At 39.4% G+C, this 283,413-nt stretch overlaps 1 protein-coding gene, 1 long non-coding RNA gene and 157 other non-coding genes across 159 annotated transcripts in view; all 159 read right to left on the reverse strand.

The window, feature by feature from the left end:
- Positions 1-23,090: 23,090 nt before the first annotated feature.
- TRNAV-AAC (transfer RNA valine (anticodon AAC)) lies at positions 23,091-23,163 on the reverse strand. Its single transcript has one exon. It is a non-coding gene; the product is annotated as a tRNA-Val (tRNA).
- Positions 23,164-23,365: 202 nt separating this feature from the next.
- On the reverse strand, positions 23,366-23,438 carry TRNAV-UAC (transfer RNA valine (anticodon UAC)). Its single transcript has one exon. It is a non-coding gene; the product is annotated as a tRNA-Val (tRNA).
- Positions 23,439-23,503: 65 nt separating this feature from the next.
- TRNAI-AAU (transfer RNA isoleucine (anticodon AAU)) lies at positions 23,504-23,576 on the reverse strand. Its single transcript has one exon. It is a non-coding gene; the product is annotated as a tRNA-Ile (tRNA).
- A 617-nt stretch (positions 23,577-24,193) lies between these two features.
- TRNAV-UAC (transfer RNA valine (anticodon UAC)) lies at positions 24,194-24,266 on the reverse strand. Its single transcript has one exon. It is a non-coding gene; the product is annotated as a tRNA-Val (tRNA).
- A 479-nt stretch (positions 24,267-24,745) lies between these two features.
- Positions 24,746-24,818, reverse strand: TRNAV-UAC (transfer RNA valine (anticodon UAC)). Its single transcript has one exon. It is a non-coding gene; the product is annotated as a tRNA-Val (tRNA).
- A 341-nt stretch (positions 24,819-25,159) lies between these two features.
- Positions 25,160-25,232, reverse strand: TRNAV-AAC (transfer RNA valine (anticodon AAC)). The gene has a single exon. It is a non-coding gene; the product is annotated as a tRNA-Val (tRNA).
- A 202-nt stretch (positions 25,233-25,434) lies between these two features.
- On the reverse strand, positions 25,435-25,507 carry TRNAV-UAC (transfer RNA valine (anticodon UAC)). The gene has a single exon. It is a non-coding gene; the product is annotated as a tRNA-Val (tRNA).
- Positions 25,508-26,400: 893 nt separating this feature from the next.
- TRNAV-UAC (transfer RNA valine (anticodon UAC)) lies at positions 26,401-26,473 on the reverse strand. Its single transcript has one exon. It is a non-coding gene; the product is annotated as a tRNA-Val (tRNA).
- Positions 26,474-26,676: 203 nt separating this feature from the next.
- TRNAV-AAC (transfer RNA valine (anticodon AAC)) lies at positions 26,677-26,749 on the reverse strand. The gene has a single exon. It is a non-coding gene; the product is annotated as a tRNA-Val (tRNA).
- Positions 26,750-27,090: 341 nt separating this feature from the next.
- TRNAV-AAC (transfer RNA valine (anticodon AAC)) lies at positions 27,091-27,163 on the reverse strand. Its single transcript has one exon. It is a non-coding gene; the product is annotated as a tRNA-Val (tRNA).
- A 201-nt stretch (positions 27,164-27,364) lies between these two features.
- TRNAV-UAC (transfer RNA valine (anticodon UAC)) lies at positions 27,365-27,437 on the reverse strand. The gene has a single exon. It is a non-coding gene; the product is annotated as a tRNA-Val (tRNA).
- Positions 27,438-28,054: 617 nt separating this feature from the next.
- TRNAV-UAC (transfer RNA valine (anticodon UAC)) lies at positions 28,055-28,127 on the reverse strand. Its single transcript has one exon. It is a non-coding gene; the product is annotated as a tRNA-Val (tRNA).
- A 341-nt stretch (positions 28,128-28,468) lies between these two features.
- On the reverse strand, positions 28,469-28,541 carry TRNAV-UAC (transfer RNA valine (anticodon UAC)). Its single transcript has one exon. It is a non-coding gene; the product is annotated as a tRNA-Val (tRNA).
- A 203-nt stretch (positions 28,542-28,744) lies between these two features.
- On the reverse strand, positions 28,745-28,817 carry TRNAV-AAC (transfer RNA valine (anticodon AAC)). The gene has a single exon. It is a non-coding gene; the product is annotated as a tRNA-Val (tRNA).
- Positions 28,818-29,837: 1,020 nt separating this feature from the next.
- Positions 29,838-29,910, reverse strand: TRNAA-UGC (transfer RNA alanine (anticodon UGC)). Its single transcript has one exon. It is a non-coding gene; the product is annotated as a tRNA-Ala (tRNA).
- A 203-nt stretch (positions 29,911-30,113) lies between these two features.
- Positions 30,114-30,186, reverse strand: TRNAV-UAC (transfer RNA valine (anticodon UAC)). The gene has a single exon. It is a non-coding gene; the product is annotated as a tRNA-Val (tRNA).
- An 893-nt stretch (positions 30,187-31,079) lies between these two features.
- On the reverse strand, positions 31,080-31,152 carry TRNAV-AAC (transfer RNA valine (anticodon AAC)). The gene has a single exon. It is a non-coding gene; the product is annotated as a tRNA-Val (tRNA).
- Positions 31,153-31,354: 202 nt separating this feature from the next.
- Positions 31,355-31,427, reverse strand: TRNAV-UAC (transfer RNA valine (anticodon UAC)). The gene has a single exon. It is a non-coding gene; the product is annotated as a tRNA-Val (tRNA).
- A 65-nt stretch (positions 31,428-31,492) lies between these two features.
- On the reverse strand, positions 31,493-31,565 carry TRNAI-AAU (transfer RNA isoleucine (anticodon AAU)). The gene has a single exon. It is a non-coding gene; the product is annotated as a tRNA-Ile (tRNA).
- A 201-nt stretch (positions 31,566-31,766) lies between these two features.
- Positions 31,767-31,839, reverse strand: TRNAV-AAC (transfer RNA valine (anticodon AAC)). The gene has a single exon. It is a non-coding gene; the product is annotated as a tRNA-Val (tRNA).
- A 617-nt stretch (positions 31,840-32,456) lies between these two features.
- Positions 32,457-32,529, reverse strand: TRNAV-UAC (transfer RNA valine (anticodon UAC)). The gene has a single exon. It is a non-coding gene; the product is annotated as a tRNA-Val (tRNA).
- A 479-nt stretch (positions 32,530-33,008) lies between these two features.
- On the reverse strand, positions 33,009-33,081 carry TRNAV-UAC (transfer RNA valine (anticodon UAC)). Its single transcript has one exon. It is a non-coding gene; the product is annotated as a tRNA-Val (tRNA).
- A 203-nt stretch (positions 33,082-33,284) lies between these two features.
- TRNAV-AAC (transfer RNA valine (anticodon AAC)) lies at positions 33,285-33,357 on the reverse strand. Its single transcript has one exon. It is a non-coding gene; the product is annotated as a tRNA-Val (tRNA).
- A 341-nt stretch (positions 33,358-33,698) lies between these two features.
- TRNAV-AAC (transfer RNA valine (anticodon AAC)) lies at positions 33,699-33,771 on the reverse strand. Its single transcript has one exon. It is a non-coding gene; the product is annotated as a tRNA-Val (tRNA).
- A 202-nt stretch (positions 33,772-33,973) lies between these two features.
- TRNAV-UAC (transfer RNA valine (anticodon UAC)) lies at positions 33,974-34,046 on the reverse strand. Its single transcript has one exon. It is a non-coding gene; the product is annotated as a tRNA-Val (tRNA).
- A 1,031-nt stretch (positions 34,047-35,077) lies between these two features.
- On the reverse strand, positions 35,078-35,150 carry TRNAA-UGC (transfer RNA alanine (anticodon UGC)). Its single transcript has one exon. It is a non-coding gene; the product is annotated as a tRNA-Ala (tRNA).
- Positions 35,151-35,353: 203 nt separating this feature from the next.
- Positions 35,354-35,426, reverse strand: TRNAV-UAC (transfer RNA valine (anticodon UAC)). Its single transcript has one exon. It is a non-coding gene; the product is annotated as a tRNA-Val (tRNA).
- Positions 35,427-36,319: 893 nt separating this feature from the next.
- On the reverse strand, positions 36,320-36,392 carry TRNAV-AAC (transfer RNA valine (anticodon AAC)). The gene has a single exon. It is a non-coding gene; the product is annotated as a tRNA-Val (tRNA).
- A 202-nt stretch (positions 36,393-36,594) lies between these two features.
- Positions 36,595-36,667, reverse strand: TRNAV-UAC (transfer RNA valine (anticodon UAC)). Its single transcript has one exon. It is a non-coding gene; the product is annotated as a tRNA-Val (tRNA).
- Positions 36,668-36,732: 65 nt separating this feature from the next.
- Positions 36,733-36,805, reverse strand: TRNAI-AAU (transfer RNA isoleucine (anticodon AAU)). Its single transcript has one exon. It is a non-coding gene; the product is annotated as a tRNA-Ile (tRNA).
- Positions 36,806-37,008: 203 nt separating this feature from the next.
- Positions 37,009-37,081, reverse strand: TRNAV-AAC (transfer RNA valine (anticodon AAC)). Its single transcript has one exon. It is a non-coding gene; the product is annotated as a tRNA-Val (tRNA).
- A 617-nt stretch (positions 37,082-37,698) lies between these two features.
- TRNAV-UAC (transfer RNA valine (anticodon UAC)) lies at positions 37,699-37,771 on the reverse strand. Its single transcript has one exon. It is a non-coding gene; the product is annotated as a tRNA-Val (tRNA).
- Positions 37,772-38,250: 479 nt separating this feature from the next.
- Positions 38,251-38,323, reverse strand: TRNAV-UAC (transfer RNA valine (anticodon UAC)). Its single transcript has one exon. It is a non-coding gene; the product is annotated as a tRNA-Val (tRNA).
- A 203-nt stretch (positions 38,324-38,526) lies between these two features.
- TRNAV-AAC (transfer RNA valine (anticodon AAC)) lies at positions 38,527-38,599 on the reverse strand. Its single transcript has one exon. It is a non-coding gene; the product is annotated as a tRNA-Val (tRNA).
- Positions 38,600-38,940: 341 nt separating this feature from the next.
- On the reverse strand, positions 38,941-39,013 carry TRNAV-AAC (transfer RNA valine (anticodon AAC)). Its single transcript has one exon. It is a non-coding gene; the product is annotated as a tRNA-Val (tRNA).
- Positions 39,014-39,215: 202 nt separating this feature from the next.
- Positions 39,216-39,288, reverse strand: TRNAV-UAC (transfer RNA valine (anticodon UAC)). The gene has a single exon. It is a non-coding gene; the product is annotated as a tRNA-Val (tRNA).
- A 341-nt stretch (positions 39,289-39,629) lies between these two features.
- On the reverse strand, positions 39,630-39,702 carry TRNAV-AAC (transfer RNA valine (anticodon AAC)). The gene has a single exon. It is a non-coding gene; the product is annotated as a tRNA-Val (tRNA).
- A 479-nt stretch (positions 39,703-40,181) lies between these two features.
- Positions 40,182-40,254, reverse strand: TRNAV-AAC (transfer RNA valine (anticodon AAC)). Its single transcript has one exon. It is a non-coding gene; the product is annotated as a tRNA-Val (tRNA).
- A 202-nt stretch (positions 40,255-40,456) lies between these two features.
- Positions 40,457-40,529, reverse strand: TRNAV-UAC (transfer RNA valine (anticodon UAC)). The gene has a single exon. It is a non-coding gene; the product is annotated as a tRNA-Val (tRNA).
- A 341-nt stretch (positions 40,530-40,870) lies between these two features.
- Positions 40,871-40,943, reverse strand: TRNAV-AAC (transfer RNA valine (anticodon AAC)). Its single transcript has one exon. It is a non-coding gene; the product is annotated as a tRNA-Val (tRNA).
- Positions 40,944-41,698: 755 nt separating this feature from the next.
- On the reverse strand, positions 41,699-41,771 carry TRNAV-UAC (transfer RNA valine (anticodon UAC)). The gene has a single exon. It is a non-coding gene; the product is annotated as a tRNA-Val (tRNA).
- Positions 41,772-41,974: 203 nt separating this feature from the next.
- On the reverse strand, positions 41,975-42,047 carry TRNAV-AAC (transfer RNA valine (anticodon AAC)). The gene has a single exon. It is a non-coding gene; the product is annotated as a tRNA-Val (tRNA).
- Positions 42,048-42,388: 341 nt separating this feature from the next.
- On the reverse strand, positions 42,389-42,461 carry TRNAV-AAC (transfer RNA valine (anticodon AAC)). Its single transcript has one exon. It is a non-coding gene; the product is annotated as a tRNA-Val (tRNA).
- Positions 42,462-42,662: 201 nt separating this feature from the next.
- Positions 42,663-42,735, reverse strand: TRNAV-UAC (transfer RNA valine (anticodon UAC)). The gene has a single exon. It is a non-coding gene; the product is annotated as a tRNA-Val (tRNA).
- A 617-nt stretch (positions 42,736-43,352) lies between these two features.
- TRNAV-UAC (transfer RNA valine (anticodon UAC)) lies at positions 43,353-43,425 on the reverse strand. The gene has a single exon. It is a non-coding gene; the product is annotated as a tRNA-Val (tRNA).
- Positions 43,426-43,766: 341 nt separating this feature from the next.
- On the reverse strand, positions 43,767-43,839 carry TRNAV-UAC (transfer RNA valine (anticodon UAC)). The gene has a single exon. It is a non-coding gene; the product is annotated as a tRNA-Val (tRNA).
- A 203-nt stretch (positions 43,840-44,042) lies between these two features.
- On the reverse strand, positions 44,043-44,115 carry TRNAV-AAC (transfer RNA valine (anticodon AAC)). The gene has a single exon. It is a non-coding gene; the product is annotated as a tRNA-Val (tRNA).
- Positions 44,116-45,135: 1,020 nt separating this feature from the next.
- On the reverse strand, positions 45,136-45,208 carry TRNAA-UGC (transfer RNA alanine (anticodon UGC)). Its single transcript has one exon. It is a non-coding gene; the product is annotated as a tRNA-Ala (tRNA).
- Positions 45,209-45,411: 203 nt separating this feature from the next.
- On the reverse strand, positions 45,412-45,484 carry TRNAV-UAC (transfer RNA valine (anticodon UAC)). Its single transcript has one exon. It is a non-coding gene; the product is annotated as a tRNA-Val (tRNA).
- A 341-nt stretch (positions 45,485-45,825) lies between these two features.
- Positions 45,826-45,898, reverse strand: TRNAV-AAC (transfer RNA valine (anticodon AAC)). Its single transcript has one exon. It is a non-coding gene; the product is annotated as a tRNA-Val (tRNA).
- Positions 45,899-47,059: 1,161 nt separating this feature from the next.
- Positions 47,060-47,132, reverse strand: TRNAL-UAG (transfer RNA leucine (anticodon UAG)). Its single transcript has one exon. It is a non-coding gene; the product is annotated as a tRNA-Leu (tRNA).
- Positions 47,133-47,473: 341 nt separating this feature from the next.
- On the reverse strand, positions 47,474-47,546 carry TRNAG-UCC (transfer RNA glycine (anticodon UCC)). Its single transcript has one exon. It is a non-coding gene; the product is annotated as a tRNA-Gly (tRNA).
- A 341-nt stretch (positions 47,547-47,887) lies between these two features.
- Positions 47,888-47,960, reverse strand: TRNAV-AAC (transfer RNA valine (anticodon AAC)). The gene has a single exon. It is a non-coding gene; the product is annotated as a tRNA-Val (tRNA).
- Positions 47,961-48,163: 203 nt separating this feature from the next.
- TRNAV-AAC (transfer RNA valine (anticodon AAC)) lies at positions 48,164-48,236 on the reverse strand. Its single transcript has one exon. It is a non-coding gene; the product is annotated as a tRNA-Val (tRNA).
- Positions 48,237-49,267: 1,031 nt separating this feature from the next.
- Positions 49,268-49,340, reverse strand: TRNAG-UCC (transfer RNA glycine (anticodon UCC)). The gene has a single exon. It is a non-coding gene; the product is annotated as a tRNA-Gly (tRNA).
- A 617-nt stretch (positions 49,341-49,957) lies between these two features.
- Positions 49,958-50,030, reverse strand: TRNAV-UAC (transfer RNA valine (anticodon UAC)). The gene has a single exon. It is a non-coding gene; the product is annotated as a tRNA-Val (tRNA).
- Positions 50,031-50,509: 479 nt separating this feature from the next.
- TRNAV-UAC (transfer RNA valine (anticodon UAC)) lies at positions 50,510-50,582 on the reverse strand. The gene has a single exon. It is a non-coding gene; the product is annotated as a tRNA-Val (tRNA).
- Positions 50,583-51,061: 479 nt separating this feature from the next.
- Positions 51,062-51,134, reverse strand: TRNAV-UAC (transfer RNA valine (anticodon UAC)). The gene has a single exon. It is a non-coding gene; the product is annotated as a tRNA-Val (tRNA).
- A 203-nt stretch (positions 51,135-51,337) lies between these two features.
- On the reverse strand, positions 51,338-51,410 carry TRNAG-UCC (transfer RNA glycine (anticodon UCC)). The gene has a single exon. It is a non-coding gene; the product is annotated as a tRNA-Gly (tRNA).
- Positions 51,411-51,751: 341 nt separating this feature from the next.
- Positions 51,752-51,824, reverse strand: TRNAV-AAC (transfer RNA valine (anticodon AAC)). Its single transcript has one exon. It is a non-coding gene; the product is annotated as a tRNA-Val (tRNA).
- Positions 51,825-52,579: 755 nt separating this feature from the next.
- On the reverse strand, positions 52,580-52,652 carry TRNAV-AAC (transfer RNA valine (anticodon AAC)). Its single transcript has one exon. It is a non-coding gene; the product is annotated as a tRNA-Val (tRNA).
- A 1,307-nt stretch (positions 52,653-53,959) lies between these two features.
- TRNAA-AGC (transfer RNA alanine (anticodon AGC)) lies at positions 53,960-54,032 on the reverse strand. The gene has a single exon. It is a non-coding gene; the product is annotated as a tRNA-Ala (tRNA).
- Positions 54,033-54,924: 892 nt separating this feature from the next.
- Positions 54,925-54,997, reverse strand: TRNAG-UCC (transfer RNA glycine (anticodon UCC)). Its single transcript has one exon. It is a non-coding gene; the product is annotated as a tRNA-Gly (tRNA).
- Positions 54,998-55,614: 617 nt separating this feature from the next.
- Positions 55,615-55,687, reverse strand: TRNAG-UCC (transfer RNA glycine (anticodon UCC)). Its single transcript has one exon. It is a non-coding gene; the product is annotated as a tRNA-Gly (tRNA).
- Positions 55,688-55,752: 65 nt separating this feature from the next.
- On the reverse strand, positions 55,753-55,825 carry TRNAI-AAU (transfer RNA isoleucine (anticodon AAU)). The gene has a single exon. It is a non-coding gene; the product is annotated as a tRNA-Ile (tRNA).
- A 6,756-nt stretch (positions 55,826-62,581) lies between these two features.
- TRNAG-UCC (transfer RNA glycine (anticodon UCC)) lies at positions 62,582-62,654 on the reverse strand. The gene has a single exon. It is a non-coding gene; the product is annotated as a tRNA-Gly (tRNA).
- Positions 62,655-64,361: 1,707 nt separating this feature from the next.
- Positions 64,362-64,434, reverse strand: TRNAV-UAC (transfer RNA valine (anticodon UAC)). The gene has a single exon. It is a non-coding gene; the product is annotated as a tRNA-Val (tRNA).
- Positions 64,435-64,635: 201 nt separating this feature from the next.
- On the reverse strand, positions 64,636-64,708 carry TRNAV-UAC (transfer RNA valine (anticodon UAC)). The gene has a single exon. It is a non-coding gene; the product is annotated as a tRNA-Val (tRNA).
- Positions 64,709-64,773: 65 nt separating this feature from the next.
- On the reverse strand, positions 64,774-64,846 carry TRNAV-AAC (transfer RNA valine (anticodon AAC)). The gene has a single exon. It is a non-coding gene; the product is annotated as a tRNA-Val (tRNA).
- Positions 64,847-65,601: 755 nt separating this feature from the next.
- Positions 65,602-65,674, reverse strand: TRNAA-UGC (transfer RNA alanine (anticodon UGC)). The gene has a single exon. It is a non-coding gene; the product is annotated as a tRNA-Ala (tRNA).
- A 617-nt stretch (positions 65,675-66,291) lies between these two features.
- TRNAV-UAC (transfer RNA valine (anticodon UAC)) lies at positions 66,292-66,364 on the reverse strand. Its single transcript has one exon. It is a non-coding gene; the product is annotated as a tRNA-Val (tRNA).
- Positions 66,365-66,429: 65 nt separating this feature from the next.
- TRNAV-AAC (transfer RNA valine (anticodon AAC)) lies at positions 66,430-66,502 on the reverse strand. The gene has a single exon. It is a non-coding gene; the product is annotated as a tRNA-Val (tRNA).
- A 478-nt stretch (positions 66,503-66,980) lies between these two features.
- TRNAG-UCC (transfer RNA glycine (anticodon UCC)) lies at positions 66,981-67,053 on the reverse strand. The gene has a single exon. It is a non-coding gene; the product is annotated as a tRNA-Gly (tRNA).
- A 1,988-nt stretch (positions 67,054-69,041) lies between these two features.
- TRNAV-UAC (transfer RNA valine (anticodon UAC)) lies at positions 69,042-69,114 on the reverse strand. Its single transcript has one exon. It is a non-coding gene; the product is annotated as a tRNA-Val (tRNA).
- Positions 69,115-69,455: 341 nt separating this feature from the next.
- On the reverse strand, positions 69,456-69,528 carry TRNAV-AAC (transfer RNA valine (anticodon AAC)). Its single transcript has one exon. It is a non-coding gene; the product is annotated as a tRNA-Val (tRNA).
- Positions 69,529-70,283: 755 nt separating this feature from the next.
- Positions 70,284-70,356, reverse strand: TRNAA-UGC (transfer RNA alanine (anticodon UGC)). Its single transcript has one exon. It is a non-coding gene; the product is annotated as a tRNA-Ala (tRNA).
- Positions 70,357-70,973: 617 nt separating this feature from the next.
- On the reverse strand, positions 70,974-71,046 carry TRNAV-UAC (transfer RNA valine (anticodon UAC)). The gene has a single exon. It is a non-coding gene; the product is annotated as a tRNA-Val (tRNA).
- Positions 71,047-71,111: 65 nt separating this feature from the next.
- TRNAV-AAC (transfer RNA valine (anticodon AAC)) lies at positions 71,112-71,184 on the reverse strand. Its single transcript has one exon. It is a non-coding gene; the product is annotated as a tRNA-Val (tRNA).
- Positions 71,185-71,662: 478 nt separating this feature from the next.
- On the reverse strand, positions 71,663-71,735 carry TRNAG-UCC (transfer RNA glycine (anticodon UCC)). Its single transcript has one exon. It is a non-coding gene; the product is annotated as a tRNA-Gly (tRNA).
- A 203-nt stretch (positions 71,736-71,938) lies between these two features.
- TRNAV-UAC (transfer RNA valine (anticodon UAC)) lies at positions 71,939-72,011 on the reverse strand. The gene has a single exon. It is a non-coding gene; the product is annotated as a tRNA-Val (tRNA).
- A 1,169-nt stretch (positions 72,012-73,180) lies between these two features.
- TRNAA-UGC (transfer RNA alanine (anticodon UGC)) lies at positions 73,181-73,253 on the reverse strand. Its single transcript has one exon. It is a non-coding gene; the product is annotated as a tRNA-Ala (tRNA).
- A 617-nt stretch (positions 73,254-73,870) lies between these two features.
- TRNAV-UAC (transfer RNA valine (anticodon UAC)) lies at positions 73,871-73,943 on the reverse strand. The gene has a single exon. It is a non-coding gene; the product is annotated as a tRNA-Val (tRNA).
- Positions 73,944-74,008: 65 nt separating this feature from the next.
- Positions 74,009-74,081, reverse strand: TRNAV-AAC (transfer RNA valine (anticodon AAC)). Its single transcript has one exon. It is a non-coding gene; the product is annotated as a tRNA-Val (tRNA).
- A 617-nt stretch (positions 74,082-74,698) lies between these two features.
- TRNAV-UAC (transfer RNA valine (anticodon UAC)) lies at positions 74,699-74,771 on the reverse strand. Its single transcript has one exon. It is a non-coding gene; the product is annotated as a tRNA-Val (tRNA).
- Positions 74,772-74,974: 203 nt separating this feature from the next.
- TRNAV-AAC (transfer RNA valine (anticodon AAC)) lies at positions 74,975-75,047 on the reverse strand. Its single transcript has one exon. It is a non-coding gene; the product is annotated as a tRNA-Val (tRNA).
- Positions 75,048-75,250: 203 nt separating this feature from the next.
- Positions 75,251-75,323, reverse strand: TRNAF-AAA (transfer RNA phenylalanine (anticodon AAA)). Its single transcript has one exon. It is a non-coding gene; the product is annotated as a tRNA-Phe (tRNA).
- A 203-nt stretch (positions 75,324-75,526) lies between these two features.
- Positions 75,527-75,599, reverse strand: TRNAG-UCC (transfer RNA glycine (anticodon UCC)). Its single transcript has one exon. It is a non-coding gene; the product is annotated as a tRNA-Gly (tRNA).
- Positions 75,600-75,940: 341 nt separating this feature from the next.
- On the reverse strand, positions 75,941-76,013 carry TRNAV-AAC (transfer RNA valine (anticodon AAC)). The gene has a single exon. It is a non-coding gene; the product is annotated as a tRNA-Val (tRNA).
- Positions 76,014-76,630: 617 nt separating this feature from the next.
- TRNAV-UAC (transfer RNA valine (anticodon UAC)) lies at positions 76,631-76,703 on the reverse strand. The gene has a single exon. It is a non-coding gene; the product is annotated as a tRNA-Val (tRNA).
- A 203-nt stretch (positions 76,704-76,906) lies between these two features.
- On the reverse strand, positions 76,907-76,979 carry TRNAV-AAC (transfer RNA valine (anticodon AAC)). The gene has a single exon. It is a non-coding gene; the product is annotated as a tRNA-Val (tRNA).
- Positions 76,980-77,182: 203 nt separating this feature from the next.
- On the reverse strand, positions 77,183-77,255 carry TRNAF-AAA (transfer RNA phenylalanine (anticodon AAA)). The gene has a single exon. It is a non-coding gene; the product is annotated as a tRNA-Phe (tRNA).
- Positions 77,256-77,458: 203 nt separating this feature from the next.
- Positions 77,459-77,531, reverse strand: TRNAG-UCC (transfer RNA glycine (anticodon UCC)). The gene has a single exon. It is a non-coding gene; the product is annotated as a tRNA-Gly (tRNA).
- A 479-nt stretch (positions 77,532-78,010) lies between these two features.
- Positions 78,011-78,083, reverse strand: TRNAG-UCC (transfer RNA glycine (anticodon UCC)). Its single transcript has one exon. It is a non-coding gene; the product is annotated as a tRNA-Gly (tRNA).
- Positions 78,084-78,562: 479 nt separating this feature from the next.
- TRNAV-UAC (transfer RNA valine (anticodon UAC)) lies at positions 78,563-78,635 on the reverse strand. The gene has a single exon. It is a non-coding gene; the product is annotated as a tRNA-Val (tRNA).
- Positions 78,636-78,838: 203 nt separating this feature from the next.
- On the reverse strand, positions 78,839-78,911 carry TRNAV-AAC (transfer RNA valine (anticodon AAC)). Its single transcript has one exon. It is a non-coding gene; the product is annotated as a tRNA-Val (tRNA).
- Positions 78,912-79,114: 203 nt separating this feature from the next.
- TRNAF-AAA (transfer RNA phenylalanine (anticodon AAA)) lies at positions 79,115-79,187 on the reverse strand. The gene has a single exon. It is a non-coding gene; the product is annotated as a tRNA-Phe (tRNA).
- A 203-nt stretch (positions 79,188-79,390) lies between these two features.
- On the reverse strand, positions 79,391-79,463 carry TRNAG-UCC (transfer RNA glycine (anticodon UCC)). The gene has a single exon. It is a non-coding gene; the product is annotated as a tRNA-Gly (tRNA).
- A 479-nt stretch (positions 79,464-79,942) lies between these two features.
- TRNAG-UCC (transfer RNA glycine (anticodon UCC)) lies at positions 79,943-80,015 on the reverse strand. Its single transcript has one exon. It is a non-coding gene; the product is annotated as a tRNA-Gly (tRNA).
- A 203-nt stretch (positions 80,016-80,218) lies between these two features.
- Positions 80,219-80,291, reverse strand: TRNAV-UAC (transfer RNA valine (anticodon UAC)). The gene has a single exon. It is a non-coding gene; the product is annotated as a tRNA-Val (tRNA).
- A 1,031-nt stretch (positions 80,292-81,322) lies between these two features.
- Positions 81,323-81,395, reverse strand: TRNAA-UGC (transfer RNA alanine (anticodon UGC)). Its single transcript has one exon. It is a non-coding gene; the product is annotated as a tRNA-Ala (tRNA).
- A 1,583-nt stretch (positions 81,396-82,978) lies between these two features.
- On the reverse strand, positions 82,979-83,051 carry TRNAV-UAC (transfer RNA valine (anticodon UAC)). The gene has a single exon. It is a non-coding gene; the product is annotated as a tRNA-Val (tRNA).
- Positions 83,052-83,530: 479 nt separating this feature from the next.
- On the reverse strand, positions 83,531-83,603 carry TRNAV-UAC (transfer RNA valine (anticodon UAC)). Its single transcript has one exon. It is a non-coding gene; the product is annotated as a tRNA-Val (tRNA).
- Positions 83,604-84,496: 893 nt separating this feature from the next.
- Positions 84,497-84,569, reverse strand: TRNAV-UAC (transfer RNA valine (anticodon UAC)). Its single transcript has one exon. It is a non-coding gene; the product is annotated as a tRNA-Val (tRNA).
- A 617-nt stretch (positions 84,570-85,186) lies between these two features.
- TRNAV-AAC (transfer RNA valine (anticodon AAC)) lies at positions 85,187-85,259 on the reverse strand. The gene has a single exon. It is a non-coding gene; the product is annotated as a tRNA-Val (tRNA).
- A 2,135-nt stretch (positions 85,260-87,394) lies between these two features.
- On the reverse strand, positions 87,395-87,467 carry TRNAV-AAC (transfer RNA valine (anticodon AAC)). The gene has a single exon. It is a non-coding gene; the product is annotated as a tRNA-Val (tRNA).
- Positions 87,468-88,498: 1,031 nt separating this feature from the next.
- TRNAV-AAC (transfer RNA valine (anticodon AAC)) lies at positions 88,499-88,571 on the reverse strand. The gene has a single exon. It is a non-coding gene; the product is annotated as a tRNA-Val (tRNA).
- Positions 88,572-89,740: 1,169 nt separating this feature from the next.
- TRNAV-AAC (transfer RNA valine (anticodon AAC)) lies at positions 89,741-89,813 on the reverse strand. The gene has a single exon. It is a non-coding gene; the product is annotated as a tRNA-Val (tRNA).
- A 203-nt stretch (positions 89,814-90,016) lies between these two features.
- Positions 90,017-90,089, reverse strand: TRNAV-AAC (transfer RNA valine (anticodon AAC)). The gene has a single exon. It is a non-coding gene; the product is annotated as a tRNA-Val (tRNA).
- Positions 90,090-90,430: 341 nt separating this feature from the next.
- Positions 90,431-90,503, reverse strand: TRNAV-AAC (transfer RNA valine (anticodon AAC)). Its single transcript has one exon. It is a non-coding gene; the product is annotated as a tRNA-Val (tRNA).
- Positions 90,504-90,844: 341 nt separating this feature from the next.
- Positions 90,845-90,917, reverse strand: TRNAV-AAC (transfer RNA valine (anticodon AAC)). Its single transcript has one exon. It is a non-coding gene; the product is annotated as a tRNA-Val (tRNA).
- Positions 90,918-99,227: 8,310 nt separating this feature from the next.
- Positions 99,228-99,300, reverse strand: TRNAV-AAC (transfer RNA valine (anticodon AAC)). The gene has a single exon. It is a non-coding gene; the product is annotated as a tRNA-Val (tRNA).
- A 203-nt stretch (positions 99,301-99,503) lies between these two features.
- Positions 99,504-99,576, reverse strand: TRNAV-UAC (transfer RNA valine (anticodon UAC)). Its single transcript has one exon. It is a non-coding gene; the product is annotated as a tRNA-Val (tRNA).
- A 1,031-nt stretch (positions 99,577-100,607) lies between these two features.
- Positions 100,608-100,680, reverse strand: TRNAV-UAC (transfer RNA valine (anticodon UAC)). Its single transcript has one exon. It is a non-coding gene; the product is annotated as a tRNA-Val (tRNA).
- Positions 100,681-102,125: 1,445 nt separating this feature from the next.
- Positions 102,126-102,198, reverse strand: TRNAV-UAC (transfer RNA valine (anticodon UAC)). Its single transcript has one exon. It is a non-coding gene; the product is annotated as a tRNA-Val (tRNA).
- Positions 102,199-102,815: 617 nt separating this feature from the next.
- On the reverse strand, positions 102,816-102,888 carry TRNAV-AAC (transfer RNA valine (anticodon AAC)). Its single transcript has one exon. It is a non-coding gene; the product is annotated as a tRNA-Val (tRNA).
- A 1,922-nt stretch (positions 102,889-104,810) lies between these two features.
- TRNAV-UAC (transfer RNA valine (anticodon UAC)) lies at positions 104,811-104,883 on the reverse strand. Its single transcript has one exon. It is a non-coding gene; the product is annotated as a tRNA-Val (tRNA).
- Positions 104,884-105,500: 617 nt separating this feature from the next.
- Positions 105,501-105,573, reverse strand: TRNAV-UAC (transfer RNA valine (anticodon UAC)). Its single transcript has one exon. It is a non-coding gene; the product is annotated as a tRNA-Val (tRNA).
- A 3,491-nt stretch (positions 105,574-109,064) lies between these two features.
- Positions 109,065-109,137, reverse strand: TRNAV-UAC (transfer RNA valine (anticodon UAC)). The gene has a single exon. It is a non-coding gene; the product is annotated as a tRNA-Val (tRNA).
- A 1,721-nt stretch (positions 109,138-110,858) lies between these two features.
- Positions 110,859-110,931, reverse strand: TRNAV-UAC (transfer RNA valine (anticodon UAC)). The gene has a single exon. It is a non-coding gene; the product is annotated as a tRNA-Val (tRNA).
- A 6,472-nt stretch (positions 110,932-117,403) lies between these two features.
- On the reverse strand, positions 117,404-117,476 carry TRNAV-AAC (transfer RNA valine (anticodon AAC)). Its single transcript has one exon. It is a non-coding gene; the product is annotated as a tRNA-Val (tRNA).
- A 479-nt stretch (positions 117,477-117,955) lies between these two features.
- On the reverse strand, positions 117,956-118,028 carry TRNAV-UAC (transfer RNA valine (anticodon UAC)). Its single transcript has one exon. It is a non-coding gene; the product is annotated as a tRNA-Val (tRNA).
- A 203-nt stretch (positions 118,029-118,231) lies between these two features.
- TRNAV-AAC (transfer RNA valine (anticodon AAC)) lies at positions 118,232-118,304 on the reverse strand. The gene has a single exon. It is a non-coding gene; the product is annotated as a tRNA-Val (tRNA).
- Positions 118,305-118,645: 341 nt separating this feature from the next.
- Positions 118,646-118,718, reverse strand: TRNAV-UAC (transfer RNA valine (anticodon UAC)). Its single transcript has one exon. It is a non-coding gene; the product is annotated as a tRNA-Val (tRNA).
- Positions 118,719-120,439: 1,721 nt separating this feature from the next.
- TRNAV-UAC (transfer RNA valine (anticodon UAC)) lies at positions 120,440-120,512 on the reverse strand. Its single transcript has one exon. It is a non-coding gene; the product is annotated as a tRNA-Val (tRNA).
- Positions 120,513-121,543: 1,031 nt separating this feature from the next.
- On the reverse strand, positions 121,544-121,616 carry TRNAV-UAC (transfer RNA valine (anticodon UAC)). The gene has a single exon. It is a non-coding gene; the product is annotated as a tRNA-Val (tRNA).
- A 2,687-nt stretch (positions 121,617-124,303) lies between these two features.
- TRNAV-UAC (transfer RNA valine (anticodon UAC)) lies at positions 124,304-124,376 on the reverse strand. The gene has a single exon. It is a non-coding gene; the product is annotated as a tRNA-Val (tRNA).
- A 1,031-nt stretch (positions 124,377-125,407) lies between these two features.
- Positions 125,408-125,480, reverse strand: TRNAV-UAC (transfer RNA valine (anticodon UAC)). Its single transcript has one exon. It is a non-coding gene; the product is annotated as a tRNA-Val (tRNA).
- Positions 125,481-126,373: 893 nt separating this feature from the next.
- On the reverse strand, positions 126,374-126,446 carry TRNAV-UAC (transfer RNA valine (anticodon UAC)). Its single transcript has one exon. It is a non-coding gene; the product is annotated as a tRNA-Val (tRNA).
- Positions 126,447-127,615: 1,169 nt separating this feature from the next.
- Positions 127,616-127,688, reverse strand: TRNAV-AAC (transfer RNA valine (anticodon AAC)). The gene has a single exon. It is a non-coding gene; the product is annotated as a tRNA-Val (tRNA).
- A 479-nt stretch (positions 127,689-128,167) lies between these two features.
- TRNAV-UAC (transfer RNA valine (anticodon UAC)) lies at positions 128,168-128,240 on the reverse strand. Its single transcript has one exon. It is a non-coding gene; the product is annotated as a tRNA-Val (tRNA).
- Positions 128,241-128,443: 203 nt separating this feature from the next.
- Positions 128,444-128,516, reverse strand: TRNAV-AAC (transfer RNA valine (anticodon AAC)). The gene has a single exon. It is a non-coding gene; the product is annotated as a tRNA-Val (tRNA).
- A 479-nt stretch (positions 128,517-128,995) lies between these two features.
- Positions 128,996-129,068, reverse strand: TRNAV-UAC (transfer RNA valine (anticodon UAC)). Its single transcript has one exon. It is a non-coding gene; the product is annotated as a tRNA-Val (tRNA).
- A 2,273-nt stretch (positions 129,069-131,341) lies between these two features.
- On the reverse strand, positions 131,342-131,414 carry TRNAV-UAC (transfer RNA valine (anticodon UAC)). Its single transcript has one exon. It is a non-coding gene; the product is annotated as a tRNA-Val (tRNA).
- Positions 131,415-132,445: 1,031 nt separating this feature from the next.
- Positions 132,446-132,518, reverse strand: TRNAV-UAC (transfer RNA valine (anticodon UAC)). The gene has a single exon. It is a non-coding gene; the product is annotated as a tRNA-Val (tRNA).
- A 1,859-nt stretch (positions 132,519-134,377) lies between these two features.
- TRNAV-UAC (transfer RNA valine (anticodon UAC)) lies at positions 134,378-134,450 on the reverse strand. Its single transcript has one exon. It is a non-coding gene; the product is annotated as a tRNA-Val (tRNA).
- Positions 134,451-135,481: 1,031 nt separating this feature from the next.
- Positions 135,482-135,554, reverse strand: TRNAV-UAC (transfer RNA valine (anticodon UAC)). The gene has a single exon. It is a non-coding gene; the product is annotated as a tRNA-Val (tRNA).
- A 2,687-nt stretch (positions 135,555-138,241) lies between these two features.
- TRNAV-UAC (transfer RNA valine (anticodon UAC)) lies at positions 138,242-138,314 on the reverse strand. The gene has a single exon. It is a non-coding gene; the product is annotated as a tRNA-Val (tRNA).
- A 755-nt stretch (positions 138,315-139,069) lies between these two features.
- TRNAV-UAC (transfer RNA valine (anticodon UAC)) lies at positions 139,070-139,142 on the reverse strand. The gene has a single exon. It is a non-coding gene; the product is annotated as a tRNA-Val (tRNA).
- A 1,031-nt stretch (positions 139,143-140,173) lies between these two features.
- Positions 140,174-140,246, reverse strand: TRNAV-UAC (transfer RNA valine (anticodon UAC)). The gene has a single exon. It is a non-coding gene; the product is annotated as a tRNA-Val (tRNA).
- Positions 140,247-141,001: 755 nt separating this feature from the next.
- Positions 141,002-141,074, reverse strand: TRNAV-UAC (transfer RNA valine (anticodon UAC)). The gene has a single exon. It is a non-coding gene; the product is annotated as a tRNA-Val (tRNA).
- A 479-nt stretch (positions 141,075-141,553) lies between these two features.
- TRNAV-UAC (transfer RNA valine (anticodon UAC)) lies at positions 141,554-141,626 on the reverse strand. Its single transcript has one exon. It is a non-coding gene; the product is annotated as a tRNA-Val (tRNA).
- A 1,583-nt stretch (positions 141,627-143,209) lies between these two features.
- TRNAV-UAC (transfer RNA valine (anticodon UAC)) lies at positions 143,210-143,282 on the reverse strand. The gene has a single exon. It is a non-coding gene; the product is annotated as a tRNA-Val (tRNA).
- A 341-nt stretch (positions 143,283-143,623) lies between these two features.
- TRNAV-UAC (transfer RNA valine (anticodon UAC)) lies at positions 143,624-143,696 on the reverse strand. Its single transcript has one exon. It is a non-coding gene; the product is annotated as a tRNA-Val (tRNA).
- Positions 143,697-143,902: 206 nt separating this feature from the next.
- On the reverse strand, positions 143,903-146,120 carry LOC149696345 (uncharacterized). The gene is made up of 3 exons (XR_016382405.1): positions 146,072-146,120; positions 144,334-144,416; positions 143,903-143,920 (listed from the first exon to the last, which is right to left on the reverse strand). It is a non-coding gene; the product is annotated as an uncharacterized LOC149696345 (long non-coding RNA).
- TRNAV-AAC (transfer RNA valine (anticodon AAC)) lies at positions 144,451-144,523 on the reverse strand. The gene has a single exon. It is a non-coding gene; the product is annotated as a tRNA-Val (tRNA).
- TRNAV-UAC (transfer RNA valine (anticodon UAC)) lies at positions 145,140-145,212 on the reverse strand. Its single transcript has one exon. It is a non-coding gene; the product is annotated as a tRNA-Val (tRNA).
- On the reverse strand, positions 145,830-145,902 carry TRNAV-UAC (transfer RNA valine (anticodon UAC)). The gene has a single exon. It is a non-coding gene; the product is annotated as a tRNA-Val (tRNA).
- A 3,633-nt stretch (positions 146,121-149,753) lies between the features above and the next one.
- On the reverse strand, positions 149,754-149,826 carry TRNAV-UAC (transfer RNA valine (anticodon UAC)). Its single transcript has one exon. It is a non-coding gene; the product is annotated as a tRNA-Val (tRNA).
- Positions 149,827-150,580: 754 nt separating this feature from the next.
- TRNAV-AAC (transfer RNA valine (anticodon AAC)) lies at positions 150,581-150,653 on the reverse strand. Its single transcript has one exon. It is a non-coding gene; the product is annotated as a tRNA-Val (tRNA).
- Positions 150,654-153,263: 2,610 nt separating this feature from the next.
- On the reverse strand, positions 153,264-153,336 carry TRNAV-AAC (transfer RNA valine (anticodon AAC)). The gene has a single exon. It is a non-coding gene; the product is annotated as a tRNA-Val (tRNA).
- Positions 153,337-153,815: 479 nt separating this feature from the next.
- Positions 153,816-153,888, reverse strand: TRNAV-UAC (transfer RNA valine (anticodon UAC)). The gene has a single exon. It is a non-coding gene; the product is annotated as a tRNA-Val (tRNA).
- A 65-nt stretch (positions 153,889-153,953) lies between these two features.
- Positions 153,954-154,026, reverse strand: TRNAV-AAC (transfer RNA valine (anticodon AAC)). Its single transcript has one exon. It is a non-coding gene; the product is annotated as a tRNA-Val (tRNA).
- A 2,410-nt stretch (positions 154,027-156,436) lies between these two features.
- On the reverse strand, positions 156,437-156,509 carry TRNAV-AAC (transfer RNA valine (anticodon AAC)). Its single transcript has one exon. It is a non-coding gene; the product is annotated as a tRNA-Val (tRNA).
- Positions 156,510-157,125: 616 nt separating this feature from the next.
- TRNAV-UAC (transfer RNA valine (anticodon UAC)) lies at positions 157,126-157,198 on the reverse strand. Its single transcript has one exon. It is a non-coding gene; the product is annotated as a tRNA-Val (tRNA).
- Positions 157,199-157,263: 65 nt separating this feature from the next.
- Positions 157,264-157,336, reverse strand: TRNAV-AAC (transfer RNA valine (anticodon AAC)). Its single transcript has one exon. It is a non-coding gene; the product is annotated as a tRNA-Val (tRNA).
- A 65-nt stretch (positions 157,337-157,401) lies between these two features.
- On the reverse strand, positions 157,402-157,474 carry TRNAI-UAU (transfer RNA isoleucine (anticodon UAU)). Its single transcript has one exon. It is a non-coding gene; the product is annotated as a tRNA-Ile (tRNA).
- Positions 157,475-157,953: 479 nt separating this feature from the next.
- Positions 157,954-158,026, reverse strand: TRNAV-UAC (transfer RNA valine (anticodon UAC)). Its single transcript has one exon. It is a non-coding gene; the product is annotated as a tRNA-Val (tRNA).
- Positions 158,027-160,022: 1,996 nt separating this feature from the next.
- Positions 160,023-160,095, reverse strand: TRNAV-AAC (transfer RNA valine (anticodon AAC)). Its single transcript has one exon. It is a non-coding gene; the product is annotated as a tRNA-Val (tRNA).
- Positions 160,096-283,278: 123,183 nt separating this feature from the next.
- The window catches only part of LOC149696360 (uncharacterized), a 4,529-nt gene continuing 4,394 nt past the window's right edge, over positions 283,279-283,413 (reverse strand). Inside the window, exon 2 of the mRNA XM_089867328.1 lies at positions 283,279-283,413. This exon is cut by the window's right edge and continues 3,772 nt beyond it. Within this exon, the coding sequence (XP_089723454.1) occupies positions 283,279-283,413 (135 nt within the window).

Raw genomic sequence — 283,413 nt, forward strand, 5'->3', positions numbered from 1 at the left:
CTAAATGTACATAAATGTACCTAAATGTACATAAACGTACCTAAATGTACCTAAATGAGCATAAATGTACCTAAATGTACATAAATGTACCTAAATGTACCTAAATGAACAAAAATGAACATAAATGTACATAAATGTACCTAAATGTGCATACATGTACATAAATGTACCTAAATGTGCATACATGCACATAAATGTACCTAAATCTACACAGTGGTACCTAAATGTGCATAAATGTACCTAAATGTACCTAAATGTACATAAATGTACCTAAATGTGCATAAATGTACATAAATGTACCTAAATGTGCATAAATGTACCTAAGTGTACATAAATGTACCTAAATGTACATAAATGTGCCTAATTGTACCTAAATGTGCATAAATGCACCTAAATGTGCCTAAATGTACATGAATGTACCTAAATGTACCTAAATTTGCATCAATGTACCTAAATGTACATAAACGTACCTAAATGAGCATAAATGTACATGAATGTACCTAAATGTACCTAAATTTGCATCAATGTACCTAAATGTACATAAACGTACCTAAATGAGCATAAATGTACCTAAATGTACATAAATGTACCTAAATGTTTCTAAATGAACATAAATGAACTCAAATGTACATAAATGTACCTAAATGTGCATACATGTACATAAATGTACCTAAATGTACATAAATGTACCTAAATGTGCATAAATGTACATAAATGTACATAAATGTACATAAATATACATAAACGTACCTAAATGTACATAAATGTACATAAATGTACATAAATGTACATAAATATACATAAATGTACATAAATATACATAAACGTACCTAAATGTACATAAACGTACCTAAATGTGCATAAATGTACCTAAGTGTGCATAAATGTACCTAAATGTACATAAATGTACATAAATGTACCTAAATGTACATAAATGTACCTAAATGTAAATAAGTGTACCTAAATGTACATAAAGGTACCTAAACGTACATAAACGTACCTAAATGTACATAAACGTACCTAAATGTACCTAAACGTACATAAATGTACCTAAATGTACATAAACGTACCTAAATGTACATAAACGTACCTAAATGTACATAAACGTACCTAAATGTACCTAAATGTACATAAACGTACCTAAATGTACCTAAATGTACATAAATGTACCTAAATGTACATAAATGTACCTAAATGTACATAAACGTACCTAAATGTACCTAAATGAGCATAAATGTACCTAAATGTACATAAATGTACATAAATGTACCTAAATGTACCTAAATGAACAAAAATGAACATAAATGTACATAAATGTACCTAAATGTGCATACATGTACATAAATGTACCTAAATGTGCATACATGCACATAAATGTACCTAAATGTGCATACATGTACATAAATGTACCTAAATGTGCATACATGCACATAAATGTACCTAAATCTACACAGTGGTACCTAAATGTGCATAAATGTACCTAAATGTACCTAAATGTACATAAATGTACATAAATGTACCTAAATGTGCATAAATGTACATAAATGTACCTAAATGTGCATAAATGTACCTAAGTGTACATAAATGTACCTAAATGTACATAAATGTGCCTAATTGTACCTAAATGTGCATAAATGCACCTAAATGTGCCTAAATGTACATGAATGTACCTAAATGTACCTAAATTTGCATCAATGTACCTAAATGTACATAAACGTACCTAAATGAGCATAAATGTACATGAATGTACCTAAATGTACCTAAATTTGCATCAATGTACCTAAATGTACATAAACGTACCTAAATGAGCATAAATGTACATAAACGTACCTAAATGAGCATAAATGTACCTAAATGTACATAAATGTACCTAAATGTTTCTAAATGAACATAAATGAACTCAAATGTACATAAATGTACCTAAATGTGCATAAATGTACCTAAATGTACCTAACGGTACATAAATGTACCTAAATGTGCATAAATATACATAAATGTGCCTAAATGTGCATAAATGTACCTAAAGGTACATAAATGTACCTAAATGTACATAAATGTGCCTAATTGTACCTAAATGTACCTAAATGTGCATGCATGTACATAAATGTACATAAACGTACATTAATGTACCTAAATGTACATAAACGTACCTAAATGTACATAAACGTACCTAAATGTACCTAAATGTACATAAATGTACCTAAATGTACATAAATGTACCTAATTGTACATAAATGTACCTAAATGTAAATAAGTGTACCTAAATGTACATAAAGGTACCTAAAACGTACATAAACGTACCTAAATGTACATAAACGTACCTAAATGTACCTAAATGTACATAAATGTACATAAATGTACATAAATGTACCTAAATGTACATAAACGTACCGAAACGTACATAAACGTACCTAAATGTACATAAACGTACCTAAATGTACATAAACGTACCTAAATGTACCTAAATGTACATAAATGTACCTAAATGTACATAAACGTACCTAAATGTACCTAAATGAGCATAAATGTACCTAAATGTACTTAAATGTACCTAAATGAACCAAAATGAACATAAATGTACATAAATGTACCTAAATGTGCATACATGTACATAAATGTACCTAAATGTGCATACATGCACATAAATGTACCTAAATGTACATAGTGGTACCTAAATGTGCATAAATGTACCTAAATGTGCATACATGTACATAAATGTACCTAAATGTGCATACATGCACATAAATGTACCTAAATGTACATAGTGGTACCTAAATGTGCATAAATGTACCTAAATGTACCTAAATGTACCTAAATGTACATAAATGTACCTAAATGTGCATAAATGTACATAAATGTACCTAAATGTGCATAAATGTACCTAAGTGTACATAAATGTACCTAAATGTTTCTAAATGAACATAAATGTACCTAAATGTTTCTAAATGAACATAAATGAACTCAAATGTACATAAATGTACCTAAATGTGCATACATGTACATAAATGTACCTAAATGTACATAAATGTACCTAAATGTGCATAAATGTACCTAAATGTACCTAAATGTACTTAAATGTACCTAAATGTGCATAAATGTACATAAATGTACATAAATGTACATAAATGTACATAAATGTACATAAATGTACATAGTGGTACCTAAATGTGCATAAATGTACCTAAATGTACATAAATGTACCTAAATGTGCATAAATGTACATAAATGTACCTAAATGTGCATAAATGTACATAAATGTACCTAAATGTACATAAATGTGCATAAATGTACCTAAGTGTACATAAATGTACCTAAATGTACATAAATGTGCCTAATTGTACCTAAATGTGCATAAATGCACCTAAATGTGCCTAAATGTACATGAATGTACCTAAATGTACCTAAATTTGCATCAATGTACCTAAATGTACATAAACGTACCTAAATGAGCATAAATGTACCTAAATGTACATAAATGTACCTAAATGTTTCTAAATGAACATAAATGAACTCAAATGTACATAAATGTACCTAAATGTGCATACATGTACATAAATGTACCTAAATGTACATAAATGTACCTAAATGTGCATAAATGTACATAAATGTACATAAATGTACATTTATGTACCTAAATGTACATAAACGTACATTAATGTACCTAAATGTACATAAACGTACCTAAATGTACCTAAATGTACATAAACGTACCTAAATGTACCTAAATGTACATAAATGTACCTAAATGTACATAAATGTACCTAAATGTACATAAATGTACATAAATGTACCTAAATGTACATAAACGAACCTAAACGTACATAAACGTACCTAAATGTACATAAACGTACCTAAATGTACATAAACGTACATAAACGTACCTAAACGTACATAAACGTACCTAAATGTACATAAACGTACCTAAATGTACATAAACGTACCTAAATGTACCTAAATGTACATAAATGTACCTAAATGTGCATAAATGTACATAAATGTACCTAAATGTACATAAATGTGCATAAATGTACCTAAGTGTACATAAATGTACCTAAATGTACATAAATGTGCCTATATGTACCTAAATGTGCATAAATGCACCTAAATGCGCCTAAATGTACATGAATGTACCTAAATGTACATAAATGTACCTAAATGTTTCTAAATGAACATAAATGAACTCAAATGTACATAAATGTACCTAAATGTGCATACATGTACATAAATGTACCTAAATGTACATAAATGTACCTAAATGTGCATAAATGTACATAAATGTACATAAATGTACATAAATATACATAAACGTACCTAAATGTACATAAATGTACATAAATGTACATAAATGTACATAAATGTACATAAATATACATAAACGTACCTAAATGTACATAAACGTACCAAAATGTACATAACTGTAAATGTACCTAAGTGTGCATAAATGTACCTAAGTGTGCATAAATGTACCTAAATGTACATAAATGTACATAAATGTACCTAAATGTACATAAATGTACCTAAATGTGCATAAATGTACATAAATGTACATAAATGTACATAAATGTACATAAATGTACATAAATGTGCATACATGTACATAAATGTACCTAAATGTGCATACATGCACATAAATGTACCTAAATGTACATAGTGGTACCTAAATGTGCATAAATGTACCTAAATGTACCTAAATGTACCTAAATGTACATAAATGTACCTAAATGTGCATAAATGTACATAAATGTACCTAAATGTGCATAAATGTACCTAAGTGTACATAAATGTACCTAAATGTTTCTAAATGAACATAAATGAACTCAAATGTACATAAATGTACCTAAATGTGCATACATGTACATAAATGTACCTAAATGTACATAAATGTACCTAAATGTGCATAAATGTACCTAAATGTACCTAAATGTACTTAAATGTACCTAAATGTGCATAAATGTACATAAATGTACATAAATGTACATAAATGTACATAAATGTACATAAATGTACATAAATGTACATAAATGTACATAGTGGTACCTAAATGTGCATAAATGTACCTAAATGTACATAAATGTACCTAAATGTGCATAAATGTACATAAATGTACCTAAATGTGCATAAATGTACATAAATGTACCTAAATGTACATAAATGTGCATAAATGTACCTAAGTGTACATAAATGTACCTAAATGAGCATAAATGTACCTAAATGTACATAAATGTACCTAAATGTTTCTAAATGAACATAAATGAACTCAAATGTACATAAATGTACCTAAATGTGCATACATGTACATAAATGTACCTAAATGTACATAAATGTACCTAAATGTGCATAAATGTACATAAATGTACATAAATGTACATTTATGTACCTAAATGTACATAAACGTACATTAATGTACCTAAATGTACATAAACGTACCTAAATGTACCTAAATGTACATAAACGTACCTAAATGTACCTAAATGTACATAAATGTACCTAAATGTACATAAATGTACCTAAATGTACATAAATGTACCTAAATGTACATAAACGAACCTAAACGTACATAAACGTACCTAAATGTACATAAACGTACCTAAATGTACATAAACGTACATAAACGTACCTAAACGTACATAAACGTACCTAAATGTACATAAACGTACCTAAATGTACATAAACGTACCTAAATGTACCTAAATGTACATAAATGTACCTAAATGTGCATAAATGTACATAAATGTACCTAAATGTACATAAATGTGCATAAATGTACCTAAGTGTACATAAATGTACCTAAATGTACATGAATGTACCTAAATGTACATAAATGTACCTAAATGTTTCTAAATGAACATAAATGAACTCAAATGTACATAAATGTACCTAAATGTGCATACATGTACATAAATGTACCTAAATGTACATAAATGTACCTAAATGTGCATAAATGTACATAAATGTACATAAATGTACATAAATATACATAAACGTACCTAAATGTACATAAACGTACCAAAATGTACATAACTGTAAATGTACCTAAGTGTGCATAAATGTACCTAAGTGTGCATAAATGTACCTAAATGTACATAAATGTACATAAATGTACCTAAATGTACATAAATGTACCTAAATGTGCATAAATGTACATAAATGTACATAAATGTACATAAATGTACATAAATGTACATAAATGTACATAAATGTACATAAATATACATAAACGTACCTAAATGTACATAAATGTACATAAATGTACATAAATGTACATAAATATACATAAACGTACCTAAATGTACATAAACGTACCTAAATGTACATAACTGTAAATGTACCTAAGTGTGCATAAATGTACCTAAGTGTGCATAAATGTACCTAAATGTACATAAATGTACATAAATGTACCTAAATGTACATAAATGTACCTAAATGTAAATAAGTGTACCTAAATGTACATAAAGGTACATAAACGTACATAAACGTACCTAAATGTACATAAACGTACCTAAATGTACCTAAATGTACATAAATGTACCTAAATGTACATAAACGTACCTAAATGTACATAAACGTACCTTAATGTACATAAACGTACCTAAATGTACCTAAATGTACCTAAATGTACCTAAATGTACATTTATGTACCTAAATGTACATAAACGTACATTAATGTACCTAAATGTACATAAACGTACCTAAATGTACCTAAATGTACATAAACGTACCTAAATGTACCTAAATGTACATAAATGTACCTAAATGTACATAAATGTACCTAAATGTACATAAATGTACCTAAATGTACATAAACGAACCTAAACGTACATAAACTTACCTAAATGTACATAAACGTACCTAAATGTACATAAACGTACATAAACGTACCTAAACGTACATAAACGTACCTAAATGTACATAAACGTACCTAAATGTACATAAACGTACCTAAATGTACCTAAATGTACATAAACGTACCTAAATGTACATAAACGTACCTAAATGTACCTAAATGTGTACATAAATGTACCTAAATGTACATAAACGTACCTAAATGTACCTAAATGAGCATAAATGTACCTAAATGTACATAAATGTACCTAAATGTACCTAAATGAACAAAAATGAACATAAATGTACATAAATGTACCTAAATGTGCATACATGTACATAAATGTACCTAAATGTACATAAATGTACCTAAATGTACATAAATGTGCCTAATTGTACCTAAATGTGCATAAATGCACCTAAATGTGCCTAAATGTACATGAATGTACCTAAATGTACCTAAATTTGCATCAATGTACCTAAATGTACATAAACGTACCTAAATGAGCATAAATGTACCTAAATGTACATAAATGTACCTAAATGTTTCTAAATGAACATAAATGAACTCAGATGTACATAAATGTACCTAAATGTGCATAAATGTACCTAACTGTACCTAAATGTACATAAATGTACCTAAATGTGCATAAATATACATAAATGTGCCTAAATGTGCATAAATGTACCTAAGTGTACATAAATGTACATAAATGTGCCTAATTGTACCTAAATGTACCTAAATGTGCATGCATGTACATAAATGTACATAAACGTACATTAATGTACCTAAATGTACATAACGTACCTAAATGTACCTAAATGTACATAAACGTACCTAAACGTACATAAACGTACCTAAATGTACATAAACGTACCTAAATGTACATAAACGTACCTAAATGTACCTAAATGTACATAAATGTACCTAAATGTACATAAATGTACCTAAATGTACATAAACGTACCTAAACGTACATAAACGTACCTAAATGTACATAAACGTACCTAAATGTACATAAACGTACCTAAATGTACCTAAATGTACATAAATGTACCTAAATGTACATAAACGTACCTAAATGTACCTAAATGAGCATAAATGTACCTAAATGTACATAAATGTACCTAAATGTACCTAAATGAACAAAAATGAACATAAATGTACATAAATGTACCTAAATGTGCATACATGTACATAAATGTACCTAAATTTACATAGTGGTACCTAAATGTGCATAAATGTACCTAAATGTACCTAAATGTACATAAATGTACATAAATGTACATAATGTACATAAATGTACATAAATGTACATAAATATACATAAACGTACCTAATTGTACATAAATGTACATAAATGTACTTAAATATACATAAACGTACCTAAATGTACATAAATGTACTTAAATGTACATAAATGTACATAAATATACATAAACGTACCTAAATGTACATAAACGTACCTAAATGTACATAACTGTAAATGTACCTAAGTGTGCATAAATGTACCTAAGTGTGCATAAATGTACCTAAATGTACATAAATGTACATAAATGTACCTTAATGTACATAAATGTACCTAAATGTAAATAAGTGTACCTAAATGTACATAAAGGTACCTAAACGTACATAAACGTACCTAAATGTACTTAAACGTACCTAAATGTACCTAAATGTACCTAAATGTACATAAATGTACCTAAATGTACATAAATGTACCTAAATGTACATAAATGTACCTAAATGTACATAAACGTACCTAAACGTACATAAACGTACCTAAATGTACATAAACGTACCTAAATGTACATAAACGTACCTAAATGTACCTAAATGTACATAAATGTACCTAAATGTACATAAACGTACCTAAATGTACCTAAATGAGCATAAATGTACCTAAATGTACATAAATGTACCTAAATGTACCTAAATGAACAAAAATGAACATAAATGTACATAAATGTACCTAAATGTGCATACATGTACATAAATGTACCTAAATGTACATAAATGTACCTAAATGTACATAAATGTGCCAAATTGTACCTAAATGTGCATAAATGCACCTAAATGTGCCTAAATGTACATGAATGTACCTAAATGTACCTAAATTTGCATCAATGTACCTAAATGTACATAAACGTACCTAAATGAGCATAAATGTACCTAAATGTACATAAATGTACCTAAATGTTTCTAAATGAACATAAATGAACTCAGATGTACATAAATGTACCTAAATGTGCATAAATGTACCTAACTGTACCTAAATGTACATAAATGTACCTAAATGTGCATAAATATACATAAATGTGCCTAAATGTGCATAAATGTACCTAAGTGTACATAAATGTACATAAATGTGCCTAATTGTACCTAAATGTACCTAAATGTGCATGCATGTACATAAATGTACATAAACGTACATTAATGTACCTAAATGTACATAAACGTACCTAAATGTACCTAAATGTACATTAACGTACCTAAACGTACATAAACGTACCTAAATGTACATAAACGTACCTAAATGTACATAAACGTACCTAAATGTACCTAAATGTACATAAATGTACCTAAATGTACATAAATGTACCTAAATGTACATAAACGTACCTAAAAGTACATAAACGTACCTAAATGTACATAAACGTACCTAAATGTACATAAACGTACCTAAATGTACCTAAATGTACATAAATGTACCTAAATGTACATAAACGTACCTAAATGTACCTAAATGAGCATAAATCTACCTAAATGTACATAAATGTACCTAAATGTACCTAAATGAACAAAAATGAACATAAATGTACATAAATGTACCTAAATGTGCATACATGTACATAAATGTACCTAAATTTACATAGTGGTACCTAAATGTGCATAAATGTACCTAAATGTACATAAATGTACATAAATGTACATAAATATACATAAACGTACCTAAATGTACAAATGTACATAAATGTACATAAATGTACTTAAATATACATTAACGTACCTAAATGTACATAAATGTACATAAATGTACATAAATGTACATAAATGTACATAAATGTACATAAATATACATAAACGTACCTAAATGTACATAAACGTACCTAAATGTACATAAACGTACCTAAATGTACATAACTGTAAATGTACCTAAGTGTGCATAAATGTACCTAAGTGTGCATAAATGTACCTAAATGTACATAAACGTACATAAACGTACATAAATGTACCTTAATGTACATAAATGTACCTAAATGTAAATAAGTGTACCTAAATGTACATAAAGGTACCTAAACGTACATAAACGTACCTAAACGTACATAAACGTACCTAAATGTACATAAACGTACCTAAATGTACCTAAATGTACCTAAATGTACATAAATGTACCTAAATGTACATAAATGTACCTAAATGTACATAAATGTACCTAAATGTACATAAATGTACCTAAATGTACATAAACGTACCTAAACGTACATAAACGTACATAAATGTACATAAACGTACCTAAATGTACATAAACGTACCTAAATGTACCTAAATGTACCTAAATGTACATAAATGTACCTAAATGAGCATAAATGTACCTAAATGTACATAAATGTACCTAAATGTACCTAAATGAACAAAAATGAACATAAATGTACATAAATGTACCTAAATGTGCATACATGTACATAAATGTACCTAAATGTACATAAATGTACCTAAATGTACCTAAATGTACATAAATGTGCCTAATTGTACCTAAATGTGCATAAATGCACCTAAATGTGCCTAAATGTACATGAATGTACCTAAATGTACCTAAATTTGCATCAATGTACCTAAATGTACACAAACGTACCTAAATGAGCATAAATGTACCTAAATGTACATAAATGTACCTAAATTTTTCTAAATGAACATAAATGAACTCAGATGTACATAAATGTACCTAAATGTGCATACATGTACATAAATGTACCTAAATGTACATAAGTGTACCTAAATGTGCATAAATGTACCAAAATATACCTAAATGTACATAAATGTACCTAAATGTGCATAAATGTACATAAATGTACATAAATGTACATAAATGTACATAAATGTACATAAATGTACATAAATATACATAAACGTACCTAAATGTACATAAATGTACATAAATGTACTTAAATATACATAAACGTACCTAAATGTACATAAATGTACATAAATGTACATAAATATACATAAACGTACCTAAATGTACATAAACGTACCTAAATGTACATAACTGTAAATGTACCTAAGTGTGCATAAATGTACCTAAGTGTGCATAAATGTACCTAAATGTACATAAATGTACATAAATGTACCTTAATGTACATAAATGTACCTAAATGTAAATAAGTGTACCTAAATGTACATAAAGGTACCTAAACGTACATAAACGTACCTAAATGTACATAAACGTACCTAAATGTACCTAAATGTACCTAAATGTACATAAATGTACCTAAATGTACATAAATGTACCTAAATGTACATAAATGTACCTAAATGTACATAAATGTACCTAAATGTACATAAACGTACCTAAACGTACATAAACGTACCTAAATGTACATAAACGTACCTAAATGTACATAAACGTACCTAAATGTACCTAAATGTACATAAATGTACCTAAATGAGCATAAATGTACCTAAATGTACATAAATGTACCTAAATGTACCTAAATGAACAAAAATGAACATAAATGTACATAAATGTACCTAAATGTGCATACATGTACATAAATGTACCTAAATGTACATAAATGTACCTAAATGTACATAAATGTGCCTAATTGTACCTAAATGTGCATAAATGCACCTAAATGTGCCTAAATGTACATGAATGTACCTAAATGTACCTAAATTTGCATCAATGTGCCTAAATGTACATAAAAGTACCTAAATGAGCATAAATGTACCTAAATGTACATAAATGTACCTAAATGTTTCTAAATGAACATAAATGAACTCAGATGTACATAAATGTACCTAAATGTGCATAAATGTACCTAAATGTACATAAATGTACCTAAATGTGCATAAATATGCATAAATGTGCCTAAATGTGCATAAATGTACCTAAGTGTACATAAATGTACATAAATGTGCCTAATTGTACCTAAATGTACCTAAATGTGCATGCATGTACATAAACGTACCTAAATGTACCTAAATGTGCATGCATGTACATAAACGTACCTAAATGTACCTAAATGTACATAAATGTACCTAAATGTACATAAATGTACCTAAATGTACATAAACGTACCTAAATGTACCTAAATGTACATAAATGTACCTAAATGTACATAAATGTACCTAAATGTACATAAACGTACCTAAACGTACATAAACGTACCTAAATGTATATAAACGTACCTAAATGTACATAAACGTACCTAAATGTACCTAAATGTACATAAATGTACCTAAATGTACATAAACGTACCTAAATGTACCTAAATGAGCATAAATGTACCTAAATGAACAAAAATGAACATAAATGTACATAAATGTACCTGAATGTGCATACATGTACATAAATGTACCTAAATGTACCTAAATGTACATAAATGTACATAAATATACATAAACGTACCTAAATGTACATAAATGTACATAAATGTACATAAATGTACATAAATACACATAAGCGTACCTAAATGTACATAAACGTACCTAAATGTACATAACTGTAAATGTACCTAAGTGTGCATAAATGTACCTAAGTGTGCATAAATGTACCTAAATGTACATAAATGTACATAAATGTACCTAAATGTACATAAATGTACCTAAATGTAAATAAGTGTACCTAAATGTACATAAAGGTACCTAAACGTACATAAACGTACCTAAATGTACATAAATGTACATAAATGTACATAAATATACATAAACGTACCTAAATGTACATAAATGTACATAAATATACATAAACGTACCTAAATGTACATAAATGTACATAAATGTACATAAATGTACATAAATATACATAAACGTACCTAAATGTACATAAACGTACCTAAATGTACATAACTGTAAATGTACCTAAGTGTGCATAAATGTACCTAAGTGTGCATAAATGTACCTAAATGTACATAAATGTACATAAATGTACCTAAATGTACATGAATGTACCTAAATGTAAATAAGTGTACCTAAATGTACATAAAGGTACCTAAACGTACATAAACGTACCTAAATGTACATAAACGTACCTAAATGTACCTAAATGTACCTAAATGTACATAAATGTACCTAAATGTACATAAATGTACCTAAATGTACATAAATGTACCAAAATGTACATAAACGTACCTAAACGTACATAAACGTACCTAAATGTACATAAACGTACCTAAATGTACATAAACGTACCTAAATGTACCTAAATGAGCATAAATGTACCTAAATGTACATAAATGTACCTAAATGTACCTAAATGAACAAAAATGTACATAAATGTGCCTAATTGTACCTAAATGTGCATAAATGCACCTAAATGTGCCTAAATGTACATGAATGTACCTAAATGTACCTAAATTTGCATCAATGTACCTAAATGTACATAAACGTACCTAAATGAGCATAAATGTACCTAAATGTACATAAATGTACCTAAATGTTTCTAAATGAACATAAATGAACTCAGATGTACATAAATGTACCTAAATGTGCATACATGTACATAAATGTACCTAAATGTACATAAGTGTACCTAAATGTGCATAAATGTACCAAAATATACCTAAATGTACATAAATGTACCTAAATGTGCATAAATGTACATAAATGTACATAAATGTACATAAATGTACATAAATATACATAAACGTACCTAAATGTACATAAATGTACATAAATGTACTTAAATATACATAAACGTACCTAAATGTACATAAATGTACATAAATATACATAAACGTACCTAAATGTACATAAACGTACCTAAATGTACATAACTGTAAATGTACCTAAGTGTGCATAAATGTACCTAAGTGTGCATAAATGTACCTAAATGTACATAAATGTACCTAAATGAGCATAAATGTACCTAAATGTACATAAATGTACCTAAATGTAAATAAGTGTACCTAAATGTACATAAACGTACCTAAATGTACCTAAATGTACCTAAATGTACCTAAATGTACATAAATGTACCTAAATGTACATAAATGTACCTAAATGTACATAAATGTACCTAAATGTACATAAACGTACCTAAACGTACATAAACGTACCTAAATGTACATAAACGTACCTAAATGTACCTAAATGAGCATAAATGTACCTAAATGAACAAAAATGAACATAAATGTACATAAATGTACCTGAATGTGCATACATGTACATAAATGTACCTAAATGTACCTAAATGTACATAAATGTACATAAATATACATAAACGTACCTAAATGTACATAAATGTACATAAATGTACATAAATGTACATAAATACACATAAGCGTACCTAAATGTACATAAACGTACCTAAATGTACATAACTGTAAATGTACCTAAGTGTGCATAAATGTACCTAAGTGTGCATAAATGTACCTAAATGTACATAAATGTACATAAATGTACCTAAATGTACATAAATGTACCTAAATGTAAATAAGTGTACCTAAATGTACATAAAGGTACCTAAACGTACATAAACGTACCTAAATGTACATAAATGTACATAAATGTACATAAATATACATAAACGTACCTAAATGTACATAAATGTACATAAATATACATAAACGTACCTAAATGTACATAAATGTACATAAATGTACATAAATGTACATAAATATACATAAACGTACCTAAATGTACATAAACGTACCTAAATGTACATAACTGTAAATGTACCTAAGTGTGCATAAATGTACCTAAGTGTGCATAAATGTACCTAAATGTACATAAATGTACATAAATGTACCTAAATGTACATGAATGTACCTAAATGTAAATAAGTGTACCTAAATGTACATAAAGGTACCTAAACGTACATAAACGTACCTAAATGTACATAAACGTACCTAAATGTACCTAAATGTACCTAAATGTACATAAATGTACCTAAATGTACATAAATGTACCTAAATGTACATAAATGTACCAAAATGTACATAAACGTACCTAAACGTACATAAACGTACCTAAATGTACATAAACGTACCTAAATGTACATAAACGTACCTAAATGTACCTAAATGAGCATAAATGTACCTAAATGTACATAAATGTACCTAAATGTACCTAAATGAACAAAAATGTACATAAATGTGCCTAATTGTACCTAAATGTGCATAAATGCACCTAAATGTGCCTAAATGTACATGAATGTACCTAAATGTACCTAAATTTGCATCAATGTACCTAAATGTACATAAACGTACCTAAATGAGCATAAATGTACCTAAATGTACATAAATGTACCTAAATGTTTCTAAATGAACATAAATGAACTCAGATGTACATAAATGTACCTAAATGTGCATACATGTACATAAATGTACCTAAATGTACATAAGTGTACCTAAATGTGCATAAATGTACCAAAATATACCTAAATGTACATAAATGTACCTAAATGTGCATAAATGTACATAAATGTACATAAATGTACATAAATGTACATAAATATACATAAACGTACCTAAATGTACATAAATGTACATAAATGTACTTAAATATACATAAACGTACCTAAATGTACATAAATGTACATAAATATACATAAACGTACCTAAATGTACATAAACGTACCTAAATGTACATAACTGTAAATGTACCTAAGTGTGCATAAATGTACCTAAGTGTGCATAAATGTACCTAAATGTACATAAATGTACCTAAATGAGCATAAATGTACCTAAATGTACATAAATGTACCTAAATGTAAATAAGTGTACCTAAATGTACATAAACGTACCTAAATGTACCTAAATGTACCTAAATGTACCTAAATGTACATAAATGTACCTAAATGTACATAAATGTACCTAAATGTACATAAATGTACCTAAATGTACATAAACGTACCTAAACGTACATAAACGTACCTAAATGTACATAAACGTACCTAAATGTACATAAACGTACCTAAATGTACCTAAATGTACATAAATGTACCTAAATGTACATAAACGTACCTAAATGTACCTAAATGAGCATAAATGTACCTAAATGTACATAAATGTACCTAAATGTACCTAAATGAACAAAAATGAACATAAATGTACATAAATGTACCTAAATGTGCATACATGTACATAAATGTACCTAAATGTACATAAATGTACCTAAATGTACATAAATGTGCCTAATTGTACCTAAATGTGCATAAATGCACCTAAATGTGCCTAAATGTACATGAATGTACCTAAATGTACATAAATGTACCTAAATGTTTCTAAATGAACATAAATGAACTCAGATGTACATAAATGTACCTAAATGTGCATAAATGTACCTAAATGTACCTAAATGTACATGAATGTACCTAAATGAACAAAAATGAACATAAATGTACATAAATGTACCTAAATGTGCATACATGTACATAAATGTGCCTAATTGTACCTAAATGTGCATAAATGCACCTAAATGTGCCTAAATGTACATGAATGTACCTAAATGTACCTAAATTTGCATCAATGTGCCTAAATGTACATAAAAGTACCTAAATGAGCATAAATGTACCTAAATGTACATAAATGTACCTAAATGTTTCTAAATGAACATAAATGAACTCAGATGTACATAAATGTACCTAAATGTGCATAAATGTACCTAAATGTACCTAAATGTACATGAATGTACCTAAATGTGCATAAATATGCATAAATGTGCCTAAATGTGCATAAATGTACCTAAGTGTACATAAATGTGCCTAATTGTACCTAAATGTACCTAAATGTGCATGCATGTACATAAACGTACCTAAATGTACCTAAATGTACATAAATGTACCTAAATGTACATAAATGTACCTAAATGTACATAAACGTACCTAAATGTACCTAAATGTACATAAATGTACCTAAATGTACATAAATGTACCTAAATGTACATAAACGTACCTAAACGTACATAAACGTACCTAAATGTACATAAACGTACCTAAATGTACATAAACGTACCTAAATGTACCTAAATGTACATAAATGTACCTAAATGTACATAAACGTACCTAAATGTACCTAAATGAGCATAAATGTACCTAAATGTACATAAATGTACCTAAATGTACCTAAATGAACAAAAATGAACATAAATGTACATAAATGTACCTAAATGTGCATACATGTACATAAATGTACCTAAATGTACCTAAATGTACATAAATGTACATAAATATACATAAACGTACCTAAATGTACATAAATGTACATAAATGTACATAAATATACATAAACGTACCTAAATGTACATAAACGTACCTAAATGTACATAACTGTAAATGTACCTAAGTGTGCATAAATGTACCTAAGTGTGCATAAATGTACCTAAATGTACATAAATGTACCTAAATGTTTCTAAATGAACATAAATAAATGTACATAAATGTACCTAAATGTGCATAAATGTACATAAATGTACATAAATGTACATTAATGTACATAAATGTACATAAATATACATAAACGTACCTAAATGTACATAAATGTACATAAATGTACATAAATGTACTTATATATACATAAACGTACCTAAATGTACATTAATGTACCTAAATGTACATAAACGTACATTAATGTACCTAAATGTACATAAACGTACCTAAATGTACCTAAATGTACATAAACGTACCTAAATGTACCTAAATGTACATAAATGTACCTAAATGTACATAAATGTACCTAAATGTACATAAACGTACCTAAACGTACATAAACGTACCTAAATGTACATAAACGTACCTAAATGTACATAAACGTACCTAAATGTACATAAATGTACCTAAATGTACATAAACGTACCTAAATGTACCTAAATGAGCATAAATGTACCTAAATGTACATAAATGTACCTAAATGTACATAAATGTACCTAAATGAACAAAAATGAACATAAATGTACATAAATGTACCTAACTGTACATAGTGGTACCTAAATGTGCATAAATGTACCTAAATGTACATAAATGTACCTAAATGTGCATAAATGTACATAAATGTACCTAAATGTGCATAAATGTACCTAAGTGTACATAAAGGTACCTAAATGTACATAAATGTGCCTAATTGTACCTAAATGTACCTAAATGTGCATGCATGTACATAAATGTACCTAAATGTACATAAATGTACCTAAATGTAAATAAGTGTACCTAAATGTACATAAAGGTATCTAAACGTACATAAACGTACCTAAATGTACATAAACGTACCTAAATGTACCTAAATGTACATAAATGTACCTAAATGTACATAAACGTACCTTAATGTACATAAACGTACCTAAATGTACCTAAATGTACCTAAATGTACATAAATGTACCTAAATGTACATAAATGTACCTAAATGTACATAAACGTACCTAAACGTACATAAACGTACCTAAATGTACATAAACGTACCTAAATGTACATAAACGTACCTAAATGTACCTAAATGTACATAAATGTACCTAAATGTACATAAACGTACCTAAATGTACCTAAATGAGCATAAATGTACCTAAATGTACATAAATGTACCTAAATGTAGCTAAATGAACAAAAATGAACATAAATGTACATAAATGTACCTAAATGTACCTAAATGTGCATACATGCACATAAATGTTACTAACTGTACATAGTGGTACCTAAATGTGCATAAATGTACCTAAATGTACATAAATGTACCTAAATGTGCATAAATGTACCTAAATGTGCATAAATGTACCTAAGTGTACATAAAGGTACCTAAATGTACCTAAATGTGCATAAATGTACCTAAGTGTACATAAAGGTACCTAAATGTACATAAATATGCCTAATTGTACCTAAATGTACCTAAATGTGCATGCATGTACATAAATGTACCTAAATGTACATAAATGTACCTAAATGTAAATAAGTGTACCTAAATGTACATAAAGGTATCTAAACGTACATAAACGTACCTAAATTTACATAAACGTACCTAAATGTACCTAAATGTACATAAATGTACCTAAATGTACATAAACGTACCTAAATGTACATAAACGTACCTTAATGTACATAAACGTACCTAAATGTACCTAAATGTACCTAAATGTACCTAAATGTACATTAATGTACCTAAATGTACATAAACGTACATTAATGTACCTAAATGTACGTAAACGTACCTAAATGTACCTAAATGTACATAAATGTACCTAAATGTACATAAATGTACCTAAATGTACATAAACGTACCTAAACGTACATAAACGTACCTAAATGTACATAAACGTACCTAAATGTACATAAACATACCTAAATGTACATAAATGTACCTAAATGTACATAAACGTACCTAAATGTACCTAAATGAGCATAAATGTACCTAAATGTACATAAATGTACCTAAATGTACATAAATGTACCTAAATGAACAAAAATGAACATAAATGTACATAAATGTACCTAACTGTACATAGTGGTACCTAAATTTGCATAAATGTACCTAAATGTACATAAATGTACCTAAATGTGCATAAATGTACATAAATGTACCTAAATGTGCATAAATGTACCAAAGTGTACATAAAGGTACCTAAATGTACATAAATGTGCCTAATTGTACCTAAATGTACCTAAATGTGCATGCATGCACATAAATGTACCTAAATGTACATAAATGTACCTAAATGTAAATAAGTGTACCTAAATGTACATAAAGGTATCTAAACGTACATAAACGTACCTAAATGTACATAAACGTACCTAAATGTACCTTAATGTACATAAATGTACCTAAATGTACATAAACGTACCTAAATGTACATAAACGTACCTTAATGTACATAAACGTACCTAAATGTACCTAAATGTACATTAATGTACCTAAATGTACATAAACGTACATTAATGTACCTAAATGTACATAAACGTACCTAAATGTACCTAAATGTACATAAACGTACCTAAATGTACCTAAATGTACATAAATGTACCTAAATGTACATAAATGTACCTAAATGTACATAAACGTACCTAAACGTACATAAACGTACCTAAATGTACATAAACGTACCTAAATGTACATAAACGTACCTAAATGTACATAAATGTACCTAAATGTACATAAACGTACCTAAATGTACCTAAATGAGCATAAATGTACCTAAATGTACATAAATGTACCTAAATGTACATAAATGTACCTAAATGAACAAAAATGAACATAAATGTACATAAATGTACCTAAATGTGCATACATGTACATAAATGTACCTAAATGTACATAAATGTACCTAAATGTGCATAAATGTACATAAATGTACCTAAATGTGCATAAATGTACCTAAGTGTACATAAATGTACCTAAATGTACATAAATGTGCCTAATTGTACCTAAATGTGCATAAATGCACCTAAATGTGAATAAATGTACATGAATGTACCTAAATGTACCTAAATTTGCATCAATGTACCTAAATGTACATAAACGTACCTAAATGAGCATAAATGTACCTAAATGTACCTAAATGTTTCTAAATGAACATAAATGAACTCAGATGTACATAAATGTACCTAAATGTGCATAAATGTACCTAAATGTACCTAAATGTACATAAATGTACCTAAATGTGCATAAGTATACATAAATGTGCCTATATGTGCATAAATGTACCTAAGTGTACATAAATGTACATAAATGTGCCTAATTGTACCTAAATGTACCTAAATGTGCATGCATGTACATAAATGTACATAAACGTACATTAATGTACCTAAATGTACATAAACGTACATTAATGTACCTAAATGTACATAAACGTACCTAGATGTACCTAAATTTACCTAAATGTACATAAACGTACCTAAACGTACATAAACGTACCTAAATGTACATAAACGTACCTAAATGTACATAAACGTACCTAAATGTACCTAAATGTACATAAATGTACATAAATGTACCTAAATGTACATAAATGTACCTAAATGTACATAAACGTACCTAAACGTACATAAACGTACCTAAATGTACATAAACGTACCTAAATGTACATAAACGTACCTAAATGTACCTAAATGAGCATAAATGTACACAAATGTACATAAATGTACCTAAATGTACCTAAATGAACAAAAATGAACATAAATGTACATAAATGTACCTAAATGTGCATACATGTACATAAATGTACCTAAATGTACATAGTGGTACCTAAATGTGCATAAATGTACCCAAATGTACCTAAATGTACATAAATGTACCTAAATGTGCATAAATGTACATAAATGTACCTAAATGTGCATAAATGTACATAAATGTACCTAAATGTACATAAATGTGCATAAATGTACCTAAGTGTACATAAATGTACCTAAATGTACATAAATGTGCCTAATTGTACCTAAATGTGCATAAATGCACCTAAATGTACCTAAATGTACATGAATGTACCTAAATGTACCTAAATTTGCATCAATGTACCTAAATGTACATAAACGTACCTAAATGAGCATAAATGTACCTAAATGTACATAAATGTACCTAAATGTTTCTAAATGAACATAAATGAACTCAAATGTACATAAATGTACCTAAATGTGCATACATGTACATAAATGTACCTAAATGTACATAAATGTACCTAAATGTGCATAAATGTACCTAAATGTACCTAAATGTACATAAATGTACCTAAATGTGCATAAATGTACATAAATGTACATAAATGTACATAAATATACATAAACGTACCTAAATGTACATAAATGTACATAAAGGTACATAAATGTACATAAATGTACATAAATATACATAAACGTACCTAAATGTACATAAACGTACCTAAATGTACATAACTGTAAATGTACCTAAGTGTGCATAAATGTACCTAAGTGTGCATAAATGTACCTAAGTGTGCATAAATGTACCTTAATGTATACAAATGTACATAAATGTACCTAAATGTACATAAATGTACCTAAATGTAAATAAGTGTACCTAAATGTACATAAAGGTACCTAAACGTACATAAACGTACCTAAATGTACATAAACGTACCTAAATGTACCTAAATGTAAATAAATGTACCTAAATGTACCTAAATGTACATAAATGTACCTAAATGTACATAAACGTACCTAAATGTACATAAACGTACCTTAATGTACATAAACGTACCAAAATGTACCTAAATGTACCTAAATGTACATTAATGTACCTAAATGTACATAAACGTACATTAATGTACCTAAATGTACATAAACGTACCTATCAGGGCTCGAAGCTGGGACCTTCCGCGTGTTAGGCGGACGTGATCACCACTACACTATAGATACATGGCTATTGTGAGTTTTCAAAGAGATCTACCTTATTATTATGTCTAATCACGATGGTCAAATCATATCCCTACCAGTGCTCGAACCTGGGATCTTAAGGGTGTTAGGCGGATGTGATAACCACTACACCATAGACACGTGTTAATAAAAACTTTTCGAAGAGATCTAGCTTATTACTATGTCTTATCACGATGGTCAAAACATGTATCTACCAGGGCTCGAACTTTGGACCTTCCGCGTGTTAGGCGGACGTGATAACCACTACACCATAGATACTTTGTTATTCTGAGTTTTCGAAGAGATCTACCTTATTATTATGTCTAATCACGATGGTCAAAACAGGTCCCTACCAAGGCTCGAACCTGGGACGTTCCGCGTGTTAGGCGGACGTGGTAGCCACTACACCATAGATACGTGTTAATATAAAGTTTTCGAAGAGATCTAGCTTATTACTATGTCTAATCACGATGGTCATAACAAGTATCTATCAGGGCTCGAACCTGACACCTTCCGCGTGTTAGGCGGACGTGATAACCACTACACCATAGATACTTTGTTATTCTGAGTTTTCGAAGAAATCTACCTTATTATTATGTCTAATCACGATGGTCAAAACATGTCCCTACCAGGGCTCGAACCTGGGATCTTCCGGGTGTTAGGCGGATGTGATAACCACTACAACATAGACACGTGTTAATAAAAACTTTTCGAAGAGATCTAGCTTATTACTATGTCTTATCACGATGGTCAAAACATGTATCTACCAGGGCTCGAACCTTGGACCTTCCGCGTGTTAGGCGGACGTGATAACCACTACACCATAGATACTTTGTTATTCTGAGTTTTCGAAGAGATCGACCTTATTATTATGTCTAATCACGATGGTCAAACATGTCCCTACCAGGGCTCGAACCTGGGACCCTCCGCGTGTTAGGCGGACGTGGTAACCACTACACCATAGATACGTGTTAATATAATGTTTTCGAAGAGATCTAGCTTATTACTATGTCTTATCACGATGGTCAAAACATGTATCCATCAGGGCTCGAACCTGAGACCTTCCGCGTGTAAAGCGGACGCGATAACCACTACACCATAGATACTTGGTAATTCTGACTTTTCAAAGAGATCTACCTTATTATTATGTCTAATCACGATGGTCAAAACATGTATCTACCAGGGCTCGAACATGGGACCTTCCGCGTATTAGGCGGACGTGATCACCACTACACCATAGATACTTTGTTATTCTGAGTTTTCGAAGAGATCTACCTTATTATTATGTCTAATCACGATGGTCAAAACATGTCCCTACCAAGGCTCGAACCTGGGACCTTCCGCGTGTTAGGCGGACGTGGTAGCCACTACACCATAGATACGTGTTAATATAAAGTTTTCGAAGAGATCTAGCTTATTACTATGTCTAATCACGATGGTCATAACAAGTATCTATCAGGGCTCGAACCTGACACCTTCCGCGTGTTAGGCGGACGTGATAACCACTACACCATAGATACTTTGTTATTCTGAGTTTTCGAAGAAATCTACCTTATTATTATGTCTAATCACGATGGTCAAAACATGTCCCTACCAGGGCTCGAACCTGGGATCTTCCGGGTGTTAGGCGGATGTGATAACCACTACACCATAGACAAGTGTTAATATAAAATTTTCGAAGAGATCTAGCTTATTACTATGTCTTATCACGATGGTCAAAACATGTATCTACCAGGGCTGGAACCTTGGACCTTCCGCGAGTTAGGCGGACGTTGTAACCACTACACCATAGATACGTGTTAATATAAAGTTTTCGAAGAGATCTAGCTTATTACTATGCCTTATCACGATGGTCAAAACATGTATCCATCAGGGCTCGAACCTGAGACCTTCCGCGTGTAAAGCGGACGTGATAACCACTACACCATAGATACTTTATTATACTGAGTTTTCGAAGAGATCTACCTTATTATTATGTCTAATCACGATGGTCAAAACATGTCCCTACCAAGGCTCGAACCTGGGACCTTTCGCGTGTTAGGCGGACGTGGTAGCCACTACACAATAGATACGTGTTAATTTCAAGTTTTCGAAGAGATCTAGGTTATAACTATGTCTAATCATGATGGTCAAAACATGTCCCTACCAGGGCTCGAACCTGGGATCTTCCGGGTGTTAGGCGGATTTGATAACCACTACACCATAGACACGTGTTAATACAAACTTTTCGAAGAAATCTAGCTTATAACTATGTCTTATCACGATGGTCAAAACATGTATCTACCAGGGCTGGAACCTTGGACCTTCCGCGAGTTAGGCGGACGTTGTAACCACTACACCATAGATACGTGTTAATATAAAGTTTTCGAAGAGATCTAGCTTATTACTATGCCTTATCACGATGGTCAAAACATGTATCCATCAGGGCTCGAACCTGAGACCTTCCGCGTGTAAAGCGGACGTGATAACCACTACACCATAGATACTTTGTTATTCTGAGTTTTCGAAGAGATCTAGCTTATTACTATGTCTAATCACGATGGTCATAACAAGTATCTATCAGGGCTCGAACCTGACACCTTCCGCGTGTTAGGCGGACGTCATAACCACTACACCATAGATAATTTGTTATTCTGAGTTTTCGAAGAAATCTACCTTATTATTATGTCTAATCACGATGGTCAAAACATGTCCCTACCAGGGCTCGAACCTGGGATCTTCCGGGTGTTAGGCGGATGTGATAACCACTACAACATAGACACGTGTTAATAAAAACTTTTCGAAGAGATCTAGCTTATTACTATGTCTTATCACGATGGTCAAAACATGTATCTACCAGGGCTCGAACCTTGGACCTTCCGCGTGTTAGGCGGACGTGATAACCACTACACCATAGATACTTTGTTATTCTGAGTTTTCGAAGAGATCGACCTTATTATTATGTCTAATCACGATGGTCAAACATGTCCCTACCAGGGCTCGAACCTGGGACCCTCCGCGTGTTAGGCGGACGTGGTAACCACTACACCATAGATACGTGTTAATATAATGTTTTCGAAGAGATCTAGCTTATTACTATGTCTTATCACGATGGTCAAAACATGTATCCATCAGGGCTCGAACCTGAGACCTTCCGCGTGTAAAGCGGACGCGATAACCACTACACCATAGATACTTGGTAATTCTGACTTTTCAAAGAGATCTACCTTATTATTATGTCTAATCACGATGGTCAAAACATGTATCTATCAGGGCTCGAAGCTGGGACCTTCCGCGTGTTAGGCGGACGTGATCACCACTACACCATAGATACATGGCTATTGTGAGTTTTCAAAGAGATCTACCTTATTATTATGTCTAATCACGATGGTCAAATCATATCCCTACCAGTGCTCGAACCTGGGATCTTAAGGGTGTTAGGCGGATGTGATAACCACTACACCATAGACACGTGTTAATAAAAACTTTTCGAAGAGATCTAGCTTATTACTATGTCTAATCACGATGGTCATAACAAGTATCTATCAGGGCTCGAACCTGACACCTTCCGCGTGTTAGGCGGACGTGATAACCACTACACCATAGATACTTTGTTATTCTGAGTTTTCGAAGAAATCTACCTTATTATTATGTCTAATCACGATGGTCAAAACATGTCCCTACCAGGGCTCGAACCTGGGATCTTCCGGGTGTTAGGCGGATGTGATAACCACTACACCATAGACACGTGTTAATATAAACTTTTCGAAGAGATCTAGCTTATTACTATGTCTTATCACGATGGTCAAAACATGTCCCTACCAGGGCTCGAACCTGGGATCTTCCGGGTGTTAGGCGGATTTGATAACCACTACACCATAGACACGTGTTTATACAAACTTTTCGAAGAAATCTAGCTTATAACTATGTCTTATCACGATGGTCAAAACATGTATCTACCAGGGCTGGAACCTTGGACCTTCCGCGAGTTAGGCGGACGTTGTAACCACTACACCATAGATACGTGTTAATATAAAGTTTTCGAAGAGATCTAGCTTATTACTATGCCTTATCACGATGGTCAAAACATGTATCCATCAGGGCTCGAACCTGAGACCTTCCGCGTGTAAAGCGGACGTGATAACCACTACACCATAGATACTTGGTTATTGTGAGTTTTCGAAGAGATCTACCTTATTATTATGTCTAATCACGATGGTCAAAACATGTCCCTACCAGGGCTCGAACCTGGGACCTTGCGGGTGTTAGGCGGATGTGATAACCACTACACCATGGACACGTGTTAATATAAACTTTTCGAAGACATCTAGCTTATTACTATGTCTTATCACGATGGTCAAAACATGTATCTACCAGGACTCGAACCTGGGACCTTCCGCGTGTTAGGCGGACGTGATAACCACTACACCATAGATACTTTGTTATTCTGAGTTTTCGAAGAGATCTAGCTTATTACTATGTCTAATCACGATGGTCATAACAAGTATCTATCAGGGCTCGAACCTGACACCTTCCGCGTGTTAGGCGGACGTGATAACCACTACACCATAGATACTTTGTTATTCTGAGTTTTCGAAGAAATTTACCTTATTATTATGTCTAATCACGATGGTCAAAACATGTCCCTACCAGGGCTCGAACCTGGGATCTTCCGGGTGATAGGCGGATGTGATAACCACTACAACATAGACACGTGTTAATAAAAACTTTTCGAAGAGATCTAGCTTATTACTATGTCTTATCACGATGGTCAAAACATGTATCTACCAGGGCTCGAACCTTGGACCTTCCGCGTGTTAGGCGGACGTGATAACCACTACACCATAGATACTTTGTTATTTTGAGTTTTCGAAGAGATCGACCTTATTATTATGTCTAATCACGATGGTCAAACATGTCCCTACCAGGGCTCGAACCTGGGACCCTCCGCGTGTTAGCGGACGTGGTAACCACTACACCATAGATACGTGTTAATATAATGTTTTCGAAGAGATCTAGCTTATTACTATGTCTTATCACGATGGTCAAAACATGTATCCATCAGGGCTCGAACCTGAGACCTTCCGCGTGTAAAGCGGACGCGATAACCACTACACCATAGATACTTGGTAATTCCGACTTTTCAAAGAGATCTACCTTATTATTATGTCTAATCACGATGGTCAAAACATGTATCTATCAGGGCTCGAACATGGGACCTTCCGAGTGTAAAGCGGACGCGATAACCACTACACCATAGATACTTGGTAATTCTGACTTTTCAAAGAGATCTACTTTATTATTATGTCTAATCACGATGGTCAAAACATGTATCTACCATTGCTCGAACCTTGGACCTTCCGCGTGTTAGGCGGACGTGATAACCACTACACCATAGATACTTTGTTATTCTGAGTTTTCGAAGAGATCTACCTTATTATTATGTCTAATCACGATGGTCAAAACATGTCCCTACCAAGACTCGAACCTGAGACCTTCCGCGTGTAAAGCGGACGTGATAACCACTACACCATAGATACTTGGTTATTGTAAGTTTTCGAAGAGATCTACCTTATTATTATGTCTAATCACGATGGTCAAAACATGTCCCTACCAGGGCTGGAACCTTGGACCTTCCGCGAGTTAGGCGGACGTTGTAACCACTACACCATAGATACGTGTTAATATAAAGTTTTCGAAGAGATCTAGCTTATTACTATGCCTTATCACGATGGTCAAAACATGTATCCATCAGGGCTCGAACCTGAGACCTTCCGCGTGTAAAGCGGACGTGATAACCACTACACCATAGATACTTGGTTATTGTGAGTTTTCGAAGAGATCTACCTTATTATTATGTCTAATCACGATGGTCAAAACATGTCCCTACCAGGGCTCGAACCTGGGACCTTGCGGGTGTTAGGCGGATGTGATAACCACTACACCATAGATACTTGGTTATTGTAAGTTTTCGAAGAGATCTACCTTATTATTATGTCTAATCACGATGGTCAAAACATGTCCCTACCAGGGCTGGAACCTTGGACCTTCCGCGTGTTAGGCGGACGTGATAACCACTACACCATAGATACTTTGTTATTCTGAGTTTTCGAAGAGATCTAGCTTATTACTATGTCTAATCACGATGGTCATAACATGTATCCATCAGGGCTCGAACCTGAGACCTTCCGCGTGTAAAGCGGACGTGATAACCACTACACCATAGATACTTGGTTATTGTGAGTTTTCGAAGAGATCTACCTTATTATTATGTCTAATCACGATGGTCAAAACATCTCCCTACCAGGGCTCGAACCTGGGACCTTGCGGGTGTTAGGCGGATGTGATAACCACTACACCATAGACACGTGTTAATATAAACTTTTCGAAGAGATCTAGCTTATTACTATGTCTTATCACGATGGTCAAAACATGTATCTACCAGGGCTCGAACCTGGGACCTTCCGCGTGTTAGGCGGACGTGATAACCACTACACCATAGATACTTTGTTATTCTGAGTTTTCGAAGAGTTCTAGCTTATTACTATGTCTAATCACGATGGTCATAACATGTATCTACCAGGGCTCGAACCTGAGACCTTCCGCGTGTAAAACGTACTACACCATGGATACGTGTTAATATAAAGTTTTCGAAGAGATCTACCTTATTATTATGTCTAATCACGATGGTCAAAACTTGTATCTACCAGGGCTCGAACCTGAGACCTTCCGCGTGTAAAGCGTACGTGATAACCACTACACCATGGATACGTGTTAATATAAAGTTTTCGAAGAGATCTAGCTTATTACTATGTCTAATCACGATGGCCAAACCATGTATCTATCAGGCCTCGAACCTGAGACCTTCCGCGTGTTAGGCGGACGTGATAAACACTACACCTTAGATACGTGTTAATATAAAGTTTTCGAAGAGATCTAGCTTATAATTATGACTAATCACGATGGTCAAAACATGTATCTATCAGGGCTCGATCCTGAGACCTTCCTTGTGGAAAGCGGACGTGATAACCACTACACCACAGATACTTGGTTAATCTGAGTTTTCGAAGAGATATACCTTATTATTATGTCTAATCACGATGGTCAAAACATGTCCCTACCAGGGCTCGAACCTGGGACCCTCCGCGTGTTAGGCGAACGTGATCAAAACTACACCATAGATACTTGGCTATTGTGAGTTTTCGAAGAGATCTACCTTATTATTATGTCTAATCACGATGGTCAAAACATGTATCCATCAGGGCTCGAACCTGGGACCTTCCGGGTGTTAGGCGGATGTGATAACCACTACACCATAGACACGTGTTAATAAAAACTTTTAGAAGAGATCTAGCTTATTACTTTGTCTTATCACGATGGTCAAAACATGCATCTACCAGGGCTCGAACCTTGGACCTTCCGCGTGTTAGGCGGACGTGATAACCACTACAACAGAGATACTATGTTATTCTGAGTTTTCGAAGAGATCTACCTTATTATTATGTCTAATCACGATGGTCAAAACATGTATCTATCAAGGCTCGAACCTGACACCTTCCGCGTGCAAAGCGGACGTGATAACCACTACACCATAGATACTTTGTTATTCTGAGTTTTCGAAGAGATCTACCTTATTATTATGTCTAATCACGATGGTCAAAACATGTACCTACCAGGGCTCGAACCTGGGACCCTCCGCGTGTTAGGCGGACTTGGTAACCACTACACCATAGATACGTGTTAATATAAACTTTTCGAAGAGATCTAGCTTATTACTATGTCTAATCACGATGGTCAAAACATGTATCAATCAGGGCTCGAACCTGAGACCTTCCGCGTGTAAAGCGGACGTGATAACCACTACACCATAGATACTTGGTAATTCTGACTTTTCGAAGAGATCTACCTTATTATTATGTCTAATCACGATGGTCAAAACATGTATCTATCAGTGTTCGAACCTGGGACCTTCCGCGTGTTATGCGGACGTGATAACCACTACACCATAGATACTTGGCTTTTGTGAGTTTTCCAAGAGATCTACCTTATTATTATGTCTAATCACGATGGTCAAAACATGTCCCTACCAGGGCTCGAACCTGGGTCCTTGCGTGTGTTAGGCGGATGTGATAACCACTACACCATAGACACGTGTTAATAAAAACTTTTCGAAGAGATCTAGCTTATTACTATGTCTTATCACGATGGTCAAAACATGTATCTACCAGGGCTCGAACTTTGGACCTTCCGCGTGTTAGGCGGACGTGATAACCACTACACCATAGATACTTTGTTATTCTGAGTTTTCGAAGAGATCTACCTTATTATTATGTCTAATCACGATGGTCAAAACAGGTCCCTACCAAGGCTCGAACCTGGGACGTTCCGCGTGTTAGGCGGACGTGGTAGCCACTACACCATAGATACGTGTTAATATAAAGTTTTCGAAGAGATCTAGCTTATTACTATGTCTAATCACGATGGTCATAACAAGTATCTATCAGGGCTCGAACCTGACACCTTCCGCGTGTTAGGCGGACGTGATAACCACTACACCATAGATACTTTGTTATTCTGAGTTTTCGAAGAAATCTACCTTATTATTATGTCTAATCACGATGGTCAAAACATGTCCCTACCAGGGCTCGAACCTGGGATCTTCCGGGTGTTAGGCGGATGTGATAACCACTACAACATAGACACGTGTTAATAAAAACTTTTCGAAGAGATCTAGCTTATTACTATGTCTTATCACGATGGTCAAAACATGTATCTACCAGGGCTCGAACCTTGGACCTTCCGCGTGTTAGGCGGACGTGATAACCACTACACCATAGATACTTTGTTATTCTGAGTTTTCGAAGAGATCGACCTTATTATTATGTCTAATCACGATGGTCAAACATGTCCCTACCAGGGCTCGAACCTGGGACCCTCCGCGTGTTAGGCGGACGTGGTAACCACTACACCATAGATACGTGTTAATATAATGTTTTCGAAGAGATCTAGCTTATTACTATGTCTTATCACGATGGTCAAAACATGTATCCATCAGGGCTCGAACCTGAGACCTTCCGCGTGTAAAGCGGACGCGATAACCACTACACCATAGATACTTGGTAATTCTGACTTTTCAAAGAGATCTACCTTATTATTATGTCTAATCACGATGGTCAAAACATGTATCTATCAGGGCTCGAACATGGGACCTTCCGCGTATTAGGCGGACGTGATCACCACTACACCATAGATATGGCTATTGTGAGTTTTCAAAGAGATCTACCTTATTATTATGTCTAATCACGATGGTCAAAACATATCCCTACCAGTGCTCGAACCTGGGATCTTCCGGGTGTTAGGCGGATGTGATAACCACTACACCATAGACACGTGTTAATAAAAACTTTTCGAAGAGATCTAGCTTATTACTATGTCTTATCACGATGGTCAAAACATATATCTACAAGGGCTCGAACCTTGGACCTTCCGCGTGTTAGGCGGACGTGATAACCACTACACCATAGATACTTTGTTATTCTGAGTTTTCGAAGAGATCTACCTTATTATTATGTCTAATCACGATGGTCAAAACATGTCCCTACCAAGGCTCGAACCTGGGACCTTCCGCGTGTTAGGCGGACGTGGTAGCCACTACACCATAGATACGTGTTAATATAAAGTTTTCGAAGAGATCTAGCTTATTACTATGTCTAATCACGATGGTCATAACAAGTATCTATCAGGGCTCGAACCTGACACCTTCCGCGTGTTAGGCGGACGTGATAACCACTACACCATAGATACTTTGTTATTCTGAGTTTTCGAAGAAATCTACCTTATTATTATGTCAAATCACGATGGTCAAAACATGTCCCTACCAGGGCTCGAACCTGGGATCTTCCGGGTGTTAGGCGGATGTGATAACCACTACACCATAGACACGTGTTAATATAAACTTTTCGAAGAGATCTAGCTTATTACTATGTCTTATCACGATGGTCAAAACATGTATCTACCAGGGCTGGAACCTTGGACCTTCCGCGAGTTAGGCGGACGTTGTAACCACTACACCATAGATACGTGTTAATATAAAGTTTTCGAAGAGATCTAGCTTATTACTATGCCTTATCACGATGGTCAAAACATGTATCCATCAGGGCTCGAACCTGAGACCTTCCGCGTGTAAAGCGGACGTGATAACCACTACACCATAGATACTTTATTATACTGAGTTTTCGAAGAGATCTACCTTATTATTATGTCTAATCACGATGGTCAAAACATGTCCCTACCAAGGCTCGAACCTGGGACCTTTCGCGTGTTAGGCGGACGTGGTAGCCACTACACAATAGATACGTGTTAATTTCAAGTTTTCGAAGAGATCTAGGTTATAACTATGTCTAATCATGATGGTCAAAACATGTCCCTACCAGGGCTCGAACCTGGGATCTTCCGGGTGTTAGGCGGATTTGATAACCACTACACCATAGACACGTGTTAATACAAACTTTTCGAAGAAATCTAGCTTATAACTATGTCTTATCACGATGGTCAAAACATGTATCTACCAGGGCTGGAACCTTGGACCTTCCGCGAGTTAGGCGGACGTTGTAACCACTACACCATAGATACGTGTTAATATAAAGTTTTCGAAGAGATCTAGCTTATTACTATGCCTTATCACGATGGTCAAAACATGTATCCATCAGGGCTCGAACCTGAGACCTTCCGCGTGTAAAGCGGACGTGATAACCACTACACCATAGATACTTGGTTATTGTGAGTTTTCGAAGAGATCTACCTTATTATTATGTCTAATCACGATGGTCAAAACATGTCCCTACCAGGGCTCGAACCTGGGACCTTGCGGGTGTTAGGCGGATGTGATAACCACCACACCATGGACACGTGTTAATATAAACTTTTCGAAGAGATCTAGCTTATTACTATGTCTTATCACGATGGTCAAAACATGTATCTACCAGGACTCGAACCTGGGACCTTCCGCGTGTTAGGCGGACGTGATAACCACTACACCATAGATACTTTGTTATTCTGAGTTTTCGAAGAGATCTAGCTTATTACTATGTCTAATCACGATGGTCATAACAAGTATCTATCAGGGCTCGAACCTGACACCTTCCGCGTGTTAGGCGGACGTCATAACCACTACACCATAGATAATTTGTTATTCTGAGTTTTCGAAGAAATCTACCTTATTATTATGTCTAATCACGATGGTCAAAACATGTCCCTACCAGGGCTCGAACCTGGGATCTTCCGGGTGTTAGGCGGATGTGATAACCACTACAACATAGACACGTGTTAATAAAAACTTTTCGAAGAGATCTAGCTTATTACTATGTCTTATCACGATGGTCAAAACATGTATCTACCAGGGCTCGAACCTTGGACCTTCCGCGTGTTAGGCGGACGTGATAACCACTACACCATAGATACTTTGTTATTCTGAGTTTTCGAAGAGATCGACCTTATTATTATGTCTAATCACGATGGTCAAACATGTCCCTACCAGGGCTCGAACCTGGGACCCTCCGCGTGTTAGGCGGACGTGGTAACCACTACACCATAGATACGTGTTAATATAATGTTTTCGAAGAGATCTAGCTTATTACTATGTCTTATCACGATGGTCAAAACATGTATCCATCAGGGCTCGAACCTGAGACCTTCCGCGTGTAAAGCGGACGCGATAACCACTACACCATAGATACTTGGTAATTCTGACTTTTCAAAGAGATCTACCTTATTATTATGTCTAATCACGATGGTCAAAACATGTATCTATCAGGGCTCGAAGCTGGGACCTTCCGCGTGTTAGGCGGACGTGATCACCACTACACCATAGATACATGGCTATTGTGAGTTTTCAAAGAGATCTACCTTATTATTATGTCTAATCACGATGGTCAAATCATATCCCTACCAGTGCTCGAACCTGGGATCTTAAGGGTGTTAGGCGGATGTGATAACCACTACACCATAGACACGTGTTAATAAAAACTTTTCGAAGAGATCTAGCTTATTACTATGTCTTATCACGATGGTCAAAACATGTATCTACCAGGGCTCGAACCTTGGACCTTCCGCGTGTTAGGCGGACGTGATAAACACTACACCTTAGATACGTGTTAATATAAAGTTTTCGAAGAGATCTAGCTTATAATTATGACTAATCACGATGGTCAAAACATGTATCTATCAGGGCTCGATCCTGAGACCTTCCTTGTGGAAAGCGGACGTGATAACCACTACACCACAGATACTTGGTTAATCTGAGTTTTCGAAGAGATATACCTTATTATTATGTCTAATCACGATGGTCAAAACATGTCCCTACCAGGGCTCGAACCTGGGACCCTCCGCGTGTTAGGCGAACGTGATCAAAACTACACCATAGATACTTGGCTATTGTGAGTTTTCGAAGAGATCTACCTTATTATTATGTCTAATCACGATGGTCAAAACATGTATCCATCAGGGCTCGAACCTGGGACCTTCCGGGTGTTAGGCGGATGTGATAACCACTACACCATAGACACGTGTTAATAAAAACTTTTAGAAGAGATCTAGCTTATTACTTTGTCTTATCACGATGGTCAAAACATGCATCTACCAGGGCTCGAACCTTGGACCTTCCGCGTGTTAGGCGGACGTGATAACCACTACAACAGAGATACTATGTTATTCTGAGTTTTCGAAGAGATCTACCTTATTATTATGTCTAATCACGATGGTCAAAACATGTATCTATCAAGGCTCGAACCTGACACCTTCCGCGTGCAAAGCGGACGTGATAACCACTACACCATAGATACTTTGTTATTCTGAGTTTTCGAAGAGATCTACCTTATTATTATGTCTAATCACGATGGTCAAAACATGTCCCTACCAGGGCTCGAACCTGGGACCCTCCGCGTGTTAGGCGGACTTGGTAACCACTACACCATAGATACGTGTTAATATAAACTTTTCGAAGAGATCTAGCTTATTACTATGTCTAATCACGATGGTCAAAACATGTATCAATCAGGGCTCGAACCTGAGACCTTCCGCGTGTAAAGCGGACGTGATAACCACTACACCATAGATACTTGGTAATTCTGACTTTTCGAAGAGATCTACCTTATTATTATGTCTAATCACGATGGTCAAAACATGTATCTATCAGTGTTCGAACCTGGGACCTTCCGCGTGTTATGCGGACGTGATAACCACTACACCATAGATACTTGGCTTTTGTGAGTTTTCCAAGAGATCTACCTTATTATTATGTCTAATCACGATGGTCAAAACATGTCCCTACCAGGGCTCGAACCTGGGTCCTTGCGTGTGTTAGGCGGATGTGATAACCACTACACCATAGACACGTGTTAATAAAAACTTTTCGAAGAGATCTAGCTTATTACTATGTCTTATCACGATGGTCAAAACATGTATCTACCAGGGCTCGAACTTTGGACCTTCCGCGTGTTAGGCGGACGTGATAACCACTACACCATAGATACTTTGTTATTCTGAGTTTTCGAAGAGATCTACCTTATTATTATGTCTAATCACGATGGTCAAAACAGGTCCCTACCAAGGCTCGAACCTGGGACGTTCCGCGTGTTAGGCGGACGTGGTAGCCACTACACCATAGATACGTGTTAATATAAAGTTTTCGAAGAGATCTAGCTTATTACTATGTCTAATCACGATGGTCATAACAAGTATCTATCAGGGCTCGAACCTGACACCTTCCGCGTGTTAGGCGGACGTGATAACCACTACACCATAGATACTTTGTTATTCTGAGTTTTCGAAGAAATCTACCTTATTATTATGTCTAATCACGATGGTCAAAACATGTCCCTACCAGGGCTCGAACCTGGGATCTTCCGGGTGTTAGGCGGATGTGATAACCACTACAACATAGACACGTGTTAATAAAAACTTTTCGAAGAGATCTAGCTTATTACTATGTCTTATCACGATGGTCAAAACATGTATCTACCAGGGCTCGAACCTTGGACCTTCCGCGTGTTAGGCGGACGTGATAACCACTACACCATAGATACTTTGTTATTCTGAGTTTTCGAAGAGATCGACCTTATTATTATGTCTAATCACGATGGTCAAACATGTCCCTACCAGGGCTCGAACCTGGGACCCTCCGCGTGTTAGGCGGACGTGGTAACCACTACACCATAGATACGTGTTAATATAATGTTTTCGAAGAGATCTAGCTTATTACTATGTCTTATCACGATGGTCAAAACATGTATCCATCAGGGCTCGAACCTGAGACCTTCCGCGTGTAAAGCGGACGCGATAACCACTACACCATAGATACTTGGTAATTCTGACTTTTCAAAGAGATCTACCTTATTATTATGTCTAATCACGATGGTCAAAACATGTATCTATCAGGGCTCGAACATGGGACCTTCCGCGTATTAGGCGGACGTGATCACCACTACACCATAGATACATGGCTATTGTGAGTTTTCAAAGAGATCTACCTTATTATTATGTCTAATCACGATGGTCAAAACATATCCCTACCAGTGCTCGAACCTGGGATCTTCCGGGTGTTAGGCGGATGTGATAACCACTACACCATAGACACGTGTTAATAAAAACTTTTCGAAGAGATCTAGCTTATTACTATGTCTTATCACGATGGTCAAAACATATATCTACAAGGGCTCGAACCTTGGACCTTCCGCGTGTTAGGCGGACGTGATAACCACTACACCATAGATACTTTGTTATTCTGAGTTTTCGAAGAGATCTACCTTATTATTATGTCTAATCACGATGGTCAAAACATGTCCCTACCAAGGCTCGAACCTGGGACCTTCCGCGTGTTAGGCGGACGTGGTAGCCACTACACCATAGATACGTGTTAATATAAAGTTTTCGAAGAGATCTAGCTTATTACTATGTCTAATCACGATGGTCATAACAAGTATCTATCAGGGCTCGAACCTGACACCTTCCGCGTGTTAGGCGGACGTGATAACCACTACACCATAGATACTTTGTTATTCTGAGTTTTCGAAGAAATCTACCTTATTATTATGTCAAATCACGATGGTCAAAACATGTCCCTACCAGGGCTCGAACCTGGGATCTTCCGGGTGTTAGGCGGATGTGATAACCACTACACCATAGACACGTGTTAATATAAACTTTTCGAAGAGATCTAGCTTATTACTATGTCTTATCACGATGGTCAAAACATGTATCTACCAGGGCTGGAACCTTGGACCTTCCGCGAGTTAGGCGGACGTTGTAACCACTACACCATAGATACGTGTTAATATAAAGTTTTCGAAGAGATCTAGCTTATTACTATGCCTTATCACGATGGTCAAAACATGTATCCATCAGGGCTCGAACCTGAGACCTTCCGCGTGTAAAGCGGACGTGATAACCACTACACCATAGATACTTTATTATACTGAGTTTTCGAAGAGATCTACCTTATTATTATGTCTAATCACGATGGTCAAAACATGTCCCTACCAAGGCTCGAACCTGGGACCTTTCGCGTGTTAGGCGGACGTGGTAGCCACTACACAATAGATACGTGTTAACTTCAAGTTTTCGAAGAGATCTAGGTTATAACTATGTCTAATCATGATGGTCAAAACATGTCCCTACCAGGGCTCGAACCTGGGATCTTCCGGGTGTTAGGCGGATTTGATAACCACTACACCATAGACACGTGTTAATACAAACTTTTCGAAGAAATCTAGCTTATAACTATGTCTTATCACGATGGTCAAAACATGTATCTACCAGGGCTGGAACCTTGGACCTTCCGCGAGTTAGGCGGACGTTGTAACCACTACACCATAGATACGTGTTAATATAAAGTTTTCGAAGAGATCTAGCTTATTACTATGCCTTATCACGATGGTCAAAACATGTATCCATCAGGGCTCGAACCTGAGACCTTCCGCGTGTAAAGCGGACGTGATAACCACTACACCATAGATACTTGGTTATTGTGAGTTTTCGAAGAGATCTACCTTATTATTATGTCTAATCACGATGGTCAAAACATGTCCCTACCAGGGCTCGAACCTGGGACCTTGCGGGTGTTAGGCGGATGTGATAACCACTACACCATGGACACGTGTTAATATAAACTTTTCGAAGAGATCTAGCTTATTACTATGTCTTATCACGATGGTCAAAACATGTATCTACCAGGACTCGAACCTGGGACCTTCCGCGTGTTAGGCGGACGTGATAACCACTACACCATAGATACTTTGTTATTCTGAGTTTTCGAAGAGATCTAGCTTATTACTATGTCTAATCACGATGGTCATAACAAGTATCTATCAGGGCTCGAACCTGACACCTTCCGCGTGTTAGGCGGACGTCATAACCACTACACCATAGATAATTTGTTATTCTGAGTTTTCGAAGAAATCTACCTTATTATTATGTCTAATCACGATGGTCAAAACATGTCCCTACCAGGGCTCGAACCTGGGATCTTCCGGGTGTTAGGCGGATGTGATAACCACTACAACATAGACACGTGTTAATAAAAACTTTTCGAAGAGATCTAGCTTATTACTATGTCTTATCACGATGGTCAAAACATGTATCTACCAGGGCTCGAACCTTGGACCTTCCGCGTGTTAGGCGGACGTGATAACCACTACACCATAGATACTTTGTTATTCTGAGTTTTCGAAGAGATCGACCTTATTATTATGTCTAATCACGATGGTCAAACATGTCCCTACCAGGGCTCGAACCTGGGACCCTCCGCGTGTTAGGCGGACGTGGTAACCACTACACCATAGATACGTGTTAATATAATGTTTTCGAAGAGATCTAGCTTATTACTATGTCTTATCACGATGGTCAAAACATGTATCCATCAGGGCTCGAACCTGAGACCTTCCGCGTGTAAAGCGGACGCGATAACCACTACACCATAGATACTTGGTAATTCTGACTTTTCAAAGAGATCTACCTTATTATTATGTCTAATCACGATGGTCAAAACATGTATCTATCAGGGCTCGAAGCTGGGACCTTCCGCGTGTTAGGCGGACGTGATCACCACTACACCATAGATACATGGCTATTGTGAGTTTTCAAAGAGATCTACCTTATTATTATGTCTAATCACGATGGTCAAATCATATCCCTACCAGTGCTCGAACCTGGGATCTTAAGGGTGTTAGGCGGATGTGATAACCACTACACCATAGACACGTGTTAATAAAAACTTTTCGAAGAGATCTAGCTTATTACTATGTCTTATCACGATGGTCAAAACATGTATCTACCAGGGCTCGAACCTTGGACCTTCCGCGTGTTAGGCGGACGTGATAACCACTACACCATAGATACTTTGTTATTCTGAGTTTTCGAAGAGATCTTCCTTATTATTATGTCTAATCACGATGGTCAAAACATGTCCCTACCAAGGCTCGAACCTGGGACGTTCCGCGTGTTAGGCGGACGTGGTAGCCACTACACCATAGATACGTGTTAATATAAAGTTTTCGAAGAGATCTAGCTTAATACTATGTCTAATCACGATGGTCATAACAAGTATCTATCAGGGCTCGAACCTGACACCTTCCGCGTGTTAGGCGGACGTGATAACCACTACACCATAGATACTTTGTTATTCTGAGTTTTCGAAGAAATCTACCTTATTATTATGTCTAATCACGATGGTCAAAACATGTCCCTACCAGGGCTCGAACCTGGGATCTTCCGGGTGTTAGGCGGATGTGATAACCACTACAACATAGACACGTGTTAATAAAAACTTTTCGAAGAGATCTAGCTTATTACTATGTCTTATCACGATGGTCAAAACATGTATCTACCAGGGCTCGAACCTTGGACCTTCCGCGTGTTAGGCGGACGTGATAACCACTACACCATAGATACTTTGTTATTCTGAGTTTTCGAAGAGATCGACCTTATTATTATGTCTAATCACGATGGTCAAACATGTCCCTACCAGGGCTCGAACCTGGGACCCTCCGCGTGTTAGGCGGACGTGGTAACCACTACACCATAGATACGTGTTAATATAATGTTTTCGAAGAGATCTAGCTTATTACTATGTCTTATCACGATGGTCAAAACATGTATCCATCAGGGCTCGAACCTGAGACCTTCCGCGTGTAAAGCGGACGCGATAACCACTACACCATAGATACTTGGTAATTCTGACTTTTCAAAGAGATCTACCTTATTATTATGTCTAATCACGATGGTCAAAACATATATCTATCAGGGCTCGAACATGGGACCTTCCGCGTGTTAGGCGAACGTGATCACCACTACACCATAGATACATGGCTATTGTGAGTTTTCAAAGAGATCTACCTTATTATTATGTCTAATCACGATGGTCAAAACATATCCCTACCAGTGCTCGAACCTGGGATCTTCCGGGTGTTAGGCGGATGTGATAACCACTACACCATAGACACGTGTTAATAAAAACTTTTCGAAGAGATCTAGCTTATTACTATGTCTTATCACGATGGTCAAAACATGTATCTACCAGGGCTCGAACCTTGGACCTTCCGCGTGTTAGGCGGACGTGATAACCACTACACCATAGACACTTTGTTATTCTGAGTTTTCGAAGAGATCTACCTTATAATTATGTCTAATCACGATGGTCAAAACATGTCCCTACCAAGGCTCGAACCTGGGACCTTCCGCGTGTTAGGCGGACGTGGTAGTCACTACACCATAGATACGTGTTAATATAAAGTTTTCGAAGAGATCTAGCTTATTACTATGTCTAATCACGATGGTCATAACAAGTATCTATCAGGGCTCGAACCTGACACCTTCCGCGTGTTAGGCGGACGTGATAACCACTACACCATAGATACTTTGTTATTCTGAGTTTTCGAAGAGATCTACCTTATTATTATGTCTAATCACGATGGTCAAAACATGTCCCTACCAGGGCTCGAACCTGGGATCTTCCGGGTGTTAGGCGGATGTGATAACCACTACACCATAGACACGTGTTAATATAAACTTTTCGAAGAGATCTAGCTTATTACTATGTCTTATCACGATGGTCAAAACATGTCCCTACCAGGGCTCGAACCTGGGATCTTCCGGGTGTTAGGCGGATTTGATAACCACTACACCATAGACACGTGTTTATACAAACTTTTCGAAGAAATCTAGCTTATAACTATGTCTTATCACGATGGTCAAAACATGTATCTACCAGGGCTGGAACCTTGGACCTTCCGCGAGTTAGGCGGACGTTGTAACCACTACACCATAGATACGTGTTAATATAAAGTTTTCGAAGAGATCTAGCTTATTACTATGCCTTATCACGATGGTCAAAACATGTATCCATCAGGGCTCGAACCTGAGACCTTCCGCGTGTAAAGCGGACGTGATAACCACTACACCATAGATACTTGGTTATTGTGAGTTTTCGAAGAGATCTACCTTATTATTATGTCTAATCACGATGGTCAAAACATGTCCCTACCAGGGCTCGAACCTGGGACCTTGCGGGTGTTAGGCGGATGTGATAACCACTACACCATGGACACGTGTTAATATAAACTTTTCGAAGACATCTAGCTTATTACTATGTCTTATCACGATGGTCAAAACATGTATCTACCAGGACTCGAACCTGGGACCTTCCGCGTGTTAGGCGGACGTGATAACCACTACACCATAGATACTTTGTTATTCTGAGTTTTCGAAGAGATCTAGCTTATTACTATGTCTAATCACGATGGTCATAACAAGTATCTATCAGGGCTCGAACCTGACACCTTCCGCGTGTTAGGCGGACGTGATAACCACTACACCATAGATACTTTGTTATTCTGAGTTTTCGAAGAAATTTACCTTATTATTATGTCTAATCACGATGGTCAAAACATGTCCCTACCAGGGCTCGAACCTGGGATCTTCCGGGTGATAGGCGGATGTGATAACCACTACAACATAGACACGTGTTAATAAAAACTTTTCGAAGAGATCTAGCTTATTACTATGTCTTATCACGATGGTCAAAACATGTATCTACCAGGGCTCGAACCTTGGACCTTCCGCGTGTTAGGCGGACGTGATAACCACTACACCATAGATACTTTGTTATTTTGAGTTTTCGAAGAGATCGACCTTATTATTATGTCTAATCACGATGGTCAAACATGTCCCTACCAGGGCTCGAACCTGGGACCCTCCGCGTGTTAGCGGACGTGGTAACCACTACACCATAGATACGTGTTAATATAATGTTTTCGAAGAGATCTAGCTTATTACTATGTCTTATCACGATGGTCAAAACATGTATCCATCAGGGCTCGAACCTGAGACCTTCCGCGTGTAAAGCGGACGCGATAACCACTACACCATAGATACTTGGTAATTCCGACTTTTCAAAGAGATCTACCTTATTATTATGTCTAATCACGATGGTCAAAACATGTATCTATCAGGGCTCGAACATGGGACCTTCCGAGTGTAAAGCGGACGCGATAACCACTACACCATAGATACTTGGTAATTCTGACTTTTCAAAGAGATCTACCTTATTATTATGTCTAATCACGATGGTCAAAACATGTATCTACCATTGCTCGAACCTTGGACCTTCCGCGTGTTAGGCGGACGTGATAACCACTACACCATAGATACTTTGTTATTCTGAGTTTTCGAAGAGATCTACCTTATTATTATGTCTAATCACGATGGTCAAAACATGTCCCTACCAAGACTCGAACCTGAGACCTTCCGCGTGTAAAGCGGACGTGATAACCACTACACCATAGATACTTGGTTATTGTAAGTTTTCGAAGAGATCTACCTTATTATTATGTCTAATCACGATGGTCAAAACATGTCCCTACCAGGGCTGGAACCTTGGACCTTCCGCGAGTTAGGCGGACGTTGTAACCACTACACCATAGATACGTGTTAATATAAAGTTTTCGAAGAGATCTAGCTTATTACTATGCCTTATCACGATGGTCAAAACATGTATCCATCAGGGCTCGAACCTGAGACCTTCCGCGTGTAAAGCGGACGTGATAACCACTACACCATAGATACTTGGTTATTGTGAGTTTTCGAAGAGATCTACCTTATTATTATGTCTAATCACGATGGTCAAAACATGTCCCTACCAGGGCTCGAACCTGGGACCTTGCGGGTGTTAGGCGGATGTGATAACCACTACACCATAGATACTTGGTTATTGTAAGTTTTCGAAGAGATCTACCTTATTATTATGTCTAATCACGATGGTCAAAACATGTCCCTACCAGGGCTGGAACCTTGGACCTTCCGCGTGTTAGGCGGACGTGATAACCACTACACCATAGATACTTTGTTATTCTGAGTTTTCGAAGAGATCTAGCTTATTACTATGTCTAATCACGATGGTCATAACATGTATCCATCAGGGCTCGAACCTGAGACCTTCCGCGTGTAAAGCGGACGTGATAACCACTACACCATAGATACTTGGTTATTGTGAGTTTTCGAAGAGATCTACCTTATTATTATGTCTAATCACGATGGTCAAAACATCTCCCTACCAGGGCTCGAACCTGGGACCTTGCGGGTGTTAGGCGGATGTGATAACCACTACACCATAGACACGTGTTAATATAAACTTTTCGAAGAGATCTAGCTTATTACTATGTCTTATCACGATGGTCAAAACATGTATCTACCAGGGCTCGAACCTGGGACCTTCCGCGTGTTAGGCGGACGTGATAACCACTACACCATAGATACTTTGTTATTCTGAGTTTTCGAAGAGTTCTAGCTTATTACTATGTCTAATCACGATGGTCATAACATGTATCTACCAGGGCTCGAACCTGAGACCTTCCGCGTGTAAAACGTACTACACCATGGATACGTGTTAATATAAAGTTTTCGAAGAGATCTACCTTATTATTATGTCTAATCACGATGGTCAAAACTTGTATCTACCAGGGCTCGAACCTGAGACCTTCCGCGTGTAAAGCGTACGTGATAACCACTACACCATGGATACGTGTTAATATAAAGTTTTCGAAGAGATCTAGCTTATTACTATGTCTAATCACGATGGCCAAACCATGTATCTATCAGGCCTCGAACCTGAGACCTTCCGCGTGTTAGGCGGACGTGATAAACACTACACCTTAGATACGTGTTAATATAAAGTTTTCGAAGAGATCTAGCTTATAATTATGACTAATCACGATGGTCAAAACATGTATCTATCAGGGCTCGATCCTGAGACCTTCCTTGTGGAAAGCGGACGTGATAACCACTACACCACAGATACTTGGTTAATCTGAGTTTTCGAAGAGATATACCTTATTATTATGTCTAATCACGATGGTCAAAACATGTCCCTACCAGGGCTCGAACCTGGGACCCTCCGCGTGTTAGGCGAACGTGATCAAAACTACACCATAGATACTTGGCTATTGTGAGTTTTCGAAGAGATCTACCTTATTATTATGTCTAATCACGATGGTCAAAACATGTATCCATCAGGGCTCGAACCTGGGACCTTCCGGGTGTTAGGCGGATGTGATAACCACTACACCATAGACACGTGTTAATAAAAACTTTTAGAAGAGATCTAGCTTATTACTTTGTCTTATCACGATGGTCAAAACATGCATCTACCAGGGCTCGAACCTTGGACCTTCCGCGTGTTAGGCGGACGTGATAACCACTACAACAGAGATACTATGTTATTCTGAGTTTTCGAAGAGATCTACCTTATTATTATGTCTAATCACGATGGTCAAAACATGTATCTATCAAGGCTCGAACCTGACACCTTCCGCGTGCAAAGCGGACGTGATAACCACTACACCATAGATACTTTGTTATTCTGAGTTTTCGAAGAGATCTACCTTATTATTATGTCTAATCACGATGGTCAAAACATGTCCCTACCAGGGCTCGAACCTGGGACCCTCCGCGTGTTAGGCGGACTTGGTAACCACTACACCATAGATACGTGTTAATATAAACTTTTCGAAGAGATCTAGCTTATTACTATGTCTAATCACGATGGTCAAAACATGTATCCATCAGGGCTCGAACCTGAGACCTTCCGCGTGTAAAGCGGACGTGATAACCACTACACCATAGATACCTGGTAATTCTGACTTTTCGAAGAGATCTACCTTATTATTATGTCTAATCACGATGGTCAAAACATGTATCTATCAGTGTTCGAACCTGGGACCTTCCGCGTGTTATGCGGACGTGATAACCACTACACCATAGATACTTGGCTTTTGTGAGTTTTCCAAGAGATCTACCTTATTATTATGTCTAATCACGATGGTCAAAACATGTCCCTACCAGGGCTCGAACCTGGGTCCTTGCGTGTGTTAGGCGGATGTGATAACCACTACACCATAGACACGTGTTAATATAAAGTTTTCAAAGAGATCTAGCTTATTACTATGTCTAATCACGATGGTCATAACATGTATCTATCAGGGCTCGAACCTGACACCTTCCGCGTGTTAGGCGGACGTGATAACCACTACACCATAGATACTTTGTTATTCTGAGTTTTCGAAGAGATCTATCTTATTATTATGTCTAATCACGATGGTCAAAACATGTCCCTACCAAGACTCGAACCTGGGACCTTTCGCGTGTTAAGCGGACGTGGTAGCCACTACACCATAGATACGTGTTAATATAAAGTTTTCGAAGAGATCTAGCTTATAACTATGTCTAATCACGATGGTCAAAACATGTATCTATCAAGGCTCGAACATGAGACCTTCCGCATGTAAAGCGGACGTGATAACCACTACACCATAGACACGTGTTAATACAAACTTTTCGAAGAGATCTAGCTTATAACTATGTCTTATCACGATGGTCAAAACATGTATCTACCAGGGCTCGAACCTTGGACCTTCCGCGAGTTAGGCGGACGTTGTAACCACTACACCATAGATACGTGTTAATATAAAGTTTTCGAAGAGATCTAGCTTATTACTATGTCTTATCACGATGGTCAAAACATGTATCCATCAGGCTCCGAACCTGAGACCTTCCGCGTGTAAAGCGGACGTGATAACCACTACACCATAGATACTTGGTTATTGTGAGTTTTCGAAGAGATCTACCTTATTATTATGTCTAGTCATGATGGTCAAAACATGTCCCTACCAGGGCTCGAACCTGGGACCTTGCGGGTGTTAGGCGGATGTGATAACCACTACACCTTAGACACGTGTTAATATAAACTTTTCGAAGAGATCTAGCTTATTACTATGTCTTATCACGATGGTCAAAACATGTATCTATCAGGGCTCGAACCTGGGACCTTCCGCGTGTTAGGCGGACGTGATAACCACTACACCATAGATAATTTGTTATTCTGAGTTTGCGAAGAGATCTATCTTATTATTATTATGTCTAATCACGATGGTCAAAACATGTCCCTACCAAGTCTCGAACCTGGGACCTTTCGCGTGTTAGGCGGACGTGATAGCCACTACACCATAGATACTTTGTTATTCTAAGTTTTCGAAGAGATCTAGCTTATTACTATGTCTAATCACGATGGTCATAACATGTATCTACCAGGGCTCGAACCTGAGACCTTCCGCGTGTAAAACGTACTACACCATGGATACGTGTTAATATAAAGTTTTCGAAGAGATCTACCTTATTATTATGTCTAATCACGATGGTCAAAACTTGTATCTACCAGGGCTCGAACCTGAGACCTTCCGCGTCTAAAGCGTACGTGATAACCACTACACCATGGATACGTGTTAATATAAAGTTTTCGAAGAGATCTAGCTTACAACTATGTCTAATCACGATGGTCAAAACATGTATCTATCAGGGCTCGAACCTGACACCTTCCGCGTGTTAGGCGGACGTGATAACCACTACATTATAGATACGTGTTAATATAAAGTTTTCGAAGAGATCTATCTTATAACTATGTCTAATCACGATGGTCAAAACATGTATCTATCAGGGCTCGACCCTGACACCTTCCGCGTGTTAGGCGGACGTGATAAACACTACACCTTAGATACGTGTTAATATAAAGTTTTCGAAGAGATCTAGCTTATACCTATGACTAATCACGATGGTCAAAACATGTATCTATCAGGGCTCGATCCTGAGACCTTCCGCGTGGAAAGCGGACGTGATAACCACTACACCACAGATACTTGGTTAATCTGAGTTTTCGAAGAGATATACCTTATTATTAAGTCTAATCACGATGGTCAAAACATGTCCCTACCAGGGCTCGAACCTGGGACCCTCCGCGTGTTAGGCGGACGTGGTAACCACTACACCATAGATACGTGTTAATATAAAGTTTTCGAAGAGATCTAGCTTAATACTATGTCTTATCACGATGGTCAAAACATGTATAAATCAGGGCTCGAACCTGAGACCTTCCGCGTGTAAAGCGGACGCGATAACCACTACACCATAGATACTTGGTAATTCTGACTTTTCAAAGAGATCTACCTTATTATTATGTCTAATCACGATGGTCAAAACATGTATCTATCAGGGCTCGAACCTGGGACCTTCCGCGTGTTAGGCGGACGTGATCACCACTACACCATAGATACATGGCTATTGTGAGTTTTCAAAGAGATCTACCTTATTATTATGTCTAATCACGATGGTCAAAACATATCCCTACCAGTGCTCGAACCTGGGATCTTAAGGGTGTTAGGCGGATGTGATAACCACTACACCATAGACACGTGTTAATAAAAACTTTTCGAAGAGATCTAGCTTATTACTATGTCTTATCACGATGGTCAAAACATGTATCTACCAGGGCTCGAACCTTGGACCTTCCGCGTGTTAGGCGGACGTGATAACCACTACACCATAGATACTTTGTTATTCTGAGTTTTCGAAGAGATCTACCTTATTATTATGTCTAATCACGATGGTCAAAACATGTCCCTACCAAGGCTCGAACCTGGGACCTCCCGCATGTTAGGCGGACGTGGTAGCCACTACACCATAGATACGTGTTAATATAAAGTTTTCGAAGAGATCTAGCTTATTACTATGTCTAATCACGATGGTCAAAACATGTATCTATCAGGGCTCCAACCTGAGACCTTCCGCGTGTAAAGCGGACGTGATAACCGCTACACCATAGATACGTGTTAATATAAAGTTTTTGAAGAGATCTAGCTTATTACTATGTCTAATCACGATGGTCATAACAAGTATCTATCAGGGCTCGAACCTGACACCTTCCGCGTGTTAGGCGGACGTGATACCCACTACACCATAGATACTTTGTTATTCTGAGTTTTCGAAGAAATCTACCTTATTATTATGTCTAATCACGATGGTCAAAACATGTCCCTACCAGGGCTCGAACTTGGGATCTTCCGGGTGTTAGGCGGATGTGATAACCACTACACCATAGACACGTGTTAATAAAAACTTTTCGAAGAGAACTAGCTTATTACTATGCCTTATCACGATGGTCAAAACATGTATCTACCATTGCTCGAACCTTGGACCTTCCGCGTGTTAGGCGGACGTGATAACCACTACACCATAGATACTTTGTTATTCTGAGTTTTCGAAGAGATCTACCTTATTATTATGTCTAATCACGATGGTCAAAACATGTCCCTACCAAGACTCGAACCTGAGACCTTCCGCGTGTAAAGCGGACGTGATAACCACTACACCATGGATACGTGTTATTATATAGTTTTCGAAGAGATCTAGCTTATTACTATGTCTAATCACGATGGTCAAAACATGTATCTATCAGGGCTCCAACCTGAGACCTTCCGCGTGTAAAGCGGGCGTGATAACCGCTACACCATAGATACGTGTTAATGTAAAGTTTTCGAAGAGATCTAGCTTATAACTATGACTAATCACGATGGTCAAAACATGTATCTATCAGGGCTCGATCCTGAGACCTTCCGCGTGGAAAGCGGACGTGATAACCACTACACCACAGATACTTGGTTAATATGAGTTTTCGAAGAGATATACCTTATTATTATGTCTAATCACGATGGTCAAAACATGTCCCTACCAGGGCTCGAACCTGGGACCCTCCGCGTGTTAGGCGGACGTGGTAACCACTACACCATAGATACGTGTTAATATAAAGTTTTCGAAGAGATCTAGCTTATAACTATGTCTTATCACGATGGTCAAAACATGTATCTATCAGGGCTCGAACCTGACACCTTCCGCGTGTTAGGCGGACGTTATAAACACTACACCATAGATACGATTCAATATAAAGTTTTCGAAGAGATCTAGCTTATAACTATGACTAATCACGATGGTCAAAACATTTATCTATCAGGGCTCGAACCTGAGACCTTCCGTGTGTAAAGCGGACGTGATAACCACTACACCACAGATACTTGGTTAATCTGAGTTTTCGAAGAGATCTACCTTATTATTATGTCTAATCACGATGGTCAAAACATGCCCCTACCAGGGCTCGAACCTGGGACCCTCCGCGTGTTAGGCGGACTTGGTAACCACTACACCATAGATACGTGCTAATATAATGTTTTCGAAGAGATCTAGCTTATTACTATGTCTTATCACGATGGTCAAAACATGTATCCATCAGGGCTCGAACCTGAGACCTTCCGCGTGTAAAGCGGACGCGATAACCACTACACCATAGATACTTGGTAATTCTGACTTTTCAAAGAGATCTACCTTATTATTATGTCTAATCACGATGGTCAAAACATGTATCTATCAGGGCTCGAACCTGGGACCTTCCGGGTGTAAGGCGGATGTGATAACCACTACACCATAGACACGTGTTAATAAAAACTTTTCGAAGAGATCTAGCTTATTACTATGTCTTATCACGATGGTCAAAACATGTATCTACCAGGGCTCGAACCTTGGACTTTCCGCGTGTTAGGCGGACGTGATAACCACTACACCATAGATACTTTGTTATTCTGAGTTTTCGAAGAGATCTACCTTATTATTATGTCTAATCACGATGGTCAAAACATGTATCTATCAAGGCTCGAACCTGACACCTTCCGCGAGTTAGGCGGACGTGATAACCACTACACCATAGATACGTGTTAATGTAATGTTTTCGAAGAGATCTAGCTTATTACTATGTCTAATCACGATGGTCATAACATGTATCTATCAGGGCTCGAACCTGAGACCTTCCGCGTGTAAAGCGGACGTGATAACCACTACACCATAGATACTTTGTTATTCTGAGTTTTCGAAGAGATCTACCTTATTATTATGTCTAATCACGATGGTCAAAACAGGTCCCTACCAGGGCTCGAACCTTTGACCCTCCGCGTGTTAGGCGGACGTGGTAACCACTACACCATAGATACATGTTAATATAAAGTTTTCGAAGAGATCTAGCTTATAACTATGTCTTATCACGATGGTCAAAACATGTATAAATCACGGCTCGAACCTGAGACCTTCCACGTGTAAAGCGGACGCGATAACCACTACACCATAGATACTTGGTAATTCTGACTTTTCGAAGAGATCTACTTTATTATTATGTCTAATCACGATGGTCAAAACATGTCCCTACCAGGGCTCGAACCTGGGACCCTCCGCGTGTTAGAAGAACTTGGTAACCACTACACCATAGATACGTGTTAGTATAAAGTTTTCGAAGAGATCTAGCTTATTACTATGTCTTATCACGAAGGTCAAAACATGTATCCATCAGGGTTCGAACCTGAGACCTTCCGCGTGTAAAGCGGACGCGATAACCACTACACCATAGATACTTGGTAATTCTGACTTTTCGAAGAGATCTACCTTATTATTATGTCTAATCACGATGGTCAAAACATGTATCCATCAGGGCTCGAACCTGACACCTTCCGCGTGTTAGGCGGACGTGATAAACACTACACCTTAGATACGTGTTAATGTAAAGTTTTCGAAGAGATCTAGCTTATAACTATGACTAATCACGATGGTCAAAACATGTATCTATCAGGGCTCGATCCTGAGACCTTCCGCGTGGAAAGCGGACGTGATAACCACTACACCACAGATACTTCGTTAATCTGAGTTTTCGAAGAGATATACCTTATTATTATGTCTAATCACGATGGTCAAAACATGTCCCTACCAGGGCTCGAACCTGGGACCCTCCGCGTGTTAGGTGGACGTGATCACCACTACACCATAGGTACTTGGCTATTGTGAGTTTTCGAAGAGATCTACCTTATTATTATGTCTAATCACGATGGTGAAAACATGTCCCTATCAGGGCCCGAACCTGGGACCTTCCGGGTGTAAGGCGGATGTGATAACCACTACACCTTAGACACGTGTTAATAAAAACTTTTCGAAGAGACCTAGCTTATTACTATGTCTTATCACGATGGTCAAAATATGTATCTACCAGGGCTCGAACCTTGGACCTTCCGCGTGTTAGGCGGACGTGATAACCACTACACCATAGATACTTTGTTATTCTGAGTTTTCGAAGAGATCTACCTTATTATTATGTCTAATCACGATGGTCAAAACATGTCCCTACCAGGGCCCAAACCTAGGACCCTCCGCGTGTTAGGCGGACGTGGTAACCACTACACCATAGATACGTGTTAATATAAAGTTTTCGAAGAGATCTAGCTTATAACTATGTCTTATCACGATGGTCAAAACATGTATAAATCACGGCTCGAACCTGAGACCTTCCACGTGTAAAGCGGACGCGATAACCACTACACCATAGATACTTGGTAATTCTGACTTTTCGAAGAGATCTACCTTATTATTATGTCTAATCACGATGGTCAAAACATGTATCCATCAGGGCTCGAACCTGGGACCTTCCGCGTGTTAGGCGGACGTGATCACCACTACACCATATATACTTGGCTAATGTGAGTTTTCGAAGAGATCTACCTTATTATTATGTCTAATCACGATGGTCGAAACATATCCCTACCAGGGCTCGAACCTGGGATCTTCCGGGTGTTAGGCGGATGTGATAACCACTACACCATAGATACATGTTAATGTAACGTTTTCGAAGAGATCTAGCTTATTACTATGTCTAATCACGATGGTCATAACATGTATCTATTAGGGCTCGAACCTGAGACCTTCCGCGTGTAAAGCGGACGCGATAACCACTACACCATAGATACTTGGTAATTCCGACTTTTCGAAGAGATCTACCTTATTATTATGTCTAATCACGATGGTCAAAACATGTATCCATCAGGGCTCGAACCTGAGACCTTCCGCGTGTTAGGCGGACGTGATCACCACTACACCATAGATACTTGGCTATTGTGAGTTTTCGAAGAGATCTACCTTATTATTATGTCTAATCACGATGGTCGAAACATATCCCTACCAGGGCTCGAACCTGGGATCTTCCGGGTGTTAGGCGGATGTGATAACCACTACACCATAGACACGTGTTAATAAAAACTTTTCGAAGAGATCTAGCTTATTACTATGTCTTATCACGATGGTCAAAACATGTATCTACCAGGGCTCGAACCTTGGACCTTCCGCGTGTTAGGCGGACGTGATAACCACTACACCCTAGATACTTTGTTATTCTGAGTTTTCGAAGAGATCTACCTTATTATTATGTCTAATCACGATGGTCATAACATGTATCTATCAGGGCTCGAACCTGACACCTTCCGCGTGTTAGGCGGACGTGATAACCACTACACCATAGATTCTTTGTTATTCTGAGTTTTCGAAGAGATCTACCTTATTATTATGTCTAATGACGATGGTCAAAACATGTCCCTACCAGGGCTCGAACCTGGGACCCTCCGCGAGTTAGGCGGACGTGGTAACCACTACACCATAGATACGTGTTAATATAAAGTTTTCGAAGAGATCTAGCTTATTACTATGTCTTATCACGATGGTCAAAACATGTATCCATCAGGGCTCGAACCTGAGACCTTCCGCGTGTAAAGCAGACGTGATAACCACTACACCATAGATACTTGGTAATTCTGACTTTTCGAAGAGATCTACCTTATTATTATGTCTAATCACGATGGTCAAAATATGTATCTATCAGGGTTCGAACCTGGGACCTTCCGCGTGTTATGCGGACGTGTTAACCACTACACCATATATACTTGGCTATTGTGAGTTTTCGAAGAGATCTACCTTATTATTATGTCTAATCACGATGGTCATAACATGTATCTATCAGGGCTCGAACCTGCCACCTTCCGCGTGTTAGGCGGACGTGATAACCACTACACCATAGATACTTTGTTATTATGAGTTTTCGAAGAAATCTACCTAATTATTATGTCTAATCACGATGGTCGAAACATATCCCTTCCAGGGCTCGAACCTGGGATCTTCCGTGTGTTAGGCGGATGTGATAACCACTACACCATAGACACGTGTTAATAAAAACTTTTCGAAGAGATCTAGCTTATTACTATGTCTTATCACGATGGTCAAAACATGTATCTACCAGGACTAGAACCTTGGACCTTCCGCGTGTTAGGCGGACGTGATAACCACTACACCATAGATACTTTATTATTCTGAGTTTTCGAAGAGATCTACCTTATTATTATGTCCTATCACGATGGTCAAAACATGCATCTACCAGGGCTCGAACCTTGGACCTTCCGCGTGCTAGGCGGACGTGATAACCACTACACCATAGATACGTGTTAATATAAAGTTTTTTAAGATATCTAGCTTATTACTATGTCTAATCACGATGGTCATAACATGTATCTATCAGGGCTCGAACCTGACACCTTCCGCGTGTAAAGCGGACGCGATAACCACTACACCATAGATACTTGGTAATTCTGACTTTTCGAAGAGATCTATATATTATTTTGTCTAATCACGATGGTCAAAACATGTCCCTACCAGGGCTCGAACCTGGGACCCTCCGCGAGTTAGGCGGACGTGGTAACCACTACAGCATAGATACGTGTTAATATAAAGTTTTCGAAGAGATCTAGCTTATTACTATGTCTTATCACGATGGTCAAAACATGTATCCATCAGGGCTCGACCCTGAGACCTTCCGCGTGTAAAGCGGACGCGATAACCACTACACCATAGATACTTGGTAATTCTGACTTTTCGAAGAGATCTATCTTATTATTTTGTCTAGTCACGATGGTCAAAACATGTCCCTACCAGGGCTCGAACCTGGGACCCTCCGCGAGTTAGGCGGACGTGGTAACCACTACAGCATAGATACGTGTTAATATAAAGTTTTCGAAGAGATCTAGCTTATTACTATGTCTTATCACGATGGTCAAAACATGTATCCATCAGGGCTCGACCCTGAGACCTTCCGCGTGTAAAGCGGACGCGATAACCACTACACCATAGATACTTGGTAATTCTGACTTTTCGAAGAGATCTACCTTATTATTATGTCTAATCACGATGGTCAAAACATGTATCCATCAGGGCTCGAACCTGACACCTTCCGCGTGTTAGGCGGACGTGATAAACACTACACCTTAGCTACGTGTTTATGTAAAGTTTTCGAAGAGATCTAGCTTATAGCTATGACTAATCACGATGGTCAAAACATGTATCTATCAGGGCTCGATCCTGAGACCTTCCGCGTGGAAAGCGGACGTGATAACCACTACACCACAGATACTTGGTTAATCTGAGTTTTCGAAGAGATATACCTTATTATTATGTCTAATCACGATGGTCAAAACATGTCCCTACCAGGGCTCGAACCTGGGACCCTCCGCGTGTTAGGCGGACGTGGTAACCACTACACCATAGATACGTGTTAATATAAAGGTTTCGAAGAGATCTAGCTTATAACTATGTCTTATCACGATGGTCAAAACATGTATAAATCACGGCTCGAACCTGAGACCTTCCACGTGTAAAGCGGACGCGATAACCACTACACTATAGATACTTGGTAATTCTGACTTTTCGAAGAGATCTACCTTATTATTATGTCAAATCACGATGGTCAAAACATGTATCTATCAGGGCTCGATCCTGAGACCTTCCAAGTGGAAAGCGGACGTGATAACCACTACACCACAGATACTTGGTTAATCTGAGTTTTCGAAGAGATCTACCTTATTATTATGTCTAATCACGATGGTCAAAACATGTATCCATCAGGGCTCGAACCTGAAACCTTCCGCGTGTTAGGCGGACGTGATAAACACTACACCTTAGCTACGTGTTAATGTAAAGTTTTCGAAGAGATCTAGCTTATAGCTATGACTAATCACGATGGTCAAAACATGTATCTATCAGGGCTCGATCCTGAGACCTTCCGCGTGGAAAGCGGACGTGATAACCACTACACCACAGATACTTGGTTAATCTGAGTTTTCGAAGAGATATACCTTATTATTATGTCTAATCACGATGGTCAAAACATGTCCCTACCAGGGCTCGAACCTGGGACCCTCCGCGTATTAGGCGGACGAGGTAACCACTACACCATAGATACGTGTTAATATAATGGTTTCGAAGATATCTAGCTTATAACTATGTCTTATCACGATGGTCAAAACATGTATAAATCACGGCTCGAACCTGAGACCTTCCACGTGTAAAGCGGACGCGATAACCACTACACCATAGATACTTGGTAATTCTGACTTTTCGAAGAGATCTATCTTATTATTAATCAAAAATGTCTTGATTAGAATCAAGTCCTAAAAAGTATCGATAAGACTGAGGTTATCACTTGACTGAAGGATCAGATATTAATTTTTCTTTTAATTGAAACTTAAAGGCATGCTTAAGAAAAAACAACGTTGCATTACCGTTTTCCGTTGAAATAACTTATTTTACAGGTAATCAATTTCAAAAATTTACTTATCTCGGGTTTTCGGGCACAATTCCATTCCCCCAAAACATTTTATCATTACATTAATTACTTTTGAGAGAGTACGTGTATGACATTGAGTTTTAAAAGGTTCCCTCATTTGTGCCCGGCATGCTTCGCAGTGGATACGTTTTAAAACAATGGCGGAAAATTAAGTAGGGACAGTTAGATTTTTACTCGTGGTTATGCAAAATGATGTAATGTCTAGTGTACTTCAGTCAACAGTCATACTGTTCATTCTCATAGCTCAGGACATGATTAATGCTGCTCACTATTTCTCTCTCTAGTTTCAAACAATGGTTAGAGACCATTCAGTGCCGCAGGTCGCACATGAATATATTTTAACTACAGTTTACATCAATTCTCCGTGGTCGTACTATTAGAGGGTTAAGCACTAATTTGTTCAGAACATGTCTCGAAAGTGTGCTTGTTGTAAGTTTTTAAAGCAGTGTTGCCAATGTGTGGGTAATTTCCCACATCGTGGGAGATTTAGGTTTGGTTTTAGGCTCTGTGGGGAAAGTAATATTTTTCCTAAATCAATCAAATGTTGGAATTTTCCTGTTCAAGGGTTAATAGTGCAAAATTTTCAAAAATGCACTAATTTTAACTGCACAGTTAAAATTAGTGCATTTTCGAAAATTTTATCCGGTTTAATAATTTCAAGCGACATTTTGAAATAAATTCGGTGATTTTAAGTTTGGCACTGAAAAAAAAGAAAGCATATTTTGAGAATTTTAAAGCTTTATAGCATTTGTACATATTGTCAAAGCCATGCGGAGTGATATTCCATATTAAATTTAGTATGATAAAATAGTCCAGATAAATATGACTGTAAAAAAGGGCTTGTGGGAAATGCGGCAAACTTTTAAAATGGAAGTGGGAACATCCACTTTCTAACATTAGCAACACTGATTTGAAGGTTTTGGTCATGGCTAAACAGACCGCTCATTCAGTTTTTTATTGTTTTAAAGCTTATTTTGACACGTTATCTCTCAAAAGTAATTAATGTAATGATAAAATGTTTTGGGGGAATGGAATTGTGCCCGAAAACCCGAGATAAGTAAATTTTTGAAATTGATTACCTGTAAAATAAGTTATTTCAACGGAAAACGGTAATGGAACGTTGTTTTTTCTTAAGCATGCCTTTAAGTTTCAATTAAAAGAAAAATTAATATCTGATCCTTCAGTCAAGTGATAACCTCAGTCTTATCGATACTTTTTAGGACTTGATTCTAATCAAGACATTTTTGATTAATATCTGCTCCTTCAGTCTTCATTTTAATTAAGATTGTTAAGAAACTGTTTTACATTTTCAAAATCTACACTAAGCAGAAACATATAACAAGATATGCCCCAAGGCATAGTAACGCTGTTTGCAGTTAGGCATTCCCGCTACCAATAAGCAAGGCGTGGAAAAGTACAGGAAAAGTATCGATAGCTTAACAACAATCCGTAGTGGCGCAGACGTTGAGTATCCGCATCCCACACCGGAGTCGTCAGTCACTCGTAAGTTCGAGCCCAGCTAGCTCCGAAAGACCGCATTTTCTCGTCGAAAATATGATCGAATTTAGTATAGATGTCGCTAGTGCGGTGGAGGATCAAATTCCGGCGAGCTCTGCCGCGAAATTTAAATTTACGAAAATGTACGCGAACGCGAAACAGCCAGCCTGCCTGCCTGCCAGCCTGCTTCCAGGGGTCGCCGTATAAAGCTGTTGCTATGGGCAAACAGCTTAAAAAGGGGACCGTAACTTTAGCTCAATCAGTCATTTATTTATAATGATACTCCAAAAAATAAAAACGTATCTCATTGAAAGTTTGTATTCTTATTGTAATTAACATAATACAATTTTTTACAACCCTTTATTGAAACGCGAGGCGCTCCCCTAAAAATTCCACAAATAGGACCAAATTGACAGTTTTACACAATTTTTTAAAACGCTGATTTATGTCTGTTTAACCTTTAGCTCAATCTTTTCATAAGCCCAATATGAAATTCGGATATCCTTAAAACTTCTCAAAGACGATCCGAGATTATCAATTTCGAACTTTTTTGTAGCATTAACTAACGTCTGTTTGATATTAAGCTTATAAATCTTAAACACAATATAGTCAGGGCAATACCGACTCAATTTATAAGAGCTACCCTAAAAGTCCACAAAGGTGATCCAAGATTGTTAATAAATACGCATAAAAAGTGCCCTCTTCAAAATATGTAGCCGGGGAAAAGAGAGCGTGATCGAGTGGGCTATGCTAGTGGGTATTTTGGTAGTAAGTAACGGGGGTTGGGACTCCAGGCATAGCCCGCTCCATCACGCACTCGACAACGCAAAGCAACTCGCGCCAGCGTGGGAAATAAGGCGGTAACACAGGGCAAATGACGAGTTTAAAAATTGCCTGGTACAGTTCAAAAATTAAATCGGAAGGGGGTCAGTGGTCCACGAGAATACTAAAAAATTCAAGGGTAACCAGAGTCCACACATTAAAATTCTAATATTTTAATTATGCACTTCCTTAGCTTAGCAGACGACGTGCTCTGGCCAATGGTCACGGACCAGTTTATTTATTCCAAGTCAGGAGGGTCTCTGGCCTAATGTCCAGTTTAAAAAAATCCTTATATCCCACCCTGACTCGCGCTATAGCGCAAGCAGCTTGCGACGTGTTGCGCGTGATCGAGTAGGCTATGGTCCGGTCAAAAGAAATCTTCAGTTCAGCGTTGCAAATAAGGCGGTGGCACAGGGAAAATGACCAGTTTAAAAATTAAATCGGAGGGTGAGCAGTGGTCCACAGGACCACTAAGGAAATTCTAGGGTAACCAGGGTCCAGACATTATCTCAACTATTTTAATTACCCACTTCTTTAGTTTAGCAGACGCCGCGCCCTGGTCAATGGTCATGGACCTGTTCATTTATTCCTGGGACGGGGGTCGCTGGCCCAATGTCTAGTTTTAAAAAAATCCCTATTTCCCACCCTGATTCAGTTGGGAGTCCTGGAGATCCTAAAGTCCAGAGATGCATATGACAAGGATTCATTTCTCATAAGCGAGAATGGCCAACTTTGTTGTGTAAGAGACATCCTGGCAGCCTGGTATTTTTTTACTTCTAAGTCAGCTGGGTTTTCACCTTTAAAAGTTAATACAGCCCTTTGAATTTAAATAATTAGAAATGAGAAATGTTATTAAATGAATGAATATATACGGTTGCAGTTGTGTCGAAATGAGAGCAATTAAATATGTGTCTTTGATATTTAGCTCTGATAATTTCAGAAACTTAATAAAAAGTAGTGTTATGTATTTAACCAGAATTTATTTTATTGAAATTTATTAATAATTATTTAATTAAAAAAATTGTAATACTATTTTATGTTTTAAATTTTACAAATAAAATTCAAAACAGTAAACATAGGGCAAAGGTTATATTGTATTATAAATAGCCAGTGGGATTGATTTTAGCTACATCGCAATTAGAGCTCGACATTTTCTATCCATTATCCACAAATTAGTAATTAATTTGAATGAAAATAGGTGGATATCTTTTATTAATTGGGAAATAATGCACACACTTTACATTTAAATTTTAGAAGTTAATTTATTATTTACTTTGTGTATATAATATTCAGCATTAATTTCACTAAGGAAATAAACTAATTACCTACGACTACGAGGAATTAACTAGTATATCATGTTTAAAATTATAATTTAATCGTTTCAAAACTAATGTGGTTTTGAACCGGTTTTTGTGATTTAGTTATTAAAATTTGTGATTATCGATTGGTCAATATTGAAAATCAACCAATGGTGGAACTAATTTTTTTTAATCTCAATGAAACTGAAATATCAATGAATCATCTACTGAAAGAGGTATCAACCTATTATTTTTTTCAAAAAAAGGTAAATAAGGATTAGATGGCTTGCTGCTTCAAACAAGATTCTTAACCATGAATAGAATGATTTGTTAATTTTAGTCAAATTTAGATATTCGGTAATCGAGCTGATATGACTTGAAGCACTTTTTGCTCATGTCTATTTTAAACTTTAATCACAGATTTCGCTTACCACTTCACAAGCATAATAAACACTACTGAAGGGCGCAAATCTATCTGTGATCGGTAATGGTGACCAATATAGCAATTTGCCCAATTAATCAGTTTGAACTTCATTTGCACATTTCTATCCGTTAATTTGAAATGTTGCGAGAAATTTGAATGGAATATAAGTAGATATCTCTTTCAGAAGATAATTTTTGATGTTGATATTTAAGATTCATTGAGTTAAAAAAATTGGTATTGGTATTTCAAGTAAGCTTAGATATCAACATCGGTGAATTTACGATATGGGCTTATGATGTTAGTCTGTTTATAAGATTAAATCGTTACTTTAAGTGTCACTAGACAGTATCTACCTCCAAAATCGAGAGTTAGTAACTTTATAACCATCTCCTAGTCAGAGGATATCCGAGGGTCAATTTATTATATCATTGACTGACGAAGGCTCACTATAGCTTAGTCAACTTTTGGCAAGACCTAATACCGTTTTTGCATGACTGTCGCCGTCAAATTCCTTTTAAAGCATAGATCATTAGATCATATAGTATCCACCCTTGATTTTCATTACGCAACACACGTTGGATTCGTAAACCTCGACGTGCACCACGATTAGAAGCATTAAAATGCAAAAACAACACACTGACCGCATACATTTTTGGTAAATAACAGAGTCACTAGTATCTCTATGGTCACTACAGCTGTTTTCGGGGCTGAACGAGCGACCGAGAGGGCGTAAAAGAAAAAGCCTCCGGCGGCCGGTCTCTTAAAGGGGGTAGTTTCGAGGGAACGAAATTCAAATGCAAGGCGCGTCCCTTCAACAAAAAACATTGAATTCGTTAATACGGACGTTTTAGGCAATTATAATATTGAAATTTTATACAATTAAGTAATATTTAAGAAAACTAAGCACTACTTTCAAAGTCTTAACTTTAAAAATACGACGATACGAGAAGGCGAAGTAACAACAAGAGGTAAACATTTTTATAAATGGCAAAAATTAACGGTAAGCCAAGGCTTAGCGCAATTTCACCGCCTTAAAGAAAGTGCCAAGTTTAGAAATAGATTGTGGGACAATAAAAAGGTGGAAAATTATGAAATTAGGCTTATATTAAAGCTTGAAACCTACTTTATATTATATTTAAAATCCATCCATGAGCAAATCCTCAAAAAATATGAAAATGGCAACGAAAAAGGACACACTCTCAAATTTTTTCCCCTTAAAAAAAATGGCGGCCACAAACGGGGTAATTTGTCACGGCGGCAATATTAAAGCAGTCTTATCTCACTATCGATAGGCCATTTCAACCAAAAGGCATTAAGAAAAAACAATTATTATGACGGATTATTATGACGCAACTATACGTAAAAAAAGGCCAATATTGGTCGCGCTGATATTTACCAATAAAACAGCGTATCCATGCTAAAATATCGCAGATTGGGGTAGTTTTTAAAATTTAAAATTAAACATACTTAAAATTAATTTTTCTCAAAAACCTTAAAAATGGTCCTAGAAAAAGGTTTAAATTTTGATATAAAACCGTTCCCAACCGTAACAAACGAATATTTCATTTCAAAAGGGTGGCGACAAAATGGCTAAATTTGAAAAAAACTCCATGTTATTTCTATGGGAAAATTTAACTTTTTCACCAAAAGGGCTGATTAATTTTATGGAAATGAAAACCACCCTTAGCAACTTTATTTTTTATACAATAAACTAATGGGTGGATCTTCTTGAAATTTTAACCACATATTGAGGGCCCGAATTGTAGTTCTATGGAATTTTTTCAAAGCAGTTGATACGATACAAAAAAAGTTATAACCAATCAAAAAACCATCCTTATACATTAAAGTCGGTATGAAGTCTTATCTAAGAGAGCTATCGCTCTCCTAGAATTTTGTCTAATCACGATGGTCAAAACATGTCCCTACCAGGGCTCGAACCTGGGACCCTCCGCGAGTTAGGCGGACGTGGTAACCACTACAGCATAGATACGTGTTAATATAAAGTTTTCGAAGAGATCTAGCTTATTACTATGTCTTATTACGATGGTCAAAACATGTATCCATCAGGGCTCGACCCTGAGACCTTCCGCGTGTAAAGCGGACGCGATAACCACTACACCATAGATACTTGGTAATTCTGACTTTTCGAAGAGATCTACCTTATTATTATGTCTAATCACGATGGTCAAAACATGTATCCATCAGGGCTCGAACCTGACACCTTCCGCGTGTTAGGCGGACGTGATAAACACTACACCTTAGCTACGTGTTAATGTAAAGTTTTCGAAGAGATCTAGCTTATAGCTATGACTAATCACGATGGTCAAAACATGTATCTATCAGGGCTCGATCCTGAGACCTTCCGCGTGGAAAGCGGACGTGATAACCACTACACCACAGATACTTGGTTAATCTGAGTTTTCGAAGAGATATACCTTATTATTATGTCTAATCACGATGGTCAAAACATGTCCCTACCAGGGCTCGAACCTGGGACCCTCCGCGTGTTAGGCGGACGTGGTAACCACTACACCATAGATACGTGTTAATATAAAGGTTTCGAAGAGATCTAGCTTATAACTATGTCTTATCACGATGGTCAAAACATGTATAAATCACGGCTCGAACCTGAGACCTTCCACGTGTAAAGCGGACGCGATAGATACTTGGTAATTCTGACTTTTCGAAGAGATCTACCTTATTATTATGTCAAATCACGATGGTCAAAACATGTCCCTACCAGGGCTCGAACCTGGGACCCTCCGCGAGTTAGGCGGACGTGGTAACCACTACAGCATAGATACGTGTTAATATAAAGTTTTCGAAGAGATCTAGCTTATTACTATGTCTTATTACGATGGTCAAAACATGTATCCATCAGGGCTCGACCCTGAGACCTTCCGCGTGTAAAGCGGACGCGATAACCACTACACCATAGATACTTGGTAATTCTGACTTTTCGAAGAGATCTACCTTATTATTATGTCTAATCACGATGGTCAAAACATGTATCCATCAGGGCTCGAACCTGACACCTTCCGCGTGTTAGGCGGACGTGATAAACACTACACCTTAGCTACGTGTTAATGTAAAGTATTCGAAGAGATCTAGCTTATTACTATGTCTAATCACGATGGTCATAACATGTATCTATCAGGGCTCGAACCTGAGACCTTCCGCGTGTAAAGCGGACGCAATAACCACTACACCATAGATACTTGGTAATTCTGACTTTTCGAAGAGATCTACCTTATTATTATGTCTAATCACGATGGTCAAAGCATGTATCCATCAGGGCTCGAACCTGACACCTTCCGCGTGTTAGGCGGACGTGATAAACATTACACCTTAGCTACGTGTTAATGTAAAGTTTTCGAAGAGATCTAGCTTATTACTATGTCTAATCACGATGGTCATAACATGTATCTATCAGGGCTCGAACCTGACACCTTCCGCGTGTTAGGCGGACGTGATAAACACTACACCTTAGCTACGTGTTAATGTAAAGTATTCGAAGAGATCTAGCTTATTACTATGTCTAATCACGATGGTCATAACATGTATCTATCAGGGCTCGAACCTGAGACCTTCCGCGTGTAAAGCGGACGCAATAACCACTACACCATAGATACTTGGTAATTCTGACTTTTCGAAGAGATCTACCTTATTATTATGTCAAATCACGATGGTCAAAACATGTATCTATCAGGGCTCGAACCTGGGACCTTCCGCGTGTTAGGTGGACGTGATCACCACTACACCATAGATACTTGGCTATTGTGAGTTTTCGAAGAGATCTACCTTATTATTATGTCTAATCACGATGGTCGAAACATATCCCTACCAGGGCTCGAACCTGGGATGTTTCGGGTGTTAGGCGGATGTGATAACCACTACACCATAGACACGTGTTAATAAAAACTTTTCGAAGAGATCTAGCTTATTACTATGTCTTATCACGATGGTCAAAACATGTATCTACCAGAGCTCGAACCTTGGACCTTCCGCGTGTTAGGCGGACGTGATAACCACTACACCATAGATACGTGTTAATGTAATGTTTTCGAAGAGATCTAGCTTATTACTATGTCTAATCACGATGGTCATAACATGTATCTATCAGGGCTCGAACCTGAGACCTTCCGCGTGTAAAGCGGACGTGATAACCACTACACCATAGATACTTTGTTATTCTGAGTTTTCGAAGAGATCTACCTTATTATTATGTCTAATCACGATGGTCAAAACATGTCCCTACCAGGGCTCGAACCTGGGACCCTCCGCGTGTTAGGCGGACTTGGTAACCACTACACCATGGATACGTGTTAATATAGTTTTCGAAGAGATCTAGCTTATTACTATGTCTTATCACGATGGTCAAAACATGTATCCATCAGGGCTCGAACCTGAGACCTTCCGCGTGTAAAGCGGACGCGATAACCACTACACCATAGATACTTGGTAATTCCGACTTTTCGAAGAGATCTACCTTATTATTATGTCTAATCACGATGGTCAAAACATGTATCCATCAGGGCTCGAACCTGGGACCTTCCGCGTGTTAGGCGGACGTGATCACCACTACACCATAGATACTTGGCTATTGTGAGTTTTCGAAGAGATCTACCTTATTATTATGTCTAATCACGATGGTCGAAACATATCCCTACCAGGGCTCGAACCTGGGATCTTCCGGGTGTTAGGCGGATGTGATAACCACTACACCATAGACACGTGTTAATAAAAACTTTTCAAAGAGATCTAGCTTATTACTATGTCTTATCACGATGGTCAAAACATGTATCTACCAGGGCTCGAACCTTGGACCTTCCGCGTGTTAGGCGGACGTGATAACCACTACACCCTAGATACTTTGTTATTCTGAGTTTTCAAAGAGATCTACCTTATTATTATGTCTAATCACGATGGTCAAAACATGTATCTATCAGGGCTCGAACCAGGGACCTTCCGCGTGTTAGGCGGACGTGATCACCACTTCACCATAGATACTTGGCTATTGTGAGTTTTCGAAGAGATCTACCTTATTATTATGTCTAATCACGATGGTCGAAACATATCCCTACCAGGGCTCGAACCTGGGACCTTCCGGGTGTTAGGCGGATGTGATAACCACTGCACCATAGATACTTTGTTATTCTGAGTTTTCGAAGAGATCTACCTTATTATTATGTCTAATCACGATGGTCAATACATGTCCCTACCAGGGCTCGAACCTGGGACCCTCCGCGTGTTAGGCGGACTTGGTAACCACTACACCATAGATACGTGTTAATATAAAGTTTTCGAAGAGATCAAGCTTATTACTATGTCTTATCACGACGGTCAAAACATGTATCCATCAGGGCTCGAACCTGAGACCTTCCGCGTGCAAAGCGGACGCGATAACCACTACACCATAGATACTTGGTAATTCCGACTTTTCGAAGAGATCTACCTTATTATTATGTCTAATCACGATGGTCAAAACATGTATTCATCAGGGCTCGAACCTGGGACCTTCCGCGTGTTAGGCGGACGTGATCACCACTTCACCATATATACTTGGCTATTGTGAGTTTTCGAAGAGATCTACCTTATTATTATGTCTAATCACGATGGTCGAAACATATCCCTACCAGGGCTCGAACCTGGGATCTTCCGGGTGTTAGGCGGATGTGATAACCACTACACCATAGACACGTGTTAATAAAAACTTTTCGAAGAGATCTAGCTTATTACTATGTCTTATCACGATGGTCAAAACATGTAGCTACCAGGGCTCGAACCTTGGACCTTCCGCGTGTTAGGCGGACGTGATAACCACTACACCATAGATACTTTGTTATTCTGAGTTTTCGAAGAGATCTACCTTATTATTATGTCTAATCACGATGGTCAAAACATGTCCCTACCAGGGCTCGATCCTGGGACCCTCCGCGTGTTAGGCGGACTTGGTAACCACTACACCATGGATACGTGTTAATATAAAGTTTTCGAAGAGATCTAGCTTATTACTATGTCTTATCACGATGGTCAAAACATGTATCCATCAGGGCTCGAACCTGAGACCTTCCGCGTGTAAAGCGGACGCGATAACCACTACACCATAGATACTTGGTAATTCCGACTTTTCGAAGAGATCTACCTTATTATTATGTCTAATCACGATGGTCAAAACATGTATCCATCAGGGCTCGAACCTGGGACCTTCCGCGTGTTAGGCGGACGTGATCACCACTACACCATAGATACTTGGCTATTGTGAGTTTTCGAAGAGATCTACCTTATTATTATGTCTAATCACGATGGTCGAAACATATCCCTACCAGGGCTCGAACCTGGGGTCTTCCGGGTGTTAGGCGGATGTGATAACCACTACACCATAGACACGTGTTAATAAAAACTTTTCGAAGAGATCTAGCTTATTACTATGTCTTATCACGATGGTCAAAACATGTATCTACCAGGGCTCGAACCTTGGACCTTCCGCGTGTTAGGCGGACGTGATAACCACTACACCATACATACTTTGTTATTCTGAGTTTTCGAAGAGATTTACCTTATTATTATGTCTAATCACGATGGTCAAAACATGTAACCATCAGGGCTCGAACCTGACACCTTCCGCCTGTTAGGCGGACGTGATAAACACTACACCTTAGATACGTGTTAATGTAAAGTTTTCGAAGAGATCTAGCTTATAACTATGACTAATCACGATGGTCAAAAATGTATCTATCAGGGCTCGATCCTGAGACCTTCCGCGTGGAAAGCGGACGTGATAACCACTACACCACAGATACTTGGTTAATCTGAGTTTTCGAAGAGATATACCTTATTATTATGTCTAATCACGATGGTCAAAACATGTATTCTAGAGGGCCGGTAGGCCCTTCTAGATAAGAACCCACACCCTCCCGTAATGTTAAAGAAATAATTCACAGATTTTAGGCTTAGCGTCCCATAGAAAAAGCATGGGATTTTTGGTGGTCCACTCCATCGAATAACTCAGAAACTACTGCGAAGTTAAGGTTCGGAACACTTTTGAATTATCAAGCAACTATTGAATGTTGAACTTCTGAAGTTTGATTAAGAACAATTAAGTCTAAGTATTTTATTTTAATTAATTTATAAATCATGGTAAAACCGTTACATATATTACACTGTTTGCATAGCATTTTGTTCAGCCTTTATCGGGTTTGTGGCGCATAAGATAACGCGTCTGCCCATGGAGCAGAAAATTGCAGGTTCGAGTCCTGGCAAGATCGGTGTTTATTTTTGCAGATCTTTTATTCAACATAAATGAAATAATCCTATAAATACAATGCTTGGATAATTTTTTTGTTACGAAGTACGGGCTTGTGGCTTAATGGATAACGCGTTTGCATTCGAAGGAAAAAATTGCAGGTTCGAGTCTTGGAAAGCTCGTTGTCTATTTTTGATGAAGAATCTTATTATACATAAGGGAAAATTCTTAAATAACAAACTTTCAATGAAATGTGCGCGTGCTGGCGCGTGGTTTAGAAATACCTTTTTTTAAATCTATACAAAAAGGTCAACTAAACTTAATTGAGTCACCAACCGCCTTTTTATAAGAAATAGGTAACCACCCGCCTATCTATGGTGAATTAATTTACCACTCCCCTGCCAAATGATTTAAAATTTTAATCTTTCCCATAAAATAATGAGAGGCACTTGGAGTGAGCCAATATGCTCACGAACATCTTACTGGAACATCGAATTAATGACGTTTGACAAGCATATTATTATTTTTATAATAGATTAATACAAATTAAGGCTGAAGGAACAGATATTATATAAAAAAGACTTGGTTTGCCCAAGCCTTAAAACAAAACGATAAGAGTTTTTCCAGTTGTCTGAAGCGCGGATATTATTTTTTTTCTATTGAATTTTAAAGACAATCCGTATTTTACTACTCTTTAGAATTTAATTCAATCACCTGATTTTACTGCTAATGGATTAGTTTCCTATAAATTAATTGAAATAAAAAATTACTTATCTCAGATTTTTCAACAACAATTCCATTTTCCTGAAACATTTTATCATGCATTTATTATTTTGAAGGATGTCGTGTAAATTTAATCAAGTTGACTCTTTCTTTTTCAATTTCCGAGAATTTTCCTTTCGAAAGGTTTTAAACACATCAAGTTTTCATAATGTTGTCAACTAAATAGCAACTCAACCAACACTTCTAAAATCTTCCCCACAAGTACTGATATACACAGTTCATTAATTGTGTGTGCTTAAAGAGGAAACGAACCCCTTTATCAAATATAAGAAAGGTGATAACAGCCCCCTTTTGTATTCGGAAAGACCGCATATAATACATTGTTAATGAGAGTATTATTTGGTAATTAATGTACGTTCTCCATTGAAAAAATTTCATGATGAAATGTTTCAGGAAAATGGAATTGTTGTTGAAAAATCTGAGATAAGTAATTTTTTTTTCAATTAATTTATAGGAAACTAATCCATTTTCAGTAAAATCAGGTCATTGAATTAAATTCTAAAGAGTAGTAAAATACGGATTGTCTTTAAAATTCAATAGAAAAAAAATAATATCCGCGCTTCAGACAACTGGAAAAACTCTTATCGTTTTGTTTTAAGGCTTGGGCAAACCAAGTCTTTTTTATATATCTATCAAGGCTCGAACCTGACACCTTCCGCGTGTTAGGCGGACGTGATAACCACTACACCATAGATACGTGTTAATGTAATGTTTTCGAAGAGATCTAGCTTATTACTATGTCTAATCACGATGGTCATAACATGTATCTATCAGGGCTCGAACCTGAGACCTTCCGCGTGTAAAGCGGACGTGATAACCACTACACCATAGATACTTTGTTATTCTGAGTTTTCGAAGAGATCTACCTTATTATTATGTCTAATCACGATGGTCAAAACATGTCCCTACCAGGGCTCGATCCTGGGACCCTCCGCGTGTAAGGCGGACTTGGTAACCACTACACCATGGATACGTGTTAATATAAAGTTTTCGAAGAGATCTAGCTTATTACTATGTCTTATCACGATGGTCAAAACATGTATCAATCAGGGCTCGAACCTGAGACCTTCCGCGTGTAAAGCGGACGCGATAACCACTACACCATAGATACTTGGTAATTCCGACTTTTCGAAGAGATCTACCTTATTATTATGTCTAATCACGATGGTCAAAACATGTATCCATCAGGGCTCGAACCTGGGACCTTCCGCGTGTTAGGCGGACGTGATCACCACTACACCATAGATACTTGGCTATTGTGAGTTTTCGAAGAGATCTACCTTATTATTATGTCTAATCACGATGGTCGAAACATATCCCTACCAGGGCTCGAACCTGGGATCTTCCGGGTGTTAGGCGGATGTGATAACCACTACACCATAGACACGTGTTAATAAAAACTTTTCAAAGAGATCTAGCTTATTACTATGTCTTATCACGATGGTCAAAACATGTATCTACCAGGGCTCGAACCTTGGACCTTCCGCGTGTTAGGCGGACGTGATAACCACTACACCCTAGATACTTTGTTATTCTGAGTTTTCAAAGAGATCTACCTTATTATTATGTCTAATCACGATGGTCAAAACATGTATCTATCAGGGCTCGAACCAGGGACCTTCCGCGTGTTAGGCGGACGTGATCACCACTTCACCATAGATACTTGGCTATTGTGAGTTTTCGAAGAGATCTACCTTATTATTATGTCTAATCACGATGGTCGAAACATATCCCTACCAGGGCTCGAACCTGGGATCTTCCGGGTGTTAGGCGGATGTGATAACCACTGCACCATAGATACTTTGTTATTCTGAGTTTTCGAAGAGATCTACTTTATTATTATGTCTAATCACGATGGTCAATACATGTCCCTACCAGGGCTCGAACCTGGGACCCTCCGCGTGTTAGGCGGACTTGGTAACCACTACACCATAGATACGTGTTAATATAAAGTTTTCGAAGAGATCTAGCTTATTACTATGTCTTATCACGACGGTCAAAACATGTATCCATCAGGGCTCGAACCTGAGACCTTCCGCGTGCAAAGCGGACGCGATAACCACTACACCATAGATACTTGGTAATTCCGACTTTTCGAAGAAATCTACCTTATTATTATGTCTAATCACGATGGTCAAAACATGTATTCATCAGGGCTCGAACCTGGGACCTTCCGCGTGTTAGGCGGACGTGATCACCACTTCACCATATATACTTGGCTATTGTGAGTTTTCGAAGAGATCTACCTTATTATTATGTCTAATCACGATGGTCGAAACATATCCCTACCAGGGCTCGAACCTGGGATCTTCCGGGTGTTAGGCGGATGTGATAACCACTACACCATAGACACGTGTTAATAAAAACTTTTCGAAGAGATCTAGCTTATTACTATGTCTTATCACGATGGTAAAAACATGTAGCTACCAGGGCTCGAACCTTGGACCTTCCGCGTGTTAGGCGGACGTGATAACCACTACACCATAGATACTTTGTTATTCTGAGTTTTCGAAGAGATCTACCTTATTATTATGTCTAATCACGATGGTCAAAACATGTCCCTACCAGGGCTCGATCCTGGGACCCTCCGCGTGTTAGGCGGACTTGGTAACCACTACACCATGGATACGTGTTAATATAAAGTTTTCGAAGAGATCTAGCTTATTACTATGTCTTATCACGATGGTCAAAACATGTATCCATCAGGGCTCGAACCTGAGACCTTCCGCGTGTAAAGCGGACGCGATAACCACTACACCATAGATACTTGGTAATTCCGACTTTTCGAAGAGATCTACCTTATTATTATGTCTAATCACGATGGTCAAAACATGTATCCATCAGGGCTCGAACCTGGGACCTTCCGCGTGTTAGGCGGACGTGATCACCACTACACCATAGATACTTGGCTATTGTGAGTTTTCGAAGAGATCTACCTTATTATTATGTCTAATCACGATGGTCGAAACATATCCCTACCAGGGCTCGAACCTGGGGTCTTCCGGGTGTTAGGCGGATGTGATAACCACTACACCATAGACACGTGTTAATAAAAACTTTTCGAAGAGATCTAGCTTATAACTATGTCTTATCACGATGGTCAAAACATGTATCTACCAGGGCTCGAACCTTGGACCTTCCGCGTGTTAGGCGGACGTGATAACCACTACACCATACATACTTTGTTATTCTGAGTTTTCGAAGAGATTTACCTTATTATTATGTCTAATCACGATGGTCAAAACATGTAACCATCAGGGCTCGAACCTGACACCTTCCGCGTGTTAGGCGGACGTGATAAACACTACACCTTAGATACGTGTTAATGTAAAGTTTTCGAAGAGATCTAGCTTATAACTATGACTAATCACGATGGTCAAAAATGTATCTATCAGGGCTCGATCCTGAGACCTTCCGCGTGGAAAGCGGACGTGATAACCACTACACCACAGATACTTGGTTAATCTGAGTTTTCGAAGAGATATACCTTATTATTATGTCTAATCACGATGGTCAAAACATGTATCTATCAAGGCTCGAACCTGACACCTTCCGCGTGTTAGGCGGACGTGATAACCACTACACCATAGATACGTGTTAATGTAATGTTTTCGAAGAGATCTAGCTTATTACTATGTCTAATCACGATGGTCATAACATGTATCTATCAGGGCTCGAACCTGAGACCTTCCGCGTGTAAAGCGGACGTGATAACCACTACACCATAGATACTTTGTTATTCTGAGTTTTCGAAGAGATCTACCTTATTATTATGTCTAATCACGATGGTCAAAACATGTCCCTACCAGGGCTCGATCCTGGGACCCTCCGCGTGTTAGGCAGACTTGGTAACCACTACACCATGGATACGTGTTAATATAAAGTTTTCGAAGAGATCTAGCTTATTACTATGTCTTATCACGATGGTCAAAACATGTATCAATCAGGGCTCGAACCTGAGACCTTCCGCGTGTAAAGCGGACGCGATAACCACTACACCATAGATACTTGGTAATTCCGACTTTTCGAAGAGATCTACCTTATTATTATGTCTAATCACGATGGTCAAAACATGTATCCATCAGGGCTCGAACCTGGGACCTTCCGCGTGTTAAGCGGACGTGATCACCACTACACCATAGATACTTGGCTATTGTGAGTTTTCGAAGAGATCTACCTTATTATTATGTCTAATCACGATGGTCGAAACATATCCCTACCAGGGCTCGAACCTGGGATCTTCCGGGTGTTAGGCGGATGTGATAACCACTACACCATAGACACGTGTTAATAAAAACTTTTCAAAGAGATCTAGCTTATTACTATGTCTTATCACGATGGTCAAAACATGTATCTACCAGGGCTCGAACCTTGGACCTTCCGCGTGTTAGGCGGACGTGATAACCACTACACCCTAGATACTTTGTTATTCTGAGTTTTCAAAGAGATCTACCTTATTATTATGTCTAATCACGATGGTCAAAACATGTATCTATCAGGGCTCGAACCAGGGACCTTCCGCGTGTTAGGCGGACGTGATCACCACTTCACCATAGATACTTGGCTATTGTGAGTTTTCGAAGAGATCTACCTTATTATTATGTCTAATCACGATGGTCGAAACATATCCCTACCAGGGCTCGAACCTGGGATCTTCCGGGTGTTAGGCGGATGTGATAACCACTGCACCATAGATACTTTGTTATTCTGAGTTTTCGAAGAGATCTACCTTATTATTATGTCTAATCACGATGGTCAATACATGTCCCTACCAGGGCTCGAACCTGGGACCCTCCGCGTGTTAGGCGGACTTGGTAACCACTACACCATAGATACGTGTTAATATAAAGTTTTCGAAGAGATCTAGCTTATTAATATGTCTTATCACGACGGTCAAAACATGTATCCATCAGGGCTCGAACCTGAGACCTTCCGCGTGCAAAGCGGACGCGATAACCACTACACCATAGATACTTGGTAATTCCGACTTTTCGAAGAGATCTACCTTATTATTATGTCTAATCACGATGGTCAAAACATGTATTCATCAGGGCTCGAACCTGGGACCTTCCGCGTGTTAGGCGGACGTGATCACCACTTCACCATATATACTTGGCTATTGTGAGTTTTCGAAGAGATCTACCTTATTATTATGTCTAATCACGATGGTCGAAACATATCCCTACCAGGGCTCGTTCCTGGGATCTTCCGGGTGTTAGGCGGATGTGATAACCACTACACCATAGACACGTGTTAATAAAAACTTTTCGAAGAGATCTAGCTTATTACTATGTCTTATCACGATGGTCAAAACATGTAGCTACCAGGGCTCGAACCTTGGACCTTCCGCGTGTTAGGCGGACGTGATAACCACTACACCATAGATACTTTGTTATTCTGAGTTTTCGAAGAGATCTACCTTATTATTATGTCTAATCACGATGGTCAAAACATGTCCCTACCAGGGCTCGATCCTGGGACCCTCCGCGTGTTAGGCGGACTTGGTAACCACTACACCATGGATACGTGTTAATATAAAGTTTTCGAAGAGATCTAGCTTATTACTATGTCTTATCACGATGGTCAAAACATGTATCCATCAGGGCTCGAACCTGAGACCTTCCGCGTGTAAAGCGGACGCGATAACCACTACACCATAGATACTTGGTAATTCCGACTTTTCGAAGAGATCTACCTTATTATTATGTCTAATCACGATGGTCAAAACATGTATCCATCAGGGCTCGAACCTGGGACCTTCCGCGTGTTAGGCGGACGTGATCACCACTACACCATAGATACTTGGCTATTGTGAGTTTTCGAAGAGATCTACCTTATTATTATGTCTAATCACGATGGTCGAAACATATCCCTACCAGGGCTCGAACCTGGGGTCTTCCGGGTGTTAGGCGGATGTGATAACCACTACACCATAGACACGTGTTAATAAAAACTTTTCGAAGAGATCTAGCTTATTACTATGTCTTATCACGATGGTCAAAACATGTATCTACCAGGGCTCGAACCTTGGACCTTCCGCGTGTTAGGCGGACGTGATAACCACTACACCCTAGATACTTTGTTATTCTGAGTTTTCGAAAAGATCTACCTTATTATTATGTCTAATCACGATGGTCATAACATGTATCTATCAGGGCTCGAACCTGACACCTTCCGCGTGTTAGGCGGACGTGATAACCACTACACCATAGATTCTTTGTTATTCTGAGATTTCGAAGAGATCTACCTTATTATTATGTCTAATGACGATGGTCAAAACATGTCCCTACCAGGGCTCGAACCTGGGACCCTCCGCGAGTTAGGTGGACGTGGTAACCACTACACCATAGATACGTGTTAATATAAAGTTTTCGAAGAGATCTAGCTTATTACTATGTCTTATCACGATGGTCAAAACATGTATCCATCAGGGCTCGAACCTGAGACCTTCCGCGTGTAAAGCGGACGTGATAACCACTACACCATAGATACTTGGTAATTCTGACTTTTCGAAGAGATCTACCTTATTATTATGTCTAATCACGATGGTCAAAATATGTATCTATCAGGGTTCGAACCTGGGACCTTCCGCGTGTTATGCGGACGTGATAACCACTACACCATATATACTTGGCTATTGTGAGTTTTCGAAGAGATCTACCTTATTATTATGTCTAATCACGATGGTCATAACATGTATCTATCAGGGCTCGAACCTGACACCTTCCGCGTGTTAGGCGGACGTGATAACCACTACACCATAGATACTTTGTTATTATGAGTTTTCGAAGAGATCTACCTTATTATTATGTCTAATCACGATGGTCGAAACATATCCCTACCAGGGCTCGAACCTGGGATCTTCCGGGTGTTAGGCGGATGTGATAACCACTACACCATAGACGCGTGTTAATAAAAACTTTTCGAAGAGATCTAGCTTATTACTATGTCTTATCACGATGGTCAAAACATGTATCTACCAGGGCTCGAACCTTGGACCTTCCGCGTTTTAGGCGGACGTGATAACCACTACACCCTAGATACTTTGTTATTCTGAGTTTTCGAAGAGATCTACCTTATTATTATGTCTAATCACGATGGTCATAACATGTATCTATCAGGGCTCGAACCTGACACCTTCCGCGTGTTAGGCGGACGTGATAACCACTACACCTTAGATACGTGTTAATGTAAAGTTTTCGAAGAGATCTAGCTTATAACTATGACTAATCACGATGGTCAAAACATGTATCTATCAGGGCTCGATCCTAAGACCTTCCGCGTGGAAAGCGGACGTGATAACCACTACACCACAGATACTTGGTTAATCTGAGTTTTCGAAGAGATATACCTTATTATTATGTCTAATCACGATGGCCAAAACATGTCCCTACCAGGGCTCGAACCTGGGACCCTCCGCGTGTTAGGCGGACTTGGTAACCACTACACCATGGATACGTGTTAATATAAAGTTTTCGAAGAGATCTAGCTTATTACTATGTCTTATCACGATGGTCAAAACATGTATCCATCAGGGTTCGAACCTGAGACCTTCCGCGTGTAAAGCGGACGCGATAACCACTACACCATAGATGCTTGGTAATTCCGACTTTTCGAAGAGATCTACCTTATTATTATGTCTAATCACGATGGTCAAAACATGTATCCATCAGGGCTCGAACCTGGGACCTTCCGCGTGTTAGGCGGACGTGATCACCACTACACCATAGATACTTGGCTATTGTGAGTTTTCGAAGAGATCTACCTTATTATTATGTCTAATCACGATGGTCGAAACATATCCCTACCAGGGCTCGAACCTGGGGTCTTCCGGGTGTTAGGCGGATGTGATAACCACTACACCATAGACACGTGTTAATAAAAACTTTTCGAAGAGATCTAGCTTATTACTATGTCTTATCACGATGGTCAAAACATGTATCTACCAGGGCTCGAACCTTGGACCTTCCGCGTGTTAGGCGGACGTGATAACCACTACACCCTAGATACTTTGTTATTCTGAGTTTTCGAAGAGATCTACCTTATTATTATGTCTAATCACGATGGTCATAACATGTATCTATCAGGGCTCGAACCTGACACCTTCCGCGTGTTAGGCGGACGTGATAACCACTACACCATAGATTCTTTGTTATTCTGAGATTTCGAAGAGATCTACCTTATTATTATGTCTAATGACGATGGTCAAAACATGTCCCTACCAGGGCTCGAACCTGGGACCCTCCGCGAGTTAGGTGGACGTGGTAACCACTACACCATAGATACGTGTTAATATAAAGTTTTCGAAGAGATCTAGCTTATTACTATGTCTTATCACGATGGTCAAAACATGTATCCATCAGGGCTCGAACCTGAGACCTTCCGCGTGTAAAGCGGACGTGATAACCACTACACCATAGATACTTGGTAATTCTGACTTTTCGAAGAGATCTACCTTATTATTATGTCTAATCACGATGGTCAAAATATGTATCTATCAGGGTTCGAACCTGGGACCTTCCGCGTGTTATGCGGACGTGATAACCACTACACCATATATACTTGGCTATTGTGAGTTTTCGAAGAGATCTACCTTATAATTATGTCTAATCACGATGGTCATAACATGTATCTATCAGGGCTCGAACCTGACACCTTCCGCGTGTTAGGCGGACGTGATAACCACTACACCATAGATACTTTGTTATTATGAGTTTTCGAAGAGATCTACCTTATTATTATGTCTAATCACGATGGTCGAAACATATCCCTACCAGGGCTCGAACCTGGGATCTTCCGGGTGTTAGGCGGATGTGATAACCACTACACCATAGACGCGTGTTAATAAAAACTTTTCGAAGAGATCTAGCTTATTACTATGTCTTATCACGATGGTCAAAACATGTATCTACCAGGGCTCGAACCTTGGACCTTCCGCGTTTTAGGCGGACGTGATAACCACTACACCCTAGATACTTTGTTATTCTGAGTTTTCGAAGAGATCTACCTTATTATTATGTCTAATCACGATGGTCATAACATGTATCTATCAGGGCTCGAGCCTGACACCTTCCGCGTGTTAGGCGGACGTGATAACCACTACACCTTAGATACGTGTTAATGTAAAGTTTTCGAAGAGATCTAGCTTATAACTATGACTAATCACGATGGTCAAAACATGTATCTATCAGGGCTCGATCCTAAGACCTTCCGCGTGGAAAGCGGACGTGATAACCACTACACCACAGATACTTGGTTAATCTGAGTTTTCGAAGAGATATACCTTATTATTATGTCTAATCACGATGGCCAAAACATGTCCCTACCAGGGCTCGAACCTGGGACCCTCCGCGTGTTAGGCGGACTTGGTAACCACTACACCATGGATACGTGTTAATATAAAGTTTTCGAAGAGATCTAGCTTATTACTATGTCTTATCACGATGGTCAAAACATGTATCCATCAGGGTTCGAACCTGAGACCTTCCGCGTGTAAAGCGGACGCGATAACCACTACACCATAGATGCTTGGTAATTCCGACTTTTCGAAGAGATCTACCTTATTATTATGTCTAATCACGATGGTCAAAACATGTATCCATCAGGGCTCGAACCTGACACCTTCCGCGTGTTAGGCGGACGTGATAAACACTACACCTTAGATACGTGTTAATGTAAAGTTTTCGAAGAGATCTAGCTTATAACTATGACTAATCACGATGGTCAAAACATGTATCTATCAGGGCTCGATCCTGAGACCTTCCGCGTGGAAAGCGGACGTGATAACCACTACACCACAGATACTTGGTTAATCTGAGTTTTCGAAGAGATATACCTTATTATTATGTCTAATCACGATGGTCAAAACATGTATCTATCAAGGCTCGAACCTGACACCTTCCGCGTGTTAGGCGGACGTGATAACCACTACACCATAGATACGTGTTAATGTAATGTTTTCGAAGAGATCTAGCTTATTACTATGTCTAATCACGATGGTCATAACATGTATCTATCAGGGCTCGAACCTGACACCTTCCGCGTGTTAGGCGGACGTGATAACCACTACACCATAGATTCTTTGTTATTCTGAGATTTCGAAGAGATCTACCTTATTATTATGTCTAATGACGATGGTCAAAACATGTCCCTACCAGGGCTCGAACCTGGGACCCTCCTCGAGTTAGGTGGACGTGGTAACCACTACACCATAGATACGTGTTAATATAAAGTTTTCGAAGAGATCTAGCTTATTACTATGTCTTATCACGATGGTCAAAACATGTATCCATCAGGGCTCGAACCTGAGACCTTCCGCGTGTAAAGCGGACGTGATAACCACTACACCATAGATACTTGGTAATTCTGACTTTTCGAAGAGATCTACCTTATTATTATGTCTAATCACGATGGTCAAAATATGTATCTATCAGGGTTCGAACCTGGGACCTTCCGCGTGTTATGCGGACGTGATAACCACTACACCATATATACTTGGCTATTGTGAGTTTTCGAAGAGATCTACCTTATTATTATGTCTAATCACGATGGTCATAACATGTATCTATCAGGGCTCGAACCTGACACCTTCCGCGTGTTAGGCGGACGTGATAACCACTACACCATAGATACTTTGTTATTATGAGTTTTCGAAGAGATCTACCTTATTATTATGTCTAATCACGATGGTCGAAACATATCCCTACCAGGGCTCGAACCTGGGATCTTCCGGGTGTTAGGCGGATGTGATAACCACTACACCATAGAAGCGTGTTAATAAAAACTTTTCGAAGAGATCTAGCTTATTACTATGTCTTATCACGATGGTCAAAACATGTATCTACCAGGGCTCGAACCTTGGACCTTCCGCGTTTTAGGCGGACGTGATAACCACTACACCCTAGATACTTTGTTATTCTGAGTTTTCGAAGAGATCTACCTTATTATTATGTCTAATCACGATGGTCATAACATGTATCTATCAGGGCTCGAGCCTGACACCTTCCGCGTGTTAGGCGGACGTGATAACCACTACACCTTAGATACGTGTTAATGTAAAGTTTTCGAAGAGATCTAGCTTATAACTATGACTAATCACGATGGTCAAAACATGTATCTATCAGGGCTCGATCCTAAGACCTTCCGCGTGGAAAGCGGACGTGATAACCACTACACCACAGATACTTGGTTAATCTGAGTTTTCGAAGAGATATACCTTATTATTATGTCTAATCACGATGGCCAAAACATGTCCCTACCAGGGCTCGAACCTGGGACCCTCCGCGTGTTAGGCGGACTTGGTAACCACTACACCATGGATACGTGTTAATATAAAGTTTTCGAAGAGATCTAGCTTATTACTATGTCTTATCACGATGGTCAAAACATGTATCCATCAGGGTTCGAACCTGAGACCTTCCGCGTGTAAAGCGGACGCGATAACCACTACACCATAGATGCTTGGTAATTCCGACTTTTCGAAGAGATCTACCTTATTATTATGTCTAATCACGATGGTCAAAACATGTATCCATCAGGGCTCGAACCTGACACCTTCCGCGTGTTAGGCGGACGTGATAAACACTACACCTTAGATACGTGTTAATGTAAAGTTTTCGAAGAGATCTAGCTTATAACTATGACTAATCACGATGGTCAAAACATGTATCTATCAGGGCTCGATCCTGAGACCTTCCGCGTGGAAAGCGGACGTGATAACCACTACACCACAGATACTTGGTTAATCTGAGTTTTCGAAGAGATATACCTTATTATTATGTCTAATCACGATGGTCAAAACATGTATCTATCAAGGCTCGAACCTGACACCTTCCGCGTGTTAGGCGGACGTGATAACCACTACACCATAGATACGTGTTAATGTAATGTTTTCGAAGAGATCTAGCTTATTACTATGTCTAATCACGATGGTCATAACATGTATCTATCAGGGCTCGAACCTGAGACCTTCCGCGTGTAAAGCGGACGTGATAACCACTACACCATAGATACTTGGCTATTGTGAGTTTTCGAAGAGATCTACCTTATTATTATGTCTAATCACGATGGTCGAAACATATCCCTACCAGGGCTCGAACCTGGGATCTTCCGGGTGTTAGGCGGATGTGATAACCACTACACCATAGACACGTGTTAATAAAAACTTTTCAAAGAGATCTAGCTTATTACTATGTCTTATCACGATGGTCAAAACATGTATCTACCAGGGCTCGAACCTTGGACCTTCCGCGTGTTAGGCGGACGTGATAACCACTACACCCTAGATACATTGTTATTCTGAGTTTTCAAAGAGATCTACCTTATTATTATGTCTAATCACGATGGTCAAAACATGTATCTATCAGGGCTCGAACCAGGGACCTTCCGCGTGTTAGGCGGACGTGATCACCACTTCACCATAGATACTTGGCTATTGTGAGTTTTCGAAGAGATCTACCTTATTATTATGTCTAATCACGATGGTCGAAACATATCCCTACCAGGGCTCGAACCTGGGATCTTCCGGGTGTTAGGCGGATGTGATAACCACTGCACCATAGATACTTTGTTATTCTGAGTTTTCGAAGAGATCTACCTTATTATTATGTCTAATCACGATGGTCAATACATGTCCGTACCAGGGCTCGAACCTGGGACCCTCCGCGTGTTAGGCGGACTTGGTAACCACTAAACCATAGATACGTGTTAATATAAAGTTTTCGAAGAGATCTAGCTTATTATTATGTCTAATCACGATGGTCGAAACATATCCCTACCAGGGCTCGAACCTGGGATCTTCCGGGTGTTAGGCGGATGTGATAACCACTACACCATAGATACTTTGTTATTCTGAGTTTTCGAAGAGATCTACCTTATTATTATGTCTAATCACGATGGTCAAAACATGTCCCTACCAGGGCTCGAACCTGGGACCCTCCGCGTGTTAGGCGGACTTGGTAACCACTACACCATAGATACGTGTTAATATAAAGTTTTCGAAGAGATCTAGCTTATTACTATGTCTTATCACGACGGTCAAAACATGTATCCATCAGGGCTCGAACCTGAGACCTTCCGCGTGCAAAGCGGACGCGATAACCACTACACCATAGATACTTGGTAATTCCGACTTTTCGAAGAGATCTACCTTATTATTATGTCTAATCACGATGGTCAAAACATGTATTCATCAGGGCTCGAACCTGGGACCTTCCGCGTGTTAGGCGGACGTGATCACCACTTCACCATATATACTTGGCTATTGTGAGTTTTCGAAGAGATCTACCTTATTATTATGTCTAATCACGATGGTCAAAACATGTCCCTACCAGGGCTCGAACCTGGGATCTTCCGGGTGTTAGGCGGATGTGATAACCACTACACCATAGACACGTGTTAATAAAAACTTTTCGAAGAGATCTAGCTTATTACTATGTCTTATCACGATGGTCAAAACATGTAGCTACCAGGGCTCGAACCTTGGACCTTCCGCGTGTTAGGCGGACGTGATAACCACTACACCATAGATTCTTTGTTATTCTGAGTTTTCGAAGAGATCTACCTTATTATTATGTCTAATGACGATGGTCAAAACATGTCCCTATCAGGGCTCGAACCTGGGACCCTCCGCGACTTGGGCGGACGTGGTAACCACTACACCATAGATACGTGTTACTATAAAGTTTTCGAAGAGATCTAGCTTATTACTATGTCTTATCACGATGGTCAAAACATGTATCCATCAGGGCTCGAACCTGAGACATTCCGCGTGTTAGGCGGACGTGATAACCACTACACCATAGATACTTGGTAATTCTGACTTTTCGAAGAGATCTACCTTATTATTATGTCTAATCACGATGGTCAAAATATGTATCTATCAGGGTTCGAACCTGGGACCTTCCGCGTGTTATGCGGACGTGATAACCACTACACCATAGATACTTGGCTATTGTGAGTTTTCGAAGAGATCTACCTTATTATTATGTCTAATCATGATGGTCAAAACATGTCCCTACCAGGGCTCGAACCTGGGACCTTGCGGGTGTTAGGCGGATGTGATAACCACTACACCATAGACACGTGTTAATATAAACTTTTCGAAGAGATCTAGCTTATTACTATGTCTAATCACGATGGTCATAACATGTATCTATCAGGGCTCGAACCTGACACCTTCCGCGTGTTAGGCGGACGTGATAACCACTACACCATAGATCCTTTGTTATTCTGAGTTTTCGAAGAGATCTACCTTATAATTATGTCTAATCATGATGGTCAAAACATGTATCTATCAAGGCTCGAACCTGACACCATCCGCGTGTTAGGCGGACGTGATAACCACTACACCATAGATACGTGTTAATATAAAGTTTTCGAAGAGATCTAGCTTATTACTATGTCTAATCACGATGGTCATAACATGTATCTATCAGGGCTCGAACCTGACACCTTCCGCGTGTTAGGCGGACGTGATAACCACTACACCATAGATCCTTTGTTATTCTGAGTTTTCGAAGAGATCTATCTTATTATTATGTCTAATCACGATGGTCAAAACATGTCCCTACGAGGGCTCAAACCTGGGACCCTCCGCGTGTTAGGCTGACTTGGTAACCACTACACCATAGATACGTGTTAATATAAAGTTTTCGAAGAGATCTAGCTTATTACTATGTCTTATCACGATGGTCAAAACATGTATCCATCAGGGCTCGAACCTGAGACCTTCCGCGTGTAAAGCGGACGCGATAACCACTACACCATAGATACTTGGTAATTCTGACTTTTCGAAGAGATCTACCTTATTATTATGTCTAATCACGATGGTCGAAACATATCCCTACCAGGTCTCGAACCTGGGATCTTCCGGGTGTTAGGCGGATGTGATAACCACTACACCATAGACACGTGTTAATAAAAACTTTTCGAAGAGATCTAGCTTATTACTATGTCTTATCACGATGGTCAAAACATGTATCTATCAGGGCTCGAACCTGACACCTTCCGCGTGTTAGGCGGACGTGATAACCACTACACCATAGATCCTTTGTTATTCTGAGTTTTCGAAGAGATCTATCTTATTATTATGTCTAATCACGATGGTCAAAACATGTCCCTACGAGGGCTCAAACCTGGGACCCTCCGCGTGTTAGGCTGACTTGGTAACCACTACACCATAGATACGTGTTAATATAAAGTTTTCGAAGAGATCTAGCTTATTACTATGTCTTATCACGATGGTCAAAACATGTATCCATCAGGGCTCGAACCTGAGACCTTCCGCGTGTAAAGCGGACGCGATAACCACTACACCATAGATACTTGGTAATTCTGACTTTTCGAAGAGATCTACCTTATTATTATGTCTAATCACGATGGTCAAAACATGTATTCATCAGGGCTCGAACCTGGGACCTTCCGCGTGTTAGGCGGACGTGATCACCACTTCACCATAGATAGTTGGCTATTGTGAGTTTTCGAAGAGATCTACCTTATTATTATGTCTAATCATGATGGTCGAAACATATCCCTACCAGGTCTCGAACCTGGGATCTTCCGGGTGTTAGGCGGATGTGATAACCACTACACCATAGACACGTGTTAATAAAAACTTTTCGAAGAGATCTAGCTTATTACTATGTCTTATCACGATGGTCAAAACATGTATCTACCAGGGCTCGAACCTTGGACCTTCCGCGTGTTAGGCGGACGTGATAACCACTACACCATAGATTCTTTGTTATTCTGAGTTTTCGAAGAGATCTACCTTATTATTATGTCTAATGACGATGGTCAAAACATGTCCCTACCAGGGCTCGAACCTGGGACCCTCCGCGAGTTAGGCGGACGTGGTAACCACTACACCATAGATACGTGTTAATATAAAGTTTTCGAAGAGATGTAGCTTATTACTATATCTTATCACGATGGTCATAACATGTATCTATCAGGGCTCGAACCTGACACCTTCCGCGTGTTAGGCGGACGTGATAACCACTACACCATAGATCCTTTGTTATTCTGAGTTTTCGAAGAGATCTATCTTATTATTATGTCTAATCACGATGGTCAAAACATGTCCCTACGAGGGCTCAAACCTGGGACCCTCCGCGTGTTAGGCTGACTTGGTAACCACTACACCATAGATACGTGTTAATATAAAGTTTTCGAAGAGATCTAGCTTATTACTATGTCTTATCACGATGGTCAAAACATGTATCCATCAGGGCTCGAACCTGAGACCTTCCGCGTGTAAAGCGGACGCGATAACCACTACACCATAGATACTTGGTAATTCTGACTTTTCGAAGAGATCTACCTTATTATTATGTCTAATCACGATGGTCAAAACATGTATTCATCAGGGCTCGAACCTGGGACCTTCCGCGTGTTAGGCGGACGTGATCACCACTTCACCATAGATAGTTGGCTATTGTGAGTTTTCGAAGAGATCTACCTTATTATTATGTCTAATCACGATGGTCGAAACATATCCCTACCAGGGCTCGAACCTGGGATCTTCCGGGTGTTAGGCGGATGTGATAACCACTACACCATAGACACGTGTTAATAAAAACTTTTCGAAGAGATCTAGCTTATTACTATGTCTTATCACGATGGTCAAAACATGTATCTACCAGGGCTCGAACCTTGGACCTTCCGCGTGTTAGGCGGACGTGATAACCACTACACCATAGATTCTTTGTTATTCTGAGTTTTCGAAGAGATCTACCTTATTATTATGTCTAATGACGATGGTCAAAACATGTCCCTACCAGGGCTCGAACCTGGGACCCTCCGCGAGTTAGGCGGACGTGGTAACCACTACACCATAGATACGTGTTAATATAAAGTTTTCGAAGAGATGTAGCTTATTACTATATCTTATCACGATGGTCATAACATGTATCTATCAGGGCTCGAACCTGAGACATTCCGCGTGTTAGGCGGACGTGATAACCACTACACCATAGATACTTTGTTATTCTGAGTTTTCGAAGAGATCTACCTTATTATTATGTCTAATCACGATGGTCAAAACATGTCCCTACCAGGGCTCGAACCTGGGACCTTGCGGGTGTTAGGCGGATGTGATAACCACTACACCATAGACACGTGTTAAGATAAACTTTTCGAAGAGATCTAGCTTATTACTATGTCTTATCACGATGGTCAAAACATGTATCTAAAAGGGCTCGAACCTGGGACCTTCCGCGTGTTAGACGGACGTGATAACCACTACACCATAGATACTTTGTTATTCTGAGTTTTCGAAGAGATCTACCTTATTATTATGTCTAATCACGATGGTCAAAACATGTCCCTACCAAGGCTCGAACCTGGGACCTTCCGCGTGTTAGGCGGACGTGGCAGCCACTACACCATAGATACGTGTTAATGTAATGTTTTCGAAGAGATCTAGCTTATTACTATGTCTAATCACGATGGTCATAACATTTATCTATCAGGGCTCGAACCGGACACCTTCCGCGTGTTAGGCGGACGTGATAACCACTACACCATAGATACTTTGTTATTCTGTGTTTTCGAAGAGATCTAGCTTATAACTATGTCTAATCACGATGGTCAAAACATGTATCTATCAAGGCTCGAACCTGAGACCTTCCGCATGTAAAGCGGACGTGATAACCACTACACCATAGATACGTGTTAGTATAAAGTTTTCGAAGAGATCTAGCTTATAACTATGTCTAATCATGATGGTCAAAACATGTCCCTACCAGGGCTCGAACCTGGGATCTTCCGGGTGTTAGGCGGATGTGATAACCACTACACCATAGACACGTGTTAATAAAAACTTTTCGAAGAGATCTAGCTTATTACTATGTCTTATCACGATGGTCAAAACATGTATCTACCAGGGCTCGAACCTTGGACCTTCCGCGTGTTAGGCGGACGTGATAACCACTACACCATAGATTCTTTGTTATTCTGAGTTTTCGAAGAGATCTACCTTATTATTATGTCTAATGACGATGGTCAAAACATGTCCCTACCAGGGCTCGAACCTGGGACCCTCCGCGAGTTAGGCGGACGTGGTAACCACTACACCATAGATACGTGTTAATATAAAGTTTTCGAAGAGATGTAGCTTATTACTATGTCTTATCACGATGGTCAAAACATGTATCCATCAGGGCTCGAACCTGAGACATTCCGCGTGTTAGGCGGACGTGATAACCACTACACCATAGATACTTTGTTATTCTGAGTTTTCGAAGAGATCTACCATATTATTATGTCTAATCACGATGGTCAAAACATGTCCCTACCAGGGCTCGAACCTGGGACCTTGCGGGTGTTAGGCGGATGTGATAACCACTACACCATAGACACGTGTTAAGATAAACTTTTCGAAGAGATCTAGCTTATTACTATGTCTTATCACGATGGTCAAATCATGTATCTAAAAGGGCTCGAACCTGGGACCTTCCGCGTGTTAGGCGGACGTGATAACCACTAAACCATAGATACTTTGTTATTCTGAGTTTTCGAAGAGATCTACCTTATTATTATGTCTAATCACGATGGTTAAAACATGTCCCTACCAAGGCTCGAATCTGGGACCTTCCGCGTGTTAGGCAGACGTGGCAGCAACTACACCATAGATACGTGTTAATGTAATGTTTTCGAAGAGATCTAGCTTATTACTATGTCTAATCACGATGGTCATAACATTTATCTATCAGGGCTCGAACCTGACACCTTCCGCGTGTTAGGCGGACGTGATAACCACTACACCATAGATACTTTGTTATTCTGTGTTTTCGAAGAGATCTAGCTTATTACTATGTCTAATCACGATGGTCAAAACATGTATCTCTCAAGGCTCGAACCTGAGACCTTCCGCATGTAAAGCGGACGTGATAACCACTACACCATAGATACGTGTTAGTATAAAGTTTTCGAAGAGATCTAGCTTATAACTATGTCTAATCATGATGGTCAAAACATGTCCCTACCAGGGCTCGAACCTGGGATCTTCCGGGTGTTAGGCGGATGTGATAACCACTACACCATAGACACGTGTTAATAAAAACTTTTCGAAGAGATCTAGCTTATTACTATGTCTTATCACGATGGTCAAAACATGTATCTACCAGGGCTCGAACCTTGGACCTTCCGCGTGTTAGGCGGACGTGATAACCACTACACCATAGATACTTTGTTATTCTGAGTTTTCGAAGAGATCTACCTTATTATTATGTCTAATCACGATGGTCAAAACATGTCCCTACCAAGGCTCGAACCTGGGACCTTCCGCGTGTTAGGCGGACTTGGTAGCCACTACACCATAGATACGTGTTAATATAAAGTTTTCGAAGAGATCTAGCTTATAACTATGTCTAATCACGATGGTCAAAACATGTATCTATCAAGGCTCGAACCTGAGACCTTCCGCATGTAAAGCGGACGTGATAACCACTACACCATAGATACGTGTTAATATATAGTTTTCGAAGAGATCTAGCTTATTACTATGTCTAATCACGATGGTCATAACATGTATCTATCAGAACTCGAACCTGACACCTTCAGCGTGTTAGGCGGACGTGATAACCACTACACCATAGATACTTTGTTATTCTGAGTTTTCGAAAAGATCTACCTTATTATTATGTCTAATCACGATGGTCAAAACATGTCCCTACCAAGGCTCGAACCTGACCCCTTCCGCGTGTAAAGCGGACGTAATAACCACTACAACATGGATACGTGTTAATATAAAGTTTTCGAAGAGATGTAGCTTATTACTATATCTAATCACGATGGTCAAAACATGTATCTATCAGGGCTCGAACCTGACACCTTCCGCGTGTTAGGCGGACGTGATAAACACTACACCATAGATACGTGTCAATATAAAGTTTTCGAAGAGATCTAGCTTATAACTATGACTAATCACGATGGTCAAAACATGTATCTATCAGGGCTCGAACATGAGACCTTCCGTGTGTAAAGCGGACGTGATAACCACTACACCACAGAAACTTGGTTAATCTGAGTTTTCGAAGAGATCTACCTTATTATTATGTCTAATCACGATGGTCAAAACATTTCCCTACCAGGGCTCGAACCTGGGACCCTCCGCGTGTTAGGCGGACTTGGTAACCACTACACCATAGACACGTGTTAATATAAAGTTTTCGAAGAGATCTAGCTTATTACTATGTCTTATCACGATGGTCAAAACATGTATCTACCAGGGCTCGAACCTTGGACCTTCCGCGTGTTAGGCGGACGTGATAACCACTACACCATAGATACTTTGTTATTCTGAGTTTTCGAAGAGATCTACCTTATTATTATGTCTAATCACGATGGTCAAAACATGTCCCTACCAAGGCTCGAACCTGGGACCTTCCGCGTGTTAGGCGGACTTGGTAGCCACTACACCATAGATACGTGTTAATATAAAGTTTTCGAAGAGATCTAGCTTATAACTATGTCTAATCACGATGGTCAAAACATGTATCTATCAAGGCTCGAACCTGAGACCTTCCGCATGTAAAGCGGACGTGATAACCACTACACCATAGATACGTGTTAATATATAGTTTTCGAAGAGATCTAGCTTATTACTATGTCTAATCACGATGGTCATAACATGTATCTATCAGAACTCGAACCTGACACCTTCAGCGTGTTAGGCGGACGTGATAACCACTACACCATAGATACTTTGTTATTCTGAGTTTTCGAAAAGATCTACCTTATTATTATGTCTAATCACGATGGTCAAAACATGTCCCTACCAAGGCTCGAACCTGACCCCTTCCGCGTGTAAAGCGGACGTAATAACCACTACAACATGGATACGTGTTAATATAAAGTTTTCGAAGAGATGTAGCTTATTACTATATCTAATCACGATGGTCAAAACATGTATCTATCAGGGCTCGAACCTGACACCTTCCGCGTGTTAGGCGGACGTGATAAACACTACACCATAGATACGTGTCAATATAAAGTTTTCGAAGAGATCTAGCTTATAACTATGACTAATCACGATGGTCAAAACATGTATCTATCAGGGCTCGAACATGAGACCTTCCGTGTGTAAAGCGGACGTGATAACCACTACACCACAGAAACTTGGTTAATCTGAGTTTTCGAAGAGATCTACCTTATTATTATGTCTAATCACGATGGTCAAAACATTTCCCTACCAGGGCTCGAACCTGGGACCCTCCGCGTGTTAGGCGGACTTGGTAACCACTACACCATAGATACGTGTTAATATAAAGTTTTCGAAGAGATCTAGCTTATTACTATGTCTTATCACGATGGTCAAAACATGTATCCATCAGGGCTCGAACCTGAGACCTTCCGCGTGTAAAGCGGACGCGATAACCACTACACCATAGATACTTGGTAATTCTGACTTTTCGAAGAGATCTACCTTATTATTATGTCTAATCACGATGGTCAAAACATGTATCTATCAGGGCTCGAACCTGGGACCTTCCGCGCGTTAGGCGGACGTGATCACCACTACACCATAGATACATGGCTATTGTGAGTTTTCGAAGAGATCTACCTTATTATTATGTCTAATCACGATGGTCAAAACATATCCCTACCAGGGCTCGAACCTGGGATCTTCCGGGTGTTAGGCGGAAGTGGTAACCACTTCACCATAGACACGTGTTAATAAAAACTTTTCGAAGAGATCTAGCTTATTACTATGTCTTATCACGATGGTCAAAACATGTATCTACCAGGGCTCGAACCTTGGACCTTCCGCGTGTTAGGCGGACGTGATAACCACTACACCATAGATACTTTGTTATTCTGAGTTTTCGAAGAGATCTACCTTATTATTATGTCTAATCACGATGGTCAAAACATGTCCCTACCAAGGCTCGAACCTGGGACCTTCCGCGTGTTAGGCGGACGTGGTAGCCACTACACCATAGACACGTGTTAATATAAAGTTTTCGAAGAGATCTAGCTTATTACTATGTCTAATCACGATGGTCATAACATGTATCCATCAGGGCTCGAACCTGAGACCTTCCGCGTGTAAAGCGGACGCGATAACCACTACACCATAGATACTTGGTAATTCTGACTTTTCGTAGAGATCTACCTTATTACTATGTCTTATCACGATGGTCAAAACATGTATCTACCAGGGCTCGAACCTTGGACCTTCCGCGTGTTAGGCGGACGTGATAACCACTACACCATAGATACTTTGTTATTCTGAGTTTTCGAAGAGATCTACCTTATTATTATGTCTAATCACGATGGTCAAAACATGTCCCTACCAGGGCTCGAACCTGGAACCCTCCGCGAGTTAGGCGGACGTGGTAACCACTACACCATAGATACGTGTTAATATAAAGTTTTCGAAGAGATCTAGCTTATTACTATGTCTTATCACGATGGTCAAAACATGTATCCATCAGGGCTCGAACCTGAGACCTTCCGCGTGTAAAGCGGACGCGATAACCACTACACCATAGATACTTGGTAATTCTGACTTTTCGTAGAGATCTACCTTATTACTATGTCTTATCACGATGGTCAAAACATGTATCTACCAGGGCTCGAACCTTGGACCTTCCGCGTGTTAGGCGGACGTGATAACCACTACACCATAGATACTTTGTTATTCTGAGTTTTCGAAGAGATCTACCTTATTATTATGTCTAATCACGATGGTCAAAACATGTCCCTACCAAGGCTCGAACCTGGGACCTTCCGCGTGTTAGGCGGACGTGGCAGCCACTACACCATAGATACGTGTTAATGTAATGTTTTCGAAGAGATCTAGCTTATTACTATGTCTAATCACGATGGTCATAACATTTATCTATCAGGGCTCGAACCTGACACCTTCCGCGTGTTAGGCGGACGTGATAACCACTACACCATAGATACTTTGTTATTCTGTGTTTTCGAAGAGATCTAGCTTATAACTATGTCTAATCACGATGGTCAAAACATGTATCTATCAAGGCTCGAACCTGAGACCTTCCGCATGTAAAGCGGACGTGATAACCACTACACCATAGATACGTGTTAGTATAAAGTTTTCGAAGAGATCTAGCTTATAACTATGTCTAATCATGATGGTCAAAACATGACCCTACCAGGGCTCGAACCTGGGATCTTCCGGGTGTTAGGCGGATGTGATAACCACTACACCATAGACACGTGTTAATAAAAACTTTTCGAAGAGATCTAGCTTATTACTATGTCTTATCACGATGGTCAAAACATGTAATAACCAGGGCTCGAACCTTGGACCTTCCGCGTGTTAGGCGGACGTGATAACCACTACACCATAGATACTTTGTTATTCTGAGTTTTCGAAGAGATCTACCTTATTATTATGTCTAATCACGATGGTCAAAACATGTCCCTGCCAAGGCTCGAACCTGGGACCTTCCGCGTGTTAGGCGGACTTGGTAGCCACTACACCATAGATACGTGTTAATATAAAGTTTTCGAAGAGATCTAGCTTATAACTATGTCTAATCACGATGGTTAAAACATGTATCTATCAAGGCTCGAACCTGAGACCTTCCGCATGTAAAGCGGACGTGATAACCACTACACCATAGATACGTGTTAATATAAAGTTTTCGAAGAGATCTAGCTTATTACTATGTCTAATCACGATGGTCATAACATGTATCTATCAGAACTCGAACCTGACACCTTCAGCGTGTTAGGCGGACGTGATAACCACTACACCATAGATACTTTGTTATTCTCAGTTTTCGAAAAGATCTACCTTATTATTATGTCTAATCACGATGGTCAAAACATGTCCCTACCAAGGCTCGAACCTGAGACCTTCCGCGTGTAAAGCGGACTTGATAACCACTACAACATGGATACGTGTTAATATAAAGTTTTCGAAGAGATCTAGCTTATTACTATATCTAATCACGATGGTCAAAACATGTAACTATCAGGGCTCGAACCTGACACATTCCGCGTGTTAGGCGGACGTGATAACCACTACATTATAGATTAATCAAAACTGTCTTTGTACACAAAGACGCGAAAAAGTAAGAGATAAGTGTAGAAAATTAATTGTTTGAAGTAACAGATATTCAAATTTTCATTTTTGAAGACGTGATTATAAAACATCAATTATTTGAAAAAATTTCTTATCTTAGTTTTTTCACCAAAATTCCTTAAGTAAAATATTTTATCCTTAAACATGTGCATCATTTTAAAAATAGAAAACGTATGCATTTTATTTTCTTTTTAAAATTTAGAGTTAGTTTGAATATTCGGGCCTATAAGGAGAATAAAATTGGCAGAAAATTGTTGATAGCAGACAAAATAAAACAAGCATGAAAACTTAACAAAACGTGTTCGTTTATTTTAAAGTTTTCGAGGTTTCAAAAATTGACGTTTTGTATATCTCTCAAAGCTACAGATCCTTTTGACTCTAATAACTACATCACAGTCAAAGGGCGAATGTAATTTTCGGTTCGCAATATTTTCAATTTTGAAATATAAAAATAAATACTTCTAGCTCTATTTTTCAGATATCCGAGTATTTGAACTTCCTCGAAGCAAATGTTTCTCGAATATAAACAGTGGTATCAAGGTAGTTTCTCTGAAATTTTTGTGAAAAAACTAAGATAAGAAATTTTTTCAAATAATTGATGTTTTATAATCACGTCTTCAAAAATGAAAATTTGAATATCTGTTACTTCAAACAATTAATTTTCTACACTTATCTCTTACTTTTTCGCGTCTTTGTGTACAAAGACAGTTTTGATTAATATCTGCCACTTCAGTCTTAATATGAATTAAAACTGTTTAGAAACTAGTATTTTAAAACGTATACTGAAAAGCAGGCGCTCCATTAAGTCTTGTGGTGTTGCGCGTATATTAGTTACCACGTTTGAACTAACAAGGCCCTAACCATCTATTATAGAAGTATTACTCTTGATTGCTTCAACGCCCAGTCCAACTCAAATTGCCTTCTCGTCGTTTTCACGTGCAAAGCACAGTGGATGCAATAATACAAATAGATTCCGAAGACTTAGGCTAAAAAATTATTACGTAGACCTGTGTACAAAAACAATCTATACACCTGTGCACAAACATATTCCAATGACCTGCGCTGGGTGACCACATTTCCTAAATTTTATAATTTTTCCTATTTTCGGATGTCTTCCTATTAGTTCCTATAATTTCGATAATTTTCCTATATTTTCCTATTTTTTGAAATTGTAGATATTTTGTGCGCTCTCACTTTTGGTTTTGTTAAATATCACCAAAGCTATGGAAGCCTCTAAAAATATTTGTCAGGGAAGTCAGTGATGGTTTAAAGTTATAGCATATGTTTCTAAGATTACGTTCCATAAGTATGACACTTCCTATATTTCGAAATGCTAGAGACTTAATGAGAGCTAGTTCGAGAACGACGCGAGAATTGACTACACTCGATTTTCTACTCCATCTTCCTATTTAGTCTGTACTAAGCCTTTGACAGGGCCTCATCAGGCGTCGCTTTACGAGAATCTATGACGTTTCATTTACGTCACTTCGAGACAAGCTCTCAGGTTCCAGTGACAAATTTATGTAACATATCTTACGAACTTATGGTTATAATTAAACCGAAGCTCCTTTGTAAATCTGGTCTTATTACTTTCAAAGCATTTGCAACCTATATTTTGCTATTTTTTCAAGAGTAGTTCTCTTGTCTTTTCCTGTTTTTTTTAATTATACATCTATATCTATATAAATCAAAGTCCTGACTGATAATCATCGCCCAGCCCAAACCACTAGCCCCAGAAGGCTGAAAATTTGGAGGAACGTTACTCGTAAGTAGTAGGCGCGTACTAAGAAAGATTTTTCCAATCCGCCCCCATCTTCATAAATAGCGCCCAGAAATGTAACAAATCTTCTCTTTGTAAGAAAGTCCGTGAGTTTCAACCGAATTCACAAATATTTAGTACACTGGATTCCTTTAACCTATAGACGGGCTATATGGTCTTTCGGGATCGATTTGTTGCCATATTTTAAATGGCGGCCAGATATTTAAAAACCTTTCTTTATAGAATGTCTGCGTGTAAAGTAATAAAAAATGTTTCGACGAGCTGATGGGCGACGCCGAGTGCCTTCGCTCCTAGGATGCTACAAAAATATTAGTCGAATCAGTAAAATGTACCCATACTTGATGGAAGTTCTTACTACACTCAAGCGATGCCGCGGGTAACAGCTAGTCTCCTATAATTTCCTGTAAATCAATTGTAAATTTCCTATTTTCCTATAACTATTACAAGGTTATTTGTGATCACCCTGAGTGCACAAACATATTTCGTAGATAACATAGACTTGTGAAAACACATGTCATATAATTGTGTACAAACAGATCCCGTAGACTTGTGCACAAACAGATCCCTTAGAATTGTGCACAAACAGATCCCTTAGAATTGAGCACAAACTGATGTCATAGATTTGTTTCCATAAAGATTCCATAACCATTCCACGGACTAGTGCACAAACAGAAGTCTTAGACTTGTTTACAAACAGAAGTCATAGACCTGTTTCCATAAAGATTCCATAACCATTTGCACAAAACAATTTCATACCCAATTGCACGAAACGATTCCATACCCATTTGCACAAAACGATTTCATAGACCTGTGCACAAAAATATTCCATAGACCTGTGCCCAAAGAGATTCCATAAAACTGTGCACAAAAGATTCCCTAGACCTGTGCTCAAAAAAAAGCCGTAGGCCTGTGCACAAACAGATGCCGTAGACCTGTAAAGAAACAGATTCCTTAAACCTGTGCACAAACAGATGCCGTAGGCCTGTGTACAAACAGATTCCGGAGATCTGTGCACAGATTCCGTAGCCATGTGCACAAAAAAATTGCGTAGACTTGTACACAAGTGGAAGTCACAGGCTTGTGCACAACAGATGTCATAGACATGTTCAAACCAGATTCCATAGTTTTGTGCACAAACAGAAGTCATAGACATGTGCACAAAAACATTCTATAGACTTGTGCACACCAAGTTTCCATAGACCTGTGAACAAAAGATTTCATGGAGATGTAACCATTGCACAGAAATATTCCCTAGACCTGCGCACAAAATATTTCATAAAACTGTGCTGTGCACAAAAAGATTCCATTGACCTATGCACAAAATATTCTATTGGCTTTTGTATAAACATGTGGCATAGACCTGTGTACAAAAACATTCCATGGACCTGTGCACCAAAACATGCCTTGGACCTGTTCAGAAACATTCCATACCCCTATATGCTCAAAAATATTCCACACCCATTTGCACAAACATTTTCCGTAGACCCGTGCACAAATATATTACGTAGACTCGTGCACAAATAGATTCCACAGACTTGTACACAAACAGAAGTCACACGGTTTTGCACAATCCGATGTTATAGACTTGTGCACAAACAGATGTCATATGCTTGTGTAAAAAACTGATTTCATAGACTTCCTCAAAAAGAGATGTCATCGACATTTGCACAAGAGATTCCGTAGACTTGTGCACATAAAGATTCTTCAGACTTGTGCACATAAAGATTCTTCAGACTTGTGCACATAAAGATTCTTCAGACTTGTGCACATAAAGATTCTTCAGACTTGTGCACATAAAGATTCTTCAGACTTGTGCACATAAAGATTCTTCAGACTTGTGCACAAACATATTTTGTAGACCTGTACACACAGATACCTTAGACTTGTGCATAAATAGATGTCAAATATTTGTGCAAAAACACATACCTTAGACCTTTGCACAATCATATGTCCTAGACCGGTGTACAAAACATTCTATAGATTTGTGCACAATCATATGTCCTAGACCGGTGTACAAAACATTCTATAGATTTGTGCACAAACATGAGTCATATACCTGTACACAAAAATATTCCACGGACTTCTGCACAAAAACATTCCATATACCTGTACACAAAAATAATCCATGGACCTCTGCACAAAAACATTCCATATCCCTATACTCAAAAATGTTCCTTACACATTTGCACAAAAATATCACGTTCACCTGTGCACAAAACTTTCACGTACACCTGTGCACAAAAATATTCGGTATCCATTTTCACAAAAATATTCCGTACACCTGTTCACAAAAATATTCCAAATCCATTTTCACCGTAATATTCCATACACCTATGCACAAAAATATTCCGTACACGTGTGAACAAAAACAGTTCCTACACCTGTGCACAAAAATATTTCGTACGATTGTGCATAAAAATATTCCGTACACCAATGCATAAAAATATTTCGTACACTTGTGCACAAATAGAATCACAGGCTTGTGCACAAAGAAATGTCGCAGACTCGCGCAAAAAGAGATGTTATAGACATGTGCACATCAGATTCCATAGAGTTATGCACAAACATTTTCAATGCCCCTATGCTCAAACAGATTTCAAACCCTTATGCTCAAAAAGATTCCATACCCATTTGCACAAAAATAATACGTAGACCCGTGCTCAAAAATATTCCGTAGACCTTTGCTCAGACAGACGTCACTCGCGTGTGCACAAACAGATGTCATAGACTTGTGAATAAACAGATGTTATAGACTTGTGCACAAAGAGATGTTATAGACTTGTTCACACACAGGTGTTATAGACTTTTCACAAGCAGGTGTTATAGAATTGATCACAAACAGGTGTTATAGACTTGTTCACAAACAGATGATTTAGACTTGTGCACAAACAGATGGAATAGACTTGTGCACAAACAGATGGAATAGACTTCTGCACAAACAGATGTTTTAGACTTGTACACAAACAGATGTTTTAGGCTTGTGTACAAACAGATGTTTTAGACTTGAGCATAAACAAATGTTATTGACTTGCGCAAAAAGAGATGTCATAGAAATGAGCAAATCAGATTCCATAGACCTGTGCACAAACAGAGGTCGTAGACCTGTGAACAAACAGAAGTCGTAGACCTGTGCACAAACAGAAGTCGTAGACCTGTGCAAATAAAGATTTTTCACTTGGACACAAAGATTCTTCAGACTTGTGTGTGCACATAATGATTCTTCAGACTTGTGTGCACATAAAGATTCTTCAGACTTGTGTGCACATAAAGATTCTTCAGACTTGTGTGCACATAGATTCTTCAGACTTGTGTGCACATAGATTCTTCACACTTGTGTGCACATAAAGATTTTTCAGACTTGTGTGCACATAATGATTCTTCAGACTTGTGTGCACATAAAGACTCTTCAGACTTGTGTGCACATAATGATTCTTCAGACTTGTGTGCACATAAAGATTCTTCAGACTTGTGTGCACATAAAGATTCTTCAAACTTGTGCAAATAAAGATTCTTTAAACTTGTGCACATAAATAAACCATAGACCCATGATCAAAAATACCATAGACCTGTGCACAGAAGATTCCATACTCCTATACTCAAAAGGATTCCATGCAGATTTGCACAAAAACATTCCGTAGACCTGTGTAAAACAATATTCCATAGGCCTGTGTAAAACAATATTCCAGAGGCCTGTGTAAAACAATATTCCATAGGCCTGTGCACGAAATGATTGCATAGGCCTCTGCACAAAGAGATTTTATACTCCTTTGCACAAAAATATTCTGTAGGTCTGCGCTTAAACAGATTCCGTAGACTTGTACACAAGCAGACTCGTGTAAAAATTTAATTACCTATATTTGGTAATTATCTTTAATTGCTTATTTTGTTTAATTATCTTTAATTGCTTATTTTGTTTAATTATCTTTAATTGCTTATTTTGTTTAATTATCTTTAATTGCTTATTTTGTTTAATTAAGTTTAATCTGTACTTCGCAACTAAATTAGTTGGACGCGCAATAGTTATAATGACAATTAAGCTAGCTAATTGCCCTACCAATTTGATTATCCGCAGAAAACGACGTATGTCCTAGAATGACTTTTTTTATTACTTAACTCAAGCAAAAAAGTCTTAAGTTCCACAGTTTAAAGGTAAACCACGTAATTCGGAGCAGGTACTTAAAACTATTAAAAACAATACTTAAACTTTGCTTTTCTTAATGAAACAAAAATTGGCGCCCACTTTAAAAATGGGGCTTTCATTTAAGACCGTTTTCAAATCTATCAAACGTATAGTTATTTTTGTAAGGGTAGTTACAAAATGGGTAAGTTTGGAAAATTTCCCATGTTATTTCTATGGAGATTCTCTAGTTTTTCGCCAAAATCTGTGATTAATTTTATGGAAATGAAAACCACCCTTAGCAACTTTATGCTTTATAAAATAAACTATTAGGTGGATCATCTTGAAATTTTTACCACATATTAAGGGCCCGGATTTTAGTTCAGTAGAAAAATTTCGAAACAATAAACTTAATACGAAAAAAGTTAAAACCAATCCAAAAACCTTCCTTATACATTAAAGCCGTCATCAGGCCTTATCTAAGGGAGCTACCGCTCCCTTAGAATACGTGTTAATATAAAGTTTTCGAAGACATCTAGCTTATTACTATGTCTAATCACGATGGTCAAAACATGTATCTATCAGGGCTCGAACCTGACACCTTCCGCGTGTTAGGCGGACGTGATAAACACTACACCATAGATACGTGTTAATATAAAGTTTTCGAAGAGATCTAGCTTATAACTATGACTAATCACGATGGTCAAAACATGTATCTACCAGGGCTCGAACCTTGGACCTTCCGCGTGTTAGGCGGACGTGATAACAACTACACCATAGATACTTTGTTATTCTGAGTTTTCGAAGAGATCTACCTTATTATTATGTCTAATCACGATGGTCAAAACATGTCCCTACCAAGGCTCGAACCTGGGACCTTCCGCGTGTTAGGCGGACGTGGTAGCCACTACACCATAGATACGTGTTAATATAAAGTTTTCGAAGAGATCTAGATTATTACTATGTCTAATCACGATGGTCATAACATGTATCTATCAGGGTTCGAACCTGACACCTTCCGCGTGTTAGGCGGACGTGATAACCACTACACCATAGATACTTTGTTATTCTAAGTTTTAGAAGAGATCTATCTTATTATTATGTCTAAACACGATGGTCAAAACATGTCCCTACCAGGGCTCGAACCTGGAACCCTCCGCGAGTTAGGCGGACGTGGTAACCACTACACCATAGATACGTGTTAATATAAAGTTTTCGAAGAGATCTAGCTTATTACTATGTCTTATCACGATGGTCAAAACATGTATCCATCAGGGCTCGAACCTGAGACCTTCCGCGTGTAAAGCGGACGTGATAACCACTACACCATAGATACTTGGTAATTCTGACTTTTCGAAGAGATCTACCTTATTATTATGTCTAATCACGATGGTCAAAGCATGCATCTATCAGGGTTCGAACCTGGAACCTTCCGCGTGTTATGCGGGCGTGATAACCACTACACCATAGATACTTGGCTATTGTGAGTTTTCGAAGAGATCTACCTTATTATTATGTCTAATCACGATGGTCAAAACATGTCCCTACCAAGGCTCGAACCTGGGACCTTCCGCGTGTTAGGCGGACGTGGCAGCCACTACACCATAGATACGTGTTAATGTAATGTTTTCGAAGAGATCTAGCTTATTACTATGTCTAATCACGATGGTCATAACATTTATCTATCAGGGCTCGAACCTGACACCTTCCGCGTGTTAGGCGGACGTGATAACCACTACACCATAGATACTTTGTTATTCTGTGTTTTCGAAGAGATCTAGCTTATAACTATGTCTAATCACGATGGTCAAAACATGTATCTATCAAGGCTCGAACCTGAGACCTTCCGCATGTAAAGCGGACGTGATAACCACTACACCATAGATACGTGTTAGTATAAAGTTTTCGAAGAGATCTAGCTTATAACTATGTCTAATCATGATGGTCAAAACATGACCCTACCAGGGCTCAAACCTGGGATCTTCCGGGTGTTAGGCGGATGTGATAACCACTACACCATAGACACGTGTTAATAAAAACTTTTCGAAGAGATCTAGCTTATTACTATGTCTTATCACGATGGTCAAAACATGTAATAACCAGGGCTCGAACCTTGGACCTTCCGCGTGTTAGGCGGACGTGATACCCACTACACCATAGATACTTGGCTATTGTGAGTTTTCGAAGAGATCTACCTTATTATTATGTCTAATCACGATGGTCAAAACATGTCCCTACCAAGGCTCGAACCTGGGACCTTCCGCGTGTAAAGCGGACGTGATAACCACTACACCATGGATACGTGTTAATATAAAGTTTTCGAAGAGATCTAGCTTATTATTATGTCTAATCACGATTGTCAAAACATGTATCTATCAGGGCTCGAACCTGAGACCTTCCGCGTGTAAAGCGGACGTGATAACCACTACACCATAGATACGTGATAATATAAAGTTTTCGAAGAGATCTAGCTTATTACTATATCTAATCACGATGGTCAAAACATGTATCTATAAGGGCTCGAACCTGAGACCTTCCGTGTGTAAAGCGGACGTGATAACCACTACACCACAGACACTTGGTAAATCTGAGTTTTCGAAGAGATCAACCTTATTATTATGTCTAATCACGATGGTCAAAACATGTATCTATCAGGGCTCGAACCTGAGACCTTCCGCATGTAAAGCGGACGTGATAAACACTACACCATAGATACGTGTTAATATAAAGTTTTCGAAGAGATCGAGCTTATAACTATGTCTAATCACGATGGTCAAAACATGTATCTATCAGGGCCCGAACCTGACACCTTCCGCGTGTAAGGCGGACGTGATAACCATTACACCATAGATACGTGTTAATATAAAGTTTTCGAAGAGATCGAGCTTATAACTATGTCAAATCACGATGGTCAAAACATGTATCTAACAGGGCTCGAACCTGACACCTTCCGCGTGTTAGGCGGACGTGATACCCACTACACCATAGATACTTGGCTATTGTGAGTTTTCGAAGAGATCTACCTTATTATTATGTCTAATCACGATGGTCAAAACATGTCCCTACCAGGGCTCGAACCTGGGACCCTCCGCGTGTTAGGCGGTCTTGGTAACCACTACACCATAGATTCGGGTTAATATAAAGTTTTCGAAGAGATCTAGCTTATTACTATGTCTTATCACGATGGTCAAAACATGTATCCATCAGGGCTCGAACCTGAGACCTTCCGCGTGTAAAGCGGACGCGATAACCACTACACCATAGATAATTGGTAATTCTGACTTTTCGAAGAGATCTACCTTATTATTATGTCTAATCACGATGGTCAAAACATATCCCTACCACGGCTCGAACCTGGGATCTTCCGGGTGTTAGGCGGATGTGATAACCACCACACCATAGACACGTGTTAATAAAAACTTTTCGAAGAGATCTAGCTTATTACTATGTCTTATCACGATGGTCAAAACATGTATCTACCAGGGCTCGAACCTTGGACCTTCCGAGTGTTAGGCGGACGTGATAACAACTACACCATAGATACTTTGTTATTCTGAGTTTTCGAAGAGATCTACCTTATTATTATGTCTAATCACGATGGTCAAAACATGTCCCTACCAAGGCTTGAACCTGGGACCTTCCGCGTGTTAGGCGGACGTGGTAGCCACTACACCATAGATACGTGTTAATATAAAGTTTTCGAAGAGATCTAGCTTATTACTATGTCTAATCACGATGGTCATAACATGTATCTATCAGGGTTCGAACCTGACACCTTCCGCGTGTTAGGCGGACGTGGTAACCACTACACCATAGATACGTGTTAATATAAAGTTTTCGAAGAGATCTAGCTTATTACTATGTCTTATCACGATGGTCAAAACATGTATCCATCAGGGCTCGAACCTGAGACCTTCCGCGTGTAAAGCGGACGTGATAACCACTACACCATAGATACTTGGTAATTCTGACTTTTCGAAGAGATCTACCTTATTATTATGTCTAATCACGATGGTCAAAGCATGCATCTATCAGGGTTCGAACCTGGGACCTTCCGCGTGTTATGCGGGCGTGATAACCACTACACCATAGATACTTGGCTATTGTGAGTTTTCGAAGAGATCTACCTTATTATTATGTCTAATCACGATGGTCAAAACTTGTCCCTACCAAGGCTCGAACCTGGGACCTTCCGCGTGTTAGGCGGACGTGGTAGCCACTACACCATAGATACGTGTTAATATAAAGTTTTCGAAGAGATCTAGCTTATTACTATGTCTAATCACGATGGTCATAACATGTATCTATCAGGGCTCGAACCTGACACCTTCCGCGTGTTAGGCGGACGTGATAACCACTACACCACAGATACTTGGCTATTGTGAGGTTTCGAAGAGATCTACCTTATTATTATGTCTAATCACGATGGTCAAAACCTATCCCTAACAGGGCTCGAACCTGGGATCTTCCGGGTGTTAGGCGGATGTGATAACCACCACACCATAGACACGTGTTAATAAAAACTTTTCGAAGGGATCTTTTTTATTACTATGTCTTATCACGATGGTCAAAACATGTATCTACCAGGGCTCGAACCTTGGACCTTCCGCGTGTTAGGCGGACGTGATAACCACTACACCATAGATACTTTGTTAATCTGAGTTTTCGAAGAGATCTACCTTATTATTATGTCTAATCACGATGGTCAAAACATGTCGCTACCAAGGCTCGAACCTGGGACCTTCCGCGTGTTAGGCGGACGTGATAACCACTACACCATAGATACTTGGTTATTCTGAGTTTTCGAAGAGACCTACCTTATTATTATGTCTAATCACGATGGTCAAAACAGGTATCTATCAGGGCTCGAACCTGAAACCTTCCGCGTGTAAAGCGGACGTGATATCCACTACATTATAGATACGTGTTAATATAAAGTTTTCGAAGAGATCTAGCTTATTACTACGTCTAATCACGATGGTCAAAACATGTATGTACCAGTGCTCGAAACTGGCACGTTCCGCGTGTTAGGCGGACGTGATGACCACTACATTATAGATTATATAAAAAAGGACTTGGTTTGCCCAAGCCTAAAAAGCAAAACGATAAGAGTTTTTTCCAGTTGACTGAAGTGCGGATATTTTATTTTTCTATATAATTTTAAAGACAATCCGTATTGTACTACTCTTTAGAATTTAATTCAATCTCCTGATTTTACTGCTAATGGATTTATTTCCTATAAATTAATTGAAATAAAAAATTACTTATCTCAGATATTTCATGATAAAATTTTACGAAAATGGAATTGTTGAAAAATCTGAGATAAGTATTTTTTTATTTCAATTAATTTATAGGAAATAAATCCATTAGCAGTAAAATCAGGAGATTGAATTAAATTCTAAAGAGTAGTACAATACGGATTGTCTTTAAAATTATATAGAAAAATAAAATATCCGCACTTCAGTCAACTGGAAAAAAACTCTTATCGTTTTGCTTTTTAGGCTTGGGCAAACCAAGTCCTTTTTTATATAATATCTGTTCCTTCAGTCTGCATTTGCATTAATCTATTATAAAAGATTTTTTTTGCCTGAAATGCGAAATTTTTCACTTCTAGGACGAGGTTAAAAATGGTTTTTCACTTCTACTAGTTCTTATAAAATACTGCTCACAATTCGTTTTAGAACCCGAGCTTAATAGTCAACTTTAAAACGAACATCCTGCCACGATTTTTAAACTATCAAATCCGTATCTTTTACAGTCCACTCTGCGATTACAATTATCCATGACATTGCGTTCACTGCCCTTGTACGTTTACAGTGAGTGGCACCGTGGCCAGTTATTTTAATTAAAATACCTAGGCCACAGGTCCAGTTTTAAAAAAATGCTTATTTCCAACACTGATCCATCTATCCTTATGCCTTACTGAAGGCTACAGTGAAATATCCATGAAGCGTAAGCTTCCATTATAAATCCATGGCCTAAGTAAGGCAACTTAAGCCTTGGTCGAAACTAACATCTAAAATATAAATTAAAAAGGTATCTGAAGTATAGAATTTCAACCGAGACACATAATTAAACGAAAAATAGACCCGCCAGAGAAATTTTAATTAAATATAGTGTTATATTTATTGAAAAATATCAAGTTAAAGTTTCAAGGCGGTGAAATTGCAAATTAGCGTCGTCTACTGTAGAGTAATGAACAATTAGCGTCGTCTGCTGTAGAATAATCTTTTGAGGTACTTACATTTTTAATTAAATTAACATACTTAGACTTAATTAATTTTCATGAAACTTGAAAAAGGCACACCTTGAATAGTTACTTGTTAATTTGAAAGTATTCCGAAACGTAACTTCGCTTTAGTTTTTAAATGATTCGATGTACAGGAGCACCAAAAACCCCATGTTACTCCTACTGGAAAATCGGCGAAAATCTGTGAATTTTCATTTAAAATTACGGGAGGGTGTGGGATCTTATCTAAAAGGGCCTACCGGCCCTCTAGAATACGTGTTAATATAAAGTTTTCGAAGAGATCTAGCTTATTACTATGTCTAATCACGATGGTCAAAACATGTATCTATCAGGGCTCGAACCTGAGACCTTCCGCGTGTAAAGCGGACGTGATAACCACTACACCATAGATACGTGTTAATATAAAGTTTTCGAAGAGATCTAGCTAATTAGTATGTCTAATCACGATGGTCAAAACATGTATCTATCAGGGCTCGAACCTGAGACCTTCCGCATGTAAAGCGGACGTGATAAACACTACACCATAGATACGTGTTAATATAAAGTTTTCGAAGAGATCGAGCTTATAACTATGTCTAATCACGATGGTCAAAACATGTATCTATCAGGGCCCGAACCTGACACCTTCCGCGTGTAAGGCGGACGTGATAACCATTACACCATAGATACGTGTTAATATAAAGTTTTCGAAGAGATTGAGCTTATAACTATGTCAAATCACGATGGTCAAAACATGTATCTAACAGGGCTCGAACCTGACACCTTCCGCGTGTTAGGCGGACGTGATACCCACTACACCATATATACTTGTCTATTGTGAGTTTTCGAAGAGATCTACCTTATTATTATGTCTAATCACGATGGTCAAAACATGTCCCTACCAAGGCTCGAACCTGGGACCTTCCGCGTGTAAAGCGGACGTGATAACCACTACACCATGGATACGTGTTAATACAAAGTTTTCGAAGAGATCTAGCTTATTACTATGTCTAATCACGATTGTCAAAACATGTATCTATCAGGGCTCGAACCTGAGACCTTCCGCGTGTAAAGCGGACGTGATAACCACTACACCATAGATACGTGATAAGATAAAGTTTTCGAAGAGATCTAGCTTATTACTATATCTAATCACGATGGTCAAAACATGTATCTATCAGGGCTCGAACCTGAGACCTTCCGTGTGTAAAGCGGACGTGATAACCACTACACCACAGACACTTGGTAAATCTGAGTTTTCGAAGAGATCAACCTTATTATTATGTCTAATCACGATGGTCAAAACATATCCCTACCAGGGCTCGAACCTGGGATCTTCCGGGTGTTAGGCGGATGTGATAACCACCACACCATAGACACGTGTTAATAAAAACTTTTCGAAGAGATCTTTGTTATTACTATGTCTTATCACGATGGTCAAAACACGTATATACCAGGGCTCGAACCTTGTCCCTTCCGCGTGTTAGGCGGACGTGATAACCACTACACCATAGATACTTTGTTATTCTGAGTTTTCGAAGAGATCTTCCTTATTATTATGTCTAATCACGATGGTCAAAACATGTCCCTACCAAGGCTCGAACCTGGGACCTTCCGCGTGTTAGGCGGACGTGGTAGCCACTACACCATAGATACGTGTTAATATAAAGTTTTCGAAGAGATCTAGCTTATTACTATGTCTAATCACGATGGTCATAACATGTATCTATCAGGGCTCGAACCTGACACCTTTCGCGTGTTAGGCGGACGTGATAACCACTACACCACAGACACTTGGTAAATCTGAGTTTTCGAAGAGATCAACCTTATTATTATGTCTAATCACGATGGTCAAAACATGTCCCTACCAGGGCTCGAACCTGGGACCCTCCGCGTGTTAGGCGGACTTGGTAACCACTACATCATAGATACGGGTTAATATAAAGTTTTCGAAGAGATCTAGCTTATTACTATGTCTTATCACGATGGTCAAAACATGTATCCATCAGGGCCCGAACCTGAGACCTTCCGCGTGTAAAGCGGACGCGATAACCACTACACCATAGATACTTGGTAATTCTGACTTTTCGAAGAGATCTACCTTATTATTATGTCTAATCATGATGGTCAAAACATGTATCTATCAGGGCTCGAACCTGGGACCTTACGCGTGTTAGGCGGACGTGATCACCACTACACCACAGATACTTGGCTATTGTGAGTTTTCGAAGAGATCTACCTTATTATTATGTCTAATCACGATGGTCAAAACATATCCCTACCACGGCTCGAACCTGGGATCTTCCGGGTGTTAGGCGGATGTGATAACCACCACACCATAGACACGTGTTAATAAAAACTTTTCGAAGAGATCTTTGTTATTACTATGTCTTATCACGATGGTCAAAACACGTATATACCAGGGCTCGAACCTTGTCCCTTCCGCGTGTTAGGCGGACGTGATAACCACTACACCATAGATACTTTGTTATTCTGAGTTTTCGAAGAGATCTACCTTATTATTATGTCTAATCACGATGGTCAAAACATGTATCTATCAGGGCTCGAACCTGAAACCTTCCGCGTGTAAAGCGGACGTGATAACCACGACATTATAGATACGTGTTAATATAAAGTTTTCGAAGAGATCTAGCTTATTACTACGTCTAATCACGATGGTCAAAACATGTATGTACCAGGGCTCGAAACTGGCAGGTTCCGCGTGTTAGGCGGACGTGATGACCACTACATTATAGATTATATAAAAAAGACTTGGTTTGCCCAAGCCTTAAAAACAAAACGATAAGAGTTTTTCCAGTTGTCTGAAGCGCGGATATTATTTTTTTCTATTGAATTTTAAAGACAATCCGTATTTTACTACTCTTTAGAATTTAATTCAATCACCTGATTTTACTGCTAATGGATTAGTTTCCTATAAATTAATTGAAATAAAAAATTACTTATCTCAGATTTTTCAAGAACAATTCCATTTTCCTGAAAAATTTTATCATGAAATTTTTTCTTTTCAATGGAGAACGTACTTTAATTTTCAAATAATACTCTCATTAATAATGTATTATATGCGGTCTTTTCGAATACAAAAGGGGGCTGTTATCACCTTTCTTATATTTGATAAAGGGGTTCGTTTCTCACAATTATTGAACTGTGTATATCAGTACTTGTGGGGAAGATTTTAGAAGTGTTGGTTGAGTTGCTATTTAGTTGAAAACTTGATGTGTTTAAAACCTTTTGAAAGGAAAATTCTCGGAAATTAAAAAAGAAAGAGTCAATTTGATTAAATTTACAAGATATCCCTCAAAATAATAAATGCATGATAAAATGTTTCAGGAAAATGGAATTGGTGTTGAAAAATCTGAGATAAGTAATTTTTTATTTCAATTAATTTATAGGAAACTAATCCATTAGCAGTAAAATCAGGTGATTGAATTAAATTCTAAAGAGTAGTAAAATACGGATTGTCTTTAAAATTCAATAGAAAAAAATAATATCCGCGCTTCAGACAACTGGAAAAACTCTTATCGTTTTGTTTTTAAGGCTTGGGCAAACCAAGTCTTTTTTATATAATATCTGTTCCTTCAGCCTTATTTTGTAATAATCTATTATAAAAATAATAATATGCTTGTCAAACGTCATTAATTCGATGTTCCAGTAAGATGTTCGTGAGCATATTGGCTCACTCCAAGTGTCTCTCATTATTTTATGGGAAAGATTAAAATTTTAAATCATTTGGCAGGGGAGTGGTAAATTAATTCACCATAGATAGGCGGGTGGTAACTTATTTCATGTAAAATGGCGGTTGGTGACTCAATTAAGTTTAGTTGACCTTTTTGTATATATTTAAAATATAAGTTATTTCTAAACCACGCGCCAGCACGCGCACATTTCATTGAAAGTTTGTTATTTAAGAATTTTCCCTTCTATTTACTAAGAATCTTCATCAAAAATAGACAACGAGCTTTCCAAGACTTGAACCTGCAATGTTTTGCCTCGAATGCAAACGCGTTATTCATTACGCCACAAGCCCGTACTTCGCAACAAAAAATTATCCAAACATTGTATTTATGGGATTATTTCATTTATGTTGAATAAAAGGTCTGTAAGAATAAACACCTAGCTTGCCAGGACTCGAACCTGCAATCTTCTGCTCCATAGGCAGACGCGTTACCCTATGCGCCACAAACCCGATGGAGACTGAACAAAATGCTATGCAAACATAGTAATATATGTAACGGTTTTACCATGATTTATAAATTAATTAAAATAAAATACTTAGACTTAATTGTTCTTAATCAAACTTCAGAAGTTCAACATTCAATAGTTGCTTGATAATTAAAAAGTGTTCCGAACCTTAACTTCGCAGTAGTTTCTGAGTTATTCGATGGAGTGGACCACCAAAAATCCCATGCTTTTACAATGGGACGCTAAGCCTAAAATCTGTGAATTATTTCTTTAACATTACGGGAGGGTGTGGGTTCTTATCTAGAAGGGCCTACCGGCCCTCTAGAATACGTGTTAATATAAAGTTTTCGAAGAGATCTAGCTTATTACTATGTCTAATCACGATGGTCAAAACATGTATCTATCAGGGCTCGAACCTGAGACCTTCCGCGTGTAAAGCGGACGTGATAACCACTACACCATAGACACGTGTTAATATAAAGTTTTCGAAGAGATCTAGCTTATTAGTATGTCTAATCACGATGGTCAAAACATGTATCTATCAGAGCTCGAACCTGAGACCTTCCGCATGTAAAGCGGACGTGATAAACACTACACCATAGATACGTGTTAATATAAAGTTTTCGAAGAGATCGAGCTTATAACTATGTCAAATCACGATGGTCAAAACATGTATCTAACAGGGCTCGAACCTGACACCTTCCGCTTGTTCGGCGGACGTGATACCCACTACACCATAGATACTTGGTTATTGGGAGATTTCGAAGAGATCTACCTTATTATTATGTCTAATCACGTAGGTCAAAACAAGTATGTACCAGGGCTCGAAACTGGCTCGTTTCGCGGGTTAGGCGGTCGTGATAACCACTACATTTTAGATACGTGTTAATATAAAGTTTTCGAAGAGATCTAGCTTATTACTATGTCAAATCACGATGGTCAAAACATGTACCTTACAGGGCTCGAACCTGACACCTTCCGCGTGTTAGGCGGACGTGATACCCACTACACCATAGATACTTGGTTATTGGGAGATTTCGAAGAGATCTACCTTATTATTATGTCTAATCACGTAGGTCAAAACAAGTATGTACCAGGGCTCGAAACTGGCTCGTTTCGCGTGTTAGGCGGTCGTGATAACCACTACATTTTAGATACGTGTTAATATAAAGTTTTCGAAGAGATCTAGCTTATTACTATGTCTAATCACGATGGTCAAAACATGTATCTATCAGGGCTTGAACCTGAGACCTTCCTTGTGTAAAGCGGACGTGATAAACACTACACCATAGATACGTGTTAATATAAAGTTTTCGAAGAGATCTAGCTTATTACTATGTCTAATCACGATAGTCAAAACATGTATCTATCAGGGCTCGAACCTGGAACCCTCCGCGTGTTAGGCGGACGTGATAACCACTACACCATAGACACTTGATTATTGTGAGTTTTCGAAGAGATCTACCTTATTATTATGTCTAATCACGATGGTCAAAACATGTCCCTACCAAGGCTCGAACCTGGGACCTTCCGCGTGTTAGGCGGACGTGACAACCACTACACCATAGATACGTGTTAGTATAAAGTTTTCGAAGAGATCAAGCTTATTACTGTGTCTAATCACGATGGTCAAAACATGTATCTATCAGGTTTCGAACCTGAAACCTTCCGCGTGTAAAGCAGACGTGATAACCACTACATTATAGATACGTGTTAATATAAAGTTTTCGAAGAGATCTAGCTTATTACTACGTCTAATCACGATGGTCAAAACATGTATGTACCAGGGCTCGAAACTGGCACGTTCCGCGTGTTAGGCGGACGTGATGACCACTACATTATAGATACGTGTTAATATAAAGTTTTCGAAGAGATCTAGCTTATTACTATGTCTAATCACGATGGTCAAAACATGTATCTAACAGGGCTCGAACCTGACACCTTCCGCGTGTTAGGCGGACGTGATACCCACTACACCATAGATACTTGGTTATTGTGAGATTTCGAAGAGATCTACCTTATTACTATGTCTAATCACGATGGTCAAAACATGTATCTAACAGGGCTCGAACCTGACACCTTCCGCGTGTTAGGCGGACGTGATACCCACTACACCATAGATACTTGGTTATTCTGAGTTTTCGTAGAGATCTACCTTATTACTATGTCTAATCACGATGGTCAAAACATGTATCTATCAGGGCTCGAACCTGAGACCTTCCGCGTGTAAAGCGGACGTGATAACCACTACACCATAGATACGTGTTAATATAAAGTTTTCGAAGAGATCTAGCTTATTAGTATGTCTAATCACGATGGTTGTTGGTTGCCAATGTTATGTTTATTGTGACTAAAATCAAGACTGCCCGCCTGCAGCGTTACACTCTCTTTTTATATGTTCGGTAGCACCAAAGGTCTATATCTTATCAATCCTTATCTCCCGTAGGTATTGACCTTTGGTACTAACCCAACATCTCCCTTTTTTTATAATAAAAACTCTTTGCATAACTAACATTGATACAAGCAAACATTTAAATTTGGTTAATCCAAAATTATTAAAATTCAACTAAAGCCGGGTTACTTCAACAAAACTAACATAGTATTATTTCAATTAACGTAACATTTGCATTATGATTAGAAAACTTCAAATTACAATAATATACATTTATAACACCAAAAATCCACTACATTTTAGTTTTCTTAAAAGTCCACCTTTCATATTCTGCCGTCCCTCCATGATACCTTTGGGGTAAATTGATTTTATTACGGTCCCGGAGACAATGTCTTGTTTCGGTGGCCAACTCTGCCAGCTGCTTGTCCATATCCGTCCTAGCACAGTCATGACTGTCATCTGGAAAATTGGTTTGGCCATGAGGATGGGCGGCATCGTCAGATACATTGATTCGAACAATGGGGTCAGTGATTTGGTCATCAGGAACATCAACTCGAACGTCAGGATCGATGGTTTGGTTGTCAGGAATATTAACTCGAACGTCGGGGAAAGTGGCTCGGTAGTCAGGAACATTTGCTCGAACCTCGGGAACAGAAACTGGATATTTGGGATATGTGGCTCGTCGGTAGTTGCTTAAAACTGTTCTTGGTCTAAGTCCATAGTATGGATTCCTTATGTGACTCAGGTTCGGTTCAGTTTGGTCTTTTAGTTGTATCGACTGAACAGGTGACTTGGCAATCCGAATGTCTTGGCGGTTTCGTCTAAAAATAGACCCTTTGTCTGTTCGTAGAAGATAGGACCTGGATCCAACTTTAGCTTCGCAGGTGGCAGTTATCCATGGTGTATGCCGTTTCCTTGGATCCATTTTGACACTTTGACCTTTTTTAATCGTTGGCAATGCTCGTGTGCCCTTGTCATACCAACGCTTCATGTTCCTCTGTCTTTCCGCTATGACTTGAGGGACATTCCTTATGACGGCTGGTTGTAGTTTTTCTGGAGCCATTGGTATTGGTGTTTTTACTTGGCGTGAAAAAAGCTTCTGTGCTGGCGTCGATCCGTCTTTTTGCGGCGTATTTCTCCATACCAGAATCGCTAACATGACATCTTGTTTCGCGAATTCGACCTTCTTAAGAAGGTTTTTTACTATTTTGACAGTTGACTCTGCTTTCCCATTGGATTTACTATGGTACGGGGACGTTGTTACGTGAATAAAACCCCATTTTGCGGCGAAATCCGCATATTCTTTTCCGACGAAGTTCGTTCCATTATCGGTTATCAACACCTGCGGGACGCCGTGTCTAGCAAAATGAGCTCTGGTGTTGTTGACTAATGTCGCGGCCGTCATGTTTTTCAGGACATCGAGTTCCCAGAAACCACTGTAGTAGTCGACGGTGACCAGATAGTTGACGTCGTTAAGTGTAAATATGTCTTGCGCTACCATTTGCCATGGGAGTGTTGGAATTTCGAAAGGTTTCAGTGGTTCTCGATACTGCTTCGTTAAGAATGTTTGGCAAGGGCTACATCGGCCTACATAGTTTTCAATCTCCTTCTCAATTCCCGGCCAATAAACGGTTTCTCGTGCTTTCCTAATGGTCGCCGCTGAGCCCAGGTGACTGTAGTGGAGTCTTTCCAAAATGGTTTGTCTAACGGCTTCCGGAACTATCAGTCTTTGCCCTTTGTACAAGATTCCGCGATCAGTTGTATACTCGTCTCTTGTGTGCCAAAAACATCGCAGTTCGACGGGAAGTTCCTTTTGCCCCTGTGGCCAACCTTTCAGGATGACTTGTTTGAGCTTCTGTAGAACGTCATCTTTCTGCGTGGCGGCTCGTATCTCTTCCAGTGTGGTGGAGCTTACCGGTAAGTACCGTTCTGGCTCTACAGAGGCAATATCTTGAAAATTTTCTTCTTCCACGTTGTAAATGTCAATGTTTGGAGATTGCGATTGGCCCGTGTATGGCAGAAAACTTTGACTTAGCATATCCGCTATATGAAGCGTTGGCCCCGGTTTGTATTGGACGTGTAAGCTTCGTGAATGTAGTTGTAATAGCATCCGTTGCAGACGCTTGGGCGCTAAACGTAGTGGTTTCGTAAATATTTGTATCAAAGGCTTGTGGTCCGTTTCAACTACTACTTTATTGCAGCCTCCTATGTAATGTTCAAAGCGCCCACAGGCGAACACTATTCCGAGACATTCCTTTTCTATTTGAGCGTAGTTTGTTTCGCTCGACGTCAAAGCTCTGGAGGCATAAGCCACTGGACGGCCTTCTTGCAACAGTACGGCTCCTAGGCCCGATTCCGAAGCATCGCATTGAATCGTGACATCCGTTCCGTTATTGTAATACGCTAAGATTGGTGCTTCCGTTAGCATCTTCTTCAGTTGTTTGAACGAAGACTCTTGCCTACCCTGCCAGGCAAACAACGTGTCCTTCTCTAGCAGTTGTCTGAGCGGTTCACTGACAGTGGACATCGCTGGGAGGAAACGACTAACGTAATTGACGCTTCCCAAAAACCTCTGAAGGGCTTTTTTGTCCTTCGGTGCCGGCATCTCGACAATCGCTTGAATTTTTGCGGGGTCTGGTTTGATTCCACTCTGAGTGATTTGATGGCCAATGTACGTGACAGTCGTAAGTGCTAAGCGCACTTTTTCTTTATTTAATTTCAACTTCCGCTCCCTGGCTCGGGCAAGTAAAGCTTTCAAATTCCGGTGATGATCGGTTATTGCATCTTCGATGGATGATCCACACCCTACTACTAGGATATCGTCGTGGATGTCGTATACGCCTCGTAGGCCTTCTAGTAGTTCCAGCACTTGCCGTTGGAACTCCTCAGGCGTGGACGATATTCCAAACGGCATGCGTAGATATCGGAATCGTCCAAACGGTGTCCAAAAGGTGGTGAGGTAAGAGCTTTCCTCCGACAACCGAATCTGATAAAATCCGTCTTTGGCGTCCAGTACTGAGAACACTTTAGCATTTGTTAGGCTTGGTAAAATGTCGTCCAAAACTGGCATTGGATATTTTGCCCTTTTGATGGCTTTATTTAGATCCTTACGGTCTATACATACTCTTATGGAGTTCTTGGCTTGTCCCCCAGGAATATTTGTCTTCTGCTTCTTTTGTACTATCACAAGACTACTGATCCAGTCGGTAGGTGTTGTTACTTTTGCTATGATTCCTCTGCTTTCCAATTCGTCCAATTTTTGCTTGAGAGGATTCAAAAGAGCGACTGGCACTCGGCGTGGCAAGTGTTGAACCGGTGGCACTGATTTATCAGTTTCAATCGTATAGACTCCCGGAAATTCACCCAGACCTTCGAATACGTCAATGTACTCGTTTATTATTGATCTGCCCGTCATCGCGGCTTGTGTCATGATGGATGACTCTTGTGACTGTACATCTACGTGACAGACCTCATTCACCGTAATTAGTCCCAGCTCCACGCAGGTTGTCGCTGAAAGCAGCGGCGGTTTATGAGGCCCTTCGATGATTTTAAAATTCAGGTTTTGTTTCCTTTCCCCCACGGAACACGTTAGTGTGGTTTCTCCAACAAGGTGCATGACTGAGTTGTCATACAGTGTAAGGCCTTTGGACGATGTCGGGGTGAATACCGATGAAGTGCGCTCAATAGTTTGAAAGACTGCCAGATTCATTACGTTGCATGTGGCCCCAGTATCAAGCTGGCAGTGTAACGTTTGGGGCTGTCGGTTCACCTCGTGGATCTGAAGGTCGCAGAAGAGTTTTCTTCGGGTGCCCTGTGTCTGCACGGCATGCACTTCATCGTTCGAACGAGGTTTCTTGAAACCGAGGGATATTTCCCCTATGTGAAACAGTTCTTCTGAATCGTATCGATTTTCTTCCGTTCGATTATCGTGGCTCGTTGTGGCAAGTTGATGGTGACCAGACAACACTGGCTCTTGTACGTAGTGGAGAAGCTCTTGGTCGTTGTATGCGCTTTCAGGTGACTGACGTAGCTGGTGGTCTTCGAGAAAGTTGACTGATCGTCGCACCTTCGTCCAACAAACGGATTCAAAATGGTGAAGACGTTGGCAAAAGCTGCAACATTTCCCATAGGCGGGACAGGAACTTCCCCTTGAATGCTGTGTTCCACAGTACGGACAAGAAGAACTCTCGATGGAGTTTGATCGATGTCGAAAATTGCTTCTCGTTGGTGGATATCGTTTGTATTGATGACCTTGACGTCGATATGGCAAACTTTGTGCCCGTGGTCGGTGATGTACGTAATTTATGTTGTCTGATTCGGACGACGCGTGTGTGGTTTCCGCTTCGACATGTTTTAATTCGGTGTTGGCGCTTTCGCTGATACGTAGTACATCCAGTGCTTCGGTCAATGTTGGTAGATCGGCTGCTCGAAAGAGTTCAGCCCTCGTCTGTTTATCGCGGCTACCCAGAACAAGTTGATCGGTGACAAGGTCGTTTTCCATTTCAGTACTTCGATACTTGCAGGCCTTGACTAGAGTTCTTAGTCTGATGTAAAATTGATCCACTGTTTCGGAGGGTTGTTGCGTAGCGGCGCGGAACAAGAATCTGGGGTAAAGCGTGTTTTTTCTCGACGTAAAGTGGTTGGTTAAGGCGGTAAGGATGCCCTCAGTAGTGGATTGAGATTCGGCTGAGAGATTTATAGTTTTGAGTACCTTCCGACATTCGTCTCCCAGTAACGAGCGTAGAGTTGCAACCTGAACGGCATCCGTTTTTGTGTTGAGGCCGGTGGCAATCCGGTAGTCAGCAAAAGCTTCTTGAAATGTGGCAAAATTCTCGGCGGCTTCCACGGTACATTCTACAGGCTTTGGCGCCGGTACGCCGGAGGCAGCCATATTCGTGGCGGCGGGTATAAGTCCGAGACTAGGTATGGGTTAAACGCGAGAACGTTAAATTTCCGCGTACCCCACTTCTGACACCATGTTGGTTGCCAATGTTATGTTTATTGTGACTAAAATCAAGACTGCCCGCCTGCAGCGTTACACTCTCTTTTTATATCCCGTAGGTATTGACCTTTGGTACTAACCCAACAATGGTCAAAACATGTATCTATCAGGGCTCGAACCTGAGACCTTCCGCATGTAAAGCGGACGTGATAAACACTACACCATAGATACGTGTTAATATAAAGTTTTCGAAGAGATCGAGCTTATAACTATGTCTAATCACGATGGTCAAAACATGTATCTATCAGGGCTCGAACCTGACACCTTCCGCGTGTAAGGCGGACGTGATAACCATTACACCATAGATACGTGTTAATATAAAGTTTTCGAAGAGATCGAGCTTATAACTATGTCAAATCACGATGGTCAAAACATGTATCTAACAGGGCTCGAACCTGACACCTTCCGCGTGTTAGGCGGACGTGATACCCACTACACCATAGATACTTGGCTATTGTGAGTTTTCGAAGAGATCTACCTTATTATTATGTCTAATCACGATGGTCAAAACATGTCCCTACCAAGGCTCGAACCTGAGACCTTCCGCGTGTAAAGAGGACGTGATAACCACTACACCATAGATACGTGATAATATAAAGTTTTCGAAGAGATCAAGCTTATTACTATGTCTTATCACGATGGTCAAAACATGTATCCATCAGGGCTCGAACCTGAGACCTTCCGCGTGTAAAGCGGACGTGATAACCTCTACACCATAGATACTTGGTAATTCTGACTTATCGAAGAGATCTACCTTATTATTATGTCTAATCACGATGGTCAAAACATGCATCTATCAGGGTTCGAACCTGGGACCTTCCGCGTGTTATGCGGGCGTGATAACCACTACACCATAGATACTTGGCTATTGTGAGTTTTCGAAGAGATCTACCTTATTATTATGTCTAATCACGATGGTCAAAACATGTCCCTACCAAGGCTCGAACCTGGGACCTTCCGCGTGTTAGGCGGACGTGGTAGCCACTACACCATAGATACGTGTTAATATAAAGTTTTCGAAGATATCTAGCTTATTACTATGTCTAATCACGATGGTCATAACATGTATCTATCAGGGCTCGAACCTGACACCTTCCGCGTGTTAGGCGGACGTGATAACCACTACACCACAGATACTTGGCTATTATGAGTTTTCGAAGAGATCTACCTTATTATTATGTCTAATCACGATGGTCAAAACATATCCCTACCAGGGCTCGAACCTGGGATCTTCCGGTTGTTAAGCGGATGTGATAACCACCACACCATAGACACGTGTTAATAAAAAGTTTTCGAAGAGATCTTTGTTATTACTATGTCTTATCACGATGGTCAAAACATGTATCTACCAGGTCTCGAACCTTGGACCTTCCGCGTGTTAGGCGGACGTGATAACCACTACACCATAGATACTTTGTTATGCTGAGTTTTCGAAGAGATCTACCTTATTATTATGTCTAATCACGATGGTCAAAACATGTCGCTACCAAGGCTCGAACCTGGGACCTTCCGCGTGTTAGGCGGACGTGATAACCACTACACCATAGATACTTGGTTATTCTGAGTTTTCGAAGAGATCTACCTTATTATTATGTCTAATCACGATGGTCAAAACATGTATCTATCAGGGCTCGAACCTGAAACCTTCCGCGTGTAAAGCGGACGTGATAACCACGACATTATAGATACGTGTTAATATAAAGTTTTCGAAGAGATCTAGCTTATTACTACGTCTAATCACGATGGTCAAAACATGTATGTACCAGGGCTCGAAACTGGCACGTTCCGCGTGTTAGGCGGACGTGATGACCACTACATTATAGATACGTGTTAATATAAAGTTTTCGAAGAGATCTAGCTTATTACTATGTCTAATCACGATGGCCAAAACATGTATCTATCAGGGCTCGAACCTGAGACCTTCCGCGTGTAAAGCGGACGTGATAACCACTACACCATAGATACGTGTTAATATAAAGTTTTCGAAGAGATCTACCTTATTATTATGTCTAATCACGATGGTCAAAACATATCCCTACCAGGGCTCGAACCTGGGATCTTCCGGTTGTTAAGCGGATGTGATAACCACCACACCATAGACACGTGTTAATAAAAAGTTTTCGAAGAGATCTTTGTTATTACTATGTCTTATCACGATGGTCAAAACATGTATCTACCAGGTCTCGAACCTTGGACCTTCCGCGTGTTAGGCGGACGTGATAACCACTACACCATAGATACTTTGTTATGCTGAGTTTTCGAAGAGATCTACCTTATTATTATGTCTAATCACGATGGTCAAAACATGTCGCTACCAAGGCTCGAACCTGGGACCTTCCGCGTGTTAGGCGGACGTGATAACCACTACACCATAGATACTTGGTTATTCTGAGTTTTCGAAGAGATCTACCTTATTATTATGTCTAATCACGATGGTCAAAACATGTATCTATCAGGGCTCGAACCTGAAACCTTCCGCGTGTAAAGTGGACGTGATAACCACGACATTATAGATACGTGTTAATATAAAGTTTTCGAAGAGATCTAGCTTATTACTATGTCTAATCACGATGGTCAAAACATGTATCTATCAGGGCTCGAACCTGAGACCTTCCGCGTGTAAAGCGGACGTGATAACCACTACACCATAGATACGTGTTAATATAAAGTTTTCGAAGAGATCGAGCTTATAACTATGTCTAATCACGATGGTCAAAACATGTATCTAACAGGGCTCGAACCTGACACCTTCCGCGTGTTAGGCGGACGTGATACCCACTACACCATAGATACTTGGTTATTGCGACATTTCGAAGAGATCTACCTTATTATTATGTCTAATCACGTAGGTCAAGACAAGTATGTACCAGGGCTCGAAACTGGCTCGTTTCGCGGGTTAGGCGGTCGTGATAACCACTACATTTTAGATACGTGTTAATATAAAGTTTTCGAAGAGATCTAGCTTATTACTATGTCAAATCACGATGGTCAAAACATGTATCTAACAGGGCTCGAACCTGACAGCTTCCGCGTGTTAGGCGGACGTGATACCCACTACACCATAGATACTTGGTTATTGTGAGATTTCGAAGAGATCTACCTTATTATTATGTCTAATCACGTAGGTCAAAACAAGTATGTACCAGGGCTCGAAACTGGCTCGTTTCGCGTGTTAGGCGGTCGTGATAACCACTACATTTTAGATACGTGTTAATATAAAGTTTTCGAAGAGATCTAGCTTATTACTATGTCTAATCACGATGGTCAAAACATGTATCTATCAGGGCTTGAACATGAGACCTTTCTTGTGTAAAGCGGACGTGATAAACACTACACCATAGATACGTGTTAATTTAAAGTTTTCGAAGAGATTTAGCTTATTACTATGTCTTATCACGATGGTCAAAACATGTATCTATCAGGGCTCGAACCCGCGACCTTCCGCGTGTAAAGCGGACGTGATAACCACTACACCATAGATACGTGTTAATATAAAGTTTTCGAAGAGATCGAGCTTATAACTATATCAAATCACGATGGTCAAAACATGTATCTAACAGGGCTCGAACCTGACACCTTCCGCGTGTTAGGCGGACGTGATACCCACTACACCATAGATACTTGGTTATTGCGAGATTTCGAAGAGATCTACCTTATTATTATGTCTAATCACGTAGGTCAAAACAAGTATGTACCAGGGCTCGAAACTGGCTCGTTTCGCGTGTTAGGCGGTCGTGAAAACCACTACATTTTAGATACGTGTTAATATAAAGTTTTCGAAGAGATCTAGCTTATTACTATGTCTTATCACGATGGTCAAAACATGTATCTATCAGGGCTTGAACATGAGACCTTTCTTGTGTAAAGCGGACGTGATAAACACTACACCATAGATACGTGTTAATTTAAAGTTTTCGAAGAGATTTAGCTTATTACTATGTCTTATCACGATGGTCAAAACATGTATCTATCAGGGCTCGAACCCGCGACCTTCCGCGTGTAAAGCGGACGTGATAACCACTACACCATAGATACGTGTTAATATAAAGTTTTCGAAGAGATCGAGCTTATAACTATGTCTAATCACGATGGTCAAAACATGTATCTAACTGGGCTCGCACCTGACACCTTCCGCGTGTTAGGCGGACGTGATAACCACTACACCATAGATACGTGTTAATATAAAGTTTTCGAAGAGATCAAGCTTATTACTATGTCTAATCACGATGGTCAAAACATGTATCTACCAGGGCTTGAACCTGACACCTTCGGCGCGTACTGCGGACGTGATAACCACTACACCATAGATACGTGTTAATATAAAGTTTTCGAAGAGATCTAGCTTATTACTATGTCTAATCACGTTGGTCAAAACATGTATCTATCAGGGCTCGAACCTGAGACCTTCCGCGTGTAAAGCGGACGTGATAACCACTACACTATAGATACGTGTTATTATAAAGTTTTCGAAGAGATCTAGCTTATAACTATGTCTAATCACGATGGTCAAAACATGTATCTATCAGGGCTCGAATCTGAAACCTTCCGCGTGTAAAGCGGACGTGATAACCACTACACCAAAGATACTTGGTTATTGTGAGTTTTCGAAGAGATCTAGCTTATAAATATGTCTAATCACGATGGTCATAACATGTATCTAATAGGGCTCGAACCTGACACCTTCCGCGTGTTAGGCGGACGTGATAACCACTACACCATAGATACTTGGTTATTGTGAGTTTTCGAAGAGATCTACCTTATTATTATGTCTAATCACGATGGTCATAACATGTATATAATAGGGCTCGAACCTGACACCTTCCGCGTGTTAGGCGGACGTGATAACCACTACACCATAGATACTTGGTTATTCTGAGTTTTCGAAGAGATCTACCTTATTATTATGTCTAATCACGATGGTCAAAACATGTATCTATCAGGGCTCGAACCTGAAACCTTCCGCGTGTAAAGCGGACGTGATAACCACTACATTATAGATACGTGTTAATATAAAGTTTTCGAAGAGATCTAGCTTATTACTATGTCTAATCACGATGGTCAAAACATGTATGTACCAGGGCTCGAAACTGGCACGTTCCGCGTGTTAGGCGGACGTGATGACCACTACATTATAGATACGTGTTAATATAAAGTTTTCGAAGAGATCTAGCTTATTACTATGTCTAATCACGATGGTCAAAACATGTATCTATCAGGGCTCGAACCTGGAACCCTCCGCGTGTTAGGCGGACGTGATAACCACTACACCATAGACACTTGGTTATTGTGAGTTTTCGAAGAGAACTACCTTATTACTATGTCTAATCACGATGGTCAAAACATGTATCTATCAGGGCTTGAACATGAGACCTTCCGCGTGTACAGCGGACGTGATAAACACTACACCATAGATACGTGTTAATATAAAGTTTTTGAAGAGATCTAGCTTATTACTATGTCTAATCACGATGGTCAAAACATGTATCTATCAGGGCTTGAACCTGAGACCTTCCGCGTGTAAAGCGGACGTGATAACCGCTACACCATAGATACGTGTTAATATACAGTTTTCGAAGAGATCTAGCTTATAACTATGTCTAATCACGATGGTCAAAACATGTATCTAACAGGGCTCGAACCTGACACCTTCCGCGTGTTAGGCGGACGTGATACCCACTACACCATAGATACTTGGTTATTGCGAGATTTCGAAGAGATCTACCTTATTATTATGTCTAATCACGTAGGTCAAAACAAGTATGTACCAGGGCTCGAAACTGGCTCGTTTGGCGTGTTAGGCGGTCGTGATAACCACTACATTTTAGATACGTGTTAATATAAAGATTTCGAAGAGATCTAGCTTATTACTATGTCTAATCACGATGGTCAAAACATGTATCTATCAGGGCTTGAACATGAGACCTTTCTTGTGTAAAGCGGACGTGATAAACACTACACCATAGATACGTGTTAATTTAAAGTTTTCGAAGAGATTTAGCTTATTACTATGTCTTATCACGATGGTCAAAACATGTATCTATCAGGGCTCGAACCCGCGACCTTCCGCGTGTAAAGCGGACGTGATAACCACTACACCATAGATACGTGTTAATATAAAGTTTTCGAAGAGATCGAGCTTATAACTATGTCTAATCACGATGGTCAAAACATGTATCTAACAGGGCTCGAACCTGACACCTTCCGCGTGTTAGGCGGACGTGATACCCACTACACCATAGATACTTGGTTATTGCGACATTTCGAAGAGATCTACCTTATTATTATGTCTAATCACGTAGGTCAAGACAAGTATGTACCAGGGCTCGAAACTGGCTCGTTTCGCGGGTTAGGCGGTCGTGATAACCACTACATTTTAGATACGTGTTAATATAAAGTTTTCGAAGAGATCTAGCTTATTACTATGTCAAATCACGATGGTCAAAACATGTATCTAACAGGGCTCGAACCTGACAGCTTCCGCGTGTTAGGCGGACGTGATACCCACTACACCATAGATACTTGGTTATTGTGAGATTTCGAAGAGATCTACCTTATTATTATGTCTAATCACGTAGGTCAAAACAAGTATGTACCAGGGCTCGAAACTGGCTCGTTTCGCGTGTTAGGCGGTCGTGATAACCACTACATTTTAGATACGTGTTAATATAAAGTTTTCGAAGAGATCTAGCTTATTACTATGTCTAATCACGATGGTCAAAACATGTATCTATCAGGGCTTGAACATGAGACCTTTCTTGTGTAAAGCGGACGTGATAAACACTACACCATAGATACGTGTTAATTTAAAGTTTTCGAAGAGATTTAGCTTATTACTATGTCTTATCACGATGGTCAAAACATGTATCTATCAGGGCTCGAACCCGCGACCTTCCGCGTGTAAAGCGGACGTGATAACCACTACACCATAGATACGTGTTAATATAAAGTTTTCGAAGAGATCGAGCTTATAACTATGTCAAATCACGATGGTCAAAACATGTATCTAACAGGGCTCGAACCTGACACCTTCCGCGTGTTAGGCGGACGTGATACCCACTACACCATAGATACTTGGTTATTGCGAGATTTCGAAGAGATCTACCTTATTATTATGTCTAATCACGTAGGTCAAAACAAGTATGTACCAGGGCTCGAAACTGGCTCGTTTCGCGGGTTAGGCGGTCGTGATAACCACTACATTTTAGATACGTGTTAATATAAAGTTTTCGAAGAGATCTAGCTTATTACTATGTCAAATCACGATGGTCAAAACATGTATCTAACAGGGCTCGAACGTGACACCTTCCGCGTGTTAGGCGGACGTGATACCCACTACACCATAGATACTTGGTTATTGTGAGATTTCGAAGAGATCTACCTTATTATTATGTCTAATCACGTAGGTCAAAACAAGTATGTACCAGGGCTCGAAACTGGCTCGTTTCGCGTGTTAGGCGGTCGTGATAACCACTACATTTTAGATACGTGTTAATATAAAGTTTTCGAAGAGATCTAGCTTATTACTATGTCTAATCACGATGGTCAAAACATGTATCTATCAGGGCTTGAACATGAGACCTTTCTTGTGTAAAGCGGACGTGATAAACACTACACCATAGATACGTGTTAATTTAAAGTTTTCGAAGAGATTTAGCTTATTACTATGTCTTATCACGATGGTCAAAACATGTATCTATCAGGGCTCGAACCCGCGACCTTCCGCGTGTAAAGCGGACGTGATAACCACTACACCATAGATACGTGTTAATATAAAGTTTTCGAAGAGATCGAGCTTATAACTATGTCTAATCACGATGGTCAAAACATGTATCTAACTGGGCTCGCACCTGACACCTTCCGCGTGTTAGGCGGACGTGATAACCACTACACCAGAGATACTTGGTTATTGTGAGATTTCGAAGAGATCTACCTTATTATTATGTCTAATCACGATGGTCAAAACATGTCCCTACCAAGGCTCGAACCTGGGACCTTCCGCGTGTTAGGCGGGCGTGACAACCACTACACCATAGATACGTGTTAGTATAAAGTTTTCGAAGAGATCAAGCTTATTACTATGTCTAATCACGATGGTCAAAACATGTATCTACCAGGGCTTGAACCTGACACCTTCGGCGCGTACTGCGGACGTGATAACCACTACACCATAGATACGTGTTAATATAAAGTTTTCGAAGAGATCTAGCTTATTACTATGTCTAATCACGATGGTCAAAACATGTATCTATCAGGGCTCGAACCTGAGACCTTCCGCGTGTAAAGCGGACGTGATAACCACTACACCATAGATACGTGTTATTATAAAGTTTTCGAAGAGATCTAGCTTATAACTATGTCTAATCACGATGGTCAAAACATGTATCTATCAGGGCTCGAATCTGAAACCTTCCGCGTGTAAAGCGGACGTGATAACCACTACACCAAAGATACTTGGTTATTGTGAGTTTTCGAAGAGATCTAGCTTATAAATATGTCTAATCACGATGGTCATAACATGTATCTAATAGGGCTCGAACCTGACACCTTCCGCGTGTTAGGCGGACGTGATAACCACTACACCATAGATACTTGGTTATTGTGAGTTTTCGAAGAGATCTACCTTATTATTATGTCTAATCACGATGGTCATAACATGTATATAATAGGGCTCGAACCTGACACCTTCCGCGTGTTAGGCGGACGTGATAACCACTACACCATAGATACTTGGTTATTCTGAGTTTTCGAAGAGATCTACCTTATTATTATGTCTAATCACGATGGTCAAAACATGTATCTATCAGGGCTCGAACCTGAAACCTTCCGCGTGTAAAGCGGACGTGATAACCACTACATTATAGATACGTGTTAATATATAGTTTTCGAAGAGATCTAGCTTATTACTATGTCTAATCACGATGGTCAAAACATGTATGTACCAGGGCTCGAAACTGGCACGTTCCGCGTGTTAGGCGGACGTGATGACCACTACATTATAGATACGTGTTAATATAAAGTTTTCGAAGAGATCTAGCTTATTACTATGTCTAATCACGATGGTCAAAACATGTATCTATCAGGGCTCGAACCTGGAACCCTCCGCGTGTTAGGCGGACGTGATAACCACTACACCATAGACACTTGGTTATTGTGAGTTTTCGAAGAGAACTACCTTATTACTATGTCTAATCACGATGGTCAAAACATGTATCTATCAGGGCTTGAACATGAGACCTTCCGCGTGTACAGCGGACGTGATAAAAACTACACCATAGATACGTGTTAATATAAAGTTTATGAAGAGATCTAGCTTATTACTATGTCTAATCACGATGGTCAAAACATGTATCTATCAGGGCTTGAACCTGAGACCTTCCGCGTGTAAAGCGGACGTGATAACCGCTACACCATAGATACGTGTTAATATACAGTTTTCGAAGAGATCTAGCTTATAACTATGTCTAATCACGATGGTCAAAACATGTATCTAACAGGGCTCGAACCTGACACCTTCCGCGTGTTAGGCGGACGTGATACCCACTACACCATAGATACTTGGTTATTGCGAGATTTCGAAGAGATCTACCTTATTATTATGTCTAATCACGTAGGTCAAAACAAGTATGTACCAGGGCTCGAACCTGAGACCTTCCGCGTGTAAAGAGGACGTGATAACCACTACATTTTAGATACGTGTTAATATAAAGTTTTCGAAGAGATCTAGCTTATTACTATGTCTAATCACGATGGTCAAAACATGTATCTATCAGGGCTTGAACATGAGACCTTTCTTGTGTAAAGCGGACGTGATAAACACTACACCATAGATACGTGTTAATTTAAAGTTTTCGAAGAGATTTAGCTTATTACTATGTCTTATCACGATGGTCAAAACATGTATCTATCAGGGCTCGAACCCGCGACCTTCCGCGTGTAAAGCGGACGTGATAACCACTACACCATAGATACGTGTTAATATAAAGTTTTCGAAGAGATCGAGCTTATAACTATGTCTAATCACGATGGTCAAAACATGTATCTAACTGGGCTCGCACCTGACACCTTCCGCGTGTTAGGCGGACGTGATAACCACTACACCATAGATACTTGGTTATTGTGAGATTTCGAAGAGATCTACCTTATTATTATGTCTAATCACGATGGTCAAAACATGTCCCTACCAAGGCTCGAACCTGGGACCTTCCGCGTGTTAGGCGGACGTGATAACCACTACACCATAGATACGTGTTAATACAAAGTTTTCGAAGAGATCTAGCTTATTACTATGTCTAATCACGATGGTCAAAACATGTATCTATCAGGGCTCGAACCTGAGACCTTCCGCGTGTAAAGCGGACGTGATAACCACTACACCATAGATACGTGTTATTATAAAGTTTTCGAAGAGATCTAGCTTATAACTATGTCTAATCACGATGGTCAAAACATGTATCTATCAGGGCTCGAACCTGACACCTTCCGCGTGTAAGGCGGACGTGATAACCATTACACCATAGATACGTGTTAATATAAAGTTTTCGAAGAGATCGAGCTTATAACTATGTCAAATCACGATGGTCAAAACATGTATCTAACAGGGCTCGAACCTGACACCTTCCGCGTGTTAGGCGGACGTGATACCCACTACACCATAGATACTTGGCTATTGTGAGTTTTCGAAGAGATCTACCTTATTATTATGTCTAATCACGATGGTCAAAACATGTCCCTACCAAGGCTCGAACCTGAGACCTTCCGCGTGTAAAGAGGACGTGATAACCACTACACCATAGATACGTGATAATATAAAGTTTTCGAAGAGATCAAGCTTATTACTATGTCTTATCACGATGGTCAAAACATGTATCCATCAGGGCTCGAACCTGAGACCTTCCGCGTGTAAAGCGGACGTGATAACCTCTACACCATAGATACTTGGTAATTCTGACTTATCGAAGAGATCTACCTTATTATTATGTCTAATCACGATTGTCAAAACATGCATCTATCAGGGTTCGAACCTGGGACCTTCCGCGTGTTATGCGGGCGTGATAACCACTACACCATAGATACTTGGCTATTGTGAGTTTTCGAAGAGATCTACCTTATTATTATGTCTAATCACGATGGTCAAAACATGTCCCTACCAAGGCTCGAACCTGGGACCTTCCGCGTGTTAGGCGGACGTGGTAGCCACTACACCATAGATACGTGTTAATATAAAGTTTTCGAAGATATCTAGCTTATTACTATGTCTAATCACGATGGTCATAACATGTATCTATCAGGGCTCGAACCTGACACCTTCCGCGTGTTAGGCGGACGTGATAACCACTACACCACAGATACTTGGCTATTATGAGTTTTCGAAGAGATCTACCTTATTATTATGTCTAATCACGATGGTCAAAACATATCCCTACCAGGGCTCGAACCTGGGATCTTCCGGTTGTTAAGCGGATGTGATAACCACCACACCATAGACACGTGTTAATAAAAAGTTTTCGAAGAGATCTTTGTTATTACTATGTCTTATCACGATGGTCAAAACATGTATCTACCAGGTCTCGAACCTTGGACCTTCCGCGTGTTAGGCGGACGTGATAACCACTACACCATAGATACTTTGTTATGCTGAGTTTTCGAAGAGATCTACCTTATTATTATGTCTAATCACGATGGTCAAAACATGTCGCTACCAAGGCTCGAACCTGGGACCTTCCGCGTGTTAGGCGGACGTGATAACCACTACACCATAGATACTTGGTTATTCTGAGTTTTCGAAGAGATCTACCTTATTATTATGTCTAATCACGATGGTCAAAACATGTATCTATCAGGGCTCGAACCTGAAACCTTCCGCGTGTAAAGCGGACGTGATAACCACGACATTATAGATACGTGTTAATATAAAGTTTTCGAAGAGATCTAGCTTATTACTACGTCTAATCACGATGGTCAAAACATGTATGTACCAGGGCTCGAAACTGGCACGTTCCGCGTGTTAGGCGGACGTGATGACCACTACATTATAGATACGTGTTAATATAAAGTTTTCGAAGAGATCTAGCTTATTACTATGTCTAATCACGATGGTCAAAACATGTATCTATCAGGGCTCGAACCTGAGACCTTCCGCGTGTAAAGCGGACGTGATAACCACTACACCATAGATACGTGTTAATATAAAGTTTTCGAAGAGATCTACCTTATTATTATGTCTAATCACGATGGTCAAAACATATCCCTACCAGGGCTCGAACCTGGGATCTTCCGGTTGTTAAGCGGATGTGATAACCACCACACCATAGACACGTGTTAATAAAAAGTTTTCGAAGAGATCTTTGTTATTACTATGTCTTATCACGATGGTCAAAACATGTATCTACCAGGTCTCGAACCTTGGACCTTCCGCGTGTTAGGCGGACGTGATAACCACTACACCATAGATACTTTGTTATGCTGAGTTTTCGAAGAGATCTACCTTATTATTATGTCTAATCACGATGGTCAAAACATGTCGCTACCAAGGCTCGAACCTGGGACCTTCCGCGTGTTAGGCGGACGTGATAACCACTACACCATAGATACTTGGTTATTCTGAGTTTTCGAAGAGATCTACCTTATTATTATGTCTAATCACGATGGTCAAAACATGTATCTATCAGGGCTCGAACCTGAAACCTTCCGCGTGTAAAGCGGACGTGATAACCACGACATTATAGATACGTGTTAATATAAAGTTTTCGAAGAGATCTAGCTTATTACTACGTCTAATCACGATGGTCAAAACATGTATGTACCAGGGCTCGAAACTGGCACGTTCCGCGTGTTAGGCGGACGTGATGACCACTACATTATAGATACGTGTTAATATAAAGTTTTCGAAGAGATCTAGCTTATTACTATGTCTAATCACGATGGTCAAAACATGTATCTATCAGGGCTCGAACCTGAGACCTTCCGCGTGTAAAGCGGACGTGATAACCACTACACCATAGATACGTGTTAATATAAAGTTTTCGAAGAGATCTAGCTTATTAGTATGTCTAATCACGATGGTCAAAACATGTATCCATCAGGGCTCAAACCTGAGACCTTCCGCATGTAAAGCGGACGTGATAAACACTACACCATAGATACGTGTTAATATAAAGTTTTCGAAGAGATCGAGCTTATAACTATGTCAAATCACGATGGTCAAAACATGTATCTAACAGGGCTCGAACCTGACACCTTCCGCGTGTTAGGCGGACGTGATACCCACTACACCATAGATTCTTGGTTATTGCGAGATTTCGAAGAGATCTACCTTATTATTATGTCTAATCACGTAGGTCAAGACAAGTATGTACCAGGGCTCGAAACTGGCTCGTTTCGCGGGTTAGGCGGTCGTGATAACCACTACATTTTAGATACGTGTTAATATAAAGTTTTCGAAGAGATCTAGCTTATTACTATGTCAAATCACGATGGTCAAAACATGTATCTAACAGGGCTCGAACCTGACAGCTTCCGCGTGTTAGGCGGACGTGATACCCACTACACCATAGATACTTGGTTATTGTGAGATTTCGAAGAGATCTACCTTATTATTATGTCTAATCACGTAGGTCAAAACAAGTATGTACCAGGGCTCGAAACTGGCTCGTTTCGCGTGTTAGGCGGTCGTGATAACCACTACATTTTAGATACGTGTTAATATAAAGTTTTCGAAGAGATCTAGCTTATTACTATGTCTAATCACGATGGTCAAAACATGTATCTATCAGGGCTTGAACATGAGACCTTTCTTGTGTAAAGCGGACGTGATAAACACTACACCATAGATACGTGTTAATTTAAAGTTTTCGAAGAGATTTAGCTTATTACTATGTCTTATCACGATGGTCAAAACATGTATCTATCAGGGCTCGAACCCGCGACCTTCCGCGTGTAAAGCGGACGTGATAACCACTACACCATAGATACGTGTTAATATAAAGTTTTCGAAGAGATCGAGCTTATAACTATGTCAAATCACGATGGTCAAAACATGTATCTAACAGGGCTCGAACCTCACACCTTCCGCGTGTTAGGCGGACGTGATACCCACTACACCATAGATACTTGGTTATTGCGAGATTTCGAAGAGATCTACCTTATTATTATGTCTAATCACGTAGGTCAAAACAAGTATGTACCAGGGCTCGAAACTGGCTCGTTTCGCGGGTTAGGCGGTCGTGATAACCACTACATTTTAGATACGTGTTAATATAAAGTTTTCGAAGAGATCTAGCTTATTACTATGTCAAATCACGATGGTCAAAACATGTATCTAACAGGGCTCGAACGTGACACCTTCCGCGTGTTAGGCGGACGTGATACCCACTACACCATAGATACTTGGTTATTGTGAGATTTCGAAGAGATCTACCTTATTATTATGTCTAATCACGTAGGTCAAAACAAGTATGTACCAGGGCTCGAAACTGGCTCGTTTCGCGTGTTAGGCGGTCGTGATAACCACTACATTTTAGATACGTGTTAATATAAAGTTTTCGAAGAGATCTAGCTTATTACTATGTCTAATCACGATGGTCAAAACATGTATCTATCAGGGCTTGAACATGAGACCTTTCTTGTGTAAAGCGGACGTGATAAACACTACACCATAGATACGTGTTAATTTAAAGTTTTCGAAGAGATTTAGCTTATTACTATGTCTTATCACGATGGTCAAAACATGTATCTATCAGGGCTCGAACCCGCGACCTTCCGCGTGTAAAGCGGACGTGATAACCACTACACCATAGATACGTGTTAATATAAAGTTTTCGAAGAGATCGAGCTTATAACTATGTCTAATCACGATGGTCAAAACATGTATCTAACTGGGCTCGCACCTGACACCTTCCGCGTGTTAGGCGGACGTGATAACCACTACACCATAGATACTTGGTTATTGTGAGATTTCGAAGAGATCTACCTTATTATTATGTCTAATCACGATGGTCAAAACATGTCCCTACCAAGGCTCGAACCTGGGACCTTCCGCGTGTTAGGCGGGCGTGACAACCACTACACCATAGATACGTGTTAGTATAAAGTTTTCGAAGAGATCAAGCTTATTACTATGTCTAATCACGATGGTCAAAACATGTATCTACCAGGGCTTGAACCTGACACCTTCGGCGCGTACTGCGGACGTGATACCCACTACACCATAGATACGTGTTAATATAAAGTTTTCGAAGAGATCTAGCTTATTACTATGTCTAATCACGATGGTCAAAACATGTATCTATCAGGGCTCGAACCTGAGACCTTCCGCGTGTAAAGCGGACGTGATAACCACTACACCATAGATACGTGTTATTATAAAGTTTTCGAAGAGATCTAGCTTATAACTATGTCTAATCACGATGGTCAAAACATGTATCTATCAGGGCTCGAATCTGAAACCTTCCGCGTGTAAAGCGGACGTGATAACCACTACACCAAAGATACTTTGTTATTGTGAGTTTTCGAAGAGATCTAGCTTATAAATATGTCTAATCACGATGGTCATAACATGTATCTAATAGGGCTCGAACCTGACACCTTCCGCGTGTTAGGCGGACGTGATAACCACTACACCATAGATACTTGGTTATTGTGAGTTTTCGAAGAGATCTACCTTATTATTATGTCTAATCACGATGGTCATAACATGTATATAATAGGGCTCGAACCTGACACCTTCCGCGTGTTAGGCGGACGTGATAACCACTACACCATAGATACTTGGTTATTCTGAGTTTTCGAAGAGATCTACCTTATTATTATGTCTAATCACGATGGTCAAAACATGTATCTATCAGGGCTCGAACCTGAAACCTTCCGCGTGTAAAGCGGACGTGATAACCACTACATTATAGATACGTGTTAATATAAAGTTTTCGAAGAGATCTAGCTTATTACTATGTCTAATCACGATGGTCAAAACATGTATGTACCAGGGCTCGAAACTGGCACGTTCCGCGTGTTAGGCGGACGTGATGACCACTACATTATAGATACGTGTTAATATAAAGTTTTCGAAGAGATCTAGCTTATTACTATGTCTAATCACGATGGTCAAAACATGTATCTATCAGGGCTCGAACCTGGAACCCTCCGCGTGTTAGGCGGACGTGATAACCACTACACCATAGACACTTGGTTATTGTGAGTTTTCGAAGAGAACTACCTTATTACTATGTCTAATCACGATGGTCAAAACATGTATCTATCAGGGCTTGAACATGAGACCTTCCGCGTGTACAGCGGACGTGATAAACACTACACCATAGATGCGTGTTAATATAAAGTTTTTGAAGAGATCTAGCTTATTACTATGTCTAATCACGATGGTCAAAACATGTATCTATCAGGGCTTGAACCTGAGACCTTCCGCGTGTAAAGCGGACGTGATAACCGCTACACCATAGATACGTGTTAATATACAGTTTTCGAAGAGATCTAGCTTATAACTATGTCTAATCACGATGGTCAAAACATGTATCTAACAGGGCTCGAACCTGACACCTTCCGCGTGTTAGGCGGACGTGATACCCACTACACCATAGATACTTGGTTATTGCGAGATTTCGAAGAGATCTACCTTATTATTATGTCTAATCACGTAGGTCAAAACAAGTATGTACCAGGGCTCGAAACTGGCTCGTTTGGCGTGTTAGGCGGTCGTGATAACCACTACATTTTAGATACGTGTTAATATAAAGTTTTCGAAGAGATCTAGCTTATTACTATGTCTAATCACGATGGTCAAAACATGTATCTATCAGGGCTTGAACATGAGACCTTTCTTGTGTAAAGCGGACGTGATAAACACTACACCATAGATACGTGTTAATTTAAAGTTTTCGAAGAGATTTAGCTTATTACTATGTCTTATCACGATGGTCAAAACATGTATCTATCAGGGCTCGAACCCGCGACCTTCCGCGTGTAAAGCGGACGTGATAACCACTACACCATAGATACGTGTTAATATAAAGTTTTCGAAGAGATCGAGCTTATAACTATGTCTAATCACGATGGTCAAAACATGTATCTAACAGGGCTCGAACCTGACACCTTCCGCGTGTTAGGCGGACGTGATACCCACTACACCATAGATACTTGGTTATTGCGAGATTTCGAAGAGATCTACCTTATTATTATGTCTAATCACCAAGGTCAAGACAAGTATGTACCAGGGCTCGAAACTGGCTCGTTTCGCGGGTTAGGCGGTCGTGATAACCACTACATTTTAGATACGTGTTAATATAAAGTTTTCGAAGAGATCTAGCTTATTACTATGTCAAATCACGATGGTCAAAACATGTATCTAACAGGGCTCGAACGTGACACCTTCCGCGTGTTAGGCGGACGTGATACCCACTACACCATAGATACTTGGTTATTGTGAGATTTCGAAGAGATCTACCTTATTATTATGTCTAATCACGTAGGTCAAAACAAGTATGTACCAGGGCTCGAAACTGGCTCGTTTCGCGTGTTAGGCGGTCGTGATAACCACTACATTTTAGATACGTGTTAATATAAAGTTTTCGAAGAGATCTAGCTTATTACTATGTCTAATCACGATGGTCAAAACATGTATCTATCAGGGCTTGAACATGAGACCTTTCTTGTGTAAAGCGGACGTGATAAACACTACACCATAGATACGTGTTAATTTAAAGTTTTCGAAGAGATTTAGCTTATTACTATGTCTTATCACGATGGTCAAAACATGTATCTATCAGGGCTCGAACCCGCGACCTTCCGCGTGTAAAGCGGACGTGATAACCACTACACCATAGATACGTGTTAATATAAAGTTTTCGAAGAGATCGAGCTTATAACTATGTCTAATCACGATGGTCAAAACATGTATCTAACTGGGCTCGCACCTGACACCTTCCGCGTGTTAGGCGGACGTGATAACCACTACACCATAGATACTTGGTTATTGTGAGATTTCGAAGAGATCTACCTTATTATTATGTCTAATCACGATGGTCAAAACATGTCCCTACCAAGGCTCGAACCTGGGACCTTCCGCGTGTTAGGCGGGCGTGACAACCACTACACCATAGATACGTGTTAGTATAAAGTTTTCGAAGAGATCAAGCTTATTACTATGTCTAATCACGATGGTCAAAACATGTATCTACCAGGGCTTGAACCTGACACCTTCGGCGCGTACTGCGGACGTGATACCCACTACACCATAGATACGTGTTAATATAAAGTTTTCGAAGAGATCTAGCTTATTACTATGTCTAATCACGATGGTCAAAACATGTATCTATCAGGGCTCGAACCTGAGACCTTCCGCGTGTAAAGCGGACGTGATAACCACTACACCATAGATACGTGTTATTATAAAGTTTTCGAAGAGATCTAGCTTATAACTATGTCTAATCACGATGGTCAAAACATGTATCTATCAGGGCTCGAATCTGAAACCTTCCGCGTGTAAAGCGGACGTGATAACCACTACACCAAAGATACTTTGTTATTGTGAGTTTTCGAAGAGATCTAGCTTATAAATATGTCTAATCACGATGGTCATAACATGTATCTAATAGGGCTCGAACCTGACACCTTCCGCGTGTTAGGCGGACGTGATAACCACTACACCATAGATACTTGGTTATTGTGAGTTTTCGAAGAGATCTACCTTATTATTATGTCTAATCACGATGGTCATAACATGTATATAATAGGGCTCGAACCTGACACCTTCCGCGTGTTAGGCGGACGTGATAACCACTACACCATAGATACTTGGTTATTCTGAGTTTTCGAAGAGATCTACCTTATTATTATGTCTAATCACGATGGTCAAAACATGTATCTATCAGGGCTCGAACCTGAAACCTTCCGCGTGTAAAGCGGACGTGATAACCACTACATTATAGATACGTGTTAATATAAAGTTTTCGAAGAGATCTAGCTTATTACTATGTCTAATCACGATGGTCAAAACATGTATGTACCAGGGCTCGAAACTGGCACGTTCCGCGTGTTAGGCGGACGTGATGACCACTACATTATAGATACGTGTTAATATAAAGTTTTCGAAGAGATCTAGCTTATTACTATGTCTAATCACGATGGTCAAAACATGTATCTATCAGGGCTCGAACCTGGAACCCTCCGCGTGTTAGGCGGACGTGATAACCACTACACCATAGACACTTGGTTATTGTGAGTTTTCGAAGAGAACTACCTTATTACTATGTCTAATCACGATGGTCAAAACATGTATCTATCAGGGCTTGAACATGAGACCTTCCGCGTGTACAGCGGACGTGATAAACACTACACCATAGATGCGTGTTAATATAAAGTTTTTGAAGAGATCTAGCTTATTACTATGTCTAATCACGATGGTCAAAACATGTATCTATCAGGGCTTGAACCTGAGACCTTCCGCGTGTAAAGCGGACGTGATAACCGCTACACCATAGATACGTGTTAATATACAGTTTTCGAAGAGATCTAGCTTATAACTATGTCTAATCACGATGGTCAAAACATGTATCTAACAGGGCTCGAACCTGACACCTTCCGCGTGTTAGGCGGACGTGATACCCACTACACCATAGATACTTGGTTATTGCGAGATTTCGAAGAGATCTACCTTATTATTATGTCTAATCACGTAGGTCAAAACAAGTATGTACCAGGGCTCGAAACTGGCTCGTTTGGCGTGTTAGGCGGTCGTGATAACCACTACATTTTAGATACGTGTTAATATAAAGTTTTCGAAGAGATCTAGCTTATTACTATGTCTAATCACGATGGTCAAAACATGTATCTATCAGGGCTTGAACATGAGACCTTTCTTGTGTAAAGCGGACGTGATAAACACTACACCATAGATACGTGTTAATTTAAAGTTTTCGAAGAGATTTAGCTTATTACTATGTCTTATCACGATGGTCAAAACATGTATCTATCAGGGCTCGAACCCGCGACCTTCCGCGTGTAAAGCGGACGTGATAACCACTACACCATAGATACGTGTTAATATAAAGTTTTCGAAGAGATCGAGCTTATAACTATGTCTAATCACGATGGTCAAAACATGTATCTAACAGGGCTCGAACCTGACACCTTCCGCGTGTTAGGCGGACGTGATACCCACTACACCATAGATACTTGGTTATTGCGAGATTTCGAAGAGATCTACCTTATTATTATGTCTAATCACCAAGGTCAAGACAAGTATGTACCAGGGCTCGAAACTGGCTCGTTTCGCGGGTTAGGCGGTCGTGATAACCACTACATTTTAGATACGTGTTAATATAAAGTTTTCGAAGAGATCTAGCTTATTACTATGTCAAATCACGATGGTCAAAACATGTATCTAACAGGGCTCGAACCTGACAGCTTCCGCGTGTTAGGCGGACGTGATACCCACTACACCATAGATACTTGGTTATTGTGAGATTTCGAAGAGATCTACCTTATTATTATGTCTAATCACGTAGGTCAAAACAAGTATGTACCAGGGCTCGAAACTGGCTCGTTTCGCGTGTTAGGCGGTCGTGATAACCACTACATTTTAGATACGTGTTAATATAAAGTTTTCGAAGAGATCTAGCTTATTACTATGTCTAATCACGATGGTCAAAACATGTATCTATCAGGGCTTGAACATGAGACATTTCTTGTGTAAAGCGGACGTGATAAACACTACACCATAGATACGTGTTAATTTAAAGTTTTCGAAGAGATTTAGCTTATTACTATGTCTTATCACGATGGTCAAAACATGTATCTATCAGGGCTCGAACCCGCGACCTTCCGCGTGTAAAGCGGACGTGATAACCACTACACCATAGATACGTGTTAATATAAAGTTTTCGAAGAGATCGAGCTTATAACTATGTCAAATCACGATGGTCAAAACATGTATCTAACAGGGCTCGAACCTGACACCTTCCGCGTGTTAGGCGGACGTGATACCCACTACACCATAGATACTTGGTTATTGCGAGATTTCGAAGAGATCTACCTTATTATTATGTCTAATCACGTAGGTCAAAACAAGTATGTACCAGGGCTCGAAACTGGCTCGTTTCGCGGGTTAGGCGGTCGTGATAACCACTACATTTTAGATACGTGTTAATATAAAGTTTTCGAAGAGATCTAGCTTATTACTATGTCAAATCACGATGGTCAAAACATGTATCTAACAGGGCTCGAACGTGACACCTTCCGCGTGTTAGGCGGACGTGATACCCACTACACCATAGATACTTGGTTATTGTGAGATTTCGAAGAGATCTACCTTATTATTATGTCTAATCACGTAGGTCAAAACAAGTATGTACCAGGGCTCGAAACTGGCTCGTTTCGCGTGTTAGGCGGTCGTGATAACCACTACATTTTAGATACGTGTTAATATAAAGTTTTCGAAGAGATCTAGCTTATTACTATGTCTAATCACGATGGTCAAAACATGTATCTATCAGGGCTTGAACATGAGACCTTTCTTGTGTAAAGCGGACGTGATAAACACTACACCATAGATACGTGTTAATTTAAAGTTTTCGAAGAGATTTAGCTTATTACTATGTCTTATCACGATGGTCAAAACATGTATCTATCAGGGCTCGAACCCGCGACCTTCCGCGTGTAAAGCGGACGTGATAACCACTACACCATAGATACGTGTTAATATAAAGTTTTCGAAGAGATCGAGCTTATAACTATGTCTAATCACGATGGTCAAAACATGTATCTAACTGGGCTCGCACCTGACACCTTCCGCGTGTTAGGCGGACGTGATAACCACTACACCATAGATACTTGGTTATTGTGAGATTTCGAAGAGATCTACCTTATTATTATGTCTAATCACGATGGTCAAAACATGTCCCTACCAAGGCTCGAACCTGGGACCTTCCGCGTGTTAGGCGGGCGTGACAACCACTACACCATAGATACGTGTTAGTATAAAGTTTTCGAAGAGATCAAGCTTATTACTATGTCTAATCACGATGGTCAAAACATGTATCTACCAGGGCTTGAACCTGACACCTTCGGCGCGTACTGCGGACGTGATAACCACTACACCATAGATACGTGTTAATATAAAGTTTTCGAAGAGATCTAGCTTATTACTATGTCTAATCACGATGGTCAAAACATGTATCTATCAGGGCTCGAACCTGAGACCTTCCGCGTGTAAAGCGGACGTGATAACCACTACACCATAGATACGTGTTATTATAAAGTTTTCGAAGAGATCTAGCTTATAACTATGTCTAATCACGATGGTCAAAACATGTATCTATCAGGGCTCGAATCTGAAACCTTCCGCGTGTAAAGCGGACGTGATAACCACTACACCAAAGATACTTGGTTATTGTGAGTTTTCGAAGAGATCTAGCTTATAAATATGTCTAATCACGATGGTCATAACATGTATCTAATAGGGCTCGAACCTGACACCTTCCGCGTGTTAGGCGGACGTGATAACCACTACACCATAGATACTTGGTTATTGTGAGTTTTCGAAGAGATCTACCTTATTATTATGTCTAATCACGATGGTCATAACATGTATATAATAGGGCTCGAACCTGACACCTTCCGCGTGTTAGGCGGACGTGATAACCACTACATTATAGATACGTGTTAATATAAAGTTTTCGAAGAGATCTAGCTTATTACTATGTCTAATCACGATGGTCAAAACATGTATCTATCAGGGCTCGAACCTGGAACCCTCCGCGTGTTAGGCGGACGTGATAACCACTACACCATAGACACTTGGTTATTGTGAGTTTTCGAAGAGAACTACCTTATTACTATGTCTAATCACGATGGTCAAAACATGTATCTATCAGGGCTTGAACATGAGACCTTCCGCGTGTACAGCGGACGTGATAAACACTACACCATAGATACGTGTTAATATAAAGTTTTTGAAGAGATCTAGCTTATTACTATGTCTAATCACGATGGTCAAAACATGTATCTATCAGGGCTTGAACCTGAGACCTTCCGCGTGTAAAGCGGACGTGATAACCGCTACACCATAGATACGTGTTAATATACAGTTTTCGAAGAGATCTAGCTTATAACTATGTCTAATCACGATGGTCAAAACATGTATCTAACAGGGCTCGAACCTGACACCTTCCGCGTGTTAGGCGGACGTGATACCCACTACACCATAGATACTTGGTTATTGCGAGATTTCGAAGAGATCTACCTTATTATTATGTCTAATCACGTAGGTCAAAACAAATATGTACCAGGGCTCGAAACTGGCTCGTTTGGCGTGTTAGGCGGTCGTGATAACCACTACATTTTAGATACGTGTTAATATAAAGTTTTCGAAGAGATCTAGCTTATTACTATGTCTAATCACGATGGTCAAAACATGTATCTATCAGGGCTTGAACATGAGACCTTTCTTGTGTAAAGCGGACGTGATAAACACTACACCATAGATACGTGTTAATTTAAAGTTTTCGAAGAGATTTAGCTTATTACTATGTCTTATCACGATGGTCAAAACATGTATCTATCAGGGCTCGAACCCGCGACCTTCCGCGTGTAAAGCGGACGTGATAACCACTACACCATAGATACGTGTTAATATAAAGTTTTCGAAGAGATCGAGCTTATAACTATGTCTAATCACGATGGTCAAAACATGTATCTAACTGGGCTCGCACCTGACACCTTCCGCGTGTTAGGCGGACGTGATAACCACTACACCATAGATACTTGGTTATTGTGAGATTTCGAAGAGATCTACCTTATTATTATGTCTAATCACGATGGTCAAAACATGTCCCTACCAAGGCTCGAACCTGGGACCTTCCGCGTGTTAGGCGGGCGTGACAACCACTACACCATAGATACGTGTTAGTATAAAGTTTTCGAAGAGATCAAGCTTATTACTATGTCTAATCACGATGGTCAAAACATGTATCTACCAGGGCTTGAACCTGACACCTTCGGCGCGTACTGCGGACGTGATAACCACTACACCATAGATACGTGTTAATATAAAGTTTTCGAAGAGATCTAGCTTATTACTATGTCTAATCACGATGGTCAAAACATGTATCTATCAGGGCTCGAACCTGAGACCTTCCGCGTGTAAAGCGGACGTGATAACCACTACACCATAGATACGTGTTATTATAAAGTTTTCGAAGAGATCTAGCTTATAACTATGTCTAATCACGATGGTCAAAACATGTATCTATCAGGGCTCGAATCTGACACCTTCCGCGTGTAAAGCGGACGTGATAACCTCTACACCAAAGATACTTGGTTATTGTGAGTTTTCGAAGAGATCTAGCTTATAAATATGTCTAATAACGATGGTCATAACATGTATCTATCAGGGCTCGAACCTGAAACCTTCCGCGTGTAAAGCGGACGTGATAACCACTACATTATAGATACGTGTTAATATAAAGTTTTCGAAGAGATCTAGCTTATTACTATGTCTAATCACGATGGTCAAAACATGTATGTACCAGGGCTCGAAACTGGCACGTTCTGCGTGTTAGGCGGACGTGATGACCACTACATTATAGATACGTGTTAATATAAAGTTTTCGAAGAGATCTAGCTTATTACTATGTCTAATCACGATGGTCAAAACATGTATCTATCAGGGCTCGAACCTGGAACCCTCCGCGTGTTAGGCGGACGTGATAACCACTACACCATAGACACTTGGTTATTGTGAGTTTTCGAAGAGAACTACCTTATTACTATGTCTAATCACGATGGTCAAAACATGTATCTATCAGGGCTTGAACATGAGACCTTCCGCGTGTACAGCGGACGTGATAAACACTACACCATAGATACGTGTTAATATAAAGTTTTTGAAGAGATCTAGCTTATTACTATGTCTAATCACGATGGTCAAAACATGTATCTATCAGGGCTTGAACCTGAGACCTTCCGCGTGTAAAGCGGACGTGATAACCGCTACACCATAGATACGTGTTAATATACAGTTTTCGAAGAGATCTAGCTTATAACTATGTCTAATCACGATAGTCAAAACATGTATCTATCAGGGCTCGAACTTTGAACCCTCCGCGTGTTAGGCGGACGTGATAACCACTACACCATAGACACTTGGTCATTGTGAGTTTTCGAAGAGATCTACCTTATTATTATGTCTAATCACGATGGTCAAGACATGCCCCTACCAAGGCTCGAACCTAACACCTTCCGCGTGTTAGGCGGACGTGATAACCACTACACCATAGATACTTGGTTATTGTGAGTTTTCGAAGAGATCTACCTTATTATTATGTCTAATCACGATGGTCAAAACATGTCCCTACCAAGGCTCGAACCTGGGACCTTCCGCGTGTTAGGCGGACGTGATAACCACTACACCATAGATACGTGTTAATACAAAGTTTTCGAAGAGATCTAGCTTATTACTATGTCTAATCACGATGGTCAAAACATGTATCTATCAGGGCTCGAACCTGAGACCTTCCGCGTGTAAAGCGGACGTGATAACCACTACACCATAGATACGTGTTATTATAAAGTTTTCGAAGAGATCTAGCTTATAACTATGTCTAATCACGATGGTCAAAACATGTATCTATCAGGGCTCGAACCTGACACCTTCCGCGTGTAAAGCGGACGTGATAACCACTACACCAAAGATACTTGGTTATTGTGAGTTTTCGAAGAGATCTAGCTTATAACTATGTCTAATCACGATGGTCATAACATGTATCTAATAGGGTTCGAACCTGACACCTTCCGCGTGTTAGGCGGACGTGATAACCACTACACCATAGATACTTGGTTATTGTGAGTTTTCGAAGAGATCTACCTTATTATTATGTCTAATCACGATGGTCAAAACATGTATCTACCAGGGCTCGAACGTGGGACCTTCCGCGTGTTAGGCGGACGTGATAACCACTACATTATAGATACGTGTTAATATAAAGTTTTCGAAGAGATCTAGCTTATTACTATGTCTAATCACGATGGTCAAAACATGTATCTAAAAGGGCTCGAACCTGACACCTTCCGCGTGTTAGGCGGACGTGATACCCACTACACCATAGATACTTGGTTATTGTGAGATTTCGAAGAGATCTACCTTATTATTATGTCTAATCACGTAGGTCAAAACAAGTATGTACCAGGGCTCGAAACTGGCTCGTTTCGCGTGTTAGGCGGTCGTGATAACCACTACATTTTAGATACGTGTTAATATAAAGTTTTCGAAGAGATCTAGCTTATTACTATGTCTAATCACGATGGTCAAAACATGTATCTATCAGGGCTTGAACCTGAGACCTTTCTTGTGTAAAGCGGACGTGATAAACACTACACCATAGATACGTGTTAATTTAAAGTTTTCGAAGAGATTTAGCTTATTACTATGTCTTATCACGATGGTCAAAACATGTATCTATCAGGGCTCGAACCTGCAACCTTCCGCGTGTAAAGCGGACGTGATAACCACTACACCATAGATACGTGTTAATATAAAGTTTTCGAAGAGATCGAGCTTAAAACTATGTCTAATCACGATGGGCAAAACACGTATCTAACTGGGCTCGCACCTGACACCTTCCGCGTGTTAGGCGGACGTGATAACCACTACACCATAGATACTTGGTTATTGTGAGATTTCGAAGAGATCTACCTTATTACTATGTCTAATCACGATGGTCAAAACATGTCTCTATCAGGGCTTGAGTCTGAGACCTTCCACGTGTACAGCGGACGTGATAAACACTACACCATAGATACGTGTTAATATAAAGTTTTCGAAGAGATCTAGCTTATTACTATGTCTAATCACGATGGTCAAAACATGTATCTATCAGGGCTCGAACCTGGAACCCTCCGCGTGTTAGGCGGACGTGATAACCACTACACCATAGACACTTGGTTATTGTGAGTTTTCGAAGAGAACTACCTTATTACTATGTCTAATCACGATGGTCAAAACATGTATCTATCAGGGCTTGAACATGAGACCTTCCGCGTGTTAGGCGGACGTGACAACCACTACACCATAGATCCGTGTTAGTATAAAGTTTTCGAAGAGATCAAGCTTATTACTATGTCTAATCACGATGGTCAAAACATGTATCTATCAGGGCTCGAACCTGAGACCTTCCGCGTGTAAAGCGGACGTGATAACCACTACACCATAGATACGTGTTATTATAAAGTTTTCGAAGAGATCTAGCTTATTACTATGTCTAATCACGATGGTCAAAACATGTATCTATCAGGGCTCGAACCTGGAACCCTCCGCGTGTTAGGCGGACGTGATAACCACTACACCATAGACACTTGGTTATTGTGAGTTTTCGAAGAGAACTACCCTATTACTATGTCTAATCACGATGGTCAAAACATGTATCTATCAGGGCTTGAACATGAGACCTTCCGCGTGTACAGCGGACGTGATAAACACTACACCATAGATACGTGTTAATATGAAGTTTTTGAAGAGATCTAGCTTATTACTATGTCTAATCACGATGGTCAAAACGTGTATCTATCAGGGCTCGAACCTGAGACCTTCCGCGTGTAAAGCGGACGTGATAACCGCTACACCATAGATACGTGTTAATATAAAGTTTTCGAAGAGATCTAGCTTATAACTATGTCTAATCACGATAGTCAAAACATGTATCTATCAGGGCTCGAACCTTGAACCCTCCGCGTGTTAGGCGGACGTGATAACCACTACACCATAGACACTTGGTTATTGTGAGTTTTCGAAGAGATCTACCTTATTATTATGTCTAATCACGATGGTCAAGACATGTCCCTACCAAGGCTCGAACCTGACACCTTCCGCGTGTTAGGCGGACGTGATAACCACTACACCATAGATACTTGGTTGTGTGAGTTTTCGAAGAGATCTACCTTATTACTATGTCTAATCACGATGGTCAAAACATGTCCCTACCAAGGCTCGAACCTGGGACCTTCCGCGTGTTAGGCGGACGTGACAACCACTACACCATAGATACGTGTTAGTATAAAGTTTTCGAAGAGATCTAGCTTATAACTATGTCTAATCACGATGGTCAAAACATGTATCTATCAGGGCTCGAACCTGACACCTTCCGCGTGTAAAGCGGACGTGATAACCACTACACCAAAGATACTTGGTTATTGTGAGTTTTCGAAGAGATCTAGCTTATAACTATGTCTAATCACGATGGTCATAACATGTATCTAATAGGGCTCGAACCTGACACCTTCCGCGTGTTAGGCGGACGTGATAACCACTACACCATAGATACTTGGTTATTGTGAGTTTTCGAAGAGATCTACCTTATTATTATGTCTAATCACGATGGTCAAAACATGTATCTACCAGGGCTCGAACGTGGGACCTTCCGCGTGTTAGGCGGACGTGATAACCACTACACCATAGATACTTGGTTATTCTGAGTTTTCGAAGAGATCTACCTTATTATTATGTCTAATCACGATGGTCAAAACATGTATCTATCAGGGCTCGAACCTGAAACCTTCCGCGTGTAAGGCGGACGTGATAACCACTACATTATAGATACGTGTTAATATAAAGTTTTCGAAGAGATCTAGCTTATTACTATGTCTAATCACGTGGGTAAAACATGTATGTACCAGGGCTCGAAACTGGCACGTTCCGCGTGTTAGGTGGACGTGATGACCACTACATTATAGATACGTGTTAATATAAAGTTTTCGAAGAGATCTAGCTTATTACTATGTCTAATCACGATGGTCAAAACATGTATCTATCAGGGCTCGAACCTGGAACCCTCCGCGTGTTAGGCGGACGTGATAACCACTACACCATAGACACTTGGTTATTGTGAGTTTTCGAAGAGAACTACCTTATTACTATGTCTAATCACGATGGTCAAAACATGTATCTATCAGGGCTTGAACATGAGACCTTCCGCGTGTACAGCGGACGTGATAAACACTACACCATAGATACGTGTTAATATAAAGTTTTTGAAGAGATCTAGCTTATTACAATGTCTAATCACGATGGTCAAAACATGTATCTATCAGGGCTCGAACCTGAGACCTTCCGCGTGTAAAGCGGACGTGATAACCGCTACACCATAGATACGTGTTAATATACAGTTTTCGAAGAGATCTAGCTTATAACTATGTCTAATCACGATAGTCAAAACATGTATCTATCAGGGCTCGAACCTTGAACCCTCCGCGTGTTAGGCGGACGTGATAACCACTACACCATAGATACGTGTTATTATAAAGTTTTCGAAGAGATCTAGCTTATAACTATGTCTAATCACGATGGTCAAAACATGTATCTATCAGGGCTCGAACCTGACACCTTCCGCGTGTAAAGCGGACGTGATAACCACTACACCAAAGATACTTGGTTATTGTGAGTTTTCGAAGAGATCTAGCTTATAACTATGTCTAATCACGATGGTCAAAACATGTATCTATCAGGGCTCGAACCTGGAACCCTCCGCGTGTTAGGCGGACGTGATAACCACTACACCATAGACACTTGGTTTTTGTGAGTTTTCGAAGAGAACTACCTTATTACTATGTCTAATCACGATGGTCAAAACATGTATCTATCAGGGCTTGAACATGAGACCTTCCGCGTGTACAGCGGACGTGATAAACACTACACCATAGATACGTGTTAATATAAAGTTTTTGAAGAGATCTAGCTTATTACTATGTCTAATCACGATGGTCAAAACGTGTATCTATCAGGGCTCGAACCTGAGACCTTCCGCGTGTAAAGCGGACGTGATAACCGCTACACCATAGATACGTGTTAATATAAAGTTTTCGAAGAGATCTAGCTTATAACTATGTCTAATCACGATAGTCAAAACATGTATCTATCACGGCTCGAACCTTGAACCCTCCGCGTGTTAGGCGGACGTGATAACCACTACACCATAGACACTTGGTTATTGTGAGTTTTCGAAGAGATCTACCTTATTATTATGTCTAATCACGATGGTCAAGACATGTCCCTACCAAGGCTCGAACCTGACACCTTCCGCGTGTTAGGCGGACGTGATAACCACTACACCATAGATACTTGGTTGTGTGAGTTTTCGAAGAGATCTACCTAATTATTATGTCTAATCACGATGGTCAAAACATGTCCCAACCAAGGCTCGAACCTGGGACCTTCCGCGTGTTAGGCGGACGTGACAACCACTACACCATAGATACGTGTTAGTATAAAGTTTTCGAAGAGATCTAGCTTATAACTATGTCTAATCACGATGGTCAAAACATGTATCTATCAGGGCTCGAACCTGACACCTTCCGCGTGTAAAGCGGACGTGATAACCACTACACCAAAGATACTTGGTTATTGTGAGTTTTCGAAGAGATCTAGCTTATAACTATGTCTAATCACGATGGTCATAACATGTATCTAATACGGCTCGAACCTGACACCTTCCGCGTGTTAGGCGGACGTGATAACCACTACACCATAGATACTTGGTTATTGTGAGTTTTCGAAGAGATCTACCTTATTATTATGTCTAATCACGATGGTCAAAACATGTATATTCCAGGGCTCGAACGTGGGACCTTCCGCGTGTTAGGCGGACGTGATAACCACTACACCATAGATACTTGGTTATTCTGAGTTTTCGAAGAGATCTACCTTATTATTATGTCTAATCACGATGGTCAAAACATGTATCTATCAGGGCTCGAACCTGAAACCTTCCGCGTGTAAAGCGGACGTGATAACCACTACATTATAGATACGTGTTAATATAAAGTTTTCGAAGAGATCTAGCTTATTACCATGTCTAATCACGATGGTCATAACATGTATATAATAGGGCTCGAACCAGACACCTTCCGCGTGTTAGGCGGACGTGATAACCACTACACCATAGATACTTGGTTATTCTGAGTTTTCGAAGAGATCTACCTTATTATTATGTCTAATCACGATGGTCAAAACATGTATCTATCAGGGCTCGAACCTGAAACCTTCCGCGTGTAAGGCGGACGTGATAACCACTACATTATAGATACGTGTTAATATAAAGTTTTCGAAGAGATCTAGCTTATTACTATGTCTAATCACGTGGGTAAAACATGTATGTACCAGGGCTCGAAACTGGCACGTTCCGCGTGTTAGGCGGACGTGATGACCACTACATTATAGATTATATAAAAAAGGACTTGGTTTGCCCAAGCCTGAAAAACAAAACGATAAGAGTTTTTTCCAGTTGACTGAAGGGCGGATATTTAATTTTTCTATATAATTTTAAAGACAATCCGTATTTTACTACTCTTTAGAATTTAATTCAATCTCCTGATTTTACTGGTAATGGATTTATTTCCTATAAATTAATTGAAATAAAAAATTACTTATCTCAGATTTTTCAGGATAAAATTTTACGAAAATGGAATTGTTGAAAAATCTGAGATACGTAATTTTTTATTTCAATTAATTTATAGGAAATAAATCCATTACCAGTAAAATCAGGAGATTGAATTAAATTCTAAAGAGTAGTAAAATACGGATTGTCTTTAAAATTATATAGAAAAATTAAATATCCGCCCTTCAGTCAACTGGAAAAAACTCTTATCGTTTTGTTTTTCAGGCTTGGGCAAACCAAGTCCTTTTTTATATAATATCTGTTCCTTCAGTCTGCATTTGTATTAATCTATTATAAAACAATTTTTGCCTGAAATGCGAAATTTTTCATTTCTAGGACGAGGTTAAAAATGGTTCTACACTTTACTAATTCTTATAAGATACGGCTCACAATTCGTTTTAGAACCCGAGCTTAATAGTCAACTTCAAAACCAACATCCTGCCACGATTTTTAAACTATCAAATCCGTATCTTTTACAGTCCACTCTACGATTACAATTATCCATGACATTGCGTTCACTGCCCTTGTACGTTTACAGTGAGTGGCACCGTGGCCAGTTGTTTTAATAAAAATACCTAGGCCACAGGTCCAGTTTTAAAAAAAAAATCCTTATTTCCAACACTGATCCATCTATCCTTATGCCTTACTGAAGGCTACAGTGAAATATCCATGAAGCGTAAGCTTCTATTATAAATCCATGGCCTAAGTAAGGCAACTTAAGCCTTGGTCGAAACTAACATCTAAAATATAAATTAAAAAGGTATCTTAAGTATATAATTTCAACCGAGACACATAATTAAACGAAAAATAGACCCGCCAAAGAAATTTTTAATAAATATAGTGTTATATTTATTGAAAAATATCAAGTTAAAGTTTCAAGGCGGTGAAAGGGCAAATTAGCGTCGTCTACTGTAGAGTAACGAACAATTAGCGTCGTCTGCTGTAGAATAATCTTTTGAGGTACTTACATTTTTAATAAAATTAACATACTTAGACTTAATTAATTTTGATGAAACTTGAAAAAGGCACACCTTGAATAGTTACTTGTTAATTTGAAAGTATTCCGAAACGTAACTTCGCTTTAGTTTTTAAATGATTCGATGTACAGGAGCACCAAAAACCCCATGTTATTCCTATGGGAAAATCGGCGAAAATCTGTGAATTTTCATTTAACATTACGGGAGGGTGTGGGATCTTATCTAGAAGGGCCTACCGGCCCTCTAGAATACGTGTTAATATAAAGTTTTCGAAGAGATCTAGCTTATTACTATGTCTAATCACGATGGTCAAAACATGTATCTATCAGGGCTCGAACCTGGAACCCTCCGCGTGTTAGGCGGACGTGATAACCACTACACCATAGACACTTGGTTATTGTGAGTTTTCGAAGAGAACTACCTTATTACTATGTCTAATCACGATGGTCAAAACATGTATCTATCAGGGCTTGAACACGAGACCTTCCGCGTGTACAGCGGACGTGATAAACACTACACCATAGATACGTGTTAATATAAAGTTTTTGAAGAGATCTAGCTTATTACTATGTCTAATCACGATGGTCAAAACATGTATCTATCAGGGCTCGAACCTGAGACCTTCCGCGTGTAAAGCGGACGTGATAACCGCTACACCATAAATACGTGTTAATATACAGTTTTCGAAGAGATCTAGCTTATAACTATGTCTAATCACGATAGTCAAAACATGTATCTATCAGGGCTCGAACCTTGAACCCTCCGCGTGTTAGGCGGACGTGATAACCACTACACCATAGATACGTGTTATTATAAAGTTTTCGAAGAGATCTAGCTTATAACTATGTCTAATCACGATGGTCAAAACATGTATCTATCAGGGCTCGAACCTGACACCTTCCGCGTGTAAAGCGGACGTGATAACCACTACACCAAAGATACTTGGTTATTGTGAGTTTTCGAAGAGATCTAGCTTATAACTATGTCTAATCACGATGGTCAAAACATGTATCTATCAGGGCTCGAACCTGGAACCCTCCGCGTGTTAGGCGGACGTGATAACCACTACACCATAGACACTTGGTTTTTGTGAGTTTTCGAAGAGAACTACCTTATTACTATGTCTAATCACGATGGTCAAAACATGTATCTATCAGGGCTTGAACATGAGACCTTCCGCGTGTACAGCGGACGTGATAAACACTACACCATAGATACGTGTTAATATAAAGTTTTTGAAGAGATCTAGCTTATTACTATGTCTAATCACGATGGTCAAAACGTGTATCTATCAGGGCTCGAACCTGAGACCTTCCGCGTGTAAAGCGGACGTGATAACCGCTACACCATAGATACGTGTTAATATAAAGTTTTCGAAGAGATCTAGCTTATAACTATGTCTAATCACGATAGTCAAAACATGTATCTATCACGGCTCGAACCTTGAACCCTCCGCGTGTTAGGCGGACGTGATAACCACTACACCATAGACACTTGGTTATTGTGAGTTTTCGAAGAGATCTACCTTATTATTATGTCTAATCACGATGGTCAAGACATGTCCCTACCAAGGCTCGAACCTGACACCTTCCGCGTGTTAGGCGGACGTGATAACCACTACACCATAGATACTTGGTTGTGTGAGTTTTCGAAGAGATCTACCTAATTATTATGTCTAATCACGATGGTCAAAACATGTCCCAACCAAGGCTCGAACCTGGGACCTTCCGCGTGTTAGGCGGACGTGACAACCACTACACCATAGATACGTGTTAGTATAAAGTTTTCGAAGAGATCTAGCTTATAACTATGTCTAATCACGATGGTCAAAACATGTATCTATCAGGGCTCGAACCTGACACCTTCCGCGTGTAAAGCGGACGTGATAACCACTACACCAAAGATACTTGGTTATTGTGAGTTTTCGAAGAGATCTAGCTTATAACTATGTCTAATCACGATGGTCATAACATGTATCTAATACGGCTCGAACCTGACACCTTCCGCGTGTTAGGCGGACGTGATAACCACTACACCATAGATACTTGGTTATTGTGAGTTTTCGAAGAGATCTACCTTATTATTATGTCTAATCACGATGGTCAAAACATGTATCTACCAGGGCTCGAACGTGGGACCTTCCGCGTGTTAGGCGGACGTGATAACCACTACACCATAGATACTTGGTTATTCTGAGTTTTCGAAGAGATCTACCTTATTATTATGTCTAATCACGATGGTCAAAACATGTATCTATCAGGGCTCGAACCTGAAACCTTCCGCGTGTAAAGCGCACGTGATAACCACTACATTATAGATACGTGTTAATATAAAGTTTTCGAAGAGATCTAGCTTATTACCATGTCTAATCACGATGGTCATAACATGTATATAATAGGGCTCGAACCAGACACCTTCCGCGTGTTAGGCGGACGTGATAACCACTACACCATAGATACTTGGTTATTCTGAGTTTTCGAAGAGATCTACCTTATTATTATGTCTAATCACGATGGTCAAAACATGTATCTATCAGGGCTCGAACCTGAAACCTTCCGCGTGTAAGGCGGACGTGATAACCACTACATTATAGATACGTGTTAATATAAAGTTTTCGAAGAGATCTAGCTTATTACTATGTCTAATCACGTGGGTAAAACATGTATGTACCAGGGCTCGAAACTGGCACGTTCCGCGTGTTAGGCGGACGTGATGACCACTACATTATAGATTATATAAAAAAGGACTTGGTTTGCCCAAGCCTGAAAAACAAAACGATAAGAGTTTTTTCCAGTTGACTGAAGGGCGGATATTTAATTTTTCTATATAATTTTAAAGACAATCCGTATTTTACTACTCTTTAGAATTTAATTCAATCTCCTGATTTTACTGGTAATGGATTTATTTCCTATAAATTAATTGAAATAAAAAATTACTTATCTCAGATTTTTCAGGATAAAATTTTACGAAAATGGAATTGTTGAAAAATCTGAGATACGTAATTTTTTATTTCAATTAATTTATAGGAAATAAATCCATTACCAGTAAAATCAGGAGATTGAATTAAATTCTAAAGAGTAGTAAAATACGGATTGTCTTTAAAATTATATAGAAAAATTAAATATCCGCCCTTCAGTCAACTGGAAAAAACTCTTATCGTTTTGTTTTTCAGGCTTGGGCAAACCAAGTCCTTTTTTATATAATATCTGTTCCTTCAGTCTGCATTTGTATTAATCTATTATAAAACAATTTTTGCCTGAAATGCGAAATTTTTCATTTCTAGGACGAGGTTAAAAATGGTTCTACACTTTACTAATTCTTATAAGATACGGCTCACAATTCGTTTTAGAACCCGAGCTTAATAGTCAACTTCAAAACCAACATCCTACCACGATTTTTAAACTATCAAATCCGTATCTTTTACAGTCCACTCTACGATTACAATTATCCATGACATTGCGTTCACTGCCCTTGTACGTTTACAGTGAGTGGCACCGTGGCCAGTTGTTTTAATAAAAATACCTAGGCCACAGGTCCAGTTTTAAAAAAAAAATCCTTATTTCCAACACTGATCCATCTATCCTTATGCCTTACTGAAGGCTACAGTGAAATATCCATGAAGCGTAAGCTTCTATTATAAATCCATGGCCTAAGTAAGGCAACTTAAGCCTTGGTCGAAACTAACATCTAAAATATAAATTAAAAAGGTATCTTAAGTATATAATTTCAACCGAGACACATAATTAAACGAAAAATAGACCCGCCAAAGAAATTTTTAATAAATATAGTGTTATATTTATTGAAAAATATCAAGTTAAAGTTTCAAGGCGGTGAAAGGGCAAATTAGCGTCGTCTACTGTAGAGTAACGAACAATTAGCGTCGTCTGCTGTAGAATAATCTTTTGAGGTACTTACATTTTTAATAAAATTAACATACTTAGACTTAATTAATTTTGATGAAACTTGAAAAAGGCACACCTTGAATAGTTACTTGTTAATTTGAAAGTATTCCGAAACGTAACTTCGCTTTAGTTTTTAAATGATTCGATGTACAGGAGCACCAAAAACCCCATGTTATTCCTATGGGAAAATCGGCGAAAATCTGTGAATTTTCATTTAACATTACGGGAGGGTGTGGGATCTTATCTAGAAGGGCCTACCGGCCCTCTAGAATACGTGTTAATATAAAGTTTTCGAAGAGATCTAGCTTATTACTATGTCTAATCACGATGGTCAAAACATGTATCTATCAGGGCTCGAACCTGGAACCCTCCGCGTGTTAGGCGGACGTGATAACCACTACACCATAGACACTTGGTTATTGTGAGTTTTCGAAGAGAACTACCTTATTACTATGTCTAATCACGATGGTCAAAACATGTATCTATCAGGGCTTGAACACGAGACCTTCCGCGTGTACAGCGGACGTGATAAACACTACACCATAGATACGTGTTAATATAAAGTTTTTGAAGAGATCTAGCTTATTACTATGTCTAATCACGATGGTCAAAACATGTATCTATCAGGGCTCGAACCTGAGACCTTCCGCGTGTAAAGCGGACGTGATAACCGCTACACCATAAATACGTGTTAATATACAGTTTTCGAAGAGATCTAGCTTATAACTATGTCTAATCACGATAGTCAAAACATGTATCTATCAGGGCTCGAACCTTGAACCCTCCGCGTGTTAGGCGGACGTGATAACCACTACACCATAGATACGTGTTATTATAAAGTTTTCGAAAAGATCTAGCTTATAACTATGTCTAATCACGATGGTCAAAACATGTATCTATCAGGGCTCGAACCTGACACCTTCCGCGTGTTAGGCGGACGTGATAACCACTACACCATAGATACGTGTTAATATAAAGTTTTCGAAGAGATCTAGCTTATTACTATGTCTAATCACGATGGTCATAACATGTATATAATAGGGCTCGAACCTGACACCTTCCGCGTGTTAGGCGGACGTGATAACCACTACACCATAGATACTTGGTTATTCTGAGTTTTCGAAGAGATCTACCTTATTATTATGTCTAATCACGATGGTCAAAACATGTATCTATCAGGGCTCGAACCTGAAACCTTCCGCGTGAAAAGCGGACGTGATAACCACTACATTATAGATACGTGTTAATATAAAGTTTTCGAAGAGATCTAGCTTATTACTATGTCTAATCACGATGGTCAAAACATTTATGTACCAGGGCTCGAAACTGGCACGTTCCGCGTGTTAGGCGGACGTGATGACCACTACATTATAGATACGTGTTAATATAAAGTTTTCGAAGAGATCTAGCTTATTACTATGTCTAATCACGATGGTCAAAACATGTATCTATCAGGGCTCGAACCTGAGACCTTCCGCGTGTAAAGCGGACGTGATAACCACTACACCATAGATACGTGTTAATATAAAGTTTTCGAAGAGATCTAGCTTATTAGTATGTCTAATCACGATGGTCAAAACATGTATCTATCAGGGCTCGAACCTGCGACCTTCCGCGTGTTAGGCGGACGTGATAACCACTACACCATAGATACTTGGTTATTGTGAGATTTCGAAGAGATCTACCTTATTATTATGTCTAATCACGTAGGTCAAAAAATGTATGTACCAGGGCTCGAAACTGGCACGTTTCGCGTGTTAGGCGGTCGTGATAACCACTACATTATAGATACGTGTTAATATAAAGTTTTCGAAGAGATCTAGCTTATTACTATGTCTAATCACGATGGTCAAAACATGTCTCTATCAGGGCTTGAACCTGAGACCTTCCGCGTGTAAAGCGGACGTGATAAACACTACACCATAGATACGTGTTAATATAAAGTTTTCGAAGAAATCTAGCTTATTACTATGTCTAATCACGATGGTCATAACATGTATATAATAGGGCTCGAACCTGACACCTTCCGCGTGTTAGGCGGACGTGATAACCACTACACCATAGATACTTGGTTATTCTGAGTTTTCGAAGAGATCTACCTTATTATTATGTCTAATCACGATGGTCAAAACATGTATCTATCAGGGCTCGAACCTGAAACCTTCCGCGTGTAAAGCGGACGTGATAACCACTACATTATAGATACGTGTTAATATAAAGTTTTCGAAGAGATCTAGCTTATTACTATGTCTAATCACGATGGTCAAAACATGTATGTACCAGGGCTCGAAACTGGCACGTTCCGCGTGTTAGGCGGACGTGATGACCACTACATTATAGATACGTGTTAATATAAAGTTTTCGAAGAGATCTAGCTTATTACTATGTCTAATCACGATGGTCAAAACATGTATCTATCAGGGCTCGAACCTGGAACCCTCCGCGTGTTAGGCGGACGTGATAACCACTACACCATAGACACTTGGTTATTGTGAGTTTTCGAAGAGATCTACCTTATTATTATGTCTAATCACGATGGTCAAAACATGTATCTATCAGGGCTTGAACATGAGACCTTCCGCGTGTACAGCGGACGTGATAAACACTACACCATAGATACGTGTTAATATAAAGTTTTTGAAGAGATCTAGCTTATTACTATGTCTAATCACGATGGTCAAAACATGTATCTATCAGGGCTCGAACCTTGAACCCTCCGCGTGTTAGGCGGACGTGATAACCACTACACCATAGATACGTGTTATTATAAAATTTTCGAAGAGATCTAGCTTATAACTATGTCTAATCACGATGGTCAAAACATGTATCTATCAGGGCTCGAACCTGACACCTTCCGCGTGTAAAGCGGACGTGATAACCACTACACCAAAGATACTTGGTTATTGTGAGTTTTCGAAGAGATCTAGCTTATAACTATGTCTAATCACGATGGTCAAAACATGTATCTATCAGGGCTCGAACCTGGAACCCTCCGCGTGTTAGGCGGACGTGATAACCACTACACCATAGACACTTGGTTTTTGTGAGTTTTCGAAGAGAACTACCTTATTACTATGTCTAATCACGATGGTCAAAACATGTATCTATCAGGGCTTGAACATGAGACCTTCCGCGTGTACAGCGGACGTGATAAACACTACACCATAGATACGTGTTAATATAAAGTTTTTGAAGAGATCTAGCTTATTACTATGTCTAATCACGATGGTCAAAACGTGTATCTATCAGGGCTCGAACCTGAGAACTTCCGCGTGTAAAGCGGACGTGATAGCCGCTACACCATAGATACGTGTTAATATAAAGTTTTCGAAGAGATCTAGCTTATAACTATGTCTAATCACGATAGTCAAAACATGTATCTATCACGGCTCGAACCTTGAACCCTCCGCGTGTTAGGCGGACGTGATAACCACTACACCATAGACACTTGGTTATTGTGAGTTTTCGAAGAGATCTACCTTATTATTATGTCTAATCACGATGGTCAAGACATGTCCCTACCAAGGCTCGAACCTGACACCTTCCGCGTGTTAGGCGGACGTGATAACCACTACACCATAGATACTTGGTTGTGTGAGTTTTCGAGGAGATCTACCTTATTATTATGTCTAATCACGATGGTCAAAACATGTCCCTACCAAGGCTCGAACCTGGGACCTTCCGCGTGTTAGGCGGACGTGACAACCACTACACCATAGATACGTGTTAGTATAAAGTTTTCGAAGAGATCTAGCTTATAACTATGTCTAATCACGATGGTCAAAACATGTATCTATCAGGACTCGAACCTGACACCTTCCGCGTGTAAAGCGGACGTGATAACCACTACACCAAAGATACTTGGTTATTGTGAGTTTTCGAACAGATCTAGCTTATAACTATGTCTAATCACGATGGTCATAACATGTATCTAATAGGGCTCGAACCTGACACCTTCCGCGTGTTAGGCGGACGTGATAACCACTACACCATAGATACTTGGTTATTGTGAGTTTTCGAAGAGATCTACCTTATTATTATGTCTAATCACGATGGTCAAAACATGTATCTACCAGGGCTCGAACGTGGGACCTTCCGCGTGTTAGGCGGACGTGATAACCACTACACCATAGATACTTGGTTATTCTGAGTTTTCGAAGAGATCTACCTTATTATTATGTCTAATCACGATGGTCAAAACATGTATCTATCAGGGCTCGAACCTGAAACCTTCCGCGTGTAAAGCGGACGTGATAACCACTACATTATAGATACGTGTTAATATAAAGTTTTCGAAGAGATCTAGCTTATTACCATGTCTAATCACGATGGTCATAACATGTATATAATAGGGCTCGAACCTGACACCTTCCGCGTGTTAGGCGGACGTGATAACCACTACACCATAGATACTTGGTTATTCTGAGTTTTCGAAGAGATCTACCTTATTATTATGTCTAATCACGATGGTCAAAACATGTATCTATCAGAGCTCGAACCTGAAACCTTCCGCGTGTAAGGCGGACGTGATAACCACTACATTATAGATACGTGTTAATATAAAGTTTTCGAAGAGATCTAGCTTATTACTATGTCTAATCGCGCGGGTAAAACATGTATGTACCAGGGCTCGAAACTGGCACGTTCCGCGTGTTAGGCGGACGTGATGACCACTACATTATAGATACGTGTTAATATAAAGTTTTCGAAGAGATCTAGCTTATTACTATGTCTAATCACGATGGTCAAAACATGTATCTATCAGGGCTCGAACCTGAGACCTTCCGCGTGTAAAGCGGACGTGATAACCACTACACCATAGATACGTGTTAATATAAAGTTTTCGAAGAGATCTTGCTTATTAGTATGTCTAATCACGATGGTCAAAACATGTATCTATCAGGGCTCGAACCTGCGACCTTCCGCGTGTTAGGCGGACGTGATAACCACTACACCATAGATACTTGGTTATTCTGAGTTTTCGAAGAGATCTACCTTATTATTATGTCTAATCACGATGGTCAAAACATGTATCTATCAGGGCTCGAACCTGAAACCTTCCGCGTATAAAGCGGACGTGATAACCACTACATTATAGATACGTGTTAATATAAAGTTTTCGAAGAGATCTAGCTTATTACTATGTCTAATCACGATGGTCAAAACATGTATGTACCAGGGCTCGAAACTGGCACGTTCCGCGTGTTAGGCGGACGTGATGACCACTACATTATAGATACGTGTTAATATAAAGTTTTCGAAGAGATCTAGCTTATTACTATGTCTAATCACGATGGTCAAAACATGTATCTATCAGGGCTCGAACCTGGAACCCTCCGCGTGTTAGGCGGACGTGATAACCACTACACCATAGACACTTGGTTATTGTGAGTTTTCGAAGAGATCTACCTTATTATTATGTCTAATCACGATGGTCAAAACATGTATCTATCAGGGCTTGAACATGAGACCTTCCGCGTGTACAGCGGACGTGATAAACACTACACCATAGATACGTGTTAATATAAAGTTTTTGAAGAGATCTAGCTTATTACTATGTCTAATCACGATGGTCAAAACATGTATCTATCAGGGCTCGAACCTGAGACCTTCCGCGTGTAAAGCGGACGTGATAACCGCTACACCATAGATACGTGTTAATATACAGTTTTCGAAGAGATCTAGCTTATAACTATGTCTAATCACGATAGTCAAAACATGTATCTATCAGGGCTCGAACCTTGAACCCTCCGCGTGTTAGGCGGACGTGATAACCACTACACCATAGATACGTGTTATTATAAAGTTTTCGAAGAGATCTAGCTTATAACTATGTCTAATCGCGATGGTCAAAACATGTATCTATCAGGGCTCGAACCTGACACCTTCCGCGTGTAAAGCGGACGTGATAACCACTACACCAAAGATACTTGGTTATTGTGAGTTTTCGAAGAGATCTAGCTTATAACTATGTCTAATCACGATGGTCAAAACATGTATCTATCAGGGCTCGAACCTGGAACCCTCCGCGTGTTAGGCGGACGTGATAACCACTACACCATAGACACTTGGTTTTTGTGAGTTTTCGAAGAGAACTACCTTATTACTATGTCTAATCACGATGGTCAAAACATGTATCTATCAGGGCTTGAACATGAGACCTTCCGCGTGTACAGCGGACGTGATAACCACTACACCATAGATACGTGTCATTATAAAGTTTTCGAAGAGATCTAGCTTATAACTATGTCTAATCGCGATGGTCAAAACATGTATCTATCAGGGCTCGAACCTGACACCTTCCGCGTGTAAAGCGGACGTGATAACCACTACACCAAAGATACTTGGTTATTGTGAGTTTTCGAAGAGATCTAGCTTATAACTATGTCTAATCACGATGGTCAAAACATGTATCTATCACGGCTCGAACCTTGAACCCTCCGCGTGTTAGGCGGACGTGATAACCACTACACCAAAGATACTTGGTTATTGTGAGTTTTCGAAGAGATCTAGCTTATAACTATGTCTAATCACGATGGTCAAAACATGTATCTATCAGGGCTCGAACCTGGAACCCTCCGCGTGTTAGGCGGACGTGATAACCACTACACCATAGACACTTGGTTTTTGTGAGTTTTCGAAGAGAACTACCTTATTACTATGTCTAATCACGATGGTCAAAACATGTATCTATCAGGGCTTGAACATGAGACCTTCCGCGTGTACAGCGGACGTGATAACCACTACACCATAGATACGTGTCATTATAAAGTTTTCGAAGAGATCTAGCTTATAACTATGTCTAATCGCGATGGTCAAAACATGTATCTATCAGGGCTCGAACCTGACACCTTCCGCGTGTAAAGCGGACGTGATAACCACTACACCAAAGATACTTGGTTATTGTGAGTTTTCGAAGAGATCTAGCTTATAACTATGTCTAATCACGATGGTCAAAACATGTATCTATCACGGCTCGAACCTTGAACCCTCCGCGTGTTAGGCGGACGTGATAACCACTACACCATAGACACTTGGTTATTGTGAGTTTTCGAAGAGATCTACCTTATTATTATGTCTAATCACGATGGTCAAGACATGTCCCTACCAAGGCTCGAACCTGACACCTTCCGCGTGTTAGGCGGACGTGATAACCACTACACCATAGATACTTGGTTGTGTGAGTTTTCGAAGAGATCTACCTTATTATTATGTCTAATCACGATGGTCAAAACATGTCCCTACCAAGGCTCGAACCTGGCACCTTCCGCGTGTTAGGCGGACGTGACAACCACTACACCATAGATACGTGTTAGTATAAAGTTTTCGAAGAGATCTAGCTTATAACTATGTCTAATCACGATGGTCAAAACATGTATCTATCAGGGCTCGAACCTGACACCTTCCGCGTGTAAAGCGGACGTGATAACCACTACACCAAAGATACTTGGTTATTGTGAGTTTTCGAAGAGATCTAGCTTATAACTATGTCTAATCACGATGGTCATAACATGTATCTAATAGGGCTCGAACCTGACACCTTCCGCGTGTTAGGCGGACGTGATAACCACTACACCATAGATACTTGGTTATTGTGAGTTTTCGAAGAGATCTACCTTATTATTATGTCTAATCACGATGGTCAAAACATGTATCTACCAGGGCTCGAACGTGGGACCTTCCGCGTGTTAGGCGGACGTGATAACCACTACACCATAGATACTTGGTTATTCTGAGTTTTCGAAGAGATCTACCTTATTATTATGTCTAATCACGATGGTCAAAACATGTATCTATCAGGGCTCGAACCTGAAACCTTCCGCGTGTAAAGCGGACGTGATAACCACTACATTATAGATACGTGTTAATATAAAGTTTTCGAAGAGATCTAGCTTATTACCATGTCTAATCACGATGGTCATAACATGTATATAATAGGGCTCGAACCTGACACCTTCCGCGTGTTAGGCGGACGTGATAACCACTACACCATAGATACTTGGTTATTCTGAGTTTTCGAAGAGATCTACCTTATTATTATGTCTAATCACGATGGTCAAAACATGTATCTATCAGGGCTCGAACCTGAAACCTTCCGCGTGTAAGGCGGACGTGATAACCACTACATTATAGATACGTGTTAATATAAAGTTTTCGAAGAGATCTAGCTTATTACTATGTCTAATCACGTGAGTAAAACATGTATGTACCAGGGCTCGAAACTGGCACGTTCCGCGTGTTAGGCGGACGTGATGACCACTACATTATAGATACGTGTTAATATAAAGTTTTCGAAGAGATCTAGCTTATTACTATGTCTAATCACGATGGTCAAAACATGTATCTATCAGGGCTCGAACCTGGAACCCTCCGCGTGTTAGGCGGACGTGATAACCACTACACCATAGACACTTGGTTATTGTGAGTTTTCGAAGAGAACTACCTTATTACTATGTCTAATCACGATGGTCAAAACATGTCCCTACCAAGGCTCGAACCTGGGACCTTCCGCGTGTTAGGCGGACGTGACAACCACTACACCATAGATACGTGTTAGTATAAAGTTTTCGAAGAGATCTAGCTTATAACTATGTCTAATCACGATGGTCAAAACATGTATCTATCAGGGCTCGAACCTGACACCTTCCGCGTGTAAAGCGGACGTGATAACCACTACACCAAAGATACTTGGTTATTGTGAGTTTTCGAAGAGATCTAGCTTATAACTATGTCTAATCACGATGGTCATAACATGTATCTAATAGGGCTCGAACCTGACACCTTCCGCGTGTTAGGCGGACGTGATAACCACTACACCATAGATACTTGGTTATTGTGAGTTTTCGAAGAGATCTACCTTATTAGTTCTAAAATAATAATTTAGAAAATGTTTGGATCTAGTGTTCATTTTACGTAGGCCGTAAATTGTTTTAAGTTAAATTAATTTAAATTCCATCGGGAAAAACCCGAAGTTTGGGTTTTACGGTGCAATGGGATTGTCCCATTGGACAGCATCGTAAATCCGCCCAAAAGCGAGTTTCGGTCGAATGGGATTCGGCGCATTGCTACTGAAGCGTATAAATAAAGCTAAGTTTACGTGCAACGGAAATTTTGTTTTCCAACGAGAAGTGGCACGTGTTTTTCTGAAAACAATGTCTCTTATTTCGAAGGAATTAATTCAACCTATGTATTTAAACCGACACCATTCAAATATTTCAAGATAAACCTGCAAATATCTTTAAAACTAAGCTTATAAACCCTTAAACATGATAGGAAGCTAAGCTTATAAACCTTTAGTCATGTTTCAAACCTAAACATATAATCCTGAAAACATGTTATACAACTAGGCATATAATCGTGTAAACACGTCTTGTTACTAAGCATTATAATATAATAACATGACACTTACCACCCTAAACATGTTTAAATACTAGATATGACAAGCGATCAACACATTTTGAACCTAAACATAAGGTGTTGCAAACCTAAACACCATTCTTACTTAAACATGACTGTTTTAAAACGTGATAAAATATCTGTTGCAGTGTCGTGTTTAGGCAAGTGTTCAGTTTCTAAACACTTTTTTTCTGTGTAGACTTGCACCAGGCGACGCCTACAAAAGTCTAACACAGCCCGAGGCTTTGTTGCGAAAACTATCTGAGGGTGAAGCCAATGATCTGTACGATCATTACTCTATTCATCCAGTGAACGTTCAACCACCGAAAGATTTACTTGGCGCTTACCAAATGAAGCGCGTCGAAGCCGAGCCAGTTAGCACTTGGGACAAAAACTGGAATACATGAGCTTCGTTCATCTGTTCCCTCGGGGTCGCTTTGGCAAGCACGATGATAGACCATTTGGGAAAATAACGGAAACCGAGTATCGTTTATCCCGTCTTTTGAACAAAAGTCCTATTTTTAGACGAGATTAATTCAATCTTATCAAGAATGCGAAATGAAAGCGATTTCTAGCAGTTTGAACTACGTTCTTCGTGTAAAAAAACCCATGTCAATTGGGGTTGAAAATTTGCTCGGTCGCGTTGAATCTGGCGATAAGGAACTTGAGAGTAATTTAGGCACTTTCTTGGTTTATATTCGAGGTACTAAGGACTACTGGTATAAAGTCCTTAGATCCGTTTTAGCGATGATTCGGGAATTTGGTCCTCCCACCTGGCTTTTAACTTTTAATCCGGCCGAGTACGATGATATGGAACTGCACGATCACTTGAGAAAAGTGAATTCAGACGTTCCAGGAGTAGAGTCGATGACGGTGGCTGAATTGTTGAATTTCGATCCACTTAGCGTCAATTTGCACTTTCATAACAAAGTGCGGTCGCTGTTAAACAACTTTGTCTTGTGTAAGCAAAATCCAGTTCTTGGCATGATAGAACATCATTTTTGGAGGGTTGAATACCAATCTCGGGGTTTACCTCACTACCATATGTTTTTGTGGGCCAAGGACGCTACAAAGATTGGAACTTCTTCGACCGAGACTATTTTGGATTACGTGCAAAAACACGTCACGTGTTCGATGCCAAGAGCATCGGTAAGTCCGGAACTACACCGGCTGGTAAAAAAATTCCAAACTCACAAATGCACCTCCAGTTGTTATAAGAAGGTGAAAAATTCTAAAAAAGGATTGAAAGTGTGTCGTTACGGTTTCCCTCGAAACGTAACAAACATTGCCACTATGAATTCCGTTAGATCAGTTACTCGTCACCGTAAAATGAAAAAGGTGCAGAAACGACTGTACGACTTGCCGAGAAAACAGCACGAAGTTTTAATCAATGATTACAATCCCACGCTACTTTTGGCTTCCAAAGCCAACATGGATTTGCAATTTGTCGCTGACAAATCGGAAATAGTGGCAAACTATGTCACTGCGTACGTGACAAAGGGAGACCGAGCTGACATGGACCAAACTTTTGCCGAGTTAGGGAACGAAAGTTTGTCCAAAAGATTATTTGGCTATAGATTGAAATCTTTGACGTGCAAGCAAATAGGAATTTATGAAGCTCTCGATATGATGCTGGGCCAAGACCTTTACAACAAGTCCGACAGCACTAAATTTATTAACACTAACTTAAAAGAAAACCGATCGAGAGTTTTCAAAGGTTACAAGGAACTCGCGCGTTTGAGGGAAACTGACCCCGAAAGCATGGACACTTGCCAAAAAGGGTTCGTCGACGATAAGTATCCAAATCGTCCCGACACCTTGGAAAATCTTAGTTTGCGGGAATTTAGTCAGTTTTACGATTACGTGAAGCACTCTGAAGGTGTCGAGAAAAATGCGAATGTAATCGTGTTGAAAAACAATCTGGGTTTCATGAGAAAGAGAATTAAGCCCTACATAGTAGAGCACTACATTCACGACCCGACAGAGGAGAAAGAAAAGTATTGTCACGCCCTACTGATCCTGTTCAAACCGTGGCGTGACGAAACTGAGTTATTGGGCGAGTTTGAAACCTACGCCGATGCTTTCGAAAACTCGCTTTCGGTGTTAAAAGAAATGACAGAATACCACACGAAGCTCTCGGTTTCCAAAGAAGTTGAAAAGAAACGCGAGGCTTCTTAAAAGGCGAAAGAGCCAGAAACCGTAATTTCGGAAGCAGAAAGTGACGACGATGAAAATGCGTTGCAAGGGAAGGAAATTGTTATTGAAGTTGAGAATGCGATGGCTGATGTAGAAGCTGCCATGGAAATGAATTTCGAGACTGATGTTGACAATGTGGCGTTACTAAACTCGGATCAAAGGCGAATATATGATCACATCATGGATCACTTCTCCCAAGAGGGAGAAAAATCTGGAAACAAGTGCCTTTTTGTGTCGGGACCTGGTGGCACTGGCAAATCGTTTCTTATCGACACTCTCGCCAACGCCGTAAGGCGACGCTTTCAAAATCCTGCTAGCGTGGCAATTGCCGCGCCAACGGGTCTGGCAGCGTTGAATGTTAATGGCGTAACATTACACAGATTACTAATGTTGCCGGTAGATCATGGGCGTATCGCCGAATACCATTCCCTAAGTTCTGACAATATGAGCATTATGAAAGAAACTTTGGGAAATTTAAAACTGTTAATTATTGATGAAATTTCCATGGTCTCGTCGGTGTTACTGACTCACGTTCACTTGAGGCTGAACGAATTTTGGGAAATGAACCAACCATTTGGTGGTGTGGCCTCTATCCTTGTTTTGGGAGACTTTTTCCAATTGCCTCCAGTTCAAGGGAATCCCGCGTTCATCAAAATCACTTCCGAAGAAGCCAGACTTAGATTCAATTGCATCGGAGGAAGTGATCTTTGGAAGTTTTTAAAATACGATGAACTAACGCAAAATGTTAGACAAGCCAACGACCAAAGTTACGGCGACATTTTAAGCAGAGTTAGAATTGGAAATATTTTCGAAGCTGATGTTGCAACCTTAAAAAGTAGATTGGTTGCTGACGGACAACGCATCGAGGTGGCTATGGATCTTTTCATTAAGCTGTCCAATGAAGGATTTCACCCAATTTGTTTGATGCCTAAATTAGCCATGTACGTAAAATTCAACTTTGATATGCTGCGAAAAAACGGCGAGAAAGTTGAAGTCATTCCTTGTCAGGATAGACTCGCTGACTATGGCAGAAAAATGAATAAAAACATTCTCAGGATACTGCAAGGGCTAGAAAACGAACCGTCCAAAACAGGCGGTTCGGAGAACGAGTTAGTTCTTTGCGTTGGCTGCCGAATAATGGTCAGAAGGAATATCAGTTTTGAAAAAGGCGTTGTAAATGGTACGATGGGTTTCGTAACTGGGTTCAAGAAGGACGAACAAGGAAACGTTGTTGGCATTTTTCTCAGAGTAGATCGCGAACCGAATAACGACGAAGCTAACACTGACTTTTTAGTTGAGAAAATTTGCGTCAAATTTTTGCTCATGACAAACATTTACGTTTAACGCTCCCAGTTTCCCGTCATCCTGGCGTACGCTATTACGATACATAAAAGCCAAGTCATGAGTTTAAAATGCGCCATTATGGATTTGGGTCCGAATTTATTCGGAACGGGCATGGTGTACGTCGCTTTGCCGAGAGTGACGTCCTTAGACGGACTCCATCTATTACTAATATTAAGGCGGATGGAAGAGCCATAATGGAGTATAACAGACTTCGCAAAAACATAGGCCAGATCTCCCTCTATTTGAAATAACGGAGTCGAAAGAAAGTCGAGGTGGGAAAAGAAGTGCGCCTACACTATCTAAAAACCTTTTAGAAGGTGTGGACGAGAGATGTGACGAAACGGCGCAAAAAATACCGGAGAAGAAAAGCAAATGCCAACATAATAATAATAATAATCTAAGCTTGGTCTAGGATTATTATTATTATTATGTTGGCATAGTTTAGCTAACGATGATCAAGTAACATGCTAATCTAATATTCTATTGGAACTGTTAGATAGAGGTAAGAACTAAAGAGTAAGATGATAAAAAACAACTACAACATAAGAGCAGTCGGGCGTGATTATAGTTAACAGTCGGGCGGACGACCATTAGCAGTCGGGCAAGACGATCATTAGCAGTCGGGCGTGATTATAGTTAACAGTCGGGCGGACGACCATTAGCAGTCGGGCAAGACGATCATTAGCAGTCGGGCGTGATTATAGTTAACAGTCGGGCGTACGACCGTTAGCAGTCGGATAGGAACACCATTAATAGTTGGTTTAGACGCCCATTAAGATTCTTATCTGTTGGCAAGTGGTACAGAATACAGTTGGAAAACTATGTTTTTTTGGGGTGGTAATGTTATGTTTTCGGAGTTGGCAAAATACAGTCGGGCAAAAGTCTGGCCAACCGTTTCATGGCTAGGACATTTCGACGGTCAAACTGCATGTTCACCGACCCTTTTGCGTCTGTCGGTGTTGCGTCGGTCGGACGCAGTCGGGCCAACGTCTATTTTGTTACAGGGGTACTTGGGTTAATAGCCACATATTACAAATACTTGCGGTATGTTGAAATAAATTATAAATAAACTAATTATTAATCTTACTGGTAGATCAATAAATTACTACATTATGATTTGTGAGAGCTGGGACATATTAATAAGCTATTGGGGTAAATTTTACACCTTAATGATGAAGCCTCGCTGACTAAACGTTGATGATAACTCTTTAAGGGAAATAATGACAAACAGAACTGTATAGATTATTTCATTTAATAACATTTTACATTTGCATTAGTTAAATTCAAATTCTATATAAAAGGTAAGAACCATTGCTGTCCATTGGATCTCTAACACTTTTTCTAAATTTCGACATCAAGGTAGCTCTTCCAATTTGTGGCTGTGTTTTTTTAAGTCTTTTATAACACAATGTTTAATTAAATGATATTATATTCGGTTTATGTTAAATATGTATCACACTGTTCCGCTTTTCTGCTACTAAGCCTTCTCAAAGAAGTTAAAGGTTTCTGAAATTATTGGGAATAGTTGTTTTCTTAGACTCAAGTGTACGTTACCAAAAATTGTTTCAAACTTATGCTTATGGGTTATAAAGAGGATCCCATTCTCAAGCTTTATATTTTATAACGATTTATTGTTAAATTAATTAATATCAACTCTGGTTAAATACGTAACACCAGGAGTTCATAATAAGCCCCTTTCATTACACAACAAGGATGGCCACTCTAGGTTATGAGAAGTGTATCCTTGATTCCTTGTCATATGCATCTATGTTTGGCCTGTTAGGAGTCCTAGGACTCCCAACTGAAGTCAAGATCAGTCTTGGAAACAGCACAGATCCAAAACAAATTTTTTAATTGCTCGTACCAGGTTTTTTATTCGAAATCCGGCGGTTACTGGTCCTTAGGAACAGTTTATTAATTGTGGCAGGTGAAGTGGGTGCTGAATATCCTGTGGCAGGCGAAGTGGGTGCTGGCGTCCGGTGGCAGGCGAAATGGATGCTGGCGATCCGTTGGCAGGCGAAGTGGGTGCTGGCTATCCGGCGGGAAGCATACCCAAAAAACTCAAATAGAGTAAAATTTGATGGTTTTATTTATTTTTTCATTCCTTAAGGGATACACTTACTTGAAGTATGTAACCGGTCCAAAGAGGAAGAGAAGTCCTAACCAAACCTAACTTAACATAACATAACAGTAATGTTCTGGAAAAGGCATATTATTTGAGAAGTCAATGAAGCTAAACATCAATATTTAGGAAAAGGCCTAACATTGTTAAATGATTTATAAAATATTACTAACCTAACTTAACCAAACTTATCCAACCTAAAAAACCGAAATAAAATACCCCAGCTATAACATCCAATTTGTAACTCAACCTAACAATGCTATATTTTTCGTTGTGAAATCCTTAATACTGCTGAATTATAAATACGCCTTCTAAATTCAGCACTTGCAAGGACATTAAATTCGATTATTATCGATTATTCAGAATTATACTTATAACTCGATTTTAGTAAACTCACCTTCCTGATGGAGATTCGACCGAAGATTTTCTGCGTGACGATCCGACTCTTTACCACTAGACCACGGTGGGACGCAGACCACTTCGAAATCAAATAAACTAATATACTAGCTTGGAACTTTCGGCTGAAGGGAATTCGTTCCAATGGGATTCGATTGAATGGGAAAATATTCCCTTTTAATAGAAAACCGGCATTGGGCTAGATTTTAAAGTACTGGCTAGAAATTTTCGGACGAATGGGATTCGTTCCAATGGTATTCGGTTGAATGGGTAGACTCCGTCTGGATTACAAATAGCTCATATTAGGGAAAAGGAAGGTTGTGATGGGTTGGTATGCCATGCTCTTTTAAAATTGGATGCAGTAATCCTTCCGGCCCGTACCCGCTGCCAAAGTCGATTGTAGTTTAGTTTCTTAATTGAATAAAAGTGAATGGCGAAACAACAGAAATTAAATAATTATATATATCTGGATATGAGATTGGTGGAAGATGTTCAAAATTGGTAGTTGGCCCTTGGCTATTCTCGACAATTTTATATTAAATAATTATATATATCTGGATATGAGATTGGTGGAAGATGTTCAAAATTGGTAGTTGGCCCTTGGCTATTCTCGACAATTTTCTATTAAATAATTATATATATCTGGATATGAGATTGGTGGAAGCTTGGATGAAGAATAGTTACACTTGGATATATCACTCGTAGTATAACGTGTGCTTCTGGCCGCGGTCGCGGAAATGTTTATTTTTTGGTTACCGTTTGTTACGTCGTCTGCTCTGATTCCGTTTGAATTTGAAAAATAAACGGCGGTTAGGGTTAAGATCGTTTTCAGTGGCTTTTGTTTATGCGGTGATTTATGATTATGGAAGTTTTAAAGATGAACTATTATTCTTCTAATTATTATAGTAGGTGACTTTATACTTTAAATATAATTACCTTCTATAATAAAAGAATCCAGTAAAGTTGATGTTTAAATAGTCCAAGGCCTTGGCTAAACTAAACACGTGTTTCTTGTTTGTTACGGGAGTTTCAAGATTTTCACACTACGCGGCGCGAAGGTCGCGTAAGCCATTTGTGGTCCAAAAATTTCTCGACTGATATATCCAAGTGTAACTATTCTTCATCCAAGGTGGAAGATGTTCAAAATTGGTAGTTGGCCCTTGGCTATTCTCGAACATTTTCTATTAAATAATTATATATATCTGGATAAGAGATGGGTGGAAGATGTTCAAAATTGGTAGTTGGCCCTTGGCTATTCTCGACAATTTTCTTTAATCTAGCCCATTAATATGGGCAATTTTATCTAAGCAACGGTTTTTTTATATCGGGAGTCAACAAATCAAAATTATTCTTACTGGAAACCTTTCCTGACGGTTTCATTTTATCCTTATCCATACCTCTCCTATGCTAAAAATACTTTGAAAAACTACCATAATGGCGGCATAGTAAACAAATCAAAGTCGCACCTAAGTGGTGGTTTTATTTCGATTACGTTCCACCATTCAAATCCCCTTTTTACCCCTTAGTGCCAAGACCCAATTACTCGATTCGACGTAGTTTGCCCGATCTGGATTTTTTCTTTTTCATGAAATTACCTGGAAAGTGACTTTGACGGAGTTTAGAGAGGCCGAAGACTCATGGTTGTTTCATGGGGCGCGTATTAGACTGCCGTGTATCATTGAATCACTGGAATATGCATTGAGGTTTGTTATTGAACTCCAAAAAATACCTCGAAATTATAAAAATTTTAACGAGGCAATTTGATTTCAGTGGGAAACAACAGTTCTTCAGTTTACGAAAAATGCAAAATTGCGCGATAAATTTGTGTTAAAAAGACAATGGTTCAATTGAAGAGTTGACTTGATTATACCTCAATAATATCCTGAAGAAATATCCCTTTTGACATTCCCAGAATTCTTGTAGATGTGATGTTGAAAGTTTGGGTGTTTCCTTTTAAGTCATGATGTAAAATGGATACACGTTTCAAGTAAAGGGAGAACGAAAATGTCTGACACATTTTGATAATAAGAGAAAGATTTTATATTAAAAAACAATTTAATATTTGAAAAAAAAAAGCTTTTTATAATATTTGCAAAAAACAATTTATCATTGCATAAAAATTTCTGAGTTATTCGATGGAGTGTACAAGTTATTTTTATTATATTTTGATGTTCAATAGCCTAATAATTTGCCAATCAGGGATAGATTTAATTTTAAAAGTAAAAATGGAGAACGGTTAGTATTTACTTCAGTCCGACTCATAGCCCAGCATACAGCCACTCCCTCCAACACATAACAGAAGTTTAAATTATCTTATTGGCTCACTTAAACTACGTTTTGATGACATTGCTGACTGGGACGGCGAAAAATACGTTATTCCTTTTTGCCTCTGTCGCCACCCACTTCTTCTTTCATACCCCTCCGTCCTTTGGAAGGGGAACCGGAACTTTGTCGCGCACCCAGATTACTCTGTTGTCCATCCCTACTTCTAAAATTAAATCTCTAACTGGCCAATATTTCTTTACCATTATTCAGTCGATTTTCTGTTTCCGAAATTAGGCTTGGACTGTTGATTTTTCCAGGAACACAAGCACACACAGTTACAAAATACGAAATATTAGAAAATGGAGGTTACAGCTAAACTAAATTACTTGCTTAACTGGCTGATTAATTACATAACTAAGTTTGATAGGCGATCGTCCTCTCTAAATAACCGTGAAAACTACTAGCCAAGTTTATATACAATAAACACCTGCCTATTTCAAAATAATGCTTGTTTTATAGGTCAGATTAGGTTAGGTTTGGCTAGTGTTAGGTAAGGCTTAGTTTGATTTGGTGTCTTCAAGACCTTCGGTTCCAAACTTTAAGCATTGAACCTCTTAATACTAGACGTGTCCTTAAATACATTTCCTTTAAATGCTGTAAACTGACTTATTATTTTTTTTTCAATAATAAGAAAGTTTTCGTCGGAAGCGTTTAAAAATAAAAATGTTTTTAATGTCTTTTGTATAGACACTATAACGCTAGGAAATAAAATTTGGGTAGTCGTTCTATGATTAAACTTCTTTGCAGTGTTACGTGATGCATATTACTTAAAAATAACAAAAAAATATTAAACGATTTTTTTACGAATGTACATTTATTCAATTGAATTCAATTCGTTCTTGTAAACTATAAATTTTGCTTAATATTTTACAAAATACTTGGATTTAGTGCTCATTTTACCTAGCCACTCAATCGCTATAGGGTAATAGACCTTTTCACAGGCAGAGCGAGGGTAAAAAGGGGGTAAAATTCTCGAGATGTGAGCATGCGCAGAAAGAATGTTTGTTGCCAGTCGTATTTATGTACCCATTGCTTTTACCTTACTAGTTAGGAATTCGAGTTTATTTTTAAAAAACAGTGTTGTACCATTGGTTGTAAAAGTATAAATTAAACTTCCTAGGTGAAATTTTAGCGAATTCAATTGAGAGACGTAAAATTGGGGTAGTTTTTAATATTCTACAGACCAAATTGGTCGCCAAGGCTTACGAGCGTATTATACGCGGGGTAATGCGGCGCTTTCGGTACGGCATCGGCGATGTCCGCCGATGAACCGATGATCCCACACGGTCGCCGAGGCTTAGTGAGTTTTAACCAACTACTATCATTGCACCGTTTCCACTAGAACTTAAGCACTGTTTATTTCTTAACGTGGTTTTGATTTTACTCTCTCGGTTTAAATACTATAGAATTTATTTTAATATTAAATCACAAAATATTCTAAAACACGTCCATCGTAGTTTATTTTACATGATAATTCCATAGAAGCGTAAAACTATTGGCGCCAAACATTACAACTGCTCATGCGCGACCATAAGTGTGAAAAGACTAATTAGATTTTAGCAGAATAACAAATAATTTCTTCGTTTCCGGGAATTATTATTCTTAATTTCATTGGGATCATTTAAGCCAAGACGTTTGTCCTATTTGATAAATCCGACAATTTGCGGTGTTCGTCGGCCAAATGGGACTTGGGCCGTGAGGTAGGAAAGCCGTTAATTACCATAGTCAAATCAACTTGAAATGCTTGAAATAGGGTACTAAAATGAGATAAATTTGATGAAAAGAGGCTTAAATTAGGGTATTAATACGGGGAAATAATATTTGTAAATGGCGTGAATTGATCACACCAAATCGTTCTCGTTAATCCAATCCTATTATAACGGGAAACAGTTACGTATGAATGCCATTTCGTTCTCGTTTGATTGTTAATCAAATCCTATTTTAATGCAAAAACGGTCTCATATGAACGCCAAAATCGTTCTCGTTTGAACGCCAAAGCGCTCTCGTTTAAATGCTAGTGCAATCCTATTTGAATGGGAAAATTACCTAATCTCAAAGCTCCATTAGCGTGAATTTTTGAATATCAATATTAGCGTTCAAATATATACATTTCGTTAACGTGTAGAATTGAATACCACTTTATTCATGTTTGATTGCTAATCCGTACCACAACAGTGGCAAGGTATTGGACGCTGAGACATTCAATTTGGAATGTTCTTTTTCTACTGTGCAGATGATAAAAACGCCACACTTAAGCTCAACCAAATAACCACAAATTATCAATTCAGCTCACTTAAATGCTACGTCCATCTTTGATTCCTTAGGATGGTTCATCATGGTTGCCACACTTTGGGATGGAGATCTTGAATCTTTAGCACTATCTTTATATTTCTTTCTAATGATGTGATTCTTTATAACGCGCATTTGAGAAAAGAAAGAGATATTAATTTGGTACTACAGTTAGAATCAGGCTTTAATCAAGGTGAAAACTCTGGTTTCGAAGTCCATTGCTTCCGGTACTTTTGAATTCTTTTGGTTGTGTTTAGATTTTTTTGTGCTGTGTATCCATCAGATTCCGATTTTTCAGATAATATCAAAGCCACATCTATACACATAAGATACAGTATGTGAGGCCATCATAAATGAAGAAGCTGATACTACTAACCAATATAAAAAAGCTAAAGCTTACCATTATTTGGAGCTGCCATTCCTAATAATGAGGGCAAGATGTAAGATGCCGTATTCTTCAATGTACAAGGAAATGACTAAATGTGTTCCCATTGTACAGAGGACCGTTGTTGGATAAGAGCTTCTGGGGTGCTCCGTGGCGAGAAAACTGTAGATTTAGAAAGTTTATGACCGCCTCGGTGTTTGTAGACTTCAGTTCCTGGGCTTACACAAACTTGGAGATGATCATTATCTTTTTATCGGCCACTTGAAAGATGTCGGTGGCTGTGGCTTCCCATGGTCGCCGAGGTATTTCATATGGTGTTATAGGCATTAGGATATTAGCCCGCACTCGTCTTTGGCATGTCTCGCATCGTTTTATGTGATTTGTTATATCGGTGGTCATCCGTGGCCAGTAAACGTGTATTCGTGTCGCTCAGCCCGATAAATAAGACCGTCACTCTCGTGTAATTCTTCTTGTATAGGCCATAACGTTCGAAGTTGCGGATTTATTTTTTCGGTCTGAGAGAATAGCGTTCCTGAGAGATGTTGCATTTTCCTCTGGTAGTGCTGTTGTTGTGCTATTTACCATTTTTTAGGGTCCCTCTAGATCAGTTGTGTTGATGTCCATTTCTTGACCGCGCGCGCGCGACAGAGCGTCTGCGACGTGGAGTTTTGATCCAGAAACGTATTTCACATGCAAGTTCTATCTGGTTAGTTTAGGACCAGCGTTTAAGAGTGATCAATAATGAAAAATTACCCATTTTGTGCAATTTGCAATCGTTTTTTTCGCTGTGTATCAAATAATAAGTGATATTTACTAAGGAAACTTTTAACAAACCATAAGAATAAAGCTCTTTACACATTACAAACGTCAAATCACCCTTAAAACTATTAGGAGGCTAACTTGGCCACCAGATGGCGCACCCAAAAATTATTTATTTTGGCAACGTCCTAGATTTCAGTGTAAGTCAAACATGTATAAATATTGTCATAATGAGCCTTGTGGAATTTTTGACCAAATATCGGTCCTGTGTAACATAGTGTGGTCCAATCAAATGATAATCGGAACTGAGATTTGTAATATATAACGTTGGCATTGGAGAGTTCCTTTCTTCGGCTCAAAAACATCGGTCAGATCATTGTTGTCAGCCCTTTTCATCGCTATAAATTCCTTTGACTTTGAATTCCACATTTCTTTGTCTACGACCTTCACTTCTGTATCGATAGGTGGCGCTTTGCACCTAGGCATTCAATAATCAATAACGGAGAGACTAGCTCTCTCTCTCTCTCTCTCTCTCTCTCTCTTGTATCAATACCGCAGAGCGGATTCGGCTTCCAATCAATAAAGACCAGTTTACCATCTCTCTCTAGCGTTACTATTATCTCGAATGTCTAGATTAACTTGCTACCAACAAATTAGGGGTAAAGTATTAAATTGACTAAGGGCAATTTAAGATCAATACATGGTGCCAGAAGTAAGGTCGAAGCTATCAAGAAGATGCCCACGCAACGCACAAATTCTGATGTTCAGAGGGCGTTTTGGCTCGTCAACTACGTTGGAAAATTTATCACCAACTTGTCTGCGAATATTTCGGTTCTGAGGTCGTTGATGAAGGCTGACTTAGACCCACAGTGGCTGCCTCAGCATGAAACTGAATGGCAGTCCGTTAAAGACGCCCTGACAAGCAATCCTTTTCTGTGTTTTTACGACCCCAAGCTACCCCTGAGGTTATCAACAGACGCCTCCAGCAATGGTTTGGGTGCCGTCTTGCTCCAGAAGAACAAAGAAGGTTGGCAACCAGTTGCGTACGCGTCACGGGCATTGACCGACGCAGAGACGCGGTACGCTCAGATCGAAAAGGAGTGTCTGGGCCTAGTCTATGGGTGCCAAAAGTTCAATACATATCTCTATGGTAGACATTTCAGTATGGAAACAGATCATAAGCCCCTTATTACAATGGCCAAGCGGGTACTGGCGGAGATACCACCGAGGCTTCAAAGGCTCTTTTAAAGCAACCAAAATTTCAGTACACCCTGGAGTATATACCTGGGAAAGAGTTGGTGCTAGCCGATGCCCTATCTCGCGCCAGTTTGACAATCAAACAAGATGAACAGAAGCTCTCGGACGAGACAAGTGACGAACTAAGGATTCATATTAACATGGTGGTAGATTTACTGCCTGTTAGCAATGAGATGATCGAGCTCATTAAGGCTGAAACAGCCAAGGATCCAGTATTGCAACGGGTCCAAGAGAAAATCGTAGATGGCTGGAAAGCAAATGATAACACAACATCAGTTTATGCGAAGGTTAAAGACGACTTAACAAATGCGGATGGTCTGATTTTACGAGGCTCGAGACTAGTCATACCCAAGTCGCTCCAAAGCCGTATGCTTGACTATATTCACGACGGGCACATGGGTATTGAGAAATGTAAAAGACGCGCTCGACAAGTTCTGTTTTGGCCTTACATAAACAGAGACGTGGAACACGCATGCAAAAGCTGTCCAACATGTAACCGTTACCAGTACACACAACCTAAGGAATCACTCATTATGAGAACAACGCCGTCAAACCCTTGGGAAAGAGTGGGAACGGACATTTTCCATCTCCGTGGGAAAGACTATATGGTCGTCATCGACGCGTACTCCAACTACTTAGAGGTAGACGAGCTTAAGTCGTTGAGTGCATTAACGGTCATCACAAAACTCAAGAAGATTTTTGGGCGACATGGCATACCACAGGAGGTCATGTCGGAAAACGTACCCTATGATTCCCACGAGTTCAAGCAGTTTGCGAAGGAGTATGGTTTCCACCACACGACGTCGAGCCCCAAATACCCACAGTCTAACGGCTTGGCGGAAAAGGGGGTTCAAATCGCCAAACGTCTCCTCAAAAAAGCATTGCATTCAGAACAAGACTACGAGCTAGGCTTGCTTGAGTTACCGTAACACACCTCAAGAGCACGGCAAGTCTATTAATGGGCCGTTCGCTGCGGACGCGCCTACCGTCGTACGAGGCTCCAGCCCCAGCGGCAGAGTCAATTGTTCAGAAACGCCGACCAACGACCAAAGGCGTTGCCCTGTCTCCACTTCCGTCGGGGACCGCAGAAAGAATACAAAACGAATAGGGTGTATGGGACAGGCAAGCGACTGTCATCACAGAATCAGCGCCTCGCTCCTATAGAGTCGAAACGGAAGACGGTCGGTTGTTGCGGCGAAATAGACGTCAGTTGCGTCCGGTAGATGAAAAGCAACCTCAAGTTGTGGATGAAGAAGACGTTCCTGTCAATGTATATCCCAGCCACACAGACCCTCCATGTACACCACCGCAAAACGTAAACCCTAAGCGCACACCGCAAACCGCTAGGGGGAACACCTCCGAAACAAATGGAAACGCACCTAATCTCGCAGATACCACCTCCAGACCGACAACGTCGTATAGACCAACCGGAAGTACAATTCCGGTGCTAAGGCGAACAACTAGGCAGAGAAAGCCCGTTGTACGTTTAAACTTATAAGCACAGAATATAGTATGAAAGTAATAAAATTCAAATATCACACGGGTAACTTAACTTCAGTATTAATATAAAATCACACGGGTAACTTAACTTCAGTATTAATATAAAATCACACGGGTAACTTAACTTCAGTATTAATGTTAACTTCCACTGCTAAACTTGCGATAATGTGTTAAACAAATATTTGAAATGTTCAGTTGTCTTAAGGGGAAAGATGTATCGATATGTGGCGCTTTGTACCTAGGTAATCAATAAATAATTAATAACGGAGGGACTAACTCTCTCTCTTGTATCAATACCGCAGAGCGGAATCGGCTTCCAATCAATAAAGACCAGTTTACCATCTCTCTCAAGCGTTACTATTATTTCGAACGTTTAGATTAACTAAGAGTTTAAGTATTCAAATGACTTTAAATTGACTAAGGGCAATTTAAGATCAATACAGCGTAAGTGCTCATGCTTTTGCTTGTCAAAAGACAATACACCACAGGGATTATTTTCTCACCCCTCAACACGTGAATAGTTAGAATTTGTTTAAAGAACTTTGGAGCTACACTAAATGTCCCATCGATAAACCATTCCTTATTTGTTGCTAACCTATACCATATACTTTTGTTACATTTTGCCAAAAAACTCTTATAATTAGGCCTATATCATATCGTCACTCACCGAACAACGTTTGTTTCTGTTGCAAATATAATAATAATAATAATAATAATAATAAGGCTTTATTACGGATAATCCTATCAGTTGAAACTGATTTACATAGGAGTCCTCTTAACTTAATTATAATTTAAATTATATAGGTTTAATTCTAAGACTAGCTTTTCGTCGTTGCATTGGTATTTGTCATAAGTGTTCAAGGTTCGTAGAAATGTAACCACAGACATTTTACTTTAGGTTATTGAGGTGGTTGTGTTAAAATAAATTTCTTTAGTTCTAGTTTAAAATTTTTCAACGTTTCTTGGTTTTTAAGCGCTCTGTCGATTGAGTTCCATAGCTTGGCACCGTTCACTCTGATGCTTTTCCCGCTGAAGGAATTGACTCTCACTTGGGTATTTAAGTTGATGTGTCGATTACGCGTACTGTGCTCGTGAACCGGGGTCAATGAATCCCGGAAAATATCCGAATTATAACTCGGACAGTCATTTTTTAAATGTATTTTAAACATTATAATTAGAGTGTGGAACATAGCGCGTTAGGCCAGGCTCAGCCAACCCAGTTCGTTCCTCGCTGCCGTTGCCGAAAAACACCTTGGCTTGCTCAAGATTGATCTTGCACAATTATTTTTTGTAAATATGTTTATAATTTTCATGTTTTGTAAATATGTTTATAATTTTCATGTTTTGTAAATATGTTTATAATTTTCATGTTTTGTAAATATGTTTATAATTTTCATGTTTTGTAAATATGTTTATAATTTTCATGTTTTGTAAATATGTTTATAATTTTCATGTTTTGTAAATATGTTTATAATTTTCATGTTTTGTAAATATGTTTATAATTTTCATGTTTTGTAAATATGTTTATAATTTTCATGTTTTGTAAATATGTTTATAATTTTCATGTTTTGTAAATATGTTTATAATTTTCATGTTTTGTAAATATGTTTATAATTTTCATGTTTTGTAAATATGTTTATAATTTTCATGTTTTGTAAATATGTTTATAATTTTCATGTTTTGTAAATATGTTTATAATTTTCATGTTTTGTAAATATGTTTATAATTTTCATGTTTTGTAAATATGTTCATAATTTTAATGATTTCTTAGTAAACCTTTATTTGAATTCATACACGTTTTGTAAATTTGTTGTAAATTATATTAATAACATTTTTGCCTATAGACTAGTGGCGGTAGAGAGGGGGGTAAACTGTGTATCCCTTCCTCTGAGCGCGCTTTTGTAAGAGGGGATACTTACGCGCAGGGTTGGCAAGTTTTAAACAAAATGTTTTAAACTTTGGTTTAAAACTTGTTTTAAACAGCCATGAAAAAAAACTTTAATTTGTTTAAAACAAAAAGTTTAAAACATGTTTTTTTTATGGAGAAAAATTTCGAATATTTTTAACTATTTTTTTATTTGAAAATGAGCGAAAAGATTAAAAAATAGAAATAATAAGCTCCAGTCAAAACCTTCCAATTATTCGACTGTTTCAAATGTGTGTTTAATTGTTTGGAGACCCTACCAGTTGTTTTATCCATTACCAATCTGTATTGAAGACTGATATTCAAAAATATGATTAAGGATAACTTATTTTGTCATCTACTTAAAGCAAAGCAATAACATTTTTCCTATGTGGTTTCTCTACACTGTTGGTACATTTTACTGTTCTAAAAAGATTACGCGTAATCTATAAAGCCAGGCCTTTGACAGTGCTAAAATTAATACGCCTAATCCGAAAACGGAAAACATGAGCGCCTACAAATAAGTAAGGGGTGGTGAAGTTTCAAATCTATGATGAGTTCTGACCAAGAAACTCGGAAGTACGGAAGCGGAAATGCCTGAATAGTGGCCACAAAAGAAATCAGGCATTTAGGCATTAGGGGTTAAATGTACAAATTTACGCATCACACTCATTTTGTATCCGCTATTAAAAAAATTATATTTTCCTTTTGAAAAGATCGTTTGCTCTTTTTTAAAGTCAGTAGAATTTTTCAAATATTCAATATTGTACTCTCAACACGTACTCCCTTTTAAATAATTAATTTCATGATAAAATGTTTTCCGAAAATCTAACTTTAAATCGTGTTATAAACAATAAAAACACAAATTTTTTTAACTAAGTTTTTGCCAACCCTGACAAGGACCCTTTCTTACACCTTCAAATTCTAAATTTTAGGAGCTCTTGATTTTCCTGTTTGACTTTGCAGTACATGTTCGTTGTACGTTGGTCTAGGGGTATGATAATCGCGCTGGTTGCGAGTGGTATCAGGTTAAATCTTGGAAGGTCGCGTCTTAGAGCTTCATATTATAAATTTAGGAGTATTTTTATTTTCGTGTTTTACTTCTCAATACGTTTCGTGGTCCGTTGGTCTAGGTGTATAATACTTGCTTTGGGTTCAAGTGGTCCCTGGTTCTAATTACACACGGACAATTTCTTACACCTTGAAATTCTAAATTTATTCAATATTGAACGCTCAAAATAATTAATATCATAAAATAATTTCGCAAAATCTAATTTGTTCTTGAAAATGCGTAAATTTGTAGTTTTTTCAATCAATTTGGAGGGAATATCGACTAACTGTTAAATCAATTGATTGAATTAAATATTGATTAAGGATTAAATTAATATAAATAAAGGAAAATTGCAATATCGGGACTTCAGTCAATTGATAAACGTCACTCTTATCGTTTGTTTTTTCTGTCTTGGTCCAAACCAAGAATTTTTTTAATCAAGTAGGCTGTGAAAATAAGCGCCTTGCGCTAGCAGGAGTAGTGGCTTAAATGGAGAGCCGCGATAAAGACTATTAGATCTGGAAGAGTGATTTAAACATGTTTAAAACTAGTTTTTTTTGTGCTTTTTACTGTTTTTTTCTACTTGTTTAAAAAACAGTTTAAAACAAAAAATCGTGTTTTAAACAATAAAAAACACAACTTTTGTTTTTTTTTAAAAACTTAATTTTTGCCAACCCTGCAGAGGGACCGTCCATAAACTACGCCACGCAAAAAAAATGGCATTTTCTGACCCACCCGTCCCCGCAGATCACGCTTCGTCACATTTTCTAAGGCCCCTCCCCTGAAAACCACGTCACACTTCTTAACCCCCCCTTAACGGACTACGATTTGTCTTAATTTACCAATTTACTTTGATTAATTTTAAAAGAGATTCTTTCTTCTTTGCCACTCAGAAATTTTTTGCTCGACTTGAAAGTCAAACTTCATTTCCGTTTTAAGCTTTCACAAATATCGTTTGCCTCTGAGTTTTTTGAACTTCATTGTCTGGATGTGCTTTTTCACAACCAAAATGTTTCCACAAAGCTTAGTTATATGGGCACACTTAATAGTTTTCGACATTGTCACTTAAAAACTTAGGCTAATCGAGCTTGGGATTCAGATTTTAAAAATGTGCGAAAGAAACGAAAGGGACCGTCCATAAACTACGTCAAACTCTTACGGGGGGCAGGGGGTTTGTAAATTTGTGACGGTCCGTGACGAGGGGGGAGGGAGGGGTCCTTCGATGCGTGACGTCACATTTCAAATTAATTTTATTACGAATTCAGTAAGAAGAAACACGTTTCAATGTCCACCGTGAGAACGACCTCTACAATAATTTAACAAATGTTTTATTCAATCATCGCTTAAATAGCAGAAACTGTAAGCAATGATCACATACTTACTTGTACGTGTAGTCAATTAAAACAGCGCATTTAAAAGAAAGTGACCCGTTCACTGCAGAACTAGCTACACGTACGCATAAGGACTGCTAAATGTAGTGTCAGCTTAAACTCTCAAATGTCACTGTTTATTCGCCACTAGCATTATCAAGGATGAATCGGATCCTCCATCCGATTTAAATGGTTTCGTTTCTTTCGCACATTTTTAAAATCTGAATCCCAAGCTCGATTAGCCTAAGGTTTTCAAGTGACAATGTTGAAAAGTATTAAGTGTGCCCCTTTAACTAAGCTTTATGGAAATATTTTGGAAGGTTATAAAAAAGCACATCCAGACAATAAAGTTCTAAAGCTCAATCAGAGGCAAACGATATTTGTAAAAGCCTAAAACGGAAATGAACTTTGACTTTCAAGTCGATCAAAAATTTCTGAGTGGAAAAGAAGAAAGCTCTTTTCAAATTAATCAAATTAAATTGGTAAATTAAGACATACCATAGTCCGTTGGGGGGGGGGTTAAAGAAATGTGACGTGGTTTTCAGGGGAGGGGTCTTAGAAAACGTGAACGAAGCGTGATCTGGGGGGACGGGGGGGTCATAAAATGCCATTTTTTGTGTGGCGTAGTTTATGGACGGTCCCATAGAAGCTTTTAGTTTTCTACTCTTCAACGAAGGATGTTGAGGCAAAATAATAGTAGGCTGACCAGATTCAAGATCTAAGACACCTTGACAAGGTAAATTCTCTAGAGCTGCAGCACAAGCGTTTGGAGATATGTTGTTGTTGTCACATCTATGATACTTTGGTCTGTTTGGCTAGAAGTCGTGGTATAGGCAGTGGTATGGTCTGTTTGGCTAGAAGTTGTGGTTGAATCAGTATTAACTTGGTCTGTTTGACTCGAAGTTGTCGTGGTTTGGTCTGTATTTTGGTCTGTTTGACTCGAAGTTGTCGTGGTCTGGTCTGTGTTTTGGTCTGTTTGACTCGAAGTTGTTGCAGTCAAATCAGATGGAATTTTGTCTGTTTGGCTGGAAGTTGTTGCCAAGTCAGGCTGTTTTTCGACATCAATAGATTTTCTGGAATATCGTCGACATTGTGTCCGTTACGGAGAGGGAAAAAACAAACCAGAAGGCAAGACACAAGGAACGATTGAGGTAGATCAAGTTAAAGCTACCGTAGAAATGATAATTGTCGAAGATCACGTTCAGAGTATCCCGTTATTAATTGGTCAACCTTTCACGGAACAACCCCACGTCACAATCGTTAAGCGTCAGAACACACTCAGACTTTTCGCCGAAGATAATCGATCGGAATCGGAAGACGACTGTCTGAAAAATCTTCAGATTCCAGAGTCGCCGGAACAGGCTGCAACGTTATGGGCCAAGGACGCGAGCGTTATACCCCCCAACTAGTGTTCGTACGGGGACCCCGACCCCGACCCCGAAAACCGGGGATCCCCGACTTTTTCCCCCGACCCCGACCCCGGTACCTAACATGTAAAATGTAGTCGGGGTTTTTTTCGGGGTTAGATTTTGGTTATTTTATTTTTATCAAATTATTTTTTGTCCTGCGCCAAAAACAATCATCTCATTCGTCTCAAATAAGTGCTCCGCATCTCCTTTATGAAAAAAAGGGCAATGGGTAACTAACAACAAACAAAATACAGTAAAAACAGTCACCAAAATTCCATAGTTCACCATCCTCCCTCTCGTAGATCGGCGGCCCTCCCGCGTCTTTTGTAATGGCAGTGGTCTTTCGTGGGATTCGTAGCTGCGTAGCTCGGAAAGTCGGAATTTATTGGGCTTTTTTACAGTTCGAATTTGTATATTAATAAAACTTCTTTCCAAACACCCAGAAATTTAACGATTTTTTTCATAATTTTTCCAAAATTTTTCAGCATGCGATGTCTTACCCCGACCCCGACCCCGACTTGTTTTTTTCGGGGATAACCTGCCCCCGACCCCGACCCCGACCCCGATTAAATTTTTACCCCGTACGAACACTACCCCCAACTACATTGGGTTTATTGAATTAATGGTGAACGAACGCCGAAGTAACCAGTCGGAGATCTACATCGAAAACCAACTACGAATGTTGCCAGAAAAAGAATATTGTATACCAAGAGGTATCTACGCTGTTGATAACGGACAAACTACGATTCCAATACTCAACGTATCCGACAACGAATTGGTAATAGAAAGCGTTCAAACTATGGTTCGGGGCGAAGAATGCGAAGCGGACGTAAGCGTCGCGACGAGCGAGGTAATGCATGTAGAACCATCGAAGCTAAGACCCTTCGATCTAGAAGAGATAAACGTCGGACCGAACGTTTCATCGGAAGTAAAGAATCGACTGTGGACACTTATCAACGAATACAGGGACGTTTTCGCTGAGAACTTATCTGAAATTGGTAAAACGGATCTAATCAAGTTCGAAATAGAACTAACGTCGAAGGAGCCCTGAACTCATCGGCCCTACAGGCTTTCTTTCTCGGAGTGAGAACTAGTTTCGGGGCAAAGTAGCGGAACTTTTGGACGCAGGGATCGTCGTAGAATCAAATTCTCCCTATGCAAGCCCAATCCTTCTCGTCAAGAAAAAGAATGGCGAAATACGCATGTGCGTAGACTTTAGAGCACTCAACAGCATTACCAAGTCGAGCGCCTCGCCATTGCCATTAATCGACGACCAATTAGAGAGGTTGCAGGGCAACGAGTTCTTTAGCAGTCTGGACCTCTCGTCGGGTTATCACCAGATTCCCCTAGAAGAAAACTCAAGAGAATTCACGGGTTTCATCACGCCGGATGGGCATTACGAGTACCTTTGTTTACCTTTCGGATTGGCCAATGCAGCGGCGGTCTTTCAGAAAACTATGAACCTCGTACTCGGTCCACTACGATACGCTATCGCTTTTACTTATATGGACGATATACTTATCCCAACCGTAACTGCAGAAGATGGTCTAAATCACTTGAAAGAAGTTTTTGAAGTCTTACGCCGGGCGAAATTGACTCTGAAACTACCAAAATGTTTCTTTCTACAGACCAAGATTGACTATCTGGGTTACGAGATCAGCGCCGAAGGAATCCGGCCAGGGCAGCGAAAGATAGATAGCGTACGGAAATTCGCGGTACCAAAGAACGTACACGACGTCAGACGATTCCTAGGACTCGCTAGTTATTTCCGGAGATTCGTAAAGGGATTCGCCAAAGAAGCGGCACCGTTATCCAAGCTCTTACGTAAAGACGAAGAATAGGTATGGACAGATGAACAAAACGGTTCATTCGAAGCTCTAAAGAAAAGATTGACAGAGAGACCAACGTTAGGACTGTACGATCACACCGCTGTGACGGAAGTACATACTGACGCCTGTCAGATTGGTTTGGCAGCTACATTGATACAAAAAGGAAAGGACAACAATCTACATCCCATCTGCTACGCTAGTCGCAAAACTACGAAAGAAGAAGCCAAGTACCACTCGAGCGAACTCGAAACGTTAGCTGTAGTTTACGGACTGGAAAAGTTCCGAGCGTATTGGATTGGAGTGAGATTTACGGTAATTACGGACTGTAATTCAGTCAGATCGACCATGGCGATGAAGCACCTCGTCCCTCGTATCGGCCGTTGGTGGCTGAAGCTTCAGGAGTTCGATTTCAATGTCGAACACAGGCCGGGAGTTCGGATGGCACATGTTGATGCCCTAAGTAGAGCACCGAACGACGAGCCAGAAGAAATAGAAATCGTCAACGATGTCGCGGTTCTACGCACCGAAGTATACACAGAAGACTACTTAATAGCAGCACAACACAGCGATTCAAAGATTCAGCTTATTAAGAGTCAGCTCCAAAGATCAGGACCAAATTCGAAAGATGACAGAAGAGTCCACCAAGAGTACGCGATAAAGAATGGAAGAGTCTTTAAAAGAGTTATCGGAAGAGACAACGAAGAAAATTTCTTATGGGTAGTTCCGGATGAAACTAGATGGCGCGTCATAAAGAATAACCATGACGATATAGGCCATGTCGGCGTAGACAAGACGTGCAACAAAATTTTGGAAAATTACTGGTTCCCTCGTCTCCGTCGGTACGTCAGAAGATACATATCCGGATGTATGGGATGTTTGTTCCATAAGAAACCAGCGGGGAAGAAGCCTGGAATGCTCCACCCCATCGACAAGATAGGTCTTCCATTCCACACAATCCACATGGACCACTTGGGACCGTTCGTGAAGAGCACCAGGGGAAACACGTTCCTAATCGCAGCGATCGATGCCTTCACCAAGTACAAAGTCTTGAGAGCGGTCAGAGATACGGGTATGAGCCCAACGAAAAGAGTTTTCGAAGACCTCATAGGCTTGTTTGGAGCTCCCAAAAGAGTCATAACGGACCAAGGTACGTCCAATACGGGAAGAGGTTTCAACAACTTATGCAAGAAAGCCAACGTAATTCATGTCGTAAACGCAACCGCCACTCCACGAGGAAACGGGCAGATAGAAAGAGTAAACCGCCAGCTTACGCCAGCAATCGCGAGCATGTGCAAAAGAGACGACGAGAAAGACTGGGACGAGCACATCCACCAGATCCAGTGGGGTATAAATAATACCTACCACAGCGCCACTAAACACACGCCATTCGCGTTGTTGTTTAATTTCAAGTCGAGAAACCCGATCAACGATTTCATCGAAGCGGCGAACGGCGAAACCCACAACGACGGAATAGTAGAACGTCGACAGGACGCAATCGAGTCTATCAAAAAGGATCAAGAGGCCCAAAGAAGACGATACAACGCCAAAAGGGGTAAAGCACCCACTTTTGAACCCGGAGACCTATTACTGGTAGAAAGGACACCTCAGGCCACGGGACAATCGCTTAAAACGGCAGCAAAGTATCGCGGACCGTATGTAGTATCCGAAAAACTAAACTACGATCGTTATCTGATAGAAGAATTACCGGAGAACCAGAGAACGAACAAATTGTACCGGAATACTGCTCCAATAGATAAACTAAAGAGGTTTCCTATTATCGACAACCGAGACGATTCTGGACGGGAATCGGAAGAAGATGGGTCCGAACCGGAAGACCAACGCAGCAGCCAGGAAGCGGCAGATGAACCGGAAGTAAGCTAAACGAAGCTTCCTGAAGAAGACGAGGATGAGACTGTCAGCCATGAAGCGGCTGATGATCCGGAAGCGAGCGTAACGAAGCTTCCCGGAGAAGACGAGGACGAAACTATCATTCGTTAGAGCAAGAGAATGCGCAAGAGTTCTAGCTATTTAAAAGACTATTTAACTAATTAACGGGTACAATCAGTTGTGATAAAAAAAGTTCAAACAGTATTAACAGTATTTGTAACAATCAATTTAGTCAATAATCTGGAGCTTATTATTTGTCAGGAACAGCCGAGATGTTAGCAATTTTTAGTCGTTCAACTCTACCCTAGATGTCACTAGCGTTCCTATATTTTCTCATGTTGATTGTAAACCCCCCACTCTCTTCCCCCCTCATTTTTTTGTTCGCGAGCCTAAGGTAAAACGCGAGGGTCGGGACTTCTCTCTTGGCGGCCGGAGCCACCACATGTTGTTACCATGTAAATCATATAGTGCATTAAACTCTTACTGTTTTCAATCCTTAAACCTGACAATTATTTCGATCAATAAGTACAAGGGAGCTATCAAGAATGCTCTAACAACTGTGATAGCCGATAAAAGCATGCACAAAGTTGCCAGTAGTATACCTAAATGGAATGACATTTTAAAACGAAGAGCGCTAGAGAAAATTGATAACCGCTCTAGTCCAAATAAAGTCTCGGCCATTGGAAGCCACGATCTCATCAAAAAAAAAAAGAATGATAGATGACGATATGCGCCGCAACTTTCGTGGGACACTTATGCCTCTCGTTTTACCCACCGTTTTGGTTTTTGACGCTGTTCACACGTGAGGAACGGAGGCATGCATCTCTCGTTCCGGATCGCCATGTAGTAAGACGTGTACTTATTTTTGTAGCGAACTTTAAACTTTTACCTTCTTATTTTCATTCATCTCGATGCTATTCATTATTCCTAATCATTATATAATTATCCTGACTTACGGAAAACGGTCGCTTCAACAATAAAGTGTTCAGTTTATATTAAAAGTAAAGTTGAAGGATAGTTTACTATCAGCTTGAAATAAAACTTTGAAATAATAATGAATACGGACACGGGTCTGGTAAAATCAGCTTGATATGACTGTAAAGCTGGGGTAGAAGAAGCGTGTGAACACTTTGGTTCAGTTTTATGGTTCATTTTGAACTGTAAAAGTAAGGGTAAACTATTTTTGCTTGATGATCAAGCCTGTACGGAGAAGTCTAAAACATGGAGTGGATTGTATACCAAAATCCCCCCAGCCAAAATCCCCCCATTTAACCCAATGCGACAAAATCCCCCAATGTAGGACAAAATCCCCCCAAATCATTATAACAAGACAAAATCCCCCCAAATCATTATAACAAGACAAAATCCCCCAAATCATAATAAGAAGACAAAATCCCCCAACGAAAATCCTCTGAGAAATATATAACCAGACATACTGTGTGGTTTTGCATTAAATATATTTTTAATTAATAGGAAAATCTTTTGGAAAAGGTGGCAGCTAATTAATAGGAGAATATTTTAGAAAAGATGGTAGCTAATTAAAAGGAGAATATTTTGGAAAATGTGGCAGCTAATTAGTAGGAGAATGTTTTGGAAAAGGTTGCAGGAGCTAATTAATAGGAGAATATTTTGGAAAAGGTGGCAGCTAATTAGTAGGAGAATGTTTTGGAAAAGGTTGCAGCTAATTAATAGGAGAATATTTTGGAAAAGGTGGCAGCTAATTAAAAGGAGAATGTTTTGGAAAATGTGGCAGCTAATTAGTAGGAGAATATTTTAGAAAAGGTTGCAGCTAATTAATAGGAGAATATTTTGGAAAAGGTGGCAGTAATTAATAGGAGAATGTTTTGGAAAAGGTGGTAGCTAATTAAAAGTAGAATACTTTGGAAAAGGTGGTAGCTATTTAAAAGGAGAATATCTTGGAAAATGTGGCAGCTAATTAGTAGGAGAATGTTTTGGAAAAGGTTGCAGCTAATTAATTGGAGAATATTTTGGAAAAGGTGGCAGCTAATTAATAGGAAAATCTTTTGGAAAAGGTGGCAGCTAATTAATAGGAGAATATTTTGGAAAACGTTGCAGCTAATTAATAGGAGAATATTTTGGAAAACGTTGCAGCTAATTAATAGGAGAATATTTTGGAAAACGTTGCAGCTAACTAATAGGAGAATATTTTGGAAAAGGTTGCAGCTAATTAATAGGAGAATATTTTGGAAAAGGTGGCAGCTAATTAATAGGAAAATCTTTTGGAAAAGGTGGCAGCTAATTAATAGGAGAATATTTTGGAAAACGTTGCAGCTAATTAATAGGAGAATATTTTGGAAAAGGTTGCAGCTAATTAATAGGAGAATATTTTGGAAAAGGTGGCAGCTAATTAATAGGAGAATGTTTTGGAAAAGGTGGTAACTAATTAAAAGGAGAATATTTTGGAAAAGGTGGTAGCTATTTAAAAGGAGATTATTTTGGAAAATGTGGCAGCTAATTAGTAGGAGAATGTTTTGGAAAAGGTTGCAGCTAATTAATAGGAGAATATTTTGGAAAAGGTGGCAGCTAATTAATAGAAAAATCTTTTGGAAAAGGTGGCAGCTAATTAATAGGAGAATATTTTGGAAAAGGTGGCAGCTAATTAATAGGAGAATATTTTGGAAAAGGTGGCAGCTAATTAATAGGATAATATTTTGGAAAAAGTGGCAGCTAATTAATAGGAGAATATTTTGGAAAAGGTGGCAGCTAATTAATAGGAGAATGTTTTGGAAAAGGTGGTAGCTAATTAAAAGGAGCATATTTTGGAAAAGGTGTCAACGAATTATTGGAATCAAACCAAACCAAACCTAACCAAACCTAACCTAACCTAACCAAACCTGACCTAACCTAACCAAACCTAACCGTTAAATATAATTTGGAGGGATTTTGTCGATTAAATATGATTTGGGGGGATTTTGTCCATTAAATATGATTTTGGGGGGATTTTGTCCATCAAGTAGGAATTTTGGGGGGATTTTGTCCGTCTAGTAGGAGTTTTGGGGGGATTTTGTCCGTTACTTATGATTTGGTGGGATTTTGGGTCACACCCCATGGAGTGCCCCAAGTGAACATAAAGTCTTGCCTGAAAGAAGTTTCAATGAGCTCGATTTCATACGTCATAGCCAAGGAAATAGTAGTGACGTGCAAGAAATGTGAATATAATGCAGGAGAAGTATAATAATATGGTCGAGAAATTAGGAGCTGGCAAAAAGCGCTCAATGTTGCGAAAAATAAAACAAGAATGCAATTTTGCTCCAGCTATTTGCTCATTGGTAAGGAATGAAATCACACCAGCCACAGATTATAATGTTTACCCTACTCAAGAGCAACTAGTCGTGCATACCACACTTTCTCTGATACTTCTTGAAATAGACCAAAGTGTCAAACCACTTCTAGAGAGAGAGCCATGTCGGTAGCACCCGACACCATGAAACATGTTTTGAATACAGCAATTGTATTAGAAAGAGATACTCGAGAGCAATCAAATTACCTTCTGAGGAAAAGTGAACAGAAAGCCAGGATTACAGCCTTAAATTTTACTTAATATGTAAAAGAATATTTCAGATTTAATAACCTTCGGTCTAGTCGAACCAAGTAATACACGGATTACAGACTGTAGTTAGCGAATTTTGAAAACGATAAGCTATGTCTTATTCTAAAAGGCCTACTTTTAGATGACAAAATACCAAAAAAACTGCTCTTTGAGAGCTAAGGTCATTGGCCAGCCTTTGTGTTTAAAATAATGCCTTTCCAGTTTGCGTTTATATCCCCTTGAACCATTGTAGAGTTACGCATTTGCCAAATCTGCTTTAATAAACTAGTAAAGGTCAATGAAAACTACTACATCTTTACAGCCATTGAAAAACTTTATCATTGCCGATGAATAAGACACATGTTTAAGAGTTGGGAAAACCAAAATATTTCCTCTCCGTGTCGAGAAGATTATATAACCTTAAGTATCCAATGAAAACGTCGACCTTTTTGCCCTCATCCTTTCCCGCGCTTTGCGCTTCCGCATTTCATCCTTACTCTCAACATTATCTTCCTCCATTTTACATACAAAAATAAAATACTCATAAAAAGAAGTGGCAAAAACCTACTGGCTCTTTACAACCACTTAATTTGACTAAATATCCAATTTCCAACAAGAATAATATACCAGTAGTTTAATTGACAACCTACTAGCATCGAAATTCTCATTAAGAATGGCTTCCGCGGATAAAAAAGGGCAATTTTCAACTAGGTGGGCGTTATCTCATTAGATTTGAAAAATATCATTTGTCTTTTTTACCAATGCCTAACCGTTTGGATTTTTTTAAAGCAATCTTAGCACCAAAAATATTTTTGATACAAATTAAATGTTTTATATTCTTATTAAGAATAAAACAAGAGGATAAAAAAGGTCTGTCCTCTCGTAATTTTTTAAGCTTTTATCGTGATTACTCTATACAACAGTAACAAGGAGTATAAACCCATTAGTGGAAGCAGTATTTTTTTCCGAAACAATCTCGCTTATGTTTATCCTCTCTAGAAGGAGCGCAATATTATCCATATTTTCATTTCATATACAGAGAAAAGAAGTTATTATGTTTCTGAGAGGAGCTTCCCATTTTGGTTGTTGTTTTGAAAAGTATATCGAAATGCACGGGCCTTGATAGATATAGGAGGCAATGAATGAAATATATCACAATGCACGGGCCTTGATAGATATAGGAGACAATGAAGGAAATATATCGCATGCACGGGCCTTAGTAGATATAGGAGGCGATGATAATCTGTCTCTTTGCACGAGAGGTTTATCTTTAATATTTAAATAAATATAATTATTTTTAATTATTTTAATCTTCAATAATTAACATAAATAATAGTTAAATCGTTTAAAATGAAGTTATACCTATTATCATCTCAAACTTGGCTAATATTAACGTTTAAAGTGAAGGGTACCCCCTCTTGCCCGTTTTCTTCAAATTTTGGGGTATATATACGATTCGTTTCCATTGTAATAGTAAGGAAAAAGCGCAATTGCGAAAACCTTTGGTGGCGATCCCACCTTAGGGAGGCTAGACGTTTCTCGTAACCCTAGCTGATCGTCGCGTATATCCTAAAACCAAACGATGATAATGGAGTAGAAGCCAATGATACAGATTGGTGTCTATGTGGGATTGACAAAGAACAGAAGCTTGTGGTGTTAGAAGCCAGTGTAAGTGCAGACTGGTGTCAATGTGGGATTGACAAAGAACAGAAGCTTGTGGTGTTAGAAGCCAGTTTAAGTGCAGACTGGTGTCAATAAGGGATTGACAAAGAACAGAACATGGTGGTGATTGGAAGCCAGTATGTACAAACTGGTGTCCAAGTCGAATGGACGAAGTCCAGAAGATGGTGGTGATTAGAAGCCAGTAAGAACAGACTGGTGTCCGTGTGGGATGGACGAAGACCAGAAGATGGTGGTGATTAGAAGCCAGTAAGAACAGACTGGTGTCTGTGTGGGATGGACAAAGACCAGAAGATGGTGGTGTGAGAACTCAAGTAGAGGAGCCATTTCCGTGACTGTGAAAGCAGTTCGGAAATGCCGAACACGTTTGCTCCGATACGCAAACTGCGAACGCGGTCACGTGGGTGTAACAACGGACAGACACACAGACACACCCCCACACACACACGGCCGTTACAGAACCTCTCCTGGACTACGTCACACGGAGAGGTAAAAAGAGAACCGGCTTGAATCTTTACGTTAGTTTTTCAAGATGTTAATTTTACTTTGGTTTTTTAAGTTTTCTATTTTTAGAGTAGTATTATTATCTTTTAACACTGTAATTTCGGTTTTCAAATGACTTGTTTCTTTAACTTCCTCCTTAAGAACTACTCTTTCATGTTCAAATTCTCTGTGGACAAATATCCGTAGGTTTTCTGTAACTACTCCATATTTTCAAAGCTCGCACGAAGACGGAAAAGTTCATTTCTATGGTCTTGGATAATACAGCAGATAGGGCAGGAAGGCGTGTCCGGCGTATTGTCAGTTTCGGAGAACGCTTTTGATTCGTCCCTGATGGTGTAAAAATTAACCGAATACTCTAAGTCTGGATACAAATGCACATGCAAGGGTTAACTAAATTGTTAAGAGTATACTTACAATTTAACTGAGTCCATTTCTAGGAGATGACACGTGGATATCGTTAGCCGGGCTAAATAGCTTGAAGAGTCGTAAAATGACTTATCTTTTAAACTAACGCGTCTTTTATAGGATCTTATCGCGAGACGATCACCCAAGATATGATGCGAGACGATCACCCAAGATATGATGCGAGACGATCACCCAAGATATGATGCGAGACGATCACCCAAGGTATGATGGGTATATTTTCTCAATCAACGACGTAACGGAAATTTACCATGACGCTCTGAACCCGGGTATTTACCTTGGCCTACTTCGTTAAAAATGTTAAGCCTAACATAGTGTATTCCAATAATATATTTTAGGTCAAACACAGTGTATCCAACGCCTTTGTTTTGGGTTACGTTAATGATACGCTATTTGAAGCAGGTGTAGGGATACTATTTAAGATAACGGTTCCAGCGTCATGTTCAAGAAATTCGAGCCAATGTACCTAGATATTTTTAAGACAGGTAAGTGTAACGTATTGACTTAAAAATAAGAAGACGCCATTGAAAACGTCACGCGTTGTATCATGTATATTTCCTCACCGACCACAACGGCAAAAGTTAACATGACGCCTGATTTTCTAATTTCCCAGCCACGCCATGGTATTTCCCCTGAAAATTTCCACGCCATTCACAAAGTAAACATGGTGTCAAGCTTTCCCCTGGTTTTCCCCGCCGAAAAATATGGCGTGAGGACGCCATCTTTGTGTCAGGCGTCAACTGGGTGTCACTGCCGCCCAAGTCTCTTTTGTATGCTACTATGGTTCATACAACTATACTTCTGAATTAATATCAGATCTGCTACTTCCTGGAGTATTTTACAAACTTTAGTTAAAAGACGTTGTTACATTTATAATTTTAAATGTAATAATATAAATACTAATCAAGTAGCAGATATCATTTTAATTCAGAAATATAATGATTATAGAATTTTATGAGTAATGTAAAATAAGCTGTAATTCGAAACAGTTCATTACATATTAAGCTTCAATGATAATTGAGACGAATTTTCATTATTCGGTTAAACATTTGTGGGTAATACAATAAAAATGCAGTTTGAAATTATATTTAATGGACACTGGATATTTGGTTTTAATTGTGTAGTTCAAACAGTTGTTATGATGAGACATTTTACAACAAAAACGGGTATAAATGCAGCATTTTGTAACAAACAGGTAAAATCAAGAACAATGACGACTCGAGTTCAAATTGAAGTTAAATCACACATACAAGGGTTTACGGGTAGTTGAGCGGTTTTCAAAAGAGCGTTTTGGAATTAAGCGGTTCCCAAAACAGCGGTTTGCAAAACCGCATGGAAGCAAAACCGCGGTTGCTGTTTCTGCGTTTCTCAATACAGCGCTATTTCCCAAAACAGCGGTTGCTGTTTCCGGCCAAAACTGTGATTGATAGGGAGGGAAATCTCTTTATTATATTAAGTATATAGAACAAAGAACAATATTATGCCTAAAGGAGTAATGTTATATGGGCCGTCGAGAGAGGGGGGGGGGGCAATTCGGTCGATTTTCCCGGGGCCGTACCTCTCGGGAGGCCCGACTGGGAATCGACCTTTGGTTGTGAAAATTTAAATATAATACTTTTAAAAAGATGTTATCTTCAACTAGAGCTTTAACAGTAAAAGGTATAAATTTAATGAAAAGTGGTAGTTTCACATGAACCTTCTCTTAAAATGCTCTCAGTCCCTAATTCCCCCCTTTTCAATAATACATACAGATGGTTTTATCCGACAGCTCTTAAGGTTTAAAATTATATTTAACTAGCTTGCTAGAAATTGTCCACATTTTAGGGGTCCATTAGAATAAAATTACTTTATTTGTTTTTTTATAAATACTGTTACATTGTTTCTTAAATTTTTCTGTATGGTTTTTCTCGGGAACCAATTCTGATAGGCTTATGCCTCCAGTTTATGAAAATCTGTAGACCACGGTTTAGAAGCTAATCTAAGTTCCTGAAGTGAGGGATATGTGCCAGTGCGGGATTTCTCAATCCCCAAATTGAAGTGCAGCCAATTATTCGCAGCTTATTCTTGCGGCGGGTTGACTTTTAAACACTCGCTGCTTTGAAACACGGACATAGTTTGAAGAAAAGTTCCAACGTTACTACTAAGCACGCCGGCATTAAACTTATGATGAAAATGCTGAGCAAGAGACGCACTTCGCTTTCATTTTTGGTGTAGTCCAGGTCTTGGACGTGATTATCTGTCGTGACGCATTTCGTGTTCATCCACGCGAAGGCTTTATTAATCGCCTCATCACACAGGCACGCTGAAGCGGCGTACCGCAAACTGCAAACAAAAGGAGCAAATATCGTATAACATCTTATAAACGCAAGATTGTAAGGTCTACTTCTATTTATTTCTAATGAAATGGTTATCACTTTGAACCTATGTTTTGCGAAATTTGAAAATTAAAACCATTACGGGTATTTAGAAGAAATATTCAGATAACTGATGCTCGGATTTTCCCGCTCTGCAACCCAGCATGCTTGAAAATCATCAAAACATTTTGTATTTGAAAGTTTTTTATAAGATTACTTTTACAACTAGCTCTACCAGGAATACATAGATTTTTAGAGCCCTTTCTGCTTGAATTAAAGGGGAGGAGATGTGGAAACCTTCATCCGTGACGCCATGCACAATGTCTTTGAAATCTTAGAGATTCCAAGTAGAATATATTTATGCGGAGTATCTTACTAATGAGATGCTGATGATATTAAACCTATTTTAAACTCTCTTTAAGCTTAACGCTCTGGACATTATTGGCAATACTGGTACAAAGATGACGTATCTCTCGTAAATTCCACTTGCTCGAGGGATAATTACTTTGACATCGCTACCCCTTTGACGGCTGGACATCATCACAACATAAAATACAATATATATGGGGTAACTGTCTTACGGAGTATCAATATATTGATCTAGCAAAATACTTTGGTAAAGAGGGGAATTAACTGTTTATCGCCAATTTGTGGGAAATTTTATAGTAGAGAACGCTATTTCGCCCTGGAAAGAGGGCTATTTCTATGGTAAGAGTTAGAGCGTTATTACTTTATTAAAGGCTTACATTTGACTAATTCGTTCCAAAGTCTCCTTGTCAATTGTATGATTTCGTGACATCATGAACCCAACGGAATCTGTTTTCAAAGGAAAAGGTGACTGGTAAATTAAGGGACGTCCGTCGTTATCCCCTTTCATTTCTTCTCTGCAAAACTTCTCGAGACCAGCCACTTCTTCGTGCCAGTCGATATAAACTAATTCTCCTTTCACGACTTTCTTAAAGCGATTGACACCTTTCTTCGGGAAATAATATCTTTTTCGAATTCTCTTTCCATCATTACCGGGTATTCCCTAATTGAATAGGAGATATCATCAAACAGTTCGTTCGCTAGGTGAATGAGAATTCGAGGGACAGGACGTGACTTTGTTCAATAAATCATCATAGAAATGTGTTATCTGTCACTCTGTACATGGACTTTTTCAATAAAGCGCCGTAAAATTACTCACTCTAAAAAAGTCTAGCATGGCATCGGAGCCATGCGTCAAGAACCTGACGTTTTTAACTTTCAGGATGTCGCTTAAATGATTCATTACAATTTTCTGCCCCACTAAAACATCGGCTGTTATATAGCCCAACACGACAATGTGTAGGACTATCAAAGTCGCGTACCAGATATTCAACAAATGCGCCGAAACACGGTGGACAAGTTTAACCTCAAAACCTTAAATTAAAATATACGTGTCAACAGAAAAGTTCTAAAAATATTGGTGGTGCTTTGTCACTTTGCTGAAAGAGTGGTGACAAATACATCCACATGTAAGACCCAAGTTTGTTTGACGTTTCAAACGCTTTCGTTACCGCCGAAAGAAGCAATATGGCGAGTAAAACTAATCCGATAAACTGAAAATAGAATAAAATGTATACTGAAAGGTTGAATTTAGGATTGCGGATATTTTGTCAAAAAAATAAGTCTAATCTTTGAATCCTGTTGTCTTACCCATAAAGGTATCGTTACTATATTTGAGATAAAACTATCACGTTGCGTTTTTGATAGCTGCGAAAACATGGTGACTTTGGAGTAATAGATTTCAGTCGCAAACGTTAATTTTTTCATACGATTATACGAAATAACGTTCGGGAAAGTCTTCAAGTCAAAACTACCCGGTGAATCCTAAAATAAATGCAGGAAGATATAGTTTCTCTGACTTCCAGACTCACGTGAGGGTGTTTGGGTAAAGCTGGTTGTTGTTCTAGGGTTTTTATCCATCTCAAATTATAAGAGTCAGACATTCAACCCTTAAGAAAAATGCTATAGTAAAGGTGTTAATGTCTCCCTGTTGAGTAAAGGTAAGAGTATCTATACGATACGTATTGTTAAACCCATAACAAAAAGTAGAGAAAAGCAAGTGTGGGTGAACATGATTCTTGTTTCTGACTCGTCATCTGCTGGCTTTATATAATCGCTACACATATTAAAGTGTAATCAAAAATGTGTAGTCTTACCAATCCGTACACCTGCTGATAAGTTAGGCTAAAAATAAAAAAAATGCGTATCATTATCCATTATCAGCTATTTTTAAAGCTGTGGCTATATATTTTGCTTATGCGTTTCGAAAGGCCTCGAGCATGATAAGGAATGTTTTTCAACCGCTTAATGTCCTCAATTTGAAAGGCAACCGACGATATACGGTACGCTACGTCTTCAAAAGAAAGCGCATAGTAAAGAACGTCTTTTGTTTTGTGTTAAATTTATTATCCTATTTAGCAAATCAGGAATACATGGATTTCTTGTTCTTGTTATTGCTCAGGTTATTTTCTGTACCTTTCTGCTTGAATTAAATGGGAGGAAGGGTAGCGACCGTCCTTCTGGACTTCCACTTAACTAGGACCTGAGTTGTGTCGCGACTAATACGCTCTATGAGCACAGAGTCCGAATATAAACAAGTTCTATTTACGTGTTCTGAACGAGTACAATTAGAGCCGAGGGTTGTCCTACATGTGTGAATAGCCAATGAAACGCGAGGAAGGAAGAGTGGGCGGTTGAGCAGCGCTTAAAGCCATTCCCTTTACCTACTATCAGACATTATTACGGGGTCTAAAGCCTCTTAAAGATTCCAATAAGAATAAATGTATGTGTTCCTGATCTAATAAGAATCCTAAGTAGTCAGTTATGTTTCAAGCTAGGTTAGATGGAAATTAACCATAATATATTTATCACAGCTTATATTATCAAGGATATCGCTAAATATATTTACTTAAGATTCCTCCTTATTGCCATCATGATTTCAGCAATAATTCCATCGTAGTCGTCAATTACGGGTTTATAAATCTTAGTACGATCAGCTCTCAGATAGATCAAGGGATAAAACTGAAAGACGAAAGAAAACGATCGAAATTAATTTGGCCAAGTTCACTTTTACTTATTTCGCATAAGTGTAGAATAAAATCGCCGGTCGAGGAATTAAACAATATCAATGGACGGTCCCTTTACGTAGGCCGCGCTATTTCGTATTTAATTCCTTAATAGCTTATAGGCCAGGACAGATAGGCCAAAAAAGGGCTTGACCTAGAACATTAGAACATAAAGATGAAAATTGGTACATGTGTTGTTTTTGACCCAACAAAAAATATACTAAAAGTCCCCTGCTGTACAGCGCGAGCTTTCGCCGCCATCTTGGAAAATGGCCGCCGGAAATGCCAGCTACAATGTATTCCACGTTTTTCTTCAAAAATTATGAAAATTGGTACACATAATGATTGGAACCACATGAACATCAGGGCAAAATTTTACAGCTCTGTGTTCAATAGTTTGGTCGCCATACTGGAAAATGGCTGCCGTGAATGCTAGGTACAGTATATTTCACCATGTTATTGGAAAATTATGAAAATTGATAGGTATTATAATCAGAGCTGTGTGAACCTCATAGTAAAATATTGAAGCCATTTATCCGATAGTTTGACCGCCATTTTGAAAAATGGCCGCCATCAATTTCATTTAGATACAGTATATGGTTCAAAAATTATGAAAATTGGTAATAATTATGTTGAAGACCGTCTTAACATCATACTTGAATATTGAAGACGTGCTACTGATAGTTTGGGTGCCATCTTCGAAAATGACTTCTTGAAATGACAAATATATTACCGATATATAAATTTTTTCGATATTTTTTTTATTGAGTAGATGATTTTCATGAACGTATTAAACGACATAAAAATAACCAATTTTGAGTCTAAATTATTGACCCATCTTCAACAATGGTCGCTGAAATATTGATATCCTAAAATCTGGAAAAAAAAAGGAAAGCCATGTTACTTCCATTTTGGTTAGGAAAAACCATTTTATATGGGGTATAAACACTCTATTGCCGTTAAGGATTAGATTTAAGACACATTTTTAAAGTTTCGTTCATATTTCGCTTCATCCTGAAGATTTTTTATTACGGCTAATACCTTGACAATGACCACACATTGCCCAGCAAGCAAATCCAGATCGTCTACATTCACAGTTCTTTATACAAGATGTTCTGCAGACTGCAGGTACAAATAATGAGTGTTAGAAGTTCATCTGATGTCGGAATGAGAATGGTGTGAATGGGTTTTCGACTTTCGCGATCGCGAACCAATCCCCACTGTTTGGGATTAAATCGTTTCCTAGCTATTGTTGGACTTGAAGATACGCTCGGAAAAAATGTAGTTTTGCGGCGTCGGTTGTTGGATGAAGCTTAGCGAGATCAAATGAGGACAGTATGTGCGGCAACGGTTCCATTATACGTGTAATATCTACATTGCAACGGATTACCCCGGGAAAGTATAAGTGGCCGGTCTTGAAAAGGGGAATCGTTACAAGCCGCGGGAATTTAGAAATAGGGAAAATAGGCCTACCTCATTCCGAGCGGAAGGAATATATAAGTAAGGAAACACATACCTTTTATGCTCTCAGTGAAAGATTTTTATTGAAACGATTTATTCAAAACGATTTTAAAGTAAATTTCCAAAAGGATGACGCGACTGAATACGCGGAATTAGTCGAACGGACCCGAGCCTGGTCCCTGATAGCGGAGAGCGAGAGAAAAAGACCGCGACGGAAAGAAAGCGCAACACAACAACTGTTGCTTAGAGAAAACCCGGTGTTTTTATCACCTCGGTTTCGGCGCATACTAAAAAGGGGAGGGGTGAAAAATATAAGCTCGACGGCTGGCAGAACATAAGCAAAAAAATCCAGCTCCGCAAGGCGTCGTCTGCAGCGATGTCTGCTAGACACCGTTGCACACACCCACACCAAAAAAAAGAGAAGAGAAACGGGGCTGGGACAAAGCTCGGGTTCAGTACAAAAGTTATTATGGTGAAATATTTTTTTTTGTTGGGGCCTTATGGGCCAGAGAAGTCCACACGGGAGGTCTTAATACCGCGTTTGCCGGTCCTTTTGGATAAACTTCCTGGGGCATACCATGGCACGATGGAGGCCTATTGCGTGACACACGGGGCATTCATATGTTGCCGTCGGTCGAGTGATATACGGAAATCCTCCGGGGGTCACGGGATAAAGTCGGACGCGGTCCGACTCGTGCATGCCCTCCCAGGCAATGGGGAACAAGGCACGGTCGGCTGGTGGGGCTCGTAAATATGGGAGATCGGGTACAAACAGTCTATCATACTCGGAAACCTCATACAGTTTTTCCTGGGGGATGGGTATGGGTCCGTAATCTTGATAGAGGCGCTCATATTGCGTATATAGAGGTAGTGTATCTCGGTACGTGCTGAGACGTCGATGGGGAGTGCCATGATCTGCAGCGGTATCTTGAGGCGTACCTTCGGGAGTCGCGACCTCGGTGCCGGGATTTTCGGTGGGCATAGCTGCGGTATCGCGTATCGTATTTGCAGCTGGAAGGACAGGCGTAGCGTCTGTGTCGGGAATTGAAATATCGGCAACATGATGGGTAGGAGCGTCGATGACGGTATCAGGAATAATGGCAGCAGCGGTGGCAGTGTGCTCCGGGATTGGATCAGGGGCTGGGGCTGCTCTTGAATCTTCTCGTTGAGGAATGTATCTTGGCGGAAGAAGGTGCGCAATGCGGTCCATGGTTTCCTGTAGGGTAGCGGCAGGTTGTAGCAATGGCGTCATATTTACTTGTGGACGGAAGGGAGGCCTGTCCTCTTCTCGCACTTGTCGTTCTAGTTGATCCATGGGAGGTACCGGATCCAACTGTTCAGTCTCCTCCGGATGGATCTGTAACACATCCACCTCTGGCAGGGCGTCACGGTGAGCGCGATGGGCTCGTCGAGGTAGGAGGGGCTCAAGAGGAGGGATCGGGGGTTGTACTTCTTGATGACGTACAGAGGCGGGATGCGGAAACATTCTTGCCGAAGGCAAAGAGATGGTTGGACACTCCCTCGGGATTGGATTTAAGAGGAGTGCTTCAGGTGAAGGCAATGGTGTGGAGCCACGGGCTAGCCGTGGTCTCTGTGGCCAGGGACGGGAAGAATCCATCCTAGAAATGATCGTAATAAACAATTAAATTCCATAAAGGATGACTATCAGTTTAATGTGCTGCTTCAGTTCATCTAAGTTAAACTGCCGTTAAAATAGTTCGCCTTGGATGAGCTATTCGTACTCGCTCCCAAGGGGGTTTGGCTATAGGCATTCTCTTAAAACAAAAGTCACTCTGATCTAGATCGCGTATGCCTTTATCCCTTAAATATCGGCTGATTTCGTTGGGGGAGCGTAGCATACGACTCTTCCGGCCTGGGGGATAATAGTAGATGTCCATATCCACTTTTCCGGGTTGGACTGTATGGCGGTAACATAGTTCGCGAATCCATCCTTTCCGGAAGGGTTTCTCATAGTTTGTGGCTCTATGCTCCGGAATTGAGGGAGTTATTAGGGGTCGAGTGTCGTCGTCATTGCTTGAAGATTCAGATGCTTCTGTTACGGCGGAAGGGGGAAGATCACCTTCCGGGCTTGTGGATAAGGTGTGGGCCTTCTGCATTTTCCTTTGAGGTCTGGTGGACGAACTTCCTGTTGTTGGCACTCTGGCTCGCTTTTTTCTTCGTTCGGTACTTGCAATTCGGCCCACGTTTTCGGAGGATGAACTTAATTCATCTTGCTCTTGAGCTCTCGGTCGAACTACTCGTCGACGTGATCTAACCCTGGGATCCTCAGTCGGTGGGCTTCTACTGGACGCCTTTCTAAATTGCTTCCTCTTTGGTCTAATACCAGACGACGTTGTTGTCGGGTGACGTCTTTTACGGAGATCGTGGATCTCGGGTTCGTCACTAGTAAGACTACTACTACTAGACAATTTTCTTAATGGCCGTCTTTTTGGCCCTGGAGTCGTGGACGGGGTCGTCAGGTGACCCCGTCCTTCCGGTTCCGGGTCGGATACTCTGTCGTCATCGGTAGACGTACTCAATTTCCGAAGAGTTTTCTTCCTAGGTCGGATCCCTTCCGTTGACGTTGTGGTAGGGTGGTCCCTCTTCGTTCTCTCAGTCGTAAGCTTCGGAGAGACTTGTGTGGTCGCGGAGGGAGGTATTGTTCCTTGTGGTAGCGAGTCGGGTTCTGAATGTATTTCCTCCGGTTGAGGTACTTCTGCTCGAGGAGCATCTGGAATAACCTCTTTTGGTTCCTGAGTTTTCCTTTTCGGAACTCGGTCTACAAATCGGAATGGTCCGATCATTTCTACAACTTCCTCGAATGACTCAGAGGGTGGTCAAGGTTTGTCTTGAGATACGTTGGGAGTATGCGTTCTTTCGGGAGGTGGTGTTACTGTTGTCCTTCCTGGAGTAACAGGTGTGTTCGGTATAGTGGGTTCCATATTCCGAACTTCTTCCGTAGAGACGACTTCTTCAGGAATTTCTCGCGGTGGTGTTCCTTTTGGAGATGATACTCTTGGCCTTAGCGGAGAGACAACTTCTTTTGGTCGCGTCTCCTCGCTTTCCTGGTTAGGATTTTCCGGATCGATTCTTTCTTCGCCTGGGGAACTGGTAGTCTCGTTTCCTTCCAAGGGAGCTTCTGGGGTTTGATATAATTTCAACTGAGCGATGTTGATGGGGCCGGTCTTTTGTCCAGAAATCATGTCTTCCAAAATATATACCAAGGGACTGCGCTTTTCAACAATTTTGAATGGGCCGGTCCATTTCGGACATAGCTTGGCCATTCGGCCCAGAGTGGCGTTGGATAATGGGTGAGTTACTTTCCATACGATAGTTCCGACTTCAAATTCGAGATCTTCCCTCCGGAGATCGTAAAACTTTTTTTGTTTGGCTTGGGCCAATTTGGAAAAGTTCTTCGTTAGTTTCCATTGGTCCCTGAGGATTCTTAACGTTTCAGATCGATCTTCGAATTCTTCAAGAGGCATACCGATGTCTATATCCCAGGGGAGTCTTGGTTCTCGTCCCATGTTTAGGTAGAATGGGGATCGCTTAGTTGTCTCGTGAGGAGCGGAGTTGATTGCAAAGGCGAGAGCATTTAACGTTTCATCCCATGTCCGATGATTATTTTCGACATAAATGGAGATCGTTTCTCCCAGGACACGGTTGACTCGTTCGGTAATGTTCGATTGCGGATGATATGGGGAGGTATGAATAGGACCAATGTGGAATAACTTGCATGTGTCATGCCATAAGGAGGACAGGAACTGGGTTCCTCGATCACTGAGGATCTGTTTTGGTGCGCCCCATCTACAAAGTTCTTGAGAGCTAACGCGCAGGCGTCTGCAGTTATCCTTTTCAATGGAATTAACTCGACAAATTTTGTCATGTAATCCGTGAAGACGAGGAGGTACTTGTATCTTCTTCTACTGACTGGAAATGGTCCCATAATGTCGACTCCAATCTTATCGAATGGTCCAGTTGGAACGGTGGGGATCATGAGTCCTGGAGTTCTTCGGTTGCTAATCTTATATTGTTGACATAAGACGCACTCCTTGACGTTTTGTCTTACGTCCTTCTCTAGATCAGGCCACTAGTACCTGTAGCCGACCCTTTCTTTGGTCTTATATTTCCCTCTGTGTGCGGAAAGTGGATGATCATGTAGAAGTCGTATTGCTTCCCTTCTTAAGGATCTTGGTAAGTAAATCCTTGCTGGGCGGACTCCGGACGCCTTGTGATAGATTAGATGGTTCACCATCTCAAAATCTGGGTTTTCCGGAGGATTATCTTGTCGTAAAAGTTCAATAATGCGACGGATGATAGGATCTTCTCCTTGTGCTGTTATAATATCATCGCGGTCGAAGATGTGAAAGTTCGCATGCGGGTATGGTGGCAAAATATGAGCGAGATGAGACAGATCCGAAGGTGCATTGGATTCTTCGGATGGTGCACCTGGATTTTCTTCTTCTTCCACCGAGGAAGCGACTGACATGGCATAAAGTCCAATCGGCGCTCTTGAAAGGGCATCCGCAACGACGTTTTCAACGCCTTTCTTGTGTTGAACCTTGAAATCAAATGTCTGCATTTACATCGCCCATCTGACAAGTTTCGAATTTGGTTCTTTAAGTCCAAAGAGCCATTGTAGCGCTCTGTGGTCTGTTACCACCGTGAATTGTTTACTTTCCAAATACGGGCGGAAATGTCTAATAGCCCAGTGAATCGCGAGACATTCCTTCTCGGATGTGCTGTAACTCGCTTCAGCGTTTCTGAGACTTCTGCTGGCGTAGTCAATCGGAACTTCAGTTCCGTCTTGAATCTGGGAGAGCATTGCTCCTAATCCGGCGTCTGAGGCATCTGTTGTTAGGATACTGGGGGCATCTGGTTTGTACGCAGCCAGAGGTGGAGAGTTGCAAATCGCTTCCTTGATTTTCTTAAAAGCGTCGTTTTGTTCAGGGCCCCATTTAAATTTGATTCCCTTTTTCTTCAAGTGGTTAAGTGGGGTGGCCAGTTTCGAATAATGGGGTATAAAGCGGTGATGCCATCCGGCCATTCCCAGAAAGCGTTGAAGTTGCCTTAAAGTTCTTGGTCGAGGATATTTTCGGATGGCTTCCACCTTGGATGGATCGATATAGATGCCTGTCTCATTTATGACATGTCCTAAGACTACAGCTTCCGACTGAATAAATCGACATTTCTTCAATTGAAGAGTAAGACCAGCGTTCTTCAATTTATTCATGACGTATTCTAGAGAATTTTTCTGTTCCTTCCAGGTTTCGGATGCGATGAGGATATCGTCCAGATATACGACGATAGAGAATTTTTCTCCATCGCGGAATACTTCATCCATCAAACGCTGAAGGTGCTCGGAGCATTGCAGAGTCCAAATGGGAGAACATTGAATTCATACTTGCCGGCATGAGTTATAAAGGCAGTCTTGGGTGCGCTTCCGGGTTCCATCTCGACTTGCCAATAGCCAGATTTCAAGTCCAGGGCGGTGATATACTTGGGTCGACCCAATTTGTTCAGCGTTTCGTCGATTCGAGGAATCGGATAGGGATCTTTGGCTGTGATGGAATTGAGTTCCCGAACGTCTATACAGAATCTGTACTTTTTTTCCCAGTTCCTGATCCATCATCCTGTTCTATGATTACTACAGGAGAAGCCCATGGTGAAGTCGATGGCTTTATGATACCGTCCTTTAACATTTCATAAATGTTGCGCTCGATAATTTTCTTCTTATCTTCGCTCACGCGGTATGGTCTTTTGTGGATGGGTTTCGCGCTACCAGTATGTATTTCGTGCACGACCAAGCTGGTTCGTCCCAACTTGTCGCTAAATAATTCGGGGAATCGGAGAAGGAGTTCCTTCAACTCCCTCTTTTGCTTCTGCGAAAGAGAGGTTGATTCAACTGCTTCATTTACATTTGAAATCATTTGGGGCGACGGAGGCAATTGATCTTCTGTCACTTCAACTAATTTCAGGGTTAGTCCATCTATGGTAAAAGTGAGGTTCCCAAAATCAAGATAGTTCTCCAGTCCTCAAGGAAGTCTTGTCCTAATATTGCGTCACAAAGTAGAGAGGGGACGATGTGAAATTCTTGACTGAAGCGTCTGGTAATATTTTGGTCAAAGGTTATTTCAAAGTCTAACATCGTAGAACCCTTTGTGAACGAATATTGTCCGTTTCCCATAACAATACACTCGGACTTTTCCGAGTTGGGCTCTAACCTAATGTCTCCTCTAAACCTTTGTATCGCCCTCCATTGATCTAAGCTGATCATTGACACTTCCGCCCCATTATCAATTCTAGTAGGTAGGCTTAAATGTTCAAATTGTATCTTTATTAAGTGAGGAGTCCGTTTTGGGAGGTCTCCTCTTCGTTGAACTGTGGCAAGGTGAAGGGGTTGTCCTGCCACAAGTTCGTTGTCTTCATTAGGGACTATCGAGACGCGGGAGGGAGACGTCCTCTGTGACTCCCCCCGGATTGGCGTTTCCCGGATTCTGGTCTCTTCGTCTCTCAACCCGTGGTGATGGACACTCGTTTGCATAGTGATTTTGACCACCACAGTTAAAGCAGGTAAATGGACGAGCTTCTTGTTGGAAATTCTGAGGAAGTTGATTCTCCGGGTTCGAGTGACGTCTTGGTGGAGGTGGAAGAGCTCGTTGTCGAGGCAGTTGCTCTCGTAGTTCATAGGCTGGGTTTCTTCTCTCGAAAATTCTCGTTTGACGAGGGAAATCGTCTTGCGGCGGACGTCTTCTCGAGTCCCGGTAGGGTTGCCTAGATTGGGGGTTTGGTCTCGGGAAAGGAGCTCGATAGTTTGGAGCGGGAGGACTTTGTGGAACAACTTGGGTAGAAGTAGGAGTTTGTGATCCGTCCGGAAGAGGGGTGTTAGTACTTCCGTAATGGATGTCCCTGTTAGTAACATGTCCCATACATTGGGTACACCCTTGGCCCGTCCCTGTCTGAGAGTTAATCGCGGTCACGGGAGCTACCTGTTCTCTAACAACTAGAGGATCTTGAGTTGCTTTATTAGGTAGGGTAGTCTCCTTTTTGGATGGGCTTGGGGGATGTAAGTCAAAAGTTTGTTCGATGTTTAAGCAAACGTCATGTAGATCTGTTATTGTATTTGCTGGGAGAACCATGAGTAATCCCTTAAATTCCATCCTTAGATTACGTTTCATAATAATGAGCAACTCATCGTCCGGTATTGGGGGACTTAAACAACCTTGATTAACTCTTATAAAATGACCGAAAAACTCATCTATGGATTCATTAGGTTTTTGTTTTCTGGTCTGCAAGTCTAATCTAGCTTTAGCTCCCTCATCCTTTATTCTATAGTGCCTTTTTAGTCTTCCCTTAAACTCTGCCCAGTCTACTCCAGGGGGAAGGGAACGGAACCAGTAAAGGGCATTATCTCGTAATAAGAGGGGCATGAAAAGCATTTTATCGTCCTCGCTAATTTTGTGAAAGCTTGCATATTCTTCAAATTTCCTAATAAATTCAGGGACGCTTTCATTTCTTCGTCCGTAAAATGCTAATCGTTCTGGGGGCTCTAAACCCTTTACACTTCATTGGTTGGATACTGCCAGAATAGAAAATGACTGTAAAATTGACGCTAGAAAAGCAGCCTGTTGGGCGCCTCCGGTAGTAGGATTTCCTTGTGCTTGGGGATTTGGTGTCCCTAGGGTCTGACCTGTACCCTGTGTTCCTTGTGGCTGAGAGCTATGAGGGGGCGGAGGATTTGCTTAAGGGGCTACTGAGGGTTGACTAATGGTCCGCTGCGATTGTCCTACTGGATTTGCTCTAGCTAATCGTATCGGGGCGCTCGTGTAGCTAACCGAACTACTCCTTGGGATGGTTCCATGATTGGAAGTAGTCGTTTGGGTAGCAAAAGGCATTGTGGCTGTCGACGTAATCGTAGGATTTATTCGCGTGGAAGAAGTCCAATTCTGCATAAACTGTTTGGCCCCTGCGTAAGCACTTAATTCGGTTGTTGGTCTAATTGGGCTACTTCTAGGAGTTACTTGTACCGTAGGGAGATCTGATATGCTCCCGAATCTGTTTCGCCTTGTTAGATTTCCTCTAGGGACCGGACTTTGGCTTCTTTGATTAAAAAGGGCTAAATTTGCTTCGCGCCTATGTCTTTCTGCCTCAATTAGAGCACTGGTCTGAGATGATATATTTTCCTGTTCAGACTGTGTTGTTCTATCAGGATCTAAGTCGGGGTTCTCATCCCACAGGGGTTCCTCATTTGAATCGTATGCATCAGCCATCTTTGTTGTGGTTAACCGAGGGGGGCGTAAAAGGCTTCCGACCACGAGATTAGGCTTAGTGAAATGAGGCAGGGATCCAAAAGATTCCAATGATTTGGAAGAAACCGAGGAGGATTCCGAGTTCTTTCTCTCGCGATATGATTTGTTATTAAAACTTGGGCACGATTCGGGTTCGCTTATTCAATTATTAAGTTTAAACACAATTGAATTTATCCGACAATGAATGTTCCCCGATAATTAAATTCCAAAAAATCACTAATCAAAATATAAATATCTAAATAAATTATACCCCAGCTTAATCAATGCCACTAGAAATGCAATAATAGTGGGTAAAAATAGTGGATAATTGTAAAACAATCAAATATCGGAACTACGCCTTAGAATATTCCAGAACGGGAGGGTCCAAGATGGCGGCCTTCACACTCAAACCAAAACTAAAACGTTAGCGAAGCCGAAGCGGGCCCGACCACCCCGTCGAAAAAAAATGGCGACGGCGAAACGGGAAAAGCGATAACCCAGGGTTCGAAAATCATGGGCATCGGCACCATTTGCAACGGATTACCCCGGGAAAGTATAAGTGGCCGGTCTTGAAAAGGGGAATCGTTACAAGCCGCGGGAATTTAGAAATAGGGAAAATAGGCCTACCTCATTCCGAGCGGAAGGAATATATAAGTAAGGAAACACATACCTTTTATGCTCTCAGTGAAAGATTTTTATTGAAACGATTTATTCAAAACGATTTTAAAGTAAATTTCCAAAAGGATGACGCGACTGAATACGCGGAATTAGTCGAACGGACCCGAGCCTGGTCCCTGATAGCGGAGAGCGAGAGAAAAAGACCGCGACGGAAAGAAAGCGCAACACAACAACTGTTGCTTAGAGAAAACCCGGTGTTTTTTATCACCTCGGTTTCGGCGCATACTAAAAAGGGGAGGGGTGAAAAATATAAGCTCGACGGCTGGCAGAACATAAGCAAAAAAATCCAGCTCCGCCAGGCGTCGTCTGCAGCGATGTCTGCTAGACACCGTTGCAACATGGTTGAAGCGTGACGTGTCAATTATCCCCCTATAACAAAGCGAAAAGAAATCTCCCTTCGGCAGCAGCTATGACTTCCTTAGATGCAATATGGCCATTCAAAAAGCGCAACAAATCTGTAAGATGTTTATTATCTGTCATTACTTTAAACCACGCCTTATCATAACCACACCCAGTTACAGCACGCAAATGAAAGAAGTGTTCTCTTAACCTTTTTAACTCAAAGGATTTGTCGCGGCGGAGGGGGCCCGAGTTCGGTGTGACGGTTCGGGAGTTCCTTGGATTTGCCCTTGCTTCAGACCGTTCCTTGCCCCATTCCGTGAAGGTTTTGCCCGTCCGCTTCGCCCCCGCCTAGGTGTTGCCTCGGCTCGCCCCTGCTATTGGCAACCCTCTAGGGGTTGCGGATACACTATTTGTTTGGGCCTTATGGCACTTTTGTGCTTGGAGAGAACTCCCCCGTCTCCTCGAGTTTTCTGCTGCCTTAATCCTTCCCTGTCACCGACCACCTCCTAACTGGGCTCGCCGCTGACGGTGTCCAGCTTCTGTCACCCGCTCAAGTGGCGTTTGTCGGGCCCGCTGGCCGATCCCGTGTGCCATGACTGCGGCTCCGCAGGTTCAATTTGGAATATGATGGGGAGGGTCGCTGACAAGGCCCCCAGCTATATGTAGCGCCTAATCAAGGGTTCTGACATGCAATTATTATGAAAAATCTTCAGGATGACGATGAATATGAATGAAATGTTAGAGATTTGTCTAAAATCTAATCTTAAAAAACACTAAATTGTATAAACCCCATATTAAATCATATTCTCTAATCAACATGTTGAGACGAACAGCTTTGAATAACTTTTCTTTCTTTCAGAATTTAGGGCAATGATTTTCGTTTCGCCATTTTTAAAGGTGGCGTCGATAATTTCAACTTCAAGATACCCATTTTTGTTGTTTATTAGGTTAATGAAAATCATCTATTCAAAATAGGAATTTCAAAAAGATTTATATATTTGGCATTCCAGCAGTCATTTTCGAAGAGGTGCCCTAACTATCAGTAGCACGTCTTCAATATTCAAGTATGATGTTTAGACGGTCTTCAACATAATTATTACCAATTTTCATAATTTTTGAACCATATACTGTATCTAAATGACATTGATGGCGGCCATTTTTCAAGATGTCGGCCAAACTATCGGATTAATGGCTTCAATATTTTACTATGAAGTTCACACAGCTCTGATTATAATACCTATCAATTTTCATAATTTTCCAACAACATGGTGAAATATGCTGTACCTAGCATTCACGACGGCCATTTTCCAATATGGCGACCAAACTATTGAACACAGAGCTGTAAAATTTTGTCATGATGTTCATGTGGTTCCAATCATTATGTGTACCAATTTTCATCATTTTTGAAGAAGAACGTGGATTACATTGAAGCTGGTATTCCCGGCGGTCATTTTCCAAGATGGCGGCGAAAGCTCGCGCTCTACAGCAGGGAACTTTTAGTATATTTTTTGATGGGTCAAAAACAACACATGTACCAATTTTCATCTTTATGTTCAAATGTTCTAGGTCACACCCTAAAAGTCCTGGGCTATTAGTACTTTTACAGCACTGAGTTAAGAGAAGCTTGTACTCGGATTTAAGTTACATTTCATAGCGAGTTCTCGACCCGTGATCCGCTAAAAGGTTATCTGTATAAAACAAATGTGAACGGTCTTGACGTTCTCTGGCGTATTTTGTAACATTATGGAGCAAATTGGCTATTGATATAAAAGCAACTAGAATTTGCAATTAGTTCCTCGACGGTGCGATTAAGCAATAGGCTACGTATTCATTTGGGCTTTGCATAGAAACTCATTTAAATCGGATAAATGCATCATACCGTGTGTATCGAAAACAGTCGAATAGTTTTAGACCCTTCCATCATGAAATATTGTACTTGAATCCACTAAGAGCTCAGCCAAAAATTCTGATCCCTTAAACCTTAATGCCGGAACGAAAGACCAATTCTGCTGTCACTTCTCCTCGCCCAATTTGAATTTCGATCGACAGAGTTAAAAGGCTTTCCTCAGGAAGATTTAAAGTACCACTTTCGGACAAACGATCGAGTGTGTTAGTGATAATGCGCGTCGTTGCACCCGACACAGCCTTTTAAGACAATAATACTTTCGCTATTTTTAAAACGAATAAGAAGAAAAACCATTAAGGAATTTATAGATTCGTAACAATACGGTAAATTCGTTCCGCATTAAATGAATTGTATTCCTGCTAAATGTAACTAATTGTTTGGCTAAAATTTCATTATATTCTCTATGAAATGAACCTATTCTTGTCGCGTAAAAGGGAATCCTCGCGAAACGAAAAAAGCGAACGTGCCTAAGGTAGCCTAAGAACGGAAATCACTAAAATCCCAGTCGGGTGAAACGGCGGTAAAGGAAACATCCTCCTAAACGTTATTTTTTACCAAGGAGACTAATGCGGAGTAAAATACAATTAATTAAAATTAAAAATTATTGATATGCTACGAATTTAAGCTTTTTTATCATTCAAGTGAACTAGTTCTTCAAAAATAAACGATTTCCATTAACGGCGGCCCACAATTCTGCACTTTAGTCCGCTTAAGCCCACTTGATGCAACCCAAAATTCTGTACTTTAGTAACTTTAGGCCCTTTTTATATTTTTAATTATCCCGGGCAAGTTGTTTTAGCTAATTGCATGTAAACAGTAATTTTTTTAAAAAATATTTTGTAAAAATCACCCTTAAGCGCCCGCGTACTTCTAGAAATTAGAGACAGAAGGTGCTGAAGCTAACTAGCGGGGTGTTTCAAATAATTCTGTACTTTAGTCAGCTTAGATATTTTGCGTTTTTTCATTAATTAAGTGTAAATTATTTAAAATAACCGAATCATGATGGGAAAAGCCCAATTCAACATCTTGAATAACTATTCTTCTTCTCTATAAAAATTACGCACCCTTAGGCACCCTCAATAAGGCCATTTTTACATTTTAAGTGCTTAAATTTTAATTATAAAAATCTCATAACACCAAACCAATCCGGAACATAATTGTAATTAGACTAAATATTGAGTATAAACTTAGATATCTATCCTTAGGCAACCTCAAAACAACGGTCATTTGACAAAATTCTGTACTTTTAAACGCGTAAATTTTAATTATCAAGGTCCCCTAACAGGCTAACTTAATACCGATTCCAAACATAATTGTAATTAAACTAATTTATGAGGTACACCTTTATTTCAATTTTTTTTGCAACCTCAAAATTACGAAATCCAGGTATGATAAATATTCGACTTTTTAATTGGTTTAAAAAATACAGTCAGCTAGTCTCCAAATACCATATCAATCACGATATTAATCATCATTAAGACAAATCATTAAATTTCATCCTATTTATTGCGTCACGATAGAGGCTCGACAAATGCCGGGAGTGCATGCGAGAAATATACCTTCAACTTAACTCCACCCACGATTCTCTACTTTAGTCAGCTCAGGCCCCTACATTTTCCAAATTATCCCAGACTAATTCATGTAATTATTTCAATATAAACAAGTGGTTTTAATTAAAAAATACCCCCTTTTCCCCTGTAACTTTCCACTTTATTTTCTCAAGTAATCCTCATTTATACGACCCCAAACCACCCTTAGGCACCCGCTGAGTAGGATATATTTTGTCAACCAATAATGAAATCGGATCTTTCTGGCGGGTGATTCGAAAAATTCTGTACTTTAGTCAGCCGATCATATTCGAGTTTTTTTCGTGCAAATCGAACAAATTAATTAAAAAATCGATTTAGAACGACTAACAATCATGTAGATTATAATTATTGAACTCATCTTTAAAATTTTCGCACCTTTAGGCACCATAAAAAGACTATTTTTCTGCTTTTAACGTTTTCATTTTAATTATCATGGTCTTCTAAAACAGAACTGTTTCCAAAAATAATTTTAATTAAACTACTAATTGAGATAAACTTGGATTTCCATCCTTAGGCAACCTCAAAACAATCAAAACCAAATAGGAAAAATATAGGATTTTTCAATCGGTTTAAAAAATACAGTAAGCTACTCTCCTAATACCATAACAATCACGATGCTAAAAATAAATCTAGGCCACGGAAAAACTTCAACATTTTTACAGTTGTTTCTTTGCTGTGGACAATCGAGCAGGCACAAATATTTTTCAGGGGCTAGAAGGGGAAAACTCCCGCTTTTGGGACTTTTCCCTTTCATTGTATGCTTAGTGGTACAAGTATGCCAAATTTCATCATTCTAGCACCACCGGAAATGTCCAAGAGGTTTTGATGTGTCAGTCAGTCTCATTATGTGTCATTTTCACATAGGATTATCACAGAAACCAAATGAGTTAGAAAGTTGTAAGTTCACTGTGCCTTGAGGTGCAAATATGAGTGGTGTTCTATTCCCCTGAACCGAGTTAGGAGGGGGTGAAATAGAGGCTGAAATGTTTAGGGTAAAGGATTGCTGGTAGTGCACGACACCTTGGCGGGACCAAGATATCATTTTAAAGTGTATTTAACTTTCGGTTTACTCTGAACCGTTAAGACCTCAAAGAAGACACGAAACAACGCCAATTTTGGTTTCGTCCTTCGGTACATTCAATAAAACCGATATAATACCTCTGGAAAAATTAAATTACGAATTATTTACCATTGTATCTTGTCAGGTTGAAATTTATGTTCACACTTGATATTAAAGTAGAAAAGATAAATTAAAACGTAAAATCCCCATTTTAAATATTAATATGAAAATTTTTTCTTGGAATATCGAAATGAAAAAGAACTTTGTAGCTACAAAACCACTGAAAGATTCGTAATGCTGAAAAATATTTACATTCATAAAATATTTTGCAAAACGAAATTTTTATGGTTTTGAAAAAGGTCTTTTCATGCCAGCACAAGGTAAAAACCAGAAGGGAGCATGAACTAAGGAAAAGAATCCAGAAGCTTATTTAGAAATATGAAATGTGATTGCTTAGGCCTTGGCTTTGCACCTCAACAATTCTTTAAACAAGTTGTAAGTGTATCCATGGATAGACTTAAATTTAAAAGTTTGTATAAAGAGCGGTTGGTATTTATTTCAGCCCAACTTATAGCCTCTATAGAGAGACCCACCCTTCACCACGTAACGAAAAGTTTAAATTATCTTACTGACTCACTTAAACTACGTTTTGATGACCTTGCTGACGGGGAGGGCGAAAAATACATATTTCCTTTTTGCCTTTGTCGCTATGACCCGCCTCTTTTTCATACCCCTCTGTCCCTTGGAAGGGCATCCGGGGCTTTGACGCGCGCCTAGATTAATCTGTTCTCCATTCCTACTTCTAAAATTAAATATATCCCTGGTGTATCACACTGTAGCTTTCGTTGTTTATATCCGATATTAGGAAAAATCAACTTCCAACGCACTCTCATCCTTAACAGGACAAAATTGAATTGATAAAAATAATAGCAATTTAGGTGGTACAATAATAGAGTAATTTTGTCTCCCTGCCTTTGGCTTATGGAAAGTTAACGAGGGGCCATAATACTCTGTTGATTGGGAAACAACATTTTTTTCCATTCGGTAGTTTGTTAAACAATACTAATAGCGTTTTCCTTTGAGATCGCCCGAGAGCGCTCCGAGATCGCTCCATATTTTTGTGTAACGTCATCGCTCTAGCTCGGAGGACCAAATGTAGTTGCTCTCTATGAAAGACAAAAGGGTTTTCAGAGCGGTTTTGTGAAGTCATCAGGCGCTCCATTTTGGTCGCTCCGTCTCTAGAGTCGGAGCGGTTGGGATCAATCCAAGAGCAAGACGGGAGGGAGCGACTGGGTCTATGTAAGACGCGCCTCCGTCTCGGAGCAGCTCGTTTTTTTCACTGAAAGACGACTTTTTTTCAGAGCGCTCCGGGAGCGCTCGGATCACCTCAAAGAAAAACTCTATATGTGGCAAAATGTATTGGAATTTAATGTGCGGGAAAAAAGCTCCAAATTGAGCGATGAAATTATTCAAATTTTTGTCCAAAATACGTTCAGAAAGTTAGTTTTCAACTAAACATAGAAATATTTTGGTTTGAAGACATATTTAACGTTCAATAAACATGAATGATAGTTAATGCAAAAACCTATCACGATCTTTGCAATCTTAAAGCAAACTTGACAGGTTATTTTATTGCCTGGCCAAAATTGGCCAGAAGTATGCAAATTTGGCTAGTTGATTTATGATTTGTGCAAAGTTCTAGGGTTAAAAGCGTGTAAACTTGGTATGCCAATTTGGGATTTGTGGAACTTAGGTTAAAAAGTGCAAACCTGGTAGGCCATTTTGGGATCTGTGCAAATTTCGTAAAGGTTTAAAAACGTGGCAGGCTTTTTTGGGATGTGTGAAAATTTGTTAAGACTCGTACAAACATGGCACGCCATTTTGGGATCTGCCCACATTTGGTCGAAAAGTCCAAACTTGGATGAGTTCTGGTCGGTTTTTTCTAACAGTGTAACTTTTTCTATTCTTGTTTAATTTTCTTCCATTATTTTAAAATCCTAGGGGTTACATATATTTTATGATATTCATACAAGATATTATTTTACCGTTATTTCATTGCTGACAAATCTCGTTTTTAACGAGTCAATCCTTTCAGATACTTCGAGGTACAAGATAAAAACTGCTATTTCACAAAACAGCAGTTTTGAACAACGCCGCTGTTTTTTTTGAAATCGTGGTTGCTATTTCGAGAACTGCTCTTCTGGGTACAACTGATACGACGTACACGCAGGTTTAAGATCACGCAAAAGTTTGGCAGGAATAACGTTGAGTTTCTTCCAGGAATATCTTTCAATGTGGACCAAAGTCAACCCCTTTAACTTGAGCTAGCTCATGGTTCTCCCTACGGTTAACTTCTCGACCATACAAGTCTATTATTTCACTCCATCCTAACCTAACGTGATCCTTTATTGTGAAATCTTTTCATCCATTGTTTTTTGAATGATGCAAAGCATTAATCATATTTTTTAGCTGATGTGCAAAAGCAAAAACACCGTAAGTGGGTGTGAAATTGGAAGAGAAACATTCGGAGGAAAGTCGTGAGCAGGCTATTTAACGATTTGGCATGTGGAAAAGTTACGAGTTCATCAGGGCAAGACATCTATCGTACTTGGAGTAGAATATCGTAAACTTACAAAATCATCGTATTCGAAGAAAGAAGATCGCGCAACTCTGGGAGTCTGTGAACACTGCTTTTTAAACAGTTAAGCTCGACCGTTTTGAATTTATCTTCTCTCCTCTGCTGCCAAGCGCTGGATCATCATTGGATGGCCTTTAATAATATCGACTCAATTCGTTGACCGATATAAGTTAAATATTCTCTTAATTAACAATAGATTGCTTCTAAATTTTGTTTATGTAGTCGTGCATAGCGTGGGTTTGCGTGAGAGCCATTATCGGCCATTATAATTACAACATGAATAATTTCATTTATGCATCATCGCGTGTCCGTTTTTGTAAACAGGTTCAACCTGTCGCATTACCCTAATCGAAAAACCATATTCAATCAATAACAAGAGGCAAAATTACAATTTTTTGGTAATTAGTTGCGGCTTAGTTTCACCAAAAAATATTGGGTATGAATAAAACATTCAGGCCATTTTTAGCCACATCGTATCATGAACATCTACGATGTGGGTCTTAGTTTCACCTGGCCTGTTTTTGGCGGTGGTGGTGGTGGTGGAGTCGAGAAAGATAACTTCCCTCGACAGTATAAAAATTTTCGATCGTCATTGAAGGGAGAGTGAATGGGAGAGAATTTTGGTGAGGTGATATTATTCGTTCGTGTATTTTAAAAGGATGTGGATTATAATAGTATGTTTAAGCAATGCATTTAATTGTACTAGTAAGGTTCAGCATTGTAAATTGTACTTTACGTTTGCTCGATATATTTAAAGAGAGAGGGTTATGGTATTGCCTTAATTTAAATTGTAGGTTTTATACTCCCTTTAAAGTTCCTGTTACGCGTCGACAGAAGGATTTCACGCCTTCAATCCAGCTCCCCTATTTCAAAATTCAAAGAAATCGAGAGGAATTTTTAAGAAGCAAATGCAAGTAAATACCGACTTTATATTTAAAATAGTTTTAAGGTGATGTTTAATATTAGAAGTTACGTCTATTTCTCCATAAATTGAGAAGAGTTTTAAAAGAAGGTACTAGCTTGGGGCCACAGATATTACAATTATAACGTAAGTAAATTTATTGAACTAAGGATTAGGGGTTATAATTTTTTTGGTTAGGGCATCAAGGGGCTATTCACTCTGATCTTCAGTACTTCTTTTAATGGTATTTTACGGGTATTTCGTTTTACCTCTGTTAAAGGATGCGCATCGTGGGGAGCTCACTCACGTTTTCTGTTCGGGCCACACTATTATAATTATAACAGAAGTAAAAAAGTAATAATTTTTTAAACAGTTAAAGGCGCTATTCATTCAAATTTTCTGTATGCCTGTTAAGTACGGTACGATGTGGCTACTATTACGAGCCCTTGGGTCGCCCTGTTATCTATTTGTGTCGATATAAAAAAGGCAAGAAACCATTAAGAAACGATTCGTTAGCAACTCTGATCTAGCATCGGGAAAGACAGAGTTGGAAGAACTATAGCGTCCACGCTCGCTTTCGTGGTGTCACTTAAGTCTTGACTAATCTGTACTTTCTCAAATATGATTCAAATATAAAGCTTGTGAAATTTCTTCTTCTGGATTTCTGAGAGCTTTATTATGAACAATTTTTTTCTTTTACTTCGCCCAATACGATCTAAATGTATCGTGAAATATGGTGGCCCGTGTAAAACATGGAGACTCGACTAGACTCCTATGGGAAGTGAAGTTATTTGTAGAACGGTATCTCGGCATATTCAACTTTCAATAAGATCTATATTACGTTAATTTTTTCTATAAACTGTATTTCTGCATATGAGATTTAAAAATTGATCTGAAAATCCCACCATACAAATTTTACATCTTTTGACATATAGCTCAGGACTTTTAGGGTTGACCTACTACATTTGAACATAAAGATGAAAATTGGTACATGTGTTGTTTTTGACCCAACAAAAAATATACTAAAAGTCCCCTACTGTAGAGCGCGAGCTTTCGCCGTCATCTTGGAAAATGGCCGCCGGGAATTACAGCTAAAATGTATTCCACGTTCTTCTTCAAAAATTATGAAATTGGTACACGTAATGATTAGAACCACATGAATATCATGGCAAACGTTTACAGCTCTGTAATTTGTCAGTTCGCCACAGTTAAACGTAAATGGAATTCTTTTTAAATTCAACAAAACTGGAACAAATCGGAAAATTCCTTCTAAATTCGGCAAAAATGGAACAAATCGGAAAATTATTTCTAAATTCGGCAAAAATGGAACAAATCGGAAAATTATTTCTAAATTCGGGAAAAATGGAACAAATCGGAAAATTCCTTCTAAATTCGGCAAAAATGGAACAAATCGGAAAATTCCTTCTAAACTCGGCAAAAATGGAACAAATCGGAAAATTCCTTCTAAATTGGGCAAAAATGGAACAAATCGCAAAATTTAGAAGGAATTTTCTGATTTGTTCCATTTTTGCCGAATTTAGAAATAATTTTCCGATTTGTTCCATTTTTGCCGAATTTGGAACAAATTATCTGATTGTTCCATTTTTAACGAATTTGGATGGAATTTTTCGATTTGTTCCATTTTTGCCGAATTTAGAAGGAATTTTCCGACTTGTTCCATTTTTGCCGAATTTAGACGGAATTTTCCGACTTGTTCCATTTTTGCCGAATTTAGAAGGAATTTTCCGATTTGTTCCATTTTTGCCGAATTTAGAAATAATTTTCCGATTTGTTCCATTTTTGCCGAATTCAGAAGGAATTTTCCGATTTGTTCCAGTTTTGTTGAATTTAAAAAGAATTCCATTTACTGTGGCGAACTGAAAAATTTTGAAGAAAAGATCCGCATACACCTATTGAGTATTATGATTTGAACCACCCTGTATAATAGAACCGTTGCGGCGTTGCCACACATACTGTCAAGTCCTCATTTGATCTCGCTAAGCTTCATCCAACAACCGAAGCCACAAAACTACATTTTTTCCGAGCGTATCTTCAAGTCCAACAATAGCTAGGAAACGATTTAATCCCGAACAGTGGGGATTGGTTCGCGATCGCGAAAGTCGAAGACCCATTCACACCATTCTTCTTCCGGCATCAGATAAACTTATAACACTCATTGTTTCTACCTGCAGTCTGCAGAACATCTTGTATAAAGAACTGGATTAGCTTGCTTGGCAATGTGTGATCATTGCCAAGTTATTAGCCGTAATAAAATAAATCTTCAGGATGAAACATGGTGTCAAGCTTTCCCCTGGTTTTCCCCGCCGAAAAATATGGCGTGAGGACGCCATCTTTGTGTCAGGCGTCAACTGGGTGTCACTGCCGCCCAAGTCTCTTTTGTATGCTACTATGGTTCATACAACTATACTTCTGAATTAATATCAGATCTGCTACTTCCTGGAGTATTTTACAAACTTTAGTTAAAAGACGTTGTTACATTTATAATTTTAAATGTAATAATATAAATACTAATCAAGTAGCAGATATCATTTTAATTCAGAAATATAATGATTATAGAATTTTATGAGTAATGTAAAATAAGCTGTAATTCGAAACAGTTCATTACATATTAAGCTTCAATGATAATTGAGACGAATTTTCATTATTCGGTTAAACATTTGTGGGTAATACAATAAAAATGCAGTTTGAAATTATATTTAATGGACACTGGATATTTGGTTTTAATTGTGTAGTTCAAACAGTTGTTATGATGAGACATTTTACAACAAAAACGGGTATAAATGCAGCATTTTGTAACAAACAGGTAAAATCAAGAACAATGACGACTCGAGTTCAAATTGAAGTTAAATCACACATACAAGGGTTTACGGGTAGTTGAGCGGTTTTCAAAAGAGCGTTTTGGAATTAAGCGGTTCCCAAAACAGCGGTTTGCAAAACCGCATGGAAGCAAAACCGCGGTTGCTGTTTCTGCGTTTCTCAATACAGCGCTATTTCCCAAAACAGCGGTTGCTGTTTCCGGCCAAAACTGTGATTGATAGGGAGGGAAATCTCTTTATTATATTAAGTATATAGAACAAAGAACAATATTATGCCTAAAGGAGTAATGTTATATGGGCCGTCGAGAGAGGGGGGGGCAATTCGGTCGATTTTCCCGGGGCCGTACCTCTCGGGAGGCCCGACTGGGAATCGACCTTTGGTTGTGAAAATTTAAATATAATACTTTTAAAAAGATGTTATCTTCAACTAGAGCTTTAACAGTAAAAGGTATAAATTTAATGAAAAGTGGTAGTTTCACATGAACCTTCTCTTAAAATGCTCTCAGTCCCTAATTCCCCCCTTTTCAATAATACATACAGATGGTTTTATCCGACAGCTCTTAAGGTTTAAAATTATATTTAACTAGCTTGCTAGAAATTGTCCACATTTTAGGGGTCCATTAGAATAAAATTACTTTATTTGTTTTTTTATAAATACTGTTACATTGTTTCTTAAATTTTTCTGTATGGTTTTTCTCGGGAACCAATTCTGATAGGCTTATGCCTCCAGTTTATGAAAATCTGTAGACCACGGTTTAGAAGCTAATCTAAGTTCCTGAAGTGAGGGATATGTGCCAGTGCGGGATTTCTCAATCCCCAAATTGAAGTGCAGCCAATTATTCGCAGCTTATTCTTGCGGCGGGTTGACTTTTAAACACTCGCTGCTTTGAAACACGGACATAGTTTGAAGAAAAGTTCCAACGTTACTACTAAGCACGCCGGCATTAAACTTATGATGAAAATGCTGAGCAAGAGACGCACTTCGCTTTCATTTTTGGTGTAGTCCAGGTCTTGGACGTGATTATCTGTCGTGACGCATTTCGTGTTCATCCACGCGAAGGCTTTATTAATCGCCTCATCACGCAGGCACGCTGAAGCGGCGTACCGCAAACTGCAAACAAAAGGAGCAAATATCGTATAACATCTTATAAACGCAAGATTGTAAGGTCTACTTCTATTTATTTCTAATGAAATGGTTATCACTTTGAACCTATGTTTTGCGAAATTTGAAAATTAAAACCATTACGGGTATTTAGAAGAAATATTCAGATAACTGATGCTCGGATTTTCCCGCTCTGCAACCCAGCATGCTTGAAAATCATCAAAACATTTTGTATTTGAAAGTTTTTTATAAGATTACTTTTACAACTAGCTCTACCAGGAATACATAGATTTTTAGAGCCCTTTCTGCTTGAATTAAAGGGGAGGAGATGTGGAAACCTTCATCCGTGACGCCATGCACAATGTCTTTGAAATCTTAGAGATTCCAAGTAGAATATATTTATGCGGAGTATCTTACTAATGAGATGCTGATGATATTAAACCTATTTTAAACTCTCTTTAAGCTTAACGCTCTGGACATTATTGGCAATACTGGTACAAAGATGACGTATCTCTCGTAAATTCCACTTGCTCGAGGGATAATTACTTTGACATCGCTACCCCTTTGACGGCTGGACATCATCACAACATAAAATACAATATATATGGGGTAACTGTCTTACGGAGTATCAATATATTGATCTAGCAAAATACTTTGGTAAAGAGGGGAATTAACTGTTTATCGCCAATTTGTGGGAAATTTTATAGTAGAGAACGCTATTTCGCCCTGGAAAGAGGGCTATTTCTATGGTAAGAGTTAGAGCGTTATTACTTTATTAAAGGCTTACATTTGACTAATTCGTTCCAAAGTCTCCTTGTCAATTGTATGATTTCGTGACATCATGAACCCAACGGAATCTGTTTTCAAAGGAAAAGGTGACTGGTAAATTAAGGGACGTCCGTCGTTATCCCCTTTCATTTCTTCTCTGCAAAACTTCTCGAGACCAGCCACTTCTTCGTGCCAGTCGATATAAACTAATTCTCCTTTCACGACTTTCTTAAAGCGATTGACACCTTTCTTCGGGAAATAATATCTTTTTCGAATTCTCTTTCCATCATTACCGGGTATTCCCTAATTGAATAGGAGATATCATCAAACAGTTCGTTCGCTAGGTGAATGAGAATTCGAGGGACAGGACGTGACTTTGTTCAATAAATCATCATAGAAATGTGTTATCTGTCACTCTGTACATGGACTTTTTCAATAAAGCGCCGTAAAATTACTCACTCTAAAAAAGTCTAGCATGGCATCGGAGCCATGCGTCAAGAACCTGACGTTTTTAACTTTCAGGATGTCGCTTAAATGATTCATTACAATTTTCTGCCCCACTAAAACATCGGCTGTTATATAGCCCAACACGACAATGTGTAGGACTATCAAAGTCGCGTACCAGATATTCAACAAATGCGCCGAAACACGGTGGACAAGTTTAACCTCAAAACCTTAAATTAAAATATACGTGTCAACAGAAAAGTTCTAAAAATATTGGTGGTGCTTTGTCACTTTGCTGAAAGAGTGGTGACAAATACATCCACATGTAAGACCCAAGTTTGTTTGACGTTTCAAACGCTTTCGTTACCGCCGAAAGAAGCAATATGGCGAGTAAAACTAATCCGATAAACTGAAAATAGAATAAAATGTATACTGAAAGGTTGAATTTAGGATTGCGGATATTTTGTCAAAAAAATAAGTCTAATCTTTGAATCCTGTTGTCTTACCCATAAAGGTATCGTTACTATATTTGAGATAAAACTATCACGTTGCGTTTTTGATAGCTGCGAAAACATGGTGACTTTGGAGTAATAGATTTCAGTCGCAAACGTTAATTTTTTCATACGATTATACGAAATAACGTTCGGGAAAGTCTTCAAGTCAAAACTACCCGGTGAATCCTAAAATAAATGCAGGAAGATATAGTTTCTCTGACTTCCAGACTCACGTGAGGGTGTTTGGGTAAAGCTGGTTGTTGTTCTAGGGTTTTTATCCATCTCAAATTATAAGAGTCAGACATTCAACCCTTAAGAAAAATGCTATAGTAAAGGTGTTAATGTCTCCCTGTTGAGTAAAGGTAAGAGTATCTATACGATACGTATTGTTAAACCCATAACAAAAAGTAGAGAAAAGCAAGTGTGGGTGAACATGATTCTTGTTTCTGACTCGTCATCTGCTGGCTTTATATAATCGCTACACATATTAAAGTGTAATCAAAAATGTGTAGTCTTACCAATCCGTACACCTGCTGATAAGTTAGGCTAAAAATAAAAAAAATGCGTATCATTATCCATTATCAGCTATTTTTAAAGCTGTGGCTATATATTTTGCTTATGCGTTTCGAAAGGCCTCGAGCATGATAAGGAATGTTTTTCAACCGCTTAATGTCCTCAATTTGAAAGGCAACCGACGATATACGGTACGCTACGTCTTCAAAAGGAAAGCGCATAGTAAAGAACGTCTTTTGTTTTGTGTTAAATTTATTATCCTATTTAGCAAATCAGGAATACATGGATTTCTTGTTCTTGTTATTGCTCAGGTTATTTTCTGTACCTTTCTGCTTGAATTAAATGGGAGGAAGGGTAGCGACCGTCCTTCTGGACTTCCACTTAACTAGGACCTGAGTTGTGTCGCGACTAATACGCTCTATGAGCACAGAGTCCGAATATAAACAAGTTCTATTTACGTGTTCTGAACGAGTACAATTAGAGCCGAGGGTTGTCCTACATGTGTGAATAGCCAATGAAACGCGAGGAAGGAAGAGTGGGCGGTTGAGCAGCGCTTAAAGCCATTCCCTTTACCTACTATCAGACATTATTACGGGGTCTAAAGCCTCTTAAAGATTCCAATAAGAATAAATGTATGTGTTCCTGATCTAATAAGAATCCTAAGTAGTCAGTTATGTTTCAAGCTAGGTTAGATGGAAATTAACCATAATATATTTATCACAGCTTATATTATCAAGGATATCGCTAAATATATTTACTTAAGATTCCTCCTTATTGCCATCATGATTTCAGCAATAATTTCATCGTAGTCGTCAATTACGGGTTTATAAATCTTAGTACGATCAGCTCTCAGATAGATCAAGGGATAAAACTGAAAGACGAAAGAAAACGATCGAAATTAATTTGGCCAAGTTCACTTTTACTTATTTCGCATAAGTGTAGAATAAAATCGCCGGTCGAGGAATTAAACAATATCAATGGACGGTCCCTTTACGTAGGCCGCGCTATTTCGTATTTAATTCCTTAATAGCTTATAGGCCAGGACAGATAGGCCAAAAAAGGGCTTGACCTAGAACATTAGAACATAAAGATGAAAATTGGTACATGTGTTGTTTTTGACCCAACAAAAAATATACTAAAAGTCCCCTGCTGTACAGCGCGAGCTTTCGCCGCCATCTTGGAAAATGGCCGCCGGAAATGCCAGCTACAATGTATTCCACGTTTTTCTTCAAAAATTATGAAAATTGGTACACATAATGATTGGAACCACATGAACATCAGGGCAAAATTTTACAGCTCTGTGTTCAATAGTTTGGTCGCCATACTGGAAAATGGCTGCCGTGAATGCTAGGTACAGTATATTTCACCATGTTATTGGAAAATTATGAAAATTGATAGGTATTATAATCAGAGCTGTGTGAACCTCATAGTAAAATATTGAAGCCATTTATCCGATAGTTTGACCGCCATTTTGAAAAATGGCCGCCATCAATTTCATTTAGATACAGTATATGGTTCAAAAATTATGAAAATTGGTAATAATTATGTTGAAGACCGTCTTAACATCATACTTGAATATTGAAGACGTGCTACTGATAGTTTGGGTGCCATCTTCGAAAATGACTTCTTGAAATGACAAATATATTACCGATATATAAATTTTTTCGATATTTTTTTTATTGAGTAGATGATTTTCATGAACGTATTAAACGACATAAAAATAACCAATTTTGAGTGTAAATTATTGACCCATCTTCAACAATGGTCGCTGAAATATTGATATCCTAAAATCTGGAAAAAAAAAGGAAAGCCATGTTACTTCCATTTTGGTTAGGAAAAACCATTTTATATGGGGTATAAACATTCTATTGCCGTTAAGGATTAGATTTAAGACACATTTTTAAAGTTTCGTTCATATTTCGCTTCATCCTGAAGATTTTTTATTACGGCTAATACCTTGACAATGACCACACATTGCCCAGCAAGCAAATCCAGATCGTCTACATTCACAGTTCTTTATACAAGATGTTCTGCAGACTGCAGGTACAAATAATGAGTGTTAGAAGTTCATCTGATGTCGGAATGAGAATGGTGTGAATGGGTTTTCGACTTTCGCGATCGCGAACCAATCCCCACTGTTTGGGATTAAATCGTTTCCTAGCTATTGTTGGACTTGAAGATACGCTCGGAAAAAATGTAGTTTTGCGGCGTCGGTTGTTGGATGAAGCTTAGCGAGATCAAATGAGGACAGTATGTGCGGCAACGGTTCCATTATACGTGTAATATCTACATTGCAACGGATTACCCCGGGAAAGTATAAGTGGCCGGTCTTGAAAAGGGGAATCGTTACAAGCCGCGGGAATTTAGAAATAGGGAAAATAGGCCTACCTCATTCCGAGCGGAAGGAATATATAAGTAAGGAAACACATACCTTTTATGCTCTCAGTGAAAGATTTTTATTGAAACGATTTATTCAAAACGATTTTAAAGTAAATTTCCAAAAGGATGAGGCGACTGAATACGCGGAATTAGTCGAACGGACCCGAGCCTGGTCCCTGATAGCGGAGAGCGAGAGAAAAAGACCGCGACGGAAAGAAAGCGCAACACAACAACTGTTGCTTAGAGAAAACCCGGTGTTTTTTATCACCTCGGTTTCGGCGCATACTAAAAAGGGGAGGGGTGAAAAATATAAGCTCGACGGCTGGCAGAACATAAGCAAAAAAATCCAGCTCCGCAAGGCGTCGTCTGCAGCGATGTCTGCTAGACACCGTTGCACACACCCACACCAAAAAAAAGAGAAGAGAAACGGGGCTGGGACAAAGCTCGGGTTCAGTACAAAAGTTATTATGGTGAAATATTTTTTTTTGTTGGGGCCTTATGGGCCAGAGAAGTCCACACGGGAGGTCTTAATACCGCGTTGCCGGTCCTTTTGGATAAACTTCCTGGGGCATACCATGGCACGATGGAGGCCTATTGCGTGACACACGGGGCATTCATATGTTGCCGTCGGTCGAGTGATATACGGAAATCCTCCGGGGGTCACGGGATAAAGTCGGACGCGGTCCGACTCGTGCATGCCCTCCCAGGCAATGGGGAACAAGGCACGGTCGGCTGGTGGGGCTCGTAAATATGGGAGATCGGGTACAAACAGTCTATCATACTCGGAAACCTCATACAGTTTTTCCTGGGGGATGGGTATGGGTCCGTAATCTTGATAGAGGCGCTCATATTGCGTATATAGAGGTAGTGTATCTCGGTACGTGCTGAGACGTCGATGGGGAGTGCCATGATCTGCAGCGGTATCTTGAGGCGTACCTTCGGGAGTCGCGACCTCGGTGCCGGGATTTTCGGTGGGCATAGCTGCGGTATCGCGTATCGTATTTGCAGCTGGAAGGACAGGCGTAGCGTCTGTGTCGGGAATTGAAATATCGGCAACATGATGGGTAGGAGCGTCGATGACGGTATCAGGAATAATGGCAGCAGCGGTGGCAGTGTGCTCCGGGATTGGATCAGGGGCTGGGGCTGCTCTTGAATCTTCTCGTTGAGGAATGTATCTTGGCGGAAGAAGGTGCGCAATGCGGTCCATGGTTTCCTGTAGGGTAGCGGCAGGTTGTAGCAATGGCGTCATATTTACTTGTGGACGGAAGGGAGGCCTGTCCTCTTCTCGCACTTGTCGTTCTAGTTGATCCATGGGAGGTACCGGATCCAACTGTTCAGTCTCCTCCGGATGGATCTGTAACACATCCACCTCTGGCAGGGCGTCACGGTGAGCGCGATGGGCTCGTCGAGGTAGGAGGGGCTCAAGAGGAGGGATCGGGGGTTGTACTTCTTGATGACGTACAGAGGCGGGATGCGGAAACATTCTTGCCGAAGGCAAAGAGATGGTTGGACACTCCCTCGGGATTGGATTTAAGAGGAGTGCTTCAGGTGAAGGCAATGGTGTGGAGCCACGGGCTAGCCGTGGTCTCTGTAGCCAGGGACGGGAAGAATCCATCCTAGAAATGATCGTAATAAACAATTAAATTCCATAAAGGATGACTATCAGTTTAATGTGCTGCTTCAGTTCATCTAAGTTAAACTGCCGTTAAAATAGTTCGCCTTGGATGAGCTATTCGTACTCGCTCCCAAGGGGGTTTGGCTATAGGCATTCTCTTAAAACAAAAGTCACTCTGATCTAGATCGCGTATGCCTTTATCCCTTAAATATCGGCTGATTTCGTTGGGGGAGCGTAGCATACGACTCTTCCGGCCTGGGGGATAATAGTAGATGTCCATATCCACTTTTCCGGGTTGGACTGTATGGCGGTAACATAGTTCGCGAATCCATCCTTTCCGGAAGGGTTTCTCATAGTTTGTGGCTCTATGCTCCGGAATTGAGGGAGTTATTAGGGGTCGAGTGTCGTCGTCATTGCTTGAAGATTCAGATGCTTCTGTTACGGCGGAAGGGGGAAGATCACCTTCCGGGCTTGTGGATAAGGTGTGGGCCTTCTGCATTTTCCTTTGAGGTCTGGTGGACGAACTTCCTGTTGTTGGCACTCTGGCTCGCTTTTTTCTTCGTTCGGTACTTGCAATTCGGCCCACGTTTTCGGAGGATGAACTTAACTCATCTTGCTCTTGAGCTCTCGGTCGAACTACTCGTCGACGTGATCTAACCCTGGGATCCTCAGTCGGTGGGCTTCTACTGGACGCCTTTCTAAATTGCTTCCTCTTTGGTCTAATACCAGACGACGTTGTTGTCGGGTGACGTCTTTTACGGAGATCGTGGATCTCGGGTTCGTCACTAGTAAGACTACTACTACTAGACAATTTTCTTAATGGCCGTCTTTTTGGCCCTGGAGTCGTGGACGGGGTCGTCAGGTGACCCCGTCCTTCCGGTTCCGGGTCGGATACTCTGTCGTCATCGGTAGACGTACTCAATTTCCGAAGAGTTTTCTTCCTAGGTCGGATCCCTTCCGTTGACGTTGTGGTAGGGTGGTCCCTCTTCGTTCTCTCAGTCGTAAGCTTCGGAGAGACTTGTGTGGTCGCGGAGGGAGGTATTGTTCCTTGTGGTAGCGAGTCGGGTTCTGAATGTATTTCCTCCGGTTGAGGTACTTCTGCTCGAGGAGCATCTGGAATAACCTCTTTTGGTTCCTGAGTTTTCCTTTTCGGAACTCGGTCTACAAATCGGAATGGTCCGATCATTTCTACAACTTCCTCGAATGACTCAGAGGGTGGTCAAGGTTTGTCTTGAGATACGTTGGGAGTATGCGTTCTTTCGGGAGGTGGTGTTACTGTTGTCCTTCCTGGAGTAACAGGTGTGTTCGGTATAGTGGGTTCCATATTCCGAACTTCTTCCGTAGAGACGACTTCTTCAGGAATTTCTCGCGGTGGTGTTCCTTTTGGAGATGATACTCTTGGCCTTAGCGGAGAGACAACTTCTTTTGGTCGCGTCTCCTCGCTTTCCTGGTTAGGATTTTCCGGATCGATTCTTTCTTCGCCTGGGGAACTGGTAGTCTCGTTTCCTTCCAAGGGAGCTTCTGGGGTTTGATATAATTTCAACTGAGCGATGTTGATGGGGCCGGTCTTTTGTCCAGAAATCATGTCTTCCAAAATATATACCAAGGGACTGCGCTTTTCAACAATTTTGAATGGGCCGGTCCATTTCGGACATAGCTTGGCCATTCGGCCCAGAGTGGCGTTGGATAATGGGTGAGTTACTTTCCATACGATAGTTCCGACTTCAAATTCGAGATCTTCCCTCCGGAGATCGTAAAACTTTTTTTGTTTGGCTTGGGCCAATTTGGAAAAGTTCTTCGTTAGTTTCCATTGGTCCCTGAGGATTCTTAACGTTTCAGATCGATCTTCGAATTCTTCAAGAGGCATACCGATGTCTATATCCCAGGGGAGTCTTGGTTCTCGTCCCATGTTTAGGTAGAATGGGGATCGCTTAGTTGTCTCGTGAGGAGCGGAGTTGATTGCAAAGGCGAGAGCATTTAACGTTTCATCCCATGTCCGATGATTATTTTCGACATAAATGGAGATCGTTTCTCCCAGGACACGGTTGACTCGTTCGGTAATGTTCGATTGCGGATGATATGGGGAGGTATGAATAGGACCAATGTGGAATAACTTGCATGTGTCATGCCATAAGGAGGACACGAACTGGGTTCCTCGATCACTGAGGATCTGTTTTGGTGCGCCCCATCTACAAAGTTCTTGAGAGCTAACGCGCAGGCGTCTGCAGTTATCCTTTTCAATGGAATTAACTCGACAAATTTTGTCATGTAATCCGTGAAGACGAGGAGGTACTTGTATCTTCTTCTACTGACTGGAAATGGTCCCATAATGTCGACTCCAATCTTATCGAATGGTCCAGTTGGAACGGTGGGGATCATGAGTCCTGGAGTTCTTCGGTTGCTAATCTTATATTGTTGACATAAGACGCACTCCTTGACGTTTTGTCTTACGTCCTTCTCTAGATCAGGCCACTAGTACCTGTAGCCGACCCTTTCTTTGGTCTTATATTTCCCTCTGTGTGCGGAAAGTGGATGATCATGTAGAAGTCGTATTGCTTCCCTTCTTAAGGATCTTGGTAAGTAAATCCTTGCTGGGCGGACTCCGGACGCCTTGTGATAGATTAGATGGTTCACCATCTCAAAATCTGGGTTTTCCGGAGGATTATCTTGTCGTAAAAGTTCAATAATGCGACGGATGATAGGATCTTCTCCTTGTGCTGTTATAATATCATCGCGGTCGAAGATGTGAAAGTTCGCATGCGGGTATGGTGGCAAAATATGAGCGAGATGAGACAGATCCGAAGGTGCATTGGATTCTTCGGATGGTGCACCTGGATTTTCTTCTTCTTCCACCGAGGAAGCGACTGACATGGCATAAAGTCCAATCGGCGCTCTTGAAAGGGCATCCGCAACGACGTTTTCAACGCCTTTCTTGTGTTGAACCTTGAAATCAAATGTCTGCATTTACATCGCCCATCTGACAAGTTTCGAATTTGGTTCTTTAAGTCCAAAGAGCCATTGTAGCGCTCTGTGGTCTGTTACCACCGTGAATTGTTTACTTTCCAAATACGGGCGGAAATGTCTAATAGCCCAGTGAATCGCGAGACATTCCTTCTCGGATGTGCTGTAACTCGCTTCAGCGTTTCTGAGACTTCTGCTGGCGTAGTCAATCGGAACTTCAGTTCCGTCTTGAATCTGGGAGAGCATTGCTCCTAATCCGGCGTCTGAGGCATCTGTTGTTAGGATACTGGGGGCATCTGGTTTGTACGCAGCCAGAGGTGGAGAGTTGCAAATCGCTTCCTTGATTTTCTTAAAAGCGTCGTTTTGTTCAGGGCCCCATTTAAATTTGATTCCCTTTTTCTTCAAGTGGTTAAGTGGGGTGGCCAGTTTCGAATAATGGGGTATAAAGCGGTGATGCCATCCGGCCATTCCCAGAAAGCGTTGAAGTTGCCTTAAAGTTCTTGGTCGAGGATATTTTCGGATGGCTTCCACCTTGGATGGATCGATATAGATGCCTGTCTCATTTATGACATGTCCTAAGACTACAGCTTCCGACTGAATAAATCGACATTTCTTCAATTGAAGAGTAAGACCAGCGTTCTTCAATTTATTCATGACGTATTCTAGAGCATTTTTCTGTTCCTTCCAGGTTTCGGATGCGATGAGGATATCGTCCAGATATACGACGATAGAGAATTTTTCTCCATCGCGGAATACTTCATCCATCAAACGCTGAAGGTGCTCGGAGCATTGCAGAGTCCAAATGGGAGAACATTGAATTCATACTTGCCGGCATGAGTTATAAAGGCAGTCTTGGGTGCGCTTCCGGGTTCCATCTCGACTTGCCAATAGCCAGATTTCAAGTCCAGGGCGGTGATATACTTGGGTCGACCCAATTTGTTCAGCGTTTCGTCGATTCGAGGAATCGGATAGGGATCTTTGGCTGTGATGGAATTGAGTTCCCGAACGTCTATACAGAATCTGTACTTTTTTTCCCAGTTCCTGATCCATCATCCTGTTCTATGATTACTACAGGAGAAGCCCATGGTGAAGTCGATGGCTTTATGATACCGTCCTTTAACATTTCATAAATGTTGCGCTCGATAATTTTCTTCTTATCTTCGCTCACGCGGTATGGTCTTTTGTGGATGGGTTTCGCGCTACCAGTATGTATTTCGTGCACGACCAAGCTGGTTCGTCCCAACTTGTCGCTAAATAATTCGGGGAATCGGAGAAGGAGTTCCTTCAACTCCCTCTTTTGCTTCTGCGAAAGAGAGGTTGATTCAACTGCTTCATTTACATTTGAAATCATTTGGGGCGACGGAGGCAATTGATCTTCTGTCACTTCAACTAATTTCAGGGTTAGTCCATCTATGGTAAAAGTGAGGTTCCCAAAATCAAGATAGTTCTCCAGTCCTCAAGGAAGTCTTGTCCTAATATTGCGTCACAAAGTAGAGAGGGGACGATGTGAAATTCTTGACTGAAGCGTCTGGTAATATTTTGGTCAAAGGTTATTTCAAAGTCTAACATCGTAGAACCCTTTGTGAACGAATATTGTCCGTTTCCCATAACAATACACTCGGACTTTTCCGAGTTGGGCTCTAACCTAATGTCTCCTCTAAACCTTTGTATCGCCCTCCATTGATCTAAGCTGATCATTGACACTTCCGCCCCATTATCAATTCTAGTAGGTAGGCTTAAATGTTCAAATTGTATCTTTATTAAGTGAGGAGTCCGTTTTGGGAGGTCTCCTCTTCGTTGAACTGTGGCAAGGTGAAGGGGTTGTCCTGCCACAAGTTCGTTGTCTTCATTAGGGACTATCGAGACGCGGGAGGGAGACGTCCTCTGTGACTCCCCCCGGATTGGCGTTTCCCGGATTCTGGTCTCTTCGTCTCTCAACCCGTGGTGATGGACACTCGTTTGCATAGTGATTTTGACCACCACAGTTAAAGCAGGTAAATGGACGAGCTTCTTGTTGGAAATTCTGAGGAAGTTGATTCTCCGGGTTCGAGTGACGTCTTGGTGGAGGTGGAAGAGCTCGTTGTCGAGGCAGTTGCTCTCGTAGTTCATAGGCTGGGTTTCTTCTCTCGAAAATTCTCGTTTGACGAGGGAAATCGTCTTGCGGCGGACGTCTTCTCGAGTCCCGGTAGGGTTGCCTAGATTGGGGGTTTGGTCTCGGGAAAGGAGCTCGATAGTTTGGAGCGGGAGGACTTTGTGGAACAACTTGGGTAGAAGTAGGAGTTTGTGATCCGTCCGGAAGAGGGGTGTTAGTACTTCCGTAATGGATGTCCCTGTTAGTAACATGTCCCATACATTGGGTACACCCTTGGCCCGTCCCTGTCTGAGAGTTAATCGCGGTCACGGGAGCTACCTGTTCTCTAACAACTAGAGGATCTTGAGTTGCTTTATTAGGTAGGGTAGTCTCCTTTTTGGATGGGCTTGGGGGATGTAAGTCAAAAGTTTGTTCGATGTTTAAGCAAACGTCATGTAGATCTGTTATTGTATTTGCTGGGAGAACCATGAGTAATCCCTTAAATTCCATCCTTAGATTACGTTTCATAATAATGAGCAACTCATCGTCCGGTATTGGGGGACTTAAACAACCTTGATTAACTCTTATAAAATGACCGAAAAACTCATCTATGGATTCATTAGGTTTTTGTTTTCTGGTCTGCAAGTCTAATCTAGCTTTAGCTCCCTCATCCTTTATTCTATAGTGCCTTTTTAGTCTTCCCTTAAACTCTGCCCAGTCTACTCCAGGGGGAAGGGAACGGAACCAGTAAAGGGCATTATCTCGTAATAAGAGGGGCATGAAAAGCATTTTATCGTCCTCGCTAATTTTGTGAAAGCTTGCATATTCTTCAAATTTCCTAATAAATTCAGGGACGCTTTCATTTCTTCGTCCGTAAAATGCTAATCGTTCTGGGGGCTCTAAACCCTTTACACTTCATTGGTTGGATACTGCCAGAATAGAAAATGACTGTAAAATTGACGCTAGAAAAGCAGCCTGTTGGGCGCCTCCGGTAGTAGGATTTCCTTGTGCTTGGGGATTTGGTGTCCCTAGGGTCTGACCTGTACCCTGTGTTCCTTGTGGCTGAGAGCTATGAGGGGGCGGAGGATTTGCTTAAGGGGCTACTGAGGGTTGACTAATGGTCCGCTGCGATTGTCCTACTGGATTTGCTCTAGCTAATCGTATCGGGGCGCTCGTGTAGCTAACCGAACTACTCCTTGGGATGGTTCCATGATTGGAAGTAGTCGTTTGGGTAGCAAAAGGCATTGTGGCTGTCGACGTAATCGTAGGATTTATTCGCGTGGAAGAAGTCCAATTCTGCATAAACTGTTTGGCCCCTGCGTAAGCACTTAATTCGGTTGTTGGTCTAATTGGGCTACTTCTAGGAGTTACTTGTACCGTAGGGAGATCTGATATGCTCCCGAATCTGTTTCGCCTTGTTAGATTTCCTCTAGGGACCGGACTTTGGCTTCTTTGATTAAAAAGGGCTAAATTTGCTTCGCGCCTATGTCTTTCTGCCTCAATTAGAGCACTGGTCTGAGATGATATATTTTCCTGTTCAGACTGTGTTGTTCTATCAGGATCTAAGTCGGGGTTCTCATCCCACAGGGGTTCCTCATTTGAATCGTATGCATCAGCCATCTTTGTTGTGGTTAACCGAGGGGGGCGTAAAAGGCTTCCGACCACGAGATTAGGCTTAGTGAAATGAGGCAGGGATCCAAAAGATTCCAATGATTTGGAAGAAACCGAGGAGGATTCCGAGTTCTTTCTCTCGCGATATGATTTGTTATTAAAACTTGGGCACGATTCGGGTTCGCTCATTCAATTATTAAGTTTAAACACAATTGAATTTATCCGACAATGAATGTTCCCCGATAATTAAATTCCAAAAAATCACTAATCAAAATATAAATATCTAAATAAATTATACCCCAGCTTAATCAATGCCACTAGAAATGCAATAATAGTGGGTAAAAATAGTGGATAATTGTAAAACAATCAAATATCGGAACTACGCCTTAGAATATTCCAGAACGGGAGGGTCCAAGATGGCGGCCTTCACACTCAAACCAAAACTAAAACGTTAGCGAAGCCGAAGCGGGCCCGACCACCCCGTCGAAAAAAAATGGCGACGGCGAAACGGGAAAAGCGATAACCCAGGGTTCGAAAATCATGGGCATCGGCACCATTTGCAACGGATTACCCCGGGAAAGTATAAGTGGCCGGTCTTGAAAAGGGGAATCGTTACAAGCCGCGGGAATTTAGAAATAGGGAAAATAGGCCTACCTCATTCCGAGCGGAAGGAATATATAAGTAAGGAAACACATACCTTTTATGCTCTCAGTGAAAGATTTTTATTGAAACGATTTATTCAAAACGATTTTAAAGTAAATTTCCAAAAGGATGACGCGACTGAATACGCGGAATTAGTCGAACGGACCCGAGCCTGGTCCCTGATAGCGGAGAGCGAGAGAAAAAGACCGCGACGGAAAGAAAGCGCAACACAACAACTGTTGCTTAGAGAAAACCCGGTGTTTTTTATCACCTCGGTTTCGGCGCATACTAAAAAGGGGAGGGGTGAAAAATATAAGCTCGACGGCTGGCAGAACATAAGCAAAAAAATCCAGCTCCGCCAGGCGTCGTCTGCAGCGATGTCTGCTAGACACCGTTGCAACATGGTTGAAGCGTGACGTGTCAATTATCCCCCTATAACAAAGCGAAAAGAAATCTCCCTTCGGCAGCAGCTATGACTTCCTTAGATGCAATATGGCCATTCAAAAAGCGCAACAAATCTGTAAGATGTTTATTATCTGTCATTACTTTAAACCACGCCTTATCATAACCACACCCAGTTACAGCACGCAAATGAAAGAAGTGTTCTCTTAACCTTTTTAACTCAAAGGATTTGTCGCGGCGGAGGGGGCCCGAGTTCGGTGTGACGGTTCGGGAGTTCCTTGGATTTGCCCTTGCTTCAGACCGTTCCTTGCCCCATTCCGTGAAGGTTTTGCCCGTCCGCTTCGCCCCCGCCTAGGTGTTGCCTCGGCTCGCCCCTGCTATTGGCAACCCTCTAGGGGTTGCGGATACACTATTTGTTTGGGCCTTATGGCACTTTTGTGCTTGGAGAGAACTCCCCCGTCTCCTCGAGTTTTCTGCTGCCTTAATCCTTCCCTGTCACCGACCACCTCCTAACTGGGCTCGCCGCTGACGGTGTCCAGCTTCTGTCACCCGCTCAAGTGGCGTTTGTCGGGCCCGCTGGCCGATCCCGTGTGCCATGACTGCGGCTCCGCAGGTTCAATTTGGAATATGATGGGGAGGGTCGCTGACAAGGCCCCCAGCTATATGTAGCGCCTAATCAAGGGTTCTGACATGCAATTATTATGAAAAATCTTCAGGATGACGATGAATATGAATGAAATGTTAGAGATTTGTCTAAAATCTAATCTTAAAAAACACTAAATTGTATAAACCCCATATTAAATCATATTCTCTAATCAACATGTTGAGACGAACAGCTTTGAATAACTTTTCTTTCTTTCAGAATTTAGGGCAATGATTTTCGTTTCGCCATTTTTAAAGGTGGCGTCGATAATTTCAACTTCAAGATACCCATTTTTGTTGTTTATTAGGTTAATGAAAATCATCTATTCAAAATAGGAATTTCAAAAAGATTTATATATTTGGCATTCCAGCAGTCATTTTCGAAGAGGTGCCCTAACTATCAGTAGCACGTCTTCAATATTCAAGTATGATGTTTAGACGGTCTTCAACATAATTATTACCAATTTTCATAATTTTTGAACCATATACTGTATCTAAATGACATTGATGGCGGCCATTTTTCAAGATGTCGGCCAAACTATCGGATTAATGGCTTCAATATTTTACTATGAAGTTCACACAGCTCTGATTATAATACCTATCAATTTTCATAATTTTCCAACAACATGGTGAAATATGCTGTACCTAGCATTCACGACGGCCATTTTCCAATATGGCGACCAAACTATTGAACACAGAGCTGTAAAATTTTGTCATGATGTTCATGTGGTTCCAATCATTATGTGTACCAATTTTCATCATTTTTGAAGAAGAACGTGGATTACATTGAAGCTGGTATTCCCGGCGGTCATTTTCCAAGATGGCGGCGAAAGCTCGCGCTCTACAGCAGGGAACTTTTAGTATATTTTTTGATGGGTCAAAAACAACACATGTACCAATTTTCATCTTTATGTTCAAATGTTCTAGGTCACACCCTAAAAGTCCTGGGCTATTAGTACTTTTACAGCACTGAGTTAAGAGAAGCTTGTACTCGGATTTAAGTTACATTTCATAGCGAGTTCTCGACCCGTGATCCGCTAAAAGGTTATCTGTATAAAACAAATGTGAACGGTCTTGACGTTCTCTGGCGTATTTTGTAACATTATGGAGCAAATTGGCTATTGATATAAAAGCAACTAGAATTTGCAATTAGTTCCTCGACGGTGCGATTAAGCAATAGGCTACGTATTCATTTGGGCTTTGCATAGAAACTCATTTAAATCGGATAAATGCATCATACCGTGTGTATCGAAAACAGTCGAATAGTTTTAGACCCTTCCATCATGAAATATTGTACTTGAATCCACTAAGAGCTCAGCCAAAAATTCTGATCCCTTAAACCTTAATGCCGGAACGAAAGACCAATTCTGCTGTCACTTCTCCTCGCCCAATTTGAATTTCGATCGACAGAGTTAAAAGGCTTTCCTCAGGAAGATTTAAAGTACCACTTTCGGACAAACGATCGAGTGTGTTAGTGATAATGCGCGTCGTTGCACCCGACACAGCCTTTTAAGACAATAATACTTTCGCTATTTTTAAAACGAATAAGAAGAAAAACCATTAAGGAATTTATAGATTCGTAACAATACGGTAAATTCGTTCCGCATTAAATGAATTGTATTCCTGCTAAATGTAACTAATTGTTTGGCTAAAATTTCATTATATTCTCTATGAAATGAACCTATTCTTGTCGCGTAAAAGGGAATCCTCGCGAAACGAAAAAAGCGAACGTGCCTAAGGTAGCCTAAGAACGGAAATCACTAAAATCCCAGTCGGGTGAAACGGCGGTAAAGGAAACATCCTCCTAAACGTTATTTTTTACCAAGGAGACTAATGCGGAGTAAAATACAATTAATTAAAATTAAAAATTATTGATATGCTACGAATTTAAGCTTTTTTATCATTCAAGTGAACTAGTTCTTCAAAAATAAACGATTTCCATTAACGGCGGCCCACAATTCTGCACTTTAGTCCGCTTAAGCCCACTTGATGCAACCCAAAATTCTGTACTTTAGTAACTTTAGGCCCTTTTTATATTTTTAATTATCCCGGGCAAGTTGTTTTAGCTAATTGCATGTAAACAGTAATTTTTTTAAAAAATATTTTGTAAAAATCACCCTTAAGCGCCCGCGTACTTCTAGAAATTAGAGACAGAAGGTGCTGAAGCTAACTAGCGGGGTGTTTCAAATAATTCTGTACTTTAGTCAGCTTAGATATTTTGCGTTTTTTCATTAATTAAGTGTAAATTATTTAAAATAACCGAATCATGATGGGAAAAGCCCAATTCAACATCTTGAATAACTATTCTTCTTCTCTATAAAAATTACGCACCCTTAGGCACCCTCAATAAGGCCATTTTTACATTTTAAGTGCTTAAATTTTAATTATAAAAATCTCATAACACCAAACCAATCCGGAACATAATTGTAATTAGACTAAATATTGAGTATAAACTTAGATATCTATCCTTAGGCAACCTCAAAACAACGGTCATTTGACAAAATTCTGTACTTTTAAACGCGTAAATTTTAATTATCAAGGTCCCCTAACAGGCTAACTTAATACCGATTCCAAACATAATTGTAATTAAACTAATTTATGAGGTACACCTTTATTTCAATTTTTTTTGCAACCTCAAAATTACGAAATCCAGGTATGATAAATATTCGACTTTTTAATTGGTTTAAAAAATACAGTCAGCTAGTCTCCAAATACCATATCAATCACGATATTAATCATCATTAAGACAAATCATTAAATTTCATCCTATTTATTGCGTCACGATAGAGGCTCGACAAATGCCGGGAGTGCATGCGAGAAATATACCTTCAACTTAACTCCACCCACGATTCTCTACTTTAGTCAGCTCAGGCCCCTACATTTTCCAAATTATCCCAGACTAATTCATGTAATTATTTCAATATAAACAAGTGGTTTTAATTAAAAAATACCCCCTTTTCCCCTGTAACTTTCCACTTTATTTTCTCAAGTAATCCTCATTTATACGACCCCAAACCACCCTTAGGCACCCGCTGAGTAGGATATATTTTGTCAACCAATAATGAAATCGGATCTTTCTGGCGGGTGATTCGAAAAATTCTGTACTTTAGTCAGCCGATCATATTCGAGTTTTTTTCGTGCAAATCGAACAAATTAATTAAAAAATCGATTTAGAACGACTAACAATCATGTAGATTATAATTATTGAACTCATCTTTAAAATTTTCGCACCTTTAGGCACCATAAAAAGACTATTTTTCTGCTTTTAACGTTTTCATTTTAATTATCATGGTCTTCTAAAACAGAACTGTTTCCAAAAATAATTTTAATTAAACTACTAATTGAGATAAACTTGGATTTCCATCCTTAGGCAACCTCAAAACAATCAAAACCAAATAGGAAAAATATAGGATTTTTCAATCGGTTTAAAAAATACAGTAAGCTACTCTCCTAATACCATAACAATCACGATGCTAAAAATAAATCTAGGCCACGGAAAAACTTCAACATTTTTACAGTTGTTTCTTTGCTGTGGACAATCGAGCAGGCACAAATATTTTTCAGGGGCTAGAAGGGGAAAACTCCCGCTTTTGGGACTTTTCCCTTTCATTGTATGCTTAGTGGTACAAGTATGCCAAATTTCATCATTCTAGCACCACCGGAAATGTCCAAGAGGTTTTGATGTGTCAGTCAGTCTCATTATGTGTCATTTTCACATAGGATTATCACAGAAACCAAATGAGTTAGAAAGTTGTAAGTTCACTGTGCCTTGAGGTGCAAATATGAGTGGTGTTCTATTCCCCTGAACCGAGTTAGGAGGGGGTGAAATAGAGGCTGAAATGTTTAGGGTAAAGGATTGCTGGTAGTGCACGACACCTTGGCGGGACCAAGATATCATTTTAAAGTGTATTTAACTTTCGGTTTACTCTGAACCGTTAAGACCTCAAAGAAGACACGAAACAACGCCAATTTTGGTTTCGTCCTTCGGTACATTCAATAAAACCGATATAATACCTCTGGAAAAATTAAATTACGAATTATTTACCATTGTATCTTGTCAGGTTGAAATTTATGTTCACACTTGATATTAAAGTAGAAAAGATAAATTAAAACGTAAAATCCCCATTTTAAATATTAATATGAAAATTTTTTCTTGGAATATCGAAATGAAAAAGAACTTTGTAGCTACAAAACCACTGAAAGATTCGTAATGCTGAAAAATATTTACATTCATAAAATATTTTGCAAAACGAAATTTTTATGGTTTTGAAAAAGGTCTTTTCATGCCAGCACAAGGTAGAAACCAGAAGGGAGCATGAACTAAGGAAAAGAATCCAGAAGCTTATTTAGAAATATGAAATGTGATTGCTTAGGCCTTGGCTTTGCACCTCAACAATTCTTTAAACAAGTTGTAAGTGTATCCATGGATAGACTTAAATTTAAAAGTTTGTATAAAGAGCGGTTGGTATTTATTTCAGCCCAACTTATAGCCTCTATAGAGAGACCCACCCTTCACCACGTAACGAAAAGTTTAAATTATCTTACTGACTCACTTAAACTACGTTTTGATGACCTTGCTGACGGGGAGGGCGAAAAATACATATTTCCTTTTTTCCTTTGTCGCTATGACCCGCCTCTTTTTCATACCCCTCTGTCCCTTGGAAGGGCATCCGGGGCTTTGACGCGCGCCTAGATTAATCTGTTCTCCATTCCTACTTCTAAAATTAAATATATCCCTGGTGTATCACACTGTAGCTTTCGTTGTTTATATCCGATATTAGGAAAAATCAACTTCCAACGCACTCTCATCCTTAACAGGACAAAATTGAATTGATAAAAATAATAGCAATTTAGGTGGTACAATAATAGAGTAATTTTGTCTCCCTGCCTTTGGCTTATGGAAAGTTAACGAGGGGCCATAATACTCTGTTGATTGGGAAACAACATTTTTTTCCATTCGGTAGTTTGTTAAACAATACTAATAGCGTTTTCCTTTGAGATCGCCCGAGAGCGCTCCGAGATCGCTCCATATTTTTGTGTAACGTCATCGCTCTAGCTCGGAGGACCAAATGTAGTTGCTCTCTATGAAAGACAAAAGGGTTTTCAGAGCGGTTTTGTGAAGTCATCAGGCGCTCCATTTTGGTCGCTCCGTCTCTAGAGTCGGAGCGGTTGGGATCAATCCAAGAGCAAGACGGGAGGGAGCGACTGGGTCTATGTAAGACGCGCCTCCGTCTCGGAGCAGCTCGTTTTTTTCACTGAAAGACGACTTTTTTTCAGAGCGCTCCGGGAGCGCTCGGATCACCTCAAAGAAAAACTCTATATGTGGCAAAATGTATTGGAATTTAATGTGCGGGAAAAAAGCTCCAAATTGAGCGATGAAATTATTCAAATTTTTGTCCAAAATACGTTCAGAAAGTTAGTTTTCAACTAAACATAGAAATATTTTGGTTTGAAGACATATTTAACGTTCAATAAACATGAATGATAGTTAATGCAAAAACCTATCACGATCTTTGCAATCTTAAAGCAAACTTGACAGGTTATTTTATTGCCTGGCCAAAATTGGCCAGAAGTATGCAAATTTGGCTAGTTGATTTATGATTTGTGCAAAGTTCTAGGGTTAAAAGCGTGTAAACTTGGTATGCCAATTTGGGATTTGTGGAACTTAGGTTAAAAAGTGCAAACCTGGTAGGCCATTTTGGGATCTGTGCAAATTTCGTAAAGGTTTAAAAACGTGGCAGGCTTTTTTGGGATGTGTGAAAATTTGTTAAGACTCGTACAAACATGGCACGCCATTTTGGGATCTGCCCACATTTGGTCGAAAAGTCCAAACTTGGATGAGTTCTGGTCGGTTTTTTCTAACAGTGTAACTTTTTCTATTCTTGTTTAATTTTCTTCCATTATTTTAAAATCCTAGGGGTTACATATATTTTATGATATTCATACAAGATATTATTTTACCGTTATTTCATTGCTGACAAATCTCGTTTTTAACGAGTCAATCCTTTCAGATACTTCGAGGTACAAGATAAAAACTGCTATTTCACAAAACAGCAGTTTTGAACAACGCCGCTGTTTTTTTTGAAATCGTGGTTGCTATTTCGAGAACTGCTCTTCTGGGTACAACTGATACGACGTACACGCAGGTTTAAGATCACGCAAAAGTTTGGCAGGAATAACGTTGAGTTTCTTCCAGGAATATCTTTCAATGTGGACCAAAGTCAACCCCTTTAACTTGAGCTAGCTCATGGTTCTCCCTACGGTTAACTTCTCGACCATACAAGTCTATTATTTCACTCCATCCTAACCTAACGTGATCCTTTATTGTGAAATCTTTTCATCCATTGTTTTTTGAATGATGCAAAGCATTAATCATATTTTTTAGCTGATGTGCAAAAGCAAAAACACCGTAAGTGGGTGTGAAATTGGAAGAGAAACATTCGGAGGAAAGTCGTGAGCAGGCTATTTAACGATTTGGCATGTGGAAAAGTTACGAGTTCATCAGGGCAAGACATCTATCGTACTTGGAGTAGAATATCGTAAACTTACAAAATCATCGTATTCGAAGAAAGAAGATCGCGCAACTCTGGGAGTCTGTGAACACTGCTTTTTAAACAGTTAAGCTCGACCGTTTTGAATTTATCTTCTCTCCTCTGCTGCCAAGCGCTGGATCATCATTGGATGGCCTTTAATAATATCGACTCAATTCGTTGACCGACATAAGTTAAATATTCTCTTAATTAACAATAGATTGCTTCTAAATTTTGTTTATGTAGTCGTGCATAGCGTGGGTTTGCGTGAGAGCCATTATCGGCCATTATAATTACAACATGAATAATTTCATTTATGCATCATCGCGTGTCCGTTTTTGTAAACAGGTTCAACCTGTCGCATTACCCTAATCGAAAAACCATATTCAATCAATAACAAGAGGCAAAATTACAATTTTTTGGTAATTAGTAGTGGCTTAGTTTCACCAAAAAATATTGGGTATGAATAAAACATTCAGGCCATTTTTAGCCACATCGTATCATGAACATCTACGATGTGGGTCTTAGTTTCACCTGGCCTGTTTTTGGCGGTGGTGGTGGTGGTGGAGTCGAGAAAGATAACTTCCCTCGACAGTATAAAAATTTTCGATCGTCATTGAAGGGAGAGTGAATGGGAGAGAATTTTGGTGAGGTGATATTATTCGTTCGTGTATTTTAAAAGGATGTGGATTATAATAGTATGTTTAAGCAATGCATTTAATTGTACTAGTAAGGTTCAGCATTGTAAATTGTACTTTACGTTTGCTCGATATATTTAAAGAGAGAGGGTTATGGTATTGCCTTAATTTAAATTGTAGGTTTTATACTCCCTTTAAAGTTCCTGTTACGCGTCGACAGAAGGATTTCACGCCTTCAATCCAGCTCCCCTATTTCAAAATTCAAAGAAATCGAGAGGAATTTTTAAGAAGCAAATGCAAGTAAATACCGACTTTATATTTAAAATAGTTTTAAGGTGATGTTTAATATTAGAAGTTACGTCTATTTCTCCATAAATTGAGAAGAGTTTTAAAAGAAGGTACTAGCTTGGGGCCACAGATATTACAATTATAACGTAAGTAAATTTATTGAACTAAGGATTAGGGGTTATAATTTTTTTGGTTAGGGCATCAAGGGGCTATTCACTCTGATCTTCAGTACTTCTTTTAATGGTATTTTACGGGTATTTCGTTTTACCTCTGTTAAAGGATGCGCATCGTGGGGAGCTCACTCACGTTTTCTGTTCGGGCCACACTATTATAATTATAACAGAAGTAAAAAAGTAATAATTTTTAAACAGTTAAAGGCGCTATTCATTCAAATTTTCTGTATGCCTGTTAAGTACGGTACGATGTGGCTACTATTACGAGCCCTTGGGTCGCCCTGTTATCTATTTGTGTCGATATAAAAAAGGCAAGAAACCATTAAGAAACGATTCGTTAGCAACTCTGATCTAGCATCGGGAAAGACAGAGTTGGAAGAACTATAGCGTCCACGCTCGCTTTCGTGGTGTCACTTAAGTCTTGACTAATCTGTACTTTCTCAAATATGATTCAAATATAAAGCTTGTGAAATTTCTTCTTCTGGATTTCTGAGAGCTTTATTATGAACAATTTTTTTCTTTTACTTCGCCCAATACGATCTAAATGTATCGTGAAATATGGTGGCCCGTGTAAAACATGGAGACTCGACTAGACTCCTATGGGAAGTGAAGTTATTTGTAGAACGGTATCTCGGCATATTCAACTTTCAATAAGATCTATATTACGTTAATTTTTTCTATAAACTGTATTTCTGCATATGAGATTTAAAAATTGATCTGAAAATCCCACCATACAAATTTTACATCTTTTGACATATAGCTCAGGACTTTTAGGGTTGACCTACTACATTTGAACATAAAGATGAAAATTGGTACATGTGTTGTTTTTGACCCAACAAAAAATATACTAAAAGTCCCCTACTGTAGAGCGCGAGCTTTCGCCGTCATCTTGGAAAATGGCCGCCGGGAATTACAGCTAAAATGTATTCCACGTTCTTCTTCAAAAATTATGAAATTGGTACACGTAATGATTAGAACCACATGAATATCATGGCAAACGTTTACAGCTCTGTAATTTGTCAGTTCGCCACAGTTAAACGTAAATGGAATTCTTTTTAAATTCAACAAAACTGGAACAAATCGGAAAATTCCTTCTAAATTCGGCAAAAATGGAACAAATCGGAAAATTATTTCTAAATTCGGCAAAAATGGAACAAATCGGAAAATTATTTCTAAATTCGGGAAAAATGGAACAAATCGGAAAATTCCTTCTAAATTCGGCAAAAATGGAACAAATCGGAAAATTCCTTCTAAACTCGGCAAAAATGGAACAAATCGGAAAATTCCTTCTAAATTGGGCAAAAATGGAACAAATCGCAAAATTTAGAAGGAATTTTCTGATTTGTTCCATTTTTGCCGAATTTAGAAATAATTTTCCGATTTGTTCCATTTTTGCCGAATTTGGAACAAATTATCTGATTGTTCCATTTTTAACGAATTTGGATGGAATTTTTCGATTTGTTCCATTTTTGCCGAATTTAGAAGGAATTTTCCGACTTGTTCCATTTTTGCCGAATTTAGACGGAATTTTCCGACTTGTTCCATTTTTGCCGAATTTAGAAGGAATTTTCCGATTTGTTCCATTTTTGCCGAATTTAGAAATAATTTTCCGATTTGTTCCATTTTTGCCGAATTCAGAAGGAATTTTCCGATTTGTTCCAGTTTTGTTGAATTTAAAAAGAATTCCATTTACTGTGGCGAACTGAAAAATTTTGAAGAAAAGATCCGCATACACCTATTGAGTATTATGATTTGAACCACCCTGTATAATAGAACCGTTGCGGCGTTGCCACACATACTGTCAAGTCCTCATTTGATCTCGCTAAGCTTCATCCAACAACCGAAGCCACAAAACTACATTTTTTCCGAGCGTATCTTCAAGTCCAACAATAGCTAGGAAACGATTTAATCCCGAACAGTGGGGATTGGTTCGCGATCGCGAAAGTCGAAGACCCATTCACACCATTCTTCTTCCGGCATCAGATAAACTTATAACACTCATTGTTTCTACCTGCAGTCTGCAGAACATCTTGTATAAAGAACTGGATTAGCTTGCTTGGCAATGTGTGATCATTGCCAAGTTATTAGCCGTAATAAAATAAATCTTCAGGATGAAGAGAAATATGAACGAAATGTTAAAATGTGTCTTAATGCTAATCCTTAACGACACTAGAATGTTTATACCCCATATCAAATGGTTTTTCCTAACCAAAATCCGAGTAATATGGCTTTCCTTTTTTTCCTGATTTTAGGATAGTAATATTTTAGCGACCATTTTTGGAGATGGGTCGATAATTTAGGCTCGAAAATAGTTATTTTTATGGCGTTTAATACGTTCTTGAAAATCATCTACTCAATAAAAAATACCGAAAAAATTTATATTTCGGTAATATATTTGGCATTTCAAGCAGTTATTTTCGAAGATGGCGCCCAAACTATCATTAGCATGTCTTCAATATTCAAGTATGATGTTTAGACGGTCTTCAACATAATTATTACAAATTTTCATAATTTTTGAACCATATTCTGTATCTAAATGACATTGATGGCGGCCATTTTCCAACATGGCGGCCAAACTATCTGACTAATGGCTTCAATATTTTACTATGAGGTTCACACAGCTCTGATTACAATACTTATCAATTTTCATAATTTTTCAACAACATGGCGAAATATACTGTACCTAGCATTCACGGCGGCCATTTTCCAACATGGCGACCAAACAATTGAACACAGAGCTGTAAAATTTTGCCATGATGTTCATGTGGTTCCATTCATAATGTGTACCAATTTTCATAATTTTTGAAGAAGAACGTGGAATACATTGTAGCTGTAATTCCCGGCGGCCATTTTCCAAGATGGCGGCGAAAGCTCGCGCTCTACAGCAGGGAACTTTTAGTATATTTTTTGTTGGGTCAAAAACAATCCATGCACCAATTTTCATCTTTACGTTCAAATGTTCTAGGTCAAGCCCATTTTTGGCCTATCTGTCCTGGCCTTAAGGTCCGTCCAGTTACGCGCCTCAATCACACACAAAATATTTGCTTCAAACACGAGATCGCTCTGTACGCAGCACCAAGAAAAATTGTTTGAAATTTCAAACATTTTCGCGTCGTACGCGCCTACGCAGCCAATCAGGAGAAGCAATGAATCACGTGATCTTTTTAAGATGGCGTCGATTGGTGAAACACACCGCAAGCAGTTTTTAGAAATGAATAATCTCGTGATTTTTTCTAAACTTTTAATAAATCGTAGAAATAAAATGAAAGACAAAAGAAGAATATGGGTTTTGCGAAGTATAAGCTGACCGTGAGAAATTAGGAGATTTTCATAATTTAGTCCCGAAATTAAGGATGTACACAACAGAATACATAAGCTGAGAAAGGCAAAGGAGCAAACTAGACTTCGAAGTTCCGACATTTCCTATTGGTTGAAACTAACAGGCGTGGCGCTTGAGCTCCTTACAATGTAAAATAAATTATGTGTGGACGAGATGCGAGCGAGGCGCGCCAAGCTAGCGATCAGGCAACGCGTGCGAGGCGTGCTAAATATCTGTAGTGTGGATGGACCTAAATAGCAATGTGTCGCGACCCAGCACTGAGGAAACACTATCTTATAGAGTTACGCTAACACAGGTAGACATAATATTATTATTACTCTTCTCATTTAATTTGGTCCGAATGTTTAAAGTTGTAAACATAAGCGATATTGTACTAACATATGAAAGAGCATCGAAGAATTAGTCTCAGTAGCGTCTCTAGGGGGGTGAAATTTGGGGTGGGGCTTAATCTGGGCAAATTATTTGAAAGTTATTATTAGAAATTAATAACGAAACTTTGCATAATTGACTCATTGGAATATGCGTAGACCTTTATATCTATCCGAATATTTGTGTCAACGTGAAATTAATCATATTTTAAAGATATACAAATTTTTATTTTTATTGATATAGAGCACGGAACCGAATTTATTGACTATGAGACAATTGTCCATGAAGGGATTTCACTCGTCTTAAGTTTAGTTTTAGTTTTGGTTTGCTTGTAGCCGCCACCACTGGACTACATTTCAAAGAACATAAACCTTTTTATATGTCTCCATCTGTTGAATGGTCTCTATTTTATCTTTCATATATTTATATATTTATTTATTTATTTATTTATTCAAAACTATACTATTTCGTATTGAAATTCACCTGTACAAAGATGAAACTTAATGAATATTATTGCTATATAATTTTGGGGAGGTTAAGAGAAATTTTTTGGTAGGTTTAGCGGATTATTCTGAGGGGCTAAGTTTGTAATTTTTTTAGAGGGGCTATAGTCCCCCCAAAAGGCTTAGTGACGCCACTGATTAGTCATATTTCTTTTCTAGATTCTGGATTAGAATTATCAGAGCTAATTAGCTAAAATCTAAGATTGCAATGAATCCCAAAACAATTAGACTGTGGATAGACACGGTATGATATATTAACATTTTATAAGAATTTTAAGAGAGAAAAATACGAGTGCACTTTGCATTCACCACATTGCTAAGAACAATTCATCAATTATCAAATTTGCGTTGTTTGTTTGTTTGAATTATGTTCTTTATGCACAGTCACATTTCTTTGATTTTTGAAATGGACAAAACAGCACGCTGAATATCAAGCAGTATTACTAGGTGAAGGAAGGCTAAATTACCCGGCAATGTCAGGTTGAGGCAGCTTAGCTAGCTCAGCTTAAAAGAGGTTTAGCACTGAGTCAGAGAAATGAAATTTTGTTTAATTTCGATCATTCTCTTTTGACTTTCAGTTTTATCCTTTGATTTATCTGAGCGAAAGAAACAAGACTGATGAACCCGTAATAGACGACTACGATGGAATTATTCCCGAAATCATGATTGCCATAAAAAGATAGCTCAAGTAAATTTTTGAACTGACATATTTTAGAGAGGAACTCCTATATTTTTTGCGTTGTTTATCTACCTTTAAGATTACTGCAGATCAGCTCATTTTGAAGCGGAGATCAACGCATGAGTGAAGAATTAAATAACGAAGCCCTACTCAAAGTGATCGTGATCTAGCCGCGTGTTTTAGTCAGTTACTCCTCTCTGAACCTATTGTTCCCGTTACTATTTCTCAACCACCAGCTATGAGTAATCCGCCCCTTACAGTAAGTCTAACTGGTTATCCATTTTCTAATATTTATCCTAATGTACCGCGAATTAGGTTTAGTACTACATAGACAGGTTTAAACCCCTTTTCTGTTGCGCCTTCACAACCGAGGCTTACTACTAATACGCATGCCAATGTTAGTGTTCCGAGCTCATATGTGACTGTTAACACTAGGCCTACGACAAATACTACTTCAGTGTTAGGACAACAGCCTGTGGTTACCACAAGTAGTTATCCTTCCACTAATCCATTTGCTAACATACCACCTATTTCAAACATTTCCTCAGTGTTAGGCCAACCTACAACTTCTGGTCCTTCACACTTTGTTCCTCAAGGAACTTTACCAGTAGCGGGTCGGGGTTCTGTAGCTTCCTATGGACCTTTAAATTCCACCCCTATTAACCCATTTTTGCCTGTTCCGGCACCAGATCCAGCATATGCAATTTTAAGTGCTAAGCTTACTGAACTTACAGACTTAGTATCTACTTATGTAGCTTCTAGTACCACAAACAATTTGAATGCTACTGCAGCTTCAAATATGTCACATGGTGCTAGGGTATTAAAACCAGATTTTAGATTTAACGGTAATTGTGCAGAAGCTGCCTATTTCCTGTATCAATTAGACGGTTTCCAATTGTTACATTCCTTAACTGACATTGATATTTTAAGATTAATGCCAACTTTAATGGTAGATGGAGCAAGAGTATGGTATCGGCAGGAGAGGATGGAAGAGAAAATGTCCTTACTTAATTTTAAGCTAAGATTCCAGGCTTCCTTATGTCCAAATACAAACAACGGTTTATGAGGACAGAATTAATTACTACCAAACAAAGTCAGTTTTGTGTGTGTAGTTCAGTTTATTTGAACGCATGCAAAATATGAATTTTGCTTTACGTAATCCTTTCGGGGAGTTGGAATTACTTCCCTTGTTGGAAGAAAACTTACGTCCTGACATTAGTTTGTATTTACAAAGAAATTACAATACCATTTCTGAGTTAAGCTTACCTGCTCAGACCGTAGAATCTCGACTTAGGGCTTGTCAAACTAGAGTAACTTCTAGTTCTTCCAGAAGTGATAGTACTCGTAGTGTGACCGCAACTAGTCAGAGTACCCAATCCACGTCTAGTAGCTCTAAGCTAGTATGTCATAAATGTGGGAAGGCGGGACATATCCGACCTAATTGTCCAAATTCTAAGAGGAATAAAAAAGCTTCTCCCTCTAAAACCAAGGCACCACAACCTAGTAAGAAGAAAAAGGGAAACTAGATAGCAAGGAGGATAGTAGAGGGTCCCCTTCTTGCAATTTCAAAATCCCTCCTAATTCTTATATTTTAGCTTCTTCTACTGTTAACCCTCATACCAATTTATCATTTTCCTTGCCTTTAAACTTTCCCCATACTAGACTTATACTAGCTATAGTAGACCAGGGTTCTGATACTAGTTTTATATCAACTAAGCATAGGCGTAGAGTTTCGTAAATGTTTGGTAGGGCCCAGCTCAACCGATACATAGATAGCATCATGCATATGATGTATATAAATTCATAACGAATATAATTTTAGGCTTTGATATTCTAACTTATATTTTTTAAATTATGATATGTAAAATTACTTACTCATGTTTTCCTATTTCTGTTTCCTGTTTATCCTGTAATGTTAATATTGCCGGTTTTCGTTAAATTAAATATAAAATAACTAAATACAACAAGTGTGGGGCTTACAAGTCACGAAATAACTTAGCCCCACGCCACCCAATGTATAAATGCTATATTAAAATAAATTTGAAATTTGAAATTTATTTATATTACATTGTATAGTATATTTATTAAGTATATCCATGAACTATGTTTTCCTCTAAAGATAATCTAGGCCGTTTTAAAACAAATTTATCCGTATTTGCGCATTACAATGCGAAAGTAAAAATCCTTACAAAAATTTCGAGACCACTTTCAAAACTCGGGAAAAATCACCAACCTAGGAAACAAAGAGAGCGACTTAACCCATAAGACTAATTTATACTTGTGCCTCGAAAAACCTTTTGAAAATTGTTTATCAACTCTATGGAGTTGGCCAGCGCCGCGCCTTACCAGGGATACTAGATGTTTAAAGAGGGATGATAAGGTCGAGCCTTTTCACGTACGTTCAGACGAGACTGCGGCAGAGGTTTTTTAACGGGGATCTATAACGCGCGTCGTCTTATTTTCCCTATCAAGGAAAAATTGAATTCCTATTCCGAGTATTCCTCTTTTTTTTTCGTTCCACCGGACCCAAGCCGCTCCACAGCGCGCCTAATTCTCTCAGATTTCGCATCTTCCCGCCATCATCCTTGATTTGGCTATAAATTGCACTAAAATCTAGAAGTCCGGTAGACTGTACTGCATATGACACGCCGATAACTCTGTCGCAATTTCCGTCTCCCTTCGAATCCCTCTTAAGCATCTAGTATCCCTGGCCTTACATTCGTAGCACTATTCCAAAAGCGGATTATGCTTCACACATAAAGTACGTAAGTCACACTTTTCCATAGCTTTGGCCATAGATTTCATGACATTCCCGAAGTAAAAACTAAACAGACGAACAAAAAAGCTTTTAACCAATCATAAGTCCCCTAACCGTAGATAGCCTCTTAAATGCCAGACCAATCGGCGACGGCTATTACTAATTTCTTGCATAGGACCTCGACTCGACCTCGCCGGCGACATAACCGGGAAACTCGAAAGGCAAATTTGCGGTATCGTTTGTTAGTCGTTATATTATATTAAACGTATTAAAGCTCAAGTTTCGAAAATTTTCGTGTCTTTTAGTAAGTCTTCAACTAAATATTATAAGAATTTTTTAATTTCAACAAAAGAATAGCTCTGCGAATAATATTAGACTCGAAAAATACACTAAGCCTCGGCTAGGTATCGGCGGTATCCCGATTCCCGAGCCGCCAGCGGCCGGGCTCGCCGTGGCCGCGAGAACAGAAAGAAATCCTCGTAAAAAAAAACAGATACACGGCGTCTTAAATAGTCAAAGCAAAAGCTACCTAGATTGATAAGATCTTCGTGCCTTACTCCCAAATATTCTTTTTGGTTTGTGTATAGTTTTAACTAAAGAATATTCAGTCTTTATAGTAGTTCCCTAATTTATGTACCTGGTTAATTGGTTATTAACGCGGAAGGATCGCAAGGATCCGAAATTGCCGCCTCAACGAATTATTTTCCTCCGCATAAGAGGGGATTCTTTCCCAGGAGCTTTTAGAATATCGTGTGGCTCCTCCAGGCACAATGGCGCATGTTACGTACTTCATGTGTAAAGCCTAATCGGCTTCTGACTATACTAGACTAGAGCATGCTAAAACGGGTTATTTTCAGAAGACCAGTTGCACTTTTCAATCGCATCCCTCATTCCTTCCATTGTTTGTGTCAACGGTCAACGGTCAACGAAATTGTTGTAGTATCAAAATTTAATTGACGTTAAAAACCATGAAAACTAGCCAATCTCGTTGGGATGGGCTGCCAGCCGCTGCTGCCTTGACCGGTCAACTCACTTTTTCAACGAAATGGAAAAAAAATCTCGTAGAAACCACACTTTTTAGCCACACTGTATGATGTACATCTAATGTGGACATAAGTATGACCTGCCCTGTTGGCGGTGGCATTGTAGGAGTATCTCTGTACTGCCTTTGGCAGTATACATTTTTTCTTTCCTCATTGAAGGGGGAGTCAATGGGAGCTGATGGGAGAGGATTGTGGTAAGTTGTTATTTTTCGTTCGTCATTGAAGTAAGAGTGAGTATGAGAGGATTAAGCATTGCATTAAATTGTACTAGTAATGCTAAGCATTGTTAGTTTCACATTTGCTCTATGTTTCAAGCGAGAGAGAGAAAGAGAGAGAGAGAGAGGGAGAGAGAGAGAGAGGGAGGATTATGATATAGCCTTAAAATGGAAGATTGGAAGGTTTAATACTCCCTTTAAAATTCCTATCACCCGTCGACAAGTATTTCACGCTTTCAATCCCACTCCCCTATTTCAACATTCAAACAAATCGTGGGGAATTTTAAAAGCAAAACAATTATAACATAAGTAAATTTCAAGTTCTCTGTTTATGACGCACTATTACAATTATAACATAAGTAAATTTTTATTGAAATAAGAATAATTAAGCAGATAACGATGTGGCTACTATAATGGCCCAGCCCTTGGATCGTCTTGTATTCATTTTACAGAACAAAAAAGACTATTCTGTTCGGAAAACACTGCTCTGCAGTGGTTTTAATGGTTTTTTGCAGTCAGTTAAACGCAAAAATAATTTTTATGAGGCCACTATCTTCATGATTTCGGTATTATGGGTGACAAATTTTTGGAGGGGCCCGCGGCCATTTCTAAAATTTTTGGGGGGGCTCGGGCCCCACGGGCCTATATAACTCTACGCCTATGGGGAGTTCTAAGTTCATCTTTTAAATTACTCTTTATTATAGGAACTAATTCCTTTTCGGAGAGGGGATGGGTCATCCCTAGATTCAGCTTCATAACTTCCCGGAAGAATTCCCCTACCGACTCCTTATCTTTCTGAATTCTATGGTTTATTTCTATCTTAAGTTTAGAATCAGCTTCGGAATCTCTAAACTGAACCTTAAAATGTCTCTTAAACGTATTCCAAGTTAAATGAGGATGGGAAGGTCTTAAGCTACACATTTCGTCATATTGACGGGCTAAATCCCTGTACCAATACAAGGCACGTCCTCTCAAAAGGAGAGGCAATGCAGCTAACCTTTCTTCATTTGATAGCTTGTTAAATTTAGCATACTCCTCAAAAGAAGCTAAAAATTCAGTGGCATTATCGTTAGACGATCCCATAAAGGCTAACCTTTCTGGCGGTTCAATAGGGACTTTTCCCGTTTGAGGAGTTGAACCTCTATTTTTAACATGGGTAGATCCCTAACTAACCTATCAAAACTAGTAGCTAGAGCTTTTTGTATTGCTACATTTTGGGTTGAATTATCTGCCAATGTTTGGAGCAAGGGCAATATAAAAGCTTTTAATTCCTCTTCGGGAGTGTCTGGTCCTAATTGAGGGATTTGTCGGGACGGAGAAAATTGGGTTCCGATAGTTCTAGTTTCTGGTTTAGGCAAGACATTAGCAGAACTAATTTTAGGCTTAACAATTGTGGACTCTGATTTAGGAGCATCAAGGGAATTAATCCCAGTTTGAGGAGGGAAATTAGAGGGAGTTAAACATCCCTTAGGGGCAGGAATACTCTTATGAGGGAATAACAAGTAAGGAGAGAAGTTAGGTTCTGAAGAGGCTGCAATCCTCTTTTTTGAATCTTCTTCGTCTCTCTCTTCCTCAATACGAAGCTTCCGGTTAAAGTCCTCCAAAGTATCATCAAATTCAGGCGCTGCTAGCAAGTCGTCATCGTCTTCCGCGGGTGTAACCAGATTTTCTTTTGATTTTTCTTCCCTTTTCTTTAGTATTAGATCGTCGTCCTCATCCTCGGATGGTCGAGGCGACCTCCAAGTTTGTTTATCGTCCGAATAAGCCATTATTTTTTTTAATTAAGTTCAGTTTTACAATAATCGAATCACAAGTTAAGTTACAAGAGTCAAGTTAAGTTAAAAATTACAAGTAAGTCATCTCAATTCATTATATTTATTACAAAGAAAATTTTATTTCTTAATTTAGTGTTTAATTTATTCCTGATTAATTTAGATTTAATTCAGTACAATTATCTTTACAAAATTTAAACTATTTACCAATGTGGAAGCCAAGGCTTAGAGCCACATGGGGGGCGGATATCCTAACCGACAATGATAAACAGTTTATACGGGACTGACCGAGGCTTAGTCGAGTCCCTGTTCGGGCGCCACTTTATGTAACCCTCCGTAGAATAATTTAACTAAGGGAGATAGACTCCCGAGGGCCATAAAAAGAATTAAAGACAACTTACTTTAAATATCCAACTAGAAGAATGTAATTCTTCTATAACTTTTATTATACAGCTAATACAGAAAAGGGATAAACCCGTTATAGCCTAACTTTGACTATCTTAACTTAAACCAAAATTGACTGCTCTCTCCAAGAGCGGATTCTCGACTGACTAACTCAAAAATAGCAGTAATAGATCGGAGGAGGAGAATGTAACATGGAGGCATAACACCCTGCCAGACCCAAGGAGGTGAACCTCCAGGAATCTGGCAGCCATGTTACACCTGTTATAGTTATTCTGCTCGTACAATCCAAGACACTTTTGTCTCAACAGCTTCCCAACATTAGCATCAGCAAACTCAATCCTAACTCTGAAAGGAATTTGTTGCCCGAGCCTATTAGTACCGTACTCTATCTTTCTTAACCAACCTGTCGCACCATTCGTAAGTCCATCAGACGTATCTACATTGTTAGTCATCATATATCTCGCACCACAAGCGAGTGTTAGTTCTTTAGGAAGACCATAAGTATCAGACGTTGCTAACGTTTGAACTTGGGAAAGAATGTTACTTTTAACTTCGCTACTAAGATCACCATTTACAACATCTACTGAAAATGAAGTACACTTTTCCGTACTCATTTTTAATAGAGTCTCTGGGTTAAATTGATTCACTTCAACGTTAGTAGGGAAAAGATGTATCGCTTCTTTTGGCGGTACACGCTCTCTGTTTACTTCTAAACTTACGAAAAAGTCAATATCCATCCTGATTCATAGTTCCCACAGACATTCTATTCAAAGCTTCCGCAAACCTCTTATCATCTTTTTGCCTCATAATTTCTTCAAGCTCACTAAATTGGAATTCCTCCCATATTGGGTTACCAATTAAAGACGCATATGGATTGTCACTATCACTTTGACTTTGAAAAGCGAAATGATCCCGGACGGGTCTAAGTTGGTTAAAATCTCCAACTAAAAGTACAGGCACACCACCAAAATAATCCGGGCAACCCATTATCTCTTGCATTCTCGAGTTCACTCGGTTAAAAACCTTCGCACCAACCATTGATATTTCGTCAATAATTAACAATTTCACTTGACCATACATCAATCTACAATTGTGAAGAGTTTCACTTTCTAATCTGGAAATGTGTCCGGCAAATTGACTAACGGGTAGACAAAAGGTACTATGCAAAGTCGCCCCACCTATATTAAAGGCAGCCTTGCCCGTAGGTGCGCATCGCACAACTTTAACCTCCGAGGGATTAGACCCTGGTTGCTTATTGTAAAATCTAGTAACAGCTTCAAATATGGCACTTATCAAAACGCTTTTTCCAACACCAGCGCCTCCTGTAACAAATAGCCGTAAAGGCGTTTCTTTGCACTTTAAATGGTGCAGAACTTCATAAAATATTTCTTTCTGTTTCAAATTCAGTTTTCTAACAAGGGCATTGTATTCTGAATCATTCACTAACGTGACTGATGGAGCAACAGTTTTTTCCGCATTACCATCAAGAATATCTCTGTTAATATTTCCTATTGCCTCTTCCACTGTATTAATTAGAAATTCAGAATCTTCAACAATTAAAGACCTATCTATTTCATTTTGATGTTCCAATTCAGGTTGGATATTAGTAAGATCAGCTTCAATCGCTTCACTTTCCAAATCTCTCACAGCCTGTTCAATAGCTACTTCGTCAATTTCATTATGAAATTCTTTTCTAGATTCCGTTATCATCTCAAGTCTAAGCTCATACTCAGATTTTACATCCTTTGTCAAAATATCTCTACTCTCATCTCGCCAAGGCGAGAATAACATGACTTGTTCACGATAAAACTGCTCGGGATCTTTCACTAAATTGAATCTACGATACCGTATAATTTTAGAATGACCACGTGTTCTAATGAACCCTGAATCATTCTTCTGTTTTAACCATTTAGCACATTGAACTTCATCGTTCTCACCGTCATCAATATGACTTTGAGTTTTCGAAACTCTACGACTTTTGGAAAATGCATACCATGCCGCAAATTGTGCTAACGTTACTGCCTCTAAATAATCTGGCCTTTGAACATAATGGTCTAACATTCCAGAAGCGAAAACATCCATACTATCTTTGGACAATTGTTCAAGCTCAACTTTGCTTTTGAGAATATGAACACGATTTTCGGGCACATTTGTATTAACATAAATGCAAGCCCGACTACACCTGGAGACTGGAATTTGTAAAGCACTATAAGCCGCTTCCTGCGCGCTTACCTCGTGCGCGTTCAAAAACTGATTAGCAATCACCTTCAACTTTTGCTTCACCGTGCATTTATCTGACTGCGCTCGTTTAGTGGCTTCACGCAGAAGCATTGACATACCACGCTGATATTTCCCTATATAAGACACGATATACATAACCAGAGCGTAAGGATCAAGTACAAACTGAATGTCCATATTAGCTTGCCAAAGGAGCAGTGTGCACGGGTTGTGCGGATTAACCCTAGTATCTTTGGGGTGTCTTTTCAATAAAACCACTTTCCTTTTGAGGTCATACGTAATGGCTTTAATATATTCATCTTCAGTTAAACGCAACTTTTCCAACAACTCCTCAAAACTATCTACCCATAATTCTTTTTCTTTTGATTGTAAAAGCTCACGCAATTTACTGGAATTGTTCTTACAATTAAGTTCTTCGTCAAGAGTACCCGGTTCTCTTAAACTCGGATCATAAATAATAGTTCTAGGCATGGGAGGAAATGGAACTCCAAAACGACAAACTGAACTATTATTAACCTTCTTCCTACACGTTGTCGTGTGTTTATGCATTTGCAATGACGTTAACAAATCCCCATTATCATCGTTCAATTTACCAGCGCAAGAAATAACTTTATCAATATATTCCTCTACCTCTTTAACATTTGACAAGTCATCTTTAAGCTTAGGCGCATCTTTAATCCATATCAACCCATGTTGATGAGGAGACCCCCTTTGCTGTATTTCAACTCTAAAGTAATAATCTTCAATAACACCAAGAGGGCCTAGCTTTTGCAGAGCTTTAAGAAGAGCCCGAAAACGGTGGTCAAAATATCTAGCACAAGTAACAGGATCATCCTGAATCAACTTGGCCTTTTCCGAAAAACTTAAATGGCTAATATCGTCATTCGCTAAGCGATCCTGACCCGAAGTCACCCTCAGTATGTTCAAAAGCTCAGGCCATTTGCCTTCCGCAGCTGAAAATGTTATAAAAAAGGTAGCCGTACCAAGCTGCCTAATCATAGCCATTAACTCTTTCTGCCTATGCTGCCAATATGAAGGCGAGGACTGCAAATTTTCTAATACTCTAAAACCATCATCCTGCTTAACAATTGAATCGAGTGCACCAGCAGACGATAAAAACCCAGCAGTGTAGTTTGAGCCATCTTTTCTCTTGGTTTTTCTCATACAAACTTGTATGGAATCTCTAACTTTCATAGTTTCCAACTTAACAAAAGTGTAAAACAATTTAGTTGGATTTTTAGCACAACGCCTATCAATATTACGAAGCTCCCTCTTAGCAATGTCCCCAAAACTACCTTTAACCTTAAGGTCTCTCTTCTGACCCACATAAATACTGGGGAATGACAATTCCTCCGCGTCCTCGTCATAGAGTAAAGACATTGGCGTTTGACCCTCAGCAGGAGCAAACTTAACATGTATGGTAATAGTAGGTAGGAAATCAGACAATGACACTAACAACGTGTCTTGATTCCCAACTGGGAGTGAATTAACTTCGTTAGATTCATTCCAAATTTCATCGCTATCATTCTCATTCTCTACATTCATTGACCCTTTTGGGTTTTCACTTAATGTATCACCATGGTTTAACTGACGGTCATTTTCGTCAACAATAAATTCAAGTTCTTCTGGAATTGGATCTAATATATCGCTCCTAACGGTTATCCCATGCTTAATATACAACGGGGTTTTCACCAAAACCTTAAGAGCTTCGTGCATTTTTTTCGGCCTAACAGTTTCGTACAAATAGGGTGTATTATATTGCATTCTCCTCATAAACTCAATTTGAATAGTATCTGTTTCACGAGGTAACCGTGGTAACACTGACACTGTAGACTCTACATTTATAGGAACGTTGACCACGTTTCCCTTAATCCCCCTTTGTTGATCACAACCTAACCTTCTTATTTGCATAAAAGGTATTCTTGGTGAAATCATTCTTTCCTCCAAATTAGACAAATTAACTAGTTCTACCGGAATTTCAGGAAACTCAAAACCATTTTCCCTGGAAAACTTGGGGATTTCGTTTTTCTTTACAGCTTTATTACAAGCACTGCATAAAAATACTCTGTCACTTAGCTCACGACGGTGAATACCAGGGACAGCCAAAAACACCGCAGACTTAACTAAGCTACCAGATGCTTTAAAAAAAAGATTTGAGCATCCTTCACATTTACACGTTGGACTTTCTTTAATGGTATCAAAATACGTCTGCTCTATAACTAAAGGATGTGCCCTCCTTTCTGCCACAGACAATCTGTTTCTAGAACGTTCAGAGTTCCTAAACTCGACATTTGCACGACTTTCAGCCATAGCCGACTGGTTTCTCCCACGTTCTGCTTCAACGTACTCTAAATCTTGGCGTTTACTAGCCTTACTCATCTGATTACTAGCACGTTCAGCTTCAACGTACTCTGCATCTTGGCGTTTACTAGCATTACTCAACTGATTTCTAACACGTTCAGCTTCAACATACTCAGCATCTTGGCGTTTACTAGCCTTACTCAACTGATTTCTAACACGTTCAGCTTCAACGTACTCAGCATCTTGGCGTTTACTAGCCTTACTCAACTGATTTCTAACACGTTCTGCTTCAACGTACTCAGCATCTTGGCGTTTACTAGCCTTACTCAACTGATTTCTAACACGTTCAGCTTCAACGTACTCAGCATCTTGGCGTTTACTAGCCTTACTCATCTGATTACTAGCACGTTCTGCTTCAACGTACTCTAAATCTTGGCGTTTTCTCGCCTTACCCAACTGATTTCTCACACGTTCTGCTTCAACGTACTCTAAATCTTGGCGTTTACTAGCCTTACTCATCTGATTACTAGCACGTTCTGCTTCATCGTACTCTATATCTTGGCGTCTATTAGCCTTACTTAATTGATCCTTAACTCTTTCGCCTGCTCTATACCATTCATCAAGCCTTTTCATTCGCTTGGTAAGTACACCAACCTGATTTTCCCTTTCACGATATGACTCATTCTCTCGCTTCTTTGCCATAGATCGCGCCTCCTTCATTTTAAACTCTTCATTTTGTCTCAAAATTCTCATTCTCTCTAACGGATACACATTGCCATGAGACGTAGAAGGTAATTGTTCATCTTTCGCTACCATTATAGAACTAACCGATTTATTATTAACCAAATTCATAGGTTCGTCGGTAGTAGTTACCCCGACTCTTACAGAGCTTTCACCTGAACTTACGTCTAATACATTATCCTTAGTACTACCGTGGCCATCAGGCGACTCAATAGAACTAACAAACAAATTAAGACTAGAAGTACTAGAAGCTTCACCTTCAGCCTTAGCTTTTTTCTGAGCTGCTAAAATTCTTCTCCTTTCATTTTCTCTCTTCTTAAACTCCTCCATTCTATATAAAAAACGTCAAATACTCACTTAAATCCACAGTACTTCCAACTTTCAACAACAATAATTCCAACTTTCATTAACAATAATTTACTAGTAGTTTTATTGACAACCTACTAGCATAGAAATTCTTATTAAGAATAGTTCCGGCGGATTGAAAAGATCTATTTACAACTAGGTGGGCGTATCAACCCTGCCGTCTCGTTAAATTTAAAAAATATTTTTTATATTTTTAGTCTACAGATATATAATTTTTAGTCAAACAAACAAGCATAAACACATCAGTGGAATCTTTACTAATATTTAATTCATTTAAAACAATTTTGCTTACAATATAACGTCTACAAATAGCTTCAAAATGTCTTTTTTAACGCTGGCTAACAGTTTGCACAGTTTCGCAAAGCAATCTTGTAACTAAAATTCATATCATTTTTTTAATAAAGAAAGTCTATTTTGGCCCGAGAAACAGGCTAAAAAAGCAACGGCCTAAATTTTTTAGATTCTCACAGAAACGTTTAAAGTTATTCGGTTTTCCATTGTCTGCTAGCAATCTACCATTATGGAGCAATATTAAAGGAGTTATTATTAAAATAAATAAGATTTCTTATGACATTTTCGTTCTCACTCCAGTGACATTACTCCAAAGAAAATGGCAATGGAAAAAGGCATATGTTTCTATTTTTTTGGAGATAAGGCACGTAAAATAAAAACACAAGTTAAAACAATCACGGAGTATGGACGGAAGAATATAACCTTTGACCTTTTTGCATTGTGTTGCATTATACATTTTGTCGTTGATTTCCCGTATTATGAAAGACCAACCGTTTAGGGTCATTTGAAAGAGAGCCTGCGCTTGTCATTCATCCCAATATTAACTTCACTACATTGAATTTAGTAACTAACGATATCAATAGAAAGCACTCGTCTCTACCTCCTACCTTATTTCAGAGAGTCACACTTGAAACTTCATTTTATCATTTATCGCAAATCAAATATTCAATTCTGTTTTAAATAACTAACGGTATCAATACTCGTTCTATATTAACTTTGAAACAAAAATGAAAACTTCAAAGCTATGATCCGATAACGATTAGCCCTTTCACTGATCTAATTGCTACCATGATGCTTTCTTCTATTATAAAATCTAAGTCTGATTACTTAAACGTGTATTTAACTTTCGGCTCACTCTGAACCGTTAATGTCCCTTCATTAGAGACACGATAATCAAAACCCAAAGTTTACTCCACCTCAGGTCTCAATTATTTACTCTTTGGTTCACTAAGCCTATTGCGGATCAAACTTGATTTACCTGACAGAATCCAGGTCATAGCTTTCGTCTTGAAATAATAAAACCAAGGATTATTCTATATACAGATGTAGTATAGCTTAAGTAATAAATAAACAGCCATTTCAAATAACAATATTAAAAAACATCCTTACAATATCAAAATGAAACAGAGCTTTAAAGCTAATAATCATAATCATAGCTTTGACTAGAAGGGATTTCCACACTAAGCCTGTGGCTTGTTTACAGGTGGTCCCTTTACATCGCATAGAGGGGTGGTGGCTAGCCCCTATGCCACAGCTAACCTACAGCGCCCTATACTAACTGAAGAATAGCGCTGGGTTGGGAGAGCTTTTAATTGCTTGGTAATCTACCGACCGGACTGAAACAGTTGGTAGATATTAGGATGGACTTGGTGGACTTGAATTTAATAGTGCAAAGGAGGTGGAAACTTGAGTTGTATTTCAAAAAAGGTTATTTTATTACACTAAAAAATTATTTAAAGTTTTACTAGGGAGTTGGTAGTTTCTAAAAATTATAAGGGTACTATAAGGTGGAGACCCTTTGGTCAGAGAGCTACGAATGGAATGCATAAACTTTCCCTTTCACGCCAAGCCTTTATAGAAGGCATCATTGACGTCATCGTCTTACGGGGGCTTTCACCTTTGCTTCGCAGGCGAGGTGCGGGCGTGGTTTTGAAAAGTTTGGGGTACCGCCTTTTGGCCCATGACGTCAATGATGTTTATCAGGGGTTTTGGGGAAAATTTGGAGTTTTACGTTGGGGGTGGTTTTGAAGGGGTCTTGGCGTTTTAGGAAAAGTTTGAACTTGCTATTATATTGGGGTTGGCTTGTAAGGGATTGGGGAATTTTGTTTTTCTCTTATTTTTTAAGGTTTCAATACATGTTTACAAAGTAATTTTAGGATGATTTTAACAAAGGATTTTGGCATTAAATTTTACATAGTTAACAATTAATTATTTCGCGTGAATTAAATACACAATTTCTTAACACTCCCCCCGGTAATACGAAGTATTACCAGGGCACAATTTACGCGGAATCGCTGATTTCAAGGTTGCACAAGTGTTGTACGGCACGTTTAATGTTATTATTGTTTTTGGTTCTTACTACACAAGACCGCACTTTTTTATCACGACCGAGTATTACTTCTTGGATGAGGCCGATATTCCACATGTGACGTGGAATCTTTTCGTCGTGTATGAGTACGACGTCTCCGACTTTAAACGCGGCTTCGTTTTTAGCGAGTTTTGAATGGTGAGCGGAACGAAGTTCCATAACGTACTCGCGTCTCCAGCGATTCCATATTTTTTCTATTGTGGCTTCGCGATATTTGAGTCTTTTGGTCATTTCTTGACGTGACATTGGAATTACTTGGTTTTTGGCAAATGTCAATGGCGGCAGTGACGTAATTCTGCGCCCAATAAGAAATTCAGCGGGCGCGAGGGGCATTGGTTCTCTTAAATCATTATAAATATATGTAATAGGTCTACTGTTAATTATTGCTTCTGTCTCAATTAAGATGGTCTCTAATTCGGTATAATTTAACGAGGCTCTACCTAGACATTTTTTAAGGATATTTTTTGTTGAGCGTACTAATCTTTCCCATATCCCTCCTTGCCACGCGGCTCTTTCTACTATAAATTTCCATTTTATCCCTTTATTACCGAAGAATTCTTTTAATTGGTCAAGCTTTAGGTTTTGCCAAATTGTTCTGATATCTGAATTGGCCTTTTTGAATGTTTTGGCATTGTCTGTGTAAGTAGTAGGGACTACCTAGATACGCATGGATCCAAGATGGCCGCCACCCCAAGATGGCCGCCACTACCCAACTCAAACCCAACTTCCCAGACAAGTCCGGACTGGCCCGAGCTCGGGCGTGTTATTTTTCAACCCTAGATTGATGAACTGCCAACCCTAGATGGTGTTATTTTATGGAGAAATCTTACCTGATATTCCCTAGCTTCCATTGTGCTAGGGGTATTTCTGCCTTCCACCATGCTATGCCCCAAACAAGTCTGAACCAACCCTAGATTGTGTTTAAACCCAACTTCCCAGACAAGTCTGGACTGGCCCGAGCTTGTATTTTGATGACAGCCAGGCAGGGCAAACGAGGTGTGTTGGTGAAAGACATCTTTGTAAAAGAGTGCTTAAGAAACAGAAGTTAAACAACTGATAACTTTCACCTTGAAACACGGGGCTTATATAGTAAATTATGGAGGTTAGATCTAATAGTCTCTAGCTTTCAAGATTCTTAAGAAACTATTTTTTCGATAATAAGGAAAAAAGTTAATTAGGTATATATTCATAGAATGAGAAATATCTCCGAGGTCTAGGTTTTATTTTCCGTATGCAAAGAGTTGTCTAGGCGTGTTTTAAATAATTCAAATGAGATCGTATGATAGAAAAAATTTATGCGCGAAGGTTAAAAAGGTGTTACCTTGGCAGAAGTCCGATTGGCAAAGTTTGTTTGAGCCTGTCTGGGCGTGATTTGAATAATATATTTGGAATAATATGTATAAGATTTCCTTATAGGAAAATTTTTTGATGAAGGTTAAAAGTAATTATTTTGGGAGGAAGTGAAATTATTTTTAACATGATTTAAATATGAATAAACGTATATTAATATTAAACTATAGAGGTGTTTTTTATATTCGTATCTACGCTAATATCCTTCATAATCTCCAGTATCAACTCGTCAATAAAAAATGCATTTAAGGTTAAATTAACAAATCGCTTGTTGATACACTTAATAAAAGTAAAATAAGGTGGTTTTATAAAAAAAAAACATATCTGGGCCTGTATTCTAAAAAAATGGCCCTGAGATTTTGGTATAAAAGCTGGAGCATCGGCATTGTATTTTCACAATCTAACTTGCCACCATGAACAAGTATCAAGAATCGCAGTCTCTATCACAATCGCTCCTTAATTCACCGCCGTCGTCGCAAGAAAATTTTCCAGCCCCTTCTACCAGCAGTGGAAAAAGAACCATCACCCAGTTCTTGAAGCCAGAACCCCTCGAAATACTGCTGGACTCGGACGACGAAAGCTTTGTGCAGGACGTCCTGCAGAAAAATATTGTCGGGTCCAGTGGTATTGAGGGCTCCTTTCGCGTTAGAAAGGAAGGGCAGTACTACGAAACTAAAGTCCCCCCACGCCAAGGGGATTACTTTATAGACGCGGCAGTCTATAAATTTTTCGATATTAGAAACTCCCAGCCTGATAAGGTCTGGGAGTGTAACCACAAAAGACTGAAAATAGTTTTAAAAAAAAACAACAAAGAAGGCGTTAAATTCCTTAACGCCTTCAAGAAGCTGGTGGAGACCGTCAAACAGGACGAGGAGGCCAAACAACAGCCTCCCAGCAAAGTACGTATCTATTTAACAATAAATCTGCAAGCCAAGTTTTTTCTAAATTTTTATTTCTGATAGAAATTCAAAAAATGAGTTCGAGCAGCAGCAGCGGCAGCGACTCGGAGGGTAGTGAGAGAGAAGAACACGCGCAGGTAAACCGGTACTACACAATTGAGCGGCAGATTGGCAAAACGAGTCGCAAATGGCACTGTAAACAAATCGATTTGCGTATAGCTTTTAAAAATTTGGATGACATTCCAACGCGAGATTTTTTTCGAATTTTTCGAAAAATTCTCGACGAAGTTATACGTAAATTAGTAACCGAGAATCCCGGGTATAATCGGGTTCGATTTGTTTTAAGCTCCCCCGGATTGACGACCCCCGTAAATATTAAATTTATAAAAATTGACAAATTCACCAGTAAGCGAATTATGCGCACCATCTATAGAGTAACGCAATCTAGTCGGGACTTTGTTTTTAATGGGGAAGATTTTCAGTTTGACATAATTTTTTTAAACCTCGATGCCAATATAGGGACTTATTATAAATCCATTAAAAATAGAACTTTGGTTAATTTGGATTATTTCGTAAAACAAAATAACCAGTTTATTTTTATGGAGAACAATGATAATCTCTGTTTTGCTCGAAGTTTAGTTCTGGGTAAAGAGATGGCCGATCGCAATTTTTATCAACAAAATAAGCAAGGTCCTCCCTTTAATCGGAACAATTTTGACAAACTGAGACGCAATAGTGACCTTCAAGGTAATATTGCAAAAATCTTACACCGAAAAGCCGGAGTCCCCGAAGGGTTCGTCACTCTAGAGGATATTCAAAAATTTCAAAATTATTTAACTCCCCATTATCGAATCGTAATCGTTGATGCTGCGAATAATTTTACCATATTTTTCAAAGGACCCCAAGCTCCTAAATTTATTTATCTCTTGAAAATTGGCGATCATATCCACCCCGCGAAAACTTGGCACGGCATGATGGGCGGTTGTACCTCTTGCGATTTATGCTTAAAATCTTTTTACAAACGTGAATTGTTAAAAGAGCATAAATGCCCCGAGGATACGAAACCCTATATCTGTTTCCGTTGCCAAGGAGAAGCTTTTCATTCAACCAGCGAGGAGGCGTTAAAACGCTGCGACGAATGCCACCGCTACTTTTTCCCTGGCCCCTGCTACGAAACTCATTTACTCAATGGCACCTGCGATAGTCAAAAACGATGTTTAGAGTGTGGGCGGCTGATGGGCGAGGATCACGACTGCAATCCCGAATGTTCTCAATGTAAAATAGTTCATCCGCCTGGCGAGCATTTTGTTATGCCTTTGGAAACCAAAATGAAAGCCTCGCGGTTTATTTATTACGACATTGAGACTATTCTTAGAAATAATATCCACGTCCCCATTTTACTAGTGTGCGACGTAGAGACTGAAGCTGGCTTTGAAACCAAAATTTTTTACGGCGCCAATTGCGTCGAGCAATTTTTAAATTATTTATTTAGCGTAGAGCAGGTAGTTTTGACTGGACAAAAACGTAAAACGTACCGACCGCGCTTTACTAACACGCAAGTCGTAGCTCATTACGCGAAAGCTTTTGATAACTTCTTAATTCTCAACGCTTTAGTGCATAGACACGTCACCCCTGCCGTTATTTTTGACGGCAGTAAAATTCTCATGATTCATCTCGAGGGACCGCAAATTAGATTCCTCGATAGCTATAACTATATTAGTCAGCCTCTGCGTAATTTCACCAGCATGTTTAGCCTCGGCGATGTGGCAAAAGGATTCTTTCCATTTGATTTTCATACCGAAGAAAATCTCAATTACATTGGCGTCATCCCTGAAGCTTCGTACTTTAACGTAGCTCAAATGAAGGCCAATGATTATCGAGATTTTCAAGCTTGGTACGCGTCAATGGAAGGATCTATTTACAATATCAAAGAGGAGCTTATTAAATATTGCATTCAAGATGTCCGAGTCCTGAGACAAGGCGTCGAAGCTTTTAGAAAAATTTACTTAGATCTAACCAAATTAGACCCTTTCTGCTTAAAAAATATCACTTTGGCGGGTGCTCTAACCACTATTTATCTTAACAACTATTATAAACCTTACAGCATGGGTATTGTTCCTTCTAATGGGTATAACGCAAAATTTAATCACAGTCAAATTAGCTTAAAATATCTCGCTTGGGTGGAGAAAACTGAAAATATAAAATTGCGCACGGCTTTAAGCTACGGGGGCGAGTATCGCGTGGGTCGCTATTTAGTCGACGGCTATAGCGAAACTCCACCCAAAATTTTTGATTTCCACGGTTGCTACTATCACGGTTGTCCATGTCAAAAACTTAATGTCTACAATACCCAACTCAAGGCCAGCAACAGATTTCTGTACGAGCGAACTCTAGATAGAGAGTTGTTCATTAAAGAGCAGATGCCCGGCTACGAGTACACATCGATTTTTGAGTGTCAATTTGTTAAGCTTTTAAAAGAAAACGCCGAAGCTAAGGCCTTTTGCAAAAGTTTAACTTTTCGACCTCAAATATCAGCTCGTAGCGCTCTCTATGGGGGACGAACGGAAAATTTTGTTCTTAACTGCCACGTGCAAGGCGAGGAGAAAATTTTCTACAAGGATATTATTTCTTTGTACCCGAAAGTCTGTCGTGATTTTCCGTACCCTAGCGGCCACCCCATAATCTATAACAGAGATTTTGACAAATCGCCAGGGTGGTATTTTGGCGTTATGAGTTGTCGTCTGCTACCCCCTCAAGATCTTCACATCCCCTTAATTCCTTTCCGCAGCGGTGGTAAATTAGCCTACGCCCTCTGTCGCACGTGCCTAGAATTGCGAGCGGAAATCTGCGATCACACTGTTAATGAACGGGCTTTCGAATCAGTCTGGCCAACGGTCGAAGTCTATGCCGCTATGGAGCATGGTTATAAACTCCTCGATATATTCGAGGTTTACCATTATCCAAAAACGGAATACTTCTTCTCGCAGTACATGACTGATTTTATCGCCTTGAAAGTGAAGAATTCCGGATTTCCCGCTCACGCGCAAACGCCTTTGCAAAAAGAAGCGTATATCGCGGATATGAACCGGAATGAAAAGCTTTCTCTAACAGTGGCGGATATTCAATCAAATCCTTCCCTGCGTAATATCGCTAAAATTAATTTAAATTCTCTTTGGGGTCGCATGGCTCTGAATACGGGAAAGATTCGCAGCATCTTTATCAACAATTATTACGAATTGATACGATACGCGAGCGATTACACTCTGGAACTAGTCGATTTGCGGCCAATTACGGAGTCAATCGCTCTCTTATCGTACAAAGCCAAAAGCGATTACATTCTAGACTACAAACTGGGTTCGGCCATCGTGGGGAGCTTCGTTTCTTGCTACGGGCGACTCGAATTGAACAAGATGCTGCTTCAATTAGACCGCGCAGCTTTGTATTGTGACACCGACTCCATAATCTACCGCCATCTACCGGGAAAGTTTGACATTCCAACTGGCAATCATATCGGTTGCTGGGCGGACGAACTCGGCGGTGATTATATAACTTCCTTTTGTAGTACCGGTGCCAAAAGCTACTCGTTTCGCACTAGCAAAGGAAAAGAAGTCAAGAAAATTAAAGGGTTGACGTTAAATCGAGAAAATCTGGAAAAACTTGACTTTGAAACCTTTGAAAGTGTGGCGATGAATCCGGAAAAGGAAGTTACAGTCAATGTCCCTTTTAATTTTAAACGGGATAAATACAAGCTGCAGCTAGAGGCCGTTAAAATCACCAAAAGATTTCGCCAAACCTCGAATAAGAGATTGTTGAACGCCGATTTGACAACCAGTCGACCCTACGGTTTTAAAGAGTCAGCATCCGCTTCAACATCTCTCGCGCATGAATTACGAGGCTAGGCGAAGACATACTTTCGAGGGCTTGTGGGAATCTTGCGTTCCCATCGAAGCCCTGGCCAAAGCCGGTTTCTATCTTGCAGATGTAGAAACACAGACGACGCGCTGCGCCTTTTGCGGCATTGCCCTGTACCAGTGGCGTTGCACGGACAGTCCATCCAGGGAGCACCGCAAGCACAGTCCATCGTGCGCGATGGTTTCCAAAAAGCCGTGCAACAACAAACCACTGCGGCAAGGGTTTCCCGACTTCCCAACCAGCGAGGGCACGGATGTTTGCGACCATCTGGTTCAGACATGCCCAACCACCACCAACGAAGAGCGGTCGGGAACCGAAAAAGTGCGCGTGCGCATCCATCCGTCGTGTTCGCTACAGTAGTGCGTGTTTACATCTTACCACCCTCCGAGTCGCGCGTCAACTTTAACCTCCTCAACGCCCAACGCTTCCGCCAGCGTTGTCTGGAATTAGAAGAGAAACTTTTTAAAAAAACAATTACTTCATAGGGGAATTTTTTTTGGGTAAAAGGGCTTCGTTTATATTGTTGAAATATTTTCTAATTTGTGTTTATTAAGGGTCTTTGGGTTAATTGTATTTTTGATTATATATATATATATATATATATATATATATATATATATATATATATATAAACTGTTAATTAAAATAAAAATGTTTATTAATCAAGATGAATCCAACCGAGTCAGTCTCACATTTTTTAAAGTTCCAAACACCCGCTCAGTTTCTAATCGTGGGGCCAACGCAAGCGGGGAAGAGTTTTCTTTTAAGTAACTTATTGCAAAATCATCAGCTTATGTTTGACCCACCGCATAAAAAGGTTATTTATTGCTACGCGGCCTGGCAGCCAAACTATGAAAAATTGAAACAATTGAATCCGGGAATTCAATTTATTCAAGGATTGCCAACGGCGGATCCGGACTTTTGGGAAATGAATCGCGATTCCTACTTGATACTAGACGACTTAGCTAGTCAATTATTTAAACAAACTCATATTGCCGATTTAGTGTGCGTGACATCGCATCATTTAGGGTATACGGTCATTATTATTACTCAACAACTGTTTCCCAAGGGTAGCCAATCGCGGATAATTTCTCAAAACTCTTCCTATTTTATAATAATGAAAAATCCTCGAGATGTTGCCTCTATTAGATATTTAGCGCAACAAATAAGTCCAGATAACCCGAGACGAATTACGGAGGCGTACAGACTAGCCACTAAAGAACCCTATAGTTATTTGTTAATTGATTTAAAACAAGAAACTCCGGAAAATTTACGATTAAGGTCGCGAGTTCTACCTCACGAATCACCTATGTATGTCTATGTCGATTAAATTTAATTGTCATTTGAATAATGGCCCCACGCGTTAAACGTCGATCAGCAAAACGCTCCCGACTCGTCGTAGCGCGTCCCTCGACCAAGTTTGCCAAATTTGTCCCTTATTTACAAAGTTTGCGTCAAACTAGCTGTAAACAACGGCGAACCCTCTTAAACAATAGTAGCGCGCCTCAATTAAAGAGCATTCAGACAATTTGTAAGAATTTAAAGGGCGGGGGCATTTATTTGAGTAAAGACCGTAAGAAAAAGCTAGCAAAGTACAAGAAAATTATTAGACAACTCGGATCAAGTACCTTGTCGCAGAAAAGCAAAAAAAAGCTGTTGTTGCAGCAATCAGGTGGTTTTCTTACGACGTTGCTTGCAGCAATTTTGCCTTCAATTGTCCAAGCCATAGCTGCTAAACTATGAAACAAATGGTGCTTGTACCGGCGTCCGCCGTAACTTCAACAGCTGCCCAAGAACACTCGGTCTTGGACCGAGAGATTGAGGATATTTTAAAATCACCATTGAATGCCTACGATAAATTATATAAATATTTAGACGCTTTTAAGAAATATTTAAGTATCGAGAAACAAATTCCCTTACCTAAATTTGAGGTCGTAACACAAACAATGTCCAATGTCCCCACGCCGCCATTACCGGTCACCCCTAAAATGCCCCCGCGAAAAAAACAATTGTCATGGCCGAGCTATGCCACGTCATCACCGACAACAAGCGCATCGGGCAGTTCTTTTACTACGCCTAAACGAACCGAGCCTCGGCAAAAGGTTTTTAAAAGTGAAACGGCTGCGGGGACACCAACACGAGAAGATTTTTACCAGCAATATGGGCCGACCTATGTTGGAGATATGGTGAAACGGCAGGCCGAAGTTCTTGCAAATCGTTTGCAAAACACATTTTTTACGCCAAAAAGAGAGCTAGAAGAAGGGGCTGTCGGTTATGCAAATCCGGACGCTTTTCAAGAAGAAATTGTCGATGAACAAGAGAATTTAGCGGAGGCAAACGGGGACAATTTAACGGACTTGGAAAACCTGTTTGAGACGGCCTCCGCTAAACAGAAGAACAAGAAAAAACAGAAAAAACCTCGGAAAAAGAAAGACGAACTTCAAAATCTCGGTCCAGTAGTGCCATCTAACGAACGAAGAGCTAAACACCATAAATGGCGTGATATTGATTAAATGTAATATTAAGACAAATAAAAAATTGTTTTATTGTGAACAATATCTGTGTACATGTTTTTTTAAATGTAAAGATAAATATAATAAGGCGACATAGTCGTTAAGTTTAAGGTTATCAGCGTAAATAGCGTCTAATATCGTCTGTCTAGCCACGCCCTCGCAACGGAGCGCTAGGTACAGACTACAATGCAGACCGCACAGTTGAAAAAATGGATGTTGAATTTGTTGTTTATTGTAAACAACTCGTTTCCCGTATCGTTTTAAATTAACTTTATAGTATCGCGGCGACTTTCCGTAAGTGCAAAACATTTCTACCGTGTCATTGTTAGAAAAGCATGCTATCCAATGTTCTCCAGCCTCTCCAGCTGCTTCGTTATTGAATATAAAGCAAAATTTGGGCCTTTTATGATGTGCTGGGAGTTTATTTACGGGGAAGCATCCTAAATAGTAGGGTCGCGTTCTTTTGTCGCAAGTTAAAAGAGCGTTTATTTGCGAAGTGTTCATAATTTATTCTTGACAAGGCCCGTCTCAGGTAACGAGACTTTTTGTAGTTCGGCGCCGTAGAAAACACCCAAAATTTGCTCCCCCTTTAAATCCGCTACGCGATAGACGGGTGGTGACCTGGGTATGACGTCAACAACGCGAAATATTTCGTCAGTAAATGTGCCACCCGAGCTAATTTTTCTAAATACCCGACTAGCTATAGAGAGACGCACGTGATCGCCAACTTTAAGCCTCGGTGCGTATCGATTAATGCCGTTTGATTTCCCGTACAGTTTATTCCAAATGATTGACTCGTTATCTATATTAACATGAGCCGGTGCAATTCCAGTAGTTGAATGAACCCGTTCATTATAGGCTTGAGTAATTAAAGGTAAATATTTAACGTAATTTTTATTCCCTGTGGCTGTAATAACCCGGGCAATTTGTTCCTTAATTGTTCTAATAAAGCGTTCCGCTAGACTGGCCTTATGCTGACTCCGGGCAAAATGTATTTGCACATTGTGCCGTTTCAAGAAGGAAGCAAAGTTGCGCGAACTAAATTCCCCACCAAAGTCAGTGTATATTTTTAAAGGGATCCTCTCTCGAAATATTTTTTTAAAAGCTTCGATAACCTCGCCAGATGTTTTGTTTCTAAGAGGTATTGTCCATCCGTAGCGGCTTAAGACGTCAATGACGCACAAAACATAGCGAACATTTTTATTAAAACGTTTCAATTTCGGTAGATCCAACAAATCAGCTTGAAAAACATCGTCCATGCTCGAAGCGTACACCTGGTTGGTTTTGAATCGGAAACGTCGAAATCGGTGTTTCGTGTAGGCCGGTTGTTTCTCGAGAAAGGCGACTAATTTTGCTTTTGGCACGTGCGGTAAGGCCTTTTGTAACCTCGCTAGCGACCCATAGGCGGCCGGATTAGCCACGTCGTAATAAATTTTTCTAATTTTAGCGTCCATGTCTCAACAAGTATAAATAACGACTAAATGGTTTCCCAATAAACAACTTTATTTAATACACACAAAGGTATTTTATAAAAACAATATCAGTTAAACAAATACGCTATATCAGTACATTTATTTTAATAGCCATAAATCAAGGCATTCTTTAAATCGGCAAAACTGTTGACAAAATAAGCGTAAATATCCTCTTGATCCTCGATCCATCCGTGTTCAGTCTCAAATTGATGCAAAATTTTCTCACGATCCAATTGAGGCAGCGCTTCGTGCAAATTACGTTCGACTCGATCGCTGAAATTTGTGTCAAATTCCGAGCAGCTTTGAGAGTGGCATATTTGTTTTCGACACTCGACGTTGGCGCAAGTGGAAGTGACGTCAAACAAAGTGGTAGTGAGCTCGTTTAAAATTAATTCGCGCATGCGACAGACAGCTATCCCTTTAGCTTTGAGATCCTCGTCAATCAGCGGCTTTAAATCAATCAATGTCTGCCATCCTGTTTTGTTCAGGCTGAATCCTTCGCTGGTGCTAAAGTTCAGGAAATAACGACTGCCGCTGCCTCGTTCATAGTATCGAAGATCGATTATACGTTCATCTTTCGAGTTGACGAAGCATTCCAGCTTGAGGCGCTCTTTGACGGGCAACCAAATATGATAGCGAGGTATTTTTCCGTCAAAAAAGGACGTGAGTTCATTTTGAAACCGAAACAAAGCGTACCAGGCGTTAGGTTTTAATATAGTTTTTGTACGCGTATCCGATCTTTGAATTAATATTTTAGGTTCAATTGACTCAATGACGCAAATGTCGAGCTTTGGCGTGACGGTGTGTACTGGGTGCATATTGGCTCGCGACTGATATTGTATTTATAAAGTTTTAGTCTTTTATACGTTGGGGTGATTATAAATTATTTCTCTGTTTTTAGATATTATTAATTGGTTGTTTGGAAATTCGGCCATGACAATACACGTGACGTTTTCGGTTAGCGGAGAGCTAAATCTTAACGATAATCGCAAGTTACCAGTCTGGGGCATGGAATTTAAACCTAACGAAGCGAGATGTTCTCTACTCAAATCAAAAACAACGACAAAAAAGCCCTTCTTATATAAATCGTAAGAAATTATATTTCCCCGGTCAAGACCTAATATCTCGAGACCCTCGAATAAAGAATTGTAACATCTAACGTATTGGTCGTCGTCAAAATTAGGCGTAAAGGGAATATCAGGATAATTTTGAGAATTTAAAGAGAATTGCATGAAATCGAGTTTGAAATGTTGGAGATCCAGGGGGTTGGAAGTTGCTTCCCCTACAAATTTTTTATTAGTAACGAAAGCCACGACAGTTCGCGAGGGTAATTGCCCCGTAAACAGGCTGTCCCTAATAAAATCTTGCGTTCCGGTGGTTATTAAGAAATTTTTCATAACAATAGAGTTTACTTCGTAGCGAGCGTTTATTCCCGAGTTTAACATCTGAGCGTGAGCTAGTTGCAGTTCGGGATTAACCTCAATTTCGCGCGTAAACAAGGTGCATTCCGTTAAATCAATCTTAAGGTATGTCCGCACTAGGCCAAAAATCGCGCTAAGTTCGCTACGTTCGCTACGCTCGCCAATCACGCCGAGAAAACCAGCTGTACGCACTTCCAAATTTTCCGCGCTCAGCGTACTCGACGAAGCTGGCGAGAGAGAAAACGAAGTTGAAAATGTTCAACTTTTTGCGTCGGTCTCGCCAGCGAACGCGACGCACATCCAATCAGCGACCTTATCTTGGTCACGTGACTGATGTCGTAGAAGTTCTTCCTAAAAATGGCGTCTGACATGGAAAAACACCATTTACCACGAGAAATTAACGATGAATTATTAATTAATGAGGTTAGGGAAAGGCCCGAATTGTGGAATATTTCTCTCCAAAGCTACAGGATGACGAAAATGAAGGAAATCTCCTGGATGAAAATAGCCGCAACGATAGGATGCTCCAGTACGTTTATACATTTAAGCCTCGGCTCTGTTTACATTATCCATAATCGGAAATTATCCTCAGTAGTTTTCATATTATATCCATAATCAGGTAATGAAGCAAAGAATCGTTGGAAATCTATTCGAGATAAGTACACGAGAGAGAAAAAAGCAGATAAAAAAATTAAAACTAGTGGATCTGGGAGGACGAACAAAAAGGTTTGGGAATTAATGGATTCCCTATCGTTTTTGAGCGACACTGTACAACATAGAGCGTAAGAAAACTTTAATCTTGCATCATTTCTACTTAGTTACCATCGTGATTTTTTGCATAGGACCACAAGTAGTCTGTCAAATGAAACGTGCTTAGTTACGGAACAAGTGACCAACACAACCGAAGAAAACTTGACAAATACTAGTGGAGAAAACGTAACAATAACTACGGATGCTGGGGAGTTTATCATTAGCGCCGAGGACCTATGTGATGCATCAACATCTAGTTCTACCAAGACAAACATGCCAGAAAGTGCCTCTGACAAAGATACTGACGCCGACCTCCAACCTAAAGAAAAGAGGAAAGCTGCAGAGGCCAGCGAAGCCATACAAAATAAAAAAAGAGGTCGTAGAGATACCACTGAAGCTGCGCTTCTTCAGATGATGAAGACCAATAATGAAATAATAGCTAAAAGTGAATGTTGTGATACCAAAAAAATTGTTGACTCTGACGAGCTATTTTTAATGAGTTTATTGGCAGATTTTAAAAGTTTAACACCAAAACAAAAAAGTTCAGCCAAAATTAAATTTATAACTATTTTAGATAATTTGAAAGATGAGACGAAAACCACCGAAGCTGCTACCAATACCGACAAAAACTAACTTCTAAATGAAACTTCATTTCTCAATAAAAAATACTTTCAATTATGTATATCTGTTTTGCCATGGAACGTGCCCCTCACCCATGAAAAATGTTTTGATATCATCCCTGATTGCTGAAGCATTTCTTTTATTGGTATTTGATCCTTGATGACTAAATGTTGGTAAAACATTTCCATTTTCCAAACGCCAACGCCCTTCGTGTAGTATTCCCTCTGCGTCAACATAATCCCCAAAGTCCTTTGGACAATAAAGTCTTTCTTCCAAGTTACCATCCTTTATCATCAAAAAATTATGGAGCATCACACAAGCTTTAACAACAGCTTCAGCATTTTCAGGCTTGAGTGGGATACTGTTCCGTAGCACACGAAATCTTGCACATAAAATTCCAAAAGAATTCTCAATACATCTCCTGGCTCGGGATAGTCTGTAGTTAAAAATAAATTTATCTTCCACAAGGTTTCTTCCAGAATAGGGTCGCATAAGGTTAGGCTTCAATGGAAAAGCTTCATCGCCGATGAAGACAAATGGAAATTCCACTTTGCTCTTGTCAACTTTACGTGGTATTGGAAAAAAGTCTGGTTTTTCTATTGCATTACCTAGGTCTGATCCCCCGAAAACTCCACCATCACTAATTCTACCGTAGTTACCGATATCGACATAAGTGAATACATAATTTGCGTCGCATGCAGCCATAAGTACTATGCTGTGATGTCCTTTATAATTAAAATACTGGGATCCACTGTTTGAGGGCGCAATTAAATTGATGTGTTTCCCATCGAGGGCTCCGACACAATTGGGAAAATTCCATAATTTGTAAAAATCATCAGCAATAGTAGTCATGCTGGACTTCGTCAACGGTCGCATGTAGAGAGGCAACAAAACTTTCCAAATAGCATTGCACGTCTCGGGGATTATTTCGGCAATGGTAGATTTTCCCAATCTAAAGGCGAGTGACAAAGTTCTGTAGCTACACCCTGTGGCTAGATATCTGAAAAGAAGGTAAAATGTTATTTCCCTTCGACAGAATTTAAAATATTCTCCTCACCTGAGGGCTACGTAAAGACGTTCTCCAGGTGAAATACAGTTGCGAAATTTCGTTGATTCCTTTTGAATCTCAACTTTAACCAGATTAAACAAATAATCAAACTGTTTTGGTGTCATTCGACAATGTTCAACGAAAAGCCTATCCCCGTATCTTTCGTAATAATAACGCATTTTAGGGATAAGGTTATAAAAATCACCATCTTGCTTTCTATCTTGGAAAACTTCCCTGATCCATATTCTTCTTTTTCTATCTTTTTTCCGTTTATTTCGCAATAAAAGCATTGATAGAATTAAATTATTAGCATGTGCCAAACGCTTCACTTTACTACAGATGGGCGCCATTTTTTCTTTGGATGAAGAGAGAAATATCCCACGTGACCAAGATAAGGTCGCTGATTGGATGTGCGTCGCGTTCGCTGGCGAGACCGACGCAAAAAGTTGAACATTTTCAACTTCGTCTTCTCTCTCGCCAGCTTCGTCGAGTACGCTGAGCGCGGAAAATTTGGAAGTGCGTACAGCTGGTTTTCTCGGCGTGATTGGCGAGCGTAGCGAACGTAGCGAACTTAGCGCGATTTTTGGCCTAGTGCGGACATACCTTAATACTTTTTGCCCTGCTCATTGTGAATAATAGCGAAATCCGTGGAGCTTCGATGAAGTCTAATTCGCACCTCGATATTATCTAGTAAGAATTTGGGCGTTTTGAACATATCCAGAAATAATTCGCCAATTACATCGCACGTCTTTGATTTTGCCACGCGTTTAGCGCGACGACCAATACCATTATCTTCTTTGTTAATATTGGCGTCTTCTAAAGCCGTCGCCGGATCGATAATGGTATCCAAATAATATAACATAGAAGTTAACCAGGAATTGGCCGCCGTTTGTCCATAATTTAAAAGTATTTTAAAATAGGCCATATATGGGTACATATTATTAGGTTGTTGGACAGCGACGCCATTAAGAAATAATTCTACTTGACAAAATAGCGAGGCAATTATTAAATTTGTTACCGAGACTTTCTTTTCCGCATCTGGAACGGCCGTGCCGTCCTCGTGTAAAACGCGAAATTTTAATCTCAAAAGAGTTTTAGTCAAATCATGATAATTGTTTGAGGGAGGAATGATAAATTCTACATATTTAGCATTAGTTAGTGGGGCAATTGGATAATGAGCAGTCGTTTTAGTCCCCACAATATTATTATTCACCACTGGCTTTTCAAATATTTCAAAATCGGATAGAACACTTTCGTAGGTCGACATGTTTAGTCTAGAAAATCGCGTTTAGTGCGTCGCTTAACACGTTTGCTCCGGCTTGTTTTAGCAGTCCTCTTTCGTTTTCGGCCCGTCCCGCTCTGAGTGTTGACGAACCGGTCCACGCCTTTATGTAGTAGGGAATTTATAGATTGTTTGACATTTCGTTTAATCGATTCTCGAGGCGATATTCCGGGGTTTTGTGCATCGCTAATTACTCTACTCGTTAACCCAACAGCTTCGGACGCTAAAGTATTAATGGCCGGCCTAATAAAGGGTGTAATTTTGCGCAATAAAGAATTAAAGATGCCGCCAACACTAAAACGACCCCCCGATTGGAAAACGTTTGCGTGTAAAGATGGCAGAGACGATCCTCTTTGGAAATACAGAGTGTATCTATTAGGCACCATTGCTCCTGTTCTATTGACGTCGACGCCTAAAAAACAGTTTAATATATACTTTGCCTAAATTAAACGGGATATTTTCCCCGTAATCGGATTTCAATTCAATTTCAATTTCTTGTATATCGCTAGTTGAAATTGGATAAAAGTCGATATTATTAAATATTTCCTGGTTCTCTTCGTCTAGCAGCGAAAAAGCCGGCATTTTTATGAAACGTAGCAGAGGGGCTTGACCACCACCCACCACTTGTTGACGGATAATATTGGTATAAACAAACATGGCATCGACGCCTCTCATGATATCCGCGGGATACTCTGACGTCTCGCTGTTGATATACCGATCCAATTGATTACTACTAAAACCTAGCAATCGTCCCAGGCCTCTTCCGGGTGTTGTTTTGGGAAACAAAATTGAGACCGTATCGTTCAGTTTTGAAACCGTCACGGTTCCGTCTACATTCTGCCAAAATTTTAGACTTTTCCTATGCGCCGGGGACATGGCTTCGCTCATAGCACTTAAAACATCGCTAATATGATAATATACCCCGGGAGGAATCTCGCACGCGAAATTATCAACTCGTTTGCCTTGAGACCCGGGTAGGGACGGTTGGTCAGCCATATTTGGATCTTCTGGAAATCTATCAACATCGTATTCGCTAGTCCAAAAATTATTAGCCTCTGTCAGTGTCATTGATCTCAATCGGGGGTTCACCAATGCTACACCCGAGTGGCTATGTTGCAAAACTTCTCCCTCTTCGGGAATGTTAAATAACTTGGCCATCGGTCCAGCTACCGATACGCGAACACCTCGCTCTATTTCGAGACGCGTGTAGTATCTATTTTCTGGCGCCGTTTTGAGAATAAAGATTTTAAAATGACGGCGAGTCATAAATTGCTGAGCTTCTAATAATTTGTTAATCACTTTCAAATGTAGCGAAAAGGGGATTACCGCACCGGTCGGGGTAAAATCACAGGTATATTCACGCGCCGGTATTTTGATTTTCGTTGTCTCCGTCTTTGTAAAAAGATACATTAATGAAAAGTGGACGCGATATGACACTCCTGTACTGTTAGTAGTTTTAAAATGCGTAAAATTACGCTCTAGAGGCCTCTTGGATAGAAACGTCCCCCCAACGTATTCATTTTCTAAATTTAATATATCCTGCAAATCCGGCGAAAATTTCATTTCAATTTTTGCCGGACAATGGACTCTAAAATAATGCTCCGCTCCTTGTTTAATAACGCTAAATTCAGCATTGTGCAATCTTAAAGGATCGTGGTTGTTCGAGCTTATTTTGAGCTTTTCGGCGATTTCATAATAAATTTTAAAATCATCCTCCAAAGATTGTTGCGCTTTAAACTCGCCTGACACCAAGAACAATAAATAAATCCATGGCTCCTCCCCGGCGGTATAATGCTTAATGGTTCTATTGATTCGATATTCTAGATAGGCATTGTTTTCATTTATGGTATATTCTTGTATCGTGAGGCTTAAGGGCCCGCATTGCTGCTTTCCGGTATAATATTTATCGGGGTCGAGGTTGAGCAATTTAGCTAATTGGGGAGAAAATTTAATTTCCACCCATTCCGGTGTTTTGAAATTATACACGATAGCATAGCCCCAATTATCTACTACGTGATATGTGAATTGAATTTTATTTATTACTAATTTTTCTAAGGTGTTGGCTACGGCTCGATAAAGCCCTTCGGCGTTTTTCTCTGGCGTTTTACTGGCTTTAAAAGTTTGCGGTAAGAACAATATTTTATAGTTATCATAATCTTCGGGGTTAATTTGTTTAGGCTTTTCAGAGATAATTGGCTCGGGTTTTTTCTTTGGCGGATCAACCGGCTGCGGAAACAAGGGTTTTTTATCAACCGGTGGTGGGGAGGATGTCGGTAATACGGGTAGCTCAAAAGTAGAGGATGTTGTAGAGTCTGGAGATTTTGAGAGATCAGGCTTGGATAGATCAGGTTTTGATAGGTCGGGGTTTGGTAAGTCGGGGTTCGATAAGTCGGGTTTCGGTAAGTCGGGTTTCGGTAAGTCAGGTTTTGAGGGGTCTGGAAATATATATATTTCCTCAACCTCTGTTGGCGAGGGGGTCGGCGTCAGTGGTTCGAAGGTAGAGGGTTTCGGGGCCTCTTGTTTTGATAGATCAGGCTTATATGGGTCCGGAGCTGGAATTTTGGGGGAATCCGGAAGTTTCAGGGGATCTGGCTCCGGCTTTGGCTTCGGTAATTCAGCCTTTGGTTTTGGTAGTTCAGACTTCGTTGGCTCCGGCTTTGGCTTCGGTAATTCAGCCTTTGGTGGGTCTGTAGTCAGAATCTTTAAGGGATCTGAAGTAGACGTGGTTGGCCTAGTTGTTGTTGTTGTAGTAGATGTTGGTTTAGTTGTTGTGGTAGATGCTGAATTAATCGTTGTAGTAGCGGCTGAATTAGTTGAGCTCGGAGGTATTAGTTTATCCGAACTTGGAGGTATCGGTTTATTTGAACTTGGAGGTATCGGTTTAGTCGAATTTGGAGGTAACTGTTTACCTGAAGCTGGCGTTTTAGAGGGGTCAGGCCCTGAATATGTTGGATAATAAGGCTTTGGAGAGGTTTGTTTTGGAATAGTTATTTTGGGTGGTGGTGGGGGAGGGGTTATTTTGGATGGCTGTGGTTGTACAAATACTACGGGTTCAGTCGTAGCAATAGGTATCGGAAGAAAAGGCGTAGTTCGCGGTAAAATAGGTATAGATGGCGGTACAGGCCTATATTCCGGCTGAGGCTTTTTTCTTATTGGCGGAACTTCGTAGTTTGTTTTACGTTTAATGGCGGCCTTGGGAATGTACTTGTAATCAAATTTTTTTTTAAAACTATCTCCAACATTATCAATTTCGATTTCCACGTAATTATTAGTGTAATTTAAACTTATATTTTTAGCATGCTTTGATACAGGATATTTGGATATATATGGAACATCTTCGTAATTATTCTCTTTAAATTCAAATAGCGTGGTCAAGGGAGAATCAGCTGGTATTTTGAACCGTATGTTTTCCTCTCCTAAAACTTGCAGGTAAACGGGAAAGTTTGTATCTAACTGTTTTCCCAGGGCCCCGTCTTTATATTTATTCACTAATTTAAAAGATAATTTGCCTTTTAAATACGGATGACTGTCTACATCATCATTTAACAGCTCGACAAAATTTTGGGGCAGTTCGTACTCTTTGGTCTTGGTATAACGATTGACAGGTATCTCTATTTTTTGATATTCAACAGGCTCTCTAACAGCTGCATAGTTGTCACGGTTTGGGTCACTTACAACCTGAATTTCAAACTTGTTAAACTCTTCGCTTATATTCACCCAATGATTTGGAAATATGATTTCTGCCAACCCAACTTCATAATCACTAGTCAAGTTCAAAGGTTGATGCAAATAATTTTTAAAACTTGATTGGGTATTGTTTGGATATATATCGAGACACGTATTAGACGCTAGAGTTAAAAAGAAGTCGTCATTCATGACTAACGCCTGTTTATCAACTAACCCCAACTTCTTAAACAAACCTTATTTTATACATAAAAAGATCGTCCATAGCTCGGTGAACTGGCCGGGATTTGAACTCGCCACCTTTTTGGGTATTACATTAGTAGACCCTGCCTTTATCCACTGAGCTATGGACGATCTTAAACAACAGGCCGTTTATCTTCATCAAAAACTTTAAAAATTCTTAAACTTTTAAAGTCGTTACCCTTGAAACATCTACGTGCATAGTTAATTAAACCCTAACCGCTTCCAATAAAATATTTTCCTCAAAACAAGGAAAGTTTTAAGTCGTTATCCTTGCAGCATCTACGTGCATAGTTAATTAAACCCTAACCGCTTCCAATAAAATATTTTCCTCAAAACAAGGAAAGTTTTAAGTCGTTATCCTTGCAGCATCTACGTGCATAGTTAATTAAACCCTAACCGCTTCCAATAAAATATTTTCCTCAAAACAAGGAAAGTTTTAAGTCGTTATCCTTGCAGCATCTACGTGCATAGTTAATTAAACCCTAACCGCTTCCAATAAAATATTTTCCTCAAAACAAGGAAAGTTTTAAGTCGTCATCCTTGAAACATCTACGTGATATTCTAGTATATAAGAGTCGTGTTTTAAAGAGAGAGTTACCAGTTACCTGACTACGCTCTCCTGTTTAACCGTCTTCAGTACCATCTCTACTAAGATGACTTTACCCGCCGATCGTGGATTCACACAGCTTTTGCTGTGTGAAAAGAGACCAAATTCGATTTTTCCATCCGTCTCTTTTCAGGAATAGCCTGAAAAGAGACCAAATTCGATTCATGTGCCTCGATTTCCGTAACTTGTTTTGTAATCTTTACTGGTTACATGCACAAAAGTTGCGGAAATTTGCGTGAAGTCGCATTTTTGCGGCCCACCACTCAACGTCGGCCATGGTTTGGGACCCAATGCAGGAAATAGAACAAAAAAACCAGGTCGAATCATGTTGAGGAGGTTCATGAATCGACCTTCATTGCGGTGTCATATGCATCCACACAACTGACTACCGCAATGAAGGAAGTTCTGGCGCCATCAACCAGACCTGCCGAGTTTAATTATTTGTTGCTCGTCTGGTTGTTGGCGCCAGGACTTAATATGACGCGTTTTCCATCATAGAAAATTTTGGAGTTGGTCTCTTAAAAGTCGCGTAAAATTTGTGTGAAGTCGCTTCTGCCATCCGAAAGCACAAAGAAAGCTTGATGGTTGTGGGTCAAACAACCAGACCTGGGCCGGAAGACCAAGCCGCGTAGTGGCTCGGATGTAACTTCCTTCGGGAGGTAAAGGATCAACGAAGAATTTTATAGGACATGGCCCGTACAACCCGACAAGCCCTGCCACCGCATAAGGTTCTGCGTACCCTGCACCAACTGGAGCACGTTCTCTTCAGTACGGCTCTAACTGGAATCCTGACTTCGATGTCCTTCTCAAACTTAACAATTTCACGACATCAACGTGGCTCTCTTCAACGCTGGATACATTTTGGACCCAAGAAGCGGCAAAAACAACCAAGCCACGTCGAAACGCTAAAGATCTTCGAGAACCGATGGAGGGCTTCACTTAAAAGGTTGTCTTCTAACAATCCTCGATTACCCTGCCTGTCTTTCATCAAAATTCATCCGGCATCGTTTATCTTAAGCCACTTGACGTCAGTCATCAGAATGCATGAAGAAAGCTAGTGGCGCTAATTACGATTTAAAGAGCGGCTTTCAGTTAAGATTTCGACTAAAATATCAAGTTTTGAAAATCAAAATGTCACTTTGAACAAGATGCTTTTTTACACTAGAGATAAGAACAATAAAATCTTTATTTGTATATTTGTCTTTGTTTCTCAGACATATTTAAAGGTTCTATGGTGGGAAATTCAAACAGAAATCTGGCAAAATAACACAAGTCTGGGTTGGTTTAGACTTGTTCGGGGGCATAGCATGGTGGAAGGCAGGAATACCCATAGCACGGTGGAAGGTAGGGAATATCAGGTAAGATTTCTCCATAAAATAACACAATCTAGGGTTGGTAGTTCATCGATCTAGGGTTGAAAAATAACACGCCCGAGCTCGGGTCAGTCCGGACTTGTCTGGGAAGTTTGGTTTCAGTTGGGTAGTGGCGGCCATCTTGGGGTGGCGGCCATCTTGGATGTCTGCATATCTGAGTGGCTATCACTACTTGTGTAGACTATTTCTGGCACGCCCCTCCTAGCTATTATCCTTCTAAAGGCTAATAGGAAGTCATTGGTATTTAGCGACGGAACGAGTTCCAAGTGGATAGCTCGAGTAATGGCACAAGTTGCTAAACAAATGTAGCACTTTTGGTCTTGGGACTTGTTTTTTACTATTAAAGGGCCTGCGAAATCAATACCCATAATTGAAAATGGAGGGGATTCTGACAGTCTATCTTTTGGTAGTGTAGCGGTAGACATATCACCTGGTTTCGCATTCAACCTTTTACATATGACGCAATCTTTAACTACAGAGCGTGCTAATTGTCTCGCCGAGGGTATCCAATATTTCTCTCTTAACTGCGTGACTGTATCACTAATACCTGCGTGATGGATTTGGGTATGGCTTCTAATTATAAGCAGTTTAGCTAATCTATGTCCCTTTGATATTAGTATGGGATGTTTAGGAAAAACTGGATTCTTCCAACCGTCCGCCGACGCACAAAATACCAGTTTCGTTTAGGATTGGTTTTAGAGGGGCTATCTTAGAGTTGGGGTGGATTGGTTCTCCATTCTTTAATTGTCTAATTTCAGGTCC

This window comes from Phalangium opilio, unplaced genomic scaffold (assembly GCF_054372755.1).
Source record: "Phalangium opilio isolate 3A_F unplaced genomic scaffold, DU_Popi_V2 ptg000021l_1, whole genome shotgun sequence".
Lineage (NCBI taxonomy): Eukaryota > Metazoa > Arthropoda > Arachnida > Opiliones > Phalangiidae > Phalangium > Phalangium opilio.